The 282,854-nt window shown below is 35.3% G+C and overlaps 2 protein-coding genes and 1 long non-coding RNA gene across 3 annotated transcripts in view; 1 reads left to right on the forward strand and 2 right to left on the reverse strand.

Annotated features, from left to right (window-relative positions):
- Positions 1–114,979: 114,979 nt before the first annotated feature.
- On the reverse strand, positions 114,980–230,455 carry CPE (carboxypeptidase E). Its single transcript, XM_074229007.1, has 9 exons — positions 230,149–230,455; positions 144,888–145,084; positions 142,106–142,273; positions 136,771–136,892; positions 133,079–133,257; positions 122,999–123,138; positions 119,379–119,478; positions 117,829–117,947; positions 114,980–115,840 (listed from the first exon to the last, which is right to left on the reverse strand). Exons 1-9 carry the CDS (start codon positions 230,453–230,455, stop codon positions 115,742–115,744), a joined length of 1,431 nt encoding a protein of 476 aa, XP_074085108.1. The 3' UTR covers positions 114,980–115,741.
- LOC141517713 (uncharacterized) lies at positions 190,585–195,010 on the forward strand. The gene is made up of 3 exons (XR_012476960.1): positions 190,585–190,736; positions 193,900–194,039; positions 194,914–195,010. It is a non-coding gene; the product is annotated as an uncharacterized LOC141517713 (long non-coding RNA).
- Positions 230,456–281,449: 50,994 nt separating the features above from the next.
- The window catches only part of LOC141517716 (methylsterol monooxygenase 1), a 13,878-nt gene continuing 12,473 nt past the window's right edge, over positions 281,450–282,854 (reverse strand). The window contains exon 6 of the mRNA XM_074229008.1: positions 281,450–282,854. This exon is cut by the window's right edge and continues 1,000 nt beyond it. The gene's annotated coding sequence lies outside the window, so the exon portion shown is untranslated.

Raw genomic sequence — 282,854 nt, forward strand, 5'->3', positions numbered from 1 at the left:
ACCCCTTACTCTAATCCCTGGCCCTCACAGTCTTTTTGAATGCTTATTATATGACGCATTCTTGACTACAATATTCTCTAAGCTCTCAGTCTTTGGGAGCTCACAATTGGTCCACAGTGCAGTAAACTCCTTCTTCTTTGCTATAGGTGCTGATACTTCTGCATTTTCTCCTGGTATATGGTATTTAAAAAGTGTCCTTTATATTCTCTATACATATATATGTGTGTGTGTATATATACATACATATATATATATATGTGTGTGTGTGTGTGTGTGTGTGTGTGTGTGTGTGTGTGTGTGTGCTTTTTTGGTGCATACACAATAATGCATTTCCAACTTTTCTGCATACTTTCTTACCAAAGGAAGTACAGCCAATTCCCAAGAATTTCTAAAAATGATAGGCAGGGATATAATGCATAAATGAAATCCAGAAACCTCATTTCAGACAATAGTTTCAGTCCCTTCTTCCAAACCCTTTACCAGACTTCCTAACAGTAGTATAATTATTTGGTTTCAGTTTCACATCCTTTCCCAAAAGGCAATCAGCCAGTGAGAAGCAGAGGAGGAGAAGCAAGAGTAGGCTACCACATAACTATGACTTGGGACTGTTCCTGGAGAATCCAGTGCTCTAGAGGAGCCTCTAGAGATGTTTAATGATTGAAATGATTAATCTTGCCCAGATGTTGAGCTCTTAAAATATACAAAGCAACATGCATATCCCATCCTTTCCCAGGGAATCATCAGCAGGACTTGAGCACCTTAGCACTGTCCAGATGACTTCTATTTACTTTCCTACCTTCTTCATCAGCTCATCCCCTTCTCTTTCTTTCAATGAACAAAAGAGACAAGCTCCCCACTAGATCCAACACCCATCACATCCCAAAGCCCTTTACCTCATTATCCTCCCAACTCCTACAGCTATTATTTAGTTCACAATCATTGTTTCTCTTTCCAAAATATCATAAAAGCAGTCAAGCTATATCCCAGTTATAGTCATCATTTCTTCCTAACAAAGATCCCTAGATACACAGGCTCTAAATCTGAGTAAGATATAAGAGATTATCTAATCCAACCTCCTTATTTTACACCTAAGGACATTGAAGCACAGAGAGTGTGCTTGCCCAAAGTCACAAAAGTTATAAGTGACAAAGCTGACATTTAATTAAAGTCCTCTAACTCTCAATTCAGTGCTCCATTACACTAATACCAAGACATTAATGGGCTATAATGATTTCTTTTACTCCAAGTAATTAGGGAATCTTTTCCCCCTTGACTAATATCATCTTACACCAGTTGAAGGCTATATTACTTAGGGGAAGCCAATTTCTGGTTTTCATGCATCGTTGAGTCATGTCTTGCAGCTGCTCTGCTCTTCCAAACCTCCTTTCCTCTTTTGTCCTCCTCTTCCTACTTCTCTTCCTTTTCCTCCATATCATCTAAATTTCTTTTTGTAACATTGACTATTCTGGCCCTCAGTGCCTGAAAACCAGATTACATTTTACTCTCCCTCAGTATTCCAAGGTACCCTTAAGAAAGGAACTTTGGAGGGGGGTCTAGTCTACCATTGGCTCATACCTTCACCATCCATGCCTTTCCAACTTTAGGGGTCTCATGTATTCCAGGTCCATTTAGACATTAAACATTATCTTTTACAAAGGGATATATAATTTAAAGATTTGGGGAGGTATAATTCTTCTATACCCTCTAGTTTCTAGGAGCTTACAATTTATCTCAATTAATATATAGTACAGTTCCCCAGCAAAAGCCTCCCACCCCCAAGGTCAGAAAGATGAAATAACCTCTTAGAGTTTTGTTTTTTGGCTCTCAGCAACATCTACTCTGGAATCTTACCTACAGGACCTGAGTTCTAGATTCAAGGACTCTACCACCTATGGTCTAAAATTGAAAAGAACAAAAACTAAACAACAAACCAAGACCCCAAGTCCTATTTTTCAGGGCTACAGGGCCTAAAAGAAGAGAGGGGAAAGGTAAGCCTTTATGTTCTTTAGGTTTTTAGTTCTTTATAGTTTCCTTAGAACATTATAAATCTAACTCCTAATTCCCTCCCTTTCAGTGCTTCTTTTGCTTTCTATTCTCTTTGTTTTGGGTCAGTCTCTTCAAGCAACTACCTGATTCCACCCACCCATATATTTATTCTTTTCTATCACCTATCTTGGAAAGAGCTAGTAAGCATTATGAACCCACACTTCGTATGTGAAAAAATTGGGGCCGTTGATCCACTTCCTGCTAGTAGATTTACAACAGACTAGTAGGAGAATCAGAAATGGAATGTAAGTGACTCAGATTACAGTCCAACATCTCTTTCAATTTATTCCCTACTTCTCAGTGCATGGTTCCTAGAAGGAAATGGTTCCTGCTGTCTTTGTGTAAAGGTGAGATCAAAGATACCCTAGACTTTGGCTCACCAAAGATACAGAAAAAAAGACCAGGAATGTGGATAGAAAGAGAAGGAATAATAGCCTTGCTTTTAGATTTTGCTGTGTGTCTTCCCCACTCATCTTCATGGGAGAATAGACAGGGCACAGCAGAAGATTAACTAGGGAGCCATAAATTGTCTTTTGCAATTTTGTTAAGAGAGTAAGCTTTACATGGATTAGTCTTCAAAGATTAAAAAATGGTAAGCATAAAGAATGCACACCATAAGCTAGAGAGATCACCACTCAGAGATCCAAGACCAATGGCTAGAAAATTTCTTTTAAAAAGGCAGACTTGAGGGACCAACTAGGTGGTGCAGAGGATAGAATACCGGCCTTAGAGACAGGAGTACCTGAGTTCAAATCCAGCCTCAGACACTTAATAACTGCCTAGCTGTGTGACCTTGGGCAAGTCACTTAACCCCATTGCCTTAAATTTTCAAAAAACAGATGAGTCTAAAAGCCACTTAGGAAGAAGTGTTTCTTCTCTTTGTTGTAAAGACCTTGATGTCTGAACAAAAAATGATTTTGAAATTAAAGTCCCAAGCTAGGAATAGTTTCTCCATTTAAATTTCAATGGACCTCTTCCTAACTAAGGCATCCATTATTGTTAAACATCTCATTCCAATCAGAGTCTGTATGAGTACATGAGCCAACAGTTTAAAGGAAATCTAACTTATTGGCATTATTCATGACTTTCCAAGAACCTTCCAATTTTGTCCAGTATTCTCCTGAAACATCAAAATATGTCCAAGCCTTCTGAGGATTTATACAATCAGGTCTTTGTACTCCTGCTGGGTTCTCAACCGTCTTTGATGGTTTGTTTGTGGCCCCTTTGGGTGATGGTAGATCCAAATTTGTTTGGCTCAGTGCCTCTCCCAAATGGGCTTCTTTTATTTCATAACTATAGAATAAGTTTCATGAACATTAGACCTGATATATTCCACATCCAAGCTATTCACTCTATTGAATGATTGTTTTTGCCTAAAGATTCAGAGGCAATAAATCTTCAGTAAAGGAGTGAGGAATAAAATAATTTAAGTTGGTCTCTCTAGAAAGGAAAAGGAAGAACCTTCACAAGAATGAATCAAGGTCAATTAGAGGGGACAATAAACATATATTTCATTCATTCAACAAGTATATATTGAGTACTTACCATTTTCAAGGTACCATGGCAGACACTGACAAATACAATAAGGTGTGTGTATATATAAACAGATAGATACACCTACACATATACAAATACATTGTTGTCAATTGTCCTTCATTTTCAAAGAGGATCAATGATATCTTGGGGAGATGTCTTGATTCATGGATGAATTAGATTTAAGTGAAGCAGAATAATCCAAAACTGTTAGACCCACTCTCTCTCTAGAGTCATCAAAGTCCAGTGGCAAACTAAAAGTCAAACTAACTGGTGATGGCCTGGGATACAGTTGATGACCTTGGCATCTTTGATGGCCAACCAAACTCTAGGTACTCCACAGAGTCTACTTCAGTCATCCTCATGGCTGTTGGAACAAATTGTTCTCAACTGCATATTCCACTAGGGTAGACACTCCCTTAACTCATCAATGGTTCTAAGGTCCCTTACCATCAACTTGGTTTAGCCTGTCTGCTAAAACGATTTACTGGGTTGTAGCTGCTGCATATGCTACAGGTGAGAGTTGGGTAAGAGTAGATACCAAAGGTCTATAAGCAGCCCTGAAAAGGTCTCAGTACTCACACCAGAAGTGCTAATCCTCCTTGAGTACCCCCACAGGCCTAGATATAGGCATCCATGCATATGTGTGCAAATATATACATGTGTCTACATATGTGTATCTATATAGAAAAATAAAATATAAACTTCTCTGTTTAACTTTTAAAGCCCTACATAGCCTGGTTTGAATCTACATTTCCAGAAATTAATCTCCCTTCTAAACTCTACAATTCAACAATATTAGTTTCCTCTACTCCTCATTCATTACATTCACTTTCATCTTGGCACCAACTGTTTCCCAAGCCCAGAATACACTCTCTCCTTACCTTGATCTCAAAATATCCATCTATTCTATAAAGGTTTACCTCAAGAACCATCTTCAGTAGGAGGTCTTAACTGACACTCCACACTTGCTAGTGCCCTCTGTCCCAAATTACATGGTAACTAACTACTTTAAATGTATAAACATATTTTCAATTCACTCTAAATGTATTTTTAATCTGTACTAGTTGTCTTCCCTATTAGAATGTACACTCATTGTGATTATATTCTGTTTCATTCTTTGAACTTCTGTCCCTATGTCTAACACATTGCAGAGACACAGATAAAGTTTACCAAGACACTGCCTCATCTTAGAGCCAAGTCTATCAGCTCCAAAACAGGACCAGGAAAAGACAAAGATATTACCAAGGAACCTAAGATATAATGGTCTTTAAGCTGTGGCATGTGGAAGACATCCATAGTGATTTTTTCAGGTACTGCTCTAAGAGTTTGTATGACTTCTATACCTAGGACTTGCACCCCAACCTCATAATGAGACTCCTAAGTTTGGACTTCAGGAAGTTCTTGGATCAGGGTGGTTTTTTGACTTTTATTTTGGCATTGGCTTCAGTTTTGGTTTATAGTAGGGATAGGATTGTTTGTTTTTCTACCTCTGAGATCATAGACAGGAAGTATTTATCTATTAATGTTCCAAACAAGAAGCAGGGCCCAGTAAACTGAATTGAAAAAGGTTATAACTAAAAAGCCAGAACTTTCCAGTCTATAACTAGATGAATAGATAGATACATATGTACATGCATGCATGAATACATACACATGTATGTATCTAGAACCAGGAGGTAAAATATAAATGGAAAGAATTCAGTGATCTCCTTGTCAAAAAGATTCCAAAATGAAAACTCCAAGAAATATTATAGCCAAATTCCAAAGTTCCCAGGTCAAAGAGAAAATATTTCAAAGCAGTTAGAAAAAAAATTCAAATACCATAGAGCCATAGTCACGATCATATATGATTTAGTAGTTACCATATTAAAAAAAATTGAGGTCTTAGAATATGATATTTCAGAAAGCAAAGGAACTAGGATCACAACCAAGAAAAATCTACCCAGCAAAATTAAGTGTAATGCCTGAGGGGAAGGAGTGGGCTGGAGAAAGGAAGGATAGATATTTATTGAAATAAAAAAGCTTTCAAGCATTCCTGCTCAAAAAAAATAGGGAGGAGTAGAAAATTTTATTTTCAAATACCAAATTCAAGAGAAGCATCAAAAAATAAACATGAAAGAAAAATCATAAGGAATTCAATGACATTAAACTGCTTACATTCCTGTAAGTGATGATGAGGAGGATGTTTGTCCCTTGTTTTTGAAGAACATGACATCAAGGAGGAGCGGGCCAAGACAAGCAAATGAATAGGATTTAAATAAGGGGGTGTTATGCAAAGTCGCCAATTTTGCTTTCTCCTTGGGAGACATCTGGGCCCAATGGCAGGATATAAATCAAAAGATCTGGAGATCGCATGATCTGCTTTTTAAAAATTAAATCTTTCCCAGGTTGCAGTTTGACTGTGGCAATGCCTCAGTTAGGTAAGAGAGAAGAGGAAGAGAGAACAAAAAATAAATAATAAAATTAAATTAAAATTTAAGCTGAGAGAGTAAGACCCTAAGGGTTTCTGGACAAAACTGAAAGAATTGCTATTTATATTCACTCAGAACCAATTAAGAGATACATGCAATTTCCAAGAACTTTATCCTTATTAGGGAATTAGAAAAACTCTACATAAACAGAGGGAATGAAAGTGAGTCAAATTATATTGGAATAATCTCCAAAAAAAATGGATGAATAAAAAAAGGGATGCACTGAGAGTGGGGGGGGGAGAAGAATGGGAAAAATTATCTCACATTAATGAGGTATATAAGGAAGAACTTTTACAATGGAGGGGAAAATAGAAAGGTGAGGAAGGAATCAATGTTTAAAAGTTACATCTAAATTGGTTCAAAATAATGAAGAATATATGTACATAGTCAGTTTGATATAGAAATTTATATTACCAATTAGGGAAGTAGAAGGTAAATGGGGGAAAATGGGGTAAGGAGATTAAAAGAGAAGACAAATAAAGGAAGCAGTGGTCAGAAGTAAAATAAACTTTCAAAGGTATACAGGGCAAAAGAAGAGAGAGAGGGAAGAATAAATGAAATTAGATAGAGCGGGGAGATGCATAATTAATAATGATAATTGTGAATGGGATGAATTCATTCATAAAACAGAAGTAAAGAGCAAAATGAATTAGAAACCATATTAGATAGATATAGAAATAGATGTATTTTATTTATATTGTTTACAAGAAACACACTCTTGATGGAGTCAATATAGATTGAAGCATTTTTTAATATTCTTTATTATTCTTCATTTTTTGATCTGCATTTTCTTTTACATCATGCTAATATGGAAATGTTTTACTTGACTGCACATATATTACATGTATGTATGTGTGTATGTGTGTGTGTGTGTGTGTGTGTATACACACATATAAATTGCTTACCTTCTCAGGAAAAGGGTAGAGGAAGGATAGAGAGAAAGAATGTGGAACTCAAAATTTTTTTTTAAATCTTAAAAATTTTGATTTATAAATAATTGAGAAAAAAACTTTGAAATTAAATGTAAAAAAGAAACTGAACTAACAATAAATAGTTTGCTAGGGAAAAGCCTTCAGGACCAGTTAGATTTACAATGAATTCTACCATATTTATGAGGAAAAAATAGTCACAATATAACATAAACTATTTGAAAAAATGGGCTATGGAGTCCAACCAAATTCCTTTTATGACACAGATATGGTTCTGATTCCTAAACCAAGGAGAGCAAAAAACAGAGTAAGAAAACTATAGGAGCTCTCTCTCTCTTGCTCTCTCTCATCTGCCTTTGTATCTCTCTGTCTCTATCTCTCCAAATATATGTGTGTATATATATATATATAGATAGATAGATATGTGAATACACATATACATATACATATATATAGTTATATAATTATATAGCAATTTCATTATTTAGTTATATAGCTTCATATAAAATTATTTAGGTCTAATAAATATTGCTGCAAAAATTTTAAATGAAATATTAGCAAAGAGATTATAGAAACATATCACACAGATATACAGTATGACCAGGTGGAATTTATATTAGGAATATTGTGATTGTTGAATATTAGGAAAATTATAAACACAGCTGACCATATCAAAAACTGTAATACTATAACAATAGATGCAGAAAAATTTTTTGACAAAATGCAACACTCATTCACATTAAAAAAATCCATAGAGATCATAGACATAAATTTGGTCTTTCTTAAAATGAAAAGCAGTATTCTGTCTAAAACCAAAGAAAGAATTGTCTGAATTGGAATAAACTCAAAGTCTTCCAATAAGGGCAGGCTGTCCTTTATCACCATTATTATTCAATATTATTTTAGAAATAATAGCTATAGCAATAAGGGAAAAATAAAGGAATAAAAAGAAAAACATCACTCTTTGCAAATATGATGGAATACTTTGAGAACATTAGAAAATCAATTAAAAATTAGTTGAAACAATAGACAACTTTAGCAAAGTTGCAGCATATAAAACAAACCCATAAAAGTCTTTAGCATTGCTGCATATTATCAAATAAATCTAGCAAGGAGGGACAGAAAGAAAAAATCTATTTAAAATAACTAATAGACAATATAAAATACTTCAGAGTCTCCCTACTATGTAGACCTAGGGATTATATGAACACAGTGACAAAAACCGTTACACATAAATAAAGACATGCAAACAATTAGAGAAATAGTCATTGTTTATGGAAAGGCTGAACTTACAAAATTAAAACAAAAATTCTATCTATATTTATTTATTTAATAGGGCATTCAAATCAAACTACCATATATTTCATAGAACAAGAAAAAACAATAAAATTCATCTGGAAGAAAAAATGTCAAGAATATCCTTAGGAGAAACTGTGAGGAAAGGTGGCCTAGCTGTGCCAGATTCAAATTATAGTACAAAAAAGTAATTATGAAAACAAACAAGAAAGAGAGAGAGAGGGAGAGAGAGAGAGAGAGAGAGAGAGAGAGAGAGAGAGAGAGAGAGAGAGAGAGAATCAACTGAAAATAAAATTAATAATTCTGATTGAATGAAAATGGAAGCATTGGCCTAGAAAGATGAATTGTTAAGTTCCTTCTAACTATATCCTTTGATCTTTGTCTAAGTGATTAGCACTCTTAAAAAAATTCCATGATTCTATGTGACTAACATGCTGTGTGAATGACAACTGAATCAAAAACCATCCAGTTCACTTATTATCCTTATTAAAGAATGAAGTCATTTGATCTCTTTTCCATTCTAGTCTGAATTAACTCTCGATTACAACTAATCTCCCTTTGGGTGAGCCAGATTTGTAATTGAGGAAAAGAGATGCCTCAGAGACATCTCAGGTAGCTCACACTCTAAAAAGAGCAGGTCATAAACAGTTTCTTAAGATAGTAACTGCTACCTGGAAACTTATGTTTTATGGATACTATCTCTTTATTATAATCCACCAGTCTGTATATGTTTCCATTTTCTCAAGATCATAGACTTTTTAGGATTTAAATCTGGAAATGAGAGATTACCTGGTTAAACCCTTTGATCTTGCAGCTGTTATAAGTGATGTTCAGAGGTGAAATGATTTGAGCCTCTGTAAAATGAGCTGAAGAAGAATATGGCAAACCACTCCAGTATCTTTGCCAAGAAAACCCCAAATAGGATCATGAAGAGTCAAGCACAACTGAAACAACTCAACAATTTGAACTTGGGTCCTCTGTCTCAAAATTCAATGCTCTTTCCTTATAAAACAAAACAGAAAAAAATTACTTGAAATATATTTTTCTTTAGTAATAGAGCATTTTAATGACTTTTTCCACAGATAAAGTTGGGTTCAAATTTCACATTTCACAGAATACCTATTGATTTTATTCTAATTCCAAATGGGACATTAAGAGAGAAGATCAGGGAATAGAAAGAACAATGGACTAAGAGTTAGAAGCCCAAGGTTGAAATCTGCTCTTCCACCTATTAACTATATGATGTGATGTTGAACAAATTATATCATACCCCACCTTGGTTTCTGTTTCCTAAGCCATAAATAAGAGGATTGGACCAGGTGGTTGCTAAAGTCTCTTCAAACTCTTAAGTGTATGAGTATCATGAGATAGAGAAAGAGATAGTTGGACATGACTGGTTGGTTCTTGTCCATCATTATCAAAGAAGACCAAAATGACATCACTATGTTTGAGAGAAATTACAGTGTGGCTGATTAGATCAATATGAGCTCAGAATGCTCTACCACAGGTTGGACGCAAATTGTCCATGTGAACATGGGTACTCTGGGATGGGTACTCTAAACTTATGAATGTCATGTTTCCTTTGAGCTGCTTCAATTCTGTCTTCCTCATAGAATGCAGCATGCTCACTGTTCAGGACACGTCATGCTGGGTGATCCTGTGCCAGTGTCTCCAATGCTGCACAGTCAATTTTATGAGACCTTCAAAATGTCTCGGTATCACTTCTACTGACCCCCTTGTGAGTATTTGCCCTGTGTGAGCTCTCCATTAAAGTTTTTTTGGCAAGCATGTGGCATTCTAACAATGTGTCAGCCTATAGTAGTTGCACTCTCTATAGTGATGTTAGAATGATAGGCAGGTTAGCTCGAGAATGGACCTTGGTTTCTGCCAGGAGATCTTTAGAATCTTCCTAAGACAATTTAAATGGAAGCAATTCAGTTTCCTGATATGGCACTGGTTGACTATTCAGGTTACACAGGCATATAGCATTGGGGTCAGTATGACAGCTCTGTAGACCTCCAGTTTGGTAATCAGTCTAATGACTCTTCTCTCCCATGCTTTCTTTCAGAGCTTTCCAAATACTCTGACAATGTGCGAGTCACCTCATTGTCAATGTATGTACCTCCTTGGAAAGGACACTGTCAAAATAATTGAACTTCTCCATTTGTTGCAACCAATGGTTCCACATAAGGATGGTGTGGGTGTTGTTGGCTGACAGAGTTTCTGTGTTTTCTTGGTGTTAATCATTAGACCAAAATTAGCATAAGTAGTAGAGAATTGATACATACTTTGTTGCATCTCAGCTTCAGAGGCTGCACTGAGGGCACAATCCTCTGCAAACAGAAGATCATGCACCAACACTCCCTCCACTTTAGTCTTGGCTTGTAGCCTTTTCAAGCTGAAGAATTTGTCATCAGTGTGGTAGATGACCTTGAGGCCATGTTCATCCTCAGTGAAGGCGTTTGATAACATGACTGAAAATATCATGCTAAAAGGTATGGGAGCAAGAAAACATCCTTGTTTTACGCCACAGATGACTGGAAAATCTCAAGAGCATTATCCACTATCCAGAACCTGGGCAAGCACACCATCATGGAATGGACCTACAATACTAATGAACTTCTCTGACATAATTTCCAATAAACCCTTATGATTGATGGTATCAAAGGCCTTGGTCAGATCTACAAATATTGTATGCATTTTTCCTGGAGTTTTCAGGCAGCAAACACCATATCTACTTGTCCTCTACCCTTTCTGATGTCACACTGGCTCTCAGGGAGGTGACCATCTTCCAGGGAAGTGACCAGTTAGACATAAGTATGAATTGGATGGGTAGATTTTACTTAAGGAAAGGATGAGTTTGAAATGACTGGAATGGATTCTGCTAACTCATTTAGAATTATAATGGCATGGACTAACTTTTATTAATTACAGCTTAAGAGATTTTAATGACTAGAAGGAATCCATTAGACCTGTTCAGGATATACAAATGGAAAGGGTTCTTCCTTTCTTGCTTCCTTCCTGTTAAATGGTTTAATTCTTTTGACTGGCTGTTGTCATTGTTGTTGCTGTTATTTGTTCATCATTCTCAAAGAGGACCATAATATCATAGAGGTGATGCCTTGACATGCATGAGACTTGGACTGTGTTAAGGGGTGCTGTGCTAAGCCTCACCAGACTCACTTTCTCCTCCTGAGTCATCTGGGTCCAGTGGACAGATATGGATCAGAATGACTGGAGAAGTCCCTGGATACAGGGGGAGACCTTGACCTTTTTATATTTGGGTCACAAGGCTAACAGTAATCTATTGCACCTTAATATATTCTAAAGGTTAGAAAGTACTTTGCATACATTATCTCTGGAGATTCACAATAGCCCTGGGAGATGGGGGCTACAGGTACAGTCACATTTACAGATCAGGATGCTGGAGCTTAGTTAATGATATAATCAAAGTCATATAGCATGGCAGAGCTAGGGTCTTCTAACACTAAGTCTGTCATATTTTCAGTAATAAGCATAGGAAAAAGCTACTCTAGACCCCTTAATTTGATGTTCCTCACTTCAAAAGAAATTAGTTGTGCAATGAAAGAAACTGCATACAAGTTGCATACATCTTTAAGCACTGGAAATTGAAGAAGTACAAAAATTGGCATTACATATAGACAAAATAGTTCATTGAAGAAGTCCATCAAGTCTTACAATACCATGTAGTGCTGCATTTTCTACTTTGAAAAGGTTTACATTGAGACAGAGGTCCAAAGAATAGGCTTTATTGCAGAATGTGCTCAGGAATATATGCATACACATACACACACACACACATATATAATGACTTTTGCTTTGTAACTTGTTTTGATTGTACATAATGCTGATACTTGCACTTATTTAATTCTGTATGTCTGTGTGTGCCCATTTCCCCCTCCTTCCAAGTGAACACATGTTTCCCAAACATTCCATAAGAGAGCTTGGTTATCATTCCCTTACTCCAACACTTGCTACTTTCTATTCAATTCAATTTAACAACTGCCTATTACATAGTCTTATGCCAGGTGGTACATAGGGTCACAAAGATAAAGATATGACTTCTATCTTCAAAGAACTTGCCAGCTAACAGAAGATAAGAATACAAATTACTGTAGCAAAAAGATAATATAATAACAGGGAGTGAAAGATGACCTCAAAGAGAAGAATTGGGCAAGCTTCCTTGGGCCAAGTGGTGTTTTGAAATGAATAACAAGTAAATTGAGTAAGAATAATAACAATGACTTCTGGCCAAGATGGCGGAGAGAAGACAGGCACAGTTCTAAAGTCTGCTGATCTTTCTCCATCTATCATATGAAACAAACCTCTTAAAAGAAATCCGACCTGCAAAACCCAGAAAGAAAAGCCAGGAGAAAGAACATCTACCTCCATATTTGTCTCTCCCAGCAGCACTGGATGAATTCAGGTGGGTGAGTCTGGGCTCAGAGGGAGGATCAGCCCCGGATCAACCATATTAACAGCTGAATTGGAACTGGGAGTCTGAGGGCCCAAGAGCCAGACCTGCTGGATCAGTGTTGGGGCTAGACAGCAGGGGCTTGAGTCACCTAGGGAATGGAGGCACTGGTGTTGGTGCTGTCCCCTGGGAGCTTGCAGACAGGGCTGGGGGGAGAGTTACAGTGCAGGAGAGCCACGGACACCATCCCTGGGCTCCTCTGGTCTGAGGAACTCAGAGTCTATGCCTCCATTATAGCTCAGACCTCTTCCCAGAACAAACAATTGCACACTACTTCTGCCTCAGGCCCAGCTGTGTGAGCAGAAGAACTAGCCCAGCTGAAGAATGACCTCAGGCCAGGGTAAAGAGCACCACTGATTGAAGGCAAAAGAATTCAATAGCTCCAACTCCTCCCTTCAAGCAAAAGGAGAAGGCCTCAATCAAGGTCACAGACACTCCAGAGAAAGCAACCAACACCTCCTACTGGTTAGCCAGAGAAATTGCACTCATTGAGTAAAGCCTTTAGTGATCCCAAGCCCCTGTGAACCAGACCCTCCCCAACTCAAGGTCTTACCAAAATGAAGAAGGATCAGCAGAAAGGTGGATCCATAGAAAAAATTCTTGGAAGGGAAAGACCCTAACTCAGAAAGACCTAGAACCTCTGAAGAGAATATTATCTGGTCTTCAGCACAGAAAGACTTTCTTGAAGAAATAAGGAAGGAGCTTAACAATTTGGGAGAGACAATTAATACCTTGCAACAAGAAAACAAATCCTTAGAAAGTACAATTGGACAAATACAAAAGGAGACTAAATCTCTCAGATCCTCAATTGGGCAAATGCAAAAAGAAAATAATTCTCTCAAAACCTCAATTGGTCAAATGGAAAGCTCTTTCAAAAGTAGAACGGACCAATTAAGAAAGGAGTTTCAAAAGGTTAATGAAGAAAACTCCTCCCCCAAAGAAAGAATGGAGTCTACAGAAACTAATGACTCCATGAGACAGCAAGTCAGTTAAACAAAATCAAAAAATAGAAACAATAGAAGAAAATGTAAAATACCTCATCAACAAAACCACTGACCTCAAGAATAGATTGAGGAGGGGCAACCTGAAAATTATAGGACTTCCTGAAAATATTGAAGAGAAAAAAAAGCCTGGATGTAATATTTACAGGATCTAGTGATGGAAAACTGCCCTGATATCATAGAATTGGAGGGCAAAGTAGTTATTGAAAGACTACATCAATCCCCTCCAGGAAAAGATACTAAAATGAAAACACCAAGGAATGTTATGGCCAGATTCCAGAACTGTCAGATAAAAGAGAAAATCCTACAAGCAGCCAGAAAGAAACAATTTAAATATCAAGGAGCCACAGTAAGGATCACACAGAACCTGGCTGCATCAACATTAAGGGATCGAAGGGCCTGAAACGAGATATTTCAAAGAGCATGGGAGCTTAGAATACAGCCAAGAATCTACTTTCCCACAAAGCTGAGCCTTCTCTTCCAGGGAAAAAGATGGACCTTTAACGAAATGGAAGAATTCCAAAAATTCCTGATGAAAAGACCAGATCTAAATAGAAAATTTGGACATCAAACAGGAGGTTCAAGAGACACATACATGAAAAGATAATAAAAGGGGGGGCAGTAAAAGGGAAAAAAACTGCTATCCAGTAAGTTGAAACTGGCTATATCCCAGCATAGGGAAAAAGATTCTCATAAATCCTGAGATTTGTAACTCTAACAGAGAGAATATACCTAGCCAGAAATGATGACATTCATGATCTATCCATGAGACTGCTATCTAAAGAGATGTAACTGGCTTTAACCCCATTTCGGAGAAAGACTAATAACTCTCAAGAATTTTAACTCTATTCAATAGAATATACTGAACTAGAACTGACAGACCCTCAGAATTTTCTATGACTTAGATAGAATGATTTAAGAAACACTACCTCCTTTAAAAAAGGGGGGACAGGAAAGAGATGGGAGGAGGGAGGGGATTGAATGGGGTAAATTTCATTACACTAAGAGGTACAAAAAACCTATGGTAATAGAAGGGAAGAAAGGAGCAGATGAGAAACACCTGAATATTCTTCTCATCAGACTTGGCTTAAAGTCAACCTACACATACTCAGTTAACTTATAAAACATCTAACCTTTCAAGTATTAAAAGGGGGAAAGGAGAGGGGAGATGGAGAAAGGGAAGGGGAATGGGGGAAAGGGGGAATAACAAAAGGAAGGGAAGGAAAAAGGGAAAAGGGGAAAGGGGAAAGAAAGGGGAGGGGTGATATAGAAGGGCAAACACACTGAAGGGCGTGGTATTCAGAAACAAAATACTTGGGAATATGGATAAAGGGGAGGTCAAGGGGGAAATAACAAACAGAGGGAAGATAGCTCAGAGGGCAATAAAGAATTAGTAATCATAACTTTGAGTGTGAATGGGGATGAACTCTCCTTTAAAATGTAAGCAAATAGCAGAGTGGATTAAAAACCAGAATCCTACAATATGCTACTTACAAGAAACTCATTTGAAGCAGAGAGATACATATAGAATAAAAGTAAAAGGTTGGAGCAAAATATTTTTTTTTCAGCTGAAGTAAAAAAAGCAGGGGTAGCAATCCTTATCTCAGGCAAAGCAGAAGCAAAAATAGATAGCATAAAAGAGATAAGGAAGGAAATTTTATCCTCCTAAAAGATACCATAGACAATAAATTTATTTCAATATTGAATATATATATGCACCCAATGGGACAGCACCCAAATTCTTAGAGGAGAAGCTGAAAGAAGTACAAGTAGACATAGACAGCAAAACTCTACTAGGGGGAGGAGATCTCAACCTCCCACTCTCAGATCCAGATAAATTGAATCATAAAATAAACAAGAAAGAAGTTAAGGAGGTAAATAGATTGTTAGAAAAATTAGATATGGTAGACTTATGGAGGAAACTGAACAGGGATAGAAAGGAATATACCTTTTTCTCTGCAGCACATGGAACTTATATAAAAATTGACCATGTACTAGGACATAAAAACCTAATGATTAACTGCAGAAAGGCAGAAATAGTAAATACATCTTTCTCAGATCACAGTGCAATAAAAGTCATATGCAATATTGGGCCAAGGAGATATAGACCCAGAACAAATTGGAAACTGAATAACCTCATTTTAAAAAATGAGTGGACCAAAAAACAAATTATAGAAAGGATTAACCATTTTATCCTAGATAATGATAATAATGAAACAACAGACCAAAACCTATGGGATTCATTCAAAGTGACTCTCAGGGGATATATTATAGCTCTAAATGCTTACATGAATAAATTGGAGAAAGAGGAAATCAGTGAACTAAACATGCAACTAAAAAATTAGAGAAAGAACAAATCAAAAATCCCCAATTAAATACCAAATTAGAAATTCTAAAAATTAAAGGAGAAATTAATAAAATCTAAAGCAAAAAAAAACTATTGAATTAATAAATAAAACCAAAAGTTGGCATTATGAAAAAACCAATAAAATTGATAAACCTCTGGTCAATTTGATTTAAAAAAAGAAAGAAGAAAACCAAATTGATAGTATGATAATTGAAAAAGTGAACTCACCACCAATGAGGAGGAAATTAAAGTAATAATTTGAAATTAAAGTAATAATTCAAAATTATTTTTCCAAACTCTATGCCAATAAATTTGACAATCTAAGTGAAATGGATGAATATTTACAAAAATATAAGGTGCCCAGGTTAAATGAAGAAGAGATTAAATACCTAAACACCCTATGTCAGAAAAAGAAATTCAACAAGCCATCATTGAACTCCTTAAGAAAAAATATCCAGGGCCTGATGGATTCACAAATGAATTCTACCAAACATTTAAGGAACAATTGGTTCCAATTCTATATAAACTCTTTAGAAAAATAGGGAAAGATGGAACTCTGCCTAACTCTTTCTATGAAACCAATATGGTGCTGTTACCTAAACCAGGAAGAGTTAAAACAGAGAAAGAAAATTATAGAACTATTTCCCTGATGAATATAGATGCAAAAATCTTAAATAAAATCTTAGCAAAATGATTACAAGTTATCACTAGGATAATACATTATGATCAAGTAGGATTTATTCCAGAAATGCAGGGTTGGTTCAATATTAGGAAAACTGTTAGTATACTCAATTATATCAACAGCAAACCTATCAGAAATTATATGATCATATCAATAGATGCTGAAAAAGCTTTTGACAAAATAGAGCATCCATTCCTATTAAAAACACTAGAATGTGTAGGAATAAATGGACTGTTCCTTGAAATGATTAGCAGTATCTATTTGAAACCATCAACAAGCATTATATTCAATGGGGAGAGGCTAGAGGCATTCCCAATAAGATCAGGGGTGAAAGAAGTGTGCCCATTATCACCACTACTATTCAATATTGTATTAGAAATGTTAGCATCAGCAATTAGAGAAGGAAAAAGAAATTGAAGGAATTAGAATTGGGAAGGAAGAGACAAAACTCTCACTCTTTGCAGATGACATGATGGTCTACCTAGAGAATCCCAAGAAATTGCCCAAAAAACTACTGGAAACAATTATCAATTTTAGCAAAGTTGTAGGTTATAAAATAAACCCTCATAAATCCTCAACTTTTCTATATATGTCTAGCAAGATACAGCAGGAAGAGCTAGAAAGAGAAATCCCATTCAAAGTAACCTCTGACAGTATAAAATACTTGGGAGTGTATTTGCCAAGACAGACTCAGAATCTTTTTTGAAAACAATTATAAAACACTTCTCACACAAATTAAATCAGATTTAAATAACTGGGCAAATATCAACTGCTCATGGATAGGTAGAGCTAATATAATAAAAATGACAATTCTACCAAAACTAAACTGTTTAGTGCCCTACCAATCAAAATTCCAAAAAATTGCTTTAATGAGGTAGAAAAAATTGTAAGTAAATTCATATGGAGAAATCAAAATCAAGAATTTGCCAGGAGCTTAATGAAAATAAGTGCAAAAGAAGGTGGCTTAGCCCTACCAGATCTAAAATTATGTTATAAAGCATAAGTCATCAAAACTGTTTGGTATTGGCTAAGAAACAGAGTGGTGGAGCAGTGGAATAGACTAAGTGTAAAAGCAGGAGATGATTATAGTAATCTGCTGTTTGATAAACCCAAAGAGTCCAGCCATTGGGATAAAAACTCCCTCTTTGATAAAAACTGCTGGGATAATTGGAAGTTAGTTTGGAAGAAACTTAGATTAGACCAGCACCTAATACCCTTTACCAAGATAAGATCCAAAGTTACAGGATTTAGACATAAAAAACAATACTTTAAGCAAATTGGAAGATCAAGGACTAGTTTCCCTGTCAGATCTATGGAAAGGGAAGCAGTTTATGACTAAGGAAGAGTTGGAGAACATCACCAAAAACCAATTAGATGATATCGATTACATTAAATTAAAAAGCTTTTGCACAGATAAAACCAATGTAACCAAGATCAAAAGAAATGTAGTAAATTGGGAAACAATCTTTATAACTAATGATTCTGACAAAGGATTCATTTCTAAAATATACAAAGAACTGAGTCATATTTTTAAAACAAAAAGCCATTCCCCAATTGACAAATGGTTAAAGGATATGCAAAGGCAATTTACAGATAAGGAGATCAAAACAATCCATAGCCATATGAAAAAATGCTCTAAATAATTAATTATTAGAGAAATGCAAATTAAAGCTTCTCTGAAGTACCACCTCACACCTCTCAGACTGACCAATATGACCAGAAAAGATAATGATCATTGTTGGAAGGGTTGTGGGAAATCTGAGACACTATTGCGCTGTTGGTGGAGCTGTGAACTCATCCAACCCTTTTGGAGAGCTATTTGGAACTAAGTCTAAAGGGCAACAAAAATGTGCATACCCTTTGACCCAACAATACCACTACTGGGTCTATATCCTGAAGACATGATGAAAAAGGGTAAAAACATTACTTGAACAAAAATATTTATAGCAGCCCTGTTTGTGGTGGCAAAGAATTGGAAATGCAGTAAATGTCCTTCAATTGGGGAATGGCTTAGCAGACTGTGGTATATGTATGTCATGGAACACTATTGTTCTATTAGAAACCAGGAGGGATGGGATTTCAGGGAAGCCTCGAGGGATTTGCATGAAGTGATGCTGAGTGAGATGAGCAGAACCAGAGTAACACTGTACACCCTAACAGCAACATGGGGGTGACGATCAACCTTGAAGGACTCACTCATTCCATCAGCGCAACAATCGGGAGCATTTTTGGGCTGTCTGCAAAGGAGAGTGCCATCTGTATCCAGATAAGGAGCTGTGAAGTTTGAACAAAGTTCAAGGACTATTCCCTTTAATTTAGAAAAACAAGATATCTTATTGTCTGATCTTGTTACCTCTTAGACTTCTTGTCTCTTCTTTAAGGATGTGATTTCTCTCTCATCACACCCAATTTGGATCAAAGTACAACATGGAAACAAAGTAAAGACTGACATTGCTTTCTGTGGGGGGTGGGGGGTGGGGGAGGGAATTAAGATGGGGGGAAACTTGTAAAACTCAAATAATATCTTTAACAAAAATAAATTTAAAAATGAATAATAATAACAACTGGTATTTTGATGGTATTTTAAAGTTTGTAAAGTACTGCATGTGTACAGAGAAAGATAGAAGGCAAGAATTCATTTGACCTAACTGTGAAGTACTCAGGCAGGAAAGGAATTATTTCTGTCTGAAATATAATGAAAAGATTTTGCAGCAGTAATAGAGGACCTGAGTTCTAATCCTAGTTGTAATACCCAATTAATTGACTTCAGAAAAGCCATTTGACCTTTCTGGGTCTAAACTTCCTCATCTGTAAATAAGGTAATAGGTTTAGAAAACTCTCAGGCATGTTGTCTAGCCCTAAATAGAAAATTCTATGACTTCCATTTTATAGATTAGGAAACTGAGACTCAGAGAAGTTCAAATGAATTGCCCAAAATCACATATTAAAGTATTGAGGCCAGGACCTGAATCCAAATCTTCCTAATTCTAAATTTCACACTCTGCCCATTCATAAGATTAGGAGGTTAAGAAGAAAGCAAAAAGAAGTATAAAATTTAAAAAAAGGGATTCTGAGTTTAAAGTATGACCATAATCATAAAGAGATGAGGTGAATTGGTGATAAGTCAACAAAAATTTATTAAGAATCTACTGTGTGTGAAGATACAAAGACAAAAAAAAGGAAACAGTTTATGCTGTCTAGAAACTTACATTCTATTAGGGAAGATATGTGTGTGCACAAGTATGTAGTTTGTATATGTGAGAGAGACAGAGACAGAGAAGAATAATTATTAATAACCAATGATATGGGAAAAACCATAGTTCCCTCTTTTAATAAAATTCTGATTTTAAAAGTTCAGTCTCTTAAAAAACATTATTATAATGAGATTAGACTAATGAGATGGGATAAATATTGTGTTCTACTCGGGTTTGGGTGAGGATAAATAGTTTGATTAAATTGTCCAAGACTGGGGATGATGTGGATGTTAATGATGTTTGCCCTCATTCTCAAAGAAGACTATGATATCAGAGGTGACTCCATGACAAGCAAGTGAATCGGGTTTGAGTAAGGGATAGCTGTGAGAAGTCACCAACCTCACTTTCTCCTCTGTAGCCAACTGTGTCCAGTGGCCAGATATGAATCAGGATGACTAGAGATGAGCTGGATAAGAGGCAATCAGGGTTAAGTTAATTGCCCAAGGTCACACAGCTAGTAAGCCTGAGGTCACATTTGAACTCAGGTCTTCTTGACTCCAGTGCCAGTCTGTACCACATAGCTACCTAGGGGATAACTTAAGAACTAAATGACAATCAAAGCTCAAGTTTACTTCCCCATTGTAATATTCATTCTCATTAATTGTTAATCAATCAGAGTAGATTATCCTGGGGAACATGCCTCTTATAAAAGTACATATAAGCCATGAGTCTGCCCACCAAAATAGTCTTTGGTCTAAGAGAGTGAAGCTAAATAACCATCCTTTTATTAAAATGATGGAATTATTAATAAAATGATTTAATTATCCAGAAATCACAGTGTGTGTATAATAGAAGAAATGAAGTAGAATTAAATGCAAAGAGTTAGAGAAGGAAGGCACTGGCTCTTAGTTGAATGAGAGGAATGGAAAAAAACTTTGTGCTGAAGGTTGATGTGCAGATTGAAGTAGGGGATCTTGTGAGATATAAGTGAGTGGAAACCATGAATAAATGTAGGAGTGGAAGAAATTAAAGTTGAAGTTTAGTTTCCTTAGATGTTTCATCAAAGAAAGTGTTGAAGTTCTCTAGGATGATGTTGAGAAAAAGTGTAGAAGAAAAAACTAAACCAGTTGTTAACATTACTGAAGAAAGTAGAAGAAAGGTGGACAGTTAGGTGGCACAGTGGATAGAGCACTGGCCCTGGAGTCAGGAGAACCTGAGTTCAAATCCAGCCTCAGACACTTAATAATTATCTAGCTGTGTGGACCAAGCCACTCAATCCCACTGTCTTAAATAAATAGTTTTTTTTTTAATTTTAAAAAAAGAAATTAGAAAAGAGAAATTAACATTTAGTTGGGAACTTGGAGTTGATGGAAAGGGTTGTGAAAAATGTCTTCCTTCAAATAAGACTTCTTGAATGGGAGGGATGATCCAATGACATGCAATAACATCAGATACAAAGAGGTAGTAGGTATCCCCTCTTCATTTAGTGCAAGAGAAGGATCCCCCATAGAAAAGTGGCATCAAATGAGGGAAGAGGTATTACCTGAGGAAAGCCTGATTTCAGTTCAAACAAGGTAGTAGAGAAAACTTTAAAAAAAGTTAAAGACATAAGCTATCTTCATAATAGAATAGGGCCTCAGTGAAAGGGAGCAGAGATATTTTAGGTGAGAAAATCTATCATTCACTCAGAGATTCATCAGTTTAGGGCTGGAAAAATCTTGGAATCTGTCAAGTTCAATTCTTTCTTTTTTTATACATAAAAAACTGAGATCCCAGGCAAGCCAGGTGGCACAGTGACAAGAACATTAGTTCTGTAACCAAGAGTTCAAATCTGGTCTTAGATATTTGACACATACTAGCTATGTGACCCTGGGCAAGTTACTTAACCCTGAATGCCTTGCAAAAAAGCAGAAAGAAGAACAAGAACAAGAAGAACTGAGACCCAGAGGCATTGACTCACCCAAAGTCACACAAGTGACAAGTGTCAAAGCCAAGTACTTTGACTAAATGTGTGTGACACAGACACTGAGCTTCAGTTCCCTGTACTAAAAAGCTGGGCTTAGAGGTTAAGATTCCCATTAATATTCCTAATGGGGATGGTTTTACCATTCTTCCCTCTCCCCCCAAATGGGTATTGCTACATTTTATTGAAGGTTCCAGTCAATTGAAAGAGCCAAAGTAAATGGACCAGGCTTCCTCTCCAGCCAAAAGGAAGCCCACATAAAAGCATCATTCTTGGCCACATTAAAAAAAAGTCAGGATAAGTGGGGAAAAATTGGAAGAAATAATAAAAATGAATAAGAGGAAAAAAACCACACAACATAGAACCATTTATTGTTGTCTCTGCTTTAATGCCATTGTGCATTTTCCTCTTAGAGTGAAGCTCCTTTTTTTCTGTTTTTTTTTCTATTGCTGTCCTTAGCAATATTTTAGCATCCTATATATGTGCAGGGTCTGGGATTCAGAAGCCCTAAAATCTTTTCCTGGCTCTGCCTTTAATTCATTCTGGAACCTTACAATAGCCATCTGGTCTCTCAGTAGTTCTGTCTCCTCCTCTGTACCAAATAGGGGATTAAATACTTATCCATCAGTAAAATACTGAGAGATTCATAGGTAGATGCATCATGTAACCACAAAGGAAATTGGTAAGGAGACTTAGAGCCTGTAAGGTTTTCATTTTCTAGAAAGGGGTTAGTAAACTTTTGCATGAGAAACAATATATTTATTATGGTAAACTTAACTTTAAAAATTCTGTTAATAAAGAATTCTGAATGAGTCAAAGACTGTTTTCTCCCTGAGTGAAATATCCTTGAATTATAAAAAACAATCTTTTTTATAAGAAGGAATTTCATATTATTTATGCTTTCTCAATAGATATATTTAATATATATATATATATATATTTAAATAAAGATATTCATCCAAAATGCAGCATGTCATAATGAAAGTGGCATTGAACTTAATGTCAAGAGAGATACAGGTCCAGATACTGGTTCTAACAATTCCAAATTGGGTAAAGTTCCTTAAATTCTCTGGGCTTCTATTTTCTCATTTGTAAAATTGGAAATTTTATAATATTTGTACTACCTATTTCACAAGGCTGAAAGAAGAAAAATGTTTTATAAATATCAAAATTCCATATGAGGACTGTGAGAAGCATATATATTTCTATGTATACTACACATACACACATTCACACACACACACACACACACACACACACACACACACACACATTTGAATGAGAGACAGACAGAGACAAAGGAGAGAAGAAACAGACAGAGAAAAGGGGAGAAGTTCGGGTACTGAGGTATTTGATTCAAAAAGGCCAAGATTCAAATCCTGACACTAACATATGCTGGCTGTGTAATACTGCATAATCACATAACCTTAATACTCCCCAGACAATAGCTGAATAAATATAAATTGCAATCTGTACAGATGGAGTCAGTTCACAAACACTGTGTCAAACATCATGGGAAGAAAGGCAAAGACAAACTGTGCTCTTTCAATCCAGTTTACAATCCAATTCAGAAGAAAATATGCAACAACTATGTAAAACAAAATATGTACATGATAAATTGTAGACCCTTAATGGAGGGAAAGTACTTCATTAAGGAGGATCAGATGAGTCTATACTAGAAGTTCTATTTATTGATGAAATCACATACAATTGTTAGGATCATGGGAGAACTAGACTTAGAAGCCAAGGAATCTAATCCCTTTTCTTTTAGAGATGGAAACTAGGTAAAGTAGGATTATACAGAATTAAATCTTAGTTCTTGACGCTAAGACCAGTTTCCTACTCATTATGCTATGCTGATACACTCTGTCTCCTTGCCTCTCCATCCTCCTTCCCCTCTTTTCCTCCTTTTCTTCTCTCTCTCGCTCTCTCTCTCTCTCTCTCTCTCTCTCTCTCTCTCTCTGTCTCTCTTTCTGTGTCTCTGTCTCTCTCTCATACGTGTGTATACATACATATATATGTATATAAATATACAAATCTCACCCTAGATACTTACTAGTTGTTTAACACTTAGCAAACCTCTGTGTACCTCATTTTCTTCAACTGTCAAGTGATAATCATAATTGCAACTACCTTACAGGGTGTTTATGAGGATCAAATAATATATTTATAATGTGCTTAAGGCATGTGATAGGCATTTAATAAGTGCTTGCTTCTTCATGAGCAGGTGGATTTCAGAACAACCTGGAGGACTTACATGAACTGATGCTAATTGAAGAGAGCAGAACCAGGAGGGCGTTGTACTCAGTAACAATAACACTGTGAGATGAACAACTATGATAGACTTAGCTCCTCTCAGCAGTTCAATGAGCAAAGTCAATTCTCAAAGACTTGTGATGGAGAACATCATGTGCACCAAGAGACAACTATGGAGCCTGAATGCAGACTGAAGAATTCTGTTTTCATTTTTTAAAATTTGTTTTATGTTTTTTCTTTATCATGTTTTTCCATTTTGTTCTGAAATTTCTTTCACAACATGATTAATATGGAAGTATATTAAACATGATTGTACATTTATAACCTGCATCAGATTACTGTCATGGTGGGGAAGGGAGAGAGGCAGTAAAATGTAGAACTTAAAATCTTTCCAAAAAATGAATATTGAAAGCTGTCTTAACATTTAATTGGAAATAAAAATTTAAAAGCAAAAAAAAATTATTTCTCCCTTAAATACAAATGTAATAAGTACATAAATACACAATATATAGGAGATAGCAGAGTCTATGAAACTCTAGATATAACTAAGTACATATGCACACAAACATGTGTATTATACATAAGGATAAATACACACTATTGTTGGCCTGTAACTTCTAAACAGATAGATGGGATAATCATGCCAACCTACAGAAAGGTCCTAGCTTACTGAGTCAATCAAAAGTTCCAACTCCATGTATGTGAAAATCTCTAAAGAGTCCTCAGTGACTCTTTGATAATGACCTAGTTGTGAGTTAAAGATGATATTGAGATATATGAGTTTCACAGGAAGGATGTGGTCATGTAAGTCAGGAGTATATTATATTACACAGTCCCAGTGAGGTCACTTTTCATTCCAATGGCAAAGAAAATCACAAGGCAGTATAGTATGGTAGAAAGAGCCCTGGATTTGACATCAAAGGTCCTTGATTAAAATCCTTGCTCTACAACTAATTAGCCATGAAATCTTTAACAAGTGATTCCCTTCCCTGGGCCTCAGTTTACTCATCCATAAAAATGAGAAAAATTTGACTATATGACCTTTAAAGTTCCTAATGAATGATAGATCAATGAAGTGTGAAGACATTTTATAATTACTCATTTTAACTCACCTTTAATTCAATTTACAATTTAATAATCACTGAACAATGATGTAGACTAGTCAAAAACAAAAAGGAAAAATCCTTGTCCTCCAGAACTAGAAGGAGTCTTAAGGAATTCATAGATTGAAAACTGAAGGGACTACAATGGTCATTTAGTTCTACCTCCTTGTCTCACCAACAAGGAAGCTGAAGTTCAGAGAGGACAGGTTACTTGTCAAGAGTCACAAAGGTAGCAAGTGGCAGAGGTAGGATTGGAACTCCAAGACCCCCCCTTACCCAAATCCAGGATTCTACCAAGTCCCTCACATTTATAATGGCATGAGACTCTTCTAAGATCAACATTGTGTTAACATCTAGGTGGAAGGAGTTCCCATACATGGGGACATACACTGGCAAAAGTGAATACTACTCAAAAACTGGTAACTCTACAGTGATGAGGGATCCTCTTCTTTGGTGGTTCCTTGACAAAGAAAAAATTATCAAAGTAACAATTATCTTTGTGCCCATAGTGGTGGTATTGAAAGCCATGAAGGTTCATTGAAGACTTTAAGTATTTTATCTCACTTGATCCTCCCAACAAACCTAAAAATGCTACTACTATCATCATCACCATCTTTGTCATCTGAGGCAGCAGCAGCAGCAGCATCTCCTATATTATTATCCCCATTATCAATATATTTCATGTCCCCTTGAGCCACAAAATTATCAACACAGATTGGAACTTCATTTAAACTTCATTTCAATTCATTCATGTTATCTGAGACCATTGAGAGGGCATCTACCCAAGATCCCACAGTTTGTAACTATGGGATTTAGAAGGAATTTCCATATCCATGAGATTTCAGTTCAGTTCAGTTGGGTATGTGATACATTGTTACAAAACAAGAGCAACATCATTATCAAAGCCACCAATTATATGACACTTTCAAGTTTTTCATGGCTGTATACATAACTGCTTTAAATCCCCACTAGGGGGTGCTATTGTTATCTTCATTTTATACATGAGGAAATTGAGACTGGGGGCACAGTGGTCACACAGCAAGTAATTATCCGGAGCAGGATTAGAACCCTCCTTCCTGACTCTCAGGCTGATGTTCTCGCCACTACATTGCACTAATATCTGATAACCACAACCTACAATTTAATTATTCCTAGATAAACAACACCAGCTTGCTCACTTTTATTTTCTCACTTATAGGAAATGATAATATTTATAATTATTTTTCAGTTAAATTGGCCTACTGAGATTTATTTTTCATAGTTAAAAATAACACAGTTCCTCAGTCATTGAAAATAGCAAGCTTACAAGGCCATATTAAGACCTGAAGAAGATCATTTACCATTTTTCTCCTTCCTAAGGTATACCAAAGAAATATTCTGCCATTTCCTTCCTCCCACATTCCCCCCCATCTGAACCTCAAGCAATGGCACTGATTGTTAATAGTTAAATAGATCACTAACTTCACATGGAGGAAGTGATGCATAATCTTGCTGACATCTCATCTAAAACATTTTGGAAAGCACTAGGAGAGAGACAATTGCCAGCTCAGTCACTACTCATCACGTCCTTGGCTTCCCTACATCTTACTTGGCATCTGCTCTTCAGCAGTTGGCTAAAACTGAGTTCTTCGTGAGCATAATTATTGCCTTGGCCAGTACTGCCCCTGCTGTGCAAAATGCTCCACAACAAAGTCAGTATAGCCTGTCTCTCTAGCTCAGGTTACAATAGCTGCAACTCAGATAATTCAGCTCTTAAATCTTGCTGTTGAGGACAAAGAATGATTTGGCATAGGACTATAGGCAGAGTAGGTAGACACCCAGTTGGGTTGACCTATAAGGTTCTGAGAAGACCCCCTTACCCAAAAATATTTCCACAAATTATACCTATTATATTACTACTATTCATTCTCCTGTGTTAAGCACTACAGGTACTTTAGAAAAGGAGTTCTTAACATGGAGTCCATAATAGATAAGACAGAAAGACAGATAGATGGATACAGAAGGACGGATGGATGGACGGATGGATGGATGGATGGATGGATGGATGGATGGATGGACAAATGGATAGATGGACAGATGGATGGATGGATGGATGGACAGATGGATGGACAGATGGAAGGATAGATAGATAGATAGATAGATAGATAGATAGATAGATAGATAAGAGATATACAGACAAACAGGTAGATAGATGAGTGTATATTCACACACATGTATATATATATATACATATATATATATAAAATATATATATGAAGCATATACCTCTCTGTCTGTTTGTCTCTCTGTACATTTACACATGTATGAATGTGTGTTATATGTGTTTATATATACATCCAAATATCCAAGTGTGTGTGTGTGTGTACATGCCTGTATATGAATATGTCCATATATTTCTATATGTATGTGTGTGTGTGTGTGTGGAGAGAGAGAGAGAGAGACAGAGAGAGAGGTGGATGGATAATAAGTAGATGTCAGAGAAATAAATAAAAAGATGATAGCTAAAGATAGATATGGTAGATAAATGGGAGAGAGATAGGGGAAAACATTAAGGACAGACAAATGTAGGTGGGTCTCCTTTGCAATTATATACATTTTACTTTCCTACATTTAAAAGCATTCTGAGATTAGATCTACAGATTTCACCAGATGCCAAAGGGGTCCAGGTCTCAAAAAAGAATTAAGAACTCTTGTTTATATATATATATGTGTGTCTCTGTGTGTGTGTGTGTGTGTGTGTGTGTGTGTGTGTGTGTGTATAGAGATGCAACCTTAGAGGCTGTCTAATATCCAGCCTCTACAGAAACCAAATCCACGAAAGTCAAAATTCCTTGTTCAAGGTCACACTAGTAGTAAAGAAAAGGAAGGATTTTATCTCAAGATTTCTGACTCAAGTCAGCAAAACTGCCTCTTATAGTGTATAAAATGTGGTTCATGATCAGAAAGAACTGAATTCAAATCCTGTTTCTGATACTAGCTTGAAGTCTCATTTTCCTTCTCTATAAGATGGAGGAAATATTACCTTTAGCCAATACTTCACTAAAGTATTGAATCTCAAACAAGATAATGTATGCAACGTGCTTTTTACAAACCTTATGATATGTTGATGAAGACTAATTGTAGAACCTCTTTTAAAATGTGAATCCTTGGGGAGAGTTAAACACATTGCCATGTCCACCTCAATTAGTATGAACTTGTTAATTGGTTTTCTTAGGGCAGGAAATACAAAGGATCATCTAGGAAGGAGTGAGAGCCCACTGGCAGGCAGAGCCCAGGATTTCACTGATGTCATTACTGACTTTGGGTCTGATTCTGTTTTACAATGGGAACCATTCAGATTAGAAACTCACACTGGGGCTATTTGATCTTGGACAAGTCACAAATAACCTCTCAGGCCTTCAGTTTCCAAGTCTGCAAAATGAAGGAATTTACCTAAAAGGCCATTGAGATCACTTCCCATTCTAGATCTATGATGCAATTATTCTAGATTTTACTCCTTTAATTCACTGGCTGACAATGCTATTGGATACTTGATAGATTTGATCTGTATCTGAATTTGAAATGAGGTCTGTTTTATACTCTTTTCCTCCTGGAAAGGAGCAGAATTTCCCAACTAGCATTAGGTTTTCTTTATGTCATCTGCCATGAAGAAACATAACCCTGCGGCGTTGATTTGAAATTAGCTTAAGGATTTCCTTTGCCTTCTATATTTAACAGCTGCCCTTGAGTTATGTAACTAATTAGAGATTCAAGCAAATGTAGTGAGGGTAGTGTATTTCTTTATAATTCATGACTTATCTCTACTGCTTATTTCTTCATTGAATTCAAAAAGCTTTTGAAAGAGTCAAAGATTCAATCCAGATATGTCAGAATTGACCTGAGTCTGACTAAAGATTATCCTGACAATCCAGTTAAGAATGGGAAACAGGAAGAAGCCCCCCAACTCTATAACCTCAGAGTTACAGAGTTGTATTTGTTTAAAGGACAAAGAAATCTTTTTATCCATATGAATTATTAATCAAATTAACTATACCAGCAAACTGAATTTATTCATCAAATGTCTATTTCACAATATAAAATTTACATTAAATTGGAAGGAGTATCCAGGAAACTTGACAGAACTGGACTCTGCCATTAATTATGCAATCTTGGAACAGGTCATATAAAATAAATATAGTGGATTTGATGGCTACTTCAAGTTCCTTTCTAGCTATAAGACTCAATTATTTAAGGATTCCAAAGGGGAATAGGGGGAGAGGGAGGAAGAAATTCAGGACCTGTCATTTCATTGATATAGGGAAGTCCCCTCTTTCTAACAATAGGGATTGACAAAAAAGTCTAAAGCCTCCTGGAATTTCCTGGAGGCACTAAAAATGACTTCCATGGAGCTCACACAGCCAATATGTGTTCCCAATTACAAAGTCATAAATGTGAAGCCAAGACCTTAAAGACCTTCCCTCGAATTGTATATATGACAAATCTAGGGCCCAGAAGAACAAGGGTGGGTTTGCCTAAGTCTCACCAATTAAAAGTATCAGAAATTTTTATTTTAACCCAAGGTTTCTGCTTCAAGAGCCTGTGACTTCTCCACCATATTACCCTGTGACTTCTCAATGTTTTCTTTCCCTTTCTTCATGTTAACTCTCTAAAGCAAATATAACATTTGTTGTTGTTTAGTTGTTTCAGTTATATCCAACTTTTCATGACCCTTCATGGTGAGGAGAGGGGGCTTCTTGGGAAAGATACCAGAGTATTTTTGCCATTTCCTTCTCCAGTTGATTTACAGATGAGAAACTGAGGTAAAATTTGCCCACTGTCACAGATAATAAGTATCTGAGACTGGATTTGAACTCAGGGAGATGAGTCTTCCTGATTGTAAGCCAGTGCTCTACATTGTGTCATCTTAACTGTGTGAATATAGCATATTCCCCTTTATATATATAAAAAGTATACCCCTTTGTCCTTCATTGGTTATATGATTTAGGGGATTTTTTCCAGTAATTAGGAATAAGCTAGCATAGAGTCATTTACTCCTGCCAGTCTCTTTCCACCTACATGGACATATTTATATATCATTTGACTGGTCTTTGGAGTGGTCTATGCCAATGAAAAGAATGACCTAAACTGAGCTAGAGGTTAAAAGAACCTTTGAACTCAGTCTCATGAGTAAGGGAAGATAATCAGTTGAGCATACTAGGTATGTACCTATAAAACCTCACCATTCAATTTTGAGAGTAAGAGAAATTTTTTTTTAAAAAGCATTTACAATATGACAGCAAGATAAACAGGAAGCAAATACCATTCCCCACCATCCTGAGAATGTAAGGCTAATAGGGAATGACACTGAAAAGCTACACTGCATGACAGATGCTGCCTTTTATGAACTATCCTGTATTATTTTATTAACTTTATTCATTTACTCATTATTCTTATTTATTTATTCTTATAATTTATTCTTTATTCTTTTATATTTATAATTTTTATTATTTTATATTTATTATTCTTTATTCTTTAATTTATTTATTTATTAGCTTTCTTAACTTTATAAACTTCTTTTATTAACAGCTCTAACAACCCAGACATTATTAGTGTCTCAACAGACAATCCTGAGCCACCTCTCCCCTGGGTTACCAAAATTCTGAGATGATATGTAGCTTTAGGTACATTTTCTACACACTTTATGCGTAATAATCTCATTTCAGTCTCACATTATAGCTATATACTATTATTATATTCACTTTGAAGATGAGAAAATAATAGTAAAGTCATTGAGTAACTTGTGCACATCAATCAGGCAACATACATTTAAGTGCCTATTAAATTTCAGGACATTTAGGGGATGTAAAGAAAGAATAAAATATTCCCTGACTACAAGGGAAAAACCTTCCCTTGTATGTACATGTTATATACATAATTATTGGGAGGTAATCTTGGAGCAGCTCAGGGGTGGGGTTGGAGGGTTACTGCAGAATGCAAGCTTTGAGTTGCATCATGAAGGCAACCAGAAAAACCAAGAGGCCAAAGTGAGGAGAGAAAGGATGCCTGGCAATAGAGATAGTCAAGAGATGAAGGATCATATCTGAGGTATATGTAGGCTAATATAACCAGATTGAGTTGTGGATTGTGTAGAGGGGATTAAAGTGTAAAAATACTAGACAGGTAGGAAAGGGTGAATAACAGGTTCATTCAATAAGTCCCTGTGACAGAATCAACACCCAGGGCTTCTCGGTCCAGCTCCCAGGTCTAGTTTGCTATCCATTGCATCAGAGGTTTCTCCTTAATAGTTTAGCACCTTTCCTGAGAAGATTTTTCTCTGGAAGGAGTGATTAAATATGCCCCTTATCTTAGATACAGCAAGTATTTTTGCAAATATGCCTCTTTCTAGCCCTAATTTATAGATAAGCCTAAAAATTCTTTCCTTAGGAAACTAATAAGCTACATAACTGCTTCACATCATATAATCCCCCTACAACATCCAGATCCAAGTTCATTTGATTATTTATATCTGCTTGGATCTACCTAAAAGAATTTGGTGTCTCCTAGTGAAAAGCACCATTAACATCATTGTCATTGTCATCATCATCATCATCATCATCATCATCATCACTAGCATTTATTTACCACTTTGAAGTTTGCAAAGTGCTCCACAGACATAATCTCACTTTATTCTCATAACAACCCTGGGATATAAGTGTTATAATTATTGTCTTAGGTCAACAGATGAGGGAATATATGGTTTTGTGACAACTCAGAATTAAACAGCTAGAAGTATATGAGGCTAAATTTGAACTCATATCTTCTTAACATCTAGCACAATCTAACTGCCTATATAAAGCTGTTGCATGATTCTTTCTTGAGTTATTGTTAGATTTGAGTCATATCTACAATGAGGAATTAGAATCCCTGGTTTTCTCATTAAGCACGTGGATAATATTAACTAACTATGATGGGAGGACAGTTTGTTTACATTTTTCAATCCAGTAAAATGAACTACTCTTTCCCTGTCATCAAAAGTAGGTGCTGTCACTGGCTTATCATGCTTAAGGAAAAGAATGTGATTCCATCAAATGTCTGACATTTAGAAGGTGTTTTCGGGTTCCAGATTCCAGAGGATCTGATTTCATTTGATCCTCACAATGTTAAGAAATAATTAGTGCAGGTATTATTATCTCTATTTTATAAATATGGACACTGGATTACTTAAGAGGACTTTAGCCCAAATGTTCTGATCTCAAAGTCTAGTGATCTTCCCACTAAATCATGTCCACTTGACAAGAAAAAATAAAGAAAATTCAAAGGAACTTCAGCATCCTCATTAGATTTATAACTGGGAGAATTCTAAAACAATATTGTAGATAAAGTAACCTTCACAGTACTTTCAAAAGTTAATCCTAACTGTAGTTGTTACATGTCCTTTGATGCTAACCTAAAGAAATATCCCAGTTCATTTTAAGTAATGAAGCAATTCTTTTACCAGATGTAAATGGATATTTATTGAGCATCAGAAAACTATTGCTTTGAGCCCCAAACCTGCTCTTATAAGTACCAATAGTGCTGAAAATAGACTATAAATGGAATTTCTCAGTCAATACCATTAAATTACCAATAAAGTTTAAGAAAAAGCATCTACTTTTTAAAAATAAAGATGTTTATATCTTAGCTACAGTTGGGCCCAAATTAGAACACATAATCAATTCCCTGGAATAGTGTGTTTTCTCAGTTTTCACTGCATATTTTCATTTGACTGGAACCAATAACCATTTTAACATAATTATAATTTCAAATAGTGTGATTTTGAATACATCGAACCACTTCAATGAACTTATTAGCACTAGTTAGTACATACATCAAGAGTACATCAATGATCTATGGTTTCATCCATATGAGAATGCTTATCACTTACTACTCAGTCTTTTTTTTTATTACTACTCAGTCTTGATGATGATGTCTGTCCTTCATTCTTGAAGGAAAGTGATGCCATGTCATGCATGTGAATTGGACTTGAGTGAGTAGGTGCTGTGCTAAGTCAGTCCCACTTTCTCCTCCAGAGTCATCTGAATGTAGTATGTAGATATGATTCAAGATGACAGGAGATGGTCCTAGATGTGAGATTAATCAGGGTTATGTAACTTTCCCAAAGTCATATAGATTGTAAGTATTTGAGGCCCGATTTAAACTCAGGTCTTCCGTACATTGGAGTCTGTGCTCTACCCATTGTGCCATCTAGTTAAAGAACAGCATAATTAGAAAAATAAGATTAATTTTTTCAGCCCCATTAAAATGTGATGGGCACATGCTTTTTATGTCTAAGCTTATAGCAAAGCCTTCAGTCTAAAAGGTCCTCTGTCCCACTCTCTCATTTTAACCATCATAGCATAAATCCTCTATTTCCAGCAGAGTTATTTAAAGACCAAAGGTACTCCACTGAAGAGTTATATATCCCAGAGGCTTCCACCCCCCCCTTTTTTCCCCTCTTTTCAGGGCTGAGAAGGAAGTAGTAGAACCATACCCCTCCCTGGAAACTGTACCAGCAGCTTAACATCATGGAAACCTACACAATCTGCTTTGTGGCTGTCATCCAACCCTGGACACTGTATAACCTTGGAAAGGATAGTTTCTCTTCAGTCTGACTGATCCAGCGGCCATCAACTTTCCTCTGGTCTCACCAAGATTTACAGATTCATAAGCAATTGGTTGGAAAGAGGAAAAGTCCTATCTAAATACACACCTGATTTTTGCAACTTCCTATTTCTAACTACATTGGAAAGGACAGGATTTCACACAGGAAATACTTAATGATAATATTTGGAGGAAACCTGCTGACTTAGGAAGAGACAATTGGCTAGAATTCAGATCAGAAATACCCTGGGAGGTGAACAAGTTCTCAAATTACAGGGATAAGATTTCTGCAAGCAAAAGCCCTCTCTGAAAAAAAAGCAAGGGATAATTATGCCTACAGAAGAGAAAATAGAAACATTAGCAAAGCTGGGCTAGTGACCTGGGAGAGTGGGACGGAGGGAAGGGCGGGGAAGAAGGGGGTTCCAACAGATCCATAGATAGGTGATTGTACTGAGAAGGGTAATTAAGAACCCTCAGCTTTAAAAATCAGTTCTCAAGGGACACAGTAAAATGAGCCAAGCTTCATGGTTGGCAAGATAATTCTCTGGGATTTCAATAGAGACAAATAGGCAAAAGGACTCTGTTGACACATTTTGGATGGTAAAGATATAGAAGTACCTTACCATTATTGATTATGCAAAAATGCTGCTATCAAGAGGGAACCTCCATTTATTCCTCCTGTCACCTAAGGACAATAAAGGGGACTACAGAGTCATTCTTTTGCTCCCAGTGGATTGAAAAGAAGAGATAAAAAGTACAGATAGAATTCCCTATTATATAATTTGGGGAAGAGTGCCAACAATATACTATCAGTCAAAGAAATAAAGCTCAAGGGAGAATATAGCAGAACTTTAAAATCAATTTTTTAAAGAATTTGTTTAATTCCCTCACTATACTTATGATTCCATCAATTAACCAGCTTTTTAGCTTTATCTATTCCTAGAAGGAAATATTTATAAAAGTAGAAATATACAAAATAGATCTAATAAGGGACAAGGCAAACATATACAAAATAAATAGGTGGTGATGATTTAGGGAGAGGGATGGAAAGCTCTAGCAGAGAGAGGTATCAAAAAAGACTTTGTGTGGTAGATAGCACTTGAAAGAAACTGAGGGATCTAAGTGAATTGCTATTATTTTAGTCATTTCAGGTGAGTTCAACTTTTCATGACACCATGTCGGAATTTCTTACCAAAGATTCTGGTAAGTGGTTTGATAGTAAATTTGGTGATGGAGAAGCTAATAGGCTTAAATGACCCAGGGTCATGCAGCTTGTAAGTATCAAAGGTTGGATTTGCACTCAGGTCTTCCTGACTTCCAGACCTAGTGTCCTACCCACTGCACCACCTAGCTGCCCCATCAAAGTGGATAGAAAATGGTTAAACAATGAACCCAAAATCACATACATAGCTAATGGCAGAGCTGGAAAAAGAACTTTTGATTTCTAGTCCAGTATGCTAAAGATGGATGCTGGTACCTTTCAGAACCTCCTCTCTTCCCCACCTCTTTATAGCCATCCCCATCTCAAACACTCTTCCTTAGCTTCAGCTATTGGTTAGACAGAATTAGACAAACTAAGGCAAAGTCAGGAGAAACAGAGCCAGATATGTACTGTAGCTGATTAAAAAAGTTTCCCCTATGGCCAACTCAGAACACTCTATGTCCTTTCTCTTCACCTTGATCAGAGGAGGAGAAGGAGGAGGAGGAGGAGGAGGAGGAGAACTGATCTAACAAACTCATCCTGCAGCTTTCAAAACCCAGCAGCCCTCTGAGAATGCTGAACAGCACACTTCAGGTAGCTCAGTCTGGGCCGAGCTAGGGAGGAGATAGCCTGGCACAGAGCCTGGGATTCCAACTGACAGAAGGACAAAAAGAAATTCCTTACCTTATGTATTTGACTTTAATTCTTTCTTCTTCCTAATAGGGATTTAACTGATGCCATATCTCTTGCAAAAATCCTTCCAATTATTAGTAACTTATATCAGAGATGTTAAAGCACAGAAAGGAAAAAAGTGGTTTACTTGTAGTTGTCTAACCATCAATGGGCCTCTAATAATGAAGCTGGTGCTGTGGACTCCAATAGGGATCATGCCACCTTGATCCATAACTCAACCTTGGGACATGACAGAGTCTGTCTAGATGGGTAGACACTTGGGTATTAGATAATTGACCAGGGTGGAAAGCCACATAATGGAGTTGGAATTTCAGGGGTTCAATTTTGGCTCCACACTTGAACAGGGTAGAATTAAAGGGTTAGGTTTAACTTTAGAGTAAGAGGTAGATATGAACATGACCAGGAATAGCTTGAGGTACCTAATGTGATAAAAGAGACTATCACTAGACATAGCCAATAGGGGCGTGGGGTACTGATGAAGAAATTGTGTATTCTTATAACAGGAAGAAGACTTAAGTTACCTCTGCAAGGGTTAAATTTGTGATCTGGGGGGGTGGAAATCATACAGAAAACGAAAAGATTGGATGAGAACTCCAAAGTCCCTTCTAGTTCTAAGACCAATCTCCCAAAGATCTCCATTCCCCACCACCAAACATTTAGTTCACAACTTAGTATAGTAAAAGTCAAGTTATATGAAAATTTTAATATGAAATTTTAATGTGAAAATGTTAAATCTAAGACCAAATTTACTACCAAATAGTGACTTAGGTATGAGGGGAATCTAACTCACTTGGGCAAGACTTGACTTTGCTACTAACTCTATGTGGCCTTGGAAAAATCATTTCCCTTCTCTGAATCTATTTTCTCATTTGTAAAATGAAGATGTTGGACTATATGGTCTCAATGATCAATTCCAATTCTAATATACTATGATCCTAAGTTCATATATATATATATATATATATATATATATATTCCTCTATCACATTAATCTGATCTGGGAATGATAAGAGAAATAAGCAAATACATTTTAATTATCTCTAGAGAGTAAAACAAAAAAAGACCAGTCTTCTGATATATAATACATCCAGAATTTATACATGCTGAATTTATACTAATACATGACCTCATGACAAACAACAACTCTAAGGGATGAGTTAATCGGTTTTACTATCTGATTTTACTATTTACTTGATTTCTGTAGTTTCGACTATTTCAATCTGAAATAACAGACAAATCAGTTCCAAACAAAGGCAATAGAACCACCACTACTCCAAAAAATGTCTGCAGGACTGGGGGAAATTCATTGGAATTGGGAGCAGCCAAGAATGTATTTAAGGCAACTTTATTATCTTCCCAATGATCTCCCCAAATTAACATTTCAATTTACACATTTAATCTTCATAAAGATTTCTCTAAGATGACACAGCTGAATATGGAGTCAAAGGACCTGCATTCAAGCCCTAGTTCAGAAAATTAATAGATTCTGAGAAAGATTCTCTAACTCTCATTTTCCTTATCAGTAGCATAGGATGACTATTAAAACTTAACTCTAACTATATAGAAGAATTATTGGGAGGAAAGAACATTATAAAACAAAGTGCTACAGAAACATGAATTATTATTATTATTATTATTATTAGAATAATTTTGGGAGGAAAGAACATTATAAAACAAAGTGCTACAGAAATGTGAATTATTATTATTAAAGTCATTCATTATTTTTAAATGTTGAGGTATATTGTCATAGTAACATCACTTGTAAGGACTATTTCAGTTGAAATACAGCAGGCAAGTATGTGGGTGCTAGATGACGCTGTATATTTAATGATATGCTAAAGGACATCTAATAAAAGCTGAGTATATTTGATGTTTTTACTGAGAAACGCCAAGTAGTAAGGACCCTACAAAATGTAGAAGTAAGCAGTTTGTAAACTAGCTTTGATTACACAGACATCAGCACATTTTGAGACTTGTCTCAAACTTTAGTTTGTACCTTTTTACCAGTTATCTATGGTATATATAGGCTACGTTCGACTACTATTCTAAGACTAAAACCAAACAAGTAAGAAAAATTAACCTTTGTCTTATAGGACAGAGAGCAACTGGAAAGTTGATGCTACAAATCAGATAAACCTGAGTTTTTAAGAATGATCACTTGAGACAGACAGGATGCTGTCATCGTAAAGGCCTCAGGAACTATCAATTGTTACTAGAACCTCTTGGGCTGTCCTTGATTTGCCTGTCAAGAAATAATTGAGGTGATTGCTTCTATTCTTCAGTTAGCAGTAGAGATGCTCAAGATTCTGCCAATGAAAGGAGCAGTACCCAGAAGAATATATATTAAATGCCACTGTAATTAAGGAAACTGTTGCCTTTCTAAAAATAATCTGTGACTGTGTGTTCCAAAAGTGAAAATATTTAAGCTTTGATAGTTTGATAATTCCTTGAACTTGTATTTGAGTCCTGTAATTTAAGCTGTGTGAATCTACAAAAACAGACATTTCTCAACAGTAATAGGGATGGAAGTCAAAATTATTCCCTCATTTTTTTTCTTGTCATGAATCCAAGAAACCTCACTTATAAAATTTTTTAAGAGAAACCTCAAATTACAAGGACAAAAAAGATATAGGATGAGACACTAGATGATATCTATTCCACGTTCAAAGGTTCTCAAAAGACAATCTAACTTCTCCTAATATCACTGTGAGGTCTGTGCTAGAGGGTGAGGGAAAGTTGCTACACATGAGAAGCTAGAGGAGGTTCCCTGAAAGAGGTAGTATTTGATTTGAGATTTAAAGGACGATTAAAAGAACAATAGGTTAAGACTGATGGAAAAAGTTATTTTGCATATGGGGTATATTAGTTAATTCTAGAAATGGGGTTTATAAACAGTTTTAGATAATTTTATAACTATTTCAATATTATTAGTTTCCTACATAATCTTAGGTATTTTAAAAATCATTCAAAGAATAATTATTGAATAATTAATCCAAGAAGACATCTATGGATTTCACTAGACTGTCAAAGGGGACCATGACACAAAAAAGGTGAAAAACCCTCCTTTGAAAAATCAACTTTTCAGACTTTATCTCCTAGGTGTGCATGAATAATACCTGATGTCTCCATAAAGCATTAAAGCAAAACACTTTGAGGGCAGCTAGGTGGCACAGTGGATAGAGCACTGGCCCTGGAATCAGGAGTGCCTGAGTTCAAATCCAGTCTCAGACACTTAATAATTACCTAGCTGTGTGGCCTTGGGCAAGCCACTTAACCCCATTTGCCTTGCAAAATCCTAAAAAAAAAAACACCTTGCATAAATTCTCATCACAGCTTCATAGCAAATCTGAATGGAAGCTTCTACAGATATTCAGCTTTTATATATGAGGAAACTATAGCTCACAAAGGGTAAATGGAAGTCATGCAGCTTGTGAGGATCAAAGATCACATTTGAATTCTGGTTTTTCAAATTCCAGATCTAGCCCTCTGTTTATATCATGCTGCCTTGAATTGAAAAAGGTGCAGCTGCTACCTTTTGGGGGGTAGTTCTGAAAATCATTACAAATTTAGAGATGAATTTAGAAATAAAAAGATTTTGCCTACATCCAACCTCTGTATGTTAGGATTTATGCTCAGTTTTTTATGGTCAGCCTTCTTATATCCCATATATATGTCATGGGGTGGGGAAGGATGCAGAGAAAGATAAGCTAAATGAAGTGGTAGACAATCCATGGGAAAGCCAAAGGGACCATTCATATCAAAGAACATGGCAGAATATCCTCCATTGTGGCCCACCAGGAGTATTTCGCAATCATGGCTGTAAAACTAGTACAGCCTCTCATTTCCCACAATCCCGAAAGTCTGCACAAAGTCCACAGGTCAAGAAAGAATTTTTAACTATCTTGTGCTCAATGTATATGAGCAACCCCCCCCCCACACATAACCCAACATTTGCAGCCTCTGAGTCATGTCTAAGAGTGATGTGGCTGGAAGAAAAATCAGAAATATCAGAAAGGACTAGTTAAGCTTTATTACTAAGATGACTAAACTGCCTTGCTTTTTCACAGAAAGGTCTGGCAAAGTGATTTTAAAATGTGATTAATGAAGTTGGAAAAAAAATGTTCATGGTGTTCTCAAAAAGCAAAATGACTCAGAGTTGATGTGGTATATGTGCGTCTGAGTGGATAAAACCAAAGACATTTGTGCCAGTAACATCCTAATTCCAAGGGAAGAGTTGAGATTGTCTCAATTAATCTGGTGAGAATTTCAGCCTAGAATCTGGGATAGCAGCAGGATCTCATGCTTACTTTCAAACATGATGGGTTTCATAATCTCCTTTTCAGGTCAGGATGACATTTCTTATGGGTGTTTCTAATCGTGGAACATTGAGAACATAAAAAGATTTTGCCAGTAGCTGATTAGCACATTTAGTATGACACTAATAAAACCAAGGAGGTATAAAACTGTCCACTGTGGACAGGACCATTGAGGCTCAAGTTTCAAAATGGAAGGAAGGAAGGAAGGAAGGAAGGAAGGAAGGAAGGAAGGAAGGAAGGAAGGAAGGAAGGAAGGAAGGAAGGAAGGAAGAAGAGTGAGGAAGGAAAGAAGGGAAAGAGGGAAGGAAGGAGGAAAAGAGGAAAGGAAGGAAGGAGGGAGGGAAAAGAAAGAAAGAAAGAGAGAGAGAGAGAGAGAGAGAGAGAGAGAGAGAGAGAGAGAACATAACAAAAAAAAATAAGAAATTCAGCCACTCATTTTAGGATTTGCCAGCAAATCACTATGGGTAGCAGACACTCCTGAAAGGAACTGGAATAAGCTCTTTCCTCTCAGTTTACACTCGAAATTCTGGCGATCAATAAAGCCACTCAGCAATTAGTACCTTAATGCCTATTTTAGAAAATATGTGCATATACACTATTTTCTGAAAAAAGAAGAACCCCAAGGTTTTCCCATGATCTTGTCATATTTCCTCAAATAGATTGTATTCCCTTCTAAATCAAGGTCAATGCCTTCTCCTTTTGCATAATCCTCACTTCTAGTGTGTAAATCTGTAATCATGAGAAGCAGCATAGCATGGTACATTGAAAGTTGACCTTGAAGTCAGAAAGACATGAGTTGAAATAGCTCTTAAATATATTGGCTGTATGACTCTTGGGCAAGTGGTCTAATGTCTCTCAGAGTTACCTAAGTAATTCTGAAAGATTATAAATTGGAGAGACAGTATAACCCCACTGGTAGAGGAATATCCTCATTTAGGAAATCCTCATACCAATAAAATCACAAGTCTCATCCCTATCCTGGTGTTGTAAGCTCTATTTAGAGACACACTAACAGTTACATATTCTTTGGTGAATCTTAAGCCCAGGTTATTGAAGTCACTTGTTTAAAGTCATGTGACATATTACTGAAGAATCTGAGTTTGAAAGATGTTCACTTATATGATGTCAGCAAATTTATTTGATTGACAATTGCTACAATTCAAAACTTTATTTTTTTATGTAAAATTGTTAACCATGCCAAGTTTTGATTGATATGGTGCAGAAAGAATCATCAATTGTGATGGAATATAATTATCTTGACACAGAAAATACTTAGCTTGCACACTTAGCCTTGGAGTACCTTAATTATATAGTCATTCTCACCCTTCCTAAGGAAATGTTATTCTTGTGATGATAATAATCATAATAATAAATGATATTTTTATAAGATTTCAAGGTTTATGAGGAACTTTCTTCATTACAAATCAATAAGATAGAGAATGCAAAAACTATTTTTTCCCATTTTAGAGATAAGAAAACTGCCATTCAGAATAGAAATACCTTACTCAAGATCAAGTAGGTGATAAGTGCTTGGACCAATATTCAAACCCCTGTCCCCTGACTATAAACCTGGCATTCTTTGCCTTATTCAAATATACCAGTGTTTCTCAAGTTTAGCTACCTGACCCTATTTAACATTTATTTTTTCAAGGTATTAAATGTAATTATATTATTCTATGAATATTTATTTGATTTGTCTAAATATCATTCCCTGTCATGTCATAAGCTGTGTTTTACCAATTCAAATGAATGAGGTGCTTTGGCCAAGGTTCTCTAGAAAAAGTGCATCAAGGTCACCAGTCAGAATTTTTGATAACAATAAAACCTCACTCTAACCCCAGTGTCAAAGGGTTTAGAGATTGTACTATAGTTGCAATTGTATTCTCTGTTAAACAACTTTAGACAGTGTCCCAGACTGACCTTGCATCATGCTATATTCCCTACCAGCATGCTAAGGCTTTCAAATGAAATATTGCCTTTTGGTCTGACTTGTTCAGAATTTAGAAGAATACCTTCTCTAATACCAAAATTCAGTCACATTTCAAAAGAAGTAGGGTGCCACACACACACACACACACACACACACACACACACAAAACACTAAATATTTAATCCTTTCTTCACAGAGGTAAATCTTGGGTCAGCAAGATGCTATGACTACCCAGAATATGAAGATACATGTCAGGATTCCTCCTAAAAGGGTCAGGGAAACTTTAATCAATCACAGATTGTGCACAAAAACAAAAAAAAAGTAATTGCTATTAAACCCGAGTGGGGGTAGAAAGATTTCTAACACTGAACTCTCAAACCCTAAAGTAAAAATGAGCCTCTTATTGCCTAGGCAGAAAGAATCTTGTCTGCTATACTATTAAAATCCGACAGTAAAAAAGAAATGTTTGGACATTCATGTTATCCAAGGAAAGATCTGTTTATGCCAGAAGAGTTACATTGAACTGTTAATCTATAAACTCAAGGAATTTGGGTAGAGCAGTGGAGAGGGTAATTAGGATTCCTATTTTAAATTTATACATGGTTTGTTTTAAAGATGAAATAAATGCTTTAAAAGAAATTTCCCAAGTCATTAGGAATATCATAGTACTTCAGAATGCCATTTGTCCTCTCCAAATGTCTTTATAGAACTCAATCACTTCTTAACATTCTAATAGCAGTTCCCATTGATGAATGCCTGCCCTACAAATAACAGCAGGAGACACAAAGACAATTCGAAAGATAAAAACTTTTACTGGGAAGGACTTTATGGAAATAAAATAACTTTCACTTTAGTCTTTGTGATTAGAAAGCAAGACAGGTTAGAGGTAGGAGTCAAGAAATAAGTTTTAATTTGTTCAATTTATATTGAGAGAATGTTTTTCTTGTAACATATATGTGCCCAAAAAACTTAAACCAAAGTTTAGCTTGATCTACAATTTACCATTCTTTTAGGAGTATATGCTACATTTAATGATTAATGGAAGACAAAAATGGCCAGACTGCAATGAACCACCCCCCCCCCGCAACATCTGCCACAGCTTTACAAAAATGGGAGTCAAAAAAACCATCTGTGGTAAGAAACCTATCTTTTCCCACTATTTTGTCAAACTTTCCAGTTTGGAATAAGACACCATGATTCCTTTTTTTGGACTCCTTCCAATTTGCCCAGATAGACATTTTGTTTATTTTTTTCTACTTCATTATGCACTTAGTCTCTTTAATGCCTTCAATTTATATGCTCTATCCTATGGACATTTTTCTTTGGGGACACTTGGCCATACCCCAGTCCCAGGTAAAGCTTAAATCAACTTAAACTTGGAAAATGAACAAATGTGCAACATCTTTTTATTGTACTATGTTAGAGAAATGTTTGTTTTATTCCATAAAAATATTTTTTCTGAATTCTTCTGAAAAGAAATTTGTAGGAATTTTGGCATTTTCAAAATGGACACAAATTTTAATATCCCAAGGATATGGCATTTTAACATTGGGAAAACTCCCTCTCTGAATACAGATCACCATCACTTTTACAATTTGGTAGAAGTTACATAAGAAGAAGTATTGTATGTGAAAATTTTATTACCCCATAGCTGATGTATGGATGAAGCTCTCAAAGATAAACAACCTTGTCCTTGGACAACAAACATTTAATCCAATACTGTGCCCATACTCAGTGTCTTTCAAAATGCATCAGATGAACCTATTGACATAGACTAGGTACCCAGAGCATACACAATTGAGGTATCAGAGAACATGTAGTTTCAGGGTGACTATCAAAGTTAAATTCCTTACTCTTTGGTACCAAGTAGCCAGGGATTTTCTACCTCATACAATTCACTATAGAACAGGGAGAAGCAATGTGGTTCCCTTATATTTGTAGATGGAGAAGTTGATGCATAAAGAATTATGATAACCTGCCTGAAATTGCACAGAAGTAAAGAATATACAAGAGTTAGTGCTTCATCCAGCAGTCAAATTCTCCAGCAGAAACTGAAGTGCAGACAAAAATAATAATAATAATTCTTATTTCCCTAAGATTTAAAGTTTGCAAAACATTTTCTCCAAAATAACCTCCTGAGAGAGGCTGTACCAGTATTCCTGTCTCCATTTTCTAGATTAGGAACCACAGGCTCTGAAAAGTGAAGTCACTTAATCAAGCTCACATAGCTGTTAAGTTTTGGGCAGATTCCAGCTATGTATAGATAAAAGAGATAGAGGAAAGAAAGAGAGAGGAGAGAGGAGAGGAGAAGAGAGAGATGAGGGAGAAAGAGATAAGAAAGAAATGAAAGAGGGGAAGAGAGAAAATAGAGGGGGGAAGAGAAAGGGGGATGAGGTGGGTAAGAGAGATAAATGAGAAAGATGAGCAAAGAGAAGGGAAGGGAGAGGAGAAAAGGAGAGTCAGAGAGATACAGAAAAGGGATGGAGGAAGAGAAAGAATGTATTGTTTAGTATGTGTTAGGAACTGTCCTAAGTGCTGGGGATAAAAATACACATATGTAAGACAATCTGCTTACATAAAGCTTATATTCTACTGTAGGAAAATAAGCATAAAGGGGAATTGTAGAGGAAATGGGGTAGGACACCAACATGCAAAGAAGACTGAAAAGGAGAATAATAAGGGAAAGGTTTGCCTGGTGACCCAGGGACAAAGTACAGGATTGGGGCTAGGGCTTTTGACATAGGGCCAAGAAGTGAACTCAGTTTCCTGATTCCATGTCCAACACTCTCTCCTCTGAGCTTACCTCTCAGACAAAGTGAAGAAGAAAGAAATGAATGTTCTTTTGAAAGCTCAGGCAACAACAGCAACTATTGATTAATTACCAAAAGTCCCAAGGCAATGATTAGCTTAGATTCAGGATACAGTCTGATCTGGTTCATTTGGCATTTATCCAGCAGATAAGATCCTAAATCACAAGTCTTCTCAGACTAAACAAAGCAAACGAGATCTGTCTCAGTTGCTAATACAGTACTCAACAGAGCACCCAGAGCAGGTGGTTGCAAAGTAAACAGTATTTGAAGATGAAGAAAAGGGGGGAAGGCAGTAAAGTTTTTAAGTCACAGTGAAAGTTAGGTGAAGTAGTGGATAAAGCACCAGCCCTGGAGTCAGGAGTACCTGGGTTGAAATTCGGTCTGAGAGACTTAATAATTACCTATCTATGTGGCCTTGGGCAAGCCACTTAACCCCATTTGCCTTGCAAAAACCTAAAAAAAACATAGTTAAACCTGTTTATTGTAAATATCATTTCAATTGTTTAGGTTGTATTTCAGGCATTTCTCAGTCATGTCCAAGTTTTCATGACCCTTTGGAGGGTTTTCTTAGGAAAAACACTGGAGCAGTTTGTCATTTCTTTCTCCAGTTCATTTGACAGAAAAGGAAACTGAGGCAAAAAAGTCCCACAACTAGTAAATACTATCACTGGATTTGAACTCAGGAAGATGAGTCATCCTGACTCCAGATCCAGTATTCTATCCATTGCACTACCTAACAACACACACTTTATACTGTCCCCCAAATTAAATCTTTCAGTATTTTAATATGGGATTCCTAATTCTTAAACCTCTTATGTCAACATGATTTTGCTAGAACTGGAATTTAATTTGCAAGACAAGTTTTGCAGTAGGTAACTATTCAGTTAAATTCAATAAGCATTTATTACATTCCTACTTAATGCAAGGAAAACTATTGCCACAGGATATATTCAAAGGCAAAAATTAAAAACAGCCCCTTCCTTGAAGGATCTTAAACTCAACTTTCCTCCTTGACCCTCTGCTTATAATTCCTGTAGTTGGCATAAGGTAAGATGTGATATACTGGGTTGTGGATAAACTTCTCCAAATTCAGAAAACTAAGAGAAGTGAAAGGAAAGTACATAATCCAGTTAAAATACAATTATTAAATAGCATAGTCGATTTTAATTACCAACTTCATCTTTAAAGTTTTAAAGGAATCCAAAAGCTAGAGCAAGAAAACACACACACACACACACACACACACACACACACACACACACAGACACACACACACACACACACACACACACACACACACACACACACACACACACACAGACATAAAACTACTTCAAATCCTAGCTCTGTCATTTACAGTCTATATGACTTTGGGAAAGCCAATTACTTAGAGCCTCATTTGCTCTTCTTGAAAATGAGGGGATCAAGCTAGATGATCTCTAGGTTCCTTTTAGTTCTAAACCTATTGTCCTAAAAATAAGTATAGATGGACACCTTTCTTGTGAAACCTACCTATAAAAGCATTGCTAAAGATAAGCCACTTAAAAGATCAATCAGAAAAAAGGACCTAAAGCAAGCTGGAATAATGAAGTTTATAGTATATATTTAACACAGTAATTCGAAAACACTTGCTTCATATTGAAAATTTCATTTTAATGGTCAGGATTTTTTTTTTAGGATTCAAAGGTACCCTCCTCCACAACATTATCCTTTTCTCCCAAGTATGGTATTAATGTGTTCTAATTCATCTATCACTTATTAAGCACCTGTTGTGTTCCTTAATGGGAGAAAGTTGAGATGGGAATCAGTCCTTAAAATTTAATGAGATGACACCAAAAGAGATAACTACAAAATATACTATTATATAAGTTAAATATTATATATGTTATTAGTTTTCTATATGTAAATAACTATAGTTTGCAAGCTCACCAAGGCTCAGAGTTAGAGTGCCACTGTGGATGCAGAGTCAGTTTTTGGAGTCAAGAAGAGATAAATTCAAGTGAAGATTCATGCACAAACTCCATTGCTCAGGAAATCCCCTAAGATTCAAAATTACAGAGAAATTACTGAACTGCATCACTAGAGGGAGTTTCCACAAGCAATACAATCAAAGATCTGGACCATATAGAAAAAAAGAAAAGGAAAAATATATAAAATAAAACATGTCATATATCTAATGTGATAGGTCATTGGGACCAAACACAGAGTTGCAAAACTTTAATGGAGTATTATCCTACACAAAAGATAATCTTGTCTCCTATTGAGTGAATTGGCCCCATATATGTTTTTTCCTGAAGTGATGTCTTGTTGGGAACCAAGACCCATAAGCAGTAGAATATACCTGGATTCCGATAAACTCAGTCACCAATTTAAAAAAAATTAAACTTCAACACTTAGTTCAAAAACAAAAACTCTACTACTCTTCTATCCTTCTGCTGTAAAAATGAGTTGAACTCAATAACCTCTAAAGTCCCTAAGACAACTGGGTAACTGAATCTTAGAGTCAGGAAGACTTGAATTCAAATTTGACTTCAGAGACTTACTCGTTATGTGGCTCTGGGCAAGTCACTTAACTTCTGTCTGCCTCAGTTTCCTCTACCATAAAATGAAAATAATAATAGCTCCCACTTCCAAGGATTGTTGTAGGGATCAAATAATATAATATTCATAAAATGCTTAGCAGAGTGGTGGCACAAAAATAAGTACTTAATAAATACTTGTTTAATTTCCTTCTATGATCCAATAATCATACCTCATGGGTTTGCTGTAAGGAATCGTTGTAAACACTAATAGTCTACAGAATTGTGACTTACTAGATTTAAGATTTAGACCATGAATTTCCCTCCCAATTTTCTGACGGTTGTGACAAAAAAAAGGAAAGGAAAACTCATTGAGTTATCTATTTTTGAGTACCTTTCCCCAATAAGTCTCATCTGTTCTCAATCACTATGTCCTTCCCAAGACTAAACAGAATGCAACCTGAATATTCATCTTAGAGACTTTCTAGTCTTTGTTTCTTCTGGCAGATGTTCTTCCAATTTATCTTCTGGCTTGATGAAAGAACAATGTTGGATCAAGAAGACTTAGGTTTAAATTCTCATAGCTGTGCAACCTTAAACACTCATTTAATTTATATGTGAAATAGGGAAATGTTCTCTACCTACCTCACTAGTTTACTGTAAGAATCAAATGAGATCAGGTATATAAATTTTCCAAGCAAATGGAGCATCCTGATCCCTGTCTTTGTATTTGTAATTGTGTCACTAATACTAATTTTTGAAATTGTGTCACTAGTGACCAAAAAAAAAGGTTTTTTTTTTTCTTCCAGTGACCACAACCTCATTGCTTGACCTCAAACATGTCAGTCATTGATGACTCTGAACAGTTTCAGTGACTACTACCTGTCCCTGGAATTCTCTTCCTGCTCATCCTGGGCTCCAGACTTCCCTGTGCTTCAAATCTAAGCTAAAATTTCATCTAATATAAGGTTTTCCTGATTCTCAATGCTATTGTTTATTTTCAATTTATCCTGTATAGTCTTATTTGGAAGAAGTTGTTTGCAAGTTGTCTCCCCTCCCTGCCCCCCCCATTAGATTGAATTCTTTGATAGTATGCATTTCTTTTTTTGCCTTCCTTTGTATCCTGGGTGTTTTAGCACACTGCCTAACTGGTGGAAAACGCTTAACAAATAAATGCTTATTAACTAACTGATAGAGCTTCAAGTAATTTTTTAAACTCTTTGTACTTGTTTTTGAGTGGTTCCAATAACATCTGATTCTTCATGATGCTATTTGGGGTTTTCTTCACAAAGGTACTAGAGCAGCCTGATGTTTTCTTCTCCAATTTTTACCCTAAATAAATAAATAAATGATGAATAATAAATAAATGAATGAATGAATGAATGAATGAATGAATGAATGAATAGGAACTGAAGCAAACAGGGACAAGTGATTTGCCCAGAATCACACAGCTAGTATGTTTCTGTGGCCAAATTTGTACTCTCCACTGCACCACCTAGGTGTCTGAACTATTTGTAGAACTAACCAAGTATCCTTCCCTGATGTCAATATAACCATGTTTCAAATTTTTTTTGAATCAAAATCTGTTTTTTTTATTTGTTATTTGTTCTTAATTATCTTCTCTACAATATACAAGGATTGCAAGTTAATTAACTATTAAAGTATAAGATTAATTAGCATTGGGACATTTTAGTTTGAATAATTCCAAAATTATAAATTTAAAATATTTTCAGTGGAAGCCAAGGATTCAACATATTGTGGACTCTCCTCTAAGTTGCTAATGGAAATATAGTATACAATTGCTCAAAAATCTACTCTCTACTTTGGAACAGAATTTGGTAAAGCTGACACTTGATCCCAGGGCATCAGCATATGTCAGAGTATCATAAAGATTCCATGAATTTGTTGCCCTTGGATGGGTTTTCCTTCCAGTTCCATTCCCCAATATAGGCAGGTGCTAGGGGCCTATTCCTGCCTAGCATTTTGAACTGTGGTCCTCTTCCCTAAAGTATCTTCTACCCTCCAAGTTTTAATCAATCATTATCTTTTCCTTTAAAATATGGAAGGACTTGGGGTGGCTAGGTTGCACAGTGGATATAGCGCTGGCCCTGGAGTCAGGAGTACCTGAGTTCAAACCCGGCCTCAGACACTTAATAATTACCTAGCTGTGTGGCCTTGGGCAAGCCACTTAACTACATTTGCCTTGCCCAAAAAAACCTAAAAAAATACGGAAGGACAGTGCTGAAGGGAAAAAGTAGGAAAATTATAAAGGAAAGTGTTGCTTTTCACCAGAAAATAATTTTAAAATCAAATTTTGTGTAATGACATTTTTTACCAAATGTTTAAAATATTTAAAACAAAATATCCATTTTTTTGCCACAGAACTCAAATTAGTGCCAGGTTTGGATTTAGTGAACCTTGGTTCTGAATTGATCTCTAAGCAAATTATGGTGGTACCTATATGACAAAGGACATTTATCACCTCTCTTTAGGTCTCAGTTTTTACTTTTGTAAAATCACAGGGTTAGACTAGATGATGTCTAAATTATCTTTTGCCTATGTAACAGTAATTATCCTTGATTTGAATGACTCTGTGGTCATGGATGGGAAAAAAATTATATCTTTATTTTTCATTATTCATTTACTGAAACTTGACATTTCCCTCAATAATGATTTTTTTAAATAATTCTAAAAAGAGATCTGAGGACTCAAAGACATACAAAAAACGTTAAGAATCCATGCTCTAAGCAAGTGTCTAATATCTTCAGACTACTAAAATTAGTCACTAGGATCATGTCTAAACAGAGTCAGAACATTACAATATGTTCATTGTAATTCTCAATCATTAACAAACAGCTTTCAGGTGTAGAAGTAGCATACATTTTTGCCTTCAGAATACACTGGTATCTTTGACAAAGAAAGGACAGAATGCCTCTGTTGCTTGTAAGCTTCTTTTTACTGACTTTTGATCTGGAAATCGATTTTATTTCTGTCCTGACAACCTCTAAAGACCTAGGAGTGGAGTAGAAACTTATAATGGTACCTGCTTATCCCTATAGAAATAGGAAGCATGTCACTATGATGGCTCAAAAAGCTCAGAATAGAAAACACCAAGAACAAGTCTTATAATTTGGGAATGTGGATAGTAGTCTAGTTTGGTCAGAGCATATGAGAGACCACAGATATGGTTTTCTATTACGTACACCTCAGTGACAGTATCCACCTCAATACCAGGGAGCTAGGAATCTGGCAATAAGCTTCAGATAATGCTCATTCTCATCTGACCAATAATAAAATGGAAAGAAAAATTTTGAGACAGAAGTACAAATTTAGAGTTTTAAGGAAACTTAAACATAATCTAGTCCAACTCCCTCATTTTATAGATTAGGAAACAGACTCATAATGTAAGGTCATAAAGGTAACAAGTGGCAGAGATGGTGTGCAAGTGTTCCATCTCTTCAGTGTTTTTCCCACTGTTATCATACCAAGGATTTACTCCTCATCTTTGCCAGAGTTGACAAGGAAATACACCCCTTAAATTTCCAAATATAAAATAAAACCTAAAGTAAAGGTACTTCACAACTAATGACAGAAATAAACACAGTGACTAATATAATCCCTGAAATGAATCCTGGCTTTATCAGAAGATACATCTGTGACTTGTGTTATGACAGCATTAAATTTTTACCTGTCCTTCTGTCACTGAAGTAATATGATTCTCAACTGTATTGCTGAATTGAAAGAATTTCTTTTTTTTACTGTTGTTATTTTTCCAGGCACATCTGACTCTCTGTGACCCCATTTAAGATATTCTTGGCAGAGATACTGGAGTGATTCCCCATTTCCTTCTCCAACTCACTTTAACAATGAGGAAATTAAGGCAAACGGATTAATAATTTACCTAGAGTCACAGTCTGAAGCCAGCTTTGAACTCATGAAGATGAGTCTTTCTAGTTTCAAGCCCAGTATTCTATTCACTTAGCCAGTAGCTGCTCCAGAGATTCTATAGAGGAAAAAAAAGTCTAAACTTCAATATAACCAATAATCTTCTTAATAAAGGAATCAAATTCACAAGAGTGAACAAGAACTGAACTTTCCAGATTGTCTGGTAAAGACTCTAAATTGCATAAAAAGGGTTAATAAATAGTAACCTTCGGTTTGGTTTTATTTTTAACACATCTCTCAGAAATAGTGTTACTTATATTTAATAAATGGTTCTTTATGTTGGGGAAGAGAAAGCAGGTTGTAGGAAAAAAAGTATAAAAAGAGAACTCGGAGAGTAAAGTACATGTATTAGGTCAGAAAAAGGAAAGGCAGAGAGGGAATGAAAGAGGATGAAAACTGCAAAAAGTAATGGGAGAAAATAGAAGATTCAGACAAAACTTTCCCTATCTCCTTGTGACCTCCAAGAAAGAAAGAAGGAAGGAAGGAAGGAAGGAAGGAAGGAAGGAAGGAAGGAAGGAAGGAAGGAAGGAAGGAAGGAAGGGAGAAAGAGAAAGAAAGAGAGAGAGAGAGAGAAAGAGAGAAAGAGAAAGAAAGAAAGAAAGAAAGAAAGAAAGAAAGAAAGAAAGAAAGAAGAGAGAGAGAGAGAGAAATTCACAGTTCTTGCTACTTTAAGAAAGTGGGGAGGGGAAAGGGGGCATTTATTAATGCAGTCTTCTAAAAAAATAAAAGCTAGTTGCCTCCTGGGATTGTTCTGTTCTAATACTCAAATGTTCTATGATAGTAACCAATTGACAAGTATTCCCCACCTTCATTTTTATTTCCCACATAATAATCACCATCTCTTGATGTTCAGTGAAAAATAATCTCCTTTTGATACCAAATATGACAGTATTCAAAATGTTGGGCCTTCAAGGGAATTGGTAGAAGCTGATTTCTTTACAGGAATTAGGAATGGGGTCAGCCTCAGTAAGGAACCCAGGTCACTTCCAGCAAGCAGAGGTTAATGTGTTAATGGAAAGTCTGCCTTTGGAGGCATCATTTAAATCTAGATGCACCCAAAGGAGTATGAAGAGACAGACTCCTAGTAAAGCTTTCCACTCTATTTAACATTTTTTGAATTTGATTACCTGAAGTGGCTTCAACTCATTCAGTCAAGTAGTTTGATAATAGGAAATCTCATAATGCCTTAAAATTTAGCCATGTTGACTTGGGGTTTCTAGTATGTTATAGACCCTATTGGCAGTCTGCGAAGACTATGGATCCCTTCCCAAAACAGTGGCTTTGTTTTGTATTTAAAAGATATTATAATAAAAAAGGAATTGCTAAATTTCCATTAGAAATTAGTTAAAATTAAGATGCAATTTTTCCCCATCCCAGTTCATGGACTAAAATTTATCCTTAGAGCTGCAATATATTCCAAGTTATACCTGATCCAACAAAGAGTTTTCTGATCTCTGAAACCCCTCCAAAGTGGTTTCAAAGTTACTTCATAAGGTAGTCCATCCCATTGTTAGAAGGTTTAAATTGTTAAAAAAAAAATTCTATCTCATACAAAGAAGCATAGTGCATAATGGCAGGCTACTGGAGAAGAGAAGTATAGTGTAGCTTGGGGGCAGCCTGACCTGATTTGAAAGGATTAAGAGGCTTCAAGGCATGGTCATGAGAAGATGAAAAGTTCACCTGTACACCCAAGTCCTTCAGATTTTGCCCAAGAACTCAAATTAATTACACATTCAATAAAAATTCCAGAGTCAAATTTAAGATTTTTATAAATAGAAAAAAATCCTGACCATTACATCTATCCAAATGTAGAACAGATTGCACTGAGTAGTGCCTCTCTCATTGTCAGTCTTTAAATAGAAGGGATTGACTTCCATCCAAGATGGCAGAGAGAAGATGGGCATTGTGTTAAGTGCTCCTGGTTCCCCTCAAAAATAACATGAAAGAAACCTATTATCAGAAATTCAATCGACAAAACCCAGGAATAGAAGCTAGAACACCTGTCTGTCTCAGGGTGAACCAGGAGCAGAAACCAGAGGGCCAGAGCAGGGACAGCAGCTGGGGGAAGTCAGAGAAATGGCCTCAGCAACAGAGACTTTGGTGACTGGTGGGTTCAAGGACAAACTTTAGTTGTGGAGTCTTTGGGGGTGGGGAGAGGAACAAAAGGAGGGTCAGTTCCAGCACAGAGAGTTTCAGAACATACCTGGAAAATGACCAGCTGGGCAAAGGACCTGACCTCCATACTTTCGGTGGAGCCCTCTTCCCAGAACGAAGGGGAATAAGGAAGGAAACTATGTCCTCCTAAAAGGTACCATAGACAATAAATTAATTTCAATACTAAATATGTAGGTACCCAATGGTATATCATCCAGATTCTTAGAGGAGAAGTTGAAACAGCTAAAGCAAAACACAGACAGCAGAACTCTACTAGTGGGGGGCGTGGCTAGGTGGCTCAGTGGATAGAGCACCAACCCTGGAGTCAGGAGTACCTGAGTTCAAATCTGGCCTCAGACACTTAATAATTTCCTAGCTGTGTGGCCTTGGGCAAGCCACTTAACCCCATTGCCTTGCAAAACTAAAACAAAACAAAACAAAACAAAACAAAAATAAACGCCTCTACTAGTGGGAGACTTCAACATCCCACTCTCAGATTTAGATAAATCTAATCATAAAATAAACAAGAAGGAAGTTAAGGAGGTAAATAGATTGTTAGAAAATCTAGTTATGATAGACCTATGGAGGAAATTGAATGGGGATAAAAAGGAATATACTTGTTTCCTGCAGTACATGGCACTTACCCAAAAATTGACCATGTACTAGGGCATAAAAACCTAATGATCAATGGCAGAAAGGAAGAAATAGTGAATATATCTTTCTCAGATTATAATTCAATAAAAATCATATGCAATATTGGGCCAGGGAGATATAGAACTAGAACTAATTGGAAACTAAATAACCTCATTTTAAAGAATGAGTAGATCAAGCAGCAAGTTATAGAAAGAATTTATTATTTCATCCTAGATAATGACAATAATGAAACAATATACCAAAATCTATGGGATACATACAAGGTGGCTGCAAGGGGTTATATTATATCTTTAAATACTTAAATGAATAAATTAGAGAAAGAGAAAAATCAATGAATTAAATATGAAACTAAAAAAATTAGAGAAAGAACAAATTAAAAAAACCCAAATTAAATACCAAATTAGAAATTTTAAAAATTAAACAAGATATTAATAAAATCAAAAGCAAGAAAACTATTGAAGTAATAAACAAAACCAAGAGTTGGTTTTATGGAAAAACAATAAAATTTATAAACTTCTTGTCAATTTGATTTAATAAAAAAGAAAACCAAATTGATGGTATCATAAATGCAAAAGGTGAGCTCATCACCAATGAGGAGGAAATTAAAGTAATAATTCAGAATTATTTTGCCCAACTAAATGCCAGTAAATTTGACAATCTAAGTGAAATGGATGAATATTTACAAAAATATGAGTTGCCCAGATTAAATGAAGGGAAAATTTAAAACCTAAATAACCCTATATCAGAAAAATAAATTCAACAAGCCATTATTGAACTCCCTAAGGAAAAAACTCCAGGGCCAGATGGATTCACAAGTGAATTCTATCAAACATTTCAGAAACAATTGCTTCCAATTCTATATATACTCTGTGGAAAAATGGGTGAAGATGAAACTCTGTCTCTTTCTATGACACCAATATGGTACTGATACCTAAACCAGGAAAAGTTAAAACAGAGAAAGAAAATTATAGACCTATCTCTCTGATGAATATAGATGCAAAAATCTAAAACAAAATTTTAGCAAAATGATTACAAGTTATCACTAGGATAATACATTTTGACCAAGTAGGATTTATTCTAGGAATGCAGGGTTGGTTCAATATTAGGAAAACTTAGTATAATTAATTATATCAATAATAAACATCAGAAATAATATGATTATATCAATAGATGCTGAAAAAGCTTTTGATAAAATATAGCACTCATTCCTTCTAGAAACACTAGAGTGTTCTGTTCCTCAGAATAATAAGCAGTATCTATCTGAAACTATCGACAAGCATTTTATGCAACGGGGACAGGCTACAGCCATTCCCAATAAGAATGGGGTGAAGCAAGGATGCCCATTATCACCACTACTATTCAAAATTGGATTAGAAATGTTAGTTTCAGCAATAAGAGAAGAAAAAGAAATTGAAGGAATTACAATTGGGAAGGGAGAGACAAAAATCTCACTCTTTGCAGATGACATGATGGTATACCTAGAGAATCACAAGAAATCATCTAAAAAACTACTATAAGTAATTAGCAACTTAGGCAATGTTGCAGGATATAAAATAAATCCTCATAAATCCTCAACATTTCTATATATGACTAGCAAAATGCAGTGGAAAGAGCTAGAAAGAGAAATCTCATTCAAAGTAACTTCAGACAATATAAAGAACCTGGGGGTCCACCTGCCAAGGCAGACTCAAAAACTTTTTGAAGACAGTTACAAAACACTTCTCACACAAATAAAATCAGATTTAAATAACTGAGCAAACATCAGCTGCTTATGAATATAATAAATAAATAAATATAATAAAAATAAAATAAATGAATATAAGAAATATAAAACAATTCTACCAAAACTAAACTACTTGTCTAGTGCCCTACCAAGCAAAATTCAAAAAAAAAATTACTTTAATGAACTAGAAAAATTTGTAAGTAAATTCATATGGAGAAATAAAAAGTCAAAAATTTCCAGGGATTCAATGAAAAAAAAGTGCAAAAGAAGGAGGCTTAGCCTTACCAGATCTAAAATTATAAAACATTAGTCATCAAAACTGTCTGGTAGAGGCTAAGAAATAGAGTGGTGGGGGGCAGAGCCAAGATGGCGATAAGAAAGGATGAGTCTTAGGCACTCTCTGATAAAACTCATAAGCTAAAGACTCTAGCTAAACTTTTGAGAGACCAAACCCACAAAGGGACCAAGAGAGGCAGTTCTCCTACTCAAGGTATCCTGGAAAAGAGAAGAAAAGCTCTGCTCCCAGAGGTTGGAGGGGCGGCCCTCCAGAGGGGAGGCCCACCAGAGGGAAAGAACTTCAGCCTCCCAGAGGCAGCCCCAGAGTGCTGGAAGCCCCAGCTCACAGCAGCAGGGGAGTCTCCTGAGCTACACTCTGGGGCAGCACCAGGCGCAAAGTGGGGGAACAGCAGGGGACCTCTGCCAGAGTGAGCATGTGGAGCCCAGCCCCCAGGGCACACAACTAGCAGCATGGTCTTTCAGCAGCCCAGATCCAGGAACAGAAGCAAGCCGAGCCAGTAAGCAGGAGCCTCCAGTGCATGAGTCCATTGAGCAAAGGGAGAGGAGTGAAGAGAGAGAGACTGCAGAGCTTTGTCCTCTGTCCCTGGAAGAGGACTCTGGGGCTCTGACCACATTCAGATCCTGATCGACATCTAGGCCCCCCCCCATAGAACAGCAGGGCCCCCTCGACCTCAGGCCCGTGGCAGATGGGAGTGCATATGGTTATTCACAGACCAGGAGGGAGGACAGAGCCTCACACACTGAGACCCTTGTGGGAGTGCCCCAAAAGCTCAGGAAGCACTCCAAAAACAGGCTTAGGCTGGGAAAATGAGCAAGCAGAGAAAAAAAGAGGAACACCATTGAGAAATATATTATCTATGATCCCAAGAAGGATGGATATACTCAGTCTGAAGATGAGCAAACACAAGCTCCTGTATCTAAAGACTCACAGTAAAACAGAAACTGGGATCAGGCTATGACAGAACTCAAAAAAGACTTTGAAAATCAAATGAGGGAGTTGGAAGAAAAACTGGGAAAAGAAAGGAGAGAGATGCAGGAAAAACATGAAAATGAAGTCAGCTTAGTCAAGGAAATCCAAAAAAATGCTGAAGAAAATAGAATGCTAAAAACCAGCTTAGGTCAAATGGATAAAACAGTTCAAAAAAGTTATTGAGGAGAAGAATGCTTTAAAAAGCAAAATTGGCCAGATGGAAAAAAGAGATAAGAAAACTCTCTGAGGAGAACAAATCCTTCAGACAAAGAATAGAATTCAGGGAGATTGATGAATTTACCAGAAAACAGGAATCAATACTTCAAAACCAAAACGATGAAAAATTAGAAGAAAATGTGAAATATCTCATTGAAAAAACAACTGATATGGAAAACAGACTTAGGAAAGATAATTTAAAAATTATTGGAATACCTGAAAGTCATGATCAGGAAAAGAGTCTTGACATCATTTTCAAAGAATTACTACAGGAAAATTGCCCTGATATTCTAGAAGCAGAGGGCAAAATAGAAATGGAGAGAATCCACCGATCCCCCCCCCCCCGAGAAAGAGATCCCAAAAAACCAACCCCTAGGTATATTATAACCAAGTTCCAGAACTCCCAAGTCAAAGAGAAAATATTACAAGCAGCCAGAAGGACACAGTTCAAATATCGTGGAGCTGCAGTCAGGCCCACACAGGACTTAGCAGCAACTACATTGGAAGCTTGTAGGGCTTGGAATATAATATACCAGAAGGCAAAAGAGCTTAGAATGCAGCCAAGAATGAACTACCCAGCAAGGCTGAATGTCCTCTTCCAGGGAAAAAGATGTACTTTCAATGAACCAGGGGAATTTCAAATGTTCCTTTTGGAATGGCCAGAGCCGAACAAGACTCAGGTGAAGCATGGAGATTGGAGGAGAAGGGGAAAATATGAGGGACTTCATGATGATGAACTGCATATATTCCTGCATAGAAAAATGACACTGATAATACTCATATGAATCTTCTCAGCTAATAGAGCAGGTAGAGGGAGCTTTTATAGTTGAAGCACAGGAGAAAGCTGAATTCAAAGATAAAATATGGTGTAAAAATGGAGTCAATAGAAAAAAAGGGGAATGTAATGGGAGAAAGAAAAAGGAGAGGGGGGAATAGGCCAAGATATTTCATATAATAAGATTTTTCTTTATTACAATGAGCCATTGCAATGATATGGAAGGGGGAAGGCAAGGGGGAATGAGGGAATCTTCGCTCTCATCAGAGGTGGCTAGGAGAGGAAACAGCATATATACACACAATGGGGTATAGGCATCTGGAATAAGAAGGAGGGACAGGGAGAAGGGGGGGATGTGAGTGATGGAGAATAGGATGGACCATGGGGGAAGAGTGGTCAGATATAACACATTTTCCTTTTTACTTCTTGCAAGGGGCTGGGATTGGAAGGCCTGTCCAGGACCATGGGGCCAGGTGGATTCTGGGCCTAAGGGATGGTACAGGGGCTCAGGGCCTCTTGGCCCCAGGACCAGGGATCTGTCTACTGCACCACTCAGCTACCCTACAGCAGAGTCAGAGTGAAAGGAGAGAGAAAATATAGTACATGGTAGTGGAGAAATATGAAAGGAGGGAGTTGTGATCGGCAATGGCAACATTGGAAAAATATGGAAGTAACTTTTGTGATGGACTTACCATAAAGAATGTGATCCATCCATGACAGAGTTGTTGGTGTTGGAACAAAGACTGAAGCACATTTTTTATTATTATTATTTGGGGGAGGGTGCACGGCAAATGGGGCTGGGTGGCCTGCCTGGGGCCACATAGCAGGGTGGTCTTTGGGTGTCTGAGGCCGGATTTGGACCCAGGTGCTCCTGGCTCAAGGGCCAATGCTCTGTCTGCCACCCAGCCACCCCTACTGTTATTACTATTTTATTTTATTTTAGGTATTTTTTCTCTTCTTTTTGACTGTGAAGATCAGGTGGCTTGCATGTAACACGGCTGGGTGATTGTTGGGTCTAGCGGGCTGGATGTGGGCTCGGGTGCTCGTGGCTCCAGGGCTGGTGCTTCATCCATTGTGCCACCTGGCCATACCTACAATTATTACTATTTTTTATTTTATTTTTTTCTCTCCCCTTTATTGCTCAAGCAAGTCTATATTCATGGGGGGAAGGGGGTATTTCATTTACTCTTAAACAAGGATATTTTGTTAATGTAAAAAAACATTTGTACAAAATGAGAATAAAAAAAATAAAAATTTATAACAAAAAAAAGAAATAGAGTGGTGGAGAAGTGGAATAGACTAGGTGCAATGGCAGGAAATTATTATAGTAAACTGCTGTTTGATAAACTCAAAGAGTTCAGTTATTGGGATAAAAACTCTCTCTTCAATAAAAACTTTTGGGAAAATTGGAAATTAGTAGGGAAGAAACTTGGATTAAAACAACACCTCACACCCTACTCCAAGATAAAATCAAAATAGAAACAGGATTAAGACATAAAAAACAATATTATAGGCAAACTAAAAGATTGCAGAGTAGTATACCTGTCAAATATATGTAAATGGAAGCAATTTATGACCAAGGAAGAGATGTGGAACATCACTAAAAACAAACTAGATAATTTTGATTACATTAAATTAAAAAGCTTTTGCATAGACAAAACCACTGTAACTAAGATCAAAAGAAATGTAGTAAATGGGGAAACAATTTTTGCAACTAGTATTTCTGACAAAGAACTCATTTCTAAAATATACAGAAAACTGAGTCAAATTTTCAAAAAAAAAAAAGCCATTCCCCAATTGACAAATGGTCAAAGGATTTGCAAAGGCAATTTACAGATGAGGAAATCAAAGTAATCCATAGTCATATGGAAAATTGCTCTAAATCACTACATTATTAGTATATTAGTATATTAGATACCACCCCACAACTCTCAGATTGGCTAATATAACCAGAAAGGAAAATGATCAATGTTGGAAGGGATGTGGGAAATCTGGGACACTAATACATTGTTGGTGGGGCTGAGAATTCATCCTACCTTTTCAGAGAGCAATTTGGAATTATGCCCAAACGGCAACAAAAATGTGCATACCCTTTGATCCAGCAATACCACTACTGGGTCTATACCCCAAAGAGATTATGAAAAAAGGGTACAAACATCACATGTACAAAAATATTCATAGCAGCCCTATTTTTGGAGGGAAAGAATTGGAAATTAAGTGAATGTCCTTCAATTGAGGAATGGCTTAACAAACATTCTATATGTATGTATGTCATAGACCAGTATTGTTCTATCAGAAATCAGGAGGGATGGGAATTCAGGGAAGCATGGAAGGATTTGCATGAACTGATGCTAAGCGAGATGAGCAGAACCAGATAAACATTGTACACCTTAATAGCAACATGGGGATGATGATCAACCTTGATGGACTTGCTCATTCCATCAGTGCAACAATCAGGGACAATTTGGGGCTATCTGCAATGGAGAATACCATCTGTATCCAGAGAAAAAATTGTGGAGTTTAAACAAAGACCAAAGACTATTACCTTCAATTTAGAAAAAAAAGTTTTATTATGCAATTTGCTATCTCTTATACTTTATTTTTTTTTCCTTAAGCATATGATTTCTCTCTCATCACATTCAACTTAGATCAAAGTATACCATGTAAAGAATGTAAAGACTAACAGACTGTAAAGACTAACAGACTGGGGGGAGGGAAGGAAGAAGAGGGGAAAAATTGTAAAACTCAAAGTACATAAAATGTTTCTTAAAAAAAATAGACCAGAATGAGTGTGGAGTGAGGAGCACCAGCCTCCAAGCAGCCCTGCAGCAAGAACCTGCAGCAGTAATCTGGGGAAACCAGCCTGCACCTCCAGAGCACAGCCCACAGGCGGTAAGGGGGTCAGGGGAGACTGCAGAAATCTCTCTGCTCTCCCTGGGGCAGGACTCTGCTGTTTTCCCACACTCAGATCTAGGTTGCAGTTTGGCCTTCCATACTAAGATAGCATGGAACCTCCTCACAACTCCAGGACAGAGGGGAGTACCTGTGGTCATCTACATATCAAAGCACAGGCAAGAGAGCATAAGATCTTGGAAGAATAAAGGTCCCAGTGGGGTGACCTAAAAAAAACCCCAAAGCATGTGTCTCAATAATACTCAAAAACTCAGGAAGCACCCCAAAACCAGGCACAGGCTGGAGAAATGAGTAAATAGAGAAAAAATAGGAATACCATTGAGAAATACATTGTCTATAATCCCATAAAGGATCAAAATATTCAGTCTGAAGATGAGGAAGTACAAGCTTCTGCATCTAAAGAGTCCAAGAAAGAAACAAAAGTTGGGCTCAGGTTATAATAGAGCTCAGAAAAGATTATGAAAATCAAGTAAGGGAGATAGAAGAAAAATTGGGGAAAGAAATGAGAAAGATGCAGGAAAATCATGAAAAAGAAGTCAGCAGCTTAGTCAAGGAGATCCAAAAAATGCTGAAGAAAATAACATGTTTTAATTAGCATAGGACAAATGGATAAAACAGTTCAAAAAGTTATTGATGAGAAGAATGCTTTAAAAAGCAGGATTAGCCAGATGGAAAAAGAAATAAGAAAGCTCTCTGAGAAAAACAAATCCCTCAGATGTAGAATGGAGCTAAAGGAAGCTGATGACTTTATGAGAATTCAAGACACTGTACTTCAACACAAAAAGAATAAAAAATTAGAAGAAAATGTGAAACATCTCATTGAAAAAACAACTGATCTGGAAAATAGATTCAGGAAAGATAATTTAAAAATTATTCAGATACCTGAAAGTCATGATCAGGAAAAAGAGCCTTGACCTCATTTTTAAAGAAATCCTACAGGAAAATTGCCTTGATATCCTAGAAGCAGAGAGCAAAATAGAAATTGAAAGAATCCACCAGTCTCCCCTGGAAAGAGATTCAAAAATCTAACCCCCAGGAATATTATAGCCAAAGTCTAGAACTCCCAAGTCAAAGAGAAAATATTATAAGGAACCAGAAGGACGCAATTCAAATATCGTGGAGCTGCAGTCAGGATCACAAAGGACTTAGCAGCAACTACATTAAGGACTTGTAGGGCTTGGAATACAATATTTGGAAGGCAAAAAAACTTGGAATGCAACCGAGAATCACCTACCCAGCAAAACTGAACATCTTCTTTCAGGGGAAAAGATGAACTTTCAATGACCCAGGGGTATTTTGAATGTTCCTGTTGAAACAATGAGAACTGAACAGAAAGTTTGACCTTCAAATACAACTCAGGTTACATTTTGCCACATTCTGCTCAGAAATGCCTCAGAAAAGAATTTTGTCCAGTGCTGAATTCAAGTTCAAAGTGATCCAGTTTGCAAAAGTGAATGGAAATCATGCTGCTGAATATCAGTTTTGTCCTCCCCCAAATGCAAAAACAATCCAAGACTGGCTATGGCAAGAAGAAACCCTCCTTAAAAATGCTCTGGCAGAAGACGGCCATGAGAGGCAAGTCAACCAAATGATCTGAGTTAGAGAGGGAATTGAAAAGATGGATGGAAGAGCAAAGGGCCATTGGAATTCCTGTGTCCACAAAGATGGTTCAGCAGGAGGCCAGAAGAATTGCTGATGAAAAAGAAGTAACTGATTTACAAGGAGGACCCAATTGGTACTTCAGGTTCATGAAACAGAATGGACTAAGCAGGCATCCATACACCTGACTTGCCCAAGGAGCTTGTAGTCAACCACAGACAAGAGTGCAGGCAGGAGAGTAGTCAGAGCCTCTCCTAAGACAGTGATTCATCATCAAACACAGATGAAGACAAGCTAATGAATGGGAGCTATGACAGTATGAGGATTTGCATGAATTTGATGATAAATAAAACTTGTGTTCAATAACTTTATGTAATACATTTTTTTCAAATTTTGGGCACCAAAATTAAGGTGTATCTTATACATAGGAACATCTTATTCATGGAGAAACATGGTAATACTTACTTACCTTGGATAAATCACTTAACCCCATCATCAAACTGGTGAAGAACCTCTCTGACTCAGTTATAGATAACCTGTTACCAGGAATATTCTTCAACAAATAAAATTATTATTAAAATTTAATGTGGTAGAATGTTGAGAATTGAGTAAGCCACATAACCCATCTCTGTCTCATTTTTCTCATCTATAAATTGGTGTGAATAAAATAGCACCTACCTCATAGAGGATCAAGCAATTATATATATATATATATATATATATATATATATATAATAATTTTTTGCAAATTTTATAATATATAAAATGTCAGTTATTATTGTTATCCTGTTGGATGATCTCTTTGAGAATGTTGCCTTGAATAAAATCACAAAACTTTTTTAAAAAACAAATAAAAAATAGAAGGGATTCTTGTTCCAAAATAAGTTATACTAAATAACCTCTGAGATCCCTAAGGGCTCTAATATTCTCTGATGCTTTTAGTATTCTATCATTCCATTCCTGAACTTTTCTTTAAAACAGGATTTGACCTAGTCTTGAACCTTTGTCATATATGTTGGTGTAAAGACTTAAACTAGTTATTGCCAAATGACAATGACTTACATATACTGATAGTGTTGATAATTGTTCCTTGTCAGTTGATTATACCATCTTGATATGAGGCCATGGGAGAGAGTAAATGAAGAGGCCATTGCCTGTACTGGGAATAGGTCTCCTTCTATGAAGGGTGGCCAGAGTAAACTGCAGTCTACTATCTTCTGCTATGCTCTAAAATTTCTACTCTCTGATTCCTTCACACAATTAGATGGCTAAGTTGGGTTCTGTTTCCAGGAGTCTAGTCTTAAAAACATTTTATCATCTAGAAGATTAGACTACTGATTATAGAGAAGAGGTGGGATTATTACACTAGCATGAATCCTGGGATATTAGGTAGAAGGTAGAGGGAAATTGCAACCCTCCAGGAATAAGTACTTAGAATCTCATACTTGAGTTAGTCCCTAACCGCCAAAGAAAAGAGAAGGGAAAGGAAAAGACAGAAGGGGAAGGAAAGGGAGAATGGAAACAGAAAGTCAAGTGGAGAAGAAGTATTTAGAAGAGACTTAGAAGTTTGCTGATCTAGACCTAAAAGGAACTTTGGAGGTCATCTGACTAGAACTCTTCATTTTACAGAGAAGGAAAATAAAACTTAGAAAGAAAAAGTTGACTGTTCCAGAGTCATGTAAGCAGGAAGAATCAGCATGGGATCTAACACCCGAGTCTGTATTCTTTCCACTGCTCCAAATTTCCTCTCTTCAGAATGGGACAAGTAAGAGGAACAATGATCAATTAGGTCACATCACTGTCAAATAGTTAACATGTCAAAAATAGGAATGAGCATGAAACTCATTTTTAAGAACAGGTAAGGAAGAACAGTGAAGGCAGAAATATGAACCCAATAGAATTAGCTAAGACAATTTTTTAAAAAATATTTTCATCTTTACCACTTTGTATAGACCAACCTCTTAATCTTTTCAAATCAGGTCAGGCTGCCCCCAGCTACACTTAACTTTAGTCCCTGGTCATTTCTTCTTCAGGAGCCTGCCACTATGTATACCCTGCTGCTTGATATGACTTATGTGTTTGAGGTCACTACTCTTTAATCTTGGAAGTTAAAATAACTGTCATGTCTGTCTCCAACTCCCTAAAATGCATGTTCCAGAATAATAAAAAGTTACCAGGATTTGACATAATTTGCATTACTAATAGGTGGGATAAGAAAGTCATAAGGACAAACTTAACGAGGACTCTTTGCCATCTCATACAGACTTTTCATGCATACATAATATAAGAAACCTGAGTAATCAATGGTGTCGAATCCTTCAGGGTAATCCATATCTTGGGAAGATTATAGCTTTGTAATCACAAGTGATCATTCATGAGAATGCCACTAACCAATCAACATAGTGATGTCTCAGTTCTAAAAAGGGAGATCGATTTAAAATAATACAGAAATTTAAAACATCCCAACGATCTAGATGCTGTAATTTTAAGGAGGCAAAAGATTATACTATACTCTAGTTATTTTCCTGATGGTAATAGATATGATCAAGAGAGAGAAAGAGAGAGAGAGAGAGAGAGAGAGAGAGAGAGAGAGAGAGAGAGAGATGATGATGATGATGATGATGGATGGATAGAGAGAGAGACAGAGAGATGATAGAGATAGAGACAGAGATATAAGCATTCTGGGGAAAAGACACTTTTAGAAAACTAATCATACTCAAAAATATTTATCTCTTTGTTTCACAAAGATAAATAAATTCTTTGCATCATTATATTTGTTTCACATCTAATCAGACCATTCATTAATGCTAACCTATGCCATTCATCCTCTGGACCATCAGATCTCCTGAGACCATGCCTTGGAAGATTGAACCTACTTAGTTCTGAAATCACCATCCTGAAGAATATGTTCTCCGTATCAGTGGGTCAGTCAATGCAAGCACATGGCTTATTATTCTAAGTTATCCTTAGACCCATAACATACTTCACGGCCCATCTTACTATCCACATTGATCATTATGGCCATATGCTTTGTGCCCTATGTGTACACCTCCCACTCTTTGTTTCCCCTCTCTTGCTTTAGAAATCCTTATCAAAGCAATACTACCATTATTACCACTTAACTTCTCTTGTGGCTCCATTCATATGGAGCCTGTATGACTCTGAATTCAAAATCTAGGCACTGATCCCTAGATACCCCACCTTGAAGGCAAGCTCCTTAGATTTCCTTAAAGGCAAGGACTGGCTTGCATTTTTCTTTTAGTATACCCAGCATTTAGAACAAACTTACCTCACCATAAGGACTTGATGAATGTATTTCATTCATTCATTTACTAATTCACCTAGCCCTAAATAAATAAGACTATCTAAAAAAAGATTAGGACTGTGAAAAGATAAGTTGGGTAAGATAAATATTTAAGAAGTATATGACAAAATCTTTAAAAATCATGAAATGGTATGGACAAAATTAATTCCAAATCCCAAGTTTCAGAACAAAGAAGTATTTCTATAATAAACATATGGAACTCATTTCCCACAAAAAGTTGAACAAGCCAAAAATGTAAATATCTTCAAGATAGAGCCAAGGTAAAACTTAACACCCTGGAAATTAATTTGTTATTAAAAATAAGTTGAGACATTTCATATAAAATCCAAACTTCTATAGAAGACATCATAAAAGGCAACTATCATCCTAGTCCATAGAGCAGTGGAAAGAACACTGGATTTAGAAACTGAATACAGGCTAAAATTCCAACTATGCCACTTATTGGTATGGCCAGGAACATCATTAAATTTTTCCTGGACTTTAGCTAGTTCAACTGTAAATAAGTAGAGGACTAGGGCGGCTAGGTGGTGCAGTGGATAGAGCACCAGCCTTGGAGTCAGGAGTACCTGAGTTCAAATCCAGCCTCAGACACTTAATAATTACCTAGTTGTGTGGCCTTGGGCAAGCCACTTAACCCCATTTGCCTTGAAAAAAAACTAAAAAAAAACTTAAAAAAAAGTAGAGGACCTAGGATCTTCCAGTTCTAAATCTATGATCATGTTCTTGATGTTAGCCATTATCAAAGAATGGATGTATCCAATGGTTTTATATAGTATGGCATCATGTGGGTATGTATTGTATGTGTATGTTATGTCAATTCTTCTTACTGAAGGTATAATTCTTATTCCAATTACCTCCCAAATCATCCTTAATGCTTTTGCTTTTATGCTATGCCTCTGATCACTTGTCTATGCTCACCAAAAGTTAAAAAAAAGGAAAAATCTTCTAAGATTCCAGTTCTAGTTGTTCCCCAGAGATTTTTTTTTATTCTAATAAGACTTCATTACATCAAAAGAACTATGATCTCCATTTTGTCAAGACTTCCTTTACTATATAGATCACAATCCAACTATAACTTTTCTCATCATCTGTAATTCTTGGATCTTCCCATTACGAGGCTTGAGATAGTATCTGTAAAGAATTGTTGAACAGTTGAAAAAAAGGAACCAGAAATATATGGTTCTTGCTCTGTTATAGGGTTCATCCAAGAACTATAATATCCACCAGACAATCCCATATCCTGCTTTCTTTGACTTTATTGGAAGAAATCTTGAGTTGAAAATCAATAACACTGATTCTTGATGTATAGTCCTTGTCATCTTGGTATAGTAAAGAGGGATCAAACAAACAACCCTTGGGAATATTAATGAATGTAACCAGAAACAGAATAAAATGCTATTGGAAAATATTAAACAATATAAATAAAAATACAATAAAATATAGATTGCATTACATTTTATAATTCTTATGTGCCAATTTGTGGCTTCCATTTCTATTTGAGTTTGCTACCACTGGTAAAGGAAAAAGCATATTAAACAACAGAGTCAGAAAGACCTATATCCAGACTTCATCTCAATTTGAGATTATGAAAAGATGATCCAACTTTTCCATGTTTTCTCGTATGTTGATGGGGATAGTAATTCTTTTTTTTCTTTAAGATTTTATTTATTTTGAATTTTACAATTTTTCCCCTAATCTTCCTTCCCTCCCCCCTCTCAGCAGCACAGAGAGCAGTCTGTTAGTCTTTACAATGTTTCCATGGTATACATTGATCTTACTTGAATGTGATGAGAGAGAAATTATATCCTTAAGGAAGAAAAATAAAGTATAAGAGATATTAGAATTACATAGTAAGATGATGGGGTTTTTCCCTAAATTAAAGTTAATAGTCTTTGGTCTTTGTTCAAGCTCCATGATTCTTTCTCTGAATACAGATGGTATTCTCCATCACAGATAGCCCCAAATTGTCCCTGATTGTTACACTGATGGAATGTGCAAGTCCATCAAGATTGGTCATCACCCCATGTTGTTGTTAGGGTGTACAATGTTTTTCTGGTTCTGCTCATCTTGCTCATCATCAGTTCATGCAAATCCCTCCAGGCTTCCTTGAATTCCCATCCCTCCTGGTTTCTAATAAAACAATAGTGTTCCATGACAGACATATATCACAGTTTGTTAAGCCATTCCCCAATTGAAGGACATTTACTTAATTTCCAATTCTTTGCCACCACAAATAGGGCTGCTATGAATATTTTTGTACAAGTGATATTTGTACCCTTTTCCATAATCTCTTGGGGTTATAGACCCAGTAGTGAGTGGTATTGCTGGATCAAAAGGTATGCACATTTTTGTTGCCCTTTGGGCATAATTTCAAATTGCTCTCCAGAAAGGTTGGATGAGTTCACAGCTCCACCAACAATGTATTATTGTCCTAGATTTCCCACATCCTTTCCAACATTGATCATTTTCCTTTCTGGTTATATTGGCCAGTCTGGGAGGTGTGGAGTGGTATCTCAGAGGTTCTTTAATTTGCATTTCTCTAATAAGTAATGATTAGCAATTTTTCATGTGACTATGAATCACTTTGATTTCCTCATCTGTAAATTGCCTTTGTATGGGATATTAATTCTTAAAGTATTTATCTCTCCAAGGTCCAAGAGATTCAAATGGCATAATAGATGCAAAGTACTTAGAAGGCACTATAAAAATCAATGAATCAACAAGAATTTATTAAACACATTCTATATGTCAGGCACTATCCAATTGTCTGTTAGTAATTCTTCCAGCACTGAAAAAAGAAAATTTCCTTTCATCTCAATGCTGAATATTTTGTGACAAATTTGGACCAAAATATGAATTTCAAAAAGGATCAATTACAGTTGTAGTTTATGTTAGTTTCTTCCTAAATAACCCAAAACAATTAAGCAACAAATAAAACTTGAAGAAAAAGTGTATTTTTCAACACAACATGCTCCCACCCCAAAATAACTGAGTCAAACATCTATTGGGTCAGTTAGAGGAAATAATTCCAATTCCACCATTTGTGATGGGGAATTCACAGTGGATAATAACAATTTTCTCTATTAAGTTCTTAACTGCCTTCGTGGTCTAGATCCAATCTCTCTTTCCAATCTCACTATATCTTTTTAATTTTTAGGTTTTTGCAAAGCAATGGGGTTAAGTGGCTTGCCCAAGGCCACACAGCTAAGTAATTATTAAGTGTCTGAGGCTGGATTTAAACTCAGGTACTCCTGACTCCAGGACCGGTGCTCTATCCACTGTGCCACCTAGCCACCCCCCTAATTTCATCTTAAATCTTTCCCTGCACTCAGCATTCAAACTAAGCTGTCCCTCAAGCAAGACAACCCATTTCCCATTTTCATGCCTTTGTACTGGGTTTTTCATAAAATCTCTCTCTCCCTTCACAATTCATCTCAAATACTACATTCTACATAAAACCTTTACTGATGATGCCAGCTATTACTGTCTTCCCTTTCACCTACCTTCATATCTATTTGTAGTTATCTCTACTTATTCTCTATATGCTTATTCTGAAGATAGTGTGGTATCATCAGTTAGAAGATAAATTTCTTGAGGCTCAGGATTGTTTCATTCTTTGAATTGCAGTCCCCATTGCCTAGCATAGTATTTGATATTACCATTAATATGGTAACCACTAAAAAATGTTGTTGATTAACTAATGCATCTCTCTTGATTCCTCTGTCATTTTTCATATGGTTGAAATGTATTCTCAATACATTTGATTATACCAATGCAAAAAGTCAAACAACATACTATTTATTCCCTGACATGATGATTTTCATACATACTAAAAGTTGCCAGATCATTACCATCTACCCATTCCAGGGATCTGTCAGACCTCAACTTCGATCCCCTGTGTACTTTCCTCCTTCTTCCATCAAATATCTCTAATTGAAGTAATTCCAGCCAGAGAAGGGCTAAATGTTTTTCAAGGTCCATCAGTGTCAATTCTTATATTTATCAGAAGCAAGCCATAAGAAGGAAAGTATAAACCAGGGACTCTTAACCTGAGTCAACTCTGAACTTGGATGAGAAAAAAATGTCATCTTTATTTACAATAACTTCTTACTTAAATATAACATTTCCATCTATTATAAACGTAGATAACAATCCACAGGAATATTAGCAGTAACTTGTCACTTTACCATTAATATAAAACACAGATAATATATCACATGACAGGTGTTGCCGATATCTTGAAATATCATTTATGACATTACTACTTTGAAATTTTTGTGCTAGTTCTATCTTTCAATTGTGTTCAACTCTTCATGATCCCCTGAATAATATCATTTCAGGCCCTTCTATCCTCAACTATCTCTCAAAGTCTATCCAAGCTCATACTGATTGTTTTCATGATACTATCATTCCATGATCTTATGTACCCATTCCATCCTCTGACACCCCACCTTTTTTGCTTCAATCTTTTCCAACAGCAGGGAAATTTTGAAAACTTGAAAATATAAACTCACCATTAGACAGGTTTATGTATTTAAAAAATTATAAAATTTAAAATACATTTAATAACTATATTTAAAATTATTAGTATCCTTTGTAAACATGTATTTTATATATCTAAAAATATTATTTTTGTAATGAGTCCATAAGCTTCAATAGACTGTCAAAGGGATCTAAAGAACAAATTTTAAAATAGTTAAGAATTAAGCTTTCCCTTTTCCCTTTGGTCAACAATAAGACTAAATTCCTAAATTTATTTTTATTCCTAAATTTAAATAAGGCTAATTCCTAAATTTCAATCTTAGATTTCTTTTGAGGCCATCAACAAGTCAAAACAAGACTTTTTACTTCCTAGAAAAATATAGGGAAAAAAAACAAAAGTCATTGCAAAAAGAAAAAAAATTCCTTGGAGTTTTTCTCATAAAGAGTATTATCTTGAACAGAAAGTATAAAAGATAACTGACAAGGATGACCTACATCTCTGAGGAAGCAAATATCTATGATTAGCTCCTGATTAATTGTACTTGAATGACATATTCACCAAAATAATGAATATATATATATTATATATACATATACATATTGTTTATTATTAATAAAACTATCATTTTTCCTCCTGATAAATTTTTGCTGACTCTAATTTGTCTGTCCAGAGCTGACAATCACTAACAGGAATTGACAAGGAACATCCAAAGGGGAAAAGGGAAGCCTATCTAAAATTAGTCATTTTCAACCAATAATCCATATATGAGTAATATGTTATGTGGATTCTTGAAAATTAATTCTTTGAGATTTGTACTGAGCTCTGAACTGACAGAGAATAGAAAAACAGGCAAAAATGTATCCTGAAATCAGTGATTTTGAAAAAAATTTTCTGTTATATCTGTATTTAAAAGTTCTATCATTTTGCATAGTCCAATGTAAAAGAACCTTTCTTCTATAGAATGACTGAATATTAAATTAACAAAAAAGCAGAAATTGGGGAGATAAACTGCAAGTATTTAGATCATCTTATTCTGTGACGATAACTGAGAAGCAAGAATAAGAACTAGAATAGCAAGTCACCAGGGAGAAAGAAGATGTTATTTGGGAAGAAGTCCACAAATGTACCATAGTCCCTGGCTGGCATGAATTCCAGTGGGAAACAGTAATTAAATATTTTCACACTCTAACCACATGGAACTATAGGAAGCTTCTCAATCTGATGTGGTTGGAAGAATTGTGGTCAAGAAAGAAACCTATGCACATGTGTTTTGGATGAGATCCATAACATGGTTTTTTGGACCCCCAAATGAAGTAACTCCAGAAGAAAAATTCAAATAGAGTAACTGTGTCCTTTGCCCTAGATCTGTTTCTTGGAAACTAGTCTGAAGAATTCACCAGCATTAACAAAAACATATATGCCCAGAATATGTCCAGTCTCACAGCCAATAAATAATGCATCATATTTTGCCTTCATATTTTCATCTTGTAATCTTAGAGTATTCTACCAAAAATTTATTATTCCCTTATTCCTACCTCTCTAAGTTAACTGTAAGTGCAGGGGTGGAATCCAAAGAACCTTTCATTTTTATTTTTTTATTTTTTTCATGTAAAAACTGCATTGTCTTTGGGACCTTTCATTTTAAAGAACTATTGAGAAGCATGTAGGTCCCTGATTTGAGGGAAAACTCTTATCTCTTCAATTTCAGTGATATTGTTCCAAGTTGGTTGAAGAATAAAAGCAAACAAAACTGCAGCTCGTGATTGAGGGGAAAGGGGAAGAGCCAAACTTAAAAGAAAAAAAAAAATCAACCTTTTCAAGATGGCCATAGAGAACTGGTCTCTATTAGAGAAATGGTTTCTTTTATGTATTCATGTCCTGTGTTTGAGGGATTAGTAAAGAACTGTAAATATTATTCAATGTCATTGTGGTATGCAAAAGTTAGCTATAGAAATAAATGATGATAGAATGCTCCTCACTCAACTTCTCCACTCATCAGTTGTCTCTTAATGAAGGCAACTCAGAGTAATGCTATGAACCAAGTAAGCACCTTAACTATTGAATTGTACTTAAAATCAATGTAGATACTTAAGGAAAAACCCACTCAAATCAAAAATTTTAATTTTTTTGAGGTGGAATTCAGTATTTCAATTTCTTATTATGCTTTGTTACCATCTGGCCCCATGTCTAGAATTCACTGCACCCTCACTTCTGTCTCAGATCAGGGTTGTGCTAGAATCAGCTAGAACCTATCAAAGAAAACATTTACACCTCAAAAATCTGGAAAGATGAACTGGTGCAAAGTAAAGTGAGCAGATACAGAAAAACATTGTACACTGTCATAACTACATTGTAAAGATGATCAACTCAGAAAGGCTTAGCTGCTCTGATCAATATAATAATCCAACACAAGATCCAAAGGACTCATGATAAAAAAAATTCTCTATCTCCAGAGAAAGAATTGATGAACTGAATTCTTGTAAAGTATGAGTTCTTTCTCTTTTTTTTATTTTTTCCTTTGCTTTTTTTTTTGCAACATAGCTAATCTGGAAATATATTTTACATGATTTCATGTGTATAATTACTATCATATTGCTTGCTTTCACAATTGGTAGGGAAAGAGCAGGAGAAAGCCTTGAAATTTTTGCAATAGTTATGCTAAAAATAAACTTTAAAAAAACTCAGCAAGTGACTATGAAATAGGACTTGCTCTATTATTGTATTGATTGCCTAACTTTAAAAGGTGATGGAAAAATGTTAATAATGATATGATAAGTGTGTCCTAGAAACATTTTTTTTTATTTCAGAGTCAGTTGTTAACCACACCAGCACACTTCAAATTAGATTTTTTTTAAGTATCCTTCAAGGTCCAATTGAGATGATATTGCTAACATAAAGTCTTTCTTAATGCTATGAGATGTTAGTGATCTTTCACAGATTATATTGTATTTATTTCTGCTTTTTAATTTATAAAATAAAGCAAACATTTCCAAAACATTGTATAAATTTTTAAATGATTGCACATGACAGTGAAAATCTACTATATATATATATATATATATATATATATATATATAAACTTGCTATTCCTTATAAATATACAATTATTATGAAAATTTCTTTTTTTTCTTTTTTTCCCTTCCTTCCCCATTCTAGAGATGACCACCATTAGAAACAAATGATGTATGTAGATATTTTTGTGTGCTTGTGTGTAAAATTGTTCTATATATACTTCTACTTATCAGTTCTTTCTCTGGATGCAGATAGCATCTTTCTTCATGTGTTCTTTAATTATTTATATGTTAATGAGTGGTGTCCCCCAGTAGAATGTATACTTCTTGAGGGGTAGACGGGTTTTTTCTTTTTTATTTTCATCCAGATCACCAACAGTGACTTGCATGGTGGTTGCTTAATAAAGGTTTCCTGATTTATTCATCAAAAATAATGAATGCTAAAAGATACATCTTTTGAGGTAGGGGAAAAACAGCACATCAATGTGGTACCAGAATTAAAAGAAAAAAAAATTCACCTTCTTCCAAACCCCTTGAGCTAAGATTGTTCCAATTAGATTTTTAAGTCCACTGAGTAAGTTTCTTACATAAAGAAGCAACCAAAACCTGGAAGAAACTGCTGAAATAAGCAGATCACAAATTAGAGTAAGTAAAAAGCCAATTCTTCTGTTTGAACAAAAAGGAAAGAAATGAGAAAAATTGTAATGTCTCTCTCTCTCTCTCTCTCTCTCTCTCTCTCTCTCTCTCTCTCTCTCTCTCTCTCTCTCTCGTTCCCAAAGTGCTTCCAAAGGCTAGAAAATGTTCTATTTTGCTATTATTCCTAAAAATTGCTGTATCAATAGCAGAAACGCATATAAATAGGGAAAATTTACATGCCAATCAATAATCATTTGTTTTTACTCAATATCTATGCTTTTAATGTATAGATTATAAGATCTCTTTCCTCAAAGAGTTTACAATCTAGTCCAGGAATTAAAGTAAACACTCATGTAGCATAATAGATGCTGCTGTGGAATATTATGTCTAACTTTTCCTAGATCCCCTCAGAGCACCTGAGAAATCAGTTCACGCTCAGCATGGTTTCTATTAAGTCAGTCTTCCAGGAGAAATCTAAGTCAGCTCAAGTTTTAAGTTTTAAAGTCCAACAATGGAGAGTTATAACGTAATTCATAAAACAAAACTGTGCCTCAAAAACCCCACAGAAAGTTCTTTTATATTCCTAGGTCTGAATTTCAAAATTGCAGGACAGTCAGTGAAATACAAACAACAACAACAAAAAAAAACCTTCAAGACTATACTCTTTGATCTCAAATATAACATAGCTGCAGACAAAGGGACAAAACTTATTAATAAAAGATTAACCAAATATTTAAAATAAAAAATGAAAACCTGGCTTACAAACCACCATCAGACATGAGGGTTAGAAAAATAAGACACAGTTCCACCTAAATGGACAAGTATAAATGATATGACACACAGACCAAGGGGAGAAAATGAAAAGTTGATAATTTTACCAGGTTCTAGTTCCAGTCAGAGACATTCAGGAAAAGAGCAAGTTCTGAGAAGATAGGGGATCAGAGGGTCCAACTATTCGCAATCATATTCATTTTCTCTCTCCTGTAGACCTTTTATCTTTTTGTTGTTGTTATTGTTCAAAGGTTTTTCAGTCTTGTGTGACTCTGATCCTGCTTGGTGTTTTCTTGGCAAAGATACTGGAGTGCTTTACCATTTCCTTCTCCAGCTCATTTTACAAAGGAGGAAATGGAGACAAACAGAATGAAATGACTTGACCAAGGTCGCCCCGCTGATAAGGGTCAAAGGCTAGATTTGAACTCACAAAGTAGAGTCTCCCTGATTCCAAGTCTGGCTCTCTATCCATTGCTCCACCTAACTCTTTTACTGTTAACAAAGCTTTAAAATTTCCAGACTCTAGGTGACGTAGTGGATAAAGCACCGGCCCTGGAGTCAGGAGTACCTGGGTTCAAATCTGGTCTCAGACACTTAATAATTACCTAGCTGTGTGGCCTTGGGCAAGCCACTTAACCCCGTTTGCCTTGCAAAAAAGCCTTTAAAAAAATTTCCAGACTCTCCTGTAACTCTCCTACCTCCCATCTTCCTTCAGCTAGAACTGACACTTTCCATAATCTTTCCTACAGGTAAATGTCTGCACATGACATCATATGATTTATCTCACCAATTTTCACAGGCACATTCCTTATAATAGTTATTTTCTACCAACAAAGAGGGCCCTTTCACAAGTTTTCTATTTTCCTGTGGCTAGAGGCAAGGCTGAACACAGAAGCAGTAAAAGGCCTTGATACAAATCTTTTTTGGAACAACGTCCAAACTGCAATTTGTCTTCTGCATGCTGAACAAAAGTAGCCAGTTCATTTTTGTAGGGAAGAACACCCTGATAAAGAATAACATCATACCCATGTTTGTGCTTTCATCAGCATTGTTAGTTTCTCAGTGATCCACCTAGCCCTCTAATTCGCATAAACATTTAATTCAATAAACTTTCCTTACTTGCCTAAGACACTGAAGTAAACATGACTTAGATTTTTAAAAGTAAAATAACTCCATTTGCACATCACAAAACAACTCTCTGAGGTAATAGAAGAATTGTTTCCATTTTATGGATGAGAGACTTAAGGCCAAAGAAGTAGTAAGATTTATCTATTATTGTGAGCTATCAGAGCCCAGCAGCTAGGTGTTAAAGTGTAAAGAGAGCTGGGTCTGGAGTCGGGAAGACTCATTTCCCTGAGTTCAATTCCATTCTCAGATACTTATTAGCTATGTGACCCTGAGTAAGTCACTTCACTCTGTTTGCTTCACTTTCCTCATCTGTAAAATGGGCTGAAGAGGGAAATGGCAAACCAGCCCAGTATATCTGCCAAGAAAACCCCAAATAGGGTCATCAGAGCCCAGTTTTGAACCTGATTACTCCTGATTCCAGGTCCAGCACTTTGAATCATGTAAAAAATGAAAATTCCTCTCATACCCATTTGGGGTTTTCTTGGCAGAGATACTGAAGTGGTTTGCATTTCCCTCTTCAGCCCATTTTACAGATGAAGAAACTGAGACAAACAGGGTAAAGTGACTTGCTCAGCGTCACACATGTTACCTCCCAAGGTCACTCACATCCCAGGAACCAAGATTTAGCATCACCACATAGCAGCATACCCACCATTATTATGGAAGTGACTACGTTAAGTAAGTTGTACAGCTTTGTTCCCTTCCCTGAAATGGTTTCATGTTTACTTAATAACTTCACATATTCTAAGAAGAGGAAATAAGAAAAGAACATCTGGGAGGTATCAAAGATTCAAGAGGGAATAAGGAGGAAGGATGTTACAAGGCTCTCTGTGCTCATGGCTAGGAGAAAAATAGAGACAAAATCTCAAACTTGCTCAGAACTGGATGCTAACAGACTATGGAACAATTTTTTAAATTTCAAAGTAGCTCAGCTGCTTTTGTTCTTTGAATTTCGACAAGTATATGCTTGCAGGAGCAACATATTGCGAAGCACTACTACCCCCTCTAGAGAAGTCTGGTAAAGTGAATGTTTTTAAAATTCATCTGGAGGTAATACAGTGTCCTGTTAGAACTGGGGGGAAAAGTTAATTCTTGATTTTTTTGTAACATTAGTATAGTACTGCCATCTAGTGACTTAGGAATAGATAACATGATATTTCATGAAAAATTAATGGGTACCATCTTCTCAAGGACTGTTTTGGATAAAAAAAATTCTCTAGCTGAGTAGGCACCAAATTTTGTTGATCATATGCTATAACATTTTAAAAAATGAACATGCACTCCTAGTGTGTGTTCATATGTGTGTATGTATATATGCATGTATGTTATATGTTGTATACACTTATAATATATACTATATAGATTATATTACATATATACTGTTTAACATATTATATAAATATACTGTAATATATATAGGAATACATGCATATAATTTCTGCATGCATATGCTACACACAATACACTCAAATGTTTGTACTTGCATGCATGCATACAGTCAGGAAATGAGGAAAATCTTCCCAAGTTCAAATCTGACTGCAGATGCTAGCTGTGTGACCTTGGATAAGGCATTTTACCCTGTTTGTCTCCATTTCCCCATCTGTAGAATGAACTGGAGAAAGAAATGGCAAACCATTCCAACGTCTTTGCCAAGAAAAAACGGGATCATGAAGAGTTGGACAAAACGAAAATAACTCAACAGCAAAATAAATATAGATAGATAATTATATATGTGATATTTTTAAAATAATAATATTTAAAAGATCAAATAATATTTTTATCCAGAAACAATAGGGTCCCACTGGAATCTATTGAATAAGGAAGCGAGGTGGTGAGACAAAAGTCACACCATAGTGGCCAACTTGTCAGGAGGTTAAAGCAGCTAAAATATTTTGAGAATTGTAATTTGTTACAAGCCCCAAAAGAGACAGATCTGTCACAAACTCGAAACTAGAAGGCAAGATCCATTGCTGGAGTAGTTTTAAATCTTGCTAAAAGAGAATCCAAAAGAACCTGCAAGTAGAACAAACAGCAGTGACCAACAGTAGTATGTGGATGTAAAACATATAAACTGACTATTGACCTGGATCTATGAGTGTTTTTTTTTTCCTTTCCCTGACTCAATTATTAAAAGAATTCATTAAGGAATAACTGAACCATGCCAATCAAGGGGTTAAAAAAATGCTCAAACGATAGTAGCTCTAGTCTCCTCTCTGGTTCTCCCTTTTGTTTTATTATCTTATGAGCCATCTTTAGGACTAGTGAATCTTTGTTTCTCACACTTGCTTAATAAATTTGTTTCAGATTTAAAACACAGCTTTATTATGATAAAGTAGATAGAGGCTGGGACTGGCAACTCTTTCCCAAAACCAAGGGACAGTAGTGTGCTGAAGGCAGAAATCCATTCTCAACCAATGAAACCAAGAATGCAGAAAACTGGGAAATAATTTTCACAGCTCATGTTTTTAATAAATGATTCAATTCTAAAATATATAGAGAATGAGTCAAATTCATAAGATTACAAAACATTACCCAGTTGATAAATGGTCAAAGGATACGAACAGGCAGTTTTCAGATGAAAAAATAAAAGCTAGTTATGGAAAAATCCAAATCATTATTGATAAGAGAAATGCAAAGTGAAACAATTCTGAGGTACCACCTCACACCTATAGGACTGGTTAAGGTGATGAAAAGGAAAATGATCAATGTTGGAGAGGATATAGGAAAATTGAGAAACTAATTATTTTGTTGGAGTTGTGAACTGCTCCAACTATTCTGGAGAGCAATTTGGAATATTTTGCATTCCCTTTGATCCAGCGATATCCTTACTAGGGTCTATATCCCAAAGAGATCATAAAAAATGGGAAAATGTTCACATGTTCAAAAATGTTTAGAGCAGCTCTTTTTTGTAGTGGCAAAGAATTGAAAATTGAGGGGATGTCCAGCAATTGGGGAATGACTGAACAAGTTTTGGAATATGAATGTAATATAGTATTATTGTTCTATAAGATATCATGAGCAGCTAGACTTTAGAGATGCATGGAAAGACTTGCATGAGCTAATGCTCAATGAAGTAAACTGAATCAAGAGAACACTGCACACATTAACTACAACAATGATCAATTATAATGGATGCACCTCCCCTCAGCAGTTCAGTGATCAAGGACAATCCTGAGAGACTAGTTAAGGAAAATGCCATTCACATACAGGGAAAATACTATGAATTCTGAATGCAGAGCAAAGCATACTATGATCACTTTTTTAAAACTTCTTTTATGTTTATTTCCTTTGTTTCTTATGTTTTTCCCTTTAGTTCTAATTTTTTATAATATAATTAATATGTGAATACATTAAACATAATTCATATACAACTTTTACCAATTTGTTCACCACCGTGGAGGAGGGAAGGGAGGGTGGAAGAAAAATGTGGAATTCATAAACTTAGGATGAATGTTGAAAACTACCTCAATTTAAAAAAAGAAACCCATTGTTGAAAGTTCAGTATAATACCTTAAAAATAGGCAACCACTCTACAGCAGGGTTTAATTTATTGTTTTGATGTTTCTCTATAATTAAGAAAGTGTCTATAATGCCAATCAACCTTAAATGTGTGTTATGAGTACTTTTTTTTTAGAGAACTAGTTAGTAAACCTTTACCATCATACCCTTAATAAAAGCCCACTCTTCTTTTCCCAGAATACTAGGCACAGAAAAAGTTATCTAAAACAGAGAACAGAAGACTTCTTGTTTTCCTTTCCTACTATCATATCTTTTACCTGAATAACCATCAGGATTTAATAGATCCAAGAATAGAGAAAAGGTTCTAGCTACACTATTGTAGAAGAATGCCAATCTAGAGCAGCCAGAGGAGGGTCAGTAGCTGAGGGCAGTGAAAGAGACTTTCCTGGTGCATGACTGACATTCGAATGAGGGGTTACTATGTTTAAATCTCTACTTCGTGATTTTTTCCTTAGTTGACTTCACGTGCAGGAATCTGTTTCTCTTCTATTAAATGAGGAAGTTGAATAAGATAATGTATGAGAGCCTCTGCAGTTCTAAATCCATAATCCAATGATCTAACATACTCCATCAATCCAAATAAGATTGGCCTTCTTGAGATCTTTGACTTCAAGGACAATATACAAATGTATGTCCTGAGAAGTACATCTGGCATCAACAGAGTTATTTCAAGCATGTGTTATCTTACTGTTGTTGCTTTTTAAGTATTAATATTCTACATGGCTTTTATTTTATTTTTAAAATAAATTTTATTGACATAATTTGTTTTTACATTTGACCAAATTTCTCCCAATATTCCTACCTTTCCCTTGAAGTCATCTCATATATCCAATCATATTTTTAAGGGAATAAAAAAGAAAACAAAAAGAAAAAAAATCAGCAAAACTGACCAATACATTGAAAAATGTCTGAGAAAAAAATGCAATGATCCACAGTGAAGAAGTGAGGGAAGATAACTTTTTAAATTTTTTTTTATTTATTTAAGGCAATGGGGTTAAGTGACTTGCCCAAGGTCACACAGCTAGGCAATTATTAAGTGCCTGAGGTCGGATTTGAATTCAGGCATACCTGACCTCAGGGCCATTGCTCTATCTACTGCAACACCTAGCTGACCCAAAAAACATCTTTTCATAGAGTTTCTTTGGGTTCAAGTTTATGTTTTATAATATTGCAACATTCGCTTTTGATTGTTTTGTGGTTGTTATTTCCAGTGTTGTAGTCATTCTTTTCCTGGCTCTGCTTTCTAATTTAGTAATATTCTATTACATTCATGAACCAAAATTTGTCTAACCATTTTCTAATCAATGGACATTTGCTTTATCCACATTGCCTTTAAAGAATAATCATAATAATGATAACTAACCTTTTTATAGTTTCCTGGGTCCCAGGCACTATGCTAAGAGGTTTAAAATTATTTTTTCATTTGATCCTCACAACAGCACTGGGAGGTAGATCTTATTATTCCCATTTTTAGTTGAGGAAAGAGGAAGACAGAGGTAAAATGACTTGCTCAGGGTCACATAACTAGTCAGTGATCTGAGATCTAACCACAGAGCTACCTAAATAAATGTCATGAGTTTTTCTAACTCAGACCAGTCTAGAAACCAAAGACCTTTTTTAGTAGATATTGAGTGCTTAAGGAAGTTTATTGATAAACTTATTGTCTAAAACTTCATCTTGACAAAAATGCAGGAAAATTAGAAAGACAAGTAAAAATAATACCTTGAGGTTTCATCATAGTATCTTTGTCACTTGGGCTGATTTTTATGGTAGTTTGAGAGCAGGATAGATTCTTCATCTGTGTCCTTATTTCATCCAATGACACTGCACCACTGAGGGAGAGAGCATTTTCAGTAAATTTCTTTCATCTGTCAATAAGATCACAGAGCAGCAAAGGGCAGTAAGTGCCATCCAGTCACAAACTAAGAAACTGGGGATCAAAGAAGTAAAGACAAATACCAGATTCACACAAATCAAATTCTAAATCCCCTGTTTGGATCCTAAAGCCCTTTACAACCTGCCCAGTTCTTGCCTTTCCATTCTTCTCACACTTTTCTCCCTTCAGTTCTCTACAATCCAGTGACATGGGCTTCCTTGCCATCCTTCACACAAGATTCTCCACCTCCAACTTCAGTCATTTTCACTGATGGCTCCCCAAGTCTGGAATTCTTTCTCTTTCTCTTCATCACCTGACTTCCCAATCTTCCTCCCCAGCAGGAATCCCACCTTCTGCAAAAAGTTTTTTACCACTCCCACCTCCCATTACTTCTAGTATTTGCCAGCTAAGATTTCCCCCAGTTTATCCTCTATGATTATTTGTCCCACATAACTAACAAACAGTTATGCTTGTACAGAGTTCTTTGCATGTTGTCTCCCCATTAGACTCCTTGGGAGCAAGGATTGTTTTTATTCCCTCCTTTGTAACTCCCTGGTCTTGACACAGTGCCAATTACATAAATGATTACTGACATCATTAGGGACCATTTTCTATAGCTATTGTATTCCTTCTTACCACAGATGATTTCTAAGATACCATCTGCTGGAGCAGCTAGGTAGTGAAGTGGATAGAGCAGGAGTACCTGAGTTCAAATTTGACCTCAGACACTTAATAATCACCTAGCTGTGTGACCTTGGGAAAGCCAGGGCAAAAGAGTTCATACTTTTAACAGGATCTATACCAAATATTATGTTGTTTTTAACCAGATGATACCTAATCAAAAATAGATTTCTTTTTTCTTGTCACCTTTTCATTCTTCCACAAGTCTGACCCCTAGTAGGGACAGAAAGAAAAGCCCCCCCCCACCCAAAAAAAAAAAAATACTTGATTTCCAGGGTTTGGATAGATAGGGGAAGGGAATGGTAGAGCTGAGGTAGATTTCCTTTTGTCTAAAGATGGTAAAGGATACTTTCCTTTTATCTGAGGCCTTGGATGGTCTAAAAAGACTCTTATTGGAGGAGTCCCTATTTCATGTTGTATCCAGGCAAAGACTCAGTTTTAGAAGATAATAGTCAAGCATGATGTAAGAAAGCTCTTCAAGATTAAAGCTAAGTTCGAAAAGAAGGCTAGACAGTTAATAATTATCTAAGGCTACATATGAAATCAGGTCTCCCTGACTCCAGTCCAAGGCTTTATCCCCCCCACCCCCAAAAGGAGGGAAAAAATAGAAGGCTGATAGGGATTTCATGGATAATAAGATCCAGGTTTCTTTGCTTTGCAGAAATTGAGCCAAAACATTTCTGGCTTTCTCCATTGAGTTATGCTAGGTGGCTTAATTATATCCCTGGTTCTTCACAATGGTGTTAGTTTTCCCTATTTGCTTTCACAATTAAAAAGCCAATGTTTCTTTGAAGTCTTTGAAATCAGTGGTCATGGATTTGCCAAAAATATGCTCTAGGTAAGTCTATTCAGGCTTTTAATAAAGCTACTGTTTGTTTGGGTTTTTTCCCTTCATTGTATATTAATTAAGGGCTCCTATTTAACCTGAGAAAGATCTGATCTCCTTTGGTAAAAATGAATTACAACTCATTGTTTATGAGATGGTCTATGTTTGTGTGTGTGTGTATGTGTGTGTCTGGGTGTTTGTGTGTCTGTTTGTGTGTGTGTGTGTGTGTGTGTGTGTGTGTGTGTGTGTGTGTCCTCCTAAGTGAATATGTGTGTCCCTGCTGATTCATTTTTTGGCTGCAGGCTACTACAATCCACAAATTGGAAGCTTCAGCACACCAAATACCACAGGTAACATCCAATCAATGCAGAATATAATCGGATGTTATTTATATAACAAAGATAAACAGTTGAATAAATGAAAGATAGAGATATTGCAAGCCATGGTGTTTGAACATTTTTTTCCTTTGTATTTCTAGCACCTAGAAAGTGTCTTGATTAATGGTTGAGAAAGAATATTTATGAATGAATGAATGAATTCTAAAAAGTTTATATTACCTTTTTTTCTCTCTCCCACATCAACCCCATTGGTGAAGAGAGAGAAATTTTCAAATAATAAGTGGTGAAAAAAACAAAGATGAAAAAGAACTTATACCTTTATTATACCTTATACCTTATATTTGCAAGGCAATAGGATTAAATGATAAAATGTATTAATTATTTTTTAGTAAATGGCAATATATATTTTTTTTCAAGTTTTTGCAAGGCAATGGGGTTAAGTGGCTTGCCCAAGGCCACACAGCTAGGTAATTATTAAGTGTCTGAGGCTGGATTTGAACTCAGGTACCCCTGATTCCAGGGCTGGTGCTCTATCCACTGTGCCACCTACCTGCCCCCAAAATATATTTTTAAAATGTTATTTATTAGTTTTATTTCACTCTTTTGCTTAGTTGCAAGAGACCTCTGGGGTTGGGAATCTGCAAATGTCTATAACGGAGAAAAAACAAAATACAATATAACTTTAATAAGAAAATTTTAAAAGAAGGAAGGAACTGAGCAGGATAGTAATAGACAAAATAATGGAACTGGCTTATAATTAACAAAATAACCCAAAATATGAATCACCTAAATTAAAATAAAAGGTGACTATAGAGATGAATGAATGAACCAGTCAGAGTAGAACATGGGTCCTCAAACTATGCAGGCTGGTTCATTGACCAAAGGAGAGATGATTTTGGAGTGAAAAGGGGATAGGAAAAGATTGTTGAGAGAGGAAAAAAAAAAAACAGCTTTCCATCCAAGAGGAAGAGTACTGTACACAGTGTTGTTTAGGGGCATACTTCCTTATTTTTTTTGGTCCTGAATCATCCCTGTGGGCTGTTATTTATTTTCATGGTAGTAAATGTTTGTAGTTGGTAGTAAAAAAAGAACACTTTGCAAATAAATGAAACCCATTGTTTTTAATTAAGGAAAATTGTATTTATAGAATGTTTTTCTAATAAAATACCAAAATAGCAATTCAAAGAGGAAGAAGACAGAAAGCCAGCATAAATGGACCACTGAATAGAACACTGCAGCTGGAAGAAGAGAAGCACAATACACTGAATCTTTGGTTTCAAAAGAACCTCTGACTGACAGTTCTCTTGAGCAGCCTCCCTAGAAGTAAAGGGTGGATCACAGCATCAGGGAGATGAGAGATTAACCTGTCCCTTTAAGGAATTCAGCCTCAAAGATGGGCCACCCCACACACATTCTATCCATTTTCCTTTGCTACTTCTCCCAGGTCTGTGCCTAGAGCCAAAATAAAGCTTCCTAAGCTTCAAGAAGCTCAAGTATTGATGGGTTAGAAAGAGATACTAGACTAGATTATCTCACTGATGTAAAGAATTCCCAGATGAGGAAACAATCCCTTGCAGTTTGGCACTTTCTCTGCAAAAGAGTCTCAGAGAACCACCTATAGCTTGAAGAGATTAAGTGACTTGGGAGAGGATGGGGGAATGGAGCTATCAAACAGTGTCTAAGTGACTGAGGTAGCATTCGAACTCAGGATTTAACTCTAAGTTTAGCAATCTAAATTTAGCTTTAACAACGGTTTTGGACAGACCAGGTTTACCTGGACATACTATATAGGCTTGCTTCTCTTCTTACTTGGCTTAGATGAGAAATCCAGCGTTCAAAAGGTGTCCTCGTTATACATTGCATGTACTCTTGTTAGTTTTTTTATTAACAAATTTTAAGTTAGTTTTTAATGAGCAACTATATTGTATTTCTATTCCGGGAAATAAACCATTTTCAGACTATTCATCTAATCTGCCTCCTAATCCCTACCTTCATTGTGGTTCTGTTTGGAAAAACACAAGGGGAAATAGACAACTATTTCCTTTTTCAGGAGTGAATTGTCCATCTGTTTCCCCCAGTTCCATATGTACCCTCCTAAAATCTGAAACTGAAAAGACAGTTGTGATGGAAAGACAAAAGATAAATAGAAAAAAATGAAAGATATTATCATCAGACCTGGCAATGTAATAGTATCTGCTCAGTGAGTCTGAATCTATCCTTTTCCTTTTTTAATTTTGGTAGTTTTTTTTCTTCCTAATTGTATGTAGAGATAGTTTTCAACATTCATTTCTGTAAATTTTTCCCCTTCTCCTCCCTAAGACAGCAAATAATCAGATATAGGTTATATATGCACAATAATGTTAAACATATTTCATATTGTGAAAGAAGAATCAGAATGAAGGGAAAATATAAAATAAATTTTAAAAAGTAAAAGGAGGGGCAGCTAGGTGGCGTAGTGGATAGAGCACTGGCCCTGGAGTCAGGAGTACCTGAGTTCAAATCCAACCTCAGACACTTAATAGTTACCTAGCTGTGTGACCTTGGGCAAGCCACTTAACCCCATTTCCTTGCAAAAACTTTAAAAAAAAAAGTGAAAGGAGTTTGCACTGATCTGCATTAACATTCCATAGTTCTTTCTAAGGATCCAGCTGGCATTTTCTTTGACAAGACTTTTAGAACTACCTTTTGATGACTGTATTGCTAAGAAGAGCTAAGTCTATCACAGATGATTATCACACAATGTTGCTGTTACTATGTATAATGTTCTCCTCATTCTACTCATCATCAGTTCATATAAATCTTTCTGGGGTTTTCTGAAATCTACCTGCTCATCATTTATTATAAAACAATAGCATTTCATTACATTCATATACTACAACTTGTTCAACCATTCTCCCTCCAATTGATGAACAATCAGCCAACTTCCAATTTTTGCCACCCCAAAAAGAACTTGAATATTCTTGTGCATGTGGGTCCTTTTCACTTTTTTTTAGGTTTTTCTCAAGGCAATCGGGTTAAGTGACTTGCCCAAGGTCACACAGCTAGATAATTATTAAGTGTCTGATGCCGGATTTGAACTCAGGTACTCCTGACTCCAGGGCCAGTGCTGTATCCACTGAGTCCTTCCTTTTCACTTTTTTAAAATCTCTTTGAGACTGAGCCTATATTCTAAGAGAATTTTTAAATCTTAATCATCACTGCCAGGGAAAACCATACCTCAGAGTTCAACCACTTTTTTTGTAATAATAGGTCATAAATATGTTTAACATAGTTTAGTTATACATGTATAGCTTAGATTACTCTCTGTCTAGCGGAGGGAGAGGGAAAGAGAAAAATGTGGAACTCAAAACTTTACAAAAAATTTTGTTGAAAACTATCTTTATATGAAGTTGGAAAATAGTTAATTTATTTAAAAATAATTTATATATTATATACCTTTTGGGAAGTCTTTACATAAGTTTTATGGCCTAGGCATTGTGCTAAGTTTCCCCCCATCACCACCTCAATATCTCATTTGATTTTCACAACACAGGTTAAATGACTTTCTCACCTTCCAGATCTTCAAGCACTACTGCCATTTCTGTGTTGATACACCCTAAAGACCACCCCCCCAAGCCTTGCCATCTAGGGACTACCTCGAGCAACCTACAGAACTTCTAGGAAATTCTCTCTGTAACTAAACTATCTTAGATTGTGACCTTGAGAACAAGAATTGTCTTGCTTTTTAAGTATGTATCCCTAGCATCTAGGATGGTTCTTGTCATGCTGTTAATTATTAATAAAAAAATTTTTATTCTTCCCAAAAATTTGGTAAAAATAGCTTGTGCTGATATTAGTATCTCCATTTTACAAATAAGGAAACTGAGGTCAAAGATATTAAGCTACTTAGTAAATTAAAGTAGCCAGTAAATTTCAGAGTTAAGAAGTAAGCGTAAGTCTGTTGACTCCAAAACCAAAGCCTTTCCCTATACCCATCAAGCTATACTGAAAGGTCAGTATTCTAAATGACATTCTAGTGATGAGAGTGGACAAAGCCCTTCAATCATTAATGCATTCGTTAAGTGTTTTTTTGTATACCAGGCACCCAAGATGCCGATGGTGAAAATGAAATTATAGTAAAATCTAGAAAGTCACACTGCTGCAGCCCTTTTTCTGTTCTATAGAAAGATCTAATTTCTCTGTCAAGCCAGAAGATCCAATTCTTGGCTCTCCCCACTGACTTACAATGTTAAAAAAACACAGAAAGTGCTTGTGTTGGAATGTACATAGATGTCTGCATGGGACACCAGCCAACTGTTTACTGCCATGATAAAGGCCAGGCCATTTTCTTCAACTGTGATCAATTTTCCCTGAGGAACTTGATGTCAGGGCTCTTTTAAACATCTTCAAGACAAGGTAAGGGAAGCCAGGGATTCATGCAATGAGATAGGGAGCACAAACATAAACAGACCATTATCAGAAAACCCAGAATCCAATTGGCAGAAAGAATTATAGGCTGCTCTTGGATGGGCCATCTGCTTCTCTAAGACTTTAGAGCACACTACTCACGAGCACACTCCAAATTCAGTTAACTTATTGACCTTTTGTTTGAGCACATGAGGTTGCTGGGAAACATGTAAAATGGCAGCTTGAACACATTCTGATGAGACTTTGGGGAATCCAACTCTTGGGGTACCACAATAAATAAGAGTCTAAAAATGGGATAAATTCATTCAACATTTAAAGGCAAAATTTATGCAATTTAATACTGTATTCAATACTGAATTCACAAAGTGGATAATAACATGAGTCCTCAAGGAGCTTACATTCTACCAGGGGATTGATTACTACACAGACTCAAAAAGGGTATATGTATTTATGATTATTATAAACTTTTGTGGGGACCTCCCAATGATCTACATAAAATAATCCCCCAATCACCTGCTAATTAGCAACTAGTCTACAATATAGTTTTGGAGATTCGGGGCTTGAAAACTGACCATCATTTAAAGATTAGCACTTCCCCATTCATTCCTCTTGAAACCTTGAGAAGTGATTTGGGGACTCTGGATTTTTGATCCAAAAGACAGAAGAGACAGACTGAGAGGAAACTGTGGGGATCTTAGCAGCAGCAATGTATCAGTCTCTCCAACCCTGCCCAGGACTGGTCCTGAAAAAAAAATCAAAGGCAAAGAAACAGGGCAACAAGGGAAACAAAAAAAAGAACAAGAGAGATGAGTTTCAGTAGAGAAGGGTAGGGTCAAGGAAGGCTATGGTCCCTAGGTACATCTCCCAGTACAAGAGTCCAACTGATGCTATTGGTTTTATGAACTTCTTTGAGGACTGAGGGAAGTTCTTTAAAAAAGATCTGCTCTTTCCCCAGTGCTCCTTCCCCAAGCTTGTCCATTAACAGAAACTGGGAATTTGTGCAGCTCATTTCTTCACCCAAACATTTCTGGTGGCCTGAATTTAACATTGAGAGAGACCAGAGGGCAGATAAGAGATAAACATAAACTTACATTAAAACTGAAAATCAACTCTCTGCCTAAATATTAGGGATTTTCTTAATGAGAGGCTTTGATCGATTGTGCTTCTTGTACATATAACTTTTCATTTAATAATAACTCCAGAAAGCATCAGAGAAGGGGGCAAGATGGACCTGAGGGTTCATTACTTTGTTAATCGTTGTCCCATGGTATACATGGTTGATTAACTCTACCAAAACAAAAGAGGTTGATTGAAAAAGAGAGGTCTTGGCAACCCATCCCCCCTTCAATGACCCAGGAATCCACTGATGTTGCATAGGCACAGACCCACAGGCTGGACAAGAAATGCTTATTTTTGTGAAAACCAAGTGAGATGATAATGAATGCAAGAAGGGAAGTTATATGAAAGAATTCTGGAGTGTTGAATGGCTTTAAAAATCTAGTTGAGGAGTTGACATTTTTTTTTCATTGGAAGCAAGTGAGAACCACTAGAAGTTTATTGAGCAGGAAAGTGGTATAGGCAGAACTGTAGTTCAGGAAAATTATTTCAACAACCCTGTGAAGTATGGAGTTGGAAGGGACCCAAAATGATCATCTCATCCAAATTCTTCATAGCACTGAGGAGGAAACTGAGGCCCACAGAAATGCACTGACTTTCTAAGAATACTCAGATTATGGGTAGCTAGGTGGCGCAGTGGATAGAGTACCAGCCCTGGAGTCAGGAGTACCTGAGTTCAAATCCAGCCTCAGACACTTAATAATTACCTAGCTGTGTGGCCTTGGGCAAGCCACTTAACCCCATTTGCCTTGCAAAATCCAAAAAAAAAAAAAAAAAAAAAAGAATACTCAGATTATTAAACAGAGTTCAAGTTTCTGACTCTAAATTTTGTAGGATTTCCAGATAACAATACTATGGAGCTCTGGGAGGCTATGTGAGGGTTGAACCTGCCCAGGGGCTGCAGAATACTTCCAAGACAAAGGAATACAGATGTTGAAAGATAGCAATAGTGTTGTGGTAGGTGCTCATGGAAGGAGGAGGCCCCTGAAAGGATAATGCTTATAGGGCAGGGTCATGTTCTAGTATTCTACAAACATCCTCCCAAATCATCTTCCTATGTTAAAGTATCCCTGTAACAACAGATTTGCTTACCAACACTTTTTTTATGGGGCAGAGTTAAGTGACTTGCCCAAGGTCATACAGCTAGTGTCTAAGTTCACATTTGAACTCAGGTCCTCCTGAATTCAGGGTTGGCGCTCTACCCTTTGCTAATGCAAGGCACTTCTGTCCAATTCATTTTGATAGGACCAGAATTTAAATATGTAGCACCAGCTCTCTCACCCCTAGACTTGCCATTCAAAGAAGTCCTTTCTGTGAGCTCACAGTAGCAGATGTTCTATTTACAGGTTTTATTTTATCTTCTCTCTTCTTTGCACTTCCTCCTTTTCTCTACTCTTTGTCTTTTCCTTCCTAGTTCTTTCCTCTGTATCCCTCCTCTCTTAGTCTCTGCTTATTTTTCAAGAAATTCAAAAAGGGAGCTGTCTACTTAGCAATTAATTTTTTATTTCTTGCTTCTATTTCTTCCAACAGTCTCTAAAGTAAATTTAATTTCTTATTATCCGTACAATAACTTGCCAAACATTTCTTATCCTTTAGGTAATCAGCAATCTCAAGCTGATTTTTAGAAAGGAGTGAATTACACTTTGCCAAGATATGCCTGACCTTTATGATGCATGAAAACATAACCATCAAAGTGATTCCTGAATAAAACAATGCACTTCTGGTTTTCACATTTGATAATGTACTCTAGAAAACAGATGATACCAATTAGAATCATTAACAAACCTTCAAGGGCACAAAGAGTATTAACTGAATTTAATTCAATCAATCAATCAATATTTATTAAGCATACAGGCACTATGCTAAGCACAGTATAAAGTATTAAGCAACAAATAATTAATGAATACCTACAAAAGAGCTGAGTATTGTGATGCTAGGCACCCTTTACAACACAGAAGTATACAATATAGTTTACCCATTCTCTCAAATCTTATGACCCAGCTGTGAAGTCAGGGTATTGGAATGTTTAATACCAACACAATAATATATGCTTAAGGGCCAAAATGAGTAGTATACCTATTAAGAACTGTTGAAATCCCTGCCTTGGAGGCTCAACCCAGAAATCACCTTCTCAAGGAAGTTTCCTCTGAATCCCTAGATAAAAGCAATCAATCCCCATCAAATTTCTCTTCATTGTCCTTATCTCACTCTCCCTACAATTTGATAAATATGTGTTAAATTTTTAATACATCTATCTCATGCAACACAGAGTTATGAGTACTGGGGGCTATTGATCTGTATTATTTCCAACTTTGTCCTCATCACATCTAAATTGTAAACTCCTTGAGAAGCAAGTCTCAGAGCAAAGGGTCCTAAAATTAGTCTTAGGTCAGGAAGACCTGAATTTGAATCCCACCTTTGAGAACAACCAGTGTCCTTTAGAAGAGTCCTTTATCTCTATGCTTTCAGACCTAAAGGTTCCAATCTTGACTACTACTGTCCTGGATAACCACCCAAGCCAGCTCTAAAATGGAGATAATAATTCTGGGCTAAGGAGGACACTTTGCCAACCAGAAAATCTAGATAAATGTGAGTTATTTGGGGAACAGGTGTGTCCCAATATTCCCCCAATTTTGAAATATATTAAGCGCTTTCTAAGAGTTTGATGAGTTGAATCAAATCGAAGTGGGAATTGAACTGAAAAACTAATCAAATAAGTGGGTAGGACTAGAATAAGACAAAATATTGCTTGAAAAAGAGAGCAATTGAAAGCCTAAGAGTAGAAAGAGAGGCTGAAGTAGGGATGTGCTGTTAAATTGTTTAACAACAGGCTCACTAAGGAAAAAAAATATATACAAATGGCATACTTTTAAGCTTAAACAGCATTACAATCTCATTATATTTTTTTTAATTTAAACAATCAACAAAACAATAAATCAAACTGATTTGTAGCATGATTTGTGAAGTGTAATCACACTGAAAATCAAACAATAGGTTTTCAAGAAGTTGTCAAGCTAACTCCAATACACCCTGGACAGGAGGAGGTAATGCCAGACCAGGGGAGAAGTAAGATGAATACAGATGGAAAGGAAGGGAATAAGCTCTATGAAAGCAAGGACTATTTTCTCTATCAAAACTAGCTCCCTTTCCTAACTTGCATATTTCTTTTCTTTTCTTTCTTTAAATGACTCCACCATTTCCCCTGTACTCAAGGCTCAAACCCTTCCAAATTTTCTTTGACTCATACTTGTCCTTAATCTCCTGTATCTGATCTGGCAGTACCCTGAGGGGGGAGGTAGGTGGCTGACAGGGTTCAAGAGGAGTAACCTGGCAGCTACAGCCAGCTGTAGGAGGAGATACCACCAGGTGCAACCACATATTTCAGAGCCCTCTGGGCTTCCCTCCCCCTAATTACAGAATGAAAAGCTTGTCTTTTGTTTTGGGAATTAGGGAGAAAGTGGGGCAGATATTTTTGGCTACTGGGAGATCTCTCTCTAGTCTAAAATCACCTAGAGTGTCCAATTACAGAGTACCTGAGGAGTGGGGGTCAGAAGACATCTTCCCCATGCCCCTCTCCAATCCCCTTCCACTCCGTTTGACCTAAAACTGATGTTTGAAGTGGGCCCTCTGGAAATCCTGCTGTCACACCTAGATCATGAAACTGAGGGGACCTACTCAAAGCAACTGGGTGGAGAAAAGGAAATTTTAGCCTTGGGTTACTTTGTCGGTTGGTGTAAGTATTTTGATGTGAACAATCCTTCTATCAGATCTGTCAGGACCCTATTGTTGGGGAATAAAATCCAAAATTTTTTTCTCTTAATGGGAGTTGTCTGTGAATGACGGCGATAGATTAATACCCGTATGGAAAGGACAAGTGTGGGGGAGGGGGTAAGGGGAATAGAAATGTTGATGGTTATATTGACTGTAAAGAGTAAGTCTTACATTGGAAAATTAAACTGGGAGACTGGTTTGAGAATGATCAATTAGGCCATTAGGTCAATTGTCTCTCTCAATAACCAAAGACCAGGGATCACCAGCCTCTCTGGCAATTAAGGAATATCCATTGTTTTGGGGGACTCCTCAGCATCTAGTAGACCTGAGTTAGCAGACTCCCTGGCTCCTAGAAGGGTTTGAGGGGCTAAACAAACATTTCCATGAAGAATTCTAGGGGATACCTGCTAAAGAAAGAACACCTTTTCTTTTAAATTAACTTTAAGATATCTAAGCTGGATACCTGAGCTTAACTCACGCCAGGTGAATACAGACCAATTTATAAAATTAATATAGCATAAATTCAGTTACATTGTAGAATCAATCCAATAGAATTCAATAAAGAAGAAATCAGAGATAATTTTGCTCTTTCCCAAAGGTAGCCTTAAAACTAAAAGCTCCTCATAGCTTAAACACTAGCCCTATCTTACTCTCAGCTATTTAGGGTATGGTTTCTATAACTATCCTAAAATAGTAAGGGAAACCTTAGACTTTATCTCTTAGCCTGCCTGGCCAAGGGTTTCTAAATCTTTCCTATATGGCTCATACTTCTAACAAATACTAAATCAAAATTTCCCTTTATTGATACAAATCTGTACAGCCTATAGAGTAGGAATTATTAACCAAGGGTTTATAAAGTAGATGGAGGGAGGGAGGGACAGGCATATATAGCTGTACATATCCACATACCTGAATACATATACATATATATAGTATGTAAATGTATATATACATATATTATACTATATAGATGTTAGCTATTGTGATTATGTGGATATGTGGATACACCCATATAGTATTGTATTTCAATATAATTGTTTTCCTTTGAAATCTTATATTTTATTTTATGCATTTAAAAGCATTATTTTTAGAAGAGCTCTCTTAGTTTCACCAGATTGCTGATAGGTTCTGGGACAAAGAAAAGGTTAAAAGACTCCCCCCAGAGGTTAGGTCTTGCCATCTTTGCAAAGTTATACATTCTCCTTCCTTTGAAACCGCCTCTGCATTCATACAGAGAACTCAGTAAGAAAAGTAGCTTTTTTATATGTTTTTTTACAGAACAACATTCCTTCTCTCTCTAAGCCATGTCAAAGATCCCTTTGGCAGTTTTGTGAAGTCTATGAAACCTGTCTTATAATAATGTTTTTAAATTCATGAAATGGAATACATAAGATTACCAAGAAACTTATTTTTATATTGAAATACAAAAAGTCTCTGTGTGGTTTTAAGCTACTGCAACAAACTTCACTAAGAATTTTGGGACATCTTGTATAGGTATCAAAATATTCAAAAAAGTTCATAGACCTCAGGTTGAGAACACCTGTAGGCTAATCAAAATTGATTTTTTCAATGCTTATATCCTTCGCTTGAAAGGTGAGAATTTTTTAAAGTGGAAAAATTCTAGGAAAATGATGAAACCATCCAGGAAGGTTATAGACTGAAAGCCAAAAGGGATTCTTTGAATCTTCCTCAAAAGTCAAAACAGAAACATCAAAAAGAAGGAAAACTACCACAGATACTTAAAGGAAAATTCAAAAATTACTCAAAATGAACAAACCAAAGGACTCCAACCTAATGAAAAATATTTATAAAATAAAGATCTTAGTACTTAAAGGAGCTGATGCTTTGATGATGTAGGAACTCCCTCTACATCTTTATCTCATAATTCATCTATAATTTAGATGATCTTTGACAATCACTGTTGACTTCCGAGTCCCTAGCATCTAAGAAAAATAACAGAGAAAAAGAGTGTTAAAACAGCAACAGAAGAATCAGAAGAAAAGTCAAAAAGTTTTCAGGACCCAAGAAAATGAATAATAAACCTAATGAACAAAAGAAATTTAGAATTGTAAAGGTGAAGCAGAAGGAATTTAGGGGAGGAAAGAAAAGTACTAGAGATATTCTCTTCCTAAAAAAAGAACCCTAATTGGGACTCTAGGGACTTCCAAATACCATAGGATCTCATAAGCTTGGAATCAATAGAAACCTTAAATGCCAGCCCTCTCATTTAACAGATGAGAAAACTGAGACATGGAAAGCCTTAAAAACACAAGATCATATAAAATCATAGGTTTAGAGTCCGAAGGGAAGATGGAAAGCCAGTTCCCTGGGTTTTAAGGTAAGTAAACTGAAGCACACACAGAAGGTAAGTAAGTGACTTGTCTAGGATCACAGAGATTGTATCTCAAGCAGGATTTGAGCCCATCTCTTCCTTAGCAAATCAACCCTGAACAGAGACAACAGCTTCCATCAACAACATGCCAACTGCTATGTCTGATTAAACAAAATGATCACATTCTCTATGATATTAAATATGTCAGGAGACTCTTGTCCTAAGTTTTATTTAATTGCTGGAATGAATTCAATACAATTTTGCTTAGTCTTCATGCATCAGTGGTTCATGGAGTTTGACCTCAGACAACATTAAAGAACATACAACATGGGGCGGCTAAGTGGCATAGCGGTTAGAGCACCAGCCCTGGAGTCAGGAGTACCTGAGTTCAAATCCTACCTCAAACATTTAATGATTACCTAGCTGTGTGGCCTTGGGCAAGCCACTTAACTCCACTGCCTTGAAAAAAAAACTTAAAAAAAAGAACACAACAAAATCAATAGAAAACCATGAATGTGGGTGGTAAATCCTTGTCCACCAACTGATTGCTGACATGTTCAAACCACAAATGTTTGATGTTACCTAAATATCTGTGTGAAGAGTATCCAGGAAACCTTCTTTACCAGAAAGCCCTTTATAATAAATACAGTTCCCTAAACAAGTCAAGACAGAGAGAATGTCTACATTAAGAAAATTTAACATTAAGGAAATTGATCATCTGAATAAAGCTGATAATAATAAGCTTAGAGCAACCAAATTAAAGAAAGAGACTGGGATATTTTTAAATAATTTCAATGGGTTAAACAAAATCATTTGGCCAATTATATTAAATACATTGACTGACTGATACAGTCATTTTAAATCACTAGTTCCATTTCTAATATACCAAGTGAAAAGAAATTTTAAAACAAAATTAATTGTAATTTCTTATGAAGTCATGAAGAAATTACTTCCCTCTCTATAAATACTCAAAGCTATCATAATCAAAATATATCACCACACATTTGAATTTATTTTGCTATTTCGAAATGCTCCTCAAAATTAAATTCACCTAAAAGTAAAAAGCAGAGGAGAGCTAGAGGATGGTTATATACTCAGGGGAAGCCACTGTACTCAGCAGCAATATTACACCTATTGCTTTTTCTCTTTTATTTGTAAACTGCTGATGTCTAATATCAAAGAAGGACAGTTTTCGTGTCAACCGCAAGGAGCATTCTAGTAAGTTGAATGAAACTTTATCAGATGTTCTCTGTTTGAGACTAGCAGTGACATTGAATCTTCTTTTAAAATCCGGTGTCCTGTAAAGGCTAGTTCAGAAGAATCGAAGTCAGCATTATATTTTAGATAGTGACATTAATACATACATCAAATTCTGTTCAGTCTTGCATGCTATTATTTAATGATATACAGCAATAGTAATAGCTGTAATTATAGAATGCTTTAAAGTTTGTATAATGGTTAGTGACAATATGGTCCTTGAAGGTTTACAGCAGGGGCAGCAAGATGGTCCAGTAGATAGAGTGCTAGGACTGAAGTTAGGAAGGCCTGAGTTCAAATCTAGATTTAGATACTTACTAGCTGTATGATCCTGTGCAAATCACTTAACCCTATATGCCTCAGTTTCCTCATCTATAAAAAAAAAGTTAGAGAAGAAATAGCAAAACCCTGCAGTATCTTTGCCAAGAAAACCCCCAATGGGGTCACAAAGAATTGCATACCATTGAAAATAACTAAAAATAGCAATAAAATTTTATAAGGAACTTTATACATATTTCATTTTATCTTCACAACAACCTTGAGAAGTGTTATTATTATTCCCTCTTTTATAGATAAAGACACTAAAAATTGGGGAAGTGACTTGAATCAAACAGCTACTAAATGTCTTAAAGCAAATTTGAACTCAATTCTTCCTGACTCCAGGGCCAATACTCTCTCCACTGAACTGTTTGCTGCTGCCAATAGAGTGTAAGTTTCTTGAAAGCAGTGACTATCTCACTTTTATATTTATATGCCCAAAATATAGGTCACTCTCACGCACATAGTAGGCTTTTAATAAACACCTGCTGCCTGATTTCTTGACTGATTGCTTTACCTTCACAGTAACCCTGAGAAATACTCTATCCTCTATGCTATTTAGTATCTATTTTGATAAGTATACATATGTCTATATAGATAGAAAATAGATAGATGAGAGGGGGGAAATCAGAGAAAAAAAGAAACCAAGAAAGAAGTCAAGAAATATAAATCAAGAAAGAAAGAGATGAAGAAAAGGAAGGAAGCAAGGAAAGAAGCAAGGAAAGAAGGAAGGAAGGGAGGAAGGAAGGAAGGAAGGAAGGAAGGAAGGAAGGGAGGGAGGGAGGGAGGGAGGGAGGGAAGAAAAGAAAGAGGAAATGAAAGAAGGAAGCAAAAAAGCTATGAAAGGAAAAAAAAGAATCTTTCCATATCTATCCAAAAAATATACCCTGGACAGAATATATATAGAATTTGGACAATTAGAGATGATTTCTTAAATTATAGCTTCTATAATAAATGGCTTAATTTTAATAGGTCCAAGAAGTGAATGGCTATTCCTCTTTGCTCATCATTTATCACTCCATATTTTCTCCTAAGGACATTTTCCCATAATGTTTATCTAAGTTTTTACACTATCTATCTATCTATCTATCTATCTATCTATCTATCTATCTATCTGTCTATCTACATATATATGCATATATGTGTGTGTGTGTGTGTGTGTCTACATTTATAGATAGAAATATTTATGTGTATTTATAGTCATATGAAGAGGATATGTGAAGTGGTAGAAAACTCTGGAATTCAATTCAGCAAATTTGGTTTTACCTCTGGGTTCAACCATTTACTAATCTAGCACTGGTTTTGGTGTGATGCTAAGTTCAGATCCTTCTCCTTTGGTGGGGCTGAACTATACATTCCTTCTTTGGACATGTCTCTGTAGTCACTCCTTCAGCTTCTCCCAGGAACCAGAAGTCATTTTCTTTTCAAACTGAACTGAACTATTAAGAAGCAATGGAAACGTGGTGGCTAGGTGGCGCAGTGGATAAAGCACCGGCCTTTGAGTCCTGAGTACCTGCGTTCAAATCTGTTCTCAGACACTTAATAATTACCTAGCTGTGTTGCCTTGGGTGAGCCACTTAACCCCATTTGCCTTGCAAAAACCTAAAAAAGAAAAGAAAAAAGAAACAATGGAAAGAAAAATGATAAAGAACTTTCTCAATATCACCTCAGTTATCCTAGCCATCTTTGCGACTGATTCATTCATTGCCCAGATCAGGGTTGTCCAATCTTAGATTATCTTAAAGCTGCATTAAAATCAAACAATTATTCAAGGGCCACAGCCAGAATAAAATTAATATAAAAGGTTGCCTCTTAACTTATTTTTTCAGGTTTTTGCAAGGCAATTGGATTAATTGGCTCACCCAAGGCACACAGCTAGGTAATTATTAAGTGTCTGAGGCCAGATTTGAACCCAGGTACTCCTGACTCCAGGGCCAGTGCTCTATCCACTGCACCACCTAGCCACCCCCATAACTTCTTAGAAAGTGGGGGGAATATGGCAGTTAGGTGGTGCAGTAGATAGAGAACAGGCTCTGGAGTCAAGCAGGACCTGAGTTCAAATTTGACCTCAAATATATAATAATTGCCTAGTTGTATAACCTTGGGTAAGTCACTTGAGCTCATTGATATTAATTAATTAATTAATGATTAAAAAGAAAAAAGTGGGGGAATGCACAGATGGATTGAAAATTCTGTGCAATATATTCCATCCATAATACTGCTTTAAACCACCAAAGAAAATTAACAACAAGATTATTTACTAGTGATAACATTTTTAAAAATTTAATCATTCCATGCAAATTATTATTTCATTTTTTCAATCATTAAAATTAAAACCCAGAAATGAGCTGCATAAAATTGCACTACGGCCACATGTGGCCAAGGCCATATTTTGTACAGCCCTGACCTAGAAAGATGATATAACTAATCGATCTCTGCCCTGCAAAATTATAAAAATGAAGCAACAATTCTCTTTCTTCATCTCTGAGCATCTCTCTAGAGAATTAATGGCAAAAGTACTGCAACTACAAAACCTTTCTCTCTCTAAAATGCATTTGAATGATGAAGAATACAGGTTAGCAATACAGTGATTAACAATTTTTATCAGGATTGCCAGTTCAAGGAATATAGTGAAAATAAACTTTAAAGAAAGTGAAATTAGTCCTTCTACTTCCTGTCACCAGAAGCAAACTAGATTTTGGTCCTTTCCAAAAGAGAAGGGGGGAAAAGGGAAAGTTAGGGATGAAAGATTAACTCTGGAATTAGAAATTCTGAGCATTTCAGAAAATCAGACCATCTCAGCCTCAGAAATCCTGTGCTGATAACTTCAAGGTGGCTGATTCTGCCTCTTTTGACATGTCCCCTCCCCTTACAACTTCTACTCTCCATCTCTCAGAGTTTCTCTATCTCACCCTCACAGTCTCTTAGGATGTGAGAGGATGATCTGTCATTTAAGGTCTGGCCCCAGGAATCAAAAGGTTCAGAAAAATTTTCTGTGAAATAAAAAAAGGGTGGAAAAGGAAATTCTGAAAGACTTCCATCTGATACCAATGAGGCAGCTGTCTCTAGAATCTTGATGTGCTTGGAGATAACAAGAGCACTACATTAGTAATATGACATGGCCAGATCAAAAGATTTTGCTGAAATTCAAATTCCTTACCTGTAGGGAGGTAGCATTGTAGTGGATTTGGCATAAAGGAACTGGATTCAAATCATGCCTCTCTCTGCTTTGTGACTTTAGTCCACTTGCTAAACTACTCTGGGACTCAGTTTCTTCATCTATAAAATGAAGGGGTGGGATTAAATCATCTACAAAGGCCCTTCCAGTTCAAAAATGATGACCTAGGGGCGGCTAGGTGGCACAGTAGATAAAGCACTGGCCCTGGAGTCAGGAGTACCTGGGTTCAAATCCAGTCTCAGACACTTAATAATTACCTAGCTGTGTGGCCTTGGGCAAGCCACTTAACTCCATCTGCCTTGCAAAAAAACCTAAAAAAACAAACAAACAAACAAAAATGATGACCTAAGTGGGAATGGAAATACCCTACTTTCTTTTGTTATTGTTTTTGCAAAGCAATGGGATTGACTTACCCAAAATCACAACAGCTAGGTAATTATTAAGCTTCTGAGGCCAGATTTGAATTTAGGTACTCCTGACTCCCAGGGCCAGTGCTCTATCCACTGCATCACCTAACAGCTGTTATTTAATACATATTTATATATGTGTGTGTGTATGTGTGTACATATATATACACACACACATACAGACTTTGAAAACTTTGGAGTGTAGTATAAATATAAGTAATTGTGCATTCAATTATATATATATATATATATATATATATATTTAACATGAATATATTTACTAGGATAGGTATACAAATGCTGTAATAGCTATTTCAGTGTCTACAGACTTTGAACCCTAGACAATTCCTAGACAAGTTCCTAAGACAATTATTGAATGAGTTAATTGAAACATGTCTCAATAAATGTGTTTCTTACTAACCTCTTATTCAATGTCACAATTCAACTATAATTTTATATTTAAGATGACACATTTTATTCTACAACAATTCTTTCAGTTCCAAGGATTTAAATTCAACCTTATTGATATTGTCTGAGCATGGCCATCTCTCATACCAATGCCACAACAATAGCATATTTCTCATATAATACAGGGTAGTGCAAAGAGAATTTGAAATCAAAAGATTTGGGTACAAATTCTAACAACTTCTTGCTCCTTTATATGGCCTTCAGCAAATCACCACTCAGGACATTAGTCTTCTTATTTATAAAATGGGAATATTAGTAGTCCATTAGATATCTTCCAGCTCTAAATCTGATGATTTGTGAATTATCTTATTCAGAGAATTTGAAGAGTGAGTCTTATAGGCAATATTCCCTTAATAAGTTCAGATTTGAAAATCTTCATGTAAAGTTTAACTGTTTTTCCCTCCAATAAGGACTATGTTTTGAAAGGGTTTTTTTTTTCCTTTTATTAAAAACATGAGTACTCCTCAGTGGGCTACCAACCAAGATTTAATTCTGATCTCAATTGATGGTACTTTCATGAGGTGTTAATATTTTGCCTTATTCTGGACTGCCCAACAGGCACCATATTGAAGATGATATTGACTAATATAACCATGGCTATAATCTTTGACTTGGCTTTCAAAAAAGAAGAATAGAAACTCCAAAATTGGGGCTGCAACAGAACCCCAGATTTGACACCCTAAAAGGAAACCTTAGTTTGGTTGAGATTTTGTTGCAACCAACCCCTTCTGGAAGACCACAAGAATGCATCCACTAAATAGTGAGGGATTCTGGGGTCAAAATGAGAGCTTCAAGAATCTAAGCCAGATGTGACAGAGTGGCAGTGGTGAAAGGATAGGAGTTACTGGAGTAAAACAGAGAAGGATCTAAGGAGCATCAAGGAATAAGTCATGGTGTGGGGGAATAAACTTGAACGTTAATCTTCACTGAAAATGAATTATGTGAATTGTATGTTGGAGGAAAGAGGTTAAATCTCTAGTAACTCTAAGGACTTTGCCAGAGAAAGAGAGAGAGAGAGAGAGAGAGAGAGAGAGAGAGAGAGAGAGAGAGAGAGAGAGAGAGACTCTAAACAAAGGATCACATTTATAAAACTGGAGGACTGGATAGAGCCTAATAGATATGAGGCTCACCAGAAAAAGAGTTGTCAACTGTTTATGAACTTATGGAAATCCTTTGTGCTTTTTTTAAAGTCTGAATTGTATAAGGGTTTAATATATTGTTAACTGAGTGCTTACATGGAACCTGAGGAAGAACATTTTGTGGAAAAACAAATATGAACAAAATTCTGATATTTCTTTGGTAGGAAATATTATGCTTATGAGACAATCTCCAAAAACTGAATCGGACAATGTAAATTCATTGCTTTCTTTCTATAGTCCCTTAATTATACTGTTAACATGAATGTATTTAGAGTTTGTGTGTTGGTTGATTTGGGGGTTTTGCAAGGCAATGGGCTTAAATGACTTGCCCAAGATCACACAGCTAATTAATTATTAAGTGTTTGAAATTAGATTTGAACTCAGATCCTCCTGACTCCAGGACTGGTGCTCCATCCATTGCACCACCTAGTGTCCCCATTGTATTTAGTTTTAAACAGATAGTAAATAATGGAATCTCATGCCAAATACTTTAAATTCTGTTATTTTTTTAATGATTACTAAGTTTACAACATTTTAACAACCCACATAATTTGAAACTGAAGGCATTTAGACACTGAAAAAAGTCTGCAATTCTCCCTGACATATCACCAATTAGAGAAATTTTGAGTTACAATCTCAAGGCTTTTTAATATTAAGTAAGATTTTTAATACCTTTTAGCATTGCCGTCCTTTTAATCAATTTTATTTCCTTTTAAACAATAATAGAATAAATAAAATGTAAATATATAAAAAATAAATAAACTATTTTTTAAAAATTATGGGAATTATTATCTAAAAAGTAGAACACAAAAAGATGATAGCATATTAAAACCATGAATATGTTTTCCATATAGCTTGGGGTTTTGTAAGTAGATAATAGATTTAATGCTGACACTGAAGCTTGAATGCTTTGGACACATAGAGGAGACAAGACTCATTAGAAAAGACATTGATATTGGGAAAGACTGAAAGCAAAAGGAAAGGGGATGATAGAAGATGAGATGGATATATAGTGTCATAGAAACAATGAACATGAACTTGGACAGACTTCAAGAGCTAGTGGAGTATAGAAAGGCCTGGCTTGCTATGGTCTGTGGAGGGGGGAGGGGTCACAAAAAGTTGGATTCAACTAACAAATGAACAACAATCCAAAGCCAAATAGATGCAATCATTACTTTCAGAACCATCCTGTTTGTGCTTTCTCCTGAACTACTGTTTTCTGGGTTTTTTTAAATATTTCAATAAATCTGCTCTGTCTTTTTTTCTTATTTTTTGAGGCATTACCATTGCTGCCCCCCATTGTATGCCCACCCAACATTACTTCTAATTTTTTTTAAAAAAAAGGTCTTTTAACAAATTGCAAAAAATTCTCAATGGCCATATTCCAAAATGCATATCTCTTTTCAAAACTTAAATCATTTACCTCTTGTCAAGGAGTGACATATAGCATCCTTCATCAAAGATATATTCATCATCTGGAGATATATTTAGTCATTACACTGAACAGAATTCTTAAATATTTCTAAAATGCTTTTCCCTTACAACGTTGTTGTCATTACAGAAATTATTCTCCTGTATCTGCTACCTTCACTCTACGTATTTCCTACTTCTCAGAAGTCTCTGAAATCTTTTTTTCAGCATTTCTTATAGTATCATAATATTTTATTACATTCCTAAACCACATTTTATTCAGTCATTACCCAGCTGATGGACATTTCTTTGGTTACCAGTTATTTGATTTTCTTTTTTTCTCCCCCTTGGAGATTAGAAAGTTTATTTTGCTTGAGAATATTCCCATCCCTGTATTATATAATCCACCCCCTCTCCATCCCATTCTTTCCTCCATGCTGATAGATTCTTCTTCCACACTCCAATTCTGAGAAATAAAGTTTTACCCTTTTTTCATCTTTTTTACACTTATATATTCTTTTATGTTCCTAGTGCATTTCCTTTTCTTTATAAAATCTTCATAAAAACCTCTGAGAGAGGGGTGGCTAGGTGGCACAGTTGATAGAGCACCAGCTCTGGAGTCAGGAGTACCTGAGTTCAAATCAGGCCTCAGATACTTAATAATTACCTAGCTGTGTGGCCTTGGGCAAGTCACTTAACCCCATTGCCTTGCCAAAAAAAAAACTTCTGAGAGGAACCCCAAACCAAGTCCTCTGTTTTTATTATTGTTAACTCCCTTAATGCACTTTGAATAAATTAACGTTCTGAGGGAGTTCTTGCTTCTCCCATGTTGGAATTCATCATGATATATAACCCCTTCTATTTGTTCAAGTAAATTTATTTGTTTCTTTTCATTTTCTCTTGGAAATGTTTTCATTTCCAAATTCCTCCTCCACTGATCTTTTTATCAGTAATGTTTAAAAATGTTCCATTCTATCCATCCTTTTGGATCTATTTGGATCTTTTGATCTATTTTATGCTATGGAATTATACTCAATTTGGCATAATAAGTCTTTTGTGGTTATAGGCTTAAATCTTTTACTTTTTTTAGGAATGTTTTATTCCTAAGTTTGCTTTTATAGTAGAATCTTATAGGTCTTGTATGATACTATTTTCTTGTTAGAAAATCATATTTAGTACATTTGTATGCTTGTAATAATTTTTTTTCTTTCTTATCTGGGAGCTATTCATTTCAAATATGACATATCTAGGACTTTTCTCTTTAGGGTCTCTTTCAGGAAGTTAGCAGAATATTCTTTCTATCTTCCCCTGTCCTTTAGTTCTAATAGATCTCAGAAATCTTCTTTATATGTGCTTTCCAAGCTTTTTTTCCCCCCATGGTTTTTATGGAATCTCTGCTTAAAATTTCTCTCCTTGTCTTATTTTCCAGGTAATTTGTTCTTTAAATAATATCTTTTTTGACTTTTGTTATAATAATTCTTGTTGTTTCATAGAGTCATTACTACATGTTTTTGGCATTTCATTTATTGGTTATTTAGCACTTTCTTTTCTAAGCTATTTATTAATCTAATTCCTTCAGATCTTTGCTTTTCATTTTTAATCTCTTGCTTCATTTATTCTAAATATTCATGTAATCTTTGTGAAAAAAATAATTTTTCTTTGAGTTTCTACTTGCAATTATTGGGTTAGATTTTTTTAGGTAAAATTAGATCTTTGAATATAATATTCTTTGTAGCGAGTTGTATCTTCTTCTGCTTGTTTCATCCCTCTAGCCTTAGTTCTGTGGCCATAAAACAGGCTCTGTTGGAGCTATACTTTTGGGTGACACGGCAGGCACTGTTTTGTCCCAAACTTGATCATAGAAGTTCTTACGTTGACTTCCGACGTACAGCTAAGACTCATGATTATATGAAGCAGACATGTAATTTAAGCAGTGTGCTAGGAGTGAAATGTGAATATTCCAGGGTTCCACATTTTTCCTGAATTAGGACCCCCTGGATCTTTGAAAATCAGAGTTCTAGATCCTCAGAGATCTTTATTTGATCTCAAGGAAGAATGCTAAAGACCTAGAACTAGGGACCTGCTCTGAGCCCCTGTTTAGAGTTTCAAATAACTCGGGGGCTTTCTCAGAGCATCCCTCTGCTCACCTGAGATTCAAACCCAAGTATAAATAAATATTTACAGAATGCCAGTAATCAGATTGTCTACCACCTAAGTGAAATGTGCTTCTTGAGAATTCTAGACGTTCAAGAAGAAAAATGAGAAAGTGGAAAAGTAATTCTGGATCAAAGGACAAGATTGGAGGGAGGAAAGAGTCCTGCAAAGGACACAGCAGTTGGGAGTTTTGACCAACAGAAACAACATGAGAACATATTGAGGGTAGAAGAGAAGGAAGGCCATAAGGTGAAATGGGTTCAGAATGACAGATGGATTAGTACCAAAGAGAAGCTTTATCTATTTGTAATATTATTTGGGCCTCTAATGACAGTTACTTCTCCTGGAAATTTTCTTGACTCAACATGTAGAAGGTTGCCTAATACATAATCAACATGAAACATGTTACTGTATTTTAATAATTGTCACATAACAAAAGCCTAGCAAACATGAATTACTTGAGATTGATGGCTGGGATAAGAAGAGAGAAGTATTCCTCCCCTCCTAATCCTCCCTATCTGGACTGCTTTCCTAGAGTTTGAGGCCATGCTAATATATTGGTGTCATTTCTGATGAAGCAACTCTCTGAGGTTGCTTTATCAATTTTAGAACTTTATATAAAAGCCCCACTCAAAGCACTAGGGCTTAAAAAACTAGTCATGAACTTTTGAACATTTATAAGAGTCTTTCAAAAACCAGAAAGCATAATTCAGTGTTCATAAAAGCTGTACCAAGTTTGAAAAGCTGTCTTCCTTTGTCACTCCATCCATACTTAGAGATATCCATCCATCTCCTCTTCTCCACTCACATGACTACCACTAGATCAAACTCTCATTATCTCTCCTCTGGACTATTGTATCAGCTCCTTAACTGATTACACATTTCTCTTCCTCTCCAAACCTACAAGTTTGAAGCACAAGTTTGATTAGGTAAGTTCCTAGCCATCTAAACAGGCCAATAAGAAGAATAGGTCAATGTTGTCCCTTGGTTGTTATTTTGATGGAGACCCCTTGGCTTTACTACAAAGATGAGGGAGAGGAATTGTGTGATTGAGCTGCCCTTTGAAATCCTGGTTGCTTAGGTTATCGGCAGCAAGGGATAAGAGAGTGGATCATTGTGAGCCAAGATATTTTTGTTTCTAGGAAGCTTGAATCAGTCCCCTCATTCACTCAAAACCTATAGAGACTGTTGTAAGCCAAGACCATGGAGCAGACCTGGGGTTGTTGAGTTAACTTTCTCTTCTGGTGGATTGCTCTGGGAACTGGGTATGGGCCCTTTGGGCAAGGAGGATATAAAAGCAGTTTTATGACATTGGCTGGAGAGCTCAGAAGAGTTCTTTGTGTTCAGCTTTTAATCTCCTCACCAGTGACTTTACCTGTTTTTACTTCCCTGGACTGCTTTTCACTGCCTTGTGGCTTGCCTGTGATTTGGGGGCTGTTGGATATTTTTATTAAAGGAATTGTTTATCAGAATATTTAGGCTCCAGGGGATCTATTGTGCCAGACATGAAACCATGGCCTCAACACTGCCCTTTTCTTTATGAGTCTCCAGGCTTCAACTTTCTCATCTATAAAATGAAAGACTTGGATTAAGTGCTCTCTAAGGTCTATTCTGCCTCAAAAGCTTATGAACTTATGAATCCTTCCCACTTTTTAGCTACTTCAGTGGCTTTATTTTTTTTTTAGTTTGTCAACTAGTGCATTAAGATTTCCGTAGATAAAAGAAAATGAATTCTTTCTATAAGATGCAAATTCACAAAAATGCTCTGATTTCAGATTAGTAGACAATGAAGAATCAATACAGTGTTCTGGATGTCTAAGGATGATGAGAGTTGATGAGGAGGTGCAAGGTTGACTATTGAACAAGACTGACCCTGGAAAAGCTATGGTGATAGAGAATATCCCCCTCATGAAGTACCTTTTAAAGGGAGTAGATGAAGGGTTCAGTTAGAATCTTTGGACTTTGACTGCCTCTACTTTTTGGGTAGCCCTTTATTTCCCATTTTAGGAGTGTAGAGCTGGAAAGAATCTGAGATATAATCTAGTACAACCCTCTCTTTTTACAGATGAAGAAACTGAGGTACACAAAGGTTAAATGCCTTGACCAATGTCACTCAGATAGTAAGCTTCAAAGATTTGATTCAAGCCTAGACCCTTGGATTCCATATATGGGGCTCTTTTCATTGGATATATTCCACTGCTGACCTCTGTAGGTCAGAACTTAAGAAGAGAAGTAATTGTAGTGGAAGAAACCAAAGGAAGATAAAGGGATGAGGGGAATGAGTTAAGGAAAAAGACAGAAAGGCAGTGGAGTGGAGTCTGCACATTTCTAAGAAGTTGCTGGAGAGTGTGTAACAAAATTTCCACATTACTAAAAGTTGAGACTGAGTGAGGGGGATTATTTTCTACAGCTCAAAGGATTACATAAATATTATTTTTGAAAAGGACTCCTGGGAGTTGGAGAGAATTCAGTCTTGGTTCATTGATTTGTTTTGATGTGCTTCCAAAATTTTATGAATGGCAAGACCCACCAGCCCTTCACTAGCATTTTTTAACCATAGTTGTGATTTTATTGCATATGAGAAATTCACCCTTCTACCCTACAATACCTTCCAACCCAGAGTGTTCAAAACAAAAGGGGCCTAGGGTCCTGAGCGGTTGTGACTTGCCTTGGATCATACAGGCAATGTGGACAAGACTTGAACCTGCATCTTGAATCCAAGGCTAGATCTCTATGAAGCAACTGGGTAATATAGTGGATAGAACAGTGGACTTGGAATCAGTAAAATCTGAATTTAAAAACCTTTCTCAGGTATATTGATCTGTGTGACCTTGTTTGACTTCAGTTTTCCTATATGTAAAATGGGGGAAATAATAGCTCCTACCTTCTAGGGTTGTTGTGAAGATTAATGTATGTAAAGTGCTTTGCAAACTGTAAAACTGACATATAATGCCAAGTATCATCATTATCATCCCTCTTGGCATGCTACTTTTTTAGCCTAAATATTTGTTAGTAGAAGTAACCCACAGGAGATAGGTGGAGTAATGCTAGAGAACCAGACCTAAAGTTAGGAAGACTCATCTTCATGAATTTAAATCCAGCCTCAGACACTTACCAGCTATGTATTGCTAGACAAGGTTCTTAAGCCTGTTTGCCTCGGTTTCCTCCATCTGTAAAATGAACTGGAGAAGAAAATAGCAAAACACTCCAAGTTCTTGCCCAGGAGAACTCCAAATGTTTTGGAGACTTAGACACAACTAAAACAATAAAAAGTAAACCATAGGGATTTAGGAATTCCTATCTCAGGGGTTTGGGGATACTCCATTGAAATAATGGATGTAAAGCACTGCACAAACCTCAAAACACTGTTTAAATGCCCGATAATTGATATTATTATTTTTATTATTTCCCAACAATCACCAGGTCTCCAATCTAATAATGACTTCATTCCTTAAGCTTTCCTACTGCCCAACTGCTGAGCTTAAGCAAGTTTCTAGAACAATATAGCTATGTTCTAGTGAATTTTCAATAGCTGATACCTTTAAAAAAGTATGCCTACATGTCTAAATTTTAATTTACATTATTAATATTTCCTTAATTTTATACATCCAATAAAACAAAAACTCAAGCCTTGATTTCTGAAGTATAAATGCCTATCCTGAAAATTTAATAATGGTAACAAAAGAGGACTCACAAGCAGGTTAGAGCTAGTCCCAGGACACCCCATTCTATCCATTCCTTTGCTGTCTGCTCTAGGCTATACATTCTCTTCCAAAAGGAGGAATGAAAAGAAGAGAACTGAATGTAAAATAGCCAGAGCTGGTTGGGGTCTCTAGCACTGCTGAACTGCTGGATCCTCACCCACAGAGCTGGGGCTCAAACCTACTTTTGATACCTGCTTGTCACAATGATATCTTCTTTAGTCCATCATTTCCATTGTTAAGAAATGTGGGGTGCAACTAGGTGGTGCAGTGGATAGACACCAGCCCTGAAGTCAGGAGGAACTGAGTTCAAATTCAGCTTCAGACATGTAATAATTACCTGTGACCTTGGGCAAATCACTTAACCCCATTGCTTGTAACCCCCCCCAAAAAAATATGAAGAGCAGTTAATCCTGAGAGAAGACTGTATAGTTCATTGAAAGCCAGCTTCCCTATTTCCTTATCATACACAAACACAAATACATCAGATTGGAAACATTTTCACCTGTTTATTACACCTTATAGGTTTTGAAGAAGACTGCTCCACCCTTTATTTTCACCTTTCCTTTCTGTGGCTCTGCACTCATCAATCATTTTAGTAAGATAAACAGTTATGGCCATCACCAAGCCCTGTGTAAGTTCAGCTCTCTTTTCCACATTTCCTGACTCCTCTAATCTAATGTAGAAAATAAGTGAGTGAATATTGTGGGGCAGCTTCAGGAGAAAATGGCAGTCCCATGGAAAAAGGCTACAACCAGCCATTTCTACACAAATTTTATAGATGAGGAAACTGAGGCTCAAAAATATGACTTGCCTAACACAACTAAGATAGTGAGAGAGTTGAGGCAGTTTCTAGCTCCCAACAGCAATATCAGACAGTGTAGACAATTTTGGCAGGAAACCCACTATTGACATTAAAGAAATGGCTGTTGGGGACCTCAAATTCCCTTAAAATGAGATATGTTAATTAAGATATCACATATATTAATTAGATATATTAATTAGGCACCTACTAAACATTAGATGCAGGGAAGACAAAAATAAGTAGTCTTTGTTCTCAGGGGGCTTACATTATACTCTGAGGTAGGAGCTAAGATTACAACAGGTACACAAATACTTAAACACAAAGCAATATCAAAGTAATTTCAAGAGCCCTAAGGCTGGGGAATGGATCAGGACAGGTCTTTCAATGGAGCTGTATAATTGCTAGAAAGCCTAACTCTACATACAGGGGCCCCCAAAAGTATTAAGACAGTATTGAGCTTAATCTCTATATGCTACACTAAGATTTTGGGGACAGACATCCATCAACCCATTTGAGCTAATGTAATCCTAATTAAGTTGTTATAAATAATCACCATGGTAGGACCATAACTGAAGTGTTGGAAGCCATCAGAGTTAAAACCAGGACAGCCATGAAGGTAATATACTGGCAAAGGTTACTTTAGACAATTTTTATATTGATATTTTTAAGGAAACACTCAAATAAAAAATTATGGTTGGTTATATTTAGCACTTTGCTCTCCTACACACTTAATGTTTATTTTCTATATTAACTTCTCATTAGAAAAAAAAATTGTTTCTAGGGTCAATGCGGAAAGTTTTCCAAGGGGTTAGAGATCTGGTGATAATAAGAATAAATTATTTAAATGGTACTTTTAAGAACTGTAAAGTGCTTTATCTACTTCATGTCATTTGATACTCTCAGCAGCCCTGGGAGGTAGGTGCTGTTACTATCTCCATTTTATGGAAGAAACTGAGACTGAAAGCAGTTAAGTGACTTACCCAGCATCACCAAGGTTGTAAGAGTCTGCGGCAAATTTTTCCACCCAGGTCGTCCTGATTTCTAGTCCCTACTCCAGTGATTATGCCAAGCTGCCTCTAGATTGTGCCAAGAAAGACCATCTAGTTGGACTGCCATCATTTTACAGAGAGGGAAAAAGAGACCTAGGAGGTTATGTGACTTGCCCAAGGTCACACAAATGTGCTAAAGACAAAAATGTGCACGCAGGTCCTCTAACTTTAGTGGCACTATTCTTTCTTATGAGAGGTGCTTGGAGTATAGATTCGATTTATTGATATTATCACAAAATTCATAGGACTCTTTGATAAGATAATTTAATTTCAGGGACTGGTTTACTTATAAGCAAACTGTTCTTCAAACCACTACCCTTAGATCTCCTTTCAGAAGAGACCTCGCAAAAACACACTTAACAGACCAAAAGTCAGCAAGAGGCTGAAAGAACTTTGAGAAGGTAGTTTTGCAGTGTCCATTCTTCCCTTTGGTTTTCAGTAAGTAAATTAGAAAGCTTTCATAGCAATAAACTCTGGAAGAGCAAATGGGAGGGAAAAAATGGTGAGGAAGGAGGAGGAAGATGGAATACCAAAGGAGAAGAAATAGAAGCATCAAAGGGAGAGAGCACAGTAGCCTATAAAAACTCAGAGTTGCATGGTCTGACATCCAGAATACTGTCTCCTTTGAGTCAAAGAGGCAAATCAGACCAAAGTGAGTCATCACTTGAGAACATCCTGCATATCACAAGCTGCAAAAAGAGTCCTTGAAATAGCAGAACAGAATTTCTGAAACAGGATCAAACACTAGTGTTGATCTCTGGGGCATTATCTTATTCAAGTAAAAAGAGCCAAGATGGAAATGGAGTTATGATATCATGCATCAAATCATTTCCCTGTATCTGTGATGGAGAATGCCATCCGTATCCTGAGAAAGAATTGTGGAGTTCAAACAAAGACCAAGGACTATCACCTTTAATTAAAATATATATATATACATATATATATACATATATATATAATATATGTGTGTGTGTAATTCAGCTATATCTCATACTGTATGTTTCTTCCTTAAGGATATGACTTATCTCCCATCACATTCAACTTAGATCAATGCATACTATGTGAATGAGGTAAAGATTAGCAAACTGCCTTCTATGTGGGGGTGGAGGGAGAGAAGCAAAATTGGGGGAAAATAGTAAAACTCAAAATAAATAAAACCTTTCTAAAATAAAAAAAATTATTTCCCTGGCCAGTTTGGAAAATGTGGAGAACTGAAGTGTGATAATAATAGAAAAAGTCAACAGACCTGAGTTCAAATACTAGCTAAATCTCACTGTACCTAGGTTCCCTTATCTATAATATGAGAGGGTTGGTTAAATAATCAAAGATGGCATATGTTTGTATATGGTATTATTGTATTGTAAGAAATGACAAGCATGGTGATTTCAGAAAAAATCTGGAAAAACTTATATGAACTGATGCAAAGCAAAGCAAATAGAACCAGGAAAACATTGTACATAGCAACAGTAATATTGTTCAATGAAGAACTGTGAATGAGCTAGCTATTCTCAGCAATACAATGATAGGAGAAAATCCTTAAGGACTTGTAATGAAGTATATTATCTATCTTCACAGAAGGATAATGTTCAAATACATTCTGAAGCATGTTATTTTTTACTTTCTTCCATTCTTTTTTTAAAAATTTGATTCTTGTACAAAATGACTAAAATGGAAATTTTTTTTAGGACTGCACATATATAAGAGAAAGGAAAGGACAGAATTTGGAACTCAAAACTTAAAATAATTTTTAAAACATTGTTTTAACATGTAACGGGTGGGGGAAATAAAATACATTTTAAAAAATTAATTAAAGGAGTTGAAATATCTGGCATTTGAATCTATGATTCTATGATTAGGATCAAGAAGCAGGCCAAGAGAAATAGAGTTTTCCTAATGCCTCAATGTAGTGTAAAGATGGTTCTAGGTTTTTAAGGGCTATGCCTTTGAGTTTAAATCTTGGACCTGAGAAACTAATCAGGTATCAACCACCCAAGGACCAATTTCACTAAACACCAGAAGATAAACTATAGAATTATGATTTTTTTGTGGCCACAGCAGCTGTGATAGGACAAGAAGAGAGCTTTTGTTTTGAAGAACCCTATGGATCATTTTAAGTATTTAAATTTGACAAAGAATGACATTTACCTAAGAACAGTAGCAGTGGGCTGCAAGAGGGGTATTCACAAAAACATTATATTTTATGCTTATGTTTCAAAAATAGAAATTCCAGCATGGAAGGATTTGCATGAACTGATGCTGAGCAAGATGAGAAGAACCAGAAAAACATTGTACACCCTAACAGCAACATGGGGGTGATGATCAAACTTGATGGACTTGCTCATTCCATCAGTGCAACAATCAGGGACAATTTGGGGCTATTTGTGATGGAGAATACCATCTGTATCCAGAGAAAAAATTGTGGAGTTTGAACCAAGACTAATAGCTTCAATTTAAGAAAAAAAAGTTATCTTATTATGTAGTTTTGCTATCTCTTTATTTTTATTTTTCTTCTTTAAGGATATGATTTCTCTCTCATCACATTCAACTTAGATTGATATATACCATGGAAACAATGTAAAGACTAACAGACTTCCTTCTGTGGGGGGAGGGGGGAGCAAGCATAGGAGAAAAATTGTAAAACTCAAATTAAATAAAATCTTTCTTTAAGAAAAAAATAGAAATTCCCAAAGAATCAAATTCTAAACATGGTTTAGGTTGGTTGAATTTCTTTTTTTAAAAAATTTTTCAAGGCAATGGGGTTAAGTGGCTTGCCCAAGGCCACATGTATGGTAATTATTAAGTGTCTGAGGTTGGATTTGAACCCAGGTACTCCTGACTTCAAGGCTGGTGCTCTGTCCACTGTGCCACCTAGCTGCCCTGACTGGTTGAATTTCAAAAAAAGAAGAATTAGAAAATAGGTTAGAAAAAATGGTGCTTTCATTCACCTTGCAGACCACTCACTGTGATAAATGATATCAAGGTTAAAGTACATTTGCTTTAATTATTTCACAGAGATAATCATGGGACTGTGACACAGTTAATAATTCTCAAACTATAAAGCCATGTTCATAGTAACCCAAGAGAAATTCTTCATTACATAGCCATGTGTCCCCCAATTCAAAAATAAATACAAGTTTCAATATTAATGAATTAACTTTTTCAAATTTTGATTTTTCATCTGCAGCTCCCATTCCCATCATTAATCCCCTACTTGAATTTCTCTAAAAAAGTATAATTGGCATAGTAGGTACAGCACTGGCCTTGAAGTCAGGAGGACCTGAGTTCAAATTTGACCTCAGACACTAGATATATGACTTGAGCAAATCATTTAATCCTGATTGCTTCATATCCAGGGCCATCTCCAGTCATCCAGATTCCTATCTGACCAATTGGACCAAGATGGTTCCAGAGGAGAAGTGAGTTGGTGACTTAGCATAGAACCCTCTCACTCAAATCCAATTCATGTGCATGTCATGGTATCATCTCCTTGATATAGCATCATTATAATCTGACAGATAGTCTGGTTCAATGAGAACCCTACAGTTATGTCTACACATGTGACAGATAAGAGCTAAAGCAAACACTAGAATAAAATGGTCCAAAGCTTTGACCTGAAAAGAGAACATTTTTGATGTGCTATTTGATTTTCCTTAAATTAATGGGAGAATTAGCTCAGTTCCCTGAATCATGTTTCAGCCCAGAGGCTGAAACTGAAAAGCTTTCATCACAATCTATTCTCTTAATCACTTTCCTAGTAAGTTCCTAACTCAAAAGTGTAAACTGAAATATTACAATGGAAAATCCACATGAACCTTTTACCATTTTGCTTTCATCAATACAGAAAGAAATACCAAACTTTATTCCATACAAAATTATAGATTTGTGATTTTGTGAACTCCCTACAGACTTGGTAGTCCAAGAGAATTTCCAGAGAACCCTCAGGATTTGAACCTAGATTTCTTCCTGATTCCAAGCCCTGAAATTCACTTAGTATACAACATTGGAATAATAACATAAGGACTAGTTTTGTGATTTCTTTGCTACAGAGAACTGCCAGATACATAAATCCTGACTACCAATGCAAGTCTATGGTGTTCTGTAGCTTTTAGTTTTAGAAACTTACCTAGAGCACTGAGAAGTTAATTGACTTGTCCAGGGTCATACAACTATACAACCATATGATTCCTAGCATCATATGTCTAGGGGAAGGAAAAAAGAGTCACATATGCAACCTGTAGTGTGTATGTTTTTTCTTTATTCATTCAAATTGCCATTTCAGGGTCAATAAGCAACCAAGAAAAACTTTACAGTCTTGAAGTATCATTAACAGGCAAAAGATTAAAATTGCATTGTCCCCATATGTACACACACTAGATCAATGTCGGTTCCTTTCATAAAAAAATGCTCAGTAAACGTATACTTTCCCATCTTATGAAAAAATGCATTAACAAGCTCAGGTTTATATAGCTGGTCATAAGGGAAACAAACAACATTTTATACTGGACTTCAACTCTTGCAACATACGGTTTACAATACCAGGCTGTTCCTATGTACCTTTGCAATAACATTGACAACATGATTAATACGGAGCAGACCTCATTCATAGATACCACCAAATACTTCTATTCTCTGGGCTTTAACTAATTTTTTAAAAGACAGAATTATTCTGAAAGTTCAGGATTGTAAATAACATGTAGAGTATTGCATTTCAGCTCAGATTGCTGAGTTCATGTTAATTTTTCTGCATCTTACATGCAGGAAAAATGAACAGGATATAACAGGAGGAAATCAATCAAGAACTCTTATTTTTCTATCTAAGAATCTATGCTTAAGTGATACTGATTAATATTCAAATGATTGCTGGAAAAAATAAATCAAAGTTAAATATTTTAACTGCACAAAATCTAAAATAGACTCCACATTACATCATACTAAGTTAACATATAATAGATTAAAAGCAGCAAATCAAGTGAAACCTTCCCTTAAAAATTTAAAGTTTCTGACATCATTTTCCACCATTCCATCAATTCCTCTTTTTCCTCTTCTTTTCTTTCAGACAATGATTCCAATTCAAAATCAACCTATAGGAGGAAGGGAAGAAAATGGTGATTTGATAAGCTACAGATTTCTTTTTTTCTTAGCAAAACCAAGAAGCAATAGCAATCTTATAGATTTAGAGAATGAGGTCTAATAAAAATTTTCTGAATAGAAAGAGCACTAAATGTTGTTCACTTACTAGGGCACATTTTAAAGAGGTAAAAAAAAATCAAAATCATAAAAAATTTACCTTGAGAATAATTTTCCCCCTTTTATAGCTCTAATTTCTAAAGAATTACCCTATTTCTCCATGTATAAGATGCACCCTTTTTTGAAAAATTTGGGGTCTAAAAATTGGGAGCGTCTTCTACAGTGATCATATATTTTTTATTTGCATTTCTCATTTTTTTCACTTACTGTCTTTGCACTCATTATTTTGCATTTGTTACCACTATATTAGGTGACATTTTGCCATGTTCTGCCCAGAAATGGCTCAGAAATGATTTTCATATGATGCTGAATTCAAGTTCAAAGTGAGCCAGTTTGCAAAAGTGAATGGAAATTATGCTGCTGAATATCAGTCTGATCCTCCTCCCACTGAGAAAACAACCTGAGACTGGTTATGGGAAGAAGAAACCCTACTGAAAATGTCCTGGCAGAAGAAGACCAGGAGAGGCAAAGCAGCCAAATGACCTGAGTTAGAGAGGGAGTTAAAGAGATGGATGGAAGAGCAAAGGGCAAGTGGAATTCCTGTGTCCACAAAGATGGCTCAGCAGGAGCCCAGAAGAATTGCTGATGGACAAGAAGTTACTGATTTCAAAGGAGGACACAACTGGTGCTTTAGGTTCATGAAATGGAGTGGTCTAAGCATGTGTCTTTGGGCACCAGACTTGCCCAAAAGATGCCTGAAAGCTATAAGCAGCAGATCCTTGAATTTGACTTTAATAACTTTTATGTAATACATTTTTTCCAAATTTCGGGTCCCAAAATTAAAGTGCATCTTAGACATTGGAAAATATGGTAATTTAATAGCTCTAGTCTCCTTTTAATGGCTCTATTACTTGAATCTGTGCTTGTACATAATGACTTTATAGGATTACCCAAAGATAGAAAATATTATCTAGAAAATAGAAGGGCCTTGAAAGTCACTCTATTTTGGATCTTTTATCAATCTGCCATCTTGTCTCTAGGCTTCTCCCAGCCTACGACTTGGAATTTTCACTATGCTTTTTGTTTTTCCTGCCTAGCTTAGAATCATATACTTAGCATTAGAAGGGAACCTCCTCACAGGATCAAAGAAAGAGATTTGGAAGGGGTCTTAGAAGTTAATTAACTAACACTGAACTCAACTTTCTTTTTGTACAGACAGTCATATCAGTAATAAATGGCAGATCTGGAATTTTCATACAGATTGGCTCTTTCCATTGTACATGCTTCCTAACTGAGACTCTGAAAGACTGTGAGTTGGTCACCTAAGTAATAGGTTTTAGAGGAAAAATTTGAGTTCATGTCTTTCTGACTTCCTGTCAGTCCACCTCATTGACTTGTCTCTCATTTTAAAATAAACTCATATACACACATATAATTCAAGTCATTTTGGAAAACTCAGAGATCATGTTCCACGAACAACACAGGTATTCATATATGAGCTTCTATGCATACAAGACCCCCTTGTTATTGGAGTGGCTCATTTTCCTACTGATTCAGATGGCCAACTCATAACCCTAAGCATGCACTACAAAAAAGTCAATTGCTACCACTGTAGGACCAATAAGACAAGTGCTCCTCTTGTCCTCATTATCCCTTCCCCTTCCCCAAGATAGAAAAGGGTTCTTTCCTCTATAATGAATAAATACTTGCACCTCATTATTTCACAGTATATTCCAGGAGCACTTAACATATAGGTATTCAAAAAACATGAAATGTCCTATTGGCAAAAAATGTCTCCAACTTTGCATTTCTTCCAAAACCAACAGATAATGACAAGAACTTCTCCTCTTGAAAGGAGTTGAACTGGCCAGCAATTACTTACCCCCACAGCAGGACTATAAGGAACCGCCACTTTTTTAGTTATTGCTAGGTAACCCGGAGCTGAAGCTGTGAGTTTGTAGTTCCCAGGCACAAGAAGTCTCCAGTAATCACCATCCTTAGCTGTGTAGAAAAACAGATCATCAAATCACAAGGTATTTATGTGAGGCTGCTAATTATTCTGGCTAAGGGGTGCTAGCTTTACTGCCACTTAATTTTTTTCATTACCTATCTATTTTAAAGTTCATTTTTGTAGACAGTTTTAAAACTCCAAGGAAGAGACTAGGCAAATACAGGTTTTTTGCAGATTCTTTTTTGTTTGTTTTTTCCCAAGACAAATGGTAACACAGCTAGTGTGTTTGTAAGGTAGGATTTGAACTCAGATCCTCTTGACTCCAAGGCCAGTACTCCATCCACTGCATCACCCAGCTTCCTCTCTTTTGCAGATTCTAACATTTAACTCAGAGACACTGTGGCAAAGTGGACAGCATTGTGGTCAGGGAGATGGGCTCAAATTCTGCATCTTACATTAGCCGGGTGACCATGAGCAAGTCATTTAATTTCTAAACATCTTTGGACAACTCTAAAATGATCAATTATGGATGAATCACTTATGTGCATCAATGGAGGGGAGTCTCCTATGACAAAACCGTAGATCAAGACCAAAAAACCTACATTAAACCAACACTGTATTAACACAGTTGTCACAAATATCGTAAAAGATAAGGCTTTCCAGCAATGGCATCAGGATTTCTATGATTAAAAAAAAATCAAAAGTCTTACTAGAAATCAGATGTTAAAATCCTGTGATGGCTTTTGTGAGACAGAGAAATGGGCATGAAAAAAAGTCTGGAATGGAAGGAATTGGGGGAGGCACAAATGTAGTAACGGGAAATTTGAATAATAAACCAAAAGCTATTCAGAACTTTTGTGTCTTAACTTGTCTCTTCTCTACAACCTTCCTTGGACTCAAGTTTATCAAGGGCAGCGTTTGGTTTTTGTTTTGATTTGTCTTGAAACAGAGTCAGTTCTTGAATTCTCAAGGAGGATTCTCAGGGATCCTCAAGGATGAGTCTCAGTGTTGTCTTCATGTTCTCCTGCCTGACTTCCTGCCTGCCTTTTCAGGAGTTATTAACATTTTCACTCAAGACTGGGAAGGGGAAGGAAACTGAAAATCAAATCATTTTTTTCTCTGCTTCAAGTGCCATGAAGTACCTGTAAGAGCTAAGTTCCTGGGTCTTCTATAGAAGTCAATCACCCCTGCTTAGCGCTGACCGCCTCTATCCACTCTAATTCTAAGGAACGAGCGCCATCTGCTGCCTTGCCCAATTCAGCAGCTGTCCCAGGTCTGAGTCAACTTCATCTGTCTCCCATGTGGGAGTTTCCTAGCCTTGGGGAGGTACAGCCTCTCTCAGGTACCTAATTAAGAGGTTGGAACAACCCCAGCTGCTTTTCTTAGAATGTGTTTTATAATTACAATAATAAACAATTATGCTCTGTGTGAAAGGCTGCTAAGAGGGGGCAAAAATTTCCAGAGAAGCAGAGACCACCCACCAGTAATGATATCATGGTCAATTCCTTCCACGGAGATTGTGGCATTAGCAATAGGTTTACCCTGAAGATCTCGAACAAATCCTTTAACCCCTCTGTGAACCTGTGAAGATCAAGAACCACAAAATATATCATCAGAAATTATCTGAAAATATAGCATATAAAGACTTCTTTGGGAAGTCAGCAAAATACAGTTAACTTGTTGATTCAATTTAAAAAAAAAGATCAGAAAACTAAAAGCAGGAAACTAGGAATTTTTTTTGGTTTTGGGTTTTTTTTGGGGGGGAGGCTTTCTATCAATCCTCTACTTTGATTAGAAAGGGAAAGCTAATAGGCCAAATAACGGGTTCATGTTAGGATCCTTTAGCATCAAGCATTTCAAGATCCTGAAGCATCAAGCATTTCAAGATCCTGAAGAGTCATGGCCTCCTTCCAAATCTCCTCTCCCTTCAAGCCCCAAATGTTATCATCACCTTCCTCTCTCTTAGCAAATAACATCACTTCTTCCTTTACTTAGAAAACTTGGGATCATCCATCATGAGTCCCTTCCTCGCCCCTCTTTGTCATCTTAAAACTGTTTTTGCCTTTCCCACGCCAGCATTTTTCACAGTATCTGGTACATATGGTGCTTAATAAACACTTCCTCACTTGTTGACCTCTCTAGGATTACTAACCTTCTATTCTGACCCAACCACAAAGTGAGGCTACTTTTCTTCTTGCCAAAGCGACAACATTAGTGTCTTGATTCCATTCCTTCTAGCTTCCTTTCAGAATTTATCCCACTGGTAATTCCTTCCCTTCCTCATTTTCAAATATATAAAGGGTCTCTTCCCTTTTCTCTATAAATATACTCAGGTCTTTCTATGAAAAAAAAAAATATCGTGCCTTTATCTTTCCATCTCCTCCTGCTAGCATACTATATCTCTCCTAACCTGAATTTGTTACAGATAGCACTACTACTTTTGATTACCCTAATCTTAAAAACCTAAGGTTTAGTCATCCTCTATCCACTTCTTCACTCATTCGCTTTTCACTCATCTGTTACCTGGTTTCTGAGATAAACTCTCTAGTGAAATTGTCCATGAGCTTTAAAAATATTGTATCACTTTAGCCTATAATCACCCCAGGAGGTATTATCCCAATATACAGATGAGGAAACTGAGGCATAGAGAAACTCAGTGTCTTGCCCAAACTCTCACAGCTAATGTCTGAGGAAAGATTTGAATTCAAGACTTCCTGATCCAAGCCCAGCATTCTATTCGATGCCAAACAGCTTAAGAACTGGAAGGATCTGAGAGATCATCTAGTCTACCTCCTATTACTTTTACAGAGGAGAAATTTGAGACCAAGGTAAATAAAGGAACTTGCCCAATTCTACATGATAATTAGGTGATGCTCAAGTCAGGAATACCTGATTTTAAATAGCCTCAGACACCTACCAGCTAGTGACCTTAATTAAGTCATTTAACTCTATTTGCCTGTTTTCTCAACTGCAAAATGAAATTGATAATATCACCTATTGCTCAGGGTTGTTATGAAAATCAAATGAAATATCTATAAAGCACTTTGTTGCAGAACCTCAGTAAGTATTATATAAAGTCATTTATTATTATTGTGGTTGTTATATTAGTATCATATGAGTAATAATTTTCAGAGTCAAAAAACAAAAGTCCTGACTTCAAATTGAGCATTTTCTATAGCATCATGCTGCCATTGCTGAAATTATTGTTATTATGATTATGATTATGATTTTGAGGAAGTAGAAACAAGGGACAGGGAGAGGTAGAGAAGAATTTTTGTTTTGCATCATTTTGGGGGGTATCATGTACTTTCTGGCTATTGATAATGGAGCAGCAAGTTATAGCCAAACTGACAAATCAGCCCAAAGCTATTCAGAGCAGGAACTGAAAGGAACACGTATATAGTTTCATATAAATTAATTTCAATGTATTTTTTCATATAAATGGACTATGAGTTATTTGAGGATTATCAAAGAAAAATAGTATTTTGGAGAAGCATTAGAAGTTTGTTTACTTGAGGCTACATATTCCTCTTCCTGAGGAAGGGAAGAGATTACAGAGCCCTTTGGCATTCAGGTCTGATTGCATTCATTCAACAAATATTTGCTAAATATACATCATGGTGATAGATTTGGGGATATAATGGCAAAGGTTCTCAAGTTTACAGTTTACTTTTTTTTTTAGTAAAGATCAAGAAAGGTCACGTGAACCCCTAAGTCTATCCTGAACAAAATGGATATCTGTTCGATTTCTCCAAATCCAAATTCTTCAGGTGCCTGCTTTCCCCATCCCTCTATCCCCTACCAAGTAATTTATGGTTCTTTAAAGATACTGCCAGCAATTTATCAAGGACAAGAAAAGACTCTACTACAGCATGCCCATCCTTATTTGTTTCACATATGGTAGAAGAACTGCCCTCACCCATGATAGCAGTAATCACCAAAATGTATGCTATAAGAGCTACCTAGGTATGTGAGTACATATCTATTTGCCTCAGTTTTCTCAACTGTAAAATAATTGATAATAACATCTATTGCACAGGGTATGAGCAGTCTCTCTCCAAATAAGGAACAAGTCATTTTGAAATACATTTCAAATCATCTGATCAACACAGTTGTAGACATTCAAATATATACAAAAAGTACCTTACTCAAGGGACATCTCTGAAATGCTAAATGTCTACCTGCTAAATAGAAAGCACCAATGATATCTGACATATTCTGGTAAGTAAAGAAGTGGTTAGTAAGGACTGGTCATGGAAATGCTTTTATGTAATACAGTTCATCAAGTATATAAGTGTCAGTCACTGTACTAGGTGCTGAGGATAAAAAACCAAAAATGAAGATTACATTATTATATTGAACTTTGAGTTTTGCTGCAGGCTGGCTCTAGGACTAAGTAGTGATCATACAGTCCTTAGAACAGGAGGGTGTGCAAGGCATTTAGGATAAGGGAGTCAGAAGTTTTTGGACTCTGGATTTATCACCACCTACAGTGACAAAAGTAGTGGGGTAGTGGGCAGAACACCCCAGGTATATCTAGAAGAAGAAAGCATTTTGTATTGGGCAAATGAACTATCAAGAAATAGAATTTTGGGTGGAGAACAGTATGGCAGATGCATGGGGCAGACAGGCCTTAGATCCCAGTGGGTCATTTGAGAAAATTTCTTTTTCTGAAGTAATTTCTGATAAGGGGGATATTAACTGAACAAATTATACTTATCTCTTTCATCAACTCAAATAGCACATATGATGACACCCTACCCCCACCCCCAAAAAATGTTGTCCTTCCTCAGAGGACTAATCTGAAACAAATAGGGCTTGTGATAATTTTTTTTTTAGTTTTTTTTGCAGTTAAGTGGCTTGCCCAAGGCCACACGGCTAGGTAATTATTAAGTGTCTGAGGCCGGAATTGAACTCAGGTACTCCTGACTCCAAGGCCAGTGCTCTATCCAATGCGCCACCTAGCCACCTGATATTTTTTTTTAAATAAGAAAACAAATAGGACTTGGGTCAACCAAATTCAATGCTTTCTTAGCTCTGGAGCACCAACATCTAGCATGTCCGAAGGCCACGGATCTCATAATGCACTCGCTCGCTTTACCTGCTCCAGATAATTGATCAGTGAGTTTTTGTTATCCTCCCAATAGCTCTTTAAAGTCTCTTCTGGGGGGAACTTGTCACAGCTGAGCTCCACTGTAATTTCAAAACAGTTGCTGCTGAGATAATTGAAGTCCTGCATGCCTGTCAAAACATCAAAGAGAGAAACCACAGTTTGAGACCTGAAATACCACAAGAAGCGTTCTGCTGTATAATCAGTGGCAAGGGAGGTATGGAAAACTTGCAAGAAGCTGCTAGGGAGGCTCCTGGAAGGAACTTCAAGCCTCCTTTCTCAGTCTGAATTTCCTTTGTAAAAGAATATTTGTCATTTTAGAAAGAAGCATTATTTTCTTAGAATTCTACATAATCATTTATTACATAATGGTTCTGATTTTTTCATGATCCTATTTGGGTTTTTTAAAAAAAGTTACTGGAGTGGTTTGACATTTCCTTTTCCATCTCATTTTACTGATGAAGAAACTGAGGCAAGCAAGGTTAAGTGACTTGTTCAGGGTCACATAGCTAGTAAGTGTCTGAAGTCAGATTTGAACTCAGGAAAATGAGACTTCCTGACTCTAGAGTTACCACTCTATCCATTAAAATGGAGAGATAGTATATAATCTGAAGTTCCTGAAGAAATCTTAGAGATTCCACATAATCTCCAAGGTTCTTTTGACCCGTGGGAGGATCAGTTATTAGAAAATATATATTGGAATACACTGAGAATGTAAATGGCAGAAGTACCTGAGTCCTTGAACAGGCAACATGCTATCAAATATATGGCCGGAGGTTGCCGAGTCTATGCTAAATGCAATTCTATTAATGTAAAATATTAATGTGCTTCGCTAAATGTGTTTGTTGTTTTTGCTGTTGCTGTGCAGATCCTTTGGGGGATTTTCTTGGCAAAGATGCTGGAGTATATTTTACCGTTTCCTTTCCAGTTCATATTACAGATGAAGCAATTGAAACAGACTTATAGGACTTGCCCAGGATCATACAGCTAGCAATTGTCTGAGGCTGGATTTGAACTAAGATTCTCCTGACTCTAGAGTCAGAACTCTATTCCCTATATCACCTAGCTGCCCCCACAAAATGTATAACTTATGAAAACTGTATAATAATAAATGTAATGATAGTCCATTTTACAATATTTTATAATTTATAAAGGATTTTCCTCAGAACAGCTCTGAGTTGGGTAGTATAAATATTATTCCTCTCCCCCCCCACTGGGAAAAAAGGAAAAAAAGTCAAAACTCCTGTAACAAATATGCAGAGTTAAGCCAAATGAATCTCACATTGGTCATATCTAAAAATGTATAGCTCATTCAGCAAATTTAGACCATCACCTCTGTCAGGAGGTGGTAAGAATAGGGAGGGAAAAAAATGTTTGTTGATAATTTAAAAACAAACAAAAGTGTTATTGTTCCCATTCCGCAACTCTGGAAACTCAAGCTCTTCTAAAATAACATACTTACCCAACACACAAGAAGTAATAGAATCAAATTTGGATCCAGCTCTTCTGACCCTACATCCAGAGCTATTGAAGCCATATGATATATCTCTGATACTGCAAGTATTATTATCTTCACTTGACAATGATCAGGGTGGTGAAGTGACTTTGTCCATAGTGGCATCATGGCTGAAATTCAATCCAACCATCTGAACTCCTAGTTTAATCCTTTTTCCACTATACCATATACTTCGAGATACATAGGGAAGAATCTGAAACTTCATTTTATCTTTATGCTTCCAAACTAGAATGAATTTGTTGATAGAAGCAGGGGCCTCATTCAGCAAACCAGTTATCTTGCAGTGAGTGAGTAATAGCTAGAAGCTTTCAGATGTAACTAGAATAATTTCACTTTGAGTCCAATTTACTGATTTTTTTTTGGAGAGTTATAGAGAATTACAGTTTTCTTCAATTTGGGAATTAGTTCTTCATTAAGATAAATGTCCGGGGGCAGCTAGGTAGTGCAATGGACAGAGCACTGGCCTTGGAGTCAGGAGTACCTGAATTCAAATCTGGTCTCAGACACTTAATAATTACCTAGCCGTGTGGCCTTGGGCAAACTACTTAACCCCATTGCCTTGCAAAAACTAAAAAAAAAAAAAAAAAAAAGATAAATGTCCTCACTCAGTTCTTAAAGATCCTTGAACTTCTCTCTGGAACAAGGGCCCATATTCCTTTTAACACCAATAGTCCTCAAGTGATACTATGTGGCTTCAAGACAGGCAACATTAATGTATCTGATGACCTGAAGTTGGAGATACCCCCAAAGGACAATGGAGATGCATATGGTGGGGTGTGGGAAGGACACAAAACATTACCAGCAGAAATGGTGCAAAGCAATGGTGTCAACCTCAAATAGAAACTAGATCCTATATAAGGGACCCCTCAAACCTCTTAATGACTTAGAAAACAACTTATTAACATTATATATGTCTAATTGTATTTTTATTTATTTTGTTAAATATTTTCCAATTGCATTTTATTTCCCAGTTACATTTAATCTGATTGAGCCCCACTCAGGGGTATGTGGGTACAACTGGTCTGTGGCCATGCTTGACACCTCAAGGAAATAAGCAAAGAAATATTATGATCAAAAGAAAGATGGCATATAAGGAAAGCAAGAGATAACTGGAAAGCAACTGAGCTCCTCCAGGTATCTTCAGGATATCAAGAAAATGCCAGGAAGTCTGTTAACCCATTTGATAGGCTTCCTTGTTAAAAGGAGTCATAAATATGAATCACATAAGATTGGCAAGGATAGGAGCATTGCTATCTTCATTACTGGAAGCAATAATCACATCCTTTTGCTCAGAGACCTTTGGAGTATTAGCATATGATATTATTAACCTAATAGTGTACCAATTTTATAGACAATGATATTTTTACAGATAACTTCCCAGAACTTGAAAATAAATTGCATAAAAATTATATTATTCTTATTAAAAGAAGCATATGCATAATAACAAATATGAGACCACATCAAACCTGGGCTCTTTCCTAATAATATTACTATAGGATACATACTGATTTAAACTGTATGTCATTTAAAAATTAAAATAGAGACCAGGTGAAGTCCAATTACTTCCAGGTGGGTTAACAAAAAAATTATCTGAGCATGTGCTCCAAGGACAGAGAAAAGGAAATAGATGAAAAATGTAAGGAAAATGGCAAAACTGGTTATCTGCATTTTCCAACCCATGAGAGTTCATCACCATACAAAGGTAAGAGAGTAATTCTATAAGGTAAGGACTGTTTCGGTGAAGGACTATGAGGATTGGGTATCAGGCATCAATCCGATAATCAACAGACATCAATGCAGCAGACCTTGGGCTAAGGAAATGCCAATGGTCCAGCTCTATCCATCCACTGAGTCCAAAAAAATTTTACATGATGAAGAAAGACTATTAAAACCCACTGGGTTAGAGAAACTGATCTGGATCCAATGCAGAGATTGGCAGGAGAAATCTGGAGATTGAAGACTTTCAGGGTGGGACCAAACGATAAGGATATAATTATCTTAACTTTTATACTTATTGATTGCTTTCAGACATTGACAGACGGAGCAAAACATCACTTAACCAAAGCAGATGCTGCCTCTTTCTAAATCAAGCTGTGATAATCCTACTTTTGGTGAAAGTAAAACTTTCTAAACTCTCTAAAAAAGAAACTTCCCTTCTGGAAATTATAAAGGAAATAAAGTCTCTCTTTGACTATTTTGTACCTATGTGGCAAGGTGCCTGGCACATCATAAGCAATCAATACTCTTTGACTTTGCTTGACCTCCAATCACATACTGACTATGAGCTTTTAAGGTTATTTCCCATTTCTGAATATCAATGATAATAAGTTTTTCAGTTATTCTATTTGCTGGGTAACATTTGGTCAAGTTCTTCAAAGAAATATGGTCCTTTCAACCTGGGTTCAGATAGCATTTCTTCTTCCTCTGACTCCTGGAAACTCTCTGATGTAAATTTCTCCATGAAATCAGGCTTTGTTAAAGAGAAGGTATATAAACTGGAGAAAGCCTGTCCTTATACATTTCTGCTACATAGTTATTTGAAGTATACTCTCTATTCTCTTTTTACTTATAAATTTCAAGAGAATTTGGAATATATCAAGTTCTCTCTGGCTGCCCTTGTTGTTTTGGTGTTCTCCCTCACTTAGGAGTACATCTCTGCTTTGAACTGCACAGACATTGAAGCAAGAAAAAGGACAGAAAGCAAAGAAGACAAAACCAGAAGAGAAGGATCTTTTGTAACTGAGAGAACCTAGATGTGAAAATTGGAGCAGCTATGATTTGAAGAGGAAAAAAGGATGAGTGAAGGAAAAATTAGGGAAGAAAAAGAATAGAAAATAGAAAAATGACTCAAAGAGAATAAAATCTGTGATTTGGCATTGTGGAATATTCCAAACAAAACAGTGAGTAATAGTGAATTCAAAAGACTGATAAACCTATCTCCTAGGTTTGACTAACAGATAATAGATTAAAGATGCAAAGTGAGATATCCATTCTCAGACAAAGCTAACATATTAATTTCTTTTACAGAGCAATACATATTTGTTGCAAGAGAGGGTTTCTATTCAGGAGTTAAAAAAGATAAATGGTGACAAATGTGCAAAAAATAATTTTCTAAATGATTCTGAAAGGGACACAAATAAATAGCTGCTACCATGTTAAAATAATGAGAGGTTGATAAGCACAAATTTTTTAACAAGTTGAACATAAAAGAAGTTCACAGAGTCTTAAATAAGTCTTTTATAATTTAGATTTTGAAATTTTTGTGCTTATTGATGCTTAAGTTCACAATAAAAAAGAAAATTTATTTCTTTTAAAATGTTCTCACCCTATTCTGAGCACTCCAATGCTGCTCCATTCTGAGATTTGTGTACAAACACAAAAAGTTCATAGGAAAAAATTATATGGTGCTATAAAACATAGACTGGATATTAGTCTTGGGTTTTCAGTTACACACCATCAGTGTGAATTTCTTACAGGACAACAAAAGAATGAGTTAATAAGAAGGGAAAGGAGTTCTCTATTGATCTGCCCTCCGACAAGTCTAGGTGATAAGGATGTGATACAGATATGACCTTTTAAATTAAGCATTCAAGACTGACTTTGCCCATGGCAATGAGTAATTAATGGTGGTGAGTATATTTTTAAAAATAGCAACTGAATAAAATTCTGAGGTTGAAGGGGAAGAAAGGAAAAGTATTTTAAATTCAATTCAGCTGAGTTATTTCATACCTATTATGAAAAAATTTCAGAAGGGAGAAACCTCTTTCAGTAGGAGGATCAGAAAAGGCATTCTGCAAGAGGTAGAAGCCCCTAACATAAGCCTTAAAGGGAGAAAAAGATTCTGAGAGTAAAAAGTGAGAAGGAAATGTATCCCAGGCAGTGACTTGACAGCAAAGAAGCAGATGAGAGCAATGAAGATTCAGAATCCCTAGTAGACCAACTTGGCTAAAATATAGAATACATGAAAGAAAGCTTTGTGAAAGATAGAAAAGGTAGATTGGAGTTAGGTTATAAGAGACTTTTAAATGCCGGTAAGGGTTTGAAGTTTCTGTTAGAGACAATAGAGAGTTACTAGAGATTTCTGGCAGTCAAGTGACCTAGTTAGTGAAATACATCCAAAAACTGTGGGTTTAGGTAGATTAGAAAGAGAATATATAAGACGGCAAGGAGAATTTTGGCTAAGAAATAAAAAAGTAGATCAACAGAATGGAGTAGACATATAATTTACAACAACAAATAAACATAATAATCTTGTATTTGACAAGTGTAAAGACTTAAAATTGGGGGGAAAGTATTCATTATTTGGCTAAAAATTGTTGAGAAAACTGGAAAACAGAAAATAGGCAAGGACCCCTGTCTCACACTATTTACTAAGATAAGGTCAAAATGGATACAGAACCTAGATATAAAGTGATTTCAATAAAATTAGAATATGGACCATATTACTTATCAGACTTATGGAGAGGTGAACAATTTGGGAGTACACAAGAGAGAGACAAAAAAATTAGGTGCAAAATAAATAATTCTGATTGCCTTATATTAAAAAAAGGTTTTGTATAAATAAAACAAATATAGTCAAGATTAGAAGGAAAGCAGAAAATTGGGGAAAATTTGTAGTTTATCAGATAAAGGTCTTATATTTAAAATACATAAAGAATTTCATTAAATATATAAGAATACAAGTCATTCCCCAATTGAAAAATAGTCAAAATAGATGAATAGTTTTCCAATGAAGAAACAAAGACAATTTATAGTCATATATAAATGCTTTAAATCATTATTGATTATTAAATAAAAATTAAAACAACCTTGAGTTACTTTTATACCTACCATAATGGCTTAAATTATAGAAGGGGGAAGTAACAATTGATGGAGAAAATGTAGAAAGATTGAGATGTTAATTCACTGTTGGTAGTGAAATGATTCAACCATTTTGGAGAGCAATCTGGAATTATGCCCAGAGAGTTCTTAAACTACCCATTACCTTTCATACAGCAATATTATTATTTGGTCCATTTCCAAAGATGATTGGGGGGAAAAGGAAAAGAACTTCTAAGTTCTAAAATATTTATAGCAGCTCTTTTTGTGGTGACAAATAAATGGAAATTGGGGTAACACCCATCAACTGGGGAATGCCTGAACAATTTTTTTATGATATATGACTGTGATGTAATACTTCTGGGCTTTAAGAAATGATGAGTTCAGTGATTGTAGAAAAGCATGGAAAGATTTGCACAAAATAATGAAGAGTAAAACGAGTGGAACAAAAGAACATCTGTAGAAATGGCAATATTGTTTTAAAAATGACCTGGAGAAAATGTAATTTTGTCTATTATAAATACCCAAATTAACTTTACAAAACATATGAAGGAAGATATTATCTGCATCCAGAGAAAGAACTAATAAATAGAAATATACATAGAATAATTTTACATGTATATACATATGTTTGTCTGGTGGTAGCCATCTCAAACATTGGCTGAGGAGAGGGAAAAAAAAGAAAAAAGAAATTTACTTGATAATTTTGTTATTATATGTGGAAGGAATAGCAAGTTAATCCAGTTTTATTCACAAGCATCTTTTTTATTGTGCTATGTTATGGAAATAAAATAAAGAAGGTAAGGAGCCCAGTAAGATGGCAAAAAAGATCTACAGGATTTGACAATTGATGGGATATAAACAATAAGAGTCAGAAAAGAGTCAAAGATGAATGAAGTTTTTGAGATAAGATTGTAAGATTTTCACAAAAACAGGGAAACTGGGAAGAAGTACAGGGTTTAGTGAAAAGATAATGAATTTGTTTTGGACATTTTGAATTTGAAGTATTGCCAGAACCTCTAAGTGAAATATGGAACCAAAATGATGAGAAGAGTTTAAGTGGGATATATGATTCATAGGCTTGGCAAATGGGAAGTATAAGCTTAATAGAAGCTATGAACATTCTACAGATTAGATGAGAGTATAACAAAGAAGATCAAGGGTTGAGCTTCTGGTGATAACCACATTTAGGAATCAGGGAGAGGAAGATGAACCAGCAAAGAAGACTGAGAAGTGGTAGTCAGATAAGTGAAAGAAGAACTAGAGGAGAATAGTACCATGAAAGTCAATATTAAAAAGAAGAGGTAGCCAAAAGGTCAAGAATGAATAGAACAGAGAAAAGATTATTGCACTCAGCACATCAGAGTGAGGACTGGTGACCTGTGAGAGAGCACTTTCAGGGGAATGATGGGGTAGATGGGTTGAGTAATAAGTAACTGATAAAGAACTTCTTGAAAGTAAGAACTTGATATGATTTGTGCATTTCCCAGAACCTTGAATGGTGTCTAGCACATGGTAGATGCTTAAATGATTGTTGACTGATTGATTGTGTTGACCATAAATACAGAGTAGTTGTTCTACAAGTTCAGCAATGAAGAGAGGAGAGACATAGGATAATAGCCTGAAGGGGGAATTAGGATCTAAGGAATATTGGATTAGAATAGAGAGAATTAATATGTAGCTGGAAAATGATCCACTAAAAAGGATGTATGTGATGTATGTGAAGAAGCTTTCTAAACTATAAAGCAATATATATATATATATATATATACATATATATATATACACATACATACATATAATGCCAATTAGCACACTATAGATTCTATTTGTTATATGCATATATACCTACATATTAATTTGTATAAACAAATAGACAATACTACACAGGCAATAATCTGTCTTCTAAATGTTTTATCCTCAAAGTACAAAATTGGTATAATTGAGGAATTGCTGTAGCGTTTAATGAAATATAACAAATGACTGAGTAACAAAGAGCCAAACATCAAAAATGAATGACTATATTTCTGTTACTATAATATCTATTAAACAATGGCAAAATCAGACAACAGAGAAAGCAGCTTTTGTGTGCTGTATGAAAGCTACTATAGCTTGGCTGAGAGTTTAATCTTTCAAATTAGAAGAAATCCCTTAAGCATTGGACTCCTAAGGAACAATTCAACTAATTCTGATTTAGCAAATTGAAAGGATAAAATGAAAACAAACAAGAGCCATTATCAGGAAGAAATAGTCAGTACTCAGCTATGACTCAGATGACTGCAATTTATGTTCCCTTCGTAATGCAAATTGCAACCCATTCATGCTGCCCATTGTACTCCTAACCCAAGTATACCTCACTGTGAGCTTAGCATAAACTGGCGTTATCAAAGGCAATGCCAGAAAAGCATAAACACTGGCAGATTCTATCATGTCGGAAAGATTTTGAGTGTAGATGTGACAAGACAGACTAATTTTCCTAAGGAACAGGTCTTACTTAGTACACAGTTCATCACCATTACTCATCATTTGGTGATGAATTCTTTGGCTGAGGCAACCCTGTCAGACAACTCCAATAATAGATTTGCCTGAGATATAATTCAAATCATTGAATGAACCCATGAAAACAACTGCAAGGGGTTTCAAGGACTGCACTTTGAGAAACCAAGTAGGTCTTAGATTCTTAGAATTGAAGGGAAAAAACTTTTTTTTCAAACTCCTGTAATCCCAACTTTAATCTCCACTGGAAGAGAAGAATCTTGATCAGCTAGAGTGTTCTACTTTCAGAAAAGGAACTTCAGAAAGTTCCAGACATAGAAGATGGGAGACAATGTATATGTACCAGCTCTCCTGGAACTAAATAAGAATGGGGCTACATGTTACTGCCAAAGATCAGAGGTACCCAATATATAATTCTCCTATAGTATCTTTAATTATTTCATTATTTTGCATCCATAAATATGCAAAATCTATCACAAACATACCGTGAAAGCATAACTGAAACTAAGGATGCTTGGCATTCACCAAAATCAGTACCACAGAGAAGGTCTACTATGAATTGATAGGGACAGTTTCATTTGTAATATTGTTTGATCTTTCTCCAAAGTACATATTATAGCTCTTCAGTTGTGTAGCTTTTGTCATCACCCCAGTACTGGAGCAAAATGTACCTGGATTCATTCAATCATTCAGATCTTTAGGTTTTGTTCAAAAAACTGCTTACATACACACACACACACACACACACACACACACAAACAATCTAGATCAGTGATTCTTAGTGTGGTCCAAGAAGCCCTGATGGGGTGGCCTCCAAGACATTTTCATGAGGTCAAAACTATTTCCATTATAATTTTAATTTATTACATAGTAAATATCAATAGATATAAGTTCTTAGGGATGATGGACTTAATAACTTTTAAGAGTGTAAAATGTTCTGAGGTAAGAATTGCTGGTCTATAAGTTTATTCCTTAAAGATTTTTAAAAATTTGAAACTTGTTCAATTTTAACCATTTAGAACATAACTAATTTTTACTCAGACACATCTCATCTAAAACTTAGTTAATAAATGTTAGGGAATTATCTAAGGTTCAAAGATCCTAAGGGATTTGCTTATGGTCACACATCTCCTTAATCCTTTTGTTCTCAGTTCTTTTCTTGCTCTAAATCCCAGTACTCTATACACTACCCCATACTATTTCTCAACAAATTCACTATGGAATGGTAAGTGAAAACTCACCTCCTGGTACACTATACCAAGCACCACCATTGGTTGTTCCATCTACAAAGCTACTGTCATCATCATTCTTCCGACAGGGTGGCCGATTAGGGTCAGACATAGCTGGGTTAAAGGACGAGTAGCTCCGAGCCAAGCTCTGGAAAGTAGCATCATCAGGACAAGGACTATATTCATGAGCACTACCTGGAAAACAAGTCCATGCATGTTAGGCAAAATAAAATAATTCTAATTCAAATAAAAACATACCTGGGTAGATCTAAGTCACATATTGACTTAGAAAATTATAAATTGGTATTATCTATGTTATATTATATTTTTATTTTGTTAAACTTGTTATATTTATTTTGTTAAATGTATATTTTGTATTTTATATTTGTAGTTTATTAAATAAATTGATTTTATTATACTTGTAAAATTTCTTAGCTATATTTTCATCTGGTTTGTGACAAACTTGGGAGTTTTGTTGTTACCTGTCCAATTTTAACACCTCTGTCTTAAAGTATATAAAGCACTTTCTTTCCATATATCCAGAGAGGTAGGAGGTGTATGATGTCCCCATTTCATGGATAAGGAAATTAAGTGCAAAGAAATAAACTGGCTTTCCCAGGGTCATATAGTTGGTAAGGTACAAAGGGACTTATTCAAAATTCAGACTAAGAACACTTTCCATCCTTCCTCTTGCAAAATCAGTAGAATTCAGGTAGAGAGAGATTGTTTTATATTGCCTGAGAAAGCAGTTATTCTCAGTGGCTTACTTCTTTTTTAGGCACAAAACAAAAAAATGAACCTTAAAGTATTGAAAAAGAAACAATGCCTCCCTATCTTTCCCAGAATCGAAGTGCAAACTCTGATCCCAGACCTGATTCCACAAATGGTCAGCAAATGAGTTTTGATCAGCTCTGTTTCTGATCTAGATCCATTCCTTCTGGTTCCTTGGCTTCTGACCTGAGCAAGTTGCTTCTCTTAAGCAACCTGGTGACCAGGGCATAGACCTATTCTGCTGCTCAGAACTCCCCTGGCTCAAATGATTCATCATCCTCAACTTCCCCAGTAGCTGAATTTATAGGCATGAACCATCACACCTAGCTGGACCTAGGCACTTTCTACAATGATCATTCTTTGATTTGCAGGCAGTTGTCTCTACAAAGGTCCTTAAGAACCAAAAGATAGCAGAGAGCATCCTTAAGCAGCAAGATATTAATCTGAAAAAGTCAATGTGTATTTTGCCTGTAATGTAACAGAAATGCATACATTCTTAGGGAGTTTCAATATCCTGAAGGGTATTTGATGCAGTTTAGCTAGGATCAAACTCCTAGTACCTGAGTCATATCTGGATATAACTATGAAAGTTGACCTGAATCCCAGATTAACTCCAGAATTTACCATTTTTCCAATGGAGCAGCTGACCTATTCTTTCTAGAACTTTCTAGAACTTCTTAGGGATGTTATTTCTCAATGTTGATTTAACCCTTCTTTTTATAACTCAGTTTTTCCTCATTTATGCAAGCTACACCTAAAATTAATATATATAAAAAGACTAATAACTTTAAGAGTTCTATTCCTTGAGGCACAGAATCTGAACTTGCTTAATGAAAGCAAAAGTCTGACTTTTTTGCTTTTAACAGTTCTGCCTGAAGATCTGCCAAGTCGTGACTATAATAGAACATTCAATTACCCATACTAAAATAGGAGAGAAACAAACATTATGAGCACCATCTGTAATTTGGTGCAGAAATTGAAATAAGAAAAAAAGATACAAACAAAAAGAAGTTTTCATCCCCTCTGCACCTGAAACTGACCCAGTCCCTAGGAAGCATAAACTATTCATGACCCCAAAACATGGATGAAAACTAGAAAGATGTCCTGGTCATATCAGACAATACACAGAGAGTTACCCCATAACTTGGAAATTCATTTTTCTCTTCTTCTCTATTTATAGATAAGCAACTAATTTCCCAAGTAAATAATGTCTGCTGGATAATGGACAAAAAGTAAAAATTTTATTCCTTTTCTTCCTGAGATATCTCTTGAAAGAAATCTCTGAAAGAAATGCTGAAATAATCTGTTTATCTAAGAAACCTTTATAGGCAGTTATATGACCACTTAAATATAAGCCAAGGCAGTCTGATGAAACCTACTGAACTCATCAAAAATTGCAAAAAAAATAGATATAGAATTATAAATGACCCAAAAGGTTAGTGAAACAAAAGATGTTACTTTGTTCAATATAGGTTCACAACAACAAAAGATTCCCTGAAATCTATTCCTGGACTCCTATATATAAAAGATATATTAGTGTTTTTTTTAATCTGGAATCCACAAAGCAGGAGTCCAAGGAAAGATTTCAGGAACTCTTTAAATGTTTATGTATATGTTGGGGTTCGCTCCACCCTAATATTGGGGTTGGCACTGGTCTGAGAGAGAATTCATAAAACATAGGCTCTCTCTCTCTCTCCTAGGCAAGTTGGAATTTGATTGGGAACTGTGCTGGCACAGTGGGTTGAGAGTTGGGAGATACACAAGCAAAGCAGCGTCTGTTCATACCCTCCTTTAAATAGGGAAAGTGGAGGAAAGAAGAAGAAATGATCTCAGAGAAATAGTTGTGGATCTGGAGGTCAGAAGTTGACACCACCATGAAAGACCTTCTAATAGAGTTATAACAAATATTTGTAAAAGGGGTTATTGTATATCAAAGAATATTCCAGGTGCTGAAATCACTTGACTGATCTTTGCATAATGTTAAAAAATAACCCTATTTAGTATATTCTGATAATGAAGACACAGGAGATCAAAGACCTTGGCCAAGAGGTAAAAGATAGAGGTTGTAGGGCCAGTCATAGTTAGAATTCCTGGTTTTAGCAAGGACCCAGGGAGGATACTCTGAGCAGATCTGAATATTAAAAAAGGGAGCTCATTAATTGGGACTCCATCATATGTATTTATATACATTTACTTGCATAAATATATATGTGTGTGTGTGTGTGTGTATGTGTACATATATATATATATATATATATATGCAAATTTGACTATGCCAAAACCTAGACTAGATCTTCATTTCTTTTCCTTTAAATCCCAAATCAAGTGCATGGTTATATATGTATAGTTTATATTAGATTGTTCTCTGCCAGGGGGAGGAGGGAGGTAAGGGAGGGAGGGAAAAAATGTAAAACTCAAAACCTTGAGGGGACAGCTAGGTGATGCTTTATCCAAGTGGATAGAGCACCAAGCCTGGAGTCAGGAGGACCTGAATTCAAATCCAGTCTCAGACACTTAATAATAATCTAGCTCTGTGACTTTAGGCAAGTCATTTAACCCCATTGCCTTGCAAAAAAAAAAAAAACCAAAAATAAATAAATAAATAAAGTCTTGAAAGAAATGATTGTTGAAAACTAGCACTACGTGTAGTTGGAAAAATAAATAAATGTTATCAAGAAAAAAATTAAATTTTTAGTCCATGATTATCAAAAAAAAATACAATAATATAGCTTAAACAGTGAAAAACTATACAAGTCTAAGGTACATGAAGCAACTTGAGAACAATTATGAACAAGTACAATATTAGAGCTTGTGGGAGAATTATAGTTGATTTGACTAAGCCCTTAAATGAAAAGAAATTTTCCCCAACAATCCTGGGAACATGTAGAGGGTCTTTTGATCAATGGGCCTAATGAAAGTAGTATAAGGAACACCTACCACTTCGAGTCTCATCATATGGATAATTTGCAACCACATCTCCTCCATGAAGGTTGGCTGAAAGCACAAAGGGAATATCCATAATCCAGTGAATGACAGCCTTGGTCTCTGGAGCAAGCTGTGAAAAAAAAAAAAAAGAATTACAGTAATTATGCCAAGAGACATTGGCCCAAACACTCCAATTCCACATTACACAGAGGGGGCAAAGAAGCCAGCAAATAACTAGGTAGTGACAAAAAAGGAAAACAAAGAGAAAAAGTTCATCACACAGAAATTAATAAGGCTGTAAATGCCTGTGGTTGTTTTGCTTATAGGATACATTCCACACATATTATTTTCCTGACTTTATTATTCTCATTTTAATGAGACACAGAATTTCAGAAGTTTGATCGTCCTTTTGAGAACTGTTTTGCTGAGCAGCCAGTTCTCAGTCATTCCAGAGATGTTCCAGAGATAAAACAAATCACTTACATACTTTTTGATTCAAGACTTTGAGTGGCCCTTACACTCTTTTTTTAGGTATCTAAGTGGAAGATGAGCAGAAAAAAATAAATTTTAAATACACATAAAATGGGTTTTTCTGTAAAGTGGTTCAGTACTTTTCAATTACTTTGTGGCACACTTCAATTTCCTCTTTCAGTGATCAGTTTTTCCTGTTCACCTTGGGTTGACTATTCTAAATTTTCAAAACACATACCAAACCAGAAGCTTTCATGTATTTGTACAGAGACCTTTTTCAGTGAATCACATCTTTCATAAGGTTGAAGAGAAAAGAAATAGTTTTTTTTTTAAATTTGAGTCTGATTTATTGAATCTTTTGGGTTGTAAATTTATTAAGTGATACTATTCTTACAGAATATGCTAACTGTAAAAGTAAAGAATGTCCATCTGCCAAGTATATGCAATAGCTGTATTAGTTATTTTTTTAACACAAAAGATTGAACCCAGTGGAATCAGCTTGACATTTTTATATGGTGATCTTTAATCAGCAGGAGCCATGTTTTCTCATTCACCTTCCAACTACCTAAGGATTGCTTCCAGAAAAATAAAATCAAGCTTTTCCTGTAACTTCTAACTTGGAAGAAATATCTATTTTAATCCTTACTGGAGGCTGAACACATTGAAGCTGTAACTTCAGATATTAGAGGCTCAATGATATAACAAAGAATAAAGAAAATATTTGCTGAAGAGACTTGCTAATCCAGAAGCAGAGTATGTACAAAAGAGGAATAGTAAATAATATGAGTTGTTGTTGGGGGGATTCCACCCCCAAGAACAGGAGAGGAATTAGTTAGGTTTTAATTATACCTAACCATTTGAGGATGTTTTATTAATGGTACAAAAATCTCCTAAAAATATTATATTGATCCTATAGGCTCCCCATTCCTGGAATGCTTTACCTCCTTATTTTCACTTCATGGAACCTTTACCTCTCTAAAGAGGTAAAAGGCTCACTTAAAAAGTCACTCCTACTTGAGTCTTTTCCTGATTCTGCCTCCATCTCACACAGTAGTTAAAGCTATCACCCAAATTACTTGGTATTTTAAAATATATTTTTGTATATACTTATCTGGAAACATATATGCCCCCAAGATATTGGAAACTCCTTGAGGACAGGGACTAACTCACATTTGTCCTAGTGTCCCTAGTGCCTAATACAAACCTGATAAATAGTAGGTACTTAATAAATATTTGTTGAATTGAACTCAATACTTTTAAAAGATCCATGATTTCATTAATGGAATCCATCAATGCAAAACACAACTGACACAGTATCTTGCATAGATGGTTTCACCAACTACTAAGGTAAAACTTATTCATCACTTGGTGTCCAGCCTTCTGATTACATGGGCTGATTCTAAGAGAAGATATTCACATTCATTATCAAGTCTTTATTTAGAGGCTTTACCAGTTGAAAGAATCTAAGAAAACCTAAGATCTGCTGGAAGAGTCTTTGAAAACCTGAATAAGGTAAAAGAACCATTTGAAAGATTTCAAGATGGCATAAAAGGAAAAAGGAATGAGTATACCATACATAAAATGATGCTACTTCTAGTGAATATATAATTCTTTTTGTATGTAAAGTTACTTTTTTATGAAGATGTGTGGAAAGCTAAGGAGATACATAAAGGATGGCAGGAATCTGGATAAAGTGGAGAAACTCCAATAATACTCCCTGTTCCCCCTTGCCCCATCACAGACACACACATTGACTAGCACATAACTGGTGGAATCAGGACTGGAAACCACCAAAGGAATCTTCATATGAAAGACTGTAAAAAACTCTGGAGAGCTATCAATATTCCTTGGGGTTAATAATCACTCATTCAAGGGACTCTGTTTTGTTTTCTTCCTTTTTAATTAAAACCTTCTTCTGAAATGTTGTGAAATATTTGCTTTCAAGTTGGGTGTTCATCTCATTAAACTGCAGAGTACCAAGAATATAAATTCACAGGTTTCATAAGTGAAAGCATATGAACCAAATGAAGTAAGAAAATTCTCCAAAATGAGCTCAGCTTCTGATTCAAAGGCTATATTTAGGTGGTAGAACTGTGGCATCATAAGTATGTGCTTTGCTCACAGAAGAAGCTGAAGATAGGAAAGAAAAATGTTAAAGCTATCAAGTTGATGGGTAAATTCTTAGATGTACCTTTTTGATATTCATAGGGGAAAATTAAACAATGTGTTTAATGGATAAAAAATGTAAGAAGAGTTTTGAAGATGAAAAAATCAAGAGGGGAAATAAACACTATGAGAAATGAGCACTCTGATTCCTTAGCGATGATCAAAAGATGCATTTCTGAGGAAGACCTAGTAGGGGGAAATTAGCTATCTCTCATTCTAAGGAAGAGAATTATTGCTGTTTTGATGTTTGGTCTTCAGTCTTGAAGAGAGCCATGACATCAGGAAGGTGATGCCATGATTTACAAATGAATTGAATTTAAGTGAGAGGAGAATGTTCAAGTCACCCTCACTTACTCCTCCAGGGCTTTCTGGGTCCAGTAGCAAGTTTTAATTGTGATATTATTCAAGTAGATGTTCTCAAAGCCTTCGGTTCCCAAGACCTTTCAAGGGGACCACAAGGTCAAACCTTTTTCATTGTAATTCTTAATTTTATTCCTAATATACTAAGCTTTGATTGTTATAACCCAAATAAATATAAGCTCTCTGGAAGTCCACAATAATTTTTAAGAGCATACAGGGGTCCTAAGACCAAAAAGTTTGTGAAGCAATTCTCTTAAATTTACCTTCACTAAAATAAACTAGTGAGATTAAGGAAGAGCCAATCAAAGTCTACTCAAGTGATTTTTAAAATATATTTTAAACATATTTATACAATAAATATATTTCATATTATATGTATATATAGTAGAATATGTATTTTTTAAAATTTGATGTTTTATTAAATGTATTAATATCAACATAGTTAAAATATCAAGTTCTATTAACTCATTATATAATTTTTTGTTTCATTCTCCCATTGTTCTTGTTGTTCAGTCATGTCCAAGTCTTCATGACCCCATTTGGGATTTTCTTGGCAAAAATACTGGTGTGGTTTGTCATTTCCTTCTTAAGCTCATTTTACAAATGAGGAAACTGAGGTCTACAAGGTTGACTTGCTAAGGGCCACACCCAGTCTGTCTGAAAACAGACTTGAACTCATGAAGATGAATGCATGACTACAGATTGGCACTCCATTGAGAGTGCTATCTACCTCCCCATCAGATATATATATATAGATATAGATATAGATATATATATATATATATATGCAAAGTGCAAGGAGACTAGAAAAATAGGAAAGAATGTGATAGAGAATTTTTAGTAGATTCTGAGAGAAAGAAGGAGTTATTGAATATTAATAAGTGAAGGGATATAGGGTGATATAGTTATACCAGTACTTTTTCTAATTTTTTTTTAGGTTTTTGCAAGGCAAATGGGGTTAAAGTGGCTTGCCCAAGACCACACAGCTAGGTAATTATTAAGTGTCTGAGGCTGGATTTGAACTCAGCTACTCCTGACTCCAGGGCCAGTGGATAGAGCACCACCTAGCCACCCCCATATACCAGTACTTTTTAAAAACACCACACAACCAGGACAACTGAGTTCAGTATAAATGCAGGTAGTGTAATGTCATCTGCAGCCTTACTGCTATACAGAAATCCTCTTTACTTTCCTGATTGCCACTATCATACTCCCCCATATCGTTCAAAACTCTTAGTTCTTCAAGTTTCCCTCTTTCTTTCTCCCTCTTAAAAACAGCATTGTCTTCTACTTTACTAAGGAATCTACACAGCTTTCCTTCATCTTTCCTACTTCATACTTCAAAATGTCATCAGTCAAAGAGAGCAGTTAGAGTAATTGCAATGCCAGTATTCAAGATGGCAACTTTTTAATCAAAAAAAAAAAAACAGAAAAGGGCATTTTCAATTGCTTCTTAATGGTTTCGATGAAATGTTATAAATTCATCTAGCAAGAACATCTGCATCCTTAATTGCCTCCTCCATTGATCCAGTTGCTGATAAAGAGATGACCCTTCTCCCTGCCAAAGACAACGCTTCAAAAAAAATCCCAAAACCAAAATAAAGACAAACCTTCTAATTCTGCCCTTTGATCACTCTCCTCCATTTCAGTCTCTCAGAGAAACATTTAATCATGCCTTGCACAATATAAGCACTTATCAAGAATAATTTATATTAACATAGAACTGGAAGGTTTCCAAAGCGCTTTCTTCACAAGAATCCTATAAGGCAGACAATACAAACATCTGTCTCTCCTCTCTAAATTGACCTGTGTGACTGAGAGCTTGAATGAATTGTCCATGGTCACACCTTTTTTGCTATACCAGAAAAAAAAATTGATTCTGAAAAGAAAGGATGTCACAGAATCCTCTCTGAGTCTCAGCTTACTCATAAGTAAAATTAGTGATTTGGACTAAACTGCCTCTGAGGTCTCATTCAGCTCTAAATCTATGATCTCAAGATAATTAGATAGCCCTGAAAGTGAAATTTGAACCCACCCTAGTCTCTTGACACCAAATCTAGTGCTTTTGACAGTAAAAATTACTGGATTAAATTGAACCCTCTGTCTTGTTTACAAGTCTTCTCTAATCATCACTGGTCAAAAGTGAATCTTCAGGTTTAGGAATTGCTATTATCCATGGATCACAGATTCTGAAGATTTTAAAGTTTTGGGTTTGACCCAAACCAAAAAGAATTTTCAGTATGTCCTGCTATCAAGAATTTCTCCATGCAATTTTTTTGCAATTTCTCCAATGCAATTTTTTCAGTGATAGGCAACAGAACCTATGAAAATATAAAGAGTATTTACCTTTGTGTTCTGGTCCACAATTTTCTTCAGATTTTTCAACAGGTGATTGTTTGGCCCACCTTCTCTTTCATTAACATAGACAATCCTATCCAGGTCAGGAAAATTTCGATTCAAATCTATTCCTTGGGCATTGCTTCTACCTACGAACCAATCCTTAAGCTCACCAGGCTAAAAAACAATGACATATTAATTACTTTAAACATTTTCTAGTCATGAATACCTAAGAATTTGATAAACTTTTAATAAAAGTAATTTGTTCATTTGAACAATACTTACCATAAGAAATGTTTTATGGTATTATTCCTATTTTACTGATGAAATAGTCTTATATTTTAATACATATTTATATATTTTTGTTTAAAAACATGATATTGGCATCAGGAGAGCACATAGTGGCTTTGCAGCAAGCCAGAGGGAAGAGAGAAAATACAGTCACATTCTCAGTAGCATATTGTATTTTTGAGTGGAGAGTAATGGAGAGCACATAAGGGAAAAAGAAAATGTGATGACTGGCATTCTTGACATGATTTCTGACCTCTGTCACAAATCTAAAATGAGGAAAAGGGGTACTTGTTTCAGAAGGTTAGTTATATTAGACCAACTACAAGAGCTATGCCTTTGGGTCCTCAAATCATAAGCAATAAATTTTCTTTTGGTGTTTCATCACTTCAAGACTCCAGTCAACTTGACAGTGAAGAGACCTAAGATTTAAGAGCTACCTAGTTGCTTTTTCCAGTACAGAGGCTTACCAGCAAGGAAGAGATAAAAGAAAAAAGTACAAGAGGATTTTAGATCACTCAGTTCATTATTGTTCCTTTGTCTTTCCTCCCTAATAACTCCAACTCTTTGGCAGAATTATGGCATAAGTCTGAGAAATACTAGCAAAGTATCCATACTCCTTCTCTTAACCACATCTATTAATTACACCTCCCACCCTTTACTCCTTTACCAGACTGTTCCTAATACTTAGGGGTTGGAAACACAAAATTTCTCCATATATACAATGTTGTTTCCATGTAAATAAATATAAAGAGATTTACCATTCCACAGGATTCATAATGGCTTTTTAGATGGTAATTAATAGTTGATAGTTTAAAAAAAAATCACAATTTGGTTTAGCTAATAGTGGTCCTACAAATGGTTGGTGCCTATTTAAAAATAACAATGAAAATAATTGCCTCTTAGACTTCTTAACTAAAAAGTGGCTTTGCACGAGCAATATTTATATTTAAGATCTCTCTCTCTCTCTCTCTCTCTCTCTCTCTCTCTCTCTCTCTCTCTCTCTCTCTCTCTCATTCCCCTATTAAAAGCCCATGAGTTGAACAAAGAAACTAGACCTTTCTGATTCGGGGTTATTCTAGTCAGTTTTAAAATGTTTTACTCAACAGCAAATTGAAAAAAAGCAGGAATTTTTTTAAATGTTCAACATGAGTTTTACTACATGAATTTTCTTGTTTTGAAAAAATGTTTAGGGGTTATAAAATTATTCCTATTTTGTAGAATAGATAATTTTAAATATTTTAGGTAATATTAGCTAGAAAACAATAGTAAAAATATGTATTTTTTTAGGTTTTTGCAAAGCAAATGGGGTTATGTGGCTTGCCCAAGGCCACACAGCTACATAATTATTAAGTGTCTGAGACCGGACTTGAACCCAGGTACTCCTGACTCCAGGGCCGGTGCTTTATCCACTGCGCCACCTAGCCTCCCCAAAAATATGTATTGTATATAATTACACAGAACTGGATACCTTTCAAAATACAGGAGGCTGGAAGGAGATATTTACATGTATATGTATGTGTATGCGTAGTATGTGTGATTGTGTATGTGTATGCATGTGTGTATGTATACTACTGTTTTTCACAAGTAATTTGGAAATACATTAAAGTTCCCCTTCATTATTGATTAAACTTCTATGTGCTCTCATATAATCAAGCTATCAGGTCTCTATTTTCTTTTCCATTAAAATTTATTTTTACTTTTTAAAGATGCATTTGAAAAATAAAATTTTGCAAAATTAGAAGAAAGTTATTTCAAACAATCAGAAAGCCATACAAATATCTGAAAGGTAAGGGAAACCCACAAAATCTCTCTCAGGAAAAAAAATCAAACAATAACTCACAAAACTGTGGAGTCACTTTTACCAGATTTCTTGGGGGTTAAATATGTGCTGGGTTGCTTTATTTTGGAAATGGCTCCATCATTTCTAAAAACAAGTTCTTGACATCACTATAACATTGCCCTTAGGGAAAGCCAGTCCTTCTCCCATAAATTCAGCAGAGGGAGCTATCTACCAAATCACTGATTCATACTCTTACTATGGAGCAGTCATAATAGTACTAGTAGATCTTACAAATCCCTAGAATTTTAGGTTTTTAATCAGGAAATGTGTTTAATTAATTAATAATAATAATAATAAATATTTATAAATAAATATTTTAAAATAAATATTGCTTTTTATTTTTAACAAAGTTGAAAGAACTCATTTATAGATTTACTAATAAAATGTATCCTAGTATTCATTTTAATTAACAAATGCTGTTCTCTGATTTCTGGATAAATTTATCAGTCTCCTGAGTTATCAATAACTAAGTTCTTATTAATTATGTTTTTGTACTTAAATTATTTATATATATATATAAATATATAAATATGCACACATACTCAAATATATATATATATATATATATATATATATATATATATATATATATATATATATGTAAAATGTTCTATCTGTATGTACAAAAAAACCTAATTTCTGGTTTTCTTTTATACCCACCTGAGAGGCCGCTTTCTCAAAACCATCAGGATTCAAGGAAGGCATAATGTGGATGCGAGTATTGTGGATTAAGTTGATAATTGTCTCATTTCCTTTCTGGTATTCATTGCACAAGTACTGAGCCAAGAAGATGAGCAATTCCCGGCCAACAGCCTCATTACCATGCATATTCCCAATATATTTGAATTCAGGCTCACCTAAAAGGACAAAGGTGTATATGAATATTATGAATTCATACATTTATATGCCCGTTTTGTTTCTTAGGATAATAAGGCTCAGATTTGCCCAGGATCACCCCAAACTAATTATTATGATCATGAGGAGTCAAACCCAAGTCTTCTTAACTACAGTCACAACACTCTATTTGTCTCTCAAGACAAGTATTAGAACAAAAATTTCTCCCTGGTCTTGTACTTTCTTACTTTTTCCATTCCCAAGCCTGATGACAGGACTACAGTAATCAATCTCCTATGAAAACTCATAGTAGCCCTCTCACCACTGAGGTAAAAAGATTCTTTCCCTATCATTTAGTATCTGATTAAGTTTCATTCTAATGAGATTCTTGAGTATCTGCACAAAGTTATTTCTAATAATGGAGAAGTACATCCTTGTATGACCTCTTCTCCTGTACTTATACTAATCCTAATCTAATTTAATCCAAGAGACCTCAACCTGGGATCCCTGGTAGATGAGAGAGAGAGAGAGAAAGAGAGAGAGTTAGAGAGAGAGAGAGAGAGACAGACAAATAGAGAGAGAGAGAGAGAGGTATAGGTATAGGTATAGGTATAGGTATAGGTATAGGTATAGATATAGTTGGTATAGGTATAGGTATAGGTATAGGTATAGGTATAGGTATAGGTATAGGTATAGGTATAGGTATAGGTATAGGTATAGGTATAGATAGATGATATAGATATAGATAAATGATAGAGATAGAGATAGACAGAGACAGAGACAGAGATAGATATAGAGATAGATGTAGATGCAGATGCATACATGCAAATACATGTACATGCATACAATTGATAGATAGATGGATGAATAAAAGAGAGACATGGAAATGGACAGAAAAACATAAACTGTTATTATTTAATTGATCTCCTTTTTAATTCAGCATGTTTTATGATCCTAAAAAATTCTTTTGAGACATAACACAGAAAAGATTAAGAATCTCTGATCTAGATTTTTTTCTTATTTTTTAAAGTCTGGAATAAGCCGTTTTAATGACTTTTAAAATTGAAGCTAGAAGCTATGGAGAGATACCGATATGTCTTTCTAGGTGTATCCATCTAATCAACTGAAGAACCATAGAAAGTTCATAACAATAACTCCCACTCTGTTATCACGGTAACATTTAAAAGACTTTTCCTTACCACAGCTTTATGGGGTAGGTCAAATAAGATGAAAGTCAGAGACCAAGGATGTGGTAGAGCCAGTTTTTTCCTGACTCCAAGTCCAGAATACTTTCCAATACACTGTGCTACCTATATGCTTGTGGTCAGTTACTTGGAAACTTTAGTGTTACTGAGAACCAAAAAGAACCATCAGGACACATTACCTTAAGACTTCTATAGGTAAGGGAAGAAGTACTGGCTCTGGAATCAGAAAAAGTGTTTGAATCCTGCCTTTGTCACTTATACCTGTAAGACCCTGGCCAAGTCACAACCTCCCTGGGCCTCAATTTTTTTTTCCCATTTAAAAAATGAAGTAGTTGGACTAGATGGCCTCTACAATTCTGTCCAACTCCAGGTCTATTCTCCTATTCTCTTCCTCTCCTCTCCAGGGAACCCCCCTCTTGGAGACAAAATAGGAACCAAGATGTCCCCCATGAGTCTTTCTTAGATGGAAGCAGGTAGACATTAATACAAAGACAAGAGATTATGTTATGTCTTTCCATTCAAAATACTGATATATATATAGTAATTGAATGCAATTGACTGGAACTTTTTCAGCAAAACAAGTCAAGTAGCTGACTAATGTGTTTGCATTTTCACTTAATCTGTGAGAGGGAAAGTAGGGTGCGGAAGAAATATAACAGCCTGAGAAATCACCACTAGAAAAATAGGCAGCTGCATGTGTTTTATTAAAAGAAAATTAGCTTCAGGGGTTTTATAAAGGGGAATAACAGTTACATTCAATCCCACCCCCCATGGACTAGTTAAAGCACAGTGTGTGTGTGTGTGTGTGTGTGTGTGATTCTTCATCATCATTATCATCATCATCTCCATCATCAGTTCCCAACCATGGTATATGTTGGTACATTTTTTTAGGTTTTTGCTAGGCAATGGGATTAAGTGGCTTACCCAAGGCCACACAGCTAGGTAATTATTAAGTATCTGAGGCCGGATTTGAACTCAGATACTCCAGGGCCAGTGCTCTATCCACTACACCACCTAGCCACCCCCATGGTATATGATAATCTTAGGTAAGAAATGAAGTTGTGAAAATATTAAAGAATAGAGGCAATGATGCTGTGTGCAGTTGATTTCCCATGAAATGCTCAGCTTAATCTCCATGGCCACCAAACACAAGAGACCCACAAGAGATCCTCAGCAAGCAGCTGCACAAGCTAATTTGGTCATAATGAGACTCTTTCCGCCTTTAGGATCTTTTCTCTCTTCATTTGAGCAAAAGGAAAAACAGAGTTCAAAGTGACTTTCTTCTCTATCTTTCTCTGGGAGTCTCTATCTCTGGAACTCACTCTCTGCTTCTGTTTCTCTATGTATCTGACTCTCTCACCCCACTACCCCCCCATTTTACTTCTAATTAGTTAGAAGACCTTGGAGACTGCATTTGCATGCAGACTAATAAATGAAATGAATGATGCAGTCCTTCCTGTTTACAATGACTCCATAGATGAACAACCCCAGGTTTAAACAGGCTTTCAGCTTCCAGGTATGTCAATTCTTGGTGAATGCCCATAAGTGACCATATGCTATCTCATCACTTAGCAGCAGAAAGGAAAAGCAGCATGAAATCCTCCCAGATTACTTGAAGTAAATTGCTGGTTGGTTGTTAGATCTGTTTTTTAAATGTTATTTTTTATTTTTCCCCTTACTTCACCAGCTGATCTAGTCTACTCTTATGCAAGAGCTGATAACAGAATTATTTATTGCTATCATACTTTAGAAACTCATCTAACCTTATTTGCATTGCATATATTTAGAAACAGTAACCCTGATGCTTTTTCTTTCATTTAGTTTCATGTAGAGAGCTAATGGTTTTCCAATCATCCTACAGGGAACAGATTCATTAATCAAACAGTCATTAAAAGACCAAACATGTAAGGTAAACCTTCATCTCACAAATCAAATCAAGGCTAGCTAGGTCACTCTCTCTCTCTCTCTCTCTCTCTCTCTCTCTCTCTCTCTCTCTCTCTCTCTCACATGGGGCAGTAACCTTTGGAGCATACCCTTTGGCAATCTGATGAAGCCTCTGGAGTTCTTCTCAGAAGAAGGTTTGTAAATGCGTACAATGAAATATGAAGGATGACAAAGGAAACTGAATAAATTGAAACAGTTATTAAAAAATAATTAGGTTCCCAATCAATTAATAAAAGCCTGTGCAATAAGGAGATAGTGGCAAGAAGACTCAAGTTTTTGTCTCTCCTCTGATACTAACCACAGTGTCACCAGGAACCAGAAATCAGAGCTTGGCGGAGGGCATTCCCACACTGGGAGTTTCCTAAGTTGGTAAAATAGCAGCCCTAACTCATTCACATCCATCTGTCACAGAATAAGGAATAAGAATAAGGATTAGACTAATGATTTCATTGGCAGAGAAGTTCTATCAATGAAGGTTAGGATAACGTCCTCTGAATTGATAGTCCTATAGGTCTTTCTAGACTTAATTTTCTAGAATCACCCAGTTAACATGTGTCAAAGGCAAGTCTTAAACACAGGGTTTTCCTGATTACAACAAAGTAAAATAAAATTTCTAAAATCTTTCCTTTATATGTTCTACAGATCTCCATGAAGTTATGAGAAATTGTATAAACATCCAACCCAAACAGGAATTATGATTTTTCAGTATCCAACTTGTAAAGTCATTAGTTCATTATAATATCTCAGGACTTCTCAGATGTCTCTAAATCCTAAAAAATTAGTTTTCAAAAATTCTGTAGATCATAGAAATGTAAGTCCACTAGAATTATCTGGTCTGGGATGTTAATGAGTAAAAATGAGAACTTGTGATACTTAGCCAAAAAAATATTATAAGTAATATTTTCAAAAAAGAAAATTATGAAGACTGTATCTTTTCTTTAAAATCTGTGTAAAAATATAAGCATTTACAAAAATAAATATTGAAAACTATCTATACAAGTAACTGGAAAAAATAATATTAAGATAAAAGAAAAAATTTAAACACAGGAGATACTCATTAAAAGTCATCCTTAAAAGTTTAGAAAGCAAAACAAATACTAATTTTTAATCACCATTGATGAAAGGAAGTGGGATAACAGAAGTTGTTTAGTGATAGTAAAAAGAGAAGCAAATTCCTGGAATAATGTGCAGTTTGTTGCACAGGCAAAATGGCAAAAGAAAGGAACTGAGTACCTTGAAGGACTAAAGGGTAGAATTTAAAGATTCCATTACAGGTATTTGAAATTTGAATTCTTCAACACATCACAAAAATGAAATACTATATTCAGAACTTCAGACCCCCATAGCCATACACATAAATTCTTTTAGAATATTTTGAACTACTTTTTTCCTAAAAAAAAAATGCTAAATCTGATATAAAGTGATTACCTCCAGACAAAGTCTCCTTGCATAAAAATTTTATAGGCTCTTGGTCAGTTTTTCCTATAATGACTTAAAGCACAATGAAACATTTATTTTTTTAAATGGATTTTGGAATTAAACCAATAAGACTTGTCAATTTGCCACAAATGGTGAAAAGAATTAAGACCTTTAAATAGATCAGAAAGATTCTAAGGCAGCATTCTATCAAGCCATTAAGCTTAGACTAAATCAAAGTCTCTAAGAAGAGAGAGGTAATTCTGCCAAGACTATCCTTTATCCTTCCTCCTAAAAAAAATATTCTTAAATTTGTAGTTTTCCGGTGGAAACTTCCCCAAGTCCCTAGATGATTTGACAATATAGCATGAAAGACCTCTCCTTGGGAAAGAAATAGCAATGGCACTTCATCAAACCACAGTATGTTAGTATCACTATTCAAAACCAGACTAGAATGTACATTAAGCAATCTAAAATAGGACTTTGTTAAGTAAGATCAAATGAACAATATCCACAATGACTACAACAATGTAAATGAAATGATCATGAGAAGGATCTTGAAAGAGGAAAGAAAAAGCCATTATGATACCAGAAAACAGATGACCAAGCATATCTCCTTTTACTTGAAAAGGGCATGATGCCTCTATCAGGGTAGCTACTAAGGTATAGTATCGCTAGACATACATTGTTGATGATGATGATGACGTTTGTCCTTCATTCTCAAAGAAGGCCATGATATCAAGGAGGTGATGCCATGACAAGCACATGAATTGGATTTGAGTGGAGGGGTGCTAAGATACCAGTTTCACTTTCTCCTCCAGTCATCTGAGTCCAGTGGACAGATATGAACCAGGACAACTAGAGATGGCCCTGGATGCAAAGCAAGCAGGCTTAAATGACTTGTCCAAGGTGACACAACTGGTAACTGGCAAGTGTCAGAGAGTGGATTCAAACTCATCCTCCTGACTGCAAGGCCAGTTCTCTATCCACTGAGCAACCTAGTCATTTTGTAGGATTGTTTTTACTTAACTTATACTTTATTATAAGAGAATGTTCTATTTCTGGGGGCAGTAGAGCATAGAGAGTGTATCTATAAATTACTTTGGTGTGCTAATAAAACACAAATCTGAAGAGTTATATACTATTTCTTTTATGCATAACAATAAATCATTTTTTCTTAGGTGTCAAATTTTCAAATACACATATAATCAATCACTTTAACTATGACAACAAAAATGGCATAATCACTGCCTTTTGTCCTAAGAGAAGCCTTTGGTACATCAAGAACTAATTATTTGTTAATTATTTCCATTTGCTTGATAGTCTCAAATATTTGTAACCTGTGAATTTCTCTTTCAAAAATTCCTCAAAGCTTCCCAGAGTTTGCCAGTAAGGACTTCATTAAGCTGCAAATATTTCATTAATATATGGAAATTTTGTATGCATTTCCAAAGAAACAAATCTCCAAGGATCAATTAAAGTTATGAAGAGGATGGGAGTGGTTGTAAAAAACGGATTTCTCCTTTCCAGAAGAGATGAGTAGAAAGGAGAAAAAAAAGAAGAAAAAAAACTACTACCCAGACAACAAAAAATGGAAGACCTATTCTCCCCTCTAATGATTTAATCCACACTTGTATAAGGAGAAATTAAAGAAAACAAATGACACTATTTGAACTCCATCCCCAAAATGAAATATTTCATTTCATAATTAATGGGCATTCAAGGCTAAAGACTTTTCAGAGATGCATTTCAGAATTATTTTCAGAAACATTAATTATGCATATAATTTTTAATATTCTGAGTTCTGTAAACTACTAAATAGTCTCCTAAAGTCAAAACTTATTTGTCATTTGTCTAGAATAGTTTTTAGAATTAGCTAAACCATATAGAAGTGTGGTTCTTTCCAAAGAAAGAAGGATGAGAGGACTTCTTAAGGATATTTTCCTGCCTGAAGATTCTATGAAACACACCTTTCCCTCTGCTGCTCTTCAATTTCATTAAATTCAGCATACATTGATTAAATTCTCCATTATAAAAAGAACTAGCTGCCATTCTTTGAAGTTAGAGCATTTATTGCCATTTAAAGCCAAGGAACTTTCCCAAATATCTTAGTCCTCAAAGCAGTTGTCCAACACATGTGTAGGAGCCAATTTCTCTGTGGAGTTGCCACAGGGGGAAGCTAAGGACAGGAGAAAAAAATCTGACGGATTTTCATCTAAAAACAGTTTAAGAACTACAAAAAGAAGAGTTCTTGACTATACTATCCTAAGTTATACTTACAGGAGGACTATCACCTCCCTTATTCTAGACAGCATACTTCTATTAAAGTTCCCTTTCTATTTGAAGACTCCTTATAAGAGGTCACTGAAAATCATAACTGATTATTTTACAGTTCATTTTGCCACAAAATAATACAAGACTTGTAGGACTATTAAACTTTAGCACTTCAGAATACTAAATATTCCTTTTTCTCAATAATGTCTGCCATGTATAAGACTGTTTTAAAAAATCCACTATAATAAATAATTCAAATCAATTTAACAAATATTTATAAATATATATATGTATATATGTATATGTGTGTATATAAATATATATATATATATATATATTATGTATCAGGCACTGTGCTAAATATTGTGATACGGATAAGGAAAACAAATAGTTCCTGTCCTCAAGAGGTTTATAATTTAATGGAGGAAGACAAGAAACAAAAAAATTTTAAAAGAAGAGACCAGAGGGTACACTGTGAAGGGTCATGATATTCTGCAGAGTGGAGAGTTAGCTGAGACATTTAAACCTCAACCCTCTATAAAGGAATGTTTGGGGAGAAATATGGTACTCCACCCTCCAGTCCTCCAGTGAGAGGGAAGAACAGCCTGAGGGAGTTGAAGTGTTAAACATCCATAACTGAGTCAGCATGAGATTTTAGGTGATCATCTTATCTGGGATGGAGCAAGATGATCAATTAATTGCTTTATTATTTGTTCTTCTAAATATAGTCTTGTGCCTAACCACTGAGAATTTTCGAAATAGCCATTGGTGAAGCCTTTCTTTTTAGTTATCCAGCTTGAACTTAAGAAGCCAGCGAAAAACTGTGAATCAAATTGAAATTATTTCTTCTAAAATTTAAAGAAGCAATGATGCCAGAAACTCAGAGTGTTCTTCAGCCCTCTTCACAGCCCTGCCCTTAAAAAAACTATTAGCTTATTAAGAACAGTAAAATTTCAATTTCAATGAGTTTTTTCTTTTTTTGCAAATGAGATAGTCAAAAATATGGAAGTGAAGAAATTACAGATTAAAAATTTAAGCTTTTACTTTACCTTTTTACTAGATAAGATGATTTATTAAGAATTTTAAAAGCAGAGAAGACTTTGGTTTGCTTAATTAAAAGAGAAGTTAGCCCACAAGCATACTATTTCTTCCACCATTCATTTACGTGGCTTTCAAACTATAAGTCAAAAATTGAACATGTCATGTTAAGCAACTTACTTTCATATCTCTCGGTAAATAGTCATAACTTGATAAGACAGATTGTTCTAAAATGACTCTCAAGGTTGAAAATGGACTTTGTGAATTCTAAGTTCCTTCTAATAATCCAGATTGCAACCCAATCATTTCTGTCTTTTCTGTTTGACACTTGTCCATGTTTTCCCAGGAGTTCAAGAGGAGTGTCTACCCAATATTCTGGAGAATCACTTTTTCCAGACATTGTAAGTTAATGATATATCTATGGCTGGAGTCTAATTGTCTACCTGTCAAACATGTCTTGGCTGATGCAATTACAAAAAAGAAAAACAGAATGGTAAGCTGGTCTAGATGAGGCAGCAAGGCATCCTGAGAAGGAACAATAAATGATAGGTGTCAGGTGAATCAAACCATTGCCACTACCTCAACAACCATATTCCCTAATACCATAGTAGAGACTGCCAAAAATTCAGAGACCAAGAACCCTATGAATTCCAATCCCCCAGATTATTAGTATTGCATGCCATGGTCATCTTCAAAAGAAAGCAACTCTTGTGAAGAAGTCCACTATGCCAACAACCACCAATATCAACCACCAATTGTCATTGATAGACTGGTAAACCAAGAGCCCTGGGAAAAGCTATGCCACCCAGATCACCAACCCTACTACCAACCAGGCCCTAAAATCATCAAAAGGTGAGCTATTCTTGTGGAGATGCAACCTGTTCACTGTCTATTAAGAAGCCATAGTCCCAGGCTCCTCAGCAGTCATAGCTGCTGAACACCAGAAAAGAAAAAGTCTTAAAACCAAAATCAAAATCAAGTCAAATAGCTCAACATCAGAAATAGATATTGCTTCATCAGTGAAAATGGCATTAAACAAGATGCATGACCATCTCCTTTGTTTCCATACCCTAACAACCATAAGTCTTTCCATCTGAATTCCAGTTGAAATTTCCTATTTAATTTTTATTTATTTTTTCCAATTATATGCAAAGGTAAGATTCTACATTCATCCTTTTGCATCTTTCTTTCTCTCTCTCCCATCCCCTTGGCAGCAAACAATCTTATATAGTTTGTACATAGACAATCGTGTTAACATATTTCCATATTAGTCATGTTGTAAATGAGGAATCAGATCTATTTGTTTTTCTTGAGATCAGGGGCTGTTACACTTTTCTATTTATTTGTGCCTTCAGGGTTTAACATAAACAAATAATTTTTCACTAACTCATATTTATTATCAGAGGGTCATTGAATAAGGTGGTTTCTGTTGTTATATATTCCAAAGAATCCTAAATGATCTTGATATATGGATAAAGACACATTATTTTGAAAAAGCTTAAAAGGCAATGTTTTTCATAAGCAACCAACAAGCACAACAGTATCTTTTATTTTCACCTTATTTTGGTTAATTGTGAAATGGTACAGATTTGGTCCCCAGTTGGAGATCATTGCAAAAGACTGTTATTCTCCATTAATACCCTCATCATAAATAGATAGCTCATCCCAGAAGATGAGTTATCATATTGACAGAAATTCTGTGAGTGAAGAACATCAAATAATACCAAGAGACACAAGTATTATAAAGGAAACAAATTCAGTTTCTTGATAAGCGAATACTGAACTAATAGAACTACAAAAAATAATAGAATAGAAATAATAGAAATAGAACTACAAGAAATAAAATTGATAGACATAAGTTTAGAAATGTGTTGCCTTAGCAGAAAGTCTGGGAAATTAGAAGAAAGTCTGGGAAAATTTTCTTTTTTAAAAACCTTTGGGGGGGCCAGCTAGGTGGCACAGTGGATAGAGCACTGGCCCTAGAGTCAGGAGTACCTGAGTTCAAAACCAGCCTCAGACACTTAATAATTACCTAGCTGTGTGGCCTTGGGCAAACCACTTAACCCCATTGCCTTGCAAAAACCTAAAAAAAAAACCTTTTGGGAGTTTGACCTTGACTCAAGTCCCAGTCTCAACTTAAACAATTATCTTCTTTTAGACTATTCTATAAAATTAAGGGTTTGAGTAGAGCAGGGATTCTTAGTCTTTTTATCATGGATTCCATTGTAGTCCAGAGCAGTTAGGTGAAGTCTATGGACTCCTCAAAATAATGATTTTAATGCACAAAATAAAATGCATAGGATTAGAAAGGAAATCAAGTATGCAGAGTGTTTCAAAAGTATTAGTACATTTTTTAATTTTCAATTGTTAAAGATAAAGTATTAAGCATTTAGCAGGGAGGAAAGTATGGAATTAATAAAGGGGATTTGCTAGTGAATTTGATGAACATATCTCTTCCCCTATAGAAAGGAATATGAGGATGAAAAAGACTTCCAATTGCTTTCTGAGGACTGAGGCTATTGCTTGGGGATGTCTTCCAGATGACTAGTTGACTGAGACTCTGGGGAGGATGGGTCTCTTCCTGGAGGCATCATCCATCTGTGAACCATAAAGCCTAGCCTGTTCCATCTTTAAAAAAAAAATCACTTTTCTATTCAAATGTCAGACCAAGATTCAGTAAATTTAAATTGTATGGGAAGGGAACTGATGGAAGCAAATACCTGTGCAAGTGCACAGTCTGCTCCTCACAGGATCCTTTTATATCATCTTGGAGCAGAAAGCTATAATAATTATATGTTATCTCCCATACCTTTCTTGCAAACTCCACCAAAAAAACTGCAACTAATTAGGGGAACTTTTCCAGAATAAGAAAAGTCAGCAACCTATTCAGTGGTGGGATGTCTAGAATACCTTCAGAAGCATGTAGTAAAATCAAACTTTGCTTGCCCCCATGACCTAGGAGGAGAGTTCATAACAAATGGTACTAAAGTACAACTTCCTGAAGGGAAATTTTCCATGTAACACACTAACAAAGTCTAGCCATCTAGCAGAGGAAAGAAATTTTAAGGACAAGAGCCTTGCCTTCAGAATAACTCTAAACTCAAGAATTGAGTCTGGGAGGAACTGTGTAAACTCTCGTAGAAAACATCAGAATATTGGATTAACCAACAATCCACCTCTTAATTCACTTACCTCCTAAAGAGAGATTATGAATCCCTGGAGAATTTTCTCTATCTGCTGTTGGGTTCCTGTAACGCATTCACACCTTCTGTATTTCTTTCTGGGGTGAAATAAAGGTTTTCTTCTACTCATTATATATTTATTACATTATGAGCTTGTATAATGACTGGGGATCATATTACCTATACTCATGAAATTCTAGACACAAACACATTTAAGATTTCCTTTTTTAGGAGCAAATGAGCCCAAAAGAGAATATGACCCTTGAATGGGAGAGGAGAAAAAGGGGGAAAGGTCAAGAACAGACTTGATCTGTGTGAGCTCAGAGTTCAGAGGGGATACTACTAGAGAAATAATCCTATCAATTCTAACATTCTTCTAATAAATGAAACCATAATGCATAAAGAAGTTATAACTAAGTAAAGGGATGGATTCCAATTTCTAACTCAAAAATTTGCTGCAGACAATGAAGAGTCAAAAATTTCTACAAGGAACTCCACCCTGATATTATGTGAGTGAGAGTGATGGACCCCCTTTACCTTTGGCTTGATCTTATGTTCTCCATTATCAGAGATAAAAGCAGAAGCTCAGATTTGGAGGGACCTCAGCAACCATTTGGTCCAAAACAGTATCTGAAATAAAGTTCCCTCAGCAGCATCCCCAAGAACTGGTCATCTACAGGCTTTACTTTTGTAGCAAGGGAGGAACATATTCCATTTGAGAACAGATGCTATTGTTTGTACATTAGGATTCTTTTCCCTCTGTACTACTTTTTGTTTTTTTGTTTTTTGTTTTTGCAAGGCAATGGGGTTAAGAGACTTGCCCAAGGTCACACAGCTAAGTATTAAGTATCTGAGGCTGGATTTGAACCCAGGTCCTCCTGACTTCAGGGCTAGTGTTCTATCTACTACACCACCTAGCTGCACCACTACAGCTTTTTCTATCCATCAGGCTGTAGAATCCAATTATTATTATTATTATTATTATTATTATTATTATTATTATTATATTATTTTCCCACAGATTCTCCATCTTTCCACAAGGAAGAGGTAACTTTCACACAAACTATATGGGAAAGATAAATAAGGACTTTAGGTCTTAGAAAGGGTTGACTAAGGAAGTAGTTTAGATAAGAGGAAGATAATGAAAAATATTAAATTTAATCTCCCAGGCATTTGCAGGAAAGAACCAGGTTTGACTTTTTAAAGACCTTTGCACCCTTGTAACCTTTTCTTTTGTTTGTTGCTTTTATCAGAAAACCTATAAAAACAAGTTATAAGTTGCTGATTTCAGGAATCAGGGCTGGAGGAAGCAAAAACATACATATCCTGTTTGTGTAGGAAAGCACAAATAGGAGGGATAGTCTGAACAAAAGAAAGAGAAGCGGTCTCCAGAAACCAAAAGAAAGATGGAGGAAGCCAAGCTCTGTAGCTTAGGGGATATTGGAAGGGAGAGGAGACCAGTGAATAACACTGAGAAAAGAAAAAGACACAACAAAAACAAACCACTTACAGTTTAACCAAAGTGATTGAAAAGCAGATACTTCCATCAGTTCTCCTACAATTTAGAAATTGTATTCAATTTGTTTTTTGTCAGTTCTCAACTATAATATTTGGCTTTACATCTCAAGAAAATAAAATGGGCTGTTTATGGGAAAGAAAAAAGAAACCCCACGGGGCCAGCCTGGAAAGCACCAAGTAAGAACTTCAGTTCTATTTTGGAAATAAAATTGAATGTTAGTCTTGTAGGAAAAATACTCTCTGAGTGCAATTGCAAACAGATCATTGTAGACAACAGCAATACAGCTCCTAAAACACTTGAAATGCTGAGAATTTTCATATAAAATATGGATTAATTCATTATACTTGTCAACTGAAAAGATTACATCCATGATTAGAATCATTTTCAATATTCACTTTGAAGGTGTTTACAGGACAACATTGGGTAGTGTTGGATGGACAACAACGACCATTTATGTGAGGCCAAATGGCAATACTTCAACCAGCAAATCAACTCTTTTCATTTCTTCAGTTAAATGAAAGCCAAACTTGGATTGCTGGGTGAACTCGATCACAGAGAAAGTGCAAAAGGAAGTGTGAAAAAATACCAAGGTTGATAAAACGGAATAACTGGGAGCCTGGATCACTAAAAGGGTCAAAATTCAGGATATTATAGGGAGTGCTTATTCTAACAGCTCTACTTAAATACTGTTGCCTTATCTCTAGTGATGGTAACATTGTGCCTTAAACCTCCAGGGGCATGCCAGTCTGGTCTCCATGTATCCAATGGTAGGAAATGAAAAAGAAGTTTCCTTCATTCAGAAAAATAAACAAGCCCAGCAGAGGAATCTTGTTCCTCAGAAAAGTCAAATTGTTCCATCAGCTATTGACCATCCTCCTCAGACTTTCAAAATAAATTTGAGTTTCCTCTACTCCAGAATATATCTGATTATCTAAAAATCCAGAAGCTCTTTAAAAATGATTTCCTTGTGACTATTCCCTTTAATTTAGAAAAAACAGATATTTTATTGTCTGATCTTGTTATCTCTTAGACTTTTTGTCTCTTCCTTAAGGATATGATTTCTCTCTCATCACACTCAATTTGGATCAATGTACAACATGGAAACAAAGTAAAGACTGACAGATTGCTTTCTGTGGGGGGGGGAGGGAAGTAAGATGGGAGGGAAATTGTAAAACTCAAATAATATATTTAATAAAAAAAGAAAAAGAAAATGCAAAAAAAAGATTTCCTTGTTCAGGAGATCTTGTTAGTTCTAATGACCTGTTAATAATTGAAAAGCTCTCTCCAGATAAGGTAAAGTATACTTTTTAAAGTATTTTACAGGAAAGGTGTCATTTCAGTCTCTAATCTATGCCTTCCTTCTTGTATTTCCTCTTCTCAGACTGGGAAAAATGTAGACTGACAAATAGAATCAAAGTCTAGAGGTATAGAACTTAATTCACCAAGTCCCAGAAGTTAGAACTCTTAACGAGTATTAAAAGGAGACCTTACTTTACATTTATGAGACTCAGTTCTCCAAAAGTCAACATAGGCTTGAACATAAACAACTCCAAAAATGTTCTAAATAATGCATTTTGGCAGCAACCTTTATTAAAGCCCTGTCTTTATATCTCCTTTTGGCATGACAGTGACCAAGCTGGAAAGACTTCAAGAAATTATTAGAGTTCAGTAATGGGCCTTCCCTTGTGCAAATTGACAGTAGCTCTTGCTTGTTTTACTGCATTGCAATACTGCTATTGCAAGAACCTCTTAGTTGTTTCCTCTGCTTTCAGTTTCTCCCTCTCTCCAATATAATCTCCATACAACTAAGCAATATCTCTTCTCAAGAGACAAATATGACAATGTCATTCACTCTTCTGCTCAGAAAATTTCAATAGCTCCCCATTGCCTGTAGGCTAAAATACATATTTCCCTGCCTGCCATTTTGAGTCCTTCATAACCTCGTTCCTGCCTACACTTTCCAGACTTAATTTAGATGATTCTCATTTCTATAATCTATATTACAGCAAAATTAGACTACTAACATTTCATTTTCCAACTCCATACTTTCTCATAGGCTGTTACCCTATGGCTGGACTAAACACTCTCTTGCCTTTTGTTAAAACAATCATACAGTCCATGAGACAGGCACGACAACTGAATTTATTTCAAGAGAAAGATACGTGCATGTGGAAATTCCCTATACCTCAGATTTCAGGGGTGCAGTGAAAGCCTTGGTATTTAAGGTACAGGGAAAAGGGGAGAGAGAGAGAGAGAAAAAAAAGGATTAATCTTTTCCCAAAGGGGAGGAGAAATCAAGCTTTAGTAAAATAACAAAAGTAGTAGTCTTTTCCCTTGAGAACTGCTAGACTATGAAGACATGATGGTCTGCTTTACTACAAGGGTCTCAGATGCAAAAACAGTTTCTCTGTCTGTTATAGACTGACTGGCACCTGTCTTGACTCCCAAGGACACATGAGGAGTACAGCTTGGTAGGCAAACAAAACAGGTCAGCTCAGCATGAGTGTAGGGGTTCATCTTTAAGTTCAAGTTCAAGACCTCCTGCAATCTCCCCATCTGAGATTTTTGGAAAATACTGGCAACTCAAAAAGGCAAGTTCAAGGGATCCCTTAGCACCTCTAACTCTGATTGGTTAATTGTTGTTGTCCATGCTCAAAGAGGACCAAAATAGCACCATTATGTCAGGGTCAAGGTAAAGTGAGTCCAACTTCTGACCTCATATTGGTCTTCTAACTCTTACTGAGATAATGAACAGATTTGGACTTGAGGACTGAAAGACCTGAATTCAAAGCTCACCTCAGAAACTTAGTAGTATATCCTGGGGAAATAACCCTTGCTTAGCCTCTGTTTCCTTACAAATAAAATGAAGATAATAATAGCACCCACCTCTTAGAGTTGTGAGGAGCAACATAAAATGCTTTTCAAACCCTAAAGAAGTAAATGAATGTTAGCTATTAGAATTTCCAGTTTCCTTGAGGAAAACTTAGATTTACCTTTCTTGAAACCTTTTCTCAATTTTAGTGTTTTATTCTATCTTCAAATTACATCATATTTATTTATCTGGTTCCTTGTTACATTCTTCTGGTACCCTGTGAACTCCCTGAGGATAGAGAATTTTTCCCTGCATGTGTTTAATAAATATTTGTGGTTGGCTGACTCCGTGTGTGTCTGTGGTCCAAGGACTAGTTGAACTACATTTGGAAAGGCTCTTCACCAGAACAGCAGCCAGCAAATAAAGAAAATGCTAGGCACAGCAATTCATAAACATCATCTACTAAGGTACAGAAAGGATGTGATCTAAATGGATTGAGGGAAAACCCCACACATCAATAATTACCAGATCCTTAAAGTATCAGAGCAGCAGAATGGATTATTCATTAATGTTTCAGAATTAACATCAAGGATGACAGCATAAATGCATCCTTTAATAACACTGAGGGGGAAGCTAGGGAGGTAAAAGGACCTTACCAAGTTAAGTCTCATATACTTTTACTAGGTCCTTTAGTTTGGGGAAAGGAGAAAAGGTTTGCAGAAACCTTTGGTACTTTCTGAAAATTAAGGAAAAAGAAGAAAATTATGGAAATGAATAAGTGATCTGAAAAAAAAAGAGATGGATCTTTCTCTGTCATTTATTCTCTAGGATCTTTCTCTTTCATTTATTTCCTACTTACTACATCCCTCACTGCTATCTTAGTCATGACCAGGAAATCTGAAATTACTCTAGTTAAAAAATAAACAGCTTTCTCAAACCCCTTTGGGCATAAGAAGAAAGGGGAGTTGGACTTGCACTGAGGTTTAAAGAGCACAAAAATATTATCCCTTATTCTTGGTAATTTCAGAACATAGATGATAAGTATCACAGCATAGTATGAAATCAGAAAATAATAATAATGATAATAATAATAATAATAATAGTTAGCAATTATAGAGCATTTTAAGATTTTCAAGGCACTTTACACATTATCTCATCTGATCCACCCATCAACCTGTGAGGTAGATGTTGTTATTGTCAACCCCATTTTATGGATGAGAACACTGAGGCACACAGCATTTAAATGACTTGCTAGCATCACACAATAAATGTCTAAGCTAGGATTTAAACAGAAGGCTTCCTAACTTCAGGTCCAATACACCTTCCATGTCACTAGAGAAGAAAGAAAGAACTAAGTTTTTCTCTCACACTAAACTCCTCTCAAGTTTCCTCTCTACATCAATCAATTGATCACAAATGAATATCAAGAGCAGGGTTGGGGAACTTTGTATTGTGTGGTGTTGCCAAGGCAACTGCATATTGGGGGGAGCGGATTCAATAAATTCAATAAATCTAGGAGCTTTTTAGGGATGAATCAATTAAATGTTTAATAAAATATAGCCAATGAATGATGATATAAATGTTCAAATGGTCCTTGGCAGAAAGAAGGTTCCACACCCCTGACTTAGAGAGTATGTGTCTATGAAATTATTAAGAGACTGAAACTTCATGGAAGTGGGCTCTCCAAAGGAACACATACCAAAGAACAATCGACAGGGGGGAAAAAATTAGGTTTATTATTTGATGCACTTAAGTAGCAGATTATTCAGCCTGCCCTACATTCTGGTGAACCATAAGAATTACAACCACATGATAATTAAACAAAAATAACTCATAGCAACATCAATGTTTTTATTTAAAAAAGCAATAATTTCCTAATAAAGAAAGACTTGGGGTGGGGGGGGAGGAGGAAACTTCTTCCTTTGTTTGGGAGCTAAGAATTATTAAGAACCGCAATCAGAAGTCATTTATCTTGCCTATTGTTAACTCCACACTGTAAAGATACCATTTCCTGTAGGAGAAAAAAATATTCCTAAGATCTCTTTTTTTCTCTTGGTGATTTTGAGGTTAACTAAATATTTTCTTCTATGAATTTATTGTTACTACTATTTAGCTTTGCGACCCTTAACAATTCATTTAGCTTCTTTGACTCTGTTTCCTCATTTGTAAAATAAAAGGAAGGGATTGGAGGAAGAGAATAACAGTCCTACTCTTCAAAGAGCTATTGTGAGGATCAAATGAGATAATATTTATAAAGGGTTGTGCTACATGTGAGGACTGTAGGGTATTTGGCTTCCAGAGAATGTAAGGGGAGACTGTTAGTTTACATTACAAAGATTGGAGTCTGTCTATTGCAGACTACAGGGAGGTATGTAAGTGTAAGCAAAAGAAATGATCCTGATCAATCATTGAACTGAGTGAGGTGCCCTCACCCAACATTAAGCTTCTCTACCCAGGAGTTGTCTTAGGGTCTGTGTCCTTGTCCTTTGCACTTGCTCATTGAAGTTCATAATATTGCACACTCCCCCCGTGCTCATTAATATAATGTCCATGGTGGGGAAAACATTATCAGGCAAAAAGTATGGGGTGAGGGTTATTAATTAGATTGTAACCCTGACCAATGATTGGCATAAAGGAAGGAATAGGCCTTTCAAACTACTTATAAGACTGCATGTTGTCGTAATTCATTGCCTTTTCTTGCTAGGAGAGCTGATCCTTCTTTGCAGAGAAGTTTATTAATAAAAGCTATTTTAATTACTCTGGACTAAGTATTGATAATTACAAACAATTGATAAACTACAAAAAAGTTAGCTTTCAGTATTATTAGCTCCAAATTATTGCCTCAATTTTACTTTATTTGGCCAATTTCATTTTCAGAAGTGAGACCTGCTCAGAAGTGATGTGTATTCCTCAAGAATGCGTAATAGTTAATATTTATATGATGATGATGATGATGATATTTGGCCTTCATTCTTGAAGAAGATCATGACATCAGGGAGGTGATGCCATTACAGGTATGGGAACTGGATTTGAGTGAGGGGTGGGGTGCTGTATTAAGCCACCTGTTTCACTTTCTCCTCCAGAGCCATCTGGATCTAGTGGCAAAATATGGATGAGGACAACTGGAGGTGGCCTTGGATTCAAGGTTATCAAGGTTAGATAACTGCCCAAGGTCACACAGCTGGTGAGTGTCAAGGGTCTGAGACCAGATTAGAACTTGTGTCTTCCTGACTGCAAGGCCTGTTTTCTATTCACTGTGCCACCTAACACCTTATATAGCACCTTTAAGGTTTACAAAACACTTTACCTGAATTATCTCATTTGATCTTTACATCTACCCTATGAAAGGGGCACTATTATTATCCACATTTAAAGATGAGGAAACTGAGACTCATAGTAATCAAGAGATGCTTGTGTTCACCCAACTGCGGTTAGGGGTTAGAGGAACAATGTCCCACCATGATCTGGAAAATTCACAAAGTTCAAAGGTCCCTTCAAACCAGAAGAAATTCATACTGACTTTTTTCCCCTTTTTATGGGATGTTTACAGTATCTTATTATAAAATTAAGGTTAAGTAGTTTGTTGTAGACTCTTTGTCTTCTGCTGGCCTTCATGTGCCATCTACAATTTAAATACTATAACCTCCTAAGTTTTAAATACAACTTTGAGAAATTTATAAAGACCCAAATGCAATATGGAGTCGGTCTCTAAGGATTATCTTCAAGTCACCATGTTATGCTGCTTTTTAGAGAAATATTGGTAATCAATATTATGTTCATATAAGGATTACACAAATCAAATAATAAAATAAAATAAATAATAAAAATAATAAAATAAAATCATATTTTATTATGTTAAAATTAAAGTACCTTGCATACCTAAAAGAAATACACTGAATTTTGAAAGGAACTTCTTAGGAAAGAAATCTTAGCCATAAAAATTCATAATAAAAAAAATCTGATACCCAAAATCAATAAGAAATTTATACAATTAAGAGTCAGTACTGGGGTGGCTAGGTGGCACAGTAGATAAAGCACTGGCCCTGGAGTCAGGAGTACCTGGGTTCAAATCTGGTCTCAAACACATAATAATTACCTAGCTTTGTGGCCTTGGGCAAGCCACTTAACCCCATTTGCCTTGCAAAAAAAAACTTAAAAAAAAAAAGAGTCAGTACCAAATGGGCAGTCAAAGGTTCTGAACAAGTCATTGTTTTTTAAAAGTCATAGATAATAACTATCTGAAAAATTAGGTCTCTAAAAATCTAAAAAGTGAAAATTAGAACAACTGTAAAATGTCATTTTATACCCATAAATTTACTAGTTTAATAAAATAGTTACAGTAATATAATATAATATAAATATGATAAATAACATATAAATTATATATACATATATAAATAAATATAAATAATAACAGTAGATATAACTAACAAAACTTAGTTCTGGAAGAACTATGGAAAGACAACCAGAGTGCTGGAAGAAGTCTGGTGCTGTGGAAAGAGAAGCTGGATTTATCATCTAGATCCTGACTCTACCCTAAGGTCTACCATTTATCATCACTGTTGCTCTTATGCAAAGCACTTAAACTCTATGGACTTCAATTTCTTCATCTATAAAATGAAAGAACTAGACGAGATGACTTCTGAGGTCCATTTCAGCTCTAAATCTATTATGCTACCTTGTTTATTGAGTGTATTTATTTTTGTTAAAGGATATTAAATGTAAAAAAAATTTAAGCTTCAAAACTATAATGCTAAATTAAGAATATTAGAATTCTATTATTAGAATAAAAAAGAATCTGAGCTTCCAGATGACAATTTTTTTTATTAAGCTTCTCCCCAAGTCAGACATAGAGTCACAACCATGATAATGCTTTAAACTGAAGTCAAATTAAACAAACATCAGTATATGTATATGTGCATGCTTGCATGGATGTATGCACACAAACATACATATTTATGTAACATATATATATATATATATATATATATATATCCAATAGTTTCAGATGACTTCAGGTGCAACAGATTATTCTACAGAAATGAATAAACAACACAGAATATAGATGACTTTTCCAAAAATTATTTATTTCCAACACTTATATTGAAAAAGTGCATCTCTAGTGACACATTTCTTTAAGTTGTTTCTGATTTTGTTTAGGTTGCTACCTTCTTTTAGCTCTTGAATTTTTCTCTTGATATAAATGCTTTATATGTTACTGTCAAATGTTGGCCTCACTTTGTTTTTAAAAAATACTGAATTATTAAGAACATAGCCCTATTGTGTTCATTATACCACATAACAGATGTGGAATATTTATAGGATAGTAGTTTCATTGTAAATATTTCTATTAAGTATAGAATACCCATTATTCACTAAAATGTCATTCTACACAAAAGCATCTTCAATGATCCAGGAAAAGTTTTAATTCTTAGAATAAATTTTTATATCAGAGTCTAGAATAAAGTAAATAGGAAATTGAGTAGATGCTAGAAGCTTACATTTCTGTAATAATTTTATGAGCATGTTATCATAAGAAAAAAGTTGCCATAATTTGGCAATCCATTAAATGGATTTTAATACCAAATTCCAGCAAGTCAAAGCAACTCTGATGTTTCACCTTATATCCAGCAAGTTGACAAAGATGACAAAAGACTAGAAAAGTCCATGTCATATGATAAGACAAGCAACCTATATCATTGCAACTGGAGCTGTGAATTGGTACAATTATTTTGTAAAGCAATTTGGAATTAAGGAAATCAAAGGGCTTTTTACCCAAAGATTTCAAAACTCATCATTTATGCCAAGAAGGTTATTTTCAAAAAGAAAGGCTCCATATATATACCAAAATATTTATAGAAATATTTCTTGTGCTAGCAAAGGACTGAAACAAAGGAACAGTTCATCAACAGTTAAGCAAAGTGTAGTACATAAATGTCCAAAAAAATTCTACTCTGAAAGGATGTATGAGGAATATGAGGAATATAGGAAGCATGGAAAGACTTGTATGAATTATTGTAACATGAAGAAAGAAGAGCCAGAAAAAAATCAATGTAGATATTGCCTACAACTATGTAAATGGAAGGAACAACAGCCACAAAAATAACCTGAACTAAATTTTGTAAAATTATAAAGAACTACTTTAGATTCAAAGAAGAAACATGAGGAGACACTTTCTCCTGCTCCCTTTTAGATACTGGTTTCCCCAGGAGTGGAACACAACCTAATGTGTTTTTATTTTTTAACATATTAATTGACTTTACAGATTTTTTCTTCTTCCTTTTTTTTCTTAAAAAATTATTTGTTCAAGTTCTTGCCTTCTCAAAGAGATGAAAGACAAAGGACAAAAGGAGGAAAATTGAAACAAAAATTATTTTTTAAAATGAATGTCCAAAATGGTTTCTATATATAATTGATAAAAATAAAATTTAAAAATTCTTTTAAAAATTTTAAAAATTGCTATAAGGACTAATGCTCAGGGATGGAGGAGGGAAAATATACAGGAGGAAATCTACAATTTTTAAAATCTATTTTAAAAAAATAATGACACAATTCAGACTTGGTCCCAAGACCTTTACCTGCAAATCCATCACACTCATCACTATAATGGGCTGCCTCCACAGAGGATTTGCCAGTACACTCAAGAGTTTCTTCTTGTCCCTGAATATCTTGAGGGTTTTAGTATGCTGTTAGTGTTGTCCAATTAAACTCAAATCTCCCTTCTAGTAATACTTAATCATAGGCCCTTCTGCTATCTACAGCAACATAGATTTATTCCTTCCTCCAAAAGACCTTTTCTCGAATATTTGAAAATGAAGATCACATCTTCATTTAGCCTTCCCTTTCCCAAACTTAGCAGCCTCTTTGTGTCTTCAATCCTTCCTCCCGGGAGATGGCTTCCAGACCCCTCACTATTTGACTTGCTTCATTTCTTGATGTTTTCCAGTTGGTCTACCTCTCTCTAAAAATCCAGTGCCCTGAACTAAACATAAAACTCCAGATGTCATTTAACATTGGCAAGCTACGGTGGGATCTTTTCTTCCCTGTACCTAAACACCGTGCTAACACAAATAAAATAGAATGCAGCATCTCTGAACAATACAAAATCCCTGTACAAGATCCCTGGGGTGATAGGGAGGAAGAACTAGCCTTCATTGGCATTTCCTGCTGTTTGTCATATGGATATCATCTAAGGCTTGGCATCTATACCCTGACGCAATGCCTATAAACAAGAAATGGACACAGGTTTCAAACTGCATACTGAAATTCAAAGTCAAATCATTTTTTAAAAAAAGAAGAAATGGGAGTCACACAGCAGACTTTGTTATATTTTATTTGCTGGACCAAACACATAAATGGCTCTCATCTACTGTAAATATATACTGGAAAATACTGCAACTATCTGTTATTAAGCAATAGAGGAACATCACTGGCATCACAGTAATATTGCATCCAGAGACTACTGGAAGATAATAATTAATAATAGTACCCTATACGTGTCAGGTACTTTATATTTTATGAAACACTTTCACCAAGTTAGCAGAACTAGAACAGGTAATATAAAGCATTTATTTTCATTTTTCAACTGGAAGGAGGTAGGAGAGGAAATAAATGCTTGTTGAAAAACTAATTAAACTAATTTTTAAAATAAATCACTTTCACATAACATTATGTCAGTTGAGTCTCTTTCACAGTAGGAGGGGTAGACTGGGTACTATTATTCTCATTTTACCAATTAGAAAACTGAGGCTCTGAGACTATAAGTTGATTGACTAAGGTAACACGGCTTCTAAATTGGTAGAGGCAGAGCTTTAAACCCAGGGATAGACCCAGTGTTCTGTCCTGTATACTTCCCCTTTCTGACATTTAGCATCTACCCTTAATATTTTGAACATCTAACTGGATACATGTAAAAACATTCATTTCACTTGCAACATAAAGTCTTTTTTTTCCTGACATCTCAAATTCTGTCTCCAGAGCAACATGAAACCTTAGAGGGCATTCAGAGAAAAGCTACAAAGATAATTTCAGGCTGAAAAATAAAACTTGTGTTAAAGAAGGTACCTATTTACCTTGGATAAAAGAAGATGTCAAGATAAGTTAGTGATGGCTTTTAAATATATTAAGAGGATAAAAATTGGCCCTTTTTCTCCATTGAAGAAAGGAAAAAGAAATGGTTCTTGTAATTGATGCTCAGAGTCATAAGGATCTGAGTTAGATACAGGGATGGATTTCCTAATAGGATGATAAAACATTAAGGTAAGGGTACTTAAAGAGTATTCTGAAATCTCTAGAACCATTTAAAAATGAGAGAGATTCTCATTTAAAAACAAGAGTGACTGGGCCTAGTTCTTCCAGGAAGCAATGAATAGTCTAGATGACTTACTCAGGCTGATGATTTTACAACGTAACCTCACTAGGCTGCTTTATGAGCTCACTGCTTTATAACTTTGGATCAAATACTTTGGATCCATACTTCTTCAAAGTTATTAGCAAGCTCTACTATTACTGCACACCTACAGAACCCAAGATGATTCAAGGCTCTTTTTTGTCAAAGATTTTGCCTGATGAGATATAGAAAGAGGATGGAGCAATGAAGCCATTTCATTAGAAAAGAGTAAATGTGCAAAACCTAATATTTAAAGCCAATTTTATATATAATATAAATATAAATATCCTAGCTTTTAAAATGTGGTGCACTGAGGTGTTTAAAAACTGTATTACAATTTACATAATAACAATAACATTATAAGACAAAATTTTGAAAGACTTAAGAATTCTGAGGGTTCCAGAGCACCAATGATAAAACATGCTACTCCCCTCTTGACAGAAAACAAGCTCGGGGTACAGAATAAGACATATTTTGAGGACATTGATAATGAGGGTATTTGTTTTGCTTGACTAAGTGTAGTTTTTACAAGTGTTTTATTTTCTTATTTTTTCCATAGCATGGGAAAGTAAAAATAGATTTTTGCTCATTGAAAAAAATAATTTAATTTTTAAAACACTGTTAGTAATTATTTGTTCCCTTGAAATGATAGCAGAAAGTATTAGAATCAGAAGGCCCCATTTCAAAAATCTGTTTTGCATTTTGTCTTTGATTCCTGGTGCCAATGGCAAAGATCTTCTGATAGCAAGAATTAATATAAAATGCATTTGAGCTTTAACTGCTTAACTGATATTCTCTTCACCAAGACATTAGAAAGTATAATCTGGTAGAACAAGAAAAAGATAAGAAAGATAGAGAAGGAAAGAAAGAGAAAAGCAGATAAAAAGAAAGTATTATAATTCATTTGTCAATTCTATTCTTTCAACAAACCTTTATTTAGATGCTACATGAGCAATGCACTATTCAATGTGCAAAAGATAAAAGGATGCATGAAATATAGTCCTACCCTACCAAAATCTTTCATTTATATAGATATAATATAAATATATTATATTTATATAATATATATTATTAAACCCAAGGATAGACCCCGTGTTCTATCCTATATACTTCCCCTTTCTGATATTTAGCAGCATCTACCCTTAATATTCTGAACATCTAACTGCATATATGTAAAAACATTCATTAATATATAATACATTATTTATACAAATATTAGAGAGAGAGAGAGAGAGAGTATGTGTATCCCCCAAACTATTAAATGAACTCGTTCGTTTAAAAGAGCAGCTAGATATCACCAACTTTTTTGAAACCAGACATTGAACAGGTAAATGGTGATGTGGAAGAGAATGTTGTGAAAGGTTCTTAGCCTGGGAGGGGGATCCATAAGAAGGCAAATATAAGTGAAACATTGCATAATAGAACTAGAGGCAGCGTGAGGATACTGGGAACCAGACGCATTGAAATAGGACCACAATACCTCAAAAATAGTAGAAAAAAAAAATTTCTCCTACTTTTGTCTGGTGCTGATCCTATCTGTTCATCAGTGATAAGCAGGGTTTATTGTCAGTAGGGAGAAGTCTTATTGACCCACCAGATTAGAGTATAGAAGAAGCTTGCTACTAGCCAGGGGATTATCTATTTGAATCTCTATGTATGCTGTTAATTCTCCTGAATGCTACAGGAGAAGAGGAAAGGAATAGAAAACAGAAAAGAGACAGGCTAAAAGAAAGAAAGGGCAGACAAGGAGATAGGAAGAGGAAGAAGAAATGAAAAGTTTAAAATTTTTTTACAAGATACCTCAGATACAATTCTAATTTTTTCTTGTTTGCCGTTGAGGGTGGTCACATTTCTGCTTTGTAAATGTTAACAAAAGGACTTTTTAGATTGGATTTTCAGAAATAGAAATCACTAAAATAATCAAAGGTATATTAATCTTTAAGTCAACCAGAAAATCAAAATGAAGGTATTTTTAGTATACACAGCCCCACTGTACAGAATATCAAAGGAAAAAGTTCATATTTTGTGTTTTATTGATTTGTTTTCTATTTTACTCCCTTCATAAACTCCCAGGGCTAGAAGAGTCATCTAATATATATCCCAGGTTTTTAGACTAGATTATCAGCCAGAAATAAGAGAATCTAAGCATTTTTCAAAAGCCTCCAGAAAAGATTTCATAGATTTTCTAGTATGAAAAGTATTTATAGAGTTTAGACTTATAATTCTTCTCTTACCTATAAACATCCTTGCTTCCCTCCAAAAAATATTAGTTATCCTATATCCAATTCTCATGAAACAATAAACTATTTTCATTATTTCCCTTCTTTGCTTTCTTCCTTCTTTTTTCCACAGCATCTTTTATTATTCTCACTACTTCATCAGACTCTTTCATATAGTTACAATACATGCTTTAGAATTTTCACTGTGATCCAAATCATTCTTCATTCTCTGTTCCTTCTCATCAGATTCTACAAACTTCTTTCTTGATAACCCTGGTGGGTCATGGTAGCCATGCTACCACCTCACAGTCACTTATCTCCAGGAGTTATCTGCTAGGAGAAATTCCCATTAGGAGCAGAAAACTTCACTGATGTTAATTAATTTTGAGCTAAACCTGATGGCGTTACAATATCTCTGTCTCTATAGGAGACTACATTATCACAGTCATACAACTGACTTAAAGGGGGAGATTCCCTCCACAATATTTATTGTATGTTGATTGGAGGGCTGGGGATAGGGGGAGGAGGGATGAAGCAGAGATTGACAAATTATATCAATATAACTTTAAAAGTTCCACCCTAAAAATACTAAAATTAGGTGGATGCCCTAATGCATTATTGGTAAAATTATAATTGACCCAACCAATTCAGAATAATGTAAATAAATTGTTCAAGAAGTTCATACTCTTTGACCCAGACATTCCATTCATAGGTACCTATCCCTAGGAGGACAATAATGAAAAGAATGGCCTCATGAATATAAAATATTACAATATGATAATATAATAAGAATTATATAAATTAAAATATTATCAAAATATCTATAACAGCATTTTTTCAGTAACAAGGTAGATAGATAGCTACCTATCTCCTTTGGGAATGACTAAGCAAGTTGTCCCATGATTTAATAGGAAATTATTGTATTGTCAGGGACAATAAATATGATGAATATAGAGAAACATAGAAAGTCTTATGTGAACTAATAGTAAAGCAGAGTCAGTAAAATAACATACTTGATAAATACAAAATTGTAAATAGAAAAAAATAGAAACTGAAATTTAAAAAAAAACTGTAACCAAGTTCAGCCCCAAAGAAGAGATATGAGAAGGGGAGTTATGAGTGTAGAACATTGCTTATAAATAAAAGTCTTAGCAAACTTGTGTTGTGCGCACATACACACACACACACACACACACACACACACACAAACACACTCCCTTTTTATTACAAGAGATGGAAACTTAGGAGGAAAAGAGGAAGGAAAACTTTGGAAAATATAAGTGCTATAAAACCAAACAAAAAAGTAATATTATTCTCCAATGAGGAATACATGTTAAGAGCATATAAGATTCTTTGGGTTGACAAATTTATTTAATACTGAGATTTTTCAGCTGAAAAGATGAATGTATTCAGTAGTCCTCTGATTATCATCATACCAAGTAAGACACAAAACAGGAAAGTTTTTATTTGCTAAATGTGGTAGCCATTGTCAGATGATTTCCTGGGCAAATTTCTTTATGTGGCAAGATTTTCTATATTTTCTTTCTGAGAACATTGTGCTGATTCCAAGGAGACCTAAAACACTCTGAGGTCTCTTCAATAGGACTGGTAGTGTCACAAAAGAAATTTGGCCTAGTAGAAAGACCACTTGGATCTGATATATTTTTCAAATATCATATTACATGGCATAATGGAATGGGAAAAGAGCCAAATATACATTTAAACCCTTCTCCTACAGATAAGTAAGAAGAGATCCAAAGTCTGCCCCTTCTCACACAAAATATTTCTTTTAGGTTTTAGTCTTACTTCTTACTAAAATTGTATCCTTAGAGCCAAGAAAGAGATTGAATTTTTCCTACATTAGTTGTGTTTTAAGATTGCAGGCTTCAAAAAAATCCCCTGATTTCCCCAAGGAATCCAATCTAGCATCTCATAGAACAAACATTCTTCTATCTAACCCATATGACTTATGCTTCAACTGGAGATCTATGTTCTGTGTTTCTCTTATTTTTATCAAGAACTCCTAAAGGGTTATTTTAATGTTTTGAAAATTTACACACATACCATCAACATTTTTTTATCACAAATCCTCCCTGCAATGGGTGACATACTCTTCTTGCACTGAAGGTACTGAAACTCTCTACTTGTTATAAGCACACTGTCAACTAGAATCAGATAATTATGTAATAGTTCTAAAGGTAGGGAAAAAAAGCAACAAATTCTTAAATCCAACCCCTTCATTTTAAAGATGAGGAAATCCATGCTTGTCTTAGAATGTTCATACAATTTGCTCAAGATGATACATATGAATCTCAAATTCTGGTCTCTTGACTTCAAATAAGGGTGTTTCATACAACTCTGTTTCCAATAATCTATATAGCTTAAATGGATGAAAAAAATTGTGGTATATGAATGTAATGGAATATTATTACATTACAATAGGCAGAAATAACAAGAAGAAAATCCTGGAAGAACTTACATGAACTGATGCAAGTGAAGTGAGTAAAAACAGGAGAATATTATACACAGTAGCAAAAACACTGATCTACTATGAATGACTTAGTTATTCTCAGCAAAACAATAATCTAAAACAATCCCAAAGTACTCATGATGAGAAATGCTATCCACATCCAGGGAAAGAGTTGATGAAATCTTAATGGAGATTGATTCATTCTCTTTTTTTTTTTAACTTTCTTTTCATAGGTGTTTTTTTTTCTTTTGGGTTGTTTCTTCTTTCACAACATAATTAATAAGAATATTTATTTTACATGATTGTCAGCTGTCTTATGGAAGAAAGATCAGATTTGCTTTGCTCAGCCTCGGCAGGCAGAAATAGGAGCAATAAGTAGAAATTACAAAAGAAATTCCAATTTTATGTAAGGAAGAACAGGACCTGCCTGAAGACAGAATGAATTAAATGGGGAGTTGGTTGGTTCCCCATCAAATACAGGTCTTAAAGTAAAGGCTAGATTGATAGGTGAGTCCACGGAGAACAGTTTTTTAAAAAATATTTCAACTCTCATTATTTAGTAGAATTGCTTTATATGTAGTAAGCACTTAATACAAGCTTTATTCATTTATTCATCTAGTGAAGTGGTAGAAAGGAATCCTTTGTAGGAAAAAGTTAGATTAGATGATCAACATTACTTCCAACACAGAGATTCTAAGATTCTGAAAAGAAGTATTAAATTCCAAAATTTCAAATCCCAAAAAAGGAAGAACATTTTAAAAGTAAACACCATTTTTCAAGTAATGTCCATTTCCCCCCCAAAAGAATGGCACAGAGGAGTAGAAATAGCATAGGACTTAAAGTTGTAAGGTATAAACTACAGTTCTCCAGTGCTCTCTAATTGGATAACACTAAACAAATAATTCATTTCTCAAGTCTCAACTTCATCTGTAAAATCAAGATTCCATTTTCTTTACAAGATTTCTTCGAAGAAAACATTTTTTAAACCTTAAATCATGATATACATGTGAGCTATTGTTATTGTCATTAACATCCTTTCCTCTCCCACTTACCAGTCAAATAAGTCATAAGCACATGACTAATTTGATAAATGGTCTTCACCTCCTCTTGTTCTTGCTCTGGATCCTAGCTACTGAAAAGTGTGAAGACTGAGTGCCCTCTAGTTCCTCTCATTCTATTTGTAACTCCTCAAATTCAAACAAATTCCCTATCACCTAACTTACTCTGTGTATTCTATCTGCTTCTTAGAATGCACTGTTCTTGAGAGTACAAGAGTCTGACTGACACAAAACATTGTTGTTCGGTTGTTTGCAGTTGTGTCTGACTCTTCATGACCCCATTTTGGGGGTTTTCTTGAAAAAGATACTACAGTGGTTTGCCATTTCTTCCTCCAACTCATTTTACAGATGAGGAACCTGGATTTAGAGTCCCTAGAGTATCCATTGCATCACCTAGCTAGCTGCCTATGTCACATAATATGTACTCAATAAATATTTGTTAATTCATTGTAATCCCTTCTTTTAAATTTAAAGGTGACCTTGAGTGACACTTATCAGGGATCTGAAAAAAAATAATAAAAGAGATATAGATTTCAATATAGTTGGATAGCTTATGGCTATATACTTTGTTTGGTTCATTAGTTTTCTTCATTTTGTAAAGCAATCTGTAAAAGTGAGGGCAGCCCAGAGGCTTATATAACTTCCTTTCCTTTTTTTAGGGTGAAAATTTTAGGGTTAACAAGGTGATGTTACATAGAAAGATGTTGTTTTTCCCTCTAATATACACCTGGGGAAGGGTGAGTAGATGGCTCAGGACAGGAAGACTGAGCTTCATAAGTCAAATGTGGCCTCAGATACTTAATGATGCATGACCCTGGCCATGTCATTTAACCCTGTTTGCCTCAGTTTCCTCATTGTAAAATCTGCCTGAGAAGAAAAGGGCAAACTACTCCAGTATCTTTGCCAAGATATCCCAAAATGGAGTTACAAAGAATCAGAGATGACTGAAATGACTGATCAACAACAAAAATAACTGGAAAAATCAAGGAAAAAGGAAATTCCATGAGTTGATGACCACCACACAATTAGTCAGTGATAAATGAAGGCTAAAGTTTTGCCCAAATGTCTTATCTAATATTCTGTATTAGACTCTGCGCTTGGAGGAAGGGAAAAGAAGAAAGGAAGGAATTGTATTTGAAATAAAGAGAGGGGGAAAGCAACTGATAAAAGAAAATGAGGATGAGGTCTCTTTCGTAATGAACTTATAAAAAGAAACAAAATGTAAATGGATTGAAATATGAAGCAATGGCGTCTCTGAATTCTTCAGCCTGATTATCTATCCATTTAGCTATTCCCGTCCCTGTTTCCCCTCCTCCTCCTCCCTTCTGCTGTCTAACCCTTCAATATTTCACTCTTCATTAGAACTTCCACTCCCTGCAGGAAGGGGAGAAGGTGAAACTCAAATGAGTCATTTTGTAAGGGAGGCACTGAGAGCTGCTAAATTAAGAGTCTTTTCCTGGCTGACTTTGGATTTCATTTTAAAAATGAATCCTATTACCTGAAAATGAACTCATTTAGAAACAGAACAGCATAGAGAACTGTACATCTGGAAGAGTTAACCCCATCATTTCAAATATAAGTAAATACAATTCAAAAGGGCTAGTTAGACCAGATAGCTGAAAACAGTAATCGCCAGACATCTTGACGTTTGTCCTGTCACTGCATTCCAGTGATTCTGGAGAAGAAAGGAAGAGGAAAGACGTTGCGCACTCTGCCTCATTTAAATCCAATTCATAACCATCAAGATGTCACCACATGATGTCATTGGTTCTCTTTTAGAATGAAAGGTGAATAACAAGTTGTACCATAAAATAAAAATTAACTTCCTCCTCCATGGCAATTCAAGGCAGTGGAAATTAGTATCTGATTTGGAATCAGTAAACGCATTCAAATTCCACTATGCCCATTATCTTTTTACATGATGATGGGCAAAAAATTATCTTAGGATCATTTTTGTGGTTCAGTCATCTTTCAGTTGTTTCCATATCATAATTCCATTTGAGATTTTCTTAGCAGAAATACTAAAGTGTTTTGCCATTTCCTTTTCCAACTCATTTTACAGAGGAGAAAGCTGTTGCAAACAGGGTTAAGTTTCTTGCCCAGGAACATAAATAATAAGTGTCTGAGAGCAGGTTTGAACTTAGGACGTAGAATTCTGATTTCAGACATGGCATGCTATCCAATGTGCCACCTAACTGGAATCCTAAATTTACAGAAGGAGCCTTATAAATCCAATCCCCTCATTTCATAGATATGGAAACTGAGCCCCAGGGAAACTAAATGATTTGCGGTCACAAACTAGCAAGTGTCAGAGGCAAGATTTGAACCCATATCTTATTTTTATTATTTTATGTATCTTTTTTGTTTTTAATTTACGGGAAAAAACAAGCATTCCCATAGCATAGTATAACAAAAAGATGATTGTACATGAAACTGCAAATCTAATATACACAATTTGCTATTCCTTTCAAATATGCAACAAACTTGTATGTACATTTTTGCTCGTTTTTTCTTCCTTCCTTCCTTCCTTCCTTCCTTCCTTCCTTCCTTCCTTCCTTCCCTTGTCCTGGAAATGGCTACCATGATACATTATATATATATATATATATATATATATATATATATATATATATATACATATATATACATATATATAAAATATTCCATACATAATTCTATTTATCAGTTCTTTCACTGCAGGCAGCATCTTCATATGTCCTTTACAGTTTATCTGGGTAATCATAATAGGCAAAATCTTACTTGCTCAGAGTCATTTTTTTATTTCTTACATTTATTTATTATTCCAACTAATGCAAAGACAGTTTTCAGCATTCATTTTTTTTGTAAGATTTTGAGTTTCACATTTTTCTCCCTTTCTCCCTTCCTTCCCCTTTCCCTTCCCCTTGATGTCAAGTAATCTAATATAGGTTGTGCATATATAACTAAATATTTTCATGTTAATCATGTCGTGGAAGAAGAATAAGCAGAAAAGGGGACAAAAAACCATGAGAGGGCAAAAAACAGCAATTCATAAAGCATAAAACAAATTTTTAAAATGGAAAATAGTATGTTTTGGTCTGCATTCAGACTCCATAGTTCTTTCTCTGACTGTGGATGGTGTTTTCCACAATAAGACCTTTTGAATTGTTTTTGATTATTGTTCTGTTGAAGAGAGCTAAGTCCATTATAGTTGATCATCACACAATGTTTCTATTAATGTGTGCAATGTTTTCCTATGAATGCATATCTTATGAAACATCAGCAAGACAAAATTCAAACATGCAAACACAGTGAGAACTTTGAGTTCCTCAATTTCACAGGGAGACATTCATCTAAAAGAGCAGATGGAATTACCTACTTAAAGGTGTAATTTTTCACTTGTTTGGAATTCATACTAAAAAACAGAAGTTGAACACTTCCATCTGGTAGAGATGATTAAGCAAAAATCATTTTCAGGTTCTTTTTCTACTTTTCAAGGGAAAAAAATAATAATTCTTTGTTCCAACTTACAAATCTAATCTTTTTTATTTTTCTGAGGAAGTACTGAGGCCCTAACAGCAAATATAACATCATCCTTTCCAAGTCAGCCTACACAGTCTTCTTAGACCGCATATGGCCCCTTGGGAGCAAACTGTTTCATAAGGAAAACTGACTTCTGGGATATTTTTTAAAACTTTTACCATTCTTGAGGAGCAGAGTAGTAGAAATAATGTCATCACTTTTGTATTTTCTATTGTCAAAAATCCTCCTCAGATAAGCATGATAATAATTATGGTTGACATTCATATGTGTGTCCTTTATGACCTACTGCTTAATAAATGGTTTTTCTCTCTCCATAAGGAAAGCTCTTTAAATAAATTTGATCAAATTTGATCTTTATCACAATTCTATGAGAAATCAGGAAATGGATTGCTATACCCTCTTTTTCAGATGTGAGCTCTCTGGGAATCTCTTTTTTTATTAGGTTGGGTTTTTTTTTTTTTTTGCAGGGCAAATGGGGTTAAGTGGCTTGCCCAAGGCCACACAGCCAGGTAATTATTAACTGTTTGAGACCGGATTTGAATCCAAATACTCCTGACCAGGGCCGGTGCTTTATCCACTGCACCACCTAGCCGCCCCCATCTCTTTCTTAATCAAGAAAATGAGAGGGTTGGGCTGGAAAAAGGTCCCTGCTAGGTCAGAAATTCTGTTTCTATTGCTTCAGAGTGATAAAAAAGACATCATGCTCAAATTCACCTCAACCTGATGGTGAATGTTTACAATTTTATTCACAGTGTCATCCCTTGGCTTTGATGATGGTTAAAATACATTAATATCTGCTTTGCCACTGCACCCTAAGGACCATGGGGCTTTTCTATCTGATTTACAGCTGAAACTTTCCATCTGTGTTATCTCCCATTAGAAAGTGAGCACCTTGACAGCAAAAACTGTCTTCTCTTTATTTCTGTCACCAGGCTTTCTCCTGATATACATCCATCTTTACAGCTGTAGCCAGTGGGGTTCCTCCTTTGTGGGAGTTTGTGTCTGCCCACTTCTATTTTAAGAAATAAGCTGACTCATAGCAAGAAATGTGTGTTCTTTTTCAGGAGTAGGAGAATGGTGATTAAGCTGATAATTTCATGGTATCCTTCCTCATTTCTTGGTGCTTACTCAGAGAAATGAAAGACATGAATAAAGCAGTTTGGCTGACTTAGACACAATTGACTTAGACACAATCAGGCAAAGGAAGATACTGTCCTCAGTAAATACTTAAGAAATGCTTTTCACTCATTCATTCACTACAATGAAAGGAGCCCTAAAACTAGTTAATATTTCAAGGTGATCCCAGATGTTTATTACCTTAGGAAATCCCTGTAGTCATCTTCTGCTTAAATTAAACCTTTGAAAGGAGAAGAATAGTGGGGATAACATGAGGGGTACTAAAAGAATTTAGAGAGAAGAGAATCAATGGTTTGTCACTGGCACTATGTTATGCTCCTCATTCTTGAATACAACGTGAAAAATACAACCAGAAGGCAAGGGCCCACTAAAACCAAAATTTTTCTTATCAACTTTGTGTATAATCAGAAACTGAAGTTTTGTCTCTCTCCAACCACCCACTCCCAAGTATTAGAGGTAACTGGCTGCTGCTGTTTTTTCCACTCCCTCTCTAATTCCTAGGAAAGTTATTCTCACCATAGACAGTATATATATTAAGCAGACATTGGTACTAAGTAGGAGACACTATGCTTTCACACAGACACACATAAATTTGTTTTATGTTTTGAACATATTTGTCTGTACATATCTATTTCATGTTAATAATATAAATTCCCTGAGAATGATGACTGAGTTGGGTAATTTGACTTATTTATGCATAATGGTGAAGGAAGATACTTGTGGCAAAACAAAATGATAAAAGATTACGTATCCCCCATCATCTTCTGCTTCCAAGTGCTGTGGAGGGGAAAAATACTGAATTTAGTTAAATTAGTCAAATTGCTCTACTCATCTTTATTATTTCTCTGAATAAGTAACAAGAAATAAGGAAAGGTAGCATGAAATAATCAACTTATTACCATCTCCTTTCTCATGAAAAAGAATTCATATTTCTTCCTCTGAGTCAGCTCATTTCTTAAAATAAAAGTGAGCAGACGTAATCTACTGCAAAGGAGAAACCCCACTGAAAGATGGATGCTTCAGGAGAAAGCTTGAAGAAAACATACCAAAATGTTGAGAATGCAAGCAAAGCAGTAATGAGGAGAGAATTTATATATCTCTAAACACTTTCATCAATAAAAGACAGAGTAGATTAACAAATAGGGTAAGTAACTATAAAAACAACTAGAAAAAAACAAATTGAAACCATCCAATTAAATACTAAAATGGAAATCCTGAAAAATCACATAGATAAAAAAACTGAAAGCATAGAGAAAGAAAGAGAGAAATGAAAAAGGAAGGAAGGAAGGAAGGAAGGAAGGAAGGAAGGAAGGAAGGAAGGAAGGAAGGAAGGAAGGAAGGAAGGAAGGGAAGGAGGGAGGGAGGGAGGAAGGAAGGGAGGGTGGGAGGAAGGGAGAGAAAGAAAAAGAAAAGAGGAAGAGGAGAATGAAAAATAAAACTAGATACTGTTATTCAGGGGGAGAAACAGTAAAACAGAGGAGCTATTACTACACATTTTGAAAGGAGAAAGTCTGGTTGTAATTTCCACAAAAGAAAAGGAAAGTGCCCACACCAGAGAAATGAGAAGACTTGAAAACATATTTTGTTTCTTATCTATTTCTTCTCTTACTTTGATTTCCCATATGGGTATCTGTATGTGTGTAATCAGGATAAGAATCACTTGTGGTCATGGAATCATTTTAAGTCTGACTTAAGCAGATTTTGGAGGAATTTTGGAAACCATCTAGCCTCTCCTTATCACTCTTAACAAAAGTCTCTGAAGTCTTGTTCAATTCTTTTGTAAGACTCATTCCAAGATTTTGTGCAGTCATCTTTTCAGGTTATCTTGAGAGATCAGAGAGATCAGAAGGCCTGTCTATAGTTTATAATAAGACTTCACTATATATACATTTATATATAAAAGGCCAGATTATGCACCATCATACTGAATTCAAAACTCTGCACTTAAATTCAATTCTCTCCACTTGGAGGTAAAAATTAGAGCCTTGAATGGTTTTCCTTACTATTCATTCAATTTTCCTCTTTGGTGTTTAGTTTTTATGGTCTAAAATGCCTTCTATATTTTTTCCAGAAAGACCCATGATACAGAATCTAAGGACTAGGCATCTCAAATTATGTGTAAATCTATGACTGTTTCTAAGGACAAGCTGCCAAAATGGTCCTGAAATCTACAACTTCCTTTGCTCATGATCCAATGGAAAAGTTCCATACTTCCCAGTAACTCTAAAAAACAACTATCTATTTAAAACATATATGTATATTCTTTCTTTAGGTTCCTGACAAAGAAAGTCTTGAAATATAAAATTCTTTTCCATGAAATATTAAATATTTTGAACAACTTCCTGGAATTACATTCTTAATGTGTTTTATAATAAAATTAACATATCTACGAAATCTTAAAATGAAAGAGACCTTAGTAAAAGTAGGATAGAAACTCATTTTTAATCATGATGAAATAAAATTTTAAAACTCTATATGAAAACGTAACAATCTTCTCCAGGATATGATAGAAGTCTTATGGCTATAATATAACTGAGACACAAAATCTATCATTATAAAAGATAGTGAAGTTAAAATGTTTTGTAGTTGGTTCAAACAATAAGAAGACTCTAATACAGGGAGTGGATTCTACAAGAGTAAGAAGATGCTGGGCAGGGGGCAACTAGGAGATGCAGTGGATAGAGTCAGGAGGACCTGAGTTCAAATTCAACTCCAGACTCTTGATGATTACCTAGCTGTGTAACCTTTGGCAAGTCACTTAACCCCAATGCCTTAAATAAAAAATGTTTAAAAAGTTGCTGGGCAGTACAATGACTCAAGTTAAGACCTAGAGTCAAGAAGACCCAAGTTTACATCCAACCCCAGATACTTATTAGCTGTGTGACCTTGAGCAACTCACTCAAACCTTTCTAGTCTCAGTTTTTATGTCTGTAAAATAGGAAAAATAATTATTATAAAGTAATTATTAAATATATTATTTTTAGAGGGATCAAAGAGAGAAGTATTTAAAGGATTTTGCAGATCTTAAAATATATAAAATGTTAGCTATTATCATTATATTATATATCATTATTGTTATTATAACTTCCTTCCAAATAAGAGAACCTAGGACTTAGATTCATGTATTTACGAGGCATCTATTAAGTCACTGAGACAAAACATAGTATTTTTGATGTATGTATGCAGATAAAAAGAATACTTTAATAGATTTTTTAAAATTCAATCTGTTTCCTCCAAATTCCAGTAGTAAATTATTCTGACTTCTGTGATTGTACTAACTTGAGTGACTTTATGTATGTTTTCTTAGTAAAAATGCAAGATAATCAAATATATTAATTTCACAAAATTTTATTATATTCTAAATTGATTGCCTAAATTAACTTTGAAAAACAAGGATTCTCTTCATCTCCTCTTAATTATTCCACATCTCAATTTTGTCAATTTCTGATGCTATACAGCATTCCCCAATTTTCAAAACAATGTTCTTTGAAGCAAAAGGACAAAGTCACTGTTTTTTGTTTCTCTTTTCCTAATTCCTTTTCCAAAGACCTTTAAAAAAAAAGAAAGCAGTCAACCCTTCCAGTTAGAACCAGTCCTCACATAGCAACTCTCCAACAACCTCCAAAGAATTCTTTTCTTCCCTTTTAAATAAGTGAATACATCAGATTTGAAACATATTCTGAGTCCTTTATGCAAAACAAACCTCCTTTTTAAAAATGCTAGGTCACAATTCCTTAGCAAACACCACATTCATCCCAGCACACAATAATGCATGTCACATTTGAATTTTCCCATCTCACACAAGCTTAGTTGACATTCCATTTCAATACTATCTTATAATGGAGCCAGGAGGTTTCATCTTCCTCCTTAGACACTGGATTGTAGAGATAGTTTTATATTCTCATCATTTCAGCACCACCTTCTCTAATTAAAGGTTTCTGAATACCATCTGTCCATGTGGAGGAAATGAAATTTTCCTGGAATCTTTCCTTTCCACAATCTGTCAGTCTGGAGTTCTTCTCACTACCTTCTGGCCTCCTGTCCTGTGGGTAGTTTATGCAACTGACAATCTGCAGGCTCTACCCACTCTCATGCTCTAGTCTGGGCTGACATTTTGCATAGATCTTTTTTGTTAACTTTCCCCTTTCCACAAAATAGATTTCTATTACTATTGACTCCAAAGCCCAATGATTTGTGTGTTCATCTATATCAGGGATCAGTAAACTATAGCCTGCACCTGTTTTTGTACCAGCAGCAATCTTAAAAATGGTTTATACATTTTTTTGACAAGGCAATGGAGTTAAGTGACTTGCCCAAGATCACACAGCTGGGTAATCATTATTAAGTGTCTGAGATTGGATTTGAACTCAGTTCCTCCTGACTCCAGGGCCAGTGCTCTAGACACTGCACACCTAGCTTCCCCTGGTTTTTATATTTTTATATTTTATATTTTTAAATAGAGTTGGAGTTGACCCTCAGCATGCAAACCATTGATCTACCTCATTCATATATATATGTTAAACTTTTAGATTCTTTCTTCTCAATTTACAAGCATTTATTTTCTTTCTCTCCCACCTCCACCTACATTGGAGAAACAAACATTGGGAAAATTATAAAAATATATTAAAATATGCAGTAAAGTAAAAAAAAATTCCTTCATTGGACATGACCAAAATGTACCTTGTGTCCCTCATATCTCTGTCAAAATGTGGACAGCATGCCTCATGATTCCTCTGAAATAATGGTTTGATATATTATCATTCTTAAATTTTTCAAAGTTTTTTATGAAGTTACTATTTTTGAATATATGTATATATTTTTCATTATATATGTATACTATAATTTTAGCTGTTCCCCAGTTAGAGGGAACCCCTTAAAGTTACAGGTCCTTTTTATTATATAAAGCACTGTTATATATTATATAAAGCCCATGGTCTCTTTTCTTCTTTCTTTGATTTCTTTGAGGTATAGGCTGAGTAGTGACCTTACTATGTGTATGTGAATGAACTTATCCACCTGTATACATATATACATATTGTTGGGAGCACCTAGGTGGCACTATGAATAGAGCACCAGCTCTAGAATCAGGCCGATCTGAGTTCAAACCCAGACACTACCTGTGGTAACCCTGGACAAGTCACTTAACCCCCAAATGCCTCCAAAAGCAAGTAAATAACATTGTTATTATAAAAATCTTCCTGCTTCTAGTTGCTTACGTCTGTATCAGTTTATACAAGTCTTTCCATACTTCTCAGAAGTCATCCATTTCATCATTTCTGGGGGAATAATATTCCATTCATTTGTATACTATAATTTTTAGCTGTTCGCCAGTTAAGGGGAACCCCTTTAAGTTACAAGTCCTTATTTTTTTTGTTTTGTTTTGCTTTTTGCAAGGTAGTGGGGTTAAGTAACTTGCCCAATGCCACATAGCTAGGTAATTATTAAGTATCTGAGGCCAGATTTGAGCTCAGGTCCTCCTGACTCCAGGGCAGGTGCTCTATCCACTGTACCACCTAGCTACCCCCATAAGTCCTTATTATTACATAAAACACTGTTATAAATATTTTTTGTGCCCATAGGTTTTTCCTTTCTTTGATTTCTTTGAGGCATAGGCTTAGTAGTGACCTTACTATGTGAATGTGTGAATGAATTCATTCACCTGTCCACATACCTCTTGGGTTTTTTTTGTTTTGTTTTGCTTTGTTTTTAAACAACATGGAAGAGTGCAAAGAGGGACTAGATTTGGATCTTTTTTTAGATTTGGCAAGGCAATAGGGTTAAGTGACTTGCCCAAGGCCACACAGTTGGGTAATATTAAGTGTCTGAGGCTGGATTTGAACTCATGTACTCCTGACTCCAGGGCCGGTGTTCTATCCACTGTACCACCTAGCTGCCACAAGGGACTGGATTTGGAGTAAAAAATATCCCATTTTAATCACTTCACTGGGTCACAATTTCTTCACTTGTATAATGAAGATAATAATAACAGAAATAATGCTGAATTCACAGGGTTATTATGAAGATATTAAGTGAGATAATGACATCAGTGAAAGTATTTTAGAATCTTAAAGTATCATAAAAGTGTCAGATATCATCATCTTTTAGTAGTAGTAGTAGTAGTAGTAGTAGTAGTAGTAGTAGTAGTAGTAGTAGTAGTTGTAGTAGTAGTGGTGGTGGTGGTGGTGGTGGTGATGGTGGTGATGGTGGCAATGGTAATAGCAGTCTATTACTATCATTGTCATATGAGTTTAACCTTAACAGATGTCCACTGAAAATGGAAGACTATCCTATCCAGAACAACCCCATGGATGGGGGTGAAGGTAGCAAACTACTTATATTCCCAAACTCTTTTCCAATCATATTCAATGAAATGCTATTCATACATGACCCAAATATTCCTAACTCTTCCACCATTGGGTACATATTGATTCCTGGGTCTCATTTCATGCTTTTTTTTCTCAATGTAAATAAATAACATTTTGCTATTTGAGGTGAAAAATAAAAAAATAACAAGAGTAATGAATTTTTTAAATAAATATAAAAAATAGAGAAATCATAGTAAAAGGAACCATATATAACCAGCTGAGTTGTATGAGCCACCAACACTCATACACAGGAAGAATTAAAGTGTCAGCTTCATATCCAAGATATTATATATTAACTGAAGAACTATTTAATCATGTGCACATTTACAATTTATCTTTTTTTGGCTAGAGCATGATGGCTATGAGAGTATTGTAATTATTGTCACTGAAAGAAAGCATACTTCTTGGATGTAATCCAAATATAAACAATAATAAAAATTTTCAATCACCAGGGGGAAGAAGGGGGATGACATGTTTCATAAGTACTTATCTTTAGTGAAGAACTTGAGGACATCTGAATATGCTTTGAATCAGTCTACTGACAAATATGTATTCAGATTCTCCAACAAGCAAAGTCCAGGTGGTAGGTGTCATGGATAATATAAATAACAACTCACATTCCTGCATTTTTATAGTCTTAACAAAGTGTTTTACTCATAGCAACCCTGAAGGATGGACAATATACACATCATTATTCCTATTTTAGTTTATACTTCTAGAGTCATAGATTTCAAGCTTGGAAGCATCTTGGTAGTCAAAAACTTAACTCCCTCATTTATAGATGAGGGAGCAGAGGCCCAAGGATGGCAAATAATTTGTTCAAACTCATAAAAGTAGATAATGCCAGAAGTGCACATATTGGGCAAAGGTCTTTGGTTTCATGGGTTTGGAGATTCTTTCCATCACATCCTGGATTCACACTGGAAACATAGTGACCGTCCAAATGTTTATGTCAGATCGGAGGCTTCTCATTGTGGTAATGAATGTCTGGATCACAGATAATAACTAACCAAGGCCCTCTAGCAAAGTTTTGAGAGATTGAAATCGATGGAGACAATCAGTCTATAGATTTTTGATCATTTTTATTGGAAGTACTTTTGAACTGTCTGACTATATATCTCATTGAAAATGATCTGAGGGTGGCTAGGTGGCATAGTGGATAAAGCACCGGCCCTGGAGTCAGGAGTACCTGGGTTCAAATCCGGTCTCAGACACTTAATAATTACCTAGCTGTGTGGCCTTGGGCAAGTCACTTAACCCCATTTGCCTTGCAAAAACCTAAAAAAAGTGATCTGAAATGATCAAATTCCTGATTGGAGCATAAAGGAAACAATAACCTCAGCTATTTTCTATTAGATCTTCTGAAGAAATCCAACTTCCACTCAATACTTCCTATTTCCTTTATTTTCTTAGTACTCAGCAGCTCAGTCTTTCTGTATTTTATCTCTGGTGTAGTAGATACAGTATTGGACTTGGAATCAGAAAGACCTAGATTCAAATCCAGCCTCAAATAGAGGCACTTACTTGAGTGACTTTGGATGTCTACCTCAATTTCTTCTTATAAAAATGAGGGTTGTTAGGATAAAATGAGATATCTGTAAAAAACTTTTCAAGCATTAAAGATATATATATACATATATAATTCATATACACATACACATATAAATATATATACACACATATATGCATATATACACACATATATATATATATATATATATATATATATATATATGGTACTTGCTTAGTACCTGGAACCTTGCTATAAATTAGGGGATACAAAGAAAGACAAAAGACAGTCTCTGCCCTCCAGGAGCTTAAAATCTAATAGACAGGACAACATGTAAACAATTATGTACAATTAAATCATATATACAACAAAGAGGAAATGATCAAAAGAGAGAACTAGAATTAAGAAGGACTAGAGGGGCAGCTAGATGGTATAGTGGATAGAGCACTGACCCTGGAGCCACATAGACCTGAGTTCAAATTTGGCCTGAGACACTTAATAATTACCTAGTTGTGTGACCTTGGGCATGTCACTTAACCCCTTGCAAAAACAAAAAAAAGAGGGACTGGAAAAGACTTCCTGTAGAAAGTGGGGTTTTATCTGGAATTTGAAGGAAGCTAGGGAATAAGTATATATTAATTGTCTATTAGGTGTGAGGCATTGTGCTAGCCAATGAGGCTATAAAGACATTAAAAAAAAAGCCTTTCCTGCCCTGAAAGAGATTATACTCTGTGGAGGAAAGCAATATGTCCACAGATAGATAATAGAAAATATATAATAGAATGGAGTCCATGCCCATGAGGACCTTGTATTCTACTGAGGGGAATATAGCATATACATAAAAACTATCCATACGTGCATGTGAATGGGGCCTAGGATGACATCACCCCACCTGGAAAGTCTGGGGAGCCTACTTCCAGCAGAGCCATGAGGAAATATAAAAAGAATGCCTCAGAGATATCAGAAAATGAACACAATTCTATGAGTTAGTCCTGGTTGGCTAACCACATGTTGAAGAGCCAGCCTCACCCTTTAACATCTCATTGCTTATAATATCTAGTGAGAGATGGTGTTGTCAGGGGAAAACCCAAGGCTTTTTCCCTGTGGAAGCCATGTGACCTCAAGAAATGGATCTTGGTCCTTGAACTCTAGGTTAGTGCTTTCCACTCCAACCTTTGACCCTGTGAATTTTAAAAGGTCAAAATATACCCTGGTCTCTTGGTATTTTAGAGTATAAGTTTTACATCCAGGGAAGCATCATTGCTCTGAGGAACAAGGAGTAATGGTCTAGCCCCCCTGCCCAGTAAAAGTAAAGACAATTTTAGATCAATTAGATCAATAAGCAAATTTTAGATCAATTAGGCCATTTTTGAAAGTAATTTTATTACAAGAATAAAGGATATGAGCAGCAAAAATGTCCTTATACAAGATTTACTTGTGTTAATTTTGACATCTCCACTAAGAAGATTACGTATCCTTAAAAATGGATAGAATAGGGAAGAATGTATAAATACATGTCACATAAATATTACCTAAAAGAATTTTTCTCACAGCAAAAATGACAGTATTAGTCACTGTTAATTGCCGCCAAACATAATTTCTGAGAAACTAACACCAGGAAAATATTAACAGTTGACGTGGCAGCTCCTTATTACTATCATTGGGCTGAGATTAAGCCAACAAAGAAAGTCATGACTTTTTAAAATGTTATTCAAAGCATTCTCTGGTTAATAGTTCTTTTAGAATATATTCCTGGAACAACAGTTCCTTAGGGCCCAACAATTTATCTCCAATGTGACATTGACCAGAAACCACTACCATCTTCACATTCTAAGAAAAGTATGTTAAACTCTCTTTATTCTCATTGGAATCCCACAGATGTCACTCCTCAGTAAGTTTATTCCACCATTTTTCAGATTAAAGACAGCCTCAGAATTTGCCCACCATCACAATTGCCATTTGGTTCAATTCATTTGTTAAACACCTAAAGAGTAAGAGGACTTATAGTTACTAGTATTTTCTTGACACAGTTTCTTCCTACTCACCCCAAAACAAGGCTCAAGCCCTTCTTTTCCCCTCTTTTGATGGGAATTAGCTTTCCTTAAAAGAAGACAGAACTATCCTGATTGGACTGAGTTTCCCAGACTCAACTTCCCAGAATGTGAGTCCCATCTAAAAGACATAAAAATTCCCAATCTGACTCCCTCCAAAATGGTGTATTTCTGAAAATCACATGAGCCACCATTTTCTTCACCTGTCTTCCCTAATGATAAGCCATGTTTTTCTATGGAAATGAAAAGGCTTGCATGCAGATAAGTTAAGTGCCACTGTATCTTTATTATAATATATAATATAATAAATATGATTACAATAGTAAATAAATTAAATAAACTTCCATTTGTGAACTGTCCAGCAACTTGCTAATGCCTCATTTTGTCCCAACATTAAATCTGAGCTAATAAAGCTGGCACTAGAGCTTCTTCCAACACCCCAACACTTTTCAAGGTATTGAGGGAGATTTAAAATTTAGTTAAGATACATTTTATGCTTTCACAGCGTGTACCATCTCCTGGCAGAGAAGAGAAACTCAGATGACCGCATTCTAGAGCACTATGTAAGATTTGAGAGGAAATGTCATTATTGATGGCTAGACCAGGCAAGACTTCTTTGAAAGAAGCAGTACTTAGGGCTGGGAAATTAAATAGCTCAAGTCAGGGAGGAGGGAAGACAGATATTCCACATATGAGGGAACTGTGTGAGAAAGGATTAAATCAAAAGAGTAAAAGGTATATTCAGAAAATATATTCATCCAGATTGGTACATGGCATAGGGTACAAGAAGAGATTTAGGAGGAAATGCTAGAAAGATAGGGTGGCATCATATTGTAGAAAGGTTTGAATGTCAGGCAAAAAAGTCTGAATTTTATTCAGTAAGCATTGTATGTGAGCACAGATTTATTACTGAAAGGGATATTAGAGATCATGTAGTCTAAATTAGGAAAAAAGACTACAGAAAAGACATGCTCACATTCACAGAGGGAGGAAGAAGCAGAGTGCAGATTTTTACCCAGCTCTTATAATTCCAATCCCACCATTCTTTTCAATACCTGTACTGCCCTAAAGTATTTTTGAACTGAAGAATGCCATAACCCTATCTATATAGAAAGTATTTAGCCATTGAAAAGAGAAGGAATGCATGTGGGAAGTTAATTGGGAGACTACAACAATAAAATAGGAGGATTATAAAAATGATCTAGACTAAGATTCAACAACAGGAATAATGAGAGAAAAAATTGTAAAGACATTACAGAAGTTCAGTCTACTGCACATGGTGAATAATCGTCTGTGAGAGATTAGAGAGAATAAATCAAACACTTTGAATAGAATACTGAATGATGATGTCATAAAGAGAAATAATCAAGACCAAAGGAAAAGTGAAGTTAGGCAGAAAGATTCTAAACTCAATCTGACTACCGTGAATTTGAGGTGAAAGTGAGGCATTCAAATAAGATATCTTGTAGAGGGCAATTTTTTCTTGTTTTCTTCATTAAAAGGAGAGGAGAGGAGACAGGAGAACAGTTTGGACCTGAAAATGAATTTTTTCCCTTAAAAAGAGGTATTTTGTAGATAATTTGATATGTAGTTCTAGAAGAGACTTCTGTACTGTAACTATAGATCTGCAAGTCATCTGCCTAGATATGCTAGTTGAAATCATTGGGGGGGGGGGTTGACATGAGATTGATATGAGAAAAGTACAAAAACAAACCAAGGACAGACCCTTGTGACACATACTTACTTTAAGGGTTTTGAAAAAGAATGAGAGACTAGTGATGAATAAATGAGAAAAACAAGTTAAGCCAGAAAAAATATTATATCTCAGAAGCCAATGAAACGAAAGAGTATTCAGTAGGATGGAATAACCAAGTGCCAGATGCTTTAGACATATCAAGAGAGATGAGGAAAGAAGACCACTGGATTTGTTGCTAATGAGAAGTTTTTGTTAAATAACTAAATCAACGGGGAGGCTAGGTGGCTCAGTGAATAGAGTACCAGCCCTGGAGTCAGGGTACCTGAGTTCAAATCCGGCCTCAGACACTTAATAATTACCTAGCCGTGTGGCCTTGGGCAAGCCACTTAACCCCATTGTCTTGCAAAAATAAAAATAAAAAAAAAAACAAACCAAAAGGGATATATATTTTTTCATAAATTTTAGGAATAAAAAGGAGAGAAAATGAGATAGGAGCTTGATGGGCTAGAAAAGTCAAAAGACTAGAGAGACATGTTTATAGGTAAATGTAAAAGATGGAGTAGAAAGGGAAATTCCACAAATAAACCGCTATAGAAAAGTCCTAGAAGAGAAAGAATGAAATCTGACCAAAAGCAGAGGGAGAGGAATTAGCCTTAGCGAGAAGAATGAAAGACCTCTTCTTATACCACTAGACATAGAGACAGAAAGATGATGATGCTGAGAAATAGGGAGGATCTGAGAAGAGATGAGAATCCTCATATGAGATGGTTCCAATCTTCTTAGGAAGAGCTGAAGTGAGGGGAGGGTGTGAGGATGTGTTTATGGACTAAAGGAAAGATGAAAAAATTTGGAAGCAGAAAAGTGGGAGCCAAAAGATGGAAGGTGAAATAGATACAAAACTTTAAACCATTAAACTTTTCATACCTAGAGATATACATTGGGAATTAAGTCATAATGACAGGGCATATACTCATTCTGGTTTTATTTTCTGAACAAACAACATTTTGGCTTTTTGGTCTGGCAAACTGGCAATTCTCACAGGCACTGTCATTCATTTCAAAATGCAAATCAATTCTAAGCAAACACCCTCCTGCTCCTGCCATCACACAAGGCAGCTTTTTTAATACTCTTATTTCTGAATGTACTTTTCTCAAACTTTTTATCCTTTAAAATGTTTCATTTACTACACTGCTGTTCTCTACTAAGACATATTTGCCATCAAATTCATTTTTTTTGTAAAACTGCCTTAATAACCAGGCCAACTAACCTACAAGGGAATACTGTTCAGGCTGCAAAAACAATTTATGACAGAAAACATTCCTGACTGCATAAACATGTTTTTTGAGTTAAAAAAAATCACAAACCCAAAGTAAAAATATTCTTGGAAAGAGTGCCATTTGTTTTCCCAGATAGTCATTTGCCCAAGCAAATACACTTAGTTCAAACATGATCGCCCTTCTCATGATGTAATTCCTACTGGCATGTAACAAGTATCTCTCTGTGGTTCTAATTCACTCATCACAGAAAATATTTCTTTATTTTATAGGAAGGCACAGCATTAGATTCAAAGAAACAATTTTCATTGTAGATGCACTGAGCCATTGATATGTTCTTTTCTTTCAACACATTCAATTTTGATCGATACATAGCATGGAAACAATGTAAAGACTGCTAGATTGCCTTCTGTGGGGATAGAGGGGAGGGAAGGGAAGGGTGGGGGAAAATTGTAGAATTTAAAACCTTACAAAAAATGCAAGGTAGAAACTACTATTGTATATAATTGGAAAACAAATAAAATATTTATTAAAAAATAAAATATCTTTGATCAGCTTTAAATTAAACTATAAGAAATAATCTGTGAAAACTTGAAATGTAATTACATGCATGTAAAAATCCAGCACCTTTTCTGATTTGTTTTACAATTAAAGTGTACTAAAAATAGAGCTTTTTAAATCAATAAGAAAATAACAAAAGTAACTTAATAGTGTTTTGTAAATATCCCTAGGAAAGTAGTTTCTGTTCAGCAATCATTTTTGAAATATCTTTTTTCTAAATGGCATCGTTTCATTGCACATTTTAAAAACTGAAAATTTTCAAGTCCTAGCAATAATATATCATTCCAAAAACCATAAGAATATTAAATGCATTAAGATCATTTTTAATCTACCTCATTACCAAGAGAAGGATTTTACCTAAAATAAAGTTAAAAATTTTAATTTAACTTTTAAAAATTGCAAGTTTTTAAAAAATTTTTAACTTCTCTACAGTTATACATTTGATATACTTAGCTTACTAAATTATAGTAATTGACTCCCAGTAGATTCTGTTGACTATAATTTTTTAAGGGAAGGGGTATCTTGTCGGTTTGTTTGTTGCACTCTTTTACCAAGTCCATAACTCTGTACCTGATAATACTAAAAACATGTTTTTGGGGATTTGATCACATTGCATTTCTTGGCAAGTTTCATTTCTAACTCTTATATGTATGCCTATGTGACAGTCTGAGCCCTAGGAGTCTTAGAGCACTAGACCTGTAGTCAGGAGGATCTGAATTCGAATGTGACCCCAGACACTTAGTAAATGTGTGACCCTGAGCAAGTCATTTAGTCCTATTGCCTCAGTTTCCTCATATGTAAAATGAGTTGTAGAAGGAAACAGCAAATTATTCCAATATCTTTGACAAGACAACTGAATGGGGTCATGAAGAGTTGGAAATGACTGAAAATACTGAACAACAACAAATATTCTTAATAGCCCAACTGCTATTTTATAGCCATACTTTTCTTATGCTGTATACTTCTATCCACACCCTCATTCTAGGCAAGTGTCTGGAAAAGTACAAAACACATAATGCTGTGTTGATCAACTTTTGTTTCACAATAACATCTTTAACACATTATAAACAAATGTTATGTTGTGAAACCCACAGCTGGAAGGGTATATGCATTGCTCATTTAGAACACGGTCTCTATGGATCACAAATGTGGAGCTGGAAGGGTTATCTATCTAATCCAATCCCTTTGTTTTACAGATGAGAAACCTTCTGCCCAGTGACAAGTACAGAGGTCACACAGATATTCAGTAGTAAGACCAAGTCCTCTCACCCAGATCCAGTTTTCTTTCTACCATACTTCATATAAAGGATTTCACCCTGCCATCTAATAATATTGGGTAAAGTTTGTTAGTTAGACTCCAAATGCTGCTTATTCTGTGACATGTTCCACATGACACCACCACCTCATTCTCCCATTTCCCAGAGCACCTTAGGAAGCTTTTCAATGTTCTCATCCTCTAGAATCTAGATTCACTTAAGATATACAGACTCTACCATTTTTTTCTGTATATCACCTGCTTTCTTCAGCTTTTTTTTTAACATACTAGGACTTAGTTCACCACTCTGTCAATACCTTCATCAGATCTGTTTCATAGAATGATATAGAAGATGTGTGATAGGAAGCATTTGGGAGTCAGGAAGACCTGGTTTCAAATTCTGCCCTCACTCGGCAAATTACCCCACCTCTTCAAGTCTCAGTTTCCCCATCTGCAAAACAGGAATAATAATACCTTTTGAATGAAATATGACAATCAAAATGAGGTAAAAAGCACTTTTGTAAACCTTAAATCATAAAGTCTATAGTTATTATCATTCACATTCCTTTTAATTAATTTTCTAATCTTTCCCACACACCCCTGCCCCAGTGACCCATTATCTTACCATTAGGCAGGTGAAATTAAAGTTTGATGTAAGCATACACACAAAGAAAATTAAAATGCAAAATAATTCTGAATTGATCACCCATAAGAAATCACTTCTGAGTTTTTCACCCTGTTGTACAATGCAATCATCAAAAAAAGTTGTATTTTTATTATCTACCATCTTAATAAAGGCATTTAATATTTAGGGAACTATTTGGCATGAAAAATGATTTGATCAGTTATCACACAACCTATTCTAATGAGACCTGCCAAATCAAACAAGTATTCATTGTGATTTTATTTTTGTTTCTGATATTTCTTTTTTCATTTACCTATTTCTTTCTCAAAGACTCTCAGAATTGGTTTCTCATCCAATCTGTACCTTGCATGGGGATGTCAAGAAGCAAGAAATTTACTTTTCCTGAAGCCAGAAGACCTGAACTAGAAAGACTAGGAACCATAGCAGGTCAGTAGAGAGAAAAAGTTAAGTATTTAATTCATATAAATATGTGTAATAGAGGTTTCAAAATTAAAAGGAAAGGTAGACAGATATTAGGGTATCATAGATATAACTACTAGTGTGATATCTAGAAGAGATGGTCAAAAACCACAAAACACAGGTAGCCTGGGTCAGAATTATAATGACCCTAGACAGGAATTGTGATGATCATTGCTAAAATCAGTTATCTTAAAACAAGGAAGAGTGATTTGTGAGTTCTGATTAACAGTCTATAAAAAATACCCATAAGCCAACATCATAATAACTCCATCTCATCCTTTGTGTTTCTGCTAGCATACACAACTTCCAACTCTTACTCTGAGATCTTAGATCTAAACTAATGCCTGCAGAGACCCTTTCTTTCTAAACTAACATCAATTTCATTTTGTTCTACCCACCCAAAATAGACATGGGGGAACATATTTGAACACCGTCAGCTTCTGTCACATCCAAAAACAACAACAAATTCCCAAGATTTAATGACCCTTAATGAGACTACAAGATTTCCAGACCAGGATTGTCCAATTTGAGAATATCAAAAAGATGTGGTTAAGCAAGGGTAGCAGAGGAAGAAAGAAGCCCAGTTACCAACTGCTTTTCCCTTTCTTCTCTTTTCCCAGAAAATCTTCGGTTAAGCTAAGGTTCCAAAAAAATCTACAGGATAATTTGGCATTCATATGTAGAAATAAAATTTCCCAGGACCTGAATTATCCCTTGAGAGTAAGTTCAATAACTATAGAAGAATTCAACAAATACTTTCAAGTACCTACTCTGCTCAGAGCACTATGCTAGGTCTTAGTCACCAAGTTAGCATTTAATTTACTCAAACAATTGCTAATATTTTCAGAATACTAGCCTCATGGACTGAACATTTTTGCATTTCAAAAAGCTTATGCAACTTCTAACATTCTCAGAGAATGAGTTAACAGAACTTTTGAGACACTGAACTCTAAGTGTGGGGATAGAGGATGTTTGTCAATTTTGCAGAAGAAATGATCATAATTAAAATTCACTTTGTGGAATAAGTAATATATCTATTTCAAGGAAAGAAAATTATTTTAATGTAATTCTGAATCTCACATTTTCTATACATACATATGTGTGTGTTTACCAATACACATAAGCACAGAGAGAGAGAGAGAGAGAGAGAGAGAGAGAATCAGTCACATCCTCACACCTAAACACACACATTAGGAGTAGTAAAATACAAGATTTGCTCCCCTAATCATGTTTGAAACATGAACGGTTTCACTCCATGGAGTCAAAAGGAGAAAATCAGGCTGAATTATACATTGTAATAACAATATCTTGACATTTCTCAAGATGAGTAGACATCTGACCTTACAATAGAGATGTGTTTGCCATGTATTCTGCATTACTGCAGTCATCTAGGTTTTGACTGGAAAATAACCATCAAGAATATAATATCCTCAGTTTTATACTATAAATCACATAGAAAGAGAAGTCAAGAGAGAAATAATGGCTGGTATGTGTGCCTAGACACAAACACACACACACACACACACACACACACACCTAACTACAAGGAAAATCCCAGGCGTCCAAGTTGGCTTACTTTAAGTTTTACAGAAAGGAATATATTTAACTTTTATAGGAAAGCTCCCATAGTGAGAGATAACTGAGAATGCAAAATTCATTCTGCAATGTCTTCAAATGCACATTTAAAAAAAAATCAATTGCCAAAGAAAGTTCATTTCAAAATAAGCCTGTCCTGAAAGTACCCCTTTTCATACTACTAAAAATATCTCCCTTGTAAAAACTCAATTTTCTTTTAATCATTTATTTCCATATATTAAGAAAAGGAAAATTCTACCCCTAGCAGAGGAAATAACAACATACTCTGAAAAACAATTAGCTGGAATCTTCTCTAGCATAACACTGTGGCAGAAGTTCTAAAAGATAATATTTGGGTAATCTTTGCACTTCTCTTGGAAACTAGGCAGGCTCAGTGATATTAAGCATCTACCTCTCCCTAAGATCACAGAACTGAGAGGCCCTACAAAGGTAGAAGTCATTCTTTACTGTACTCATTGTTCCTTGTTTCCAAGCACACCACATGCACCTCATTGGAAATGACCTATAAAAGTCACAGGTGTGGAGGGAAGTTTTTCTTCCATCTGTACCAAAGAGCACTTGGACAAAAAAGAGAAAAATTTAGATCACAATTTTAATGAGTCATAATGAGATATAGATATAGATATGGATATGATTTGGATATAGATAGAGATATAGATATAGATATAGATTTTGATAGATATAGATATAGATATTTTATTAAGTACATCAACCAAGTCATTCCAGACCACTTAAAGTGATAAAATACTATATAATCTGGTACCTTATACTTGAAATTAAGCAAAGCCATTACATAAATGTACAGGACAGAGAATGCATAGCATAAATGTTCTAATAGGCTAAGGAAACTTGATCATATCCTAGAGGTCATCTACAAAATATCAAACTAGTTAATAAAAGGAGTTATTTGAGAGATTTGAATTCCAGCAAGGAGAGAGTGGGAAGGAGTTGTTTGGGTTGAGAAAAGCACTTTAGTTTTGACTTTGATCTCCTTTCCCTTCCCATCTACCCCACCTCAGTCTCCTTTCCCTTTCCATCTACCCTGCCTTAACATCCTTTGACAAGAGAAGAATGTTACAAACTTCAGAAACCTGAGGTAGTTTCCATCTGTCCTTCAATGTGTTAACAGGACCATCCCAGTTTAGCAGTGGTTGACTGCCATGCCTCCCTAAAGAGACAATGCCTGCCTAGACAAAGATTTATAGCTCAATCAAGAGCCCAGCAAAAAAGCTACAACATGCCTGAATAAAGAATATGGAGCATCCAATAAAGAAAAGGAAAAGACCCTCCAGTACCTGGAAATTTTGAGTGACCTTTTTGCCTTATGTGTTCTCTATATCTGCATAGACTTTTCCATGGATTCCATATGCACTTTTGAGAGGATGTGTCACAGACTTACTGGGTCACCTTAGTAAATTTGTTGTTCAATTGTTTTGGTCATGTCTGACTCTTTGTGACCCCAGATACTGGAGTGGTTTGCCAATTCCTTCTCCAGATCATTTTAAGATAAGGAAACTGTGTCAAGCAGGCTAAGTGTCTTGCTCAATGTTACACAAATAGTATTTGTCTGAGGCTGGATTTGAACTCATGTCTTCCTTACTCCAGGCTAGTGATCTATCTAGTCTACCATCTAGAGTTTACCATAGTAAATATTACTTCTAAAAACTGCTTAAGCTTTTCTTACTAAATTGGTTCTCACCTGATAATCTTAAGGGGAAACAGGTGTTTACTGGTGGTGACTAATATGCTATAGTGGAAGGGAGACACATTTCCATGACAAGTACTGTGCTAATTAGTTTCTACAAATATTATTTAATTTGATCCTCATAACAGTCTTGAAAGGTAGGTGCAAAATTATTATCCCTATTTTAAAAGTAAGGATAATGAAGCTAACAAAGGTTAAGTGATTTCCCCAGGGTAACATGGCTAGTAAGTGAATTTTTAATTATGAATTTAAGATTTCCTAACTCCAGGTCAACTCTCACCAACCCTTCAGATGTACCTCTAGAATCTTGAGAAGATATAGTAATCATGATATCAGGACCTGAGTCATCTTGGGAGTGTAAATTAAGAGAGCCACCTCAACATGCATTAATGTATATTGGGGAAGACTCCAATGCCTTTCTTTGCTTCTTCTAGAGTTTCAAGTTATCATTCACTGCCTGTTAGATCTGACACTCTGGAGACCAATTTGGCAAATTTAGAGAAGATAAGATTCTAGCATTTCAGGAAAATTCGTTTCCATTTCCATCTGAGGCTCTCATAGTCCAAATTGGTATTATTGGTCTCTGTTGTGATTTTTGCTGAGGGCTCAACTAAGAATCAAGATCATTTAGTAATCAAACTGTATTGATAAAAAATATCAATGTATCTCTTAGATCTTAAGAGTTTTTTTAATTAGGATGTCATAATTATGTTATTATCCTTCTGGGTATATTCAGCTGATGGATGCCCATCTAATCCAAATATAACTATGTGCTTCTGCTATTTTTAAGTCATAGTTTGTCATTATTGGTAAAGGCAATTTTTAAAATCTCTAAGATCCAAGGAGGCCATATTCACCAAAGACAGGTACCATTTGCACCAAATTTGTCGTAGCAAAAAGGCAGAAACAAAATAGATCCCCATCAACAGGAGAAATAGCTAAACAAACTATTATATGAATAAAATGGAATACTACTGTACTGAAAGAAATGATTACTGTAATGAATATGAAGAAGCATGGAAAGACAATGATTTGATGCAAGGTGAAGTAAACACAACTAAGAAAATAATATACACAATGATTAAAAAATGTTAACGGAAAGAATTGCCACAGAACAATTGGAAATGAATGCTGCAAAATTACAAAAATGTGAACAGCCCCAAAGAGGAGATTCAATATACTTCACCTCATTCCTTTGACAATGTGAGAAGTCCACTAGTGTGCAACATTGTATGTTTTGTCAGACTTTTTTGTAACTGGTTCAAGTTAGTAAGTATCTAAGCCTGGATTTGAACTCAGGAAGATGAACCACCTAACTGCCCCATGGAAACTTGATAAAAGTTTATTCAATGAATTAGGAAACATTATCTATTCTGGGTGTATTTGTGAAAAGAAATTTCAGAGCAAGAAGAGATTGGCTTTCTGTTCCTATGACCCCAGCAGATATCTTGACTTCCATATTATAAGACTCACATATTGAGTTTATAGTAAACAAAATAGCATGATGTGATGGAAAGCATGTATTAGGAATGGGAGAAATATAATTTGAACACTGACTCTGATCTAACACCCTAGTCATTTAATTTCTCAGGATGTAAGTAAGAAAGGGGGTTGCACCACCTTCAAAAGACCCTTTTGCTCTTCTAGGTCTTATCTGTCTCCAAAAATTGCCATCTGCAACTAAAATAAATATAGAAGCTAATTTTCAAGTGTCTACATGAATTAGACATAGCCATAATAACAATAATTCACATGAAGAAACTATATACTGTGGAGTGCTGGGCATAAATTTGGAAATCAGAAGACCTGAGTTCTAGCTGACTCCACTAATTAACAAGTTGTGTGATTTGCAGCATTTCCCCCAATAGACCTGGGTCTTGGTTTCCTTCTTTGTAGAGGTTGGGAGAGGGGAGAGAGAACTGAGGGAGAAATACTATTAACTTGATGACTTTTTTTTTTAGTTTTTGCAAGGCAAATGGGGTTAAGTGACTTGCCCATGGCCACACAGCTAGGTAATTAAGTGTCTGAGGCCAGATTTGAACTCAGGTACTCCTGACTCCAGGGCTGGTGCTCTATCCACTGTGCCACCCAACTTCCTCAACTTGAAGATTTTCAAGATTCCTCCTTTCTAGCTCATACAGAGCCCACAGTTCTGTTCTTTCTAGATTCTCAGGTAAAGGCTTCAAATTTGACATTTATTAAACAATTACCATATATAAAGGAAACCACAAGATCCTGGCCCTGGAGTCAAGAGGACCTGAGTTCAAATCCAGCCTTAGATACTTACCAGCTGTATAACCCTACACAAATCACTTCACCCTGTTTGTTTCCTCATCTGCAAAATGAACTGGAGAAGGAAATAGCAAACTACTCTAGTATCTTTGCCAAGAAAAAATCCCAAATGGATTAACAAAGAGTTGGATAAGACTGAAAAATGACTCAGTTACTGTAAAGTATTGTACTATATACAAATTTTAAATGGAAACATCAACCTCCTGGAAAAAAAATCTATAACAGTAGGCAGTTGGAATACCTGCAGAGACTGTCTTACAGTTTATTGACCCAAATCATTTCATCTCACATGAGTTTGGCTACATACATATCATCATTATTAGACTACTCTCCTGGGTCTGCTCAGCCCTGCCATATCTTGACTTCCAACCCACAGTTAGATATACAGGAGTAATAATTTGAGCTGTTGTTACTGAAGCTCTCAGGATTCATGCTACTCCTTGGGAATTAAACTGAGCTTCCTTGGAAGCTATACTCTATAGCAGTTACTTACAGAATAGCTTCCTACTGCGTCTCCTACCTGAATCATGCTGGTACAAATATAAGAGTGGGAACCTCTACTCACTTCACTTTGGATCAGTTAATATAAGCCTTCCCAGATTTTTCTGAAACTATACCCTTCATCATTTCTTATACCACAATAATATACTTTCATATTCGTATACAATAACTTATTCAGCTATTCCCCATCATTTCAGATTTGATTTATTTGTCATTATAAAAAGAACTGTTATGAGTATATGAGTATTAGGAAGGAAGGAAGGAAGGAAGGAAGGAAGGAAGGAAGGAAGGAAGGAAGGAAGGAAGGAAGGAACTTATTAAACATTTATGTATCAGTTACATAGTAAAATGTTACACTAAGCACTTTACAAATATTATCTCATTTGTTCCTCATAGAAATCCTGAAAGGTCTGTGCTAAATCATTTCCATTTTACAGTCAAGAAAGCTGAAACAAATAGACATGGTCACTGTGACCAAGGTCACAAAGATGAGAAATATCTGAGACCAGATTTGAACAGAAGTCTTCCTGGCTCCAGACCTGGTGCCTAGTGTTTTTCCCACTAGAGGGAATTAATAGATAGATAGATAGATAGATAGATAGATAGATAGATAGATAGATAGATAGATAGATAGATGATAGATAGATAGATAGACAGATAGATTTCATATATATATATATATATATATATATATATAGCTAGGCCACTAGTTTTTATAAAAATAGATGAAAACCATTAAAATTAATAGGAAAATTATCTGGTTTTCTTTGTTACAAAACTCACTTAAGGTGGAGAGGGTAGCACAGCCACCGATATTTTAAAAATTGCTGATATTAAATAAATAATAATTAGGTTTTTAAATAAGGCAAAGACTCTTGGGTCCCAAAAGAAATTGCTTATCCACTTCAATTGAACTAGAAAACAGAAGTCAGTATTCCAACCCCAAATCTTTTTTATTCAACATCCCACATTTTTTCCACTGCTGGACTTGTAATCTTAAGATTTTTGACCTGTGCTCCATATACACTGGGGGCAAGGCAGGGAGGGGGGAAGAAGGGCAGAAGAGACCATCATTTAATCTCCTTGATCCTGTTTCCTTTACTTTTAAAACAGTAATAATAATCTACCTCAAAGTTGTTATTCAGAGCAAATGAGATAATCTTTCATATATGCAGAGTGTCATCATAAGTTTGGGGTAGGAAAATCCTTGAAAACTTCTAATTTAAATAATAAAATCTACATTAACTTTATAAGTTAAAAAATTAAAACAAATATTTAGGTTAGAGATGAAAATTGCTTAAAGACTCAGAAAGTGATCAGGTTGTTTTATAACAATTAAGTTTTCTTGATTAGAATCAAACAATGAGGATGAGCTGAACTAACCTTACTCAAAGCATTATGACTATGTTTATGACTCTGAGTGGATGTGTTTTTAGCCAATCAGAAAAAGACATGGAATTCAGTTAGTTAATTCTTAGGAAATTATCTGAGATTTACAGGATTGGAGCAGAATCATAGGAGCATAGTAAGGACTTTAGAAACCATCTCCTAATTTTACAGAGAGGGAAACTGAGACCCAGGGAGGTTAAATAATTTGCTCAGGCTATCAGTATCAGAAGAATTTAGACCTCAGATCTTTCTGACACAAATCCCTACTTTACCACATAATTTCTCACATCACTATGGGGGTTCCCTATTGACCTAATAGAAAATATTGACTAAAAGGCAATCACTGCAATTCTTAGCACACAGTAAAACACTTTATAAATGCTCTATCTACAAAGACATACTATCTAAAATCCATTCAAAACTTTAATGCATTCCAAATCTCTTGCCAACTCATCATTGTCATAAATGTAAGCACTCTATTGGCCAGTGCAAAAGAAAGTACGTTTTATTTTTTTATTGTAAATTGGTTTTTCCCCTATTTCACTTGCTTATTGGGGCTTTCCTTTGTGGTACATAAACCAATATTACAGATTAACTCCCCTTTCAGCTGTTGCCTTTTCTTTCCACGTGTGAATGATTCATCAGAATTCTCAGGTTCTTCTGTTCACAGTTCTAATTTTATATTGAACATGAAAATCACACATTTCAGACAGAAAGGGGAGACCTTGGAAAGCCTTAAGCACAAACTTGTTAACAATGAAAAACAGTCACTTCTGCAGAGGCATTCATCATCTAGTAATACATTTTTTTTCTTCATGATCATCTATTTTTAGATCAATAGGCTAGATCAATCAAAAAATCATTTAGTAGACACCTACTATGTGCTAAGGGATTGTTCTAGGCAACAGGGATACAGACAAAACAGAAAACAGGCATACTAATCAAAGGTCTGTCTCAAATTTAATCTGGCATATTCAAACTTTAGCTCAGTCCTGAATGTTTAATTATCCTTGGCTATTTAAAGTTCAACAAAGAGGAGAAAATGGGATTTTATACTGTACTGAGGGTTTTCAAAAGAGCAGATATTATCCCAAAGGAGCAGCATAGATTTCTAAATAACATTTTCTAAGCTATGAACTCTGTTCTCAAAAAGAAGTCATTTTCTTTCTATTCTTAAATCTGTCTGATTACTTCAGTTCTCAAACTGGTTTTTCATCAGAGTATTACTAATTCTTTAACAAGGTCTAATCTTCAGTTTTTCATTAATGCAGTTTCTATGAGGCAGATTCAACATGTGTATAAAATATTTCTAGGAAAGTAATTAAGGACCTTTAGAAGTTTTGTTCATTCTCAGGAGAAAATAATTCACAAAAAGTTACTCAACTGGGTTTAGAAAATAAATCTAGGTAGTGCAGTGGATATAATACCAGTCCTAGAGTCAGGAGTACCTGAGTTCAAATCTGGCCTCAGACACTTAATAATTATCTAGCTGTGTGGCCTTGAGCAAGTCACTTAATCCCATTTGCCCTGCAAAAACCTAAAAAAAAAAGGGAAAAAAAATCTATCTCTGATGTCTGATATTTCATCAGGAAATAATTTGTACATTGGCAGTGAATGACTGATGAAGAAACAATTCATATTAGCATTTTAGTGCCCCAATCACATATGGATTGACTCAAAAATAATGGCTCATAGAGCTAAGAAATAAGCCTTTGCAAGTATATCTATGAAACTCTTACTTTGACAATAATAAAGACAAATTCTTGAATCCTGTATATTCTTCCTTCAAAATGTCTTTCCTGTCTCCTCCTCTTAATTCCCAATACCAAGAGAGTGAAGCTAATGACTTTGCCCTGCTCTGCCTTACTTAAATCCAATTCATGCTCAAGTCAAGACATTATCTTTGATATCACTGATCCTCCTTGAACAACAAGGACAAACAACAATTCTATATACCACTAAGGATTTCATTGTCTCAGATTCTACTAGGACCTCTCAAACTCACTGAGCTAAACATTTTGCTCATCCTTTCATTGCATTGAAGATACTTCCTTATTTAAGAATATGTAGAGACTCCCAAACCATTGAATAATAGTACATTTTTAGAACACTTAAAGGTTTATAAGATACTTTCTTTACAACCCTTTGAGGTATGCAATGTCATTATGTTAGACATTTTCAAGGGTGGAAACTGTGGCTCAGAAAATTTAATAATTCACCCAGTATCACACAGCTAAAGGTTAACCAACCTATCAAGCATCACATAGACTTATAGCTTAAGTATGGTATCATTTTCCTGATTATAAGCACCCCCAATATAGTATCAGTCCCAGGAACAACACTTTTCCCATCCCTTACTATTTTCATTTTATCTCTATGAAGTACAAATAAAAACTAGCCACATGACATGAATAATCTATATCAAATTGCTAGTCATCTCAGGGAGAAATGAGGGAAGGAGAGAATTTGGAACTCAATCTTTTAAAAAGGAATGTTAAAATTTGCTTTTCAACAATTGGAAAAAATGAAATATTTTAAAAGCTTTTTTAAAAACTTGTCACTTTCCACTGTGTGTTCAAATTTTTGAAATTAATATGCTTAAAAGAACATAGAATTTCTTTATAGTTTGGGGACCCATCGCAAGAGACCATACTGTACAAAGGAGGAGATTATTAGTCACGTTAAGGTTAAAATAAGCATACAGGAGTATATACATGACCAATTAATTTTTTATAATGCCCATGAGCTGAAGAGTAAATCCCTGGCATTCTTTGTGTCAAAGCTTAAAATCCTGAGTGAACACTTTGCTACAAGCAAGGGTTTGGGGAAAGAATTTCTTAGCCACTGATTGCCTAAGATTCTTATTTTTTAATATATCAACTGGCATCATCCAATATCCTTTGTGTAACAGAGCTGCACCTTTAAATACAGTTAATGCCAGATGGTCTCTGCAATAAAAAGCAGCAGGAGACAACATATTAATGCAAGTCAAACACACAGCTCTACAGCTAGGCAGCCAATGAAATTGCTCCCAACCTGCTTAGCTGCTCTGTTGCCATGACAACATCTACTTCACAGAAATATTGAATGTTGGAGTCAAATGAACCACCTAGCTTAAAACATAGAGAGGCTGCCCATAGAGCTGTTCCAATCAGATGCACTCAATGAAATAAACCAAGATGGATAGTTTTTACTCAATTCAAATCTCAATTAGCTCACAACCAGTTATTTTTTTTTTAATTTTCTCAATTTCTTTTCTTGTTTTTTTTTTGAGGCAATCAGGGTTAAGTAATTTGCCCAGGGTCTGAGGTCATATTTGAACTCAGGTCCTCCTGATTCCAGGTCTGGTCATTAACAAAAATATATCTGCTAAACTATATAACTGTTGTTTAATTTTTTTAATGATAATAAAAATTTCTATAATGAGTATAATATGGATAGATACATGGATAGACAGACAGACAGACAGACAGACAGACAGACAGACAGATAGATAGATAGATAGATAGATAGATAGATAGATGATAGATAGATAGATATGTATATAGATATGTATGTGTACAGTCAAGGAGAAAAAACTGCAAAAGTCTGCACAGTTCCCCAAGTCTTCTCTCTTTTACTAGGGTCACAATAATGTTGCTTATGATATTAAGAGAGTATAAGAAGAAGAAGAAATAAGATGATCATAAACAAAACAGCAATCCCATTATTATTAGTCTAGGGCTAAATATATTTGCCCTAGTTCAACCCTTCATCATGACTATTATAATAGACTACTGGGTGTCTTTACCAATCAGAGATACCAATCTCTTAAAATTCCTAGCTGCTTTCCAAGAATAGTTCAAATGCTACCTTCTATACCCTGATTCCCTCCCCTCCCCAAGCTGATACTGTTTACTTCTGAAATTATTTTTATTTAATTTTCATATGTTTTACATTATATGTATATATCTATATACATTTTATGTATCATTGTTCCCCACAACCATCACCTACTACCTACCTCACCAATAAACCAAAGTTCCTTTGATGCTGTTTCTTTTTTATCCTTTAGCACCAAACACTATAGTTGACCTATAGCAGACACTTAATAAATGTATATCATTGATTTCTCAATTTTGCTTCCAAAATAATTGTCCCCAATATGAAATATCTCATTCAGTTTTCAAGAGCATCTAAACAGAATGAGGATATAGACTTTCCCATTAATTTTAAAATAAGATTAGTTGTCTCCAGTGAGTTTCATCTACTTCCATCTGAAGGCAGACACATTTGTCATAGTTCTATGTCCTCTGATTTCAAGAAAAGATAAAAAAGAAAACAAAGTTTATACCACTTTAGTAAAGAGACCATTTTCCCAGTTGTGCCCTGAATAAAGGGGAAATATTTATTTCCGTTTCCATTATTATCTTCCTCTAGTAACTAGACATGGAGACAATGGGAGCATTAAAGTTACTCTGGGGTTTCATTTGCAAAGGCAGTGGAATTTAAGGTCCCATAAGACCATAAAGACTTCAAGTTCAGGCCCTGAATATACAGTCTATCGGGTGTCCACCATTCAGGATATCTAAGATTGGAGGACCTCCACACTGGAGGATTGGTTACTAGTAAATTATTTTGACTCCAGTAATAATAAAGATTGACAAGTAGGCAAATTAGAATAACCTGTAAAATGTTACCTGGCAAATCCATGGATAAGAGAAAAATTCATGACCAAACAAAAATTAAGGAGCATTAAAAGTTATAGAATAATCTTGATTATATTAAATTTTTTTAATTTTGCCCAAACAAAACCAAGTGAAACATTTATACAATCGGAACTATTTCTAAAATAATACAATATTTTTTGCCATACTATTTTCAACTATTTCCTGAATTATTTTCACATAGTTCACTTTATACACTGTCAGCATTTCTCTGCCCATATGCTCAGGTGTCACCCAAGAAAACTTTTTTCTATCACAAGATCATGCATTTTAATTCTTATAGTAAATGTATTCAGAAATGACATGTTCATCTATTATAATTCTTCAATTACATAAATGGGGGAAAAGGTGAAATTTGTAAAAGGGTGCTTTGGGCTGTCTTGCTGAGTGAGGAGGAAATAATGAAGTGCTTTGCTACAGTTTTTTGGTTTAGTTGTTTTTTTTAAACAATCTCACATGTCTTCTATTTGACATTTCTTTAAGTTGTAGTTTGCATAGTTATGAAGATGCATTTTCTGACATATATAGTCTTGACAAAAGCAGAATAACAATCATTTAAAGAGTGGGAATTGAGAATCATAGTTAAAAATAGTAACTGACATCTGTTAAGTACTTTAATGTATAAGGTTTTAAGGTCCTTTTAAGATTCTTCACATAAATTTCTAATGTGAGCTTCAGGCAGACTGTAAAGAGATAGGTGCTGTTTGTTAGTGTTCACATGTTTAGCAATGAGGAACCTGAAACTCAGATATTTAGGGTTTTAGCCAGTTTGAGGGAAAATGTTAAGCCCAATCTTCCCAATGTGTGACATTTAAAAAGTTCAAAATAACTTCTGGGTAACTAAATCCGTTTATTAATAATGCTATTATATTATATTAAAGGAATAGTCATTTGATCTTTTCTATCAAACCAATGATTACTTGTGGCAGTGGGCTCACAGTTTTTCTGCCTTTGAAAAAGAAGGTGTTCCTGAAGGTGGCAATCAACTCTGATTGGTTAACAATTATTAACAGAATGAATATTATAATAAAAGGTGGATTTATTCCAATGAGGGTTTTGGGGTAGCAGAGCACACAGTCAAGGTCAAAAAGATTTATCAATATCCATATCACCAGTCTGACAAAAGGGAGAATCCACATTTTCTCAGTCCTATTTCTCAGACCTGGTCCAGAATCCATTAATTCACCTAACTTTAATTTCTGAGCAGATCTGTGTTCTTCCTCTCAGTATTAGCCCTGCACTTCAAAGTCCACCTTAAAAACCTATGGAGAGATTGATTTTTGAATGAGGAAATTGAAAAAGAGGAAAACTTTGATCCTAATTCAATATTTAGATATTAAATGAGAAATAATCATTTCTCAGATGATATAACCAATAATAGCTTCCAAAACAAAGCAATGAAGCTCACTTACTAATTGTTGTATGGCAAAACAGTACTCAGTATTACTAATTACTCATCATTATGCAATATTTTAATGTGTTTTGTGGTCTTTAAAGAGACTGCCATGAAGATAAAGGCTACTATTTTCCAGCCAACTGGGTATGACTATTGAATGAAAAAGTTCTTAACGTTTATGATAATTTTATGGCTAGGTAGGTTAAAATAATGGCTGTGGCCACATGAGTGAAATGTTACATATGCAAATTCAGGTCATTTTATAATAATAATAATAATAATAATAATAATAATAATAATAATAGCCTTTACTGATGTAGTATTTTAAAAGAATTACATACTATCTCATTTTATTATTTTAACAACCCTAGGTGGTTATCCATTATTCTCCTCATTTCACAGGTAAGGAAATTGAGACACTGAGAATTTAATTGACTTGCCCATAATCACAGAGCTAGTAAAGATCTAAAACAAGGTATGAACTCAGGCATTCCTGACTCCAGATTCCAGATCAGGTCAAGGAAGGGAAGAGATCTCATGGTTCTTAACTGAAGCACAATAGAAAATAAGAAAACAAAGACATCCGCAGATTAGAAAAACTCTGGAATTAAGTAACCCAGAACCCTTGGATTGTAAAGGAGGATAATATATGAAAAATTCAAAAAGGCAGCAAAGGCATTCTGGACTAGAGAGAATATTATGAATCTTTGTAACTGCGTTTTATTCTGCTTCTTTTAAGTTTTGTGAAATTCCATTTTGTTTCTGAGAATTTCTTTTGTTAACACTATAGGATGGAGAAAGTGATTTAGTCTAGAGATGATATCCTTTGTACTCAATTGTCCCAAATTATTTCTTGGATGTTGTACTTAGTAGTCAGTTTAAAAGAAAGTAGAAATTTTCTTGAAGAATATTTCTTAGATTTTAATTGGGTGACAAAGCATTGGTCATCAACAATGGTTCTAATACAACACACAAACATACACACACACACACACACACACATGTGCATGCACACACTTTGCAACATGTTCAACATAAATATGTAGAGACACAAACCAACATTGACTTTATTTTTTTTATTTGAGTACTTTCAGCAATCAAATGTACTTCCATTAATGTTCTAGCAAGCCTGTAGAACCTATTAGTAAAATAACAGAGGTATTTTCTAGATAAAACAAAGTAGACCAAGGTACAAAAAAAATTGATAATATGAGTTATATTTATCTATGGACATGAAAATTTTCTTGAGGCAGCTAAAAATATTTTTTCACAAAGACAAAATGGTGACTCTTGAGTCAATTTTATTAAACCAACATCTATTAAACAGCTCCTATCTGCCCTGTTACCTGTAAGGTTTTGGGGAGAAAGCTACAAAAATGAAGCAGTCCCTGCCCTCAAGGAACTTATATGATAATCATGCTGTTTTCCTAGATCCCAAACGCCATAAAATAAATTTCCAATGCTGAAAGGATTATTTATTCACCTCTCTAATGACATTTTAATAGGGTAGAAATTTTTGAAGTCACTTCTAATGTGACACCTGTTTCTTCATTAGTCCTTCATGTAAAAATGTATCATGAGGAGGGAAAAAATGATTTCTCCATTGTTTTGTGTGATCTCTGAGTGGGATATTCCCTCTTAAGAGTTAATATTCCTAGGGAAGTGCTCTCAGGGTTAAAAATCATTAAAACAAAGACAGACTATTACTCTTAGACTATTCTTAGAAGAAAGAGGGAGAGAGACCTTGCATTCCAAACCAGGCACCCTCCCAATTCTGTTAGGGGAGAAAAAAGTGGACTATTTCCAGAGAGACCTTGCATTTTTTCAGTTAGTCACCTATTTGATGATAAAACTATCCCATGAGAAAAATCTTGCATTCCAATGAAGTTCATAAGACTCCTTTTGTTTGATGATAAGTAGACTGTTCCTAGACCTTGTGTTCCAAGACAAGTTACATTACTTCAATAAGATAGTTATAATCTGTATGGTGAGGTAATATTTTATCAAAATATTTTATCAAAACCTTTCATTCTTTTCTTTGTTGCTGGGGTAGATTTTCACAAGTAGAATGTAACTCTGGGGTGGCTAGGTGGTGCAGTAAATAGAGCACCAGCCCTGGAGTCAGGAGTACCTGAGTTCAAATCCAGCCTCAGACACTTAATAATTACCTAGCTGTGTGGCCTTGGGCAAGCCACTTAACTCCATTGCCTTGCAAAAAAAAAAAAGAAGAAGAATATAACTCTGAAGACTAACCAATGAGTCAACACAGAGGGATGATAGTAAGGAGGAGAGGATCACATTAGGCCATATAATCTTGCTTGACTATCAATTCAGGGCAGTTCCTTTATCTTCACTCTCATTCTGAGACTTGGAATGTGCCCTTTTCTCAAGAAAAGCCAAAATAAACTTTCTTTTTTTGCTCAGAGGAGTCTCTATATATTTTTTTAGGTTTGTGCAAGGCAAATGAGGTTAAATGGCTTGCCCAAGGCCACACAGCTAGGTAATTATTAAGTGTCTGAGGCTGAATTTGGACTCAGGTATTCCTGACTCCAAGGCCAGTGTTCTATCCACTGTGTCACCTAGCCACCCTGAGTCTCTATATTTTTTTAAGTGGATTTTTAACACACACACACTTCCAAAATCAGGGATGGTAAAGTTGGAATTTACATAGAATGAAGATACCAGAGGTCCTTCTATAGCTGATTGTGAAAGAAATTTTGCTGGTGGGTCCTTACTGTCTCAGAGAACTTTTAACTTGAAATAGGCTACTTTCCCATGCTACTTCTTTGGAAATAAAATGCTGGGTTTTTTAGGCTCATAACTGTAGAGCAGGAAGAGATATTTGAGCTAACTTGTCTAAACTTTTTTTACAAATGAAGAAACTGAGCCCCAAGGTGGAATGATTTGTATAAGGATATGAAGGTAGGAAAAGCTAAATTTGTATAGGCAATGAAAAAATCTTATCTACAAGAAAGTATTTATTAAGTGTTCCAGCTCTGTGCTATGCAATACAGATACAAGGACAAAAAAAGTTACACTTCCTGCTCTCAAGAAGTTTAGTCAGTGGAAGGGCAATCATTTTCCCTGGATGGTGGCTGTTTGCTAGGAGGGAATTGCTAAAATTTGGGGAGCACATCTTAGAAGGGATCTTGAGAAATTCTATAGTAAATATAGTAAATTCTATAGTAAATTCTGTCTTTAGATAGGAATGTAGCTACCTCATTTTAATGATTAGTTCATATTTTTATATTTTAGTTTATATGACCATTGACAGGATTACCTGTTCAAGATCTTTCTATTTTAATGTTGTTGAATCATTTTTCAGGTATATCCAACATTTCATGACCTCATTTGAGTTATGACATACCATTTTCTGGTAAAGATGGTAGAGTTGTTTGCCATGTCCTTCTTTAGCCCATTTCACTGATGAGAAAACTGAGGCAAAGATAGTTAAGTGACTTGCCTGGTCACTTACAGTAAAGTCACATAGCTAATAAGTGTCAGAGAATTTATACTCAGGAAATGAATTTGCCTGGTACTTGATCGCAACACCACCTGGCTACCCCAATATGATATCTTATACCTTAATATATCAATATATCTGTAACTGAATTTTTGTAGGAACTCTTTAATAGTGCAGATGATAACTCATTCACACCTCATTTGGTATGACTTTCATCCATATCTTCCCACAAATTATTCATAGGGGTTTTACCCAAAATGCTAAGGGCCATCCTCTAGGCCTGTTTACATCATAAGAGCACAACTATGAATTTAAGCTGTCTCTCTCTTGTTTAAATAATCGATCCATCTTTGTTTTTCATAATACACCTCTGTGTTGATGTCTTTTAACAATCTTTTCATACAGCTTGTCAGTTGGCAATATGTAAAGGTCAATAAAGACATATTTTGACATAACCAGGTTTTTTAATATTACCAATGATTCACATTACTGTAGGAAAAATCTGGCATCTCTATTACAGAGAATTTTATATGGCTGTGTTTGAGATGGAGGGTTCATTAGAACTCAACTAGCCCAATTTCTTCATTTTTCAGATGAGGATACTTTGTATGATGAAATGATGAGTGTGAGATATTTGGACGACTCATTGGTTAATTTTATATGGATTTGATCTTTCCTTATAGCAAATTCTAAAAGCTTCTCTGGACAGAAAATTTTTCTATTAAATTATCTAACAGGGATAAATGTATAATTTTAAAAGGTGGCAATAAAATATTTTTCATGGAGAATCTTCTAATCTTGACATCACAGGGTGCAAGTCTGGCTTTAGACACTAACTAGGTGGTCCCAGGCAAGTCATTAACCTGTTTCCTCAGTTTCCTCAGCTGTAAAATGGAAATAACTCCTATCTTCCAGAGATGCTGTGATAAGAAAATGAGACGATATTTGTAAAGTACTTTTCAAACCTAAAGTGCAATAAAATGCTTATTATTATGTTTTATTATTATGACCCAAGGTCATAGAGATGTTAAGGAGCAAAGCTGGATTTTAAAAACAGACCATTTGACATCAGACCCACACACTTTATGTCATACTCCAATGCTTTTCTAAGCCCACTGCCATCTTGTAGAATTTCTGGAGTCCTCCACAAGTTTATCATTTTTCCATTCACAATTTCATTTAACATTTGTAGTTCAGAGAAGGCTTTAGATCCCTTGGAATCTTTCAGCTTAAGCTCCTGTTCTCAGGAGACAGCCTTGAAGATTGAGAACCTTTGTGAACTAAAACTTGCAGCTGCATGTGTCACTGTTATTTCATAACAATAGTAGAAACGATAGACTGTGTTGCAAGAGAAGAAAAGTGTAATTGAGGGAAACTACTATGTAGTTGGGTTTTTTGCCAAATAGTTTCTGTTGTGTGATGATTTTTTTTTTCCATTGAGTGGAGAAATAAATGTTTCCTTATTGTTTATGGAACCTGTTCTGGCTATTGCTATAAGGTTAAGGTGTTCTTTTGACAATGTGGGCTGAACATAATTAGATTTTTAGAAAAACTACTCCCCTAGAATGGGAGGGAGGGGGAAGGAGTTGGCATAGGAGAAAGGCACCTGAGGATGAGTCAATAAAAGGTAAGTTAAAGAAATGGGTAGAGTTAGTTACCTAGGCTATGATCAGGCTCTATTTATTATCACTGCAGCTCCATAAAGTGAGCTAGAACCTAAAGCTTTCTCTGGGTCATGAAATAGAAGCCATAAATTTTAAAGAGACAGAGAAGTTGGGGGCGGGGGGAGACATGCTCATGGTGACAAATATCACAAATTTAGTTAGAAAAGGCTCTAGATGACATCTATTCCAACTTTTTCATCTTTCAGATGAGGGAACTAAAGCCCAGGGGGGTTATGACCTACCCATGAACATTTAAGTACTACTAAGTATCAGAAATGGGATTTGAACTCACTGACTCATTCACTGCTTTTTCCTCTTGCACTGTGATGCTTGGCTGGGAGGTGCTTACTTCAGAGTTGTTAACAAAGAACCACTGAATTTTCTTCAGTTTATAAGAACAGAGAAAATAATCTAAGGGGATATTTTAACTTCAGGATTAGAGGTATCCAAACTGACAAAAAGAAGTCAATTAAGTGCTGGCTACCTTGGTGTCCAAGGGAGGTATCTTTATAAGAGTAGAGAACAAATTTTCTTGTACACAAAATCAAAGCAGATATAGGACTTCCAAGTACCTGAGAGTCATTAAGACCTTGCAGGAGGGAAAGTAAGATAGCTGTCACATTTTTATAGGCTGACTGAAACTGGTAAGAGGAACTTCTCATAGCCAACAATCTGAGATGCATTTCACAGGGGAAACTTGGAATGGAATGAAATCTGGACAAAATCATGATGTGAAACAATCAGGAAAGAGGAGAATTAAGGAAAACCACAACATGGTTTTCTCTAGCTATGTTTGCAAGAACAAAGTTAGCTATTTACGTTTTTGGTAATTGGTCATTTTTCTGTCACATTTCTTGGTAAAAATTACTGTTTTCCTAAAGTTAATTCAGATTCAAATTAATTTGAATCAAAATTAAAATTCAGATTCAATCAAATTTGACATTTATTGAGTTAAATGGTCACTGATGAAATTCCTAATGGAATTCTAGACTGATAAGAGGATACAATACTTACTTAACCACAAGTGAAAGAAAACAAAACATCTAAAGAACGCTTGTGGGTTTGACTTCAGAGACAACAAGGCTGATGAAAAATCTATCTCCTCTTCCAGAGAAAAAGAAACTGGTTAGGGAGTGACTAGATCAAGAAAAATGATAAGGGCTGGGATTGTTATCTCTGGAGGTGGGGAAGAGTTCTTCATTATACCAAGTGCTTCACCATAAAAATAAAATCAGAAAAAATGGATTTTCATTTATTCCCACCCCTCTGTTCCCTTATCCCTGTGCTTCCTCCCTCTCCTCCACTATGGGTAAAAAGTGACAGAAGAGGAAGCTGACACCAGTCTCATAAATTTTCTTTATATTTCAAATGTTTTAATTGTTAAATAATCAGACTATCAGTGAAGTACTATCTCCTGCAGCTGCCAAAGGCTTCAGGGCATTCTCAGATATTCACAAAAATAATAGTTTGTTTAGTTCAGATGTTAAGAATCATGTTTTCTATAAAGTCAGTATTACTTTGAAACTGCTGCTGAAATTTTCAAATATTTTCTCTGGTTAACAGACATAGCTAATAGACACTCCAAGAGCTCTGGATATACTCATGATAGAGAAATTAAGAGAAGTATCTCCTGGCACATTGGGTGGGTGTTCTATGTCAAAATTATGAGAAGACTTAGAAAATAGTCACATATAAACTCATATACAGGATATACATGTGTTTATTTCTGTGGATACATATGTGAACAGATATAACAATCTCTAGAAATTATCAGCATAGAAATGATGAGGTCACTAAGAGAAGAAAGGAAGGCATAGGACAGAGTTTTGGTAAAGACTCGTAGGAGCAGCATATGGATGATGAATCAGCAGAAGAGATTTAGAAGGTATAGTCAGGAAGGAGAACTAGAGAATAGTGGTATTATTTTTTTTAAAAAAGAGGCAAAAGAGTAAGTATTTATTAAATAGCAATTATTTCCTAGACACTGTGCTTTACAAACCTCATCTCAGTATCAAGGAGACAATGGTCAGTGTTGTTTAATTGGTAACTTTGGAGATTTCAGTTCCATTTGAGTGAGGCAGATTGCAAGAGGTTGGGAAGTGAGTTAAAAGAAAGGTTGTATGGGAAGTAAATGTTTAGAGCTATTTCTGGCAGTTTAGCTATAAAAGAAAGGCAAAATATACCACAATAGTTTGAGGGGATGGTAACATTAAGAAAGTATACATTTGGAGTGATTATATCACTATGTAGCATACAGGTCATGATCAAAAATTATGTTGCAGCCTGTTTATACTTACCCTGTGGCTTTCCATTGCCCTTCAAATCAAGTGCAAATTTAGTTCTTTGGAGTTTTTTCAAAGAAATTTTTCAAACAATATTTAGTTCCTTGGAAATCTTTAAAGATTTGTACCTCCATAGCATTTCTGGGAAATATTATTGTATTGAAAAAGAAATGAGTCTGCAACAAAGATTATCTTGGGATCATTAAAAATTTACTATATCATTTTCCAAATATAATCTAATCCAATCTCTTCCTCCAATTAAGTTATGTATTCAACCACTATCAAAAATGCATTAATACAAGTATAAGAATATTTACAACATAAATAGGTTCTAGCATAAATAATTTCATATATGTTCTAAATTAATGGCCTGCTCATCCAACTGTATGTCATATTATGTATATTGATTTTTTAAAATCAATTTTGTTTTTCCTATGTAGATTACTAGGGTAGCCTATTCTTAATAATAATGGATCTCACTAAAAGTTCTTTTTAAAGTTCTAAGATTTTATATAATCTGCCTGATTATCATATATTAAGACAAGCATTCATTACATAATCTGTAATGAATTCCAATTCCTGAACAAGATATTAATGATTGTGGTAAACCTCTGGTAAATATCCTTCTCCTATTCACAACAAGGTCTCTGAGATTAATAATCATATGGTAATAGGGAAAAGTAGATTTTTAATATATGTCAAAATATTTTCAACATTTACTACTTTAATGGATATAATAATAAAATTTCATTTGTTATAAAATTTTCCCCCAAAATTAGAAATTCATAAAGAAATTTCATAAAAATATTAATTTTAAATGATCAGCACTTTAAACATTTTGGCATTTATGGAAAATTCATTGATATTGAACTTCATTCCTGTCAACTATGAGAATAGATATTTATCATAATAATATTAAGTTTCATGAGGGCAGACTCTTATCTTTTGCCTCTTTATGTATCCCCTACCCCTTAGCATTGTACCTGGCACATATTAGGAACATAATAAATGTTTACTGAAATGAACTGTAATGTAGACATGTACTAATTTTTTTTTAAACTATGGTTTTGGTTAGATTTTTTTATTGACTGTTTTAGAATCATTTAAATAACATCATATTCCAACTGTTAATGCCCTTTGGAATACTTTTGTAAGATTCAATATTTTTAGGTAAATGATTACAAACATTCTAAAAGTTTTGGTATGTAAGCAAACAAATTAGCAGACTTGGGTCCTAGCAATGAGTTAGGCATTTAACATGCATTTGATTTTATAACTAGAGAATTTCAAAAGCAGTATCTTATGATTATTAACTTTAGAACTTTGAGATTTACAAACATTTTTCAGAAAATAAATCTCATCTTAATGAATAATATTTAAAGCCTATTTTGTTTTTCATTTCTTGGTTTTTACAGAGGTTTTCGGGGTCTAGCAGTGACAACATAGATATTAAGGGTATAGGACATCTTGTCCCTTGCTACTCCTTCCTGCCATAGCTCTTGAAATACATATTTTCTTAAATGTCTTTCTGGTTTCCTGATCCTTTTAAAAATAAACTACTTAAGCTACTTCTCCTATTTATATTGTTTCTATTCTTAGTGAAAATGCTAAAATTTTTAAGTCTTATTTTCCAAGTGCACAAATATCCAGAATAAGACTGAGTCAGCCTAGCAGCAAGCAGACATTTTAACAAAGTGTAAAACTGGGGGCAGCTAAGTAATGCAGTGGATAAAGCATTGGGTTTGAAACAAGGAAGACTCATGTTCAGAGTCTTCAGTTCAAATCTGACCTCAGATACTTAATAGCTATGTGGACCTGGGCAAGTCACTTAACCCTATCTGCCTCAGTCTCCTCATCTTCAAAATAAACTGGAAAAGAAAATGGCAAACCACTCCAACATTGAGCCAAGAAAATCCCAAATGGGGTCATAAAGAGTCAAACTTACCTGGGAAAATGACTGAATACAGCAAAAGCTGTTCAGATGTTGTGGCATTAATGTCCTGAAAGAGAAGAGATTTACCTGCTCCCACTTTGACTTTAAGCTCTTTTATGCCATGTGCATAAGTCCCTTTTATTCACTGGATATATATTCCAGAAATCTTCAAGAATATGAGAATTCCCTGCTAATAGTAAATGGAGAGAAGTCCTCCATTAAGAATCAAACAACTAGCTGCTGAAAAACTTTGATTTTATATACTTTAATATTCTCAACCTTGTATTTCTCTCATAAGCTTTCTAAACAAAGGCCAGCTTCTTTTGGCGGGTATATTCCTCTTTAATTTTCTTTCTAGAATCATATTCTAGAACTAGAACTAGAAGGGATATTAGACATCACCTAGTTTAACTTCATTATTTTACATATGAAGAAACTGAGAGGTTCATAGAGAGTAAACAATTTGTCAAAGATCAAAAAAATGGTAAGTCATCCAACATGCTTCCCCTGGATCACGTGATCTCTCATAGATAAGTGAAAAAGATTTGGAAGTGGAAAGAAGAAAGGAGAAAAACTGGAAAAGGGCCAGTGTTTAGAACAAAATAATGAAGTACAGATTTCTCAGCCTACTGAGTACTATGAGTACACATCTAACATCCTTCAGAAAATGAAAAGACTTTTTTTAATCTTTAGTCATACTAGTAATATTCAATTCAAATTCTAACATATGTGAAGTCCTACAATAGCCTAAGAAAGTTTCTCAGAAAAAAGAGATATTTAAAAAAGTAATTTAGAGGTCAGAAGTAATGTGCTCAATTAAACAAAATAGAAAATTCTTCAATCCCTTGGGAATAAATGAGAAAAATGTGTGTACATGCATATGAAATTTCTCAATATAAAGGCACAGGACAATTTGAAATGTAATAATAGAATTTAAAGTAACTGCTCACTATTCTGGGAATATTGTTTTCATCAAAAACTATTATGGTACACATACAGGCTGATGATTAAATTAACAGCATGTTCTGAATATAAAGTACCTTTTTCCCAAAACTTAGTCTTATCTTAACCCTGTGCTATTTTCCCAATATAGAATTCCAATTTTTTTCAAAGAAATCTCATTTAAGGAATATGATCTTTACTGGGAGTTGAGGAAGGGAAGAATATCCTTGAACGAGAAACAGCTGGCATAGTGGATAAAGTGCTGGTCTTGGAGTTAAGAAGACCTGGGTTTGAATATCACTTAGAAACAAAAAAACAATCTGAGAAGACTCATCTTCCTAAGTTCACCTGCTACAGACACACACTAGCTATGTTACCCTAGGCAAGTCACTTAAACTTGTTTGCCTCAGTTCTTCGTTTGTAAAATGAGCTAGAGAAGGAAATAGCAACCACTTCACTATCTTTGCCAAGAAAACCTCAAACACTAACATGAAGAGTCAGACACAACTGAAAAATGACTCAACAAGCAAGCAGTATTAGCCTCTGTTATGCTATAGACATCAATTTATAGTATTGACTCACAAGACTCCCTAAGACCATAGATACTACCTAACATGATCAAGCTAAGCATTATAGTACACTAGATGTCATTGTGAACCATTAAGTGACCTATACTTTCTTCACTTTCATTGCCTAACCAAATTTCTCATTTTACAGGTAAGAAAACTGCGATACAAAAAGCTTAAGTAACTTGCTCAGGGTCATAAAGATAGTAGGATTTGAACCCAATTCTTCCTACTCAACTCCAACACCTAACTACAAGATGAGTATTTTATATCATCAAGTTGCCTCTTTGACTGCACAAAATTAATTTTTAAGATCAATAATGATGATTTATATGGAAATATAATTAACATGATTGCACCCGTATAACCAATATCAATTAATACTCACTGTCAAAGGAAGAGGGGAAGGAAGAAAAGATAAATTGAAAATATATGGAACTCAAACTCCAGCACTGAATGTTGCAAACAATTTTAAGTATTATCTTAAAGAAACTCTTAATATTTAATTGGAAAAAATAAAATGAAAAAAACTGGGGGCTAATTTTGTTAGATGGATGTACAATTGAATTTTACTATTGTTGAAATCCAGTGTGTGCAATTTGCTTAAGTTTAATGATGTTTAAAACTTTAATGATTTTTAAAGATTAGTGAAATTAATAAGAGGATAATTGAAAAAATCAGATTTTAATAAACATCAAAACATTTCAAATGTTTATCATTGTAAAGGACATCCTAGTAAATTTTCATTTAACCTATTCACTGTGAACCTCCATCTTATCATCTATAAAAATGAAGATAATAATTACATCTAGTTCACAAGTTATAGTGGTTTTGTGTAACAGAGTATAGAAATAGTTGATTAGCAACTAAAAGCACCATATAAGTGTCAGTTTTCACTTTTCCATCGATATCCTGCTTAACATTTTTATCATTAAAATTACTATTGAGAAGAACTACATCAAGGGGAAATAAATGAGGTGACATATAAAAATGTAATATTTATTGATCAATTCATCTTTTTACATAGCTTCTTTTAAGGAAGAGAACATTCTTCTTCCTCAGACCTCACTGTTGGTCTAAGATAGTTAACACAGATTCCCATAGTGTCAACTTATTCTCTGGGTGCTCATTATTTTAAGAATCTGGCTCCACATTTATAGAGTTCCCACAATTTTTTAAGACAAGTTTCTTTTACTAATTGTTTTTAAATCTATTCTACGTGAAGTCTGTTTTAAATAGTCACTTTGAAGCAAAGCATAGAACCTGGAATGAATGGGCTCTTAGAGGATCCTAATTCCAAAGTAAAGTTGCCAGCTGTCCCACTTTCAGTAATACTCTCTCAGCCCAGTGCTTAAATGCACAGCCTTCTCCTTGAAATGTAAATGTCTTATTTTGAGACTCTGATGTTTGTTCTATTTTTTCTCCCATACAAACCATCTTTATGTTGGTTGCCTTGGCAGTGGGTATGCAATGATCTCTAAAAGTACAGGAACTTTAGGTCTGGAACTTTTAGGCATACATTTTGCAGAACATTTGTTCTAAGTCTACAGGACTTGGAATACAGTATTCAACTGAGGAGTTTTGACAGAAAAGAAGACAACATTTCAACAAGTGCAAATAATACTATACCCCCTCCCCCACCAAAAAAACAGACTGGCAGATAAAATGAAAATACTAGACCAATGGGAGGTATTTGATAAATACTTGCCAGGCTGAATTGAAAAACAAATCACCCAGGGAAAAATCAGAAACTGTCAAGTGACCTAAATTTCTTTTGAATCTTTTTGAAAGAAAAAAAGAAAAAAAAAGTTGGGCCACCTAATGGAGCTCCTTTATTCTGGTGCAATGAGAAAAGGGCTTGGAGAATTTCCTTTTGCCTGGGAAGTAAGAAAAATAATGTAGGATTATTCTCAGAAGACAAGGTCCACTACTGCAGCAGAAATTCTGTCATCCTAAATAACCAAGACTTATCATGGGTTAAATGTTAAACTCTGCTCTGGAAATAAGGGATGTCATGGGGAAAACTACACATTGGAAAAGAGTAGTGGGCTTCCCTTTACAGGGAAGGACAGAGTTTGCAATTTAGATTAATTTGAGCTATGTCATCAATGAACCTGGGAAGTTGAGTGAGTTGGGTTTTTTCCCTTAATATACTTTCGGGATTGAGATTTTGACTGGCTATCTCCATCAATTAAAGAAACTAGATGGTTGGTTATTCAATTCCCCTTCCACACTTGTACTTTAAAACACAATCTGACTTTTTTTTAGCAGTCTGAACACTTAAGCAAAGGTCAGGTTTAGACACGTTTCAGAAACAATCAGCATGGGCTTTTGAAAGAAACGATCAGCATTTGTCAAAAAACAGATTTCCTGAACCTCAGCCCAAAATATGATTTTAAACAATGACGCTTTTAGACCTCTCCAGTGAAGTTAGAGCCATCTGGTTTCTGTGAATAACAATCAATTTCATTCAGGAGGGCTAGAAAGCACACAGGTGTGAATTGTTATTTTGCACCTAAGTCAGAATTTTGTTTGCAAGGTACTTTGTCATCATTGAACAGTCCATCCTGGTTGACAGACGGCACTGGTATTTTATGAGTCACTTTGTCCATCAAGAATGGCTAATTTGGGGCTGACTGGAGAAGCAAGGAGCATAATGTGGCTCATAAACCATAATTTACCAAAGATAGCTGGGAGTTGGATCCCTTAGGAAACACCACATCCTGAATCTGGAGAGAGGAAAAAAATACCAAAAACCAATGAGCTCACAGTGATTTCAGTAATTATGGGGAAAGAACTAGAGTCAAGCATGTTCTAAGGTTAGATTAGTCATTTCAAACACCAGTTAGCTCTTGGCTAACCTTCCTCACTGATGGGATTTTTTCAAATGTACAAATCTGATAATATGTTGAAATCAGCAAGAAAGGGGAAAAAAAGAGTCAAACTGTGAGAAAATACAAATAATTTAGATGCTTTGCATTAAAGGGGCGATAACTGTGTCCAAAGTTCCCAAAATTATTCTACATTAATCTCTATTGGTTATTTTTAAAATTTTTAATCACACAGGTATTAACACATAGGATTACAGATCTAGAGCTAAAAGAGACTTTATATATTATCTGTTAAATAATCCCTCCTTCACTTTACAGAAGAGGAGTCAGCGTCAGAGACTAAGCATTTTGCCCAAGGTCATGCCGACAGCAAGTGAGACAGAGTTAGAATTTGAACCAGGTCTCCTGGTTCCAAATCCATGCTTTTCCTCAACATAGCACACCCTTGAAATTATAAAATGACAGTAACAAAATCATATGTAACACAAACACAAAGGCCAAACCTAAACCCTATGAGGAGAGATGGTTTGGTCTAACCAAAAGGGGCTGTCAGAGGAGTTCTTCCAGTATAGACAGAATGGGACATTTAGGAGATTTATCCATTGTTTACAACTTAATGCCTATATACATAGCATCATGTATATACCTGCTCATTTTTCACTGTTTTCTCTGTGTTTATCGGTTTTTCTGGTTGTTTTTCTTTATGTCCTTCTCTTTTCCTCTCTCTCTTTATCCATCTCTATGTATGTTTGTAGAGACATATATATATACTTGTATATACATCTATGTATATAAAATTGATAAATAGACATAGGAATGAAGGAAGAATATATATTTAATATATAATTATAGAACATGTGAACCCATGAAAAGTGATCAGTTTCAGCCCTTCCCAGTCTTTCTCAGAATTCTGGCATATTCACACACATATAATAAGAGTCTGTCCTTAATCTGACTTTATCTTTATGATAAGTGGAGAAGTTGGGGGAGGGGCTGAGGGGCAGCTTGCCTACATATTCTAAATGTTTCATGAAAGTGATAAGATGATCAAGTCCATGTTAAGCCAAGACAAAGATATCATTTGTTTTCGTTGCAGAAAGGAGCTGAGCCACAGGGGCATCCTCCCTTAAAGAAGAGGTGAACTTTCACACTGTTTTCACTGCTATTCCCTGATCACTGCAAAATGGAAAGCTAAACCTAGGCCTGGAAGCATTTACAAAGTGGAGAAAAACAGAAATCTATTGAAATCCATCACATTTTTCCAAGAGACAGAAAAAGCAATCAGTGAAAAGTGTTTTCCTAAATAAGAATAAGCCCAATTACCTTTATTTAGTTTTTTAATATTTAAAATTTCTAATAATATTTTATTTTTCCTATTGCATATAAATAAAGCATTTTAAAAATAAAATGTTGGGCTCCAAATTTTCTCCCCTTTTCCTCTCTTCCCCCATCCCTAAGATAGTAAGCAATTTGTCAATTTTTTATTTCAGGGGTGGCTAGGTGGCATAGTGGATAAAGCACCGGCCTTGGAATCAGGAGTACCTGGGTTCAAATCCGGTCTCAGACACTTAATAATTATCTAGCTGTGTGGCCTTGGGCAAGCCACTTAACCCCATTTGCCTTGCAAAAACCTAAAAAAAATTTATTTCAAAAAATTATAATTAATGAATGAATCTAGATTCATCAACCACTTTGCAACCTTACCTTCCCACACATTTTCACATACATTATCCTGTTTCTGCTAAATGCTAACTTTATCACCATGAGCAAATCATTTAGCCTCTCTAAGGCTTCAATCTCATCATAACTGCAGCAATCTGGAAATTTCTTGTGATCTGGGACTTTCACTTTTGTCTTCGTTTTCCTCAATATCTGATGTCAAGAACCTTACCTCTAGTATGTGCTTAATAAATGTGCCTTGACTTGTGAAATGAGAAGGGGAGCTAATAAAATCTGTAGGACTTCTCTCATAGAGTTGTTGTAAGGTTCAAATAAGCTAAATCTTCTAAATATCATGTCAGCTATTATCCTAACTGACTGACAAATGAAGGAATCAGGTTGGAAGACAGGCAGTTAGGCATTTTCAAGGAAAAAATCAGTTTCCAGGCAAAGTTGTTTAAGATGTATTATTAGCAGGTAAGCATAAACATTCAATAAAGTTGGAGCAAAGTCAAAACCAAAGTTTTGGATGAACTCAAAACAAGAATTAGATGAGCATCTGTGTTTTGGGTTGACTCAAATATTTCTTGAATCAGTCTCTAGCTTCCCTGGAGGATCTTGGAGGTCAATCTGACCTCTACAGTAAACTTTGGGTTACAGAATTTAAAGTTAGGTTCAAACAGTGTTATATTATAACCACAAAGTATTTTCTCTACAACTAACTTGCCAAATTCTTCTTAGCAAAATGAAAACTTATTTTTATATTACAAATCTCAATGGATAAGGGAAGAGAGTCATCTAAATAGTCAAAATAACCCTTTTTTGATTTCTGCCTTATGGTCTCCTTTGCCTGCATTGAAGCTTCATTCAACAATTGCAAACTAGAATTATACACTAAAATTTAATAGATTTTGGGGGGAAGTAAATCTAACCTACCATTCTAGCATTTTAGATGCATCACCTACCCTCTAAAGAACTCTTTTTAATGACATTTAAGCTACAAACCAGACTTGTTTCTCAAAGGCAGTCAGATCTGTGAGAGAATTCAGAGTTTAAACAAACTAAACTTGACTCATATTTAATCCTGGGAGAAAGAGTAGCCTAGGGATAATTTTCCATTGCTTAACTAATTTTAAGAGCACTTTATAGATGTGAGTGTATGCTCTTATGAGCAGGAATATATACCTAAGAACGTATGTGTTGGCACAAGTAAATATGAGAAGGGTCTATCCAAAAGAAAGGAAAATATGGAAACTTTAATAGTTGGCATGAATCATGCCTAGCAGGAATAAGAGGAAGCCAGTTAGAAATTCTACTGAATACTAATGAATAAGGTTTGTTCTTTGGCCTTCTTTCTAGTTCTACAATGGACCACCACCAACTCCCAAACTCTGAGACACTTAAGTTAACTGATTCAAAATCATGTTTCCTTCTTGGTAAGAGGGTATAGGACCCAGGGTCACTATGACTTTTAGTTGCTGCTACCTCAACAAACATCCATCTGCTGTTCACTCCTTTCCATTCAATTTACTAATTTTTCCCTTCTTACAAATTTGTTTATTAAAAAATTAATTTAATTTTTTATTAAAAATGCAATTTAAGATCCACATTCCTTCCTTCCCAATCCACAATTGAGAAAGCAAGTCAAAACCCTTGTTACAAATATGTATAGTTGAGTAAAAGAAATTCCCACATTGATTGTGCTAAATATATAGATGATAGATAGATAGATATAAATATATATATATATATATATATGTAAAGTGACTCAGTCTATACTTGGAGGCCATTACTTCTCTATCGGGATGTTAATAGCTTGTATCTTCTGGATTTGTGATTTTTCATTGTGTTGATCACTACATAATTCTTTCAAAATTATATGACTTTATGATAATGCTATAATCATATAAATTATTCTAGTTCTACTCACCTCACTCTATATCAGATTCTGTAAGTATTCCCAAGTTTCTCTGCAACCATCCTTTCATTATTTCTTACAACAAAATTTCTTCCATCACAAGCATATACCACAACTTGTTCAGCCATTCCCCAATTGATGGGCAATCTCTCAGTTTCAAATTCTTTGCTACCACAAAAATAAGCAACTCTAAATATTTTTATATATTGCTCTTTTTCTTCTTCCTTTGAAAACTTCCAATTCATATCCTTTGACCATCTATCATCTGGAGAATCAGCCCTGTTTTTCCACGACTCCAAAGCTGTTGACTATCACAGGAAGTTGCCAATAAGTATACCTACTGTGTCCCAGGCACTATGCTAAGCTCTGGGAATGGGAGCAATACTCAAATAGGTAAGGACTGTGTTACTCTCCCTTCACCTACAAATTTACCTTCAAGTAAATATCCACTGGTAAATATGGTTTAGAAAATAAGTCACTTGAGAATAGAGATTGTTTCAATCTTTGTAATTGTATCAGCAATGTCTGACATATAAGGGCTTTACTGATTGACTGTATGCTTTTTTCTCCCTATTATAGTGGATACTATAATACAATTCTCAGAGGCTATGTCAGGAAGCACAAAATGTTAGAGCTTCAAAAATCTTCAAAATACAGGTCCAGCAATGAACTGTAATGAAAGGATAAGCTAGAATTCAGATACTCATGGCCAAGTGGTTGATTACCAGGTGATGAATTGTTGAGCCACAGCAACCCACAATGACTGTGGGATCTCTCTATCTCACCAGAGGAAAAGTACAATAGCCACTCATGATCTAATCCTAACATCGATCCATAAAGGAAGATTTAGCTTCTTCTGTTTGTCTGAATTGGACTAGTTCACCCCTCTTTAGACAGTAGGTGGGTCTTCCACTCCAAGGAACTCATTACATTAGTGCTGGACTTTATGTAGACACCCAAAGTTAGCCTTTTGTAGCTCTGAATTCTCAAACTTAGCAATCTTCCAGTCTCAGACATTCCTAGTAGCAGAGACCACACACCTGGGCCACTAGGGCCAGTTTCAAATCTAATATTTCCAGATTGGGACTAAATGTACTGAATACTTTGTCCCTTATTATAATTTATCATTATCTGTCCTTTTTTGGTTCAGATAAAATCAGGAAATCTGGGTAAATCTCCTTAATGATTCCACCCCAAATTCAGTTTCTTTCTTCTTTGAAATCTCATGACTGTTCCTGGCTCTACTATTTAAATATGCCATTTTTTTTATTTCATGTGACCTCAATTAGATTATAAATATTCTTTTGGATGTGAGGAGACAAAGACAATACACATTTTTTTCTTCATTTCTGTTGCTTGAATTAAGAGGTATTTTTAGGAGGTTTGGTAAAATGACACCATTTACCATTTTAGAAGAATGGTACAATGGAATGAGCAGTGAGTTTAGAGTCTGAGGAGCTGAGTTCAAATCCAGCCTCTGATGCTGAATGCCTGCGTGACTGTGTCATCTGTAAGCTTTAGTTTCTTCCTCTCTAAAATGAGGGAATAGAACTGAATAAGGGTCCTTTCAAAACTAGACCTATGATCCTAAAAGATCATAACTTCCTTGAATGATAGCTCCCATTTATAGAGCATTTTGTATTTTGACTGAATTTTATCCTTATGAAAACTGAGGCTAAGATGGATTACAATTTGAACAAGGTCAAGAAATGACAAGCCTGGGAACTGAATTTTTGGCCTTCTCATTCCTGATCCAAAACTCTTTCCATGAGATCATAGCTTTTATGATAGGCAGATATTTGATCAAGGTGTGACAAAAGGCATATTTTGGGGTAAAGCTTTTATTTAAAAAATGGTACATTTCAATTTCTACTTCACATAGGAGGTTGGAGATGTCACTTTTACATTTCCCTGAACAACTGGAAAATAACCTTAAAACACTAATTTAGTAGGGCCCTCAGAGATGTTTTGCAGCAGCCCTATCTTCCTTTAATGGAAAACTGAAAAGTTTAATCAGACAAGGAAAGCTGTGGAAGCCCTCAAGGAGTTGACCCATCAAACTTAAGTACTTATCAGTTCCCTACACTTATCAGCTCCCTGAAGATTCCTAACCTATTTAAGTCATTTATAAGAGACTGAATTAAAAGGAGGGAAGAGGATATTTCATAAAAAGAGCAGGATGGGTCTTTTCTTTTATTGGTTTCTGCACAAGTTCTATCTTTAAGATAGACAGAAGGGCATTCCCCCCCCCTTTCATCTTAAATTTGACAGTATACTGACTAAACATGAGAATTATTTGTTCAATATAAGAGTTTAACTTCTGGATTCACAAACTCCCAATTATGGACACAGTTTAATGGAAGAATGGGAAAAGCTCCCTCTCATTTACAAATTTTTCTTTATATTCAAAAATATTGTAATAAAGGAATGAAAGAAAAGCTCAACACTACAACCTATACAAAAGTAAAACCTAACATCATAGGTTAATAGTATCTGGGTCATGATTTAGAGATTATACTAACTAACACAGAAGCATCTTTCCACTGTCATCATTTTGAGTTGCATAAAAGTTTCCTGATGTAAGAATCACTGGGACATTTCCCCTTAATGCAGAAAGAAAAAAAAGATTGCTTTGTTCTTTTCTGAGAATACTTTGCCCATTTTATCCAATAGGACTTGCTTGCCTGTTAGAGCATATTTTGTCAGTTTTCCAAAAGTTTATTGAAACTGATTAAATCTAATGAATACTGAGAATGCAAACTTCTAAGTAGTATATTAAAGTTATAATCATCCCATATAATAGGCAGTATTTGAGAGATCAAAATGGCTCCAATCATGACCATACATTTTAAATACTTTCCCAAATAATGCCTATTCCAATTCATAACAAAATAATTCTGATATTGATAAAAATATCTTTAACTTATTTTTGTATTTGCTTTGCAAGACCTTATATTTTACATCCCTCATTTTTTCAACACTGCAATTGCTGCCTGAAAACACTAGGCCTGAGGTGAAAGATCATTTTTAAAGGTCAAAAGAACAGTAAGACAAACTTCAAGAACACTTGAACAGGACCTCTTCATAAAATCCATCAAGTTCATCAAAAACAAAATGTGTCTTTATTCAAACCTCAAAAGATACAAGAAAGAAACATATGGAAAGCATCAGTTCTAACAGCAACTTGATCACAAATGAGTCCTCTCCAGTGTTTTCATTCAACAAAGAATAAAATATTAGTTTGTTGCGTCCCCCCCCAACCAGGGAAAAAGTCCTGTGTGCAGTTCCAAAAGCTAATTAAGGGACCTATCAAAGGCCACTGTTCAATCTTTGGACTAGAACTCATCCCCCTCCCCCTGTAACACCACCCATACAGCCTATCTCACAAGTCATCTCTTAGCATTGACCGGGAGTGTAAAATGCAGAGGCACAGACACAGGTACAAATAACACAGGTTGGTTTGGTTTGGTTGGTTTTTTAAGACAGTGGTGTGTCTTTACAAACTGTGTTCTGATAAAGGATCCTTTATTCTTCCCCTATCTGCTATACCTTCCTACTGTACTGTCCTCTCTCTTTCATAGGAGAACACGATTCACATGTCCAGGAATGCCAATGTATAGAAGAGAGCCGGATTCTTTCCCCCCTCCCCCGCCTTCCCCCCCCCCCCATACTCAATCTCATCTCATCCCAGCAGAGAGTTAATCGTTCAGTCTCTCTCCTCAGATTTACTCAGAGGGGGAAGGGAGAGGACAGCACCGTAGGTGAGCTCCATCAGAACTCGAGATGTGCTGGTTTCTTCTCCATTAATAATATATAATATCTTGCATGGATAATTTTTTGCATCTCGTCTCCTCCTTTAGGTCTGGGCCCCTGGCTCTGCTCTTTTTGTTTTTGTTTTTCTCCCTTCCTGTTATCCCCAGCTCTTAGTGCGGTACTTAATGCATGGACGCTGGGTGCTCCACATCTGGAGCACGGCCCTCCCCTCCTCCTTTGGGACCCTGTACCAGCCGCGGTCCTCAACCCTATTTCCCACGCCACCCCACCCACCCCCCCAGTCCTGATCTTCCCCGGGGATTCTTGGGTGGGCAGCCCCCCACCAACATAAACCTGCCCTTCCTTTGGTGGGAGGCAGGGAGCTGTTTTCCTGGGGTCCCCGAGGAATGTCTGGGAAGTGGGAAGGGGGTGGGGGAAGAAGGCAGACAGCAGGAGGAGGAGGAGGAGGAGGAAGGGCAGCGCCCCTACCCGGCTCGTGCTCCCCGGGGTTGTCGGACAGCTCGATCACCAGCAGCTCCCGGCCCTCGAAGCTGCGCCCGACCGTGTAGATCCTGCTGACGGACGGGCACTGCAGCCACACGGACACCAGCGCCTCCCGCAGCTCCGGGTAGCGGTGGTACTCGAAGGAGATGCCGTCCTCCTGGTGCAGCCGGCGGCGGCGCCGCATCCCGGCCGGCCCGGGCTCTCCGGCGGCGGCCGCCGAGCCCAGCAGCCAGGCGCAGGCGGCGAGCGCGGCGGCCAGCGCCAGCAGCGCGCGGCCGGCCCCCCGGCCCATGGCTCGCTGCCCCCGAGCCGCCTGCTGCCCCGCGCCGCCCCGCAGCCGCCCCGGGACGTCTGCCTCCTGCTCCCCTCCCGGCCGCGCCTGCCTCGCTGCCCTGGGCTCCGGCAGCCTCGGGCGGGGATGTTGCGAGTCCGGCCAGGCAGCGGCCGCTCCGCTCACCTTCCCCAGCTGAGTGCCGGCCCCCGGAGCTGCGTCCACCCAGGGCAGGGAGGCGAGCCAGATGCTCCGCAGGCTGCACTACTCCGTTCAGCGCCAAGGGGAGACGCAGGAGATACCATTGCGGGCGGGCGTGAGGGGAGGGGCAAGGGGAGGGGGAGCGGAGAGTGGGGGAAGCAGACACGCAGGCACAGGTTGGGGGGTGGGGGTGGAGAACGGGTCTTCTGGGCTGGAGGGTATAAGAGCGTGCGTAGGAGCCTCTGCCTTTGTTGGCTCAGACCCACGTCAAAAGCCAAATGCCGCAGAGCCCAGGTGGACAAACCATTTGCGGGCTGGAGAGCGCTGGGAACCTCGGCTGCCTTGAGACATGACCAAGAGAACCTTACTATGGCACTGAAAGGCTAAGGAGGACTGTTGTCATTGAATGTCTTTTAAAATAAGCTCCATCCGACCCACAGTTTTCCATTTTGATGGACCCACAATGATGGAATATTCCAGAAAGAGAAGCACAAAGAAGGAATTTGAAGATAGTTCAGCATACACATCCTTTATGATAGTGATGCCACAAAACCCCATCCCAGTGATTGGAGATTCATTGAGCACACTAAGAAAATAAGACAGGAAGCTGCCAGCAGTAGATGACATTATCTTTGCATTTATGTGAATATATCATTAATTTCTTGGTGTTGCTTCATAGAAGCTGGCATTATTTGAACGGACAGCACACACATCAATCCTCTGAAAGCGTCTGGGACAATCAACTAAGATCCTCCTGGGCTTAGACAAACAAAGACTTTAACCTAATGCCAAACTAAATCCTGTTATGAAAATAAAAGCCTCATAATACTAAATGAAGCCTCATTGGGCTTTATAAAAGGGACTGCTAAAACGACAGAATTTCATTTAAATAACTAAGCACACCATATTTTCATATGTAGTAGAGTGTAGAACTAGAAATCCAATGGATTGAAACAGTCTCAAGAAAGGAAATAGAGCTAAATCTCTGATTTCATTGGCACAGAGAACTCTCCTATCAATGTATGTTAGCACCTTCTCTGCAAATTAGAGGCTTAAAGAGTTGGGGGGGGGGGCAGAGATTAAAGGAGAGAAGGAGGAAGGAAGGAAAAGAAAAAGGAAGGGAAAATAGCAATAGTTGGGACTGTAAAGTCTTCTGAATCCAAATTCACTACTAGCTTCATGTTCATATAGTAATTTCCAGTATACAAAACACTTCCATAAATAAATACCCTATGAATTAAATAGCATACTTCCCTCCCTCCCTCTTTCTTTCTCCTCTCCTCTCCTTTCCTAGCCTCTTTCTCTCTCTCTCTCTCTCTCTGAAGTATTTTCAACCCTATAATCAAATAAGTTAGATCAAATAAGTTAGTGTATAAAAAGTGTTTTGTAAAATTTAAAAACATAAAAAAACATAGTTTTGTGATAATACCACTATTTTTATCCCCTTTTGTAGAATAGGATTAAACAAAGTGTAGCAACTTGCCCACTATAGGAGAGCTAGTAAGTAATGGACTTAGAAGTCAACGTCTTCTAAGTCTAAATCTAGTGCTCCTTCTAAACCACATTATATTTTTCAAGGGTAAATGTAGACTCCTCCCCTCTTAGCAATCTTGTTATTACACTGCATAGCTTGTGTGCATCACACTGAATAAAATTTTTTTCACTTGGAAAAACATCAAAATATTTCAATGATGTCATTAGAACTAAAAGAATAAAAATAAAAAAAAAATTCCCCCTAGGGTACTGCCAGAGAGATCTGGCTACAAACTTGTTTGACTCTCTTATTATCCAAGGTGGTCTGGATTTCTATTCTTTTTTTCTTTTTTTTTTAGATGCAGAGAATATGTTGGCATAATAGAGACATGCCACTTCAAATGGACTTGGACCTAGATGCATCACTTGTCAATGTGGCCCCAGCTAAGTATTTTCCACTATGAAAGGTCTGTATTTGCCTGCATAGTCCAAAACTTTTAAACCAAAGCTATAATTATATTTCTAAAATCAGACCAAGCCCAGCAACCTCTGGGCACACTGGGAAAAGAAACAGATTAGTTGAAACCCAAGGCTTCAGAAGTGGAAAGTTAACAGTTTCATGTCAGCTACCCAAAGCAGCCCCATTCATTTAGTGGTTGGATGAGATGAATAAGCAGTGACAAAGAAAAGACATATTCAGTGTTTTGATGTTCCTTTTTGAGATGGTAGTCTGTTTTAATGAGTGATACTTTTCTATTCCTCTCTAAGTATACATTGTATAGGACTTTTAAGATTGAATTGAGAGTTTTCTTTCAACCTTTGTTCAAGTTTAATTTAGTTTTTAATGTAACACTGTCTATGCCACATACACCAAGTTCAAAGGAAGAGCACTGAAGGAGTTTCAGCTCAAAGTCTGAGTTTCCAGCCCATTTTAGATGTCATCAAGATCTACCTGTGATTTCATCAGATTGAGAAATCGCTTATTTAATGCTGCTTGAGGGAAACCCATTTTTTTTTAAACTTTGATGCATCCTGATGACTTATCTGGGGATAATATAAGCAAAAGAAGTTGACCAGGATTGCACAGCTAGTAAACTATGCAGGCAACACTAATAATAATAACAATAACAACAACAACAACAACAACAATAATAATAATAGTGTTTGTCCTTCTTTTTCAAAGAAGATCACAACATCAGGAAGATGATGCCATGGCAAGCATGTGAAATGCATTTGGGCGGGGGATGTGCTGTGCTACTTTCTCTTCCAAAATCATCTGGGTCCAGTCATCTCCATATGGAGATGGAGGATAACTTGGAGATGGCCCTAGATGTGAGCTAACCAGAGTTAAGCAACTTGCCCAAAGCCCCACAGGTAGTAAACATGGTGTCTGAAACCAGACTCAAACTCCCATCCTCTTGAATCCAAGCCAGTGCTCTATCCACTGTGCCACCTAGTAGGTGATAATATTTTTTTTAAATTAAGGGAACTGTGATTTGATTGGTATAGGGAATTCTTCTACTTATGCAGCTTGACACCTTTTCTGCAACTTAAGATCATAGAAGAAAAATTTCTGGAGCTGAAAGGGAACTTACCTTCCATAATCTTCCATAACTGGCTGGGGCACTCAGAGGTTAAATGACTTGTCCAAGGTCACACAGTCTGGACATGTCAGAGACAAGTCTTGAATCTAATAAATCTCCCTAATTTCAAGGCCAGCTGCTGTCAATTATGGCACACTGCCTCCTCTGCACACATAAATATCTAATGCAGCATATAAGAGTCAAGTGTTAGAAGGAACCTTGAAGGCCCAACTTCTCATATACAGATAAGGTAAATGAGACACACAAAGATTAATTCACAGCAACATGGGAGTGATGGTCAACCTTAATGGACTTGCCCATTCTATCAGTGCACAATCAGGCACAATTTTGGTGTATCTGTGATGAAGAATACCATCTGTATCCAGAGAAAGAATTGTGGTTTGAACAAAGACCAAAAACTATTGCCTTTAGTTTAAGAAAAAACCCTGTTATCTTATTATGTAATTTTGCTATCTCTTTCTTTATGTTTCTTCCTTAAAGATATGATTTTGCTCTCATCATATTCAACTTAGATCAATGCATACCATGGAAACAATGGAAAGACTAATAGACTGCCTTCTGTGGGGGGTGGGGAGTGGGGGAGAAGGAAGCAAGATTAGGGGAAAAATTGTAAAATTCAAAATAAGTAAAATCTTAAAAAAAATATTAATTCACTTGCCCAAAGTCAAATAAGCTATTAAGTATCTGAGTTAGCACTTGAACCCAGGCCTAGTGTTATATCCACTACACATGCTCTCATAATGTATTAAGAATAGTTAGAAACTGAATTTAATAAAAATTATACAATATTCTTTGAGAGAACTCATAACAAATAAAACATATGGATAAAGTTAGAAAATATACTATATAAATACATAAAGTAATTTTTAAAAAAGAACCATAGAGATGGAAACCATCTAGAAACCCTGCAGAATAGTTATAAATGTAAATGTTGACATGAATGTCAACCAAACAAGTACCAGGCTAAGTTTGGAGAGATTTGTTGCCTCATTGTCCACAGGCAATTCTAGAACACCTGCTATATTATAGGTGCAACCTGTCTCAGTGGAGGGAGTACCTATAACAACAAAATCACAGATTCTTGGAATACATACTTTTTTATACTTTGATAAATATATGATCTCTTTGCTATTAGTATGTCACCAGTGGCACACACACACACACACACACACACACACACACACACACACACTACAATGCATTCATGTTTTCTCATACTGTGTCATTCCTGAAATAATTCCTCCATGAAGAGTCTACCCATTATGATAAAAAACTCCTCTTAATCTCTTGACCTTGAATGGGTACCAATGGAATACATGCATTGTTCATTAGTTATCCTTTACTCTCACTACAGGGTCTTACTCCTCCTCTCACTGTCAATCATTTCTTTAATAATATCTCCCATGCCACTTCTCCATATTTATAGATGTATATTATATTGCATATTACATGTATTTATGTAATATGTCTTAAAAAATAAATAGGATGACTATGTAGGATCATAGTTTCACAGATTTAGAACTGGAAGGCCCTTAGAGGTCATTTAATCCAACCCACTCATTTTAAAAATGAAGAGACTGAGGGCCAAAAGGAAAAGTAAATGAAGATGATAATAATAATAATATTTATATAATACTTTTTTAAAGTTTGTAAAATTAATTTGATTCCCACTATAAACCTAGAAGGAAAGTGAAGAAGATAGAGCCTGAGTGACTTGCCAAGAGTCACATAGCTAGGTGTCTGAGGTCATATTTGAATTCAGAACTTTTTGACTCCTAATCCAGCATTCTATCGTCAGTGGAGAAAAAAATTCCCAAACCTGCAAAAAGTTTTAAAGAACTTTATTGTAGTTTGGGTCATAAAAAAGAAGTGACTTCTTCCTGAAGTGTTTCTGAGATTTACATTATCTAGAGTTCAGGTAAAGAGTAAACACAAACTGCTACCCTAAGACAACTTGCCTGAAATGTATATCGATGGATTAGTATAAACATTTGTTAAAATTGTGTGGCCAAAACACAAACTTCAACTGTACTTAAAAGAAGACCTGGCTGAGCAGATCCAAAACACAACAGATGCAAGTATTCTACAAGGCAGGGTCTCGGGTTTCCCTGGAATATCCCTAAAGTCAGGCTGACCCCTACAGTAAGCTTTGGGTTAGACAATTTCTAATCACAGCAACCTAGGTTCAAATAATATTAATAATGAAATATTCTTCCCACACTATCCACTGCATAATCCACCTATTAAATTATGTTGAAACCAGATTTCAAATTCTGGTCTTCTCACTCCAGAGCCTTTACACTATGCCACTTTATAATTATTCTGTTTCTTTGTATAATTATTCTAATAAATTGATATTGTTCTTTTCTTAATCTAGCTTCTTGAAAAATCATTTTGCTCTAATTCATGCTTTTCCCAAAATATCAAATTTTGAAAATTTCATGTCAACCAAACAAGTACCAACAAGTTATTTTTGAATTTTACCATTTTTCCTCTAATCTCACTTCCCTTTCCTCACCCCACTCCCACAGAAGGCAGTCTGTTATCTTTACATTGGTTCCATGCTATATAGTGATCTAAACTGAATGGGTTAAGAGAGAAATAATATCCTTAAGGAAAAAAATAAACTATAAGAAATAGCAAAATTACATAATAAGATAAAGAGTTTTTTTAAAAAAAATTAAAGGTAATAAATAGTCTTTGGTCTTTGTTCAAACTCCACAATTCTTTCTCTGGATACAGATGGTATTCTCCATCACAGATAGCCCAAAATTGTCCCTGATTGTTGCACTGATGGAATGAGCAAGTCTTAATGATTGATCAGCAACCCCATGTTGCTTTACGGTATATACTGTTCTTCTGGTTCTGCTCATCTCGCTCAGCATCAGTTCATGCAAATCCTTCCAGGTTTCTCTGAATTCCCATCCCTCCTGGTTTCTAATAGAACAATAATGTTCCATAACATACATATACCACAGTTTGTTCAGTCATTCCCCAAATGATGTACATTCACTCAATGTCCAATTCTTTGCCACCACAAACAGAGCTGCTATGAATATTTTTGTACAAGTGATGTTTTTACCCTTTTTCATGATCTCTTCAGGGTATAGGCCCAATAATGGTATTGCTGGATCAAAGGGTATGCACATTTTATTGCCCTTTGGAATTGCCCTTTATTTTTGAAGAAGACATTCTCTATAAAGGATCCTCAGGAGAATTTATACCAATTTAATAAGGTGGGTATCTTGAACTTCCCCCTTCCTATTTATAGGGTATATTTTAATAATATGAATATAAAGGTTGCTGGGTCTAGTGAGTGTTCTTTTGGAGCAGGTAGCATGAGAAAGTTAATGAAATGTGTGTGGGGGGGGGAAGTGGTAAAATACAGGCAGGTCTGGTCAGTAATAGTTCCTCTTTCATGAGGTAACTCTGACATCCCTTTTGAGCTATTCCTTAGTACCAGTTGTCACATTGAGTGTGGATCAAAGGCAGAGGGAAAGAAGAGAAAGTCCAGGAAAGAGGGGAAAAGAAAGAAGGAAAAGGAAAAATAAGAGAGGGAAAAGGAAAAATATGTACATTATAAAAATAATTCCAATACTTCTAAAATTAGTGGGACAGGGAAACAGGAATTGGGGACCCCTTCTCCCGTGGCTAAGAAGTGTCTCAATAGTAAACAAATTAAAAATGGGAAGACACAAAAAAAAAGTTTACCTTCATGTCTCCTATCTTAACTTTCTTCCTCATCCAGTACTGAGAAGATTCCCCTTGACTTGAAGGTTAATATCAAGGAGCAGCCTTCAGTTTGCCCTAGTAAATAAATTACCTAGACAAGTAGAGCAATAGTGGGAGGACCCATCTAACAACCAAGCCAAGGAAAGATTCTTATACTCCACTGCCACCCCAAAAATAAACTTACTAATTCAAAATTTTGCTGATTATTAGCATTTTAAGAAGTTCACAAAGTTAATTAGAGCTACTTATTCATCTTAGTTCAAGATTTGGTTTATGAAAGACTCTAAAACTAATCATGTGAAATATATTGTCTAGTTAAAGACTCTCCAATTTCCTGGGTGAATATGACTTGTAAGCAGACACTGTAATTAATCCCTTATGTGCTTATCCCTTCCATTACTCATCTTTCCATATCACCTTCAGCATATTCTAGCTATAAGCAATAAGACTTTCTATGAAAGTATTGGTGGGCCCTGATGGCATTGGGAAGTCCTTGCTCTACCCTGCTAAAGTAGTTGAGATTGGTCTGAATTGCTTGCCTGACCAAGAGCAAGAATACCCTCAATCAGACCCCTTGAATCCCTCTCTTGATCCTTCTCTCAGAACATAGGAGATTCCCCAATTCTTCTAAATTCTCATTATCATTGTGTGGTCTTATAAACCTTTCATCAATCCATCTGTGTCCGTTTTGATTTTACTTAAATGCAAGGAAGGAAAATAAGGCAGATAAGTGTGAACTAAATTTTAAAAGTTTCTCTTTCTCTTGTTCAAGCAGTTATTAAACTTCCAAAATTCTAGGACATTGCACCAAACTTAGAATTTGCTAAAAGCAACACAAAATAAAAATAGAACTAAATAGGTCTTGGAGTCACTCCCCTTCATACTCTTATTTGAACTGACTTTATTTTAGGAAAATCTTATAACTTAATGGTTTTAGTTTCAACTGGGAGCCAACAACTAACCCCAGTTCTGTACTCTATTCCTATGAGCATGTCAATTATAATAATTTTTGAAAATCATTCATTTTTCCAAGATATGAAGTATGATGGTATTCACCAGAACCCATTTCCAATGTTTCATTTTATACCAGCTACTAAAATACCTGCACTGAAATTCAGAAAATTATTCTTAACTCTAAATATCACCACATTTTAAGAACATTAAGAAATTGAAGAGCATCCAGAAGACAAAATTATGAAGTCTTGAGATATTATATAAGCAAATTACTTTAAGGGAACTAGGGTTGTTTAGCCTGTGTTTTAGGGATGGGAAGAGGGGAGAAATTAGGAGGCATGATAGTTGTCACCAAATATTTTGAACAGGGAGATGTACACAAGAACCTTACAAATGACAGCATCCAGAATGTCAGTCCTGTTCCTAGTCCAGCCTTCATGGGCATTACTATGGGGGGAAAAAACTCCTTTAAAGAAAGGTTCCCACCACAGGCTAACCAATTGCCAGTCAGAGAGCAGGAATGCTGAAACATCAGAAGAGTACAAGGGATAGACAGTGGGCAGAATGTTTCAGGGGTTGACCCATCACCATCTTGACCACTATTTCCTTCAGCCCCTGATGGAGCCAGTCCAGAAGACTGGATCCAAGGACCTTTGGAACAGCAGTGGTTCTAGACTAATGCTCACAGTCATGATTTTGGGAAGCAATTCCTATGATAATGAAGCAGAGTAGCTGCTCCTGCTAATGCTACACAACCATCAGAAGACCCAAAAAAGAAAGTTCTTGCCATCAAAATCCTTGACATTATCAAATAGTTCATTATCAGAAATAGATAAAAGTTTATGAATGGGAATGGCATTAAATAAGGGACTTTGTCACCCGTTTAGATGCTGCACCTTAAGAACCATGGGACCTTTCCATCTGACTTGTAACTGAAATCTTTCATATGACCTGTCTCTCACTAGAATGTGAGCTTGTTGAGTAGTTTTCTATTTTTATTCCCAATGCTTATTAGCATAGTACTTTCCCCATACAAAGTGTTTAATAAATACTTTATTAATTCACTCATTCAGAATTGGGGATTTGATTTGTTCTGCTTGGCCCCCACAAGGCAGAAGCAGGTACACTGGTAGAAGTTACAGGGAGACAGATTTCAATTTGAGATAAGGAAAATAATGCTAACAATGGGGGGGGGGGAGGATTCCGGTACAATGGCAAAGTAGGTCAGAAAATTCCACACTCTCCAAATTTCCTCCATAAACAAGTCAAAAAAGTGCCTCAGGGTAAATGTAGAGTAGTGACAATAAAGAGCTGGGGCAGAATAGCGGTTCTCCTGGGACAGCTCGAGGAGATTCGAAGGTTCTGAGGTTCAGCCAAATGAAGAACTAAGGTTCAGCAGAGTAAAGTGTAAACATCTCCAGGCTAGCTCCCTAAAATAAGAGGGAACCCCAGAGTCAACTGAGCTGAAAGGTAGCCTTCACCTCAGTCACAGAAATTCTTATTTCCAGGACAGAGTGGGGAGACAGGTATCTAGGTGGGGAATAAAGGGAATCTCTGCTGAAAAGGGACGCTAGGCACAGTTGTGTGGCAGACAGGTTTCCGTGCAAGAAGGAAACAGCACACACCCTGTGAGTGCAGAAGCAGTGGGTGCAGGGGTGCTGCTGGCTGTGGTCACACAGGAGTACTGAGTTCTAGGTCTTGGCTCCAGGGAAGAGGGGAGAACTGAAGGTTATAGCCTCTGGATAATTCTCAGGAAATAAGATCATTTTTATCATAGTGTGTGGAGAGGCCAGCTGTGACTTAGAAGCTAAGACTCTAGAGGTTGGGTCCAAGACAAAGCTCTTAAGGACAAAGGTACCATCCCTCACACCCCAGGAGCAGAGATAAATATAACAACATGCTGCTAAAATTTTAAAAAACATTTAAATGAACAGGTAAAGGAGAAAGACAAAGTTATTATGGAAACAGAGAAGATTGGGGTTCATCTTCAGGGGAAGATACTAAAGCAAAAAAAAAAGCCTCTTCTGCCCCAAAGAGCTAATGTCAAATGATTACTTGCTCAAAAAGAATTCGTAGAAGAACTCAGAAAATACTTCAAATACCAAAAAAGAGTGAGGAAAAACTAAAAAAAGAAAAGAACAATAGCCAATTGGAAAAGGAGATCCAGAATCTAAAGAAAATGACTCCTTGAAAATTAGAATTGGGCAAAAGGAAGCCAATGATGTTAATAGAGACCAAGAAATAATATAATACAAAAAATGAAAAAATAGAAGGTGAAACAATTCATAAGAAAAACAATTGATCTGTAGAACAGATCAAGAATAAAAACATTAAGAACAATTGGACTACCTGAAAGCTATGATCAAAAATCGATACAATAATACAAGAAGTAATTAAATAAAATTGTCCTGAACTTCAAGGGAAGAGGGAAAGGTAGTAATAGAAAAGATTCACCAACAGGAATATCATAGCCAAATTCCAAAACCATTAAGTTAAGGAGAAAATATTAAGAGCAACAAGAAAAAAAATTCCAATACAGCAGAGCCACAATTAGAATTACACAAGACCTAATGGTGGTTATGTTAAAAGACTGCAGGTCTTGGAAAAGTGCTGGGGATGCAGCTGAAAATATCATACCCAGCAAAGATAAGCTTACTCCTGAATGAAAAAAAAAAATGAACATTCAATGAATTGCCAGACTTTCAGAATTTTTTTGCAAAAACACCTGAACTTAATAGAAAATGTGATATACAAGATCCAAGGGAAATAAAAACAGTAGACTAATTACAAGGGACTCAATAAGAACAAATTGATTACTATTTTTACATGGAAATGCAAACCATATGTCCAACATTGTTATTAGTATTTGAGTAGTAAGAAGGAAACACTGCCTTAGAGTTTAGGATGGGATTCTTAAAAAGGAAAAAGGTATAGGAGAAGGGGAAAAAAAAGAATTATCATCTAATACAAATGAGGTATGAGAGGAAAACCTGAAAAAGGGGGAGTAGATAGGGAAGGAGAGTTGGTAGTTCTAGAAACCTACTCTCATTGGGAATGGGTTAAAGAGGAACAATACATTCATATTACATATATTATTTATACTATATATGTATAGACACCTTTTAAATTCAGAAAGACATAAGAGGAGGGTACTGAGTTAGAGGGTAAGGGAATAAAATAAGGGGGTATAGAAAGGTGTATAGATCAATGGGGGGATATGAAGGGTGTGTGAGGGAAGGATTCTTGAGAAGGTCATAAGTTAATGAATAGGAGGATAAGGGAGCAAGATGTAAAGGAGTAAGGAAGGGTTACTACTTTCAGGAAATATAAAATGAGAGATTCACCCAAATCAAATGTGTAGATATCTATGAAATGTATGCATATATGTATATATCTGAGGGTACATATGTACTTATAAATATATGTGTTTATTCATGGGATATATATGTGCATGAGTGTGTATAAATGTATAAATATATATATGTGTGTGTGTGAATATGTGTATGTATTTGTGTGTGTGTATATATATATATATATATATATATATATATGTATATATATATATATATATATATATATATATCACTTAATTTTAGCCTTCGGAGGGGAGGGAAAAATAAACAAAATATTTCCAAGAACAGAAAACAACTACAAGGAATAAAGACAAGATGAACATTTTTGAAAACAATGTGTAGTATTTATAATATTAACAATATTGAGATGGAAATTTTTGCTTTATATTTCAAATCTTCTCATATTTTGCTGTGTACATGACAATGTTTTTTCTAATTTTGTATCTAAGTTTAAAAAATAAAAAAAAATTTTAAAAACAAAAATATGGAATTAGCTGCCTTGAAAAGTAGGGAATTCTTCTTCACTGGAGATATTCAGGGGAAAACAAAGACTACTTTTGGCAATGCTATAGAGGGCATCTGCAGTCTCTGAGAATGGAATCAATGACATTAGTTGGATAAAAAATGGCCTTGGAAGTGACTTCAAGTCAATTTCAAATTCCTTATTCAAGAAAGTCTTCAAATAGTCTGGATGAGCAATTGTTGGCTGGGAAGAATTATAGAAGGGATTCAAATTCCAAACACGAATTGGACTAGTTGATTTCTGAGATTCTTTCCAACTCTAAGATCCAATGATTCTATGAAGAGGAGGAAAAAAAATTAGATGTGCAATGCCTGAGAATTTATTTAAATTATCTGCTCTGCAGACTTTCTCAATAATTCCATTTAGAAGAAAAGTTTCAATTAGAAAATTAGATTAGTGAAATTCAAATGAAACACCATCCACTCATCAAATAAATGTCAAAAGAGCATTTTCTTTTAATCATTACAGAACTGACACTAAGGGGATGCATAATTATTCCATAGATTAATAGCTCAGAAGTCTACAGTGGCAGTATCAGATTTGATGGGAAGATCAGCATATACAATTATAATCAACAACCATATTTCAAAAGTTCTTCTCTTCTTTCTGCCATAAAATATTGGGTCTTTTATAAGTCAAAATGACTTTATAAAATTAAATTCAGGTACTTCTAGAAAGGAATTTAGCTATTATTCACAATGTTCCACAGTTCAGCATTTCCTCTATTGGAAAATAAGGAAGCATATGAAGAAGACTTCACTTCATCTGAGGGTTACATGTGATTATTCTTCCGCTGTGACAGCCTGAAAAACAGTTCATCATTTAGAAATTATTTGTATAAACCTTAGAAGTGCCCTATACACTTTATTTTTTAGGTTTTTGCAAGGCAAATGGGGTTAAGTGGCTTGCCCAAGGCCACACAGCTAGGTAATTATTAAGTGTCTGAGGCAGATTTGAACTCGGGTACTCCTGACTCCAAGGCCGGTGCTTTATCCACTGCGCCACCTAGCTGCCACCCCCCCCGTACACTTTAGAAAAGATGTACCCAGGGACAGCTAGGTGGTACAGTGGATAGAGCACCAGCCCTGGAGTCAGGAGGGTCTGAGTTCAAATATGACCTCAGTCACATAATAATTGCTTAACTGTGTGACCTTGGGTGAGTCACTTAACCCCATTGCCTTGCAAAAACTAAAAAAAAAAAGAATAGATGTACCTTAGAAACTTTTTGATGGCATATAGATATATAAACCTTTGTTGTTATTCAGTCCTGTCTTCATGACCCCATTTGAAGTTTTCTTGGCAAAGATACTGGAGTGGTTTGTCATTTCCTTCTCCAGTTCATTTTACAAATGAAGAACTGAGGCAAATAAGGTGAATTGACTTGCCCAGGGTCACACAGCTAGTAAGAGTCTGAGACCAGGTTTGAACTCATGAAGATGAGTCTTCTTGACTAGTTTCTGCTAGGCACTCTATTCACTGCATCACTTAGCTGCCATGATATATAAACTTGATATATAAATAAACATTCACCAATAAGAAAGCTAGACAGGGGAAATAAGGAATGCCAGCAAAGTTACTAAATCACAAATGGATTATTTGTGCCTGACCTGTCCTATAGCTTTCAAAGCCAAATCAAACACACCATAACTTAACCCCAACATCATCTTGCTATTGGTCCTCTTTGAGGAAGAAGGACAAACAACAATGTTGGCAGCTAATGAAGTGAGTTCAAATGCCATATTACTCAATATCTCTTGATGATTTTTTCCCCCTCAACTTCAGATATCATGCCTGGTTTCTGCCTCAGTAATTGATCTCCTGGAGAACAATATACACAAAAACTACAATGTACACTGAAAACCATCAAACAAAGTCTAAGTAACAGTAACAACTACCATGGAGAAGAAATGAGGAAATGTAATATTTTTTTCATTTCAGTGGAGAAATGGGGGATTCCAGGTGTCAAATGAACAATTGACTTTACTTAGTTTTTTTTTTGTTGTTGTTGTTGTTATTGATATAAGCAAAGGTTCTGGAGTAGTTGGGTTGGAGAAGAGAAGTAACTCATAAAAAATAGAAGGCATCAATAAAGTGTAGGAGTTTTCCCCCCCTTTATTGATCCTATTGGCCTCTCTATTTTATTTACTTTTAATTAACATTAACCTGCATGCTTAGGAAACTATCACTAATCTGGGCACTCTATCAATATGGCAGAGAATGAGTTCAAAAGAGAACCAGGCTCTTCAATCATTCCCTTCCCTTGCACCCCAAATATAATCAAATATAAAAATGCACCTCAAATATAAGCCAATTAAATATTTTAAAAATAGAAAATAAAGGAGGTAACAAAAATGACCTCAAAAGAGATTAGCTTCTCAGATAAGGAAAAAAGAAAGAAACTAACAAAAAAAATTTTAACTCCCACCACGATGAAAAAAATACTATAGATTAAAAGGTCACAAAAAAAACCAATATGGATTAAAAAGTCACAAAATAACTACAACAGCCCAAGAAAGGAAGTTAGAGAAATCACAAGATATATTAAATTAAAGGAAGAGGAAAGAAGGGAATAAATATTTATATAGCACATACTTAGTACTTTATAAATATTATCTAATGTGATGATCCACTGTGAAGGACCCAACTCTTCTCAGCATCACAATGATCCAAGTCAAGAACAAAGGACTCACTAAGGAAAAGAATTCCATATCCAAATAAAGAACTAATAGAATCTGAATGCAGTTCAAAGCACATTTTTTTCAGTTACTTTATACTTTCTCATGGTTATTTTTTCCTTCCTTTTGACCTGTTTCTTCTTCCACAAATGAGACTAATATGGAAGTATGTTTTACATGATAGCACATATAAAAACTATATCAAACCACCTACAATTTTCAGAAGAGAGGAGGAGGGGAAAAATTTGGAACTCAACTTGTAAAAATGAAAGCTAAAACTTTTACAATATGTAATTGAGGAAAAATAAAATTATTAAATATATTATCTCATTTGGTCCTCACAACAACCTTGGGAGGTACAAGGTATTATTATACTCATTTTGCAACTGAGAAAGCTAAGGCAAACAGAGGTTGCTTTGGGTAAACAGTTAATAAAAGTCTGGGGTCATACTGGTACTCAGGCCTTCCTTACTCTAGATTTATTATATCTAACTGCCCTAAACAAATGAGTATCATTAGTAAAAATAGGACTTAAAAACTGATAGCAAAAATCAAAAACACAGAGAAAGTGGTAGAAATATTCAATAAATGAATGGAATCAGAGGACAATATTCAAAGGAAAATAGAAGCAAATTATAGACAATGAGATCTAAAACTCAGTCAAGGCTGACTAGATACTAAGATCTGGTGAACTTGACAATATTATAGGAAGATGAAAGCATGCTGGAACCTAGAAGAGCCCAGATTCCTCAAAAATACCCAATAAAGATCTAAAAATTGTACTAGAAGAAACAATTATAAAGGAAACCAAAGAGAATCTACTCTAAACTTACATTATTCATTCTAAGAATTACAATAAAGTTACCATGATCTTCCAAAAGACTTGAAGGAGACAAACTAGGAAATTTGAAAGATACAGTGGAGGGGTGGCTAGGTGGTGCAGTGGATAGAGCATCAACCCTGAAGTCATGAGTACCTGAGTTCAAATCCATCCTCAGACACTTAATAATTACCTAGCTGTGTGGCCTTGGGCAAGCCATTGCCTAAAGAAAGAAAGAAAGAAAGAAAGAAAGAAAGAAAGAAAGAAAGAAAGAAAGAAAGAAAGAGTAGAAACAGATTCCATAGCAGAAGACAGGTCTACAGATATTCCCTGAGCTCCAACAGGAGACAAACTCCAAGCAGTGCCTAGCACAGGACAGTTCCCCATCATCCAGAAATTCAGGAATAGAGTTTGACCATAGCACAAACCTACTTCTCAGAAAAATGCAATTGAAGAAATGAGCCAATATAAGAAAATGTTAAACGAAATGAAGAAATATCTTAGACAGAACAAATTAAGAAGAAAAGAGTGACATAAGTCTAGGTAAAGCCTCAAAGAGATGATTTTCTCTCTGGGTTATAAGAAATACACAAGGATTAAAAGAATATCTGAAAGAGATAAAACAAGATGTGTAGGATATAATGTCTAGGAAGGAAAGAACCTAGGCAAAGGTGACTAATACCTTAGAAGAGATAACGATTGGGGCAGCTAGGTGGCACAGTGGATGGAGCACTGGCCCTGGAGTCAGGAGTACCTCAGTTCAAATCTGACCTCAGACACTTAAAAATTACCTAGCTGTGAGGCCTTCGGCAAGCCACTTAACCCCATTGCCTTGTTAAAACTAAGAGAGAGAGAGAGAGAGAGAGAGAGAGAGAGAGAGAGAGAGAATGATAAAGATTACCCAAGAACTGAATATCTTCAAAATTAGAATGGGTCAAACAGAAAATGATTCAATGAGAAGTTGCAGATTATTCAGCAAAATAAGATCAAAGGACAACATAACTGGAAAAAAGACTCACTGTAAACATGGCTGTGTATTCAAATTACATAAAAATGGAAAAAAGTTTCTATCAGTTTTCAAAAATTGCTCAAGAAAAATGTCAGAGGCAGTTAGGTGGCACAGTGAATAAGAGCATTGACCCTGGAATCAGGAGGACCTGAGTCCTAATCCAGCCTCCAACACTCCAACCCTTACTAGGGTACTTGACCCGGGCTAAATCATTTAATTTCCTGGCCAAAAAAAAAAAGAAAGAAAGAAAGATGAAGGAAGGGAGGGAGGGAGGGAGGGAGGGAGGGAGGAAGGAAGGAAGGAAGGAAGGAAGGAAGGAAGGAAGGAAGGAAGGAAGGAAGGAAGGAAGGAAGGAAGGAAGGAAGGAAGGGAGGGGAGGGAGGGAGGGAGGGAGGGAGGGAGGGAGGAGGGAAAATGAAATAAGAATTTGTTCAAACTATAATCCAACACAATTCAACAGAAATACTCAGAAAAAAAATGTCAAATTCAATTCATTCAGACACAGCCATCAAACCCAGAATTTCTCTAATGAAGGATAGCTAGGAAGAATATCACTTACAAAAGAATACCAATTCCATTTACACAAGATTATTTACTCATTAAAGGAAAACCAGAAAAATCTTGATGTGATTTACAGTAAAAGTGAAGTTGACCTTCACTCAAGGTTCTACCTTTGAAGGAATTAAAAATGTAATGCTTTCCTGGGAAACCTCCATATCAGCCCACTTTCTGTGGGCATAGTAAAAAACATACAGAGCAAGTTCATACAATCTGCAAATGAAATAAATCTGGGAGGAATCTTTAATACAATAGATAACAGATGCAAAATTCAAGGGTAGTAGTAGTAATAGGAAAAAGAGAGGAAATAGATGAGACACACTGACTTAGATTGGATATAAGAAATAAGAAAGTAGGAAAAGTTAAATAAAAAAGCCTAAAGGTTTAAATATGGGGAAACTAAAAGGCTGTTAATTACTAACAGAAATAATAAAGGAAATCTACAGAACCCATTAGAGACCATGAATAGAAGTCAAAATTGACTATTTTCTGTTTCCTTTCTCTTTCAAAATCATTTGATATTACTTCCTATCCTTTCTCCTCATATATATATATATATATATATATATATATATATATATATACATATATATACATTGATGTGTGTGTACATTTATATATAGATGTGTATGTATGTATATATGTATATGAATGTATGTATATATCCTTGATCCAATCTCTTCCTGTTTTCCAGTGATAAAATATTTATATTGTTATTATATTTTTAGTTTTATTGATATGTTTTGTTATTACATTACTTTTAGAGCTCACTTCCATTCCATGAACAATGCTGTGTAACAATGTAAAATGTTTAGTAAAACTAACAATATGCTAGACTCATCTAAAAGAATATGCAATATTCCACATTTGTAGCAACCCCTCAACTATTTTTAAAATGTTTTAGTTAAAATAAATACATTTTCTTTTCCTTACTTCTTCCATTAAAAAACCAAACCAAATAAAAAAATTATTCCAAAAAATATGCATAATCAAGAAAACAAATTCCCTCATTTGTGTGTGTATATATGAATCGGCACCTAATATGCCTTATAGTCAGTTTTCTAGAATCATGGATGGTCCTTGATCATATTTCTTAACAATTTACCAAACTGTCTTTAGCAATGTTGTTACTGTATAAATTGCTCTCCTAGTTCTGCTTATTTCATTCCTTATCAGTTTACAAAGGTCTTCAAAAATTGTTTGTTTTTTACAATTTTGATGTTATACTAGAAATTGTTCTGCTTCTGCTTACTTCACTCTGAATCTACACAAATAAAACTGCAAGTCTCTTTGAAATCATCTATTTTCTCATTCCTTGCAGCATAATATTTCATCACAACTTTTCAACCATTTTTGATTGACAGACTTTCCATAAATTTCCATTTTTTCCACAAAATGAGCTATTAGAGATATTTTTGTATGTACATAACCTTTTCCTATTTCTTTGATTTCCTCTTTTTTATTACACTAGCAATGGTAAGTAGGTCTGAGGGTACAAACTTCTAAATAACTTTCATCTAAATTCAAAATTGCTTTAAAGAAAGATCACACCGGGGCGGCAAGGTGGTGCAGTAGATAGAGCACCCGCCTTGGAGTCAGGAGTACCTGGGTTCAAATCTGGCCTCAGACACTTAATAATTACCTAGCTGTGTGGCCTTTGGGCAAGCCACTTAACCCCCATTGCCTTGAAAAATCTACAAAAAAATTAAAAAAAAGAAAGATCATACCCATTCTCAAGTCCACAGAATGTACATCAATGTGCCAGTTTTCTCACAATCCCTTCAATATATATCATTTTCCTTTCTTTTTCATCTTTGTCAATTTAATGGTATAAGGTAGAATTTCAGAAATTCTTTTAAGGACATTTCTCTGGCTGGTAGTGATTTAGAGCATTTTTTCCCCAAATAGACAGAGATAGCTTGGTTTTTGAATTGAGAATTGCCTGCTCATAACCTTAGCATAACTTCATAACTTTAGCAGTTGGAGAATGACTTATTCTTATAAATTTGAAGTAGTACTTTTTATATTTAGAAATGAGGTCTTTATTATAAAAATTTGCTATAAAGATTTCTCCCAATTGTTCCACTTTTGCTCTTAGCTTTATTGGATTTGTCTGTGCACAAATTTTTTTAAATTTATATGATCAAAATTATTCATTTTATCATTTGTGATTCCTTCTATCTCTTGTTTGACAATGAACTTTTATTTTATCTACTGGTCAGCTGGGTAAGTTTTTTTTCCCTGTTCCTCTAAATTGTTTATGATGTGGCCTTTATATTTAGATCACAAATTTATTTGGAGTTTATCTTGGTATAATGTGTGAGGTGATGGTCTAAATTTAATTTCTTCCTTATCCAATTTTCCCAGCAGTTTTTAGTTAAGAGCTGAGTTCTTAAACAATAGTTGGAGTGTTTGTATTTACCAAATGCTATGGTACCAGATATATTTACTTCTTGATATTATGTACATAATCTGTTCAATTGATCAAGCTATTGTTTATTCGGTACTGAATTATTTCAACAATTACTACTTAATGATATGGTTTATTATCTGTCATTGCTAAATCCCCTCAATTTTCATTTCTTGTCATCATTTCCCATAAGAATCTGAACTTTTTTTTTTGTCTCTATGGAAACTTCATTACTACTTTTTCCTAGTCCCAAACAGTAATCATTTGGTTGTTTATTTGTTATGGCATTGAATTAGTAAATTAACTTGAGTAATATTGTCATTTTTCATTATAATGACTTATCTTACCCATAAGTAATAATTATTTTTAAATTATTTAGGTCTCTTTGTTTCTGTAAGCAAAGGTTTATAGTTGTTTTATATAACTTTTGTATTTGTATTCATAAGTAGATATTAAGTGATGTATTCTGTAGTTATTTTAAATGGAATTCTTTTTCTACTTCTTCCCATTTGGTTTCATTGATGTTACATAAAAAAGTTGATGATTTGTGTGGTTTTATTTTATATCCTCTAAGTGTGCTAAAGTTATTGTTTTAATTAATTTTTAGTTTACTCTTTAGGATTCTTTAAATACACCATTATTTCATTTACAGAAAAAAACTTTGCTTCATTTTTTTACCAAGTTTTCTAATGTTTTAAACAAATGAATATTCTATTTTGTAAAAAGACTTTCTGCATCTATTGTTACGGTTTTTGTTCGTTTTGTTGAGATGATTAAGTTTATAGTTTTCCTAATATTAAGCCAATCCAGCATTCTTCATAGAAATCCAACCTGGTCATAGTATATGTAATATTTATATGTTGTTTTGGCCTCTTTGCTAATATTTTAGTTATATTTTTACATCAATTTTTATTAGAGATATTGGTCTATATAGATTTCTTTTTCTGTTTTAAATTTCCTTGGTTTATTTGTCAAAACGATATTTGAGTTGCAGAAGGAATTTTGGATAATCCTTTCTTTTGCTTTTGTTGTGAACAATTTAAAGAACAGTAAAATTAACTGTTCTTTGAATGTTTGATAGAATTCATTGGTGAATCCATCTGGTCTTGAAGTTTTTCCTTTGGAAGTTCATTTCTGGTTTGTTCAACTTCTCCAAAACTGTGTTGTTTAGATTCTCTCTTTCTTGTTCTATTTCTGAGAATATTTTTTAGCATTTTATTTTTTATAGATTTTCATTTATTTCATTTAAGTTTTCAAGTTTATTGACATAAAGTTTGGCAAATTTGTTCCTAATAATAGACTTATATTTTTGATACTTTTTTATTATTTTTAATCAAATTTGTTAATAACTTATCTGTTCCCTTTTCCTAAGGGTAAAAACCTCCTAATTAAAAAAAAATTAAACCAATCTTTTCTTTATTTTCATTTTTATTAACTCTTTGATTTTCATAATTTCTAATTTAGGGTTTAATTAGGTTTTTTTAAATTTGCTCCTTTTCTAGCATTTTAGTTGCATTACCAATTTATGGAATTGTTTATAAATATCTTTCAGAAGTTTGCCTTCCTTAATCTTCCCTCTCTCTAATCTTCTGTCTCTCATTATCTACTGATTTGTTTCCTGTGATTTATAAACATGTCTAGGGCTTCACAATCCGAAAAATCTTAAACATCACACACACACACACACACACACACACACACACACATATGTATATATACATACATATATATGTGTGTGTATATATATATATATATATGTATATATATGACATCTATACATTCAGCATCAGGCTCTCCCAGGGGCTTACTTAGTATATCTCATGGGCACCTCAAACTCATCACATCTAAAACAGAATCCACTCTCTCCCAAACCCTTCCCTTTTAGGAAAATCATCTTACTTAGAGTTTCTCAGACTAAAAACCTTAGTATTATTCTCAAATCTTCACTCACCATGACCCAAATATCCAATCAGATGCCAAGTTCTGTCAATTCCCATATTTCTCATATCCATCCAGTTTTCTCCCTACATTCACAGTCATCATCATAGTTCTCACTTAAATTATTCCAATAGTTTCCTAACTGGTCTTCCTTACTCAGATATCTATTCACCCCAATTCATCCTTTACCTAGCTAATTATCAGTGATTCTCCTGATGCTTGGGTCTGATAATATCATTCCACTACTCAACCAACTCCTATGGCTTTCTATAATTTTTAGAACAAAATATAAATTCCTAAATTCTGTTTTCATAACCCTTCACAACCATCCTCAACCTATTTTTCCAACTTCATCTTGTACTACTACCCCCTTTCTTACCAGTTAAACTTGGCTCCATTATTTATCCCCATATGTTGTACTAATTGTTCTCAGTGATTGAAAAATCTTTGAAAAAAGATCAGTTATTTTTGATTACTTTGATTACTTTTTAGTTTGATTATAGAATTAAGCTCTGTTTTAAAGGTAGAACTAGCCCTAAACTAATCCAGATTAATATAGATAATCTCTTAAATCTAGGTTAGCTATGTATCAGGTGAATAACAATGGCTGGATAAATAGATATTATATAGACAACTTTATCACTTAGTGGCTAATATTTAGAAGAATAAAAGAATCATAAATTTATAAGCTGTTCCAAAAGGCTAAATTTTGTTTCTAGCAGAAAGTGGAGTTGATCAGTCTAAATTCCTCTTTCTGGTAATTGAAGAAAGGTTACCCAAAGGTTAAATCCCTCCTACTTCCCTCCACCCCACCCACCTCCGACCTCCCCCTTTTTTGAACTAGAATCTAAATTCAGTATTGGACTCTTTTAAGAAAGATGGGGGGGAGTGGGAGGGGTTCCGGCTAACCATTGATCACAAGTTCCTTTTTTTCCCAGTACGCTTTCTGATTACAAAAGGTACCACCAGGAGGAAAGGATTTCTGGCACAGTTTTTAAAGTTTGGAAGAAGTTAACTATTTGGGTGAACTGCCTTGTCCACCTGAATTATGTTCAAAACAAGTTTCTGTAATTTTTTAATTTCCTTTTGTCTTATAAAAACCATCTCTATAAATCATTCCTTATCTTTGATCAGATGACCTGATTTGGTATGTAAATATTAGCTTTGCAAATTAAATCATAGATGGCTCAGTAACTTTGTCCTCAGTTTCCTTTTAGTTCCATTTTATAGCCCTAGCACAGCTAGATAATACCTATTACTCTGTAGCTGCTTAATAAATACATGTCTGATAGATTGAGCCAATGCTAGCTTAATCGTTAGAAATCCAGTAAGGGGGGGAGGGGGGTGAGAATTCAACAGGTGAAAGTAGATTGAGTCATATGCATGTCCATGACACAGAAACCACATCAATAGTGTACAAATCTACCATTTTGTGTCTCAGTCTGTAGTCAGAGCCAAAACTAAGAAAGGCAGGTTTTGTCCCCCAAGAAGTGAATAAAGGGTGTTGACATCATTCATAGGTAAGCTTTAGGACCTAGTTGGTAAGAATAATAAGATAAAATAGGAAGCTCCCAGATGGTACACCGTATCCCACATGAATTCTTTCCTGGTCACCTCACCCTAACTCTGCTTTCATGCTGCTATTCTGGGGCACATTTTGTTCTAATTTCCCCACATGTAAAAACTATCAATGTGATTTTTGGCAAGAGTATCCGCATTAGGAATATTTATTTCTAATCTTCTAATTCACAACCCATATCTCTCCTTTCAATGGAAATAACCTCTGAACCTCCCATAGTGTTATATTCTACAATTTAAAAAAAAACAACCCTAAATCTATTCCAAGCTTCAATTTAAAGATATTGTGATACATAAAGTGACCTCTAAGTAGTATCAGAATTAGAGAAATGAGACCCCCTCTGTCCCACCTCTTGCCCCATGCCATATGTATATATAACATGGAGCTCTATGATTTAAAATAAACATCCTTTAGGTTGTGTAATAAAATAAGTGCTGGCCATCACAATACTTTCTCTAACAATTTCATCATTGCCTGAAATGTTTTTGGATCTAACCCTTCTTTGGAACTGTCTGTGAATCATATGCTTAAATCAATAATGTTACTTTATTTTTTCTTTTCTTTTTAAAAAAAATTTATTTTTAGAAAATTCTAATATTAATAAACACCAAATGAAACAATAATTTCCACACAGTAGAACACAAAAAGTGTACATGGAACTGCACATTTCTATTGTGTATATTTGCCTTTTTAAAAAAAGAATTAAATAAATTTAACATAATTTTCAAAGATACCCTGCTTGTCTGTGATTTCTTCTGAACTTCTTTCAGTTTTTTTTTGTATAACTTTTAAAAAATGTTTCACATACTTTTTCACTTTATTTTTCCTGGCTTTTTTGTTTTGTTGGTTTGGGGTTTGGTTTCTTTTTTTCTTTTTCTTTTTGCAATATGGTTAATACGTTTTGCATGAATTCACATGTTTAATGAGTATCATGTTACTTGTCTTCTTATTGGATCAAAAAGGGGATAGGGAGAGAGATTTTGCAAGTGAAATTTTTTAAATGTTAAAACAATTTTAAAAATAAAAAATGCTTCAATGATTCTTTTGTACTTTTTTCCTTTTTTTTTTGAGGATACAACTTTATCCTTAGCTTGCCATTCTTTTCAAATCACTTACAGGAAAATAATAGGGAAATAGAAGAAAATATAAATCTAACTCATAATTTGAATCTGGAATGAATTATACAATCCAATAAAAGAGAGTGACAGATTGGAGAAGAAAATAAAACATCAGAGTCACAAGACATACATCTAAAAAACAAGGATGTATATAAAAATGAAGGGCCAGAGGGGGGAAAAAACCAATTTACTATGCACCAAGTGACTCCAAAAAGTAGGAGTTGAAATCATGCTATGAGACAAAGCAAAAACAAAAATCCCATAACATAAATATAAGCAAGGAAATTACATTAAACTGAAATGAACCATAGATAACAAACCATTATCAGTGTCAAACTTCAAGTTAAACTTGTATTCACAAAGGGTAAATTTACAAAGAAAAAAACAAGAAGTAATAAGCAGTAATTCAACATATTCTTTCCTAAATTTTGGACAAATTACTAGACAGATAAACAAAAGGGAAAATAGAAAATTGAATAAATTGCTGGACAAACCAATGCTAAAAAAAACTTATGGCATTATCTAAATAGAATTGCAAAAAAACTAAACATATTTCTCAGAACTATACAGAAATTTTACAAAAAATTAACAAATATATTAAGGTACAAAGACATTGCCAATAAAACAAAATAGCAGAAATAGGAAATACATCCTTTTCAGACCATAAGGCAATAAAACACTAATAATTTCAGGAAACACAAACAAGACACACAAAATGGAGTGAACAATGGAATACCAAATAATGAGTGGGATATGGAACAAATCATAGAAACAAGTACGTGAAAGAAAAATTATAATTATGGAACAGAAAGTAAAATTTTGGGGGATACATTTAAAATAACCTCGGGGACAATTACATTCCTAAAAGCATCTACTAACAAAATATAGATGAGGATTAGTAAATTGAATCTGCCTTTTCAAAAATTAGAAAACCATCATATAAATTCAAAATAAGCACAAAAAGAGGAGAAACTGACAATTGAAGGAAACTAGATTGGGAACAAAAAAAATAACACAAAACTTTGCTACAAATATGCATTAGGCAGGCAAAACAAATTCCCTCATTGGCCATGTCTTGAAATATATGTCTTATATGGTGTCTATTTATCTCTTTGTCAGGAGGCAGGTAGCATATGTCACCACTGTTTCTTTGAAATTGTATTTAGGTCTTGATGAAAGTTCTGAAACCCTTTCAAAGCTGTTTCTCTTTACCATGTTATTGCTGAATAAATTCTTCTCCTGAATATATTCATTTTGATTTGAATTATTTCATACAAATATTCCCAGGTTCCCCTAAAACTGAGTCCTCATACTTTTTTATGTCCCAATAGAATTCTTATGTCACAACAGAATTCCATTATATTTGCTATTATTATTTTATATCCACATCTTGTTTTGATCACTTTGATCACCACTTTATTATTTACCAGATGAGGTTCTACATGATTTGGGACTATTTCTAAAGTTTAAATTTACTCTTAAAGGAAGATTTATCATTTCATTTTAATAACAGGACGCTGGATTTTTTAAAAGTCATCCACCTACCATTTCTTATTCTTGAACATAGAATTGGCTGCTAAACATGAGAGTTGGCAAGGAAACCTGGAAAGGAAAGGCAGAAAAATGGAGCGATAGAACAGGCTCATAGCATTATACTAGCAAAATCTGAGAGATTTCACTTAAGTTAAAATTCTTGATATAAGTTCATAACTGTTATCTAATTGCTTTGGAGAATTGCTAGATTATTACTTGGGTTCTTTGTGGTTGCAAAACCTTAGTCAGCTTTCTCTGAATCTCACTGCAGTGTTCTCTTCCCAAATATGCTCATCTGACTTGGAGTGGAAACTTCCCAGTTGGGGAAGAAAGGTTGCAGAATTGTTAATTTTGTCTTGGGAGGGCAATTTCTTTTCAGGGAAGATATACTATGTCTCAATTTTTAATGAGGGTAAGGTAAATACAATAGTTCTATCCTTCCCAAATATTGCTTCATGATGAATAATTAATTGGAATTATTCAAAACAAGGTCTATTTGTATATTCTGTTTTTCTCTTTGGAATTGTATCAAACAGATGGCTATTGGAATATATACACACACTTATTTCTATATTTTTATATTTTTACACACACACACACACACACACACTTAAAATAAATTAACAGGAAAAGGTGCTTAGGAAGTTAAATATGTTGCCAACACAATTGATTTCATCAATCATCAACATCAATTAGCACTGATTGTGAATGCACTTGGTGAGTCCTGAGGCACAGATCCCATGCCCAGAGATGTAAGAAAGCCATGCTCAACCCTACCTCTTTCATTACCATCTTGTAGATTAAGAACAGGACATTAATTCATTTAGCAAATATTTATTGAGTTCAAATGTGACCTCAGATATGTACTAGCTGTGTGACCCTGAGCAGGTTACTTAACCTGTTTGGCTCAGTTTCCTCATCTGAAATACAGAATGAATAGTTCCTACCTCTCAGAGCTGTTACGAGATCAAATGAGATAATAATTACGATGCAATTAGCAGTGTCTGATGGCTATTATTATCATGTGCAGAGAACTCTGGCTGGGTACTAGAGGAGTTAAACATTAGATTTCTGTCCTCATGAACTGTAGTGATAATATTTTATAAGTGATTAAAAAGTCCTAAACCAGATCTAAAGGAAAAGGTTATTTATTACCAATAATATATAGGTATAAATGGGTGCACATGTGTATGTAAAATGGGCAAGAATTCAGTGAGTGAAGATGGTTACTAATCTACTACATTAGCTATAGACTAGTAAAAATCCATTTCAGTAGAGAATTTCTAGTCTTCCATGATATTCTTGTGGACAAGTTAGACAGATGTGGGTTGGATGATGACAGTTTATTATCTTCAGAAAAAATTGAATGACTGGTTGCAAAAAAAAATAAATCAAAGTTTAGGGGGTGGCTATAGGTGGCATAGTGGATAGAGCCCTGGCCCTGGAGTCAGAAGTACCTGAGTTCAAATCCGCCCTCAGTCACTTTATATTTGCCTAGCTGTGTGGCCTTGGGCAAGCCACTTAACCCCATTTGCCTTGAAAAAAACCTAAAAAAAAAATACAAAGTTTGGTGGTAGAACTAGACAGAAATCTTGAGGAATCGTCACAGGGCTTGGTCCTTGGCCCCACTCCCTCCTCTATTCACACTTTTCATTAGTGACTTGAATGAAGGTATAAATGTCATGTTTATCAAATTTTTAGAAGGAATTCCACCATATCAGCTGGTGGAATTAGGATAGATAAAAAAAATTCTAAACAGACTAGACCCACCCACCATGCATCCCTCCAGTTTCCTTTGAGTTATCTCTAATTTTATGTCAGTGTAAAGAATAGAGAATTTTTTTAAAAGCTGGGTCTTTTCAGCTTGAACTTCAGGAGAAAAGAAAATGCATCTTCTCTCTTCTTTGAAGAGACAGGAGCAAAGGATGTGGAACATTACATGTCCTTTGTTGGTTAGTTTTGCTAGACTTTTCTAAAAGCAAGAGGGAATGATGGAAGAATTTTGAGCAGGGTACTGCTATGACAATGTTTTAAGGAAAGTAATCTGGCCACACTGAATTGAATGGACATGAAGGGTATCTGTTATGTAAGAAGACATAGTAAGGACAAATAGACACTCCATGATGAGAACTTACACAAGGAGGGTGTCTCTGAGAACTAGGAATGACAAGGAAAAGGTTATGAGAAAGACTAATCAAGATGATTTGGTCACTGATAAGATTTGGTAGGTAGAAGAAAAACTGTTTTAATAATTCCCAAATTTTCAAGTCAGGATGTCAGAAAGAACATGTGTGCTCCTTCCAGAAATTGGAAATCATGAGAATTTACAATGAAGACTAGAAACCATTTGATCCAATCTATTTTAAAGGGAGGAAGGTAAGACCAAGAGATTGACTTCACAGATATATTTCCCAGAGCAGCACAGTAACAGACCCAGAACATGAACCCAACCAGATGCTCCTTCTTTGTAGGGAACCATTTTTCTGCCAAGGGTCATTTGGATATTCATAACATCACTTATGGGTTATACAAAAATTATCAAATTAAAAATAAGCCTGCTATTTTTGGTCAAACATTTAATTAATTTACCCTAAAAAACTCTAGATTTATTTAATTTTGAGTAACAACATACTAAATTATTTGACACTCCCACCTCTACTTTTGTTCCACTATGTTAGTATTAAAATAGTTAGAGAATGTAACTGAAATGACTTCTGTAAGAAACAACAAATATGAAGAATACAAAGAGAGGAAGATTTATATGAACTGATGATACAAAGCTGAACAAGTGCACAATACACACAATAATTACAATAATACAAATAGAAAATAAAATTAATCTAAATAATCTACTATTATAATAGCCAAGCTTGACAATGGAGAAAAGGTAAGAAATTTATCTTCTGTCTCTCTTTTTTAGACCTGAGGGACTATGGAGGAGAAATACTGAAAATTCTCTGATACTTGGTTGATAGGTCAAATGACTTGCCTGAACCATTTTTATCCCCTTTCTTTTTTATCATTTGCAATAGGGAAATAATTTCCCCTTGTTAGAGGTCTTGAAACAAAAGGAGTATTTCTTGTTATATGTTATTAATGAGAGAAATTTTGACTAAACTAGGTATTTAGATCCATCCAACTATAGGATTCTTATGAAAATACAAATCTAGATAACTGTAATACATAATGTGTTATACAATGCTATAAGAAAATGGATGATATCAGGTCTGAGAGAGAAGATTGCTAGTGATTAGGGGAAATTAGAAAGTGCTTCATGTAGTAAAGGAGACTCGAAATGGGCTTTAAAAGATGGCATTATACTTCACATTCCAATGGTTTTTTCCTAGAGGGTAGAAAGCATCAAAAACACAAATAAAACTAATGTTTAAATATGAGCCCTTTAAGAAGACAAAATCTGGAAAAGAAAGGAATAATTAATTGCAGACCAGAAATCCAAACCATGCTGATTTCATGGTATTCCTTTTTTAAAGCCTGGTTCCAGCATTAAAAACACAAAAGACCCAGTTCCTTGGAAATACAATGATAGATTAACACAAAGACAATCCCTTTTGGTGACAGTCCAAGAAAGTGATCATATAGGACTCAAAAAGGAACTAACCAAGAATTCTCCTAGTCATGAAATTGTGAACAGGATCCCAGAATTATGGCAATGAGTCAGTCAACTCTTAACTTTTCAACACCCACTTGAATACAGAGGTTTTTTTAATAATTTAAATATTATTTGTGTAGTTTGTAATAGCAGAATTTCAACTTAGGCATTTCCTGGCATTTACCAAGTCTCTGAGTTGAAGGGCCTCCAGCTTTTCTTCTGACCTATAGGGCTCCGGCTTCAGAGACTATTGTTGTAACTAAGTGGCTTTTTAATGGGATTCTAAGTGACAGATGAGAAGTTTATAGAATGAGGCAGACTTTGTTTGACTGTTGTCAGGCGTTTGGGATGGGGGACAAAACAAAATTTAATAAGCATTTATTAAGGGCTTCTAATATATCAGGAACAGTGAAAGGCACTGAAATTAAAAAAAAACAACCTACCTTTGAGGAGTGTATATTTTCAACTGTCCAGGACAGCAAAATGACACCTTCCAATGAAGGGTGGCAATTACATTTTTTCAATAATATGATGAAAGTAGAATTTTCATGAAAAGCAACAATAATAGCAAAGAATAGTGGAGGGTGGGAGCAGGGGAGGGAGGAAGGTCACTCTGAAAATTAGACTCTAAAAGAGGGAAATGATTGATTGGCAAGGAGAGTAAGAAAAGATTTTACTCTAAAATTTATCTTTAAACTTCAAAAATAAAAGTGGGGATTATGCATATGTAACTGATAGATATTCACAAGTCATTAATTAGAACCTGATAATTAATAACTAAAACATATGATCTAGGAAACATCTATACATAAACATATTTGTATATCAATACAAACATACAAATATAAATGATTTGTGATCATATTTAACAGTTGAAATAGTCCAGGGTTTTGGCAAGAATTGAGTTTACTTGATCAGTGTAGACAATCCAGGCTTATAGGAATTTCTATTTTAAGTGACTTCAGAGATCATTTAATTCAATTCCATTACTTTACAAAGGCAAATTATTTTCCCTCAGTTATGTAGGTAGTAATAAGCAGAGTTAAGATTCAAATTCAAGTCTTTTGTCTCCAAATTCAGTGTTTTTAGAGAGGCATCTAAATGTTGTGAATGAAATTAAAAACATTTAAGTGCTATTAAAAAGTATTGTGATAAACTCTGGGCTAACAAAATAGAAGAGCAAAACAGTTTTTCTAGGGAAGGAATTCACATTCAAATAAGTGGAAACAACATAAATAGATTTCAACATTTAAGTTAAAGGCAAAGGCCCAGTGAGTACTAGGGTGAAGCAGCAAAGTAGATGGTAATATGTCTTTTTTAAAGTCATCTTAATTGATAAAACCATATCCATTTCTAACAATGAATCATAATAGGATAGAGCCAAGGACGCACTCTGTATAGAAGAGTGCCAAGGACTCGCTCTAGTGGTGAGCACGTTCTTGTCTGGGTCAGAGGGAGTGATGAATCACCACAAGGTCTCCAAGGAGTTGGCTAAAGTAAGGTCAGTCGCAACTTGGAGGGGAGGATGTATTCCAGAGGCTCTCAGGCTTAAAAATCACTGGTTGTAATCAAGATACCTGGGTTCAAATCTTTATGTATATATATATATATATATATATATATATATATATATATATATATATATATATATATATATGTGTGTGTGTGTATTTATATGTATATGAAACCCAAAGAAAATCATTTAAACTCTCATGGCCTTGATTTCTTCATCTATAAAAGTGAGATTTAAAGCTTGCAACGTGGTGCAAAAAAAAGAAAACCACTGCAAAACTTAAAGCACAACAGGAATGTGATCTGCCACTAGTATTATTTCACCACCACTATTCAGAAATGAATTTGAGAATGGAATGAACAAGAAGGAAAAGAATTTTCAGGTTAGAGATGATGAGGAAAGAAATCCTGATTTTTTTGGTGCTTAAAAGCTGAGGAATACATATAAATTCTGAAAGCCAAATATACACTTAAAGTTCAAAAAAGTTAAATATGATTATTTAGAAAAAAACGTAAAATTTACAATAAAATTTTCTGTGTAAACATGTAAATATATACATGTATATACATAAATATGCATGAATGTCATAAATTTTCCTTATCTAAGGAAAAAAAAGTTTTGGTTATGAATTTCTAGCTTAGTTCTTATTTCTGGAAAAAAAAAAGCCTCTTTCCCAAACCCTCTTTTTTTTAGGTCAGATTTGGATTCCTGGTCTCCAGGCTTCTGAAGCCAGCAATCAATAGATAGCAAGCAAGCTGCAACAAGAAAGATTTTTCTGTGACACTGAGAGTCCTGCCACTGAGAAGGGGTGCTGTCTGTCCCTGGGGTGCTGAACCAGCCCCTCCCAGAGAGGCATTAAGTCAGCACTCTGAATCTAAATTTATTTAGAGTCCCTCAGAGATTTTCTTGCTAAAGTGCATGTAAAGCAAGCACACTGGCCAGAAAGGTCCAGAGACAAAACAGGAAAGATTAAATAAGAACAGAATAAAGAAAATATAAAATAGCATTTGTTTTCTGTAAATGAAAATACCTAGAAAATGACTCAGTTACACCCTGAATTCATTTTTTAAAGTCACAGTTCTCTGCAGAAATTTAATTTGATATTGCAATCTTCCTAGATATGCTGCAGAATGGGAAAAAAAAAAACTTACCTGGGACTAAAACAAAGATGAGTGGCAGAAATGTCAGAAAGAGACCATGTTTCATTGTAACTTTCCCTTCCTAATGAAAAGGTAAGCAATTTTAAAACATTCTCATCCTATTCTCATGTTTCATCATAGCCTATTCTCATGTTTCATAACAGCCTATTCTTGAAGTCCAGAGCCTGGATTCCTGAAGTCTAGGGCCAGCAAAGTACAAGCTTGAGCAGGTTCACAATAGAAGGACAAAATAAAGTCATGAATCAAAGCATAAAGATCTGGAATAGACAGAAAGGGCAGATAAATAATGAAAAGAATAACAGCAAGAAATCCTTTAAAGAAAGGGATATGAAAAATGAAATTTAAAGAAAAAAAGAAAAAATTGAAGGGGAGAAGTAGGAGTGTTGTCTATTTGACCATATAATACAAAAAAATTAAGAGGGGAAAGACTTAAATAACCAGATAAACACAAGAAAAAGAAACTAATAACTCAAACTATACAACCAAAGAAAGGGGTAACAATTGGAGACAGGGAGCGAAAGCATTTGAAGGTAAAAGGGAAGAAATACTTGGAAAAAGGAATAAGGATTCCACCTTAAAAAACATCAAACTACAGTAACTGAAGACACATGGTTCTGAATTTGCAGCAGAAGAGGAGGAAAATCCTAACTTGGAAAATATACACTATTAAATATAAAGAACTTTTATACTTTAAATTTTTAATGGATTAAACAATCCAGTAAAGATAAGAGGAGGAAAATCCTAACTTGGAAAATATACACTATTAAATATAAAGAACTTTTACACTTTAAATTTTTAATGGATTAAACAATCCAGTAAAGATAAAGAGTAATAGATTTCACTACAAAAGAAAACAAATTCTTTCAAGAAATACATTTTAAAAAGGACACGTTCAGAATAAAAATGAAGGCCTGGAAAACAGTTTTTCCTATGAATCAAGTGGTTCTAAAAAAAAGCAGGAGATGCAATCATCCCATCAGGCAAAGCAAAACCAAAAATTTATATCAACCTAATATCAACATTAAACTGATCCAAATGGTTCAGCATCTGTATTCATAAAGGCAACACTAACTGAGTGTAAGGATACAAAGACTAACTGTACAGTGACAGATTTCAAAGTTCCTCTTTCAATTTTGGAGAAGTCTAACAGAAAGATAAATAAAAGGAAATATATAAAACCAAGCAAATGGCTGGACAAATTAGAACTAATAGTCTTAACCATGTCTTCTGAATGGGACTACAAATCAATATAGATTATTTCTCAGTACCACATAGAAATTTTACAAAAATTGATCATATATTAGGGCATAGGACTATTAGAGAAATCTAAAGAGGCAAAAATACTGCATGTCATTAGCAGGTCATAATGCAAAATATTTTTGAAAGAGCAATCCATTCAGGGAGCACAAACAGTAGACACAGACCAAAATGGAGATTTAATAAAGAATTTCTAAACGATGAGTTGATCTAAGTTGTTCTAAGAACAAATCATAAATGCTTTCAGGAAAAAAAACTCAAAAAGACTTAAATGAACTGATGAAAGTGAGGTAAACAGAGTCAGAACAGCAATATTATATGATGATCAACTATGAATGACTTAGCTATTCTCAGCAATACAAAGATCCAAGATAATTCCAAGCGACATATGATGAAAAATATTATCTAACTCCAGAGGAAGAACTGATGGAGTCTGAATGCAGAACAAAGTAAATTATGTTTTTACTTAATTTTTTCAAGCTTATATTTTGGTCTGTATTTTCTTTCACAACATGACTAACATAGAAAAATTTCTCATTAATTACATATGTATAATCTATATCAAACTGCTTGCCATCTTAGGGAAGGAGGGAAGAATGGAGAGAATTTGAAACTCAAAATTTTTAAAAACTAAGGTTCAAAACTGGTTCCACAGGCAATTGGAAAAGTACTAAATAATAAATCATAAAACAATGGATAATTATGTAAAAGAAAATTATAATAAAACAAAATTTCTGAGATGCAATTAAAAGTCATCACTATTAGTTAATATAGTTTTAGAAATGTTAGGAAAATCAATAAGAGAAGAAAAATAAAATAAAGATATAAAGATAGGTAAAGAAAAGATAATACTATCCCTATTTGCTGATATGATGGTATACTTTGAAAATCCTAGAGAATCAGCAAAGATAATAATTAAGATAAATAAAAGTTTCAGCAACATTGCAGAATACAAAATAAATTCTCAAATTCAGTTTCATTTCTATGTAATAATAACAAAATCTTAGATGCAAGAATAGAAAGGAAAATCTCATTCCAAATAATTACAAAATGTATAAAATATCTGGAGAGCAATCTACCAGAGTACAAAAGATTTTTACAGATTCAATTACAGGATGCTCTTTAAAGAAATAAAGAGCAACTTAAATAGCTCAAGAAATATTCATTGTTAATGTCCAGCAGTGCCAATAAAAAAATGACAATACTAACAATTAAATTATCAAAGAGATACATTATGTAGTTTTTCAGTCCTTTCAGTCAGTTTTGTAACCTCATTTGGGGTTTTCTTGGCAATGATACCTCAATGGTTTGTCCATTGCCTTCTCTAGTTCATTTCACAGATGAGGAAACTGAGACAAATAGGGTAAAGTGCCTAGCCCAGTCACATAGCTAATAAGTATCTGAGGTCTCATTTGAACTCAGGTCTGCCTGATTCCAGGTCTAAGCACTTTAATACTTTGGCCACCTAGCTATATATGTAGAATATGATAAGCATTCAAAACCATCCCTAGTTGTCCTAATTCCTATCTGGTCACTGAATGTAGATGGCTCATCCCCCTCAGTCAAATCCAATTCATGTGCTTGTCACGGCATCACTTCCCTGATGTGGTGATCTTCTAAAATGAAGGACAAATATATATGTAAATATGTATATATGCATGTATATGTCTATATATAAATACATATTTGTATGTATATAGGTATATACATATATATAATAAATAGAATTCATTCAGAAAAACAAAAATCTAGACTCTCAAGGGAAATGATGATAGGAGGTAGAAAGGAAGGGTTATAGCAGTTTCAGAGCTCAAACTCTCTCATAAAGCATAAGTTATAAAAACCATCTTGAATTGGTTAAAAATAGGGATGGAGAATCAGAAAAAAAATGGAAGTCAATAATCTAAAATTAGTAAACCAGAAAAGAATTCCCCATTTGATAAAAACTGTTAGGAAAACTGGAAAGCTATCTGGAAGAAATTACATCTAGATATATACCTTATAATTTTTCACTGTAGATTTTTTAACATTTTAATATTTTATTTGTTTTCCAATTATATACAATAGTAATATGTACCCATCATTTTTTGCATGGCTTTGAATTCTACAATTTTCCCCCTCCTCCCTTCCCCCCCCACAGAAGGCTGTCTGATAGTCTCTACATTGTTTCCATGCCATACATTGATGTAAATTGAATGTGTTATAAGAGTAAATATAAGAGTAAGCATAATTTCCCCCACCCAAGAAGAAACCTCAAGAACAGAGAGAAAAAAAAATTGTACTTCAGTCTGTGTTCAGATTTCAATGGCTCTGTCCTCTGGGGTAAGTTACTTTCTTTATCATAAGTCCATCAGAGAAGTTGCTTCAATATTTTCCCCATAGTTGCTATACTCTATTTCTCCCCACTCACATTTATTCTGTTCTCTCTCTCCTTTCATCCTGGCCCTGTCCAAAAGTGTGTTAAATCTGAGTACCCTCTCCCGGATCCTCTCTCTCTTCTATCACCTATTTCCCCCTTCCCTCCCCCAATTCCCCCTTATCCCTTCCCTTTCTTCTCATTTTTCTCTAGGGTAAGATAGATTTCCTCACCCTATTAAACGTGTATGTTATTTACTCTCCAAGCCATTTCTGATGAGAATGAAGGCTCACTCATTTCCCCTTGCCTTCCCCCTTTCCACTCCATTGAAAAAAGCTTTTTCTTGACTCTTATGTGAAATTTCTTAGCTTCTTCTTCTTCATCTCCTTTTCCTTCCTCCCAGTACTTTCCTTTATCATCCATTGACTCCATCCTTGTACTATATTATACCATTATATTCCTCTCCTTCCTGTGTCATGTCTATATATGCTTCTTCTAACAACACTTATAAATGTGGAAGTTCATATGAGTTATCAATATCTTCTTCCTATGCCGGAATACAAGAAGTTCAACATCATCAAGTTCCTCATAGTTAGTCCTTCTCTTCTACTCCCTCTACGATTCACCAGTCCTGTACTTGGAGATCAAACTTTCTGTTCAGCTCTGGTGGTTTCAATAGAAAAGTTTGAAAGTCCCCTGTTTCATTAAAGTCCATCTTTTCCCCTGAAAGAGGATACTCAGTTTTGCTGGGTAGTTGATTCTAGGTTGTAAACCAAGATCTTTTGCCTTCCAGAATAACATATTCCAATCCCTACAAACCCTTAATTTAGAATCTGCCAGATCCTGTGTAATCCTGAATATGGAGCCTTGGTAGCCGAACTGTTTGTTTCTGGAAGCTTTTAGAATTTTCTCTTTGATTTGGGAGTTTTAGAATTTGGCTATAATATTCTGGAAGTTTCTCTTTGGGGATCTCTTTCAGGAGGTGACCAGTGAAGTGTCTCAATTTCTATTTTACCCTCTGCTTCTTGGATCTCATGGCAATTCTGCAGTATTATTTCTTGGAAAATGAAGTCTAGGCTCTTCTCCTGGTCATGGATTTCAGATAGCCCAATAATTTTTAAACTATTTCTTCTGCATCTGTTTTCAAGGTTGGTTGTTTTCCAGTGAGATATTTCACATTTTCTTCTAATTTTTGGCTTTTTTTTGGAAGAGTTTTATTTCTTCATGCTTTCTTGCAAAGTCATCAGCTTCCTTTAGTTCCATTTTGCATTTGAAGGAGTTATTTTCTTCAGAGAGCTTTTTTATCTCCTTTTCCAGCTGGCCAATTCTGCTTTTTAAGGCATTCTTCTCTTCATTTGCCTTTAGTTTTTGCTTTTTCCATTAGGCCTAAACTATTTTAACATATTATTTTCTTCAGCATTTTTTTCTTTATCTTTCACTAAGCTGTTGATTTGGTTTTCATGATTTTTCTGAATTGCTCTCATTTCTCCTCCCAATTTTTCCTCCATCTCCCTTAATTGCTTTTCAAAGTTTTTATTGAGCTCATCCATAGTCTGAGACCATTTTCCATTTCTTTTGGAAGTTTTGGATATGGAAGCTTTGATTTTGTCTTCATCCAAGTATGTGTTTTGATCTTCCATGTGACTAAAGTAATTCTCTATGGTCAGATTCTTCTTTTTCTGTTGTTTACTCATTTCCTCAGCCCAAGACTAATTTACAGCACTTCCAAGGCTTTGGATTTTTGTGGGGGGACACCCCACTGGGACCTTTATTCCTCCAAGGTCATATGCTGTCTAGCCTGTGTTTTGATGTGTAGATGGAAAGCCCCCCACTTCCCTCTGCCCTGGGGCTATAAGAAGGGATTCTGTTATCTTAGTATGGAAGCCCAAACTGCAACATGTAGCTGAGTGTGGCAAACAGCAGAGTCCTACTTCGAGGGAGAACAGAGAAATCTCTGCAGACTTCCCTTACCATCTCAGGAGGGGTGTAGGCTACTTTCTCCAGATTCTTGCTGCAGATTCGACTTGTGCTCCTCACTCCACACTCATTTTGGTGTAGCAGAGTTCTCTCACCACCCCTTCAAGCTATTGACAGTGATCTTTTGGCTGAGCTGGGATGGGGCCATGGCTTTTTTTTCCAACCCCTGGTCCTGATGAAACACACCTTTCCTGCGGAACTTCTAAGTTATCTTGGACTGAGAAAATGTATCACTCAGTCTTTCTGTGGGTTCTGTCCCTCTAAATTTTGGCTAGAGTCATCATTTGTTTGATTTTTTTGGAGTTTGGGGGGAAGAAGTTCCCAGAAAATGCTACCTTCACACTGCCATCTTGGCTCTGCCCCCCCACTGTAGATTTAATATCAAAGAATAATAATTAAAATATTAAATAATATTTAATATTAAAGAACACACCATAAAAATCTATTAAAATAAGAGAAAGAAATCATATACCTTTCACAGTTATGGATAAGAGATGTATTCTTAACTAAAAAGGAATGGAGAAAATTACGAAAGACAAAATAGATAGCTATTATTACAAGAAACAAAAGTTTTTACACAAACCATACTGATACCTCTGGGATAAGAAGAGAAGTGGTTGAATTTGTAAAAAAAAAATCTCTGTATTATGTTTCTCTATTAAGGGGTTAGTATTGACCAAAAGCCAATGTCCAACAGATAAGTGTTCAAATGTTGTGATCACTTCTTAAGAGAGGAATTGTCAGGTATTCCCACTCCTATGAAAGACTGCTCCAAATCACTTATAAAAGAAATCAAAATCAAATGAAACCCTGAGGCTTCACCTCATATCCTGTAAATTGGCAAAAGATGACAAAATTAAGGAAGAGTCAATGTTGTAGAGGTTGTAAGAAGATACACTGGGGCACTCTTGGTAGAGCTATGAACTGGTACGATCACTTTGGAAAGCAATTTGGAATTATGCGAAAAAAGAAAAAAGTTTACATACTCTTTGACCCAGAGATTCCTTTACACTTGGTTTATACCCTAATGAAACTAGTGACAATTAGAAAATACTTAAAGTAACAAAATATTTCTGGTAGCACTTTCTGTGCTAGCAAAGAATTAGAATAGCTGGTCCATTAATATAATGAAATACTACTTTCAATAAAAAATAATAAACATGATGAATACTCAAAAACATGAAAAGATCTACTTGAAATGATACAGCTAACCAAAGCCAATAAAACAACACACACAATGACCAGAAGTAATTTAAATGGAAAAAAAAAAACTGCACACATTTGCAAAATCATAAACAATAAACATAACACTCAAAATAATAGATAAGAAAGGATACACTTCCAAGCTACTCTTTTGTGGATGGATGTGGGATGTCCATGGTTATTTTGGCATTTTTCTAATATATCAGTAATGTTACACTGATACTTTTTTCTTCTTTTTTGTCTTTAAAATAATTACTCCTAGGGGCAGCTAGGTGGCGTAGTGGATAGAGCACCGGCCCTGGAGTCAGGAGCACCTGAGCTCAAATCTGGTCTCAGACACTTAATAATTTCCTAGCTGTGTGGCCCTGGGCAAGCCAATTAACCCCCATTGCCTTGCAAAAAGTTAAAAAAATTACTCTTTCTTATACAGAATGGTTTTTCTGGGAGCAGACTAGGCAGGGATATAGGGGGAAATGATAATGTAAAAAAGACAAAAGGCATCAGTAAAAACGTATTTTAGAAGAAACACAAGATTCTCTAGGGCAGAGATGAAAAATGAATGCCTTCCAGGCATGGGAGTTAATGTGTGCAAACATATGAAGACAGATAATGAGATTGTGTTCATGGGAAGTATCAAGCAAGGCAGTTTTGCTAGAACGTAGAGTTTACAAAGGAGCATATTATATAATAAGACAAGAATAGTAGATTGGAACCCTACTATTAAGGACTTTTAAAGCCAAACAGAAGAGTTTTAATTTTATACTAAGGGCAACACAGAATCACTAGAATTTTTTGAACATAGAAAGGATATGGCCAAACTTATGCTTCAGGAATATCAGTTGGCCAACTATGTAAAGTGAAGATTAGAAAAGAAAAAAACTGAGGCAGGAGAACCAGAAAAGAAAGTAGTAGTTAAGGAGAGAAAACTTATTCTCAGAGTGTCAATTATGTGAGCAGAAGGGAAAGCAATGAGAACAATTTACAATGATAGTAGTAATAATAATAATAACGGTATTTTTATAGTCCTATAGGGCTTTTCTAAGCATTTTACAAATATTATCTCATTACCAACAATGGTGAAAGACAGAAGTATGAACGACATATCTAACAATGCAATGACCAAATATGATTGTAGAAGACTAATGATGAATTACCTCCTAACAAAGGTGATAAACTCAAGATGTAAGAATTCTCTCTCTCTCTCTCTCACACACACACACACACACACACACACATATATACACCCCCCTCATATAACACACATGGAGTTATCCCTTCTGTTTTGCAGGGGTTAGGGATATAATACCCCCATGATCTGATAAATCCACATGAATTTTTTTGACTCTTTTCATACCAGAGAAGCTCAAATTTTTGTCTTTTTCTTTCATTGGTACTTATAGTACCTTGTAAAATTTGGTTGAGTATTGGGACCTAGACTCTGTGTCATCTACTGGCCTTCATGTGTCATTTGTGGCTTCTGCAAAGTTCCCAAAGAAAGTCCCATTTATTTTCTTATTTTATCCTGCAATTTATCTAAATTTGAAAGTGGAAGAGATATAACTATGTCTGTGTGTGTGTGCATATACATTTCTGCATTTTGAGCGTTGTCTTATATATAATATATACATGCATACATATATTTGTGCATGTGTGTTTGAATAAATTTGAGCATGAATATTTGTTATAAGGAATTTTTTGTCTCGAGTTAGTTACATTAAATTTAACTAAATTTCTTTAACAAAAAAACTCCTATGTGATACATTATGGAAGTAAAACTGATAGGATTTGGTAATAGATTAGTGTTGAGAAAAAGGTATATTAAAGGACTAGGTTCCACTGTTGATATTGTAGTGACTAGAAAAATGGTGGCTACCTCAAAAGAAATAGGGATATTAGGAAGAAGAAAAAGTTGGGCAAGCTAGGTAATAAGTTCTATTTTTGGACAGGTAGAGCTTGAGTACACTTCCAGTTGAAGATATTTAAAAACCTGGACATATAAACCCTTAAGTCAACACATGCTCTAAAACCTTATAGCTCCATCACAAACTATTCCTTTTTCATAGGCTTCTAGGATGTTAGTTAAAAAGGAACCTGGCAATCATCTTACATAACCTGCACATTTCAAAAGAGAAAAATGAGGCCCAAAAGGGTTGTGACTGATCCAAGGTTACATGTTTGTTACATCTAAAGAGAAATTCTATTTCCTGGAAAAGTATTATATAGATGCAAATAATGATACATATCATAAATACTAGTTGTAATAAAAAAGCAAACATAATTAACCCTTCAGGTTTTTTTATTTTATCAAATGGTAATTACATAATACCTTATATATTTATGCCATATAATTAACACATATTAATTGTATTGCATGATATACCCATGTGGGAGGCTGGAAATAGATTTAAATGGATTTCAAATGGGTTCATACCTAATTAAGGGAGGAAAAAATCCAATTCAATTGTTATTTTTTCCTATCAGTAGGCCAAAATGGACTTTTCTTAAATCAAAAAATAAAATGAAGGAACATACTATCCAATACACATTTACCAAAGTACATTCCATTGCATTCTTCACAGGAATCCACACCAGTGGAATCGACGCCAAACCTTAAATTGCCAGAGGAATTCATTCTATGCCAGATATTAGGTTATAAAGCCATCACATTCATAGTTTAGGACCCAATTTTGGCAAAGTCTCATAAATCCCAACTGAATATGACTTACCTATTCATGTTAGACCTAGGATGATTTAATTGAAAAGTCTAATATTCAGAAGTTACCAAAGAAAGAATTTCTGTTTATGACAGTGTTGTGAAAGGTCACTGGAAAGTATAGATCTCTCATGTATTTTTCAACAAAGATCTAAGACACAATAATTCAAATAAAGAACAAAATGGATTATGAGAAAAGAAAATCCTATCCAGCCCAAGACATTACAAAAAAAAAAAAAACATTCAGGAGCCTATGGCATTATAAATGGGGTCCTCACATAGAAAAGTCAGTGGGAGCATAGGGAATCTGACATTTCTGTAACCAACAGATCTAAGAGGGAAATGGAAACAAAGAGTACTATGACCAAGACACTGGAGAGTGGCTAGAAACCCTTCACACTCTGGCTGGGTCTAAGATTGAAATGAAAATATTCTAGGAGGAGCTGAAGGCTGTTAAGGTTCTAAGCATTGACAAGTCAGGGGAGATGAAAGCTATCAGCAGAAGTCCTGGAAATGGGGAAGAGGACCAAATAGGATCTGACCTCTTCCATCCGAGAGTACAAAGGAGGACCCTGTTTCTGGAAAAAAACTCCAAAACCAGTAAGAGGCTGGAGACATAAACAAGTAAGAAAACTCTGGTCATAAGGAAGAAGATCAATAATAATAGCTAGCATTCACGAAGTATGTACTTTAAGCACCTGGTAATCTCATTTTTAAGCTCACAATAACCCTAGTTTATAGCTGAGGAAACTGAGGCAATGAGGTGGCACAATTTGCCAAAGGTCAGAGACAGTGTCTCAGGCGGGACTGAACTCGGGTCATCCTGTTTCTAGGCCATGTTTTATCAACTATAAGAGACACCCAAAAATATACCTAGGAAAAACCACCCAAAGTGCTAAAAAATTGGGCATTTTCCATATTCTTTGACTCTGCAGTACCACTACTAGGTCTATATGCCAAAGAAATCAAAGAAAAGGGAAAAGGATCTATCGGTAGGAAAATATTTATAGCAACTCTTTTTGAAGTGGCAAAGAACTGAAAATTGAGGGTATGCCCATCACAGAGAAACGGCTTAATAAGTCATGGTATATGATTGTGAATGAAATACTATTGTGCATAAAAAATAACATATAGGATGGTGTCAAAATAAGTTAACATATAAAATGATGCAGAGTGAATTGAGCAAAATCAGAACATTGTTCACAGCAAAAGCAATATTATAAGGATGACCAATTATGATAAAAGAAAATGATACAAGACAATTCCAAAGGACCCATAATGAAAAATGCTATCCACCTCTCCAGAGAGAGAACTGGTGGACTTTTAATTCAGATTAAAGCATACTTTTTTTACTTTCTTATTTTTCTTGAATTTTTTGCATTTTTCTACCATATAGCTAACATTGAAATATGTTTTGCATGACTTCACATGTATAATTGATATATTTGTCTTCTCAAGGAGCAGAAGGAAGAGAATTTGGAACACAATTTAAAAATTTTTTTACAACTGGAAAATAACAATAAAAAGATTAAAAAGGGAAAAAACTCAGGGCAGCTAGGTGGCGCAGTAGATAGAGCACTGCCTCTGGAGTTAGGAGTACCTGAGTTCAAATCCAGCCTCAGACACTTAATAATTACCTAGCTGTGTAGCCTTGGGCAAGCCACTTAACCCCATTGCCTTGCAAAAATGGAAAAGGAAAAAAAAAGGAAAAATTCATCTTCTAAGGTCACAGGGGGTTAGAAGTGATTTTATTCTGTTTAATAGTTTAAGAGAGACAAGAAAGGGATGGAAAATGGAATAATAAAGCATTTTCTCAAAATTGGGATACTTAAGAATATATAAACCTGGACTAAGGGAACATGATTTATATGGCACCTACTCAAACCTCACTCATATCTTACCTGGACAAAGGAGAGCTGAATACACTCAGACACACAGACACAGACAGACAGACAGACAGACACACACACACACACACACACACACACACACACAGATACAGATCTAGATTTAGATATCCATCCATCTATCTATCTATCTATCTATCTATATCCATGGGCCAAGGGGTGGTATAGCACTATATTAAACAGCAATAAATAGGCAAGAAAAGGGAAAGGTGAGGAGGAGTTTTAAGAAGTAGGATAGAATTAGATAGAGATACAAGAAAAATAAACTTCAACATCAGATAATAAATCTTGAGGAAGGAAAAGAGAAAGAAACATTTATTAACCACTTACTATTTTCTAGACACTGTGATAAGCACTTTACAAATAGTATCTCATTTGATCCTCACAACAACCCTGTGAGGTAGGTGCAATTATTGACTCCCATTTTACAGATAAGGAAACTGAGGCAGGCAGAGGTTATGAGACTTGCCCAGGTTCACACAGCTAGGAAGTCTGAGGCTTGTTCTGAACTCGGGTCCTCCTGATTCCAGGCCCTGCACCCTATCCTCTGCGCCGACCAGAGATTGGAACCTGGGTTTGGCGAAAAGAGGAGGGGCAGAAGAGTAGGAATAGACCACTCCAATTATAAATTACTGGTAGCGATCACATTCCTTCTCTTTCACCACCTTCTTCTTTGTAAAGAGGGCGACAGGTAGCAAAGGGAAGCAAATCAGAAAAGGATATGAAGAAAAATACAGTTAATAACCAGAACAATGAATGTAAAATGGATGAATTTATCCATAACAGGAAATGAGTTGGAAAATAGTTAGAAACCAAAATCCAACAATACATGTTTATAACATACATTGATTCACAAAAGGCGAACAGAATTTAATGTTTCAGGAGTGCTCAAAAACACAAGGTGATCTCAGACAAGACAACTATGACCTCAGACAAGACAATAATAAAAGCAGAAACAATTAAAAGAATAATCACAGAAACTATTATGCTTAAAGATCTCATAGATGACAAAATAGCAACAATATAGCATATATGCACCAAATGGCTTATCATTTAAGTATTTTAAAAGGAAAGCTAATCAAATTACAGAGAGAAATAGAAAATAAAACTACAATCCATAGGAACCTCAATGTGCACTTTACATAACTAGATAAATATAATAAAGATAAGGAAATTTCTTGAATCTAATTTTACATAAGGTAGACATAGTATTTCTCTGGCAATTACTGAATGAGAATAGAAAAAAGTACATATTTCTCTAACACACATTGCCCATTTACAAAAAGCAATCATATAAAATGGGACATAAAAATCTCACAAACAAAATGCAGAGCCATCAGAAAAATAAATTATATCTTTACATTCACATTCAAGAAGAATGCATAATCTATATCAAATTGTTTCTTAGGGAAGGTGGAGAAGGAAAAAAGGGAGAAAAATTTGGAAGTCAAAATCTTAAAAAAAATGAAACAGGTAAAAACATCAACTAAATACTAAAATAGAAACTGATAACCAAAAAGTTACTAAAATTGAAAGAAAAAATTTACCATTGTCATGATAAATAAAACTAGAAGCTAGTTTCTTTTGGGGGGTTAATCTCATAAAACTTAAAGAGAAACCAAAGTACTAATGTTAAAAATAAAAAAGAATTCACAACAAAAAATAAATTAGGAACTGTTTTGCTGACTTGCATGCTATTAAAATTAATAATTTAAATGAAATGGATGAATGTTTATAAAACTGAAATATTCAATTCACAGGATCAAGAAAATAATAACCCTTTCTCAGAAAAAGAAACTGAACATCCCATAAATGAACTCCAAAAGGGAATTTTTTAAAGTCAGATGGATTTGCAAGTAAACCGAGTTAAAAATTCAAAGAGTAATTGTTTCTAACATTATATAAATTGCTAAAAAAAAAAAGCAGAAAAAAGTACCAAGCTTCTTTTATGAAAAAAATATGGCCTTGGTACTTAAACCAGGAAAAAACAGACAATTCTAGATTAACATTCTAATAAATATTGACATCATCATTTATAATGTTCTACAAAGCGTTTTACAAATATTGCTTAACATTGTCCTCATGTCCTCAAGAATACTGAATAAATATGAGCAAAGAAGCTATAGCAATATATTAAGAAGATTTAACACTACCATCAAGTTCAATTTGTACAAGGGATTCAGGTTTGGTTCAATATTAGAAAAATTAAAAACATAAGCTATAAATATAACATATTAAGAACAATAAAATCACCAACAACTATATCAATAGATATGAAACATTCAATAATATTGATGATGCTGATGGTGATGATGCTTGTACTTCATTCTCAAAGGAGACCATGACATCAGGGAGGTGATGCCATGACATGCACATGAACTGAATTTGAGTGAGGGGGTGCTGGGCTAAGTCACCAGCCTCACTTTCTCCTCCAGAATCATCTGGGTCCAGTGGCTAGATATGAATCAGGACAATTGGAGATGGCCTTGGATGAGAGGCAATCAGGTTTAAGTGACTTGCCCAAGGTCATATAGCTTGTAATGTCAAATGTCTGAGGCCGGATTCAAACTCTCATCAGCGGTTGCCTTTCTCATTAATATTTTTAATAATATCATTAATATTAAAAACATTATAAAACAATATATGATCTTTCCTTGCCATGGTAATTAATATCTATATAAAATCATGAGCTATTGTTGAGAATTAGAGACCTTTCAAATGATAATAAAGCAAAGAAATCCATCATCACTATTACTTGACATAATTCTAGTAATGCTAATTATGATAAGAATTAAAAATTAATAGAACAAAGACAGGCAAAAAAGGTACATATCACTCTTTTAACAAATGACTAAAGAACCCTAGAGATTCAACTAAAAATTAACTGAATCAATAACTCTGGGAAATTATCAAGATGAAAATAGACCCCACAAATTATTAACCTTTCTGAATATCACCAACAAAACCTGCAAGGAAAGATAGAAAAAAGAAATTACATTAGAAAAAAATCTAAAAATGTATAAAATATTTATACATGGGAGTCCAGCTCCAAAGACATCCACAAGAGGTATATGAGTACAAATACAAGGTAGTGATTATTAAAACTTTCAAGAAATAGAAAGTGGCTAATGGAATAGAGCAAGATATACAATTTGCAGCAGCAAATAAACATAATAAGGGCAAAGACTTAAAATTTTGGGATAAGAATTTATTATTTGGCTTAAAAATTGTTGGGAAAACCTTGTGGCTGAAACTGGACACAGACCATCAACATGATGGATAAATGACCTAGATGAAAAGAAAAATTTAATACTTATCAGACTTATGGATAAGCAATTTAGGAGTAAACAAGAGATAAAGAACAAAATTAGATGTTAAAATAAATCATTTTGACCTCATTAGTTTAAAAAAGGTTTTGTACATAGAAAACATAGCCAAAATCATTAGGAAAGCAAAAACTTGGAAGAAAAAAATGCCTAGTTTATGAGACAAATGTCTCATTAAAAATATATATACTCTATAAGAATATGAGTCATTACCCAATTGATAAGTGATCAAAGGACATAGACAAGCAGTCCATTTTGAAGAAAACAAAATTTTTAGATAAATGGAAAATTATTATTGATTAGAGAAATTCTCTAAATTATTATTGATTAGAGAAATGCAAATTAGAACAACCTTTCATTTTACACCTATCAGATTAACTAAAATTAAAAAAGGGGAAAATGACAAATGCTGGAGAAAATGTGGAAAAATTGGGACATTAATTCATTACTGCTGGAACTGTGAAGTAATCCAATCATTTTGAAGAGCAATCTATAATTACGTTCAAAGAGATTAAATCCTTTGACCCAGCAATTCCACCACTTGAGTCTATTTTTGAGGATAATTATGGAGAAAGGAAAAGAACAACTATTTTCTAAAATGTTTATAGCAGCTCTCTTTGTGGTGGCAAAGAATTGGAAATTGCAGGGAAGCCCATCAACTGGGAAATGACTGGACAAGTTGAAGCATATGATTGTGATAAAATATTATGTGCTATAAGAAATAATGAGCTCAATAATTTTTTAAAAACAAAACATGTTAAGACTTGCACAAAATAATGAAGAATTAAATGTGCAGTACTAAGAGAACCTTGTATACAGAAACAATAATACTGTTTTGAGAATGACAGTGAAAAAAAAAGAATGACGCTGAGAGAATAGATTATTTTCATTATTATAAATACCAAATTAATTATAAAGGACCTAAGAAGAAAGATACTACCTGCATCTTAAAAAAAAAGAACTAATAAATAGAAGATAGATGTTAGTCCAAACTTGGTTTTGCAATATATATATATATATATATTATATATATATAATATGGTTGATAGAAAAATCAGAGGAACAGTGGAAAAAATGCCTTTCACAACTTATGAATATGAGAAGAGTTCTTGACAGATGATATAATAGATAAAATGAGCATTCTGAATATATTAAATTAGAAAGTTTCTACATCAGAAAAATTAATGCAGTTAAAAATAGAACAGTTGACTGAGAAATACGAATTTTGCAGGAAGTTTCTGATGAAGATCTGCTATTACAAATATAAGGAATAAATTCAAATATAAGAACAAGAGACATCAAGTAGATTAACAAAGAATATTAATAGGAAATTCAAAACAATTATGTAAGCAATAAAGAGAAAAAATGTTCCATATCACCAATAACAAGAGAGATGCAAATTAAAACAACTGAAGTTAAAAAAAAATCCAACTGAAGTTAAAACAATCAATGCTGCATAGATGACCAAAAATGACAACTGTTGGAGGGGATAAAATAAGAAAAGAAGGTGGAGTTGTGAATTAATCCAATTATTCCAGAAAATGTAGCCTGTTACTAAATTGATCTTACAATACTATTACTAACCATCCCTATGGAGCTAAAGATGGAGAGGGTGTGAAAATATTTATAGTGGCATTTTTATTTTAGCATGGGGAATTCAATTGGGAAATTCACTAATATAAGATTTCTCAATGTAGTTTAGTTATTTTCTCTAAAAATTACAGTTCTAGAGAGTTGTTTAGATCCCTAATACATTAAGTGACTTTCCCAAGATCACATAATAATAAAGGTCAGAGACAGGACTTAGCACCCAGGTATTAAGTCCTCTTGGCTTCTAAGACAGCTTTCTATTCACTACTCAAAGAAGTGCATTAATATAATGGAATAATTATTACACTGCAAGAAATGTTAAAGGAAAAGGTTCAGTGATAGCTAAGATTTGCATTAATTGATGTAAATGAAGTGAGAGAACCAAGAGAATACACACTATGACCACAATAATGAATGTAAAAGAAAACCCTGAATGACTAAAGAGGTCTCATTAATGCAATCATCAACCATAACAGTAGAAGAATGATAAATTATGCTTCCCATTTCTTGACAGAGAGGATAGACCAGAACTGCAGATTAACACATTAAAATATTTTAAGATCATTTTTTAAAAATTTTGATTAATAATCAAAAAGAAAGAAGGGGAGAAAAATTTATGGGAAGTAAAGGAAGGGTAGTAATAGTGACATGGGGGGGGCAGAGACAGAAGTATACTCTCTAAGTAATTATCTCTGGTAACTTGCCTCTAGACAAAAACAGAAAACCTTAGACTGACACTCAAAGGTCCTTCAAAATCTAATGCCCACTTTCATTTCCAATTTAACTGTACTCCCATTTATTCAATTCCAGTTGGTCTGTTCCCCAACCTGATCCAAACATTTTCCCAGACTATCTTCCTACAATTTGTTCTCTCTTCAACTTTCTTATAGAACACCTGCAAGGCCTTTCCCGATCTCCTCAGTTAGTACTCACTCTAGAACTTAAATGTATTAGAATATATTTGGTACTTAACTCTTTGTATGCTGTATCCCTCCCTAGCAGTAATGAAAACTTCTTGAGGAAAGGAACTGGATTTTAAATTCTTTTATTGTTTAATACGGTGCCTTCTAGAGAGTAGGCACTTTACACTGGTTCAATTTCACTGAAGATAACCACTAAGTTCATTCTACTTGTGATGTTAGTCCCTGGTCGTCATCACCTGCCAAACCTTCCAATACTATTCTTGCAAATCAACACACCCAAGTGTGAAGCTTGTAACTGCCTGGATATCAATAAGTCATATTGCTCTTTGACTTCTCACACCTAAACTATGTTTTCTAACAGTTTTCACTACCCATCCCTGCACCTACTTTAACATTCAAATCCCCAAGAATGACAAAGGACATGTTTAGTAATCAAGCTCACCCTCTGTAAGAGATACCAGTCCCTTATCTGTAATTATCCTCACAAAAGTCTGTACATTGTAAAAGATGCAAAGTTGAAAGGATGACCAAGGCAAAAGGAAGCTATAAACAATAAATATAATAAAAAGAGAAACACATCTTTAAGGTACTACTGGGGATCAAAGGATATAGACAGGAAAAAAGGAAAGTTCTTCATCATGGTGGGGGAAAAGAGGTAAAATGTGCCCTGAAAAAAAAAAGTTAAGACTTAGATAGGGGGGAGAAGGGGGACAATTTACAGGAGTGGGGAAAAAGTGAACAAAAATGGGAGTGGATTTAGGAAAATCGGGAACATCTTCCACTACAGATAGCCCAAGGTATGCTTAGCATTCACACCCTGACGTCTTCAGGACAAGGAACAATTCATAAAGCATTATTACTCTATCTTCAAGATAAACCATCATACAGTAAAACATAGACTGCCACAATTTCCACGAGGGGCTGACACTGAAACGTGCAGCTCTGTAGCTTCCCAGGAACCTCCACAGTACTTGGGAAGTTCCGTTAGTTATTTATACAGATGGTCTATGAGCTTACATTTCTATTTCCCAATACTGATCTTCTTTCCTGTGTTATCCACTCAAGAGCTAACCCCAACCCATGCTGAAAATACAATCAGGGCCATTACTGAACTGCTGCCCATGCCGATCATTTGTGCTCCTCAATATTCTGATTTATCTTATTTGTCTGCTATCATCCCATAGCATCATTGACCTTAGGATTCAGGCTTGGCTAGGGATCAAGATCTTCATTTTGGCTTGAGCAGACTAGAGCAGAACTGTGGGAACAGTCCTTGGGGCCCTGGGTTAAAATACCAATCCATGGCAGCCCCCTGCTGGGTAGTGTAGTCAGTACACACTTAGAGAAAGTTGTTTTTCTGAATGAAGATTGTAGTTTCTGGTCTCCTTTTGGAGTATGTGGAAGGAACAGAAGTCAACTACATCCAGATTTGACTCAGAATATCCAATCTCTGACTTTCACTCACCCAGGATGCATTATCTGCTTCCAGGTCATGCTTCAGGAATGGGAGTAGCTATGTGATTAGCCAGCCTTAATGTTTTGACTCAAAAAAAAAATCAGAATTAGGGAAAGACAATGGAAGAATCATATTAAGATCTAAGATTCAGAATATGCTCTTTTTGCAACTACTGCTAACTAGGCAAATATGCCCTTAAATTATTGGATAAATACATCTTTGGAAATAGTAACTTTTTTTTGCATTTTTATCACCTAGTGCTGAAAGTATTATAATTCACAATGTTCTTAAAATTAAGCATTTCAAAAACAAAAAACATTCAAAATCTATTGACTAAAAACAGTGCTATAGTGGATAATTCAAGAATTTTGAAAAAAATATCTACTATACAAATATCTACTATACAAAAAGTGAAATTAAGATAGCAATATCATAATTCTCATAGGTTAAAACAATTCTGTACCATCAATCACAAAAATAATTTTATTAATATATTTTTTAACATATGATTTCAAATAATTAAATTATAAGTATGAAAAGACAGTAGAAAAATGCATGGTAGGTCTTAGTATGCCCAAGTTTGCATTCTGACACCAACGATGATCTGTACTGCAACCCACCTAGCATAAAAGCTAGAATTCATAAACATTTAAGTACCATTTTGTCTGCCTCTCACAAGGTAGGAAGGCACAACTCTACATTTTATAGAAAATTCAGAGAAGGTGAGTCACTTGTTTCAAGATACAACTAGTAAATGGGTTTGTTTCACTGAAAACAAGGAGGGCTATGCAATCAAATAGTGAAAACTAAAACTCAAAAGATAACTCAGGTGGCCCATTAATAGCTTTATGATACTAAAAGGATTACATGAAGGCTTCATTGTGTAAGTCATCTATGAAGAAACTATAGGAAAATGTGGGATCACACAGAAAGCAGTTAGAGGGGTTTTGATCTGCATCTTACTGTCAGAGGGAGTAGCCACATTGATAAACTCAAAGTACCAAAATTAAATATTATCACTTAATTTGATTATTTCCTCTACTTTGGGACTTTCTTTTTCCCTTTTCTAATGTATCCCTTTGAAAAAAAATGATCCAGAATATAACTGAAAAATGTAACAATGGTGGAGCTTTGTTATCTAAAGGATGTTAAAATCATCAAAAGTGGTGCTAAAAGTTCAGCAGTAATAACTTTCTAAGTGTTAAAAAAGGTCACAAATATATACATAAATAATATGTTCATTAAGCAAGGAATCTTTTGGATAATCATATCTTTTTTTTAATACAGGCCATGACCTAAAATTAGTACAAAAAGAAAAAAAACCACTATGCCCAAGACAAAAGAGATAGAAGAAAAATGGCATAATAAACAACCTCTGATTCTAGAATCCAAGTCACCAACCCTATCAAGAAAATCTAAAAAAATCCAACATTTAAATATTAGCATTCTCCCTGACTCTTCATCTACATTTCCAAAATGCAAAGTAAAAAGTTATTCTATCTCCTCCCACTTTTTTCCACAGGTCAAGACAAGAGCATCTCAAACATCCTGTCTTTAACATTTCTTCCTGTATTTGGTAAAATAAACATCGCTACTCTATGGTAGGCTAGTATTATCTCCATTTTTCAGATGAGGAAGCTGAGGTTCAAAGCAATTGAGTGACAGAACTGGAAGCTAGTTTCTCAGACTTCATTTGCAGTGTTTTCTCCATAGCTGCACACTACCCACCCTCCCTACCTAGATAATACACTGGTGACATACTATGAACAAAGACAAAAACACCACACTCCTATACTTTCTTAGTTGGAATGGCTCCCACATTCCTCCTAGAAATAATTAAGTACCCTAATTAGCTACTTTAAAAAAAATGATTAAAACTACAGATCATCACAGATCAAAAACATCTTTATTCCAATAGCCACAAATGCAAACAGCAGCAAGTCAGTTCA

The sequence above is a fragment of the Macrotis lagotis genome, chromosome 3 (assembly GCF_037893015.1).
Source record: "Macrotis lagotis isolate mMagLag1 chromosome 3, bilby.v1.9.chrom.fasta, whole genome shotgun sequence".
Lineage (NCBI taxonomy): Eukaryota > Metazoa > Chordata > Mammalia > Peramelemorphia > Peramelidae > Macrotis > Macrotis lagotis.

Excerpts from the sequence above, each read along its gene's own strand:
- CPE (XM_074229007.1), bottom strand. The coding sequence starts at position 230,455 with ATGGGCCGGGGGGCCGGCCGCGCGCTGCTGGCGCTGGCCGCCGCGCTC. Across the intron at positions 142,274-144,887 it reads TTGAGAAAGCGGCCTCTCAG|CCTGGTGAGCTTAAGGATTG; the intron begins GTGGGTATAAAA and ends ATTGTTTTTTAG. Across the intron at positions 117,948-119,378 it reads TGACCATGATATCATTACTG|CTAAGGATGGTGATTACTGG; the intron begins GTGGGTGGTCTC and ends TTTTCTACACAG.